The 288,358-nt window shown below is 37.1% G+C and overlaps 1 protein-coding gene and 1 long non-coding RNA gene across 10 annotated transcripts; both read right to left on the bottom strand.

The window, feature by feature from the left end:
* Positions 1-51,894: 51,894 nt before the first annotated feature.
* ADGRL2 (adhesion G protein-coupled receptor L2) lies at positions 51,895-215,184 on the bottom strand. Of its 9 annotated transcripts, none has more exons than XM_031050854.2 (22): positions 214,397-215,179; positions 182,301-182,473; positions 126,399-126,612; positions 105,181-105,290; positions 100,491-100,505; positions 98,754-99,554; positions 90,514-90,810; positions 89,868-89,971; positions 88,859-89,044; positions 84,778-84,961; positions 82,730-82,852; positions 82,255-82,460; positions 81,039-81,212; positions 79,361-79,570; positions 78,155-78,375; positions 76,819-76,885; positions 68,799-68,890; positions 66,751-66,919; positions 62,998-63,126; positions 62,482-62,578; positions 59,548-59,676; positions 51,895-56,227 (listed from the first exon to the last, which is right to left on the bottom strand). In XM_031050854.2, the coding sequence occupies exons 2-22, from the start codon at positions 182,371-182,373 to the stop codon at positions 55,473-55,475; spliced, it is 4,356 nt and encodes a 1,451-aa protein (XP_030906714.1). In that variant the 5' UTR covers positions 182,374-182,473; positions 214,397-215,179; the 3' UTR covers positions 51,895-55,472. The 9 variants fall into 9 exon arrangements, with proteins under 9 accessions (XP_030906714.1, XP_030906717.1, XP_030906715.1 ...); XM_031050857.2 differs by having other exon boundaries at positions 62,515-62,578; XM_031050855.2 differs by lacking the exon at positions 214,397-215,179 and adding an exon at positions 204,457-204,548.
* Positions 215,185-230,030: 14,846 nt separating this feature from the next.
* Positions 230,031-238,844, bottom strand: LOC115946851 (uncharacterized). Its single transcript, XR_004080867.2, has 4 exons — positions 238,781-238,844; positions 235,272-235,313; positions 231,169-231,221; positions 230,031-230,502 (listed from the first exon to the last, which is right to left on the bottom strand). It is a non-coding gene; the product is annotated as an uncharacterized lncRNA (long non-coding RNA).
* Between the last annotated feature and the right edge of the window lie 49,514 nt (positions 238,845-288,358).

Below are 288,358 nucleotides of genomic sequence, written 5' to 3'. Positions count from 1 at the left end.
AACAGTCTTAAATTTTCTACTGTTTCAGGAGCTGTGTGAATTAGAACTTGCCACAGTGTTCTAATTTGCCCAACTCACATCTGAGATATTTTCCCAATTTAAAATTAATCTGAGATTACTTTTTGTACTTTTTGTAAATTTTATCCTGTAGTCATTTTTGCTTAAATCACTGAGTGTATTTTTGTTCTTTAAAAATATTAATCTTTTGGAACTAACCTTGGAAGTTTTCCAAGAATGTTTTTAACAGCTATAATTGGTTCAAGATCAAATCACTTCTTATTTTACACCTTGAAGGTTGTTATGAATTTCTGCATTTCCATTAAATGATCCTATATTTTCTTCAGTAAATGCTATTTAACTATTCCAGTAATTAATAAAACCAAAGAGTGGTTCCTACTGTGACTCTTGCCTACATGCTTTTAAGTCTGTGTATCATAGGTGAGGATATGCTTGTAAAGTCTGACATTTAATTAAGTTGTTTTGATCTTTTGTTCTCCTTTTTGCACATATTAATTATTATACATATGAAGTCTAATTCAGTTGTTTGATATGTGTTGATGTTTTCATAATATAACAAGGCTTTGTTTCTTGTGTACTAGAGTTATTGTTTAACTGTGATCACAAGATACCCAAAGCTTTGTAACATACAAAAAAAATATTCTCATGACCCAAATTTACAATACTGATTCTTTTCCTTGTAGGGTAAATGTCAGTAATTTGAACAAGTGGATTGATTTCCTTTTTAATGGGTACGTTTGATATAATGGGACTAAGTTCAAAGCTTAAAGAAGGAAACACTTTTAAAAGCAAGAAAGGGGTGAGCCCTATTTCTTACTGTATATGATTTTTAATTATGAGTTTGCCCAGTTTGTTTCAGTAGGATTTATTGGAGCTCATGCAGTAATGCCGTCAGTTGAAAGAAATGTCCATTTTCTTCTATAAGTAAATTTGTGTCTCGAACATCTTTCCAATAAAGTTCATGCACTAAGTGCAATTATAATTTGACTCTCTTGGTAGGTTGGTTTTGGTTTTTTCTTCCACCCTACTTCCCTAGGCTAGACCTGATCCCTCCTGGCAACTGCTAGTGAACCTGTTTGGAATGAATGACAGCAAACAGTATAAAGATGTTACTCTGACTGATGTGTCTGAAAGGGACTACAGAAAGGGAGTATCTTATGTAATCGGAAATTTTAATCCAAATTGTTTAAAGAAAAATGTTGTTGCATTAACCAGTGATTACACTGATTTTAAAAATTAATTAAAAAATTATGTCTCATTTAATTGAACTAGCCACTGTTCAAAACCATTTTGCTGAATACTTTGTAAGATGGAACATTCTTTTGATTTACTTTTGTTGGCATTTAACAGTCTACACTATGAAGTAACTTGGAAAGTGAAGCAACAGGTTAGAATTCATGCTGTGGGGATAAATGAATACAAACAGAGATTTTTCATATACTTTGATCCACATTAACTCTTTAATACCTTGCAGGTTCACAATTATGTTTAGAATATATTTTGTCAGCTGTATGTCCACAGTTTTGACCATATTCCCTCAATCTGAAGGGAAGAACACAGAAAGGTACAGAACTGATTTGTAATACCTATAAGCCTCAAGTCCAAAGTTTGAAGCTCTGTCTAGCATTCATGGAGTTTGGTCTGATTCTTTCACAATGTCTTGCCTATAAAACCAAAGGATTCACTTTTGTCTTCATCCACTATAACAGTTAGTTACTCATGTCACTCAGTATGAAACTATATCCTTTTACCTTAGCTTTATGTGTGCTACTTAATGCACTGGGAACGATAGTCATCATACAATTATTAGTTTAGATAAAAATAAATAGCAGATCAAATACTTGGTTAAATTCTTCTTGATCCAAATGTATGTGAGGTGTATTTCAAAGTCACCTAGATAATATATTGGGTTTTTTTCAGATTTAGTAGAGCTTGGATGGTAGGAGCTTTTCCACTGTTTAGGACATTTATTTGCATAACTGGAGAATGAATTATTTTTATGAGCTAAAATACTGGTTCTTCATTTCATTTGATTTAATGTTTAAAAGTTTTATTTTTTTTTAGTACAGATGAAGCAGTCAGTTACATTGCTAGAATTCTCTGATTATTCTAGCAAATTCCATGATTCCTTTAGTAAACTACTCTAAGCTTTTGCAGTTTTACAAGGAATATGTTTTCTAGAAAATACTTTTCGAAGTGGTCATTGTGAACTCTTTGCAGACTTCAAGATGTTAAGGATTGTATTATTACAGTTGTTTTGCTTGAAGATAAAGAAACAGTTCACAATACCAGAAAGATCTCCAGAGCTTCATATGTATCTTGAAAGATTTACAAGAAAATAACTCTGAGTGGAAATCTCCAAGGTCTTTGACAATATGTAATGCTGCTGGTGATCCTCTTGAGTTTGGTGGTGTCCTTCATGTTTCACATAAGTGCTATGGAATAGATGAGGGGTATTTTTCCATTATTTAGGTAAAAATCAGTGCTCACAAGGATTATTGTCTTGTAACTTTAGATGATATTTTGCTAATGAGTAGACTTGTCCTTTTTTGTTGATCTTATTATGTAGACATGCCTTAAATCAAAACTCTTCTGAGAGGTATTGTACATGTCGGTGCCTTTCTGCATTATATCTTGCTCCCTTGTGGCCTGTATACATAGGCTGCAAAAACACTGTAAAAGCTCAATGGAAAATCTTTCTGGCAGGTGATAATTGGGAATACAGTTCTAGAGGAAGATGTCCGTTCCTAAAACTTTCAGATACTGTGCCTCAAATACACAACAGTTAAGGACAGAAAGTCTTTGGTTAGAAATATATTTGCCTTTGTTTTTTTTCTATTAATGAGGTTTTGTATTGCTTGCCTGGAAAATAGCTATGACCCTATGTGTACTGAGAAAGTAAGTAATCACCTAGACGAGTGATAATTGTTATTCTTATCTGAAAAAAAAAAAGAAAGAATAGCAAAAGACTTGTCACCAAAAATACAGTCACTAGGTAATTTTTCAATATTGAAAATATGATCTAATCCAAGTCACAAAAGCTGAATTCCCCTGCAGTGAGGGATGGTTAGATAGGCAGTTCTTCATAATGGAGGAGCAAACTGTTAAAAATAAAGGAATGACCTGCAATATGATCCTGTATGCATGAATCAATCATGTAAATGTTAAAAAACTCAGAACCTTGATTATAAGGTAATAAAGATTAATTATTCAGCTACATAAAACTAAACTGGAATTCATCTTTGGATATGCAAAGCTACACAGTGATGCTTTATTAATATTTAAAATCACTATGGACAATGTTCAGACCTTGATATCATCTCTTAAAATCTTGTCTCACCTATCTAGAGAGTCGTTGTTAACACAGTCCAGTGGATTTTCATGCCACTTAAGACTGCTTAATTTTTAGTTCTTACTCTGATATACTTGCTGCACAGTGATACTACATACCCATTTTCATAAAATAGCTATGAGAGAATATTTTAATTGAAAACAATTACTTCAAGTTTAAAGATGATATGTGAATTTGATAATTAATAAGTTTGATAGTAATGAATTTAATAAATTATGTAAGCTTTTAAGACAACAAAAAATAACCTCCTATTTTGTATAAAACCACAGGTTTTCTGGATGGTGTCCAGAAGCTCTCCACCTCTCACCTACCAGCACGAGGGAATGTGGCACACTGCAGCATCATATGAACTGATTGTGATTGCCTGCATAGCTTTTTCCCCATCCATTTCAATCAGAAATCTGCTCCAGAGTATGAGCCAACCATCGTGTTTCTATGAGATTTGCAGCAGCTATATCTGACACCCATCGCTGTGCTTCTGTCGCTGAGCTCTGTGGTGCTTCTGACAAATCTGTTTCCCTCAGATTGGCTTCAGCCGCTCTGTTCGGTGTGCCTGCAGACTCTTTTCATTATAAGCAGTAGGGTTGTGGGGAGGAAGAGAATAAAGAAGAAACAAGTAGATTGATAAGAGTGATTTGAGGAGAGAGAAAAAATCTGCACAGCAGAGCATTTTTAAGTTTATGTTATTGCAATTTGTGTTTCCTCTTTGGCAAGAGGGAAGCATTGAGTTTTAATAACAACATATGACAGGCTTAAGGGAAGGGATGATAGGATTTTCTTGCCTTCTATTCAGCAGCTGTAAGCAGCTGTTTGTCCATACTGGCCAGTCAGTACCTAAGAAAAGGTTGGGTAGGAAGCAGAAGAATGTACCTGGGGCAGGTAATAAATGAAGCAGACCATGGAAGTAACTGAAGGTTTGAACATAACTCAGCTTATTTAAATAAGTTATACGTGTCAAGACCATAATCAAAACCTCCTAATGATAAGAAAAACCTGAGTATGGTAATGTCTTAGAAAAAAATCAACAGTTGAGTATATTCTTTTTGGACAGAGACATGGAGAAGGTAATTGTGAATTAAATCCAGCTGCACAGAGAAGGTAAATGAGAATCAACTCCAGCTGTGCCTGATTTCCATAAGTATCTGAGATTGCAGTTCAGGCTACAGGCCTAGATATAGCACAATTTACTGGATGTTTCTTACTGCCCTTGAGAAAAAAACCCAAACCAAATCAAAACAAAAGCTTCATTTATGCTGATATCCTTTCAACAATATGTTACTGGCATGCTTACACAGTGTGACAGAGCTAAGCTAATCACATGCAAAATATTAAGATAGATGCTGAACAAATGTGTTTGCTTCCCAAAATGTAATGACTGCATGATGTTCTAAGTGGGACTGATTGTGTTGCTTTACATTTTCCACTGGAGTGCTGTGTTCTGTTGTCATATCCATGCCAAATTATAACCCTTTCATTGATTAACACAAACACAGTCATAGGATGCATAGTCCAACCACGTAATATTATATAATTTCCATCATAAGGGTGTGTATATATACATAGTTCAGCACAGTAATAATCATTCCATCAATGTCTTTATGTATCTGCAATTTTAACTTATAATTGTCTTCTTAGTATATTGTAATTTCCACATCCCCTCCTACTCATTAATGGTATTTATGTATTCAATTAATGCATTTCTTTCAAGTAAAAGGTTATTTTATGACTAAAGCTTCAAGGAGAAAGAAAGAAAGAAAAAAAAAAATAACAATCTATGAGTGGAATAAAATTAGACCTTTTGTGGGTAAAGGGCCTTGGAATGCCAGAGGATCCCAAATGCCTATTGTCTGGGGAAGAAAGTGATTTATAATATATGCTAGATGAATTCAGTGTTTGAAAATTAGCAAGGCGATGAGGTTGATTGTTCCAGGACTGCTTTTATTAAGAAATCTGGCATTGTGCTATACATAAGGTCCATGTTTAAATGGTCCCTATTTGTCATATAACTGGCAGAGTCCCACAGTGCCAGAGTGTTTTGATGAAATAGTGGCAGCTGAGGACTGACAGATAGTTGTCATCTAGATTGACTGTTCCTCCACAGAGTTTTATTTAATTAACCACACATGGAAGAGATATTTTTTGCTGTTGGAATTAGGTGAATAAAATAGTATAAAACCCAGTAACTTTTTACATGACTTTTGTTTCTTAACAAAACAACCAAACAACAACAACAAGAAATCCAAACCACCTATTTCTATCATTTCTTTCTAGTAAGAAAAAAAGTTACAGTCACATCAGCTGCTGAGCTGAAACTTTTTGTTGCATGAGGAGGACTAAATCCATGTTCTGATAGGTAAGTTAAGTATAAACCATGACCATCCAAAAGTGGTTTTGCTCAGGAATTAAGGTTTAGGTGTCTAATCTCTGGACACACAATCTCTTCTACATTTCCTGACTAGAACATGGAGTGGAATTGTGACCTAAGAAAAGTTATCTAAACACCTGTGTGGTAAGTAGAGGCATATGAGGCTATGTGGCAAGATGTTTCAGGAAATCTGCTTTCCTCCTCTGTTTAAGGCTAAGTTGCCCTCGACTTACAGTGAAGCTCTGCCTGCTTGGGATATGCAGTCCCAAAGCTCCCCAAGTTATACACCTAGAACTGTTCTTTGAAATAAAGAACATTAGCGGTTTTCTTTTCAAATGTACCCTGTGGAGAAGAAACCTCATAGCTAAGTGTGAGGTTTTATGCTGTGAGATATACACGTAAACCCTCTCAGGATGAAGAAGGAATTTAACACATTTCCTATTTGTAGTGAGTCCTCACCCTGCTAGGCTATTACACCATTCTTTTCTTGAAGTCTTTATGAAAGGATAACTAGCCGTACTTTCATTGAGAGTAAATTCTGCTTGTACATTATGTATATTTTCCACCACCACCCCACCCCCACCCTGGATTGCACCCTTCAGGATTTAAGGAATCCTCTGCATAATTTTTGGATTCCTATCAACCTTAAGACAAACTAAATGAACTGCTAAAACTGGAATAGTTTTGAACATGCTCTGAAACAGACTCTTAGATCCTAGAGGAATTAGGCTAAGTCAAACAAAGAAATACCTCTGTGGTTAGATAGTACTAAGGCTGGAGCTTTTTCAATCACAGCTATAGACTTTTCCACAACTGAAGTTGAATTCGGGGGAGAAGGGTTGTTAAGAAAAAGAAAATCTCTAACCGTTAGCGTTTTTCACAGCAACACCCAAAAACTTGAGAGACAGAATGTGCAACTTGGTAGAGAGACAGAATTCTTGACTGTGAAGATGCTGGTGTTAGAAAAGATGGATCAAGAACCTGAAACACACCATATTTATCCAGGAAGGAAATAAAAAAACAGCTTGTGTTTTTTCTCTTGGAGGATATCTCTTCCTCCTCTCTACTCCTGTAAAATAACCAATTTTAGCTGTTTCTGTTCTCCTATTTATCTCAAATGTATTAAAGGAGGAAAACAGAATACATCTTTTGTCAAGGAAATTACAGATAGCAGTTTCAGTCTCAGAGTAATCTTAAAATTGTCCATGGCCAAATTCAACAATACAACCCAGTGCAGCCAAGTACTTCAGTATGCACATAATTTTATTCACTTACTTAAATCCCTCTGACTTCAAGAGGATTTGAGCAGTGCTTAAGTGCTTTGCTGCAAGAGTGCCTTAAATTGGTAGATGGCAAATTTCAGACAGAAAGAGGAAGGCCACAGTTTTTGCAGTCCCTGCTGGTAGGTGCCTAAAAATTGGTTTGATTTTTTCAGATGATCCTGTAATTCCTACTGCCTCCAATTTTTCTTTTATTCTTTTGGTGCTTTTTTTCATATCTATTTTGTTCCCTTTTTTTCAGGATCCTCAGTTATACACCGCTCCCCGCCTCATTCCAAAAATAAAAGAAGAGATGTTCTGGTCTGGTTTCAACAAGCGACGTTTCAGCAATTGCACACAGTGGAGATTTTTTTTCAAGGCACATCAGGCATATCCTGTATCAAAATGGATGGACCATGCGAGAACACACTTCCAACACTTAACAAGGTAAATAGGAACAATTTCTAATGGGTTCTTTTCAAAAGCAGTTAGGTGCTAACCCTAGTGAAAGTAAGTTATGATTTTGAAAATGTCATCTTTTACATTTTGTTTAGTTTACATAGATACTGTCTTCTTAATGTGATAACTGATCTTGAATATAATCAAATTGTCATTCCACTTTACTAGCAAAAAGATCACAAAGTGTTAAGATGATTAATGTAACTGTCAGGTGATATATTCATAATTTTAGCTGACCTAATTCATATACAAAGAGATAATATATATCAGAGTTTATGTGGCTCACTCACATTGCAAAACACAGCTTGTGACTTGAGTAAATGCATGCTGAATTACAAATGTGAAGAGAAGGGAAAAGAGAAAAAAGGCTTGCTGTGTTTTTATGCTTTTATTTCAAACAAATCTTTAGACACACATCTTTTTACCATATAAAACATAATCCTCACTCTGATTTGAAATGATGGACTGCACAAAAGTCATTAATTAAAAAGTTAATAATTAAAAAGAGTTTCTACAAAAGAGGAGAGGTGATATTGCAGTGTCCTGTGAGGAAACCTAAGCTTTGTGCTGTTGCTCTTTTCCCCACTGAACAGAACAAAATTTTAGCACAAAACCTGGATCTGTTGCTCAGATAAGAAACGGAATGTATGTGGCAGGCATTTGATGAAGGTTCACTGCTGGCCAAACTCTGCCTTTTAGAACCTGTCCTCAGTGCTCTGGGAGAACAACATTCTCTTCAAAAGAAGCACTCTCATGTGCATTAAGCAAGTGGAGAACTCACTGGCTGTAGCAAGGAAAAAAAAACCTGCATTTCATGTGGGCGGTTTTTTTTTCCAGAATACTTTTTCAACTAAGTTAGGAGAATAAACAGAAAAAACTCTTAAGGTACAGTCTCCCACAGCATACCTGCACTCAGTCTTAATTTAAACACTTGTTTATGAGGGCCTGTGCTACATCCCAAGCTACATATTCTCAATCCTTTTTTGGAAGATCTAACATGTAAATATGATAGATAAGATGATAATTGTTCTGAATGGCACCATTTTTGTTTCTCCTCTTTTCTTTCAAATACTGCTGACTTACTTACCCAGTCATCTCAGCTAATGAGTAGCTGAATTTAATAACTCTGAGTGCATATTTCATACAATTTTAATTGTTTTAAGTAGCCTGCTATGTGGATGTGTAAAGTCTTTAAAGAATCTATCCAGAAAACACTTTGGAAATACTTTTTTCTTTTTTTTCTCTTTTTTTTTTTTTGGCTCTTCCTCGCATGCTATTAATAGTGTGGAACAGTCCTAAACACTTGCTTGAGTCCTGTGCTAGAGCTTTTTGTTTTCACTAGAAACTGGTGGAGATCAGCACTTTTTTGACACTCCTTGTACCAAGTGCTTATAAAGTGTTTATATCTATAATTGTGTCAAATTATGTTGATTAAGCGCTGAAAGACATGAGTAAGTTGAAGTGCTCAAAAAGTGCATTACTCTGAGTGTCACACAGGGACTCTTCACATCAGACACTTGGGGGACAATTTTTTTCCTTCCAAGCACCTTTAGAGCACTATAATTTAAAGTGTCTTTCTAGCATTAATTAAATTAAAAAAGCAAGTGCCAGTTAAGTGCACATGATTTACTCTGATCTTCTGAAATGCAAATATATTTTAAGCTAAAATAGCCTTCCCTCTTTACAGTTCACTGGTTTCCTTCTCAGTTGTACCCCACACCTTTTCTTATGGAGTATTCAACCGCTAAAAAAAAATATGGGAAAGGCTTGGAGTTAATTCCGTTATGAATCATCAGACAGAAAATAGAACTGTTCAAAGAATCAAATATACATATTAAGGTATTTAACAGCCTTATGAAGAAAAATCGTATTAGCTTAAAGGAAATGATGTGTAGACCTGGACCATTCTGAGTTTGTTCTACTTAGGCCTGCCCCTCCCCTCTGGGTTACTTACTGAAATTTATGCTGTAAGTTTATAAAGTAGCTGCAGCAGACAAGAGTTCCAGTTTCCTTCCAGTGAACTTTAATCATATGCTGGTCATTAGTCATATGCTAGAGTCATGTACATGACAAAGACAAAATGGCTTGGCCATGATGGTCTAGTAAAATGGAAACTTATGCCCCACATTAGGTTATTGATCTCTTCTGCTGTTGCAAGAAGGAAGAGCTTCGTATGGCATTGTAGGTATTTATGTGGGGACAGAAGAAGAAAAATACAGTTTCTAAAGGAGAACAGTTGGAAGATAGAGACAGCAGCACAAGGACACCAAAACTTGGTACATTTCCCTGAAGAGTAAAATAAAAAAAAATAAAATTCTGAAATCTGATAAGAAGCAACCAGTCACTTTTAAGAATGTTATTATTGAATATCCTACTTCAAGGGCTATTCTGTTTCATGATAGTATATTCTTCTTTTAGGTGTGAGGATAACAAGCCTTACATTACCTAATTCTGACTAGACTCTATTAAAATTATTTTTTCACTTTTCTGAGAAACTGTATTTAATCCCTATGTCAATGTGCTGAGAAAGATAGTAAAGATATATCTGAACTTTAAACATCTTTAATCTTTCTCTTTAGCTTTCATTCTTGTTGCACAGCCTCAGCAATCAGATTTCAACACTCCATTCCTTAGAAAAACTCACAGATTTAGAAACCATAGTGAGATAAGATTCTCCTTTGACCCACAGACACATTCTGCTACATCTTTGAAAGGTCTTTTAAACAGCAATGTCTACTGAACTTTTCTAAATAGATAGAATTTTATTTGGTAATGACTAGAAAGTAGCAGACAGGTGGCAGAAGTCCACAGGAGTGTAGAGCTGAGTTGTATACTGCACCTACGGAGACATCCCAGTCAGTCCTCACTGTAAGCATTGTCTGAAAAGTCCTTTTTAGCCTAGAGTTTGTAAACTGAATTGTTCTTAACTTTGTTCCCTGGAGAAAGATATCCATTTCACAAGTGTCACTCCCAATGAAGCAGCAGTGAAGAAGCCAAGAGCTGGGTAAACATTGAGTATGTTTTACCAGTTCAAGGTAAAATACATTGTCAGGGCATCTGAAGCCTTTCTCAACAATTGCTTACACTGTGTATGTATTGGAGCGGCTTTCACTGCTGTATAAAGCAGAGGCTTTATGCTCTGCAGAACCTGTTCCAGCTCTTACCTGCAGGTTGATCCAGTTATTGGTGAAGTCAATTACCAAGGGACTGATTTAGAGTCAGCTGAATGAAGTCTCCAGAGTGTCAATTAAATGTAGAAAAGAGAATTTGAATCGTGATTAGTTTGAACTGTTATTGTCTTCTGTTTGGAAGGAAAGGAATCAGTGCTCTGATTGTCTTCTGTAAGGTTACCTATTATACATCGTATCCCTCTTTTCTGTCCTTCTAGCTACTTGATTGCCTATTTATTTGCAATAGTCTTCAGAGGTAATGAACAGATTAAATTTAGATAGAGGGCTCGGATTCACTGTTGGCACAGCTCTGCTGAAATAAGTGGAATTAGCCAGGAGAGTCAAAATACTTTGTGTTCAGCAACCATAAGCTATCTGGCCTGTTGATGACTTCTAAAATCCCGCCAGCAGATGATAGTGTGTGGTTGTACAGCCTAATTTTAAAAGTCTGAAAACCATTGAAATATAGAATGCATTACATTACCTAGATGAAGTAATTGTCAGAATGAGTAAAACTAAGCATTTGGAGGAGGGACCAGTGAGAAAATAATTTTTGCATTTGGGTAATGTTTCATTTGGTTAGGTACCTTTTTTTTTTTTTTTTTTTTAATCCTGGGAAAGAAATCTGGATTAGTTTGGATCCAGGTCTTTTTAATATAAGGTACATGCCATCCACCAAATGTTGTGAGTAGTTAAGATAAATGGTATTGGTTACTGTTATAAAAATGAAGTTGTAATCACAGCATCAGCCAACAGATAGCTTCCAGCATTATTACTGTTGCACATGCTGCCAGTGTTCAATAATTCTGAGGTACAGCAGGTCTTGAAAAATCTCAAATTATCTGACAGACCTTAGGACATCTGCTGCTTGTCTAACTAGAAAGACTGATGAGCGTACAAAATCAGAGGATCATTAAGGTCCAGATTTAAAGCCATAGCCATGTAAAAAGTAGGACAGAATGGGGCACAAACACAAGGAAGTTAAAAAGAGAAGCTTATAAAACACAGAAAAAAAAAAAGTCCTTGGAGCAAGAAGGTGAACATTTAACTGCAAATACATGCTTTGATAACCTGGCAGGGAATACCACTTTGTACTCCTGGCCATGAGGGTTTCTAGGATATGGCTGTACAGAGCTGTGGTGTACCAGAAGTGCCATGAAGCTTTTAGATCTTCAACTCATGAAAGCAGAAATGGTGAGTCTCTACTTTTTACTTTCCAGTATCCTATTTGCATGAGGGAATGAAAATGTACCCTTCAATAAAAATGTCTTATTTGATGAGTATCTTATGCTACAGATTTTTTTTAATAAAACATTCATATATGACATACTTGGCTATTATTTTCCATTGCTCTAAACTTGTATACATCTTTCTTATGCAGTCACTTAGTACATAACTCCAATGATGTGTTTTTCCCTTTACACTTACAGTGTTAGTTTTCATAAGGATGAGAAAGTGTCTCCTGAGACAACACATTGCTGAGAAGAATTAGAACACCAAAGGTAATAGATCTCTTAATTTAAGATAGAACCACTTGCCATTTCTGTTCCTTTAAAAAGCAGTCAATTCTAATTATAGAGATTTATCTTGGATTAAGGAAGAAAAATACGAAAGTAAGCGCTGCTGCTTCTACTATAACTCTAGGGTTAAGGCTTTTCTAAATGGGAATTATGCTTAGTGAGGACAGTAAAGTGCCATCAAATTCTGGATTAATTGTTCATATGATGGAAAATTTGCTGTTCTGAAACTATTTCCCTTTTCACTGGCAATTACTGCTGTTGGGGAAGGAAGAAAAAAAGTGAGGGGGAGATGGTTTTTGAAAGGATGAAAGCACTTCTAATAGTTCTTGTAAAGTTGTATTCAGTTTAATCCACAGAGTATCAAAATTCGAATGGAAGAAAACACTTGTGATCCATCTTAACTTGAATATTTTTAGAGTCCAATGCAGACAGCAAATGTTTCAATAAAAACTACAGGCACTCTGGTTGAAAAATATTAACATGGAAAGAATCACTTTCAGTGCAGTTTCAAAGACAACTGTTGCATTTCCTCATCTTCTCCTTTTACTTATGTCCCTGGAATGTTTTTTATTTTATCCTATCTTCCTTTTTTCTGATAGTGTTTGTTCTCCAAATGGAAATTCTTTAGTACTCATCAAGATATCTGGTATCCTTCCCTGAGATATCATTTATCATGGACTGTTTATCACTTTCCTTATCTGGGCCACAGATGTGCTGGCCTGTATTTGGAGACCTCATTCTTTTCTGAGCTATCAAAAAATCTGTGGGGAGGAACGGGACAACAAAAATCAAGCCACCTCCAAGAAACAAGGATTCACAGTCTTTGAAACTTTAAAAATGTTCAGCTCTTCTTTTGTCCTTGTCACCCTCTTGTTGTAGGAAATGTGATCTGACTTTATTTAGTAAAGTAAAAGATCAGCTTTATGCCAAACTTTCTGGTATTTCATGCTACCCATATGAGGAAAGTTGTAGAAATTAGGTTCTACCTCTCTCAAAAATCTTGGTATTGATATTGCACAGCTTGCAATATTTAGCCCTCAGTCTGGTTCTGAGGCAGAACTAAGGAATCAGAGTATGTATTTAGTGCATTTTATTACGGGTATCTGTGATCTAACCCTGAAAACTACAAGCATCTCTTAAAGCATATATTCATAAAATATGAAGCCAGAGAAGACTTTTAATATAATCTGTTAAAAGTAAAAAAAAAAAAAACATATATACTCCTAACATGTTTTGAGTATTTTCTGTAAGCAGCTTAGGTAGAAGACTGACAAATGGACAATATAATAATTTGGAATTAAAATAAATATCAAGAACTGAACAATATCTATTTTATTTTTTCATGTTTTATTAAATCAGTGTTCTCAAACTAATACATTACTGAATTATTAGAAGTTGTATTCTTTCAACTTCATTATACTTTTTTACTGATCACATTATTATTGAGTTTCTTAATACAAATATGCCTGGAGTTACATTTTCTTAAGAAAATAACCACAAAATGAGAAGTCACCAAGAAGGAACTCCTGAATGGTATCTACATGTACAAAATGAAATGATAAATACATATGAAAGATCGGTGTAAATTTGTAAGAAGTATATCCAAAATGATTACAATGCAACCTAAATCAGCTTCAAAGAAAAATGTGGGTAAGTTTAACAGCAATGGTTATTTGAGGTAGTTGGCTGAGTATGGATGACAGCTGAAAATCTGTTCATATATTGATCAACTGCAAGAAGAGAAAGAACAAACAAAACAAAGAGCAAGCTCTGTGGCAATGCAGACACCCATTTGAATTTTGCCTATTGGGCATTTAGTGTGTTACTTTTCTGAGTAATGAATGGAAACATATGCTCAACACCAACTTGCTCAGGCGTGGCCCAGAGAATGCACAAAGGACGTAACCAAGAGTTCAGAGTCTTTGCCTAATTACAGAAATGTATCTTCAGGAGATTGGACTCTACTATTCCATTAAGCCTCTTCCAAAGAACAGAGACAGGGATGAAAACAGAGACTTTGCAGCATGGTGGGAGGTAGTGAAAAGTTTGCAGACGACTTCAGAATCTAAATGAGCTGTCCTGAGATCCCTGTTTCTCCAGCACCAACAGATTGGGTGAGCACCTGGACTTATTTTGCAACTGCAGCAGGGACTGCACCTCTGTGGACACCCCAGGAGACACCTACATAGCACCACAAAAATCCCGCATCATACCTATAGAAGTGCTGATGCTATGCTGGTCCCACACAGAGATGATGCTTCTAAAGGCATCACCCAGCAGGAGAGAGCTGAGCAAGCAGCACAGGTGACAAGGAGGTGCAGTAGTGCTTTCTCCTGCAGGCTAGAGAGGAGCCTGTCCCAATGTGTATGGGGCACTACCCACAATCAGGTGTTCTAGGTCCTGTTTGGGGGTGTATTTTACTTTTTAACTGATTTCACACTCTGCTGCTGTGTTTTCCCAGACTAGTGTTGTATTGCAGTTTCATGCTGTATTCCAGTTCTATTTAATGAAACTATTTGTTTTGTACCAAAACTTTTGGTTGCAATTGGCAATGTATTGTCCAGTGAGTGATCCTGAGAAAAATGTTTCTCCTGTTTTTGGAGGACAGGGAGTATTGAGCTGGTTTTAATTCAAGTTTTTAAGAACTCTTGAGTTCTGAACTTGGCCCTTGCTACTCTTGAAAACTCCTGACAGCACTCAAAACACTGTGTACGCTAGGGAAACAATATCTCCAGTATATAAAGTGGTAGTAACTCAATATTATAGTCATTAGTAATTTAATTAGAAATCATTAGAAATCTAAAAGAGTAATTTTTTCAGCAAACCTGAAGAAGGCTTCCAGAGTTAATGAATGATTCAATCCATAACTGGCCTGAAAGGAGAATATTGAATACATTTGTTTAAGATGAGTACCAAGCTTTGGCCAGGAGGAAAATCTCATAGATATTCTGCATTTAAGTGTCACTGAAACAAGTCTGCCTGGAGTATGAAGCTTCTGGTAGCACTGTGACCCCTCTTGTCATTTACAATTGAATGCTACTTTTACTTGGAGCTAAACATTACTGAATTTCTTTTTTTCCCCCCCCAGAATGTTTCCCTCACAGCATAATCAACTGTTTCAAGTTTCAGATTTGAAATTAAAACACTTGATCAGACACAGGTTTATTTACTGCTTCTTAGAAAGTATAAATGAGAAACTTTCACAGTTCCAGTGCAAAACTGAAAACAAAACCTGGCCATATCTGCAGACTTACCCAGATATTAAAATGAAACTTCAGTAGTGGTATATTTTCTGCGGGAACTCTTACAGACTTCTTTAAAAGAGCTCAAATTTTCTCTGCAGTGGAGCAACCCAAGGATCTGTAGCAAGCGTCCAATATTCTGTTATTCATCTGTAACAATGCCAAGAGTAAAAGGGGAGGAACTGTTATTTAAAAGTCTGTAGAGACAGTACTTGGTTATTTTCTTTAACTCAGTGATGAATCTGCTTTTAATATATGTGAAGAACAAAGCAGTTCAGACCATTACACTTTCTAAACAGAATGTATGAAGAGAGACGATTCCTCATGCACTTGAATGAGGTGCTTGTAGGCAATACTTGTCTAGCACACCACCTCTTCAATTTTCAGTCCCTGCATTGTAAACGGCTCCAAATATCTACCACACTGAAGAGCCATTTCCTCATCAGTGAGGAGATGACAGGTTATTAACTTTATTTTTTCTCTTTTTTGTTAATAAAATCCTTCATGGATTAAGCAAGCAGCAAGTTAATCACAATGGAAAATATGTAAGATTAAAGACAAGGCACAAATGCTCCTCAGGGTGCTTAGCTGTTTCATCTGCCTATTTAAAATCCTCCTCTGGCTGTGCTTGAGTGGTGTGATGTGCTAGGGTGAGCATGGATGGTGCGCGATTCCTCCTGCTCTGCATTCACCTGTCTGGGCAGTCACATTTTGAGAAATGCTCATCAGAAAGTAAGGGGAGATAGTCCTTATACAGCAAATTCATCTGCAGTGTTTGATAGCTTGTCTTCAACCCTAGCATGTCACAGTGGTGCTAATCTACAGGACTCATGGGTAAATTATCTCTATGCTGGATTTGATAGTTCAGGTTTGACTTTAATGTTTATTGTATGCATTGGCCTACAATGTTAGGCTTTTTGGGGGGTTTCGCCTTGTTTTCCCAGAAGGGTTGAAGACATCAGGCAATCCCAGTCTGCCCTCCAGGCTGGGTCTCACCCATCTAACAAGTGCCTGATTTTATCTGATTGCACAGTGGTGCTTAGAGCCCATGAGGAAAGTGGGAGTCCTGGCTTCAGTTTCTGACTGTGCTTGACGATTGAATCCACATGGCTACAAGGTATTTAGGATGGAGATAATCCAAACATTAATTGGATGCAGAAACTGGGAGCCAGGATTCCCTTCTCCCAGGTGATTGATGAATCAAGTTAGGTTCTGGAGTAATATTTGTTCTTACAACTATGGCTTCACAGTCAGCATGTAACAGCAAATGATTCTCCATTTATACGAGGCAAGTGATTTCTCCATTTATTTGAGGAAAAAAAAGAATTTCACTCCAGTGGAAACATCTTACGTTGATTTTCACTGAATTGACCGATGCTGAGTATTTGTTCATCTTTTTTCTATCTAGAAACATTTTACCAACTTTTGTCACAAGCCAAGAGGATTTCAGTGTTTCTCATCTTTATGGTTTGACAGTGCACATTAAAAGTGAAGAGATTCTACCTTGTGATTTTTTTTTCTTGTTCTGCAGAACAGAGTCTGCAAACTATAGCTATCATGTTAGGAATATATTCAAAAGAGATTACATCAGTACCTAAGGTGACGAGTTTTAAAATTTAACCAAAGCTGCTTAAGGAGAATGTTTCTTTTTGTTTGGGTTTTGGTTTGGGTGGGGTTCTTGGTTTGTTTTGTGTTTTTCTGTAACAAGCAATTTCCTAGTTTTGGTCTATATTTCATAAATTATAACTAAACACAAGCATGTCTCTACTTTTTTTTGAATGTTCCAGTACTGCTCTTTGCTTGAGATTCTTTTTTTGCCAGTTTACTGTTCAGTAATAGACAAGCAATAGTGATAATTATATACACATATGTATTTGCTGTTCAGAGCTGGCAAATACACATATGGTGAATAAATTCTTTCACGAATATAGTGATGCTTATATTTGCACAAGTAAGGGATACAAATAAGGAAAAAGGGTACATTATGCAATTGAGATGACAAGAAAGTTTTAGGCAGTTATACTGCAGTTATTCAAGTTATAATCTGATGTTGTAATCTGTCCTATGTTTTATGTTTATTTTCAACTTCCTAACATGAATTTTGCCTTGACTAACTTCAGTACACATTACAAATAAAATCTCTGCTGCTACTATCAAAGTAAATAAGCATAATCCACAGACACAGTATCTCAGGAGTACTATATTATCTTTGTTAAATAGAGTTAACATTCACCCTGTATGCTCCCTCACATGTAAAAAAGGACCCTTTCTCAGCATTTACATGGCTTCATTGGTAGCATTTTAATGGCAAAATTCTGTATATAATTTCTGATGCTAGAATAAAATGGACACACTTTTAATTGCAAATCAGTTTCCAAGCACCCCAGCCTTATCAGTGTGTTGCTTTGTCCCACTCAGAAAAGCTCCCTTCAGTACATGATCAGCAGTGAAATTGCAGGGACTTGCAGATAGATTTGAATAAACCCATTTCTATGAAGACATAAGGAAGAAATTATCAGAAGTTCAAAGGTCAGAGCTCCCTGTTTAATTTTTTGATGATTTCCAATTTTTGACAAGGTTCCCAGTATCAACATTCTGCTCAGTTATTTGCCCAGCACTCATCCTATTCATATTTGATATAGGATAATTAGCAACTGGCCTTGAGAAATACAGCCCTTTCTACCATCTGCACAATCAATGTTAGAAAGTGTTCTGCTTCCTAGGGATAGCCATGTATTTTCTGTATAGCTCTTGATTTATTAAAAGGGATGTAATGATCATGAAAAGTGTTAAACTTACAGCCTTCTATTGACAGTGGTTCTGTTTAGCTTCATTAGATGTGATGCTAACATCTGTCTGGTGAAATGGAGACCACCTGCTCATTTTATGTAAGTTCAAATACTCATCAATTGCTAAAGACCTATATATTCAGCACATTAAGCAGTGCCAATGATAAGAATGAAAGTATTTGTGGTTTCTTTTCAGCCTTGCAATTTTGTTTTTTATTGAACTATTGTATTATACTTTCTGTAATTCTTTCTAAGCAGGCAAGAGTAACAGGTCTTTATCCTTTCAAGCTGGCAATTTAAATCCCACTAAGATACCAGCCTGAGGTGGCAATGCTAATTTCACTGACTGGCATGAGGACTAGAGAATGCACAAGCTTTGAATGATGAAATGTGTAAATGGTTTGCAAACACTAGAAAAATAAGGACATTCTCCAGCATGGCTTGCCAATAGTAATAGGTGACATTAACATGAATTTACAGTAAATACGTATAAAAAAGAACCCATATTTTTTCTGGTCCGTGACATATAAAATGATGCCTCATCTCTCCTTTCCCTTAAAAATAACCAATGGAGTCTAAACTCTTCTACACAGCAACCTGTATCATACTTTGTTATAATCATAGAATCATAGAATAGTTAGGGTTGGTAAGGACCTTAAGATCATCTAGTTCCAACCCCACTGCCATGGGCAGGGACACCTCCCAGTAAACCATGCCACCCAAGGCTCTGTCCAACCTGGCCTTGGACACTGCCAGGGACAGAGCATTCACAACTTCCTGGGCAACCCATTCCAGTGCCTCACCACCCTTACAGTAAAGAACTTCTTCCTTATATCCAATCTAAACTTCCCCTGTTCAAGTTTTAACCTGTTACCCTTTGTTCTATCACTATAGTCCCCAATGAAGAGTCATAATAGTATGTATATATAATAGTCATACATAATAGTATGTATTGTACTTAGATAGATAGATATAGTAGACAAAATAGATCTTTAGGCATAACAACTATTACTTTCTTTCACATCTGGCAAGACCCTTTTTCTTTATCCTAAGGTAATTTATACTATAATGAATAAAAAGAAAGAGATAAATGGTATTAAAGCAATATCAACCACAGCTAAACAAATATCTTTCATTATCAAAAAGATAGACCATTTCTGACATCTTAAAGAGATATTTTTTTTACAGGCTGCTCTAACAGAGTCCTAGAAACCTCTCCTGCTATTAAATTAGTATGTCTGTTCAGCATGCTTGCATACCAAATGGGGATTTATGCTGTGTCAGCCAATAATGCACTTGCAGAATTTTTACCTTAATAGAAACAATGATCTTAATAAGCATATTAAATTGGAACACAGTATCTTATGATGTACATTTTATTTTGCTACCAACAGGCTGAATTACATGCTAAAGGTTTGCTGTCAAATAGAAACCTAGCCAGTCCATAAAAGTGATTTAATAACAGATTCCTGTAGTGCTCCTTTTAACTACTGCGGTTTTAAAATCCATCTTTTCTCATCTCATTTACAAAAATGTTTCCCTTTTGAGCATTATGGAAAGTGAAAAGGGGTACAAGCATGTAGGTGAGCTAGTGAAGCCTGCCACATATGATGACATAAAAGCTGTCTGTATTAAAGGCAATAGGAAAACACTAGTGAGGAGGAATTGTCACAAAAAGTACAGTCACATACACAATAAAGACAGTGAAAATAGGCAATAAAATTTTCACTACTATGTATCTCCCAAACTGAATAAATTAAGCCTTTTCAGAGAAAAGTAAATGTTTTTGAACTAGACGGTTAAACTTTGACTATTTAAAACCAAGTATTTTCTTACCAGTTAAAGTTTGTTGAAGCAAGTGGGAGCATTTACAACTGAGAAGCATCTGAAAAAAATGTTGCTTTTTAATTTTTTGTCCTAGGAGGATATTCTATAGCTGCATTGCATGGCTTTTCCTTGTATTTAATCACTGTATTGTGTGATTCCTTCTCTACCTTTTCCCCACTCTATGCAAAATATAATCTTGGAACCCAGCTCCATAATTTTGATATGCGTATAATTTTACGTAGTTGATGAATCCAGCATGTAATGGTAAACAGCAGGGAGGGGCACAATGGAAACTCATTTGTTAGTTTTCCCACTTGGAGGCAGTTATTTTTATAAATTACTGATATTGGACACTGTAGGAGTGCCCTTTTTCATGTACACTGAAGTACTTCACTGGCCCCAGGAGTCACTAAGACTAGTGGATTTTAATAGTTATAGATCTTAAATGAAGGGTTAGAAATTGTTTCTTTTCATTACAATTACAACAAGGAATTAACCCCAAGGGTATCCACTTAATTTCATAATATATAGACTGGAACGCTAATAATGTGTCTCTTCTAAAATGTAATAAAGAAGCAACTGCCCCTTGGTTCCCTGGGGTAGATTTTTGTAAAATGTATTGCAAAAAAATGTAACACAAAGAAGATTTTACGTTAACAAGCTTTGTAATGTCACTAGCTCCAGTGTTCAGAGTGCTCTGAAGCTCATAGACACCAAGCATTGGCACTGTTTTTACAGCAGGAATTTAGTACCAGCATTTTCGTATCGCTTCACTGATACAAGTTAAAACTAAAACAGTGATAGGAGTGGAGGGTAATTTACAATTAAGCACATAAAGAAGTGAAAGAGCAGAGGCAGGAAGAGGGAGTACAGTAGTACAAAGTAATTACTTCCTTCAAGCTCCACTTGGACCTATCCACCAGCCAAGTTTCCTGTGTTATTTTAAACTTTCATGCCCTATTGCAAAGCAAACCTTGGCCTTACAATTGGCAGCAAGTGAACTCCAGTACATTTGCAGTTCCATTTGCACTTGTGAGTAGCAGAGTAACCTCTGACCTCTCAGTCATTATGGATGGTGACTGTGGAACAAATTCATGGCCAAGATCTTACTGGATCAAGCAGTGGTTTTAAATCTACGTTAAAGACATTTCTATTTGCTGATTATTTTAGTGGGTCTGACTAGATACGGTATCCTGGGAAAGCTTTGCAGTGAAGACAGCAGAAAAGAAGTACATAGATGTGCCTATTCTGTACTGAAAGGAAACATGCAGTTAAAAGAAAAGTCCATTTTGTTTTGGTTTGATTTCTAATCATAATGCTTCTAGGCATTTCTAATAGAGGCTCTAAGATTGTTGCTTCTTAAAGAAACTGTTGGCCAGTGTTTTTTCACTGTGCATGGTATGCCCAGATTTCTGTGCATCTACTTACATTGCAAATACTCTGGTTGTAGCAGCAAATTTAAATAAATTGCCTGAATAATTACAGGCATGTGCAAATGCTCAGCTGATGTGTTTTTACCCATCCCCTAAAATTGGGTACCCCCAGAGTTACTTGAGTAAGAATTTTACCTATAGTTTGTGGCTTGTACGCATTTATTGGACTCCTACTCTCAAATGCTGGAAATCGAAAGTTATGATCTCTGAACTAACTTTTCCAGTTAAACTGATAGTTCCCATTCAATTTATGTAAAATTTTCTATAAAGATGCAAAAGCACCTGTCTTTAACACAAGTTATTGTTGCGAACTGTCAGAGATATGCCAAGGCAAGAGAGAATAGATGTCTAGAAGGCTGCCAAGAAAAAGAATGGAAATTGAAAGAGTGAGATAGCACTGTTCACTAGCACAGTACATGGCAATACATCCAGCAGTACATTACTAGCAGAGATGGGAATGTTAAGCATCACATATGCCTACAATTGACATTGTATTGGTCTGACAGGAAGAGGCATAGCAGTGTCTTATTTTAAAGGTTAGGAGATCAGATCAGAAAGATTACAGAATCGCAGAATGGCTGAGATTGGAAGGTACCTCTGGAGGTCATCTTGTCCAGTCCTCCTCCTCAAGAAGTGCTACCTAGGGCCAGGTTCCAAGGACCATGTGCAGATAGCTTTTAAGTATCTCCAAGAAAGGAGACTCCACACACTTTCTGGCAACCTGTGCCAATGTTCAGTCACCCTTACAGTAAAAAGTGTTTCCTGATGTTCAGATGGCACTTCCTGTGTTTTAGTTTGTGTCCATTGCTTCATATCCCATCACAGGGCACTAGTGAAAAGAGCCTGACACTGTCTTCTGTGCACCCTCCCTTCAGGTATTTATACATATTGATGAGATCACCCCAGAGCCCCCTCTAGGCTGAACAGTTCCAGTTCTCTCAGCCTTTCCTTGTAGGAGAGATGCTCTAGGTCTTTAATCATATTGGTGACCCTTCTCTCTAGTATGTCCATGTCTCGCTTATATTGCAATGCTCAGAATTAGACATAGTGCTCCAGGTGTGGCCTGGAGTGCTGAGTAGAGGGGAAGGATAGCCCCCTTTGACTTGCTGTCAATGCTTTGCTGAATGCAGCCCAGAATACCCTTAACCTTCTTTGTTTGTTTAAAAAACAAATAAACAAACAAGAAGAGTGCCTCTGCAGCTGGCACTTTCAACTAGAAGTGAAGCACAGTGTGTTGCTCTCTACTGAGATGCCTTTGTGCCATTTCAAGCCTTCCCTCACTTTTTTTCCTTTTTTTTTTGCTTTTCTTTTTCTATTTCTGATTTCCATAGTAAGTCACCTCAAAATTTTTACTAATAAGCTCCATCTAAAAAAAACCCAAAACAAAGCAAAACAAAAACCCCCAGAAAATACTCTGGGAGAAAAATCTAAATTCATAAGTCTTGTCAGACAGTTTCAATTAATTTTATTTTACTGTTATTAAATTTGGCATTTCTGGGCCTTTTTTTTTTTTTCCTTTATTGGCATTAAATTAAAATGGGGGAAAGATTTACATAAGACAATTTACATTTTAACTTTCATCACTTTCTCCAGTTTGCAGTGTTAATGTTCTTAAATGTATCCTGAAGCCAGTATACTCAGTAAGAACAACAAGAGTAAAAATGCCAAGGAAGAGCAGGAGAGGCAGAATAGAAGTTCAGCATGCAACTGAGTTAGAAGCTGAAGGCTGAGAGAGTCTGAGGAGAAAAGCTTCAGTATTAAAGGAAATGCTTGCACCATTTTTTTCCACTCATAATTACTCACATGCAACTGAGTAATAATTGCAACTGAAATCATATGAGTGATTTCAGCACTCAGAGTTATGATCACAGATCTTAATCTGGATTTTAATGAAGGAAAAATTAAGAAATAAAATGCTATGGATCTCAAGAACTGTTTTTCTCAAATGGTAAGTCAGAGTTGTTTCACTACATAAAGTCAAGTTGAAATTCTGTGTATGTTAGGAATTAAACTGGAGATCTTAGTGGAAAGGCATCCATTTCATTTCTTCATATGAAAGCACCATGATAAGTTTCTTTCATTTCTTCCATCTATTCACAATTGATACAGAAATGAGTCATTTCAAGGGAAATCTGTGTTATAGCAAGATAAAAAAATGTGATGTACTTCACAAATGGTGTTATCTCCTTCAGCCAGATGCAAACATAGATACTATAGGTTAGGTGCCAATTTGTTTCACACAAATGACATGCTGTAAATCATTCCTGCTGTATTGTCATGTATCTAGTCATATTGTACCCAGCCTCTGTGACCCTAGGATAGATTCACTTGTAAGAAATGCATGGTTAAACATATACTATTAAAAATGAAAGTACCATACTTGAGATCTGGAAGCGGACATCTGAAGCACCGACTATTGCATTTTATGGGTATTGTAATTCTTGCCCTTTTTTAACAGTGCTAGGTAAGTATGTGGGATTTTTTTCCAGTTAGGGTTATTATTTCTGTGATAGGCACCAGATGTTCTGTGGCCTTTATTCTAAAATCCCCATTCTTTTTAAATGCCTTTATTCAGCATGAAAATATGTTACTTGTCCATTTGATAGGTTTTTGAAAAGGCATAAAAAATGAAGTCATCATTAAGTACTAAGGTCATGTTTTCATAAACAATTGGTTTTGAGAAACTGGCTGTAAAGAATAATATCTACTGTGCATAGCCCAAATTGTGCTGGGATCTGTGTTGTGGAGAGTATGAGGCAGCTATAGACTCCTACCTGCAGAATCATTAAAAAAATCCTGATTTGGACTCTTAAGAAAGGCAAGGAAGGGAAGAATGTTTAGAATACTAGATCCATGTGATGCTTTCCAACAGGTTAAGTCTTGAAAATGCTTCATCATAAACTTCCATAGGGACCCCATGTAAAAGGAATAAAAAAAATGCCATGGTGTTTACAGTCAACATGGGGGTAATGCTGAATGCATAGCTGGAGGTGTGAAAAACAGGTTGAAGGGATGGGAGTGTAAAAGCATGCTTGGAATGCTGAAATTACCTTTCCCTTTGGGGAGCAGAGGATAGGCAAACTGCTTGTGATTAGTAATTTAGCATTGCTTTATTTATTCAAATTCTAGATCTTGGAAGACCCTATTGCTCCAGATTTATTTATTTTATTTTTCCAATATAAGGACAACTTCAAGTGAATAATTTGTTATCCTTGATATAGAAGGTTTTATGCAGCATATCATTGACTAAGGACTTAAATCAGACTCTGTTCAGGTTGTTTGTATATCAGATGGGGTAACTGGTACTCAGCAGGTCTGATAAAAAAGGCTGTGGAAATACTTGAAGTAATCTTTTTGTAAAGATTTTGAAAAGTTTATTTGATTCCTGCATATGAAAAGATCTTCTGTGTCTCCTGGTTATAAATGACAAGGCACCAAAAGAATACAATGCACCTTGTAACTAATCTTTTAGTTGCGCCAAGATATTATCAATGTGGAGGGGCACGTTCTGAGAATGGAAGCATCTTTTGAGAAGTGAGGAAAGTATTTCTATTTTTAAAATGGAGCATGCTGTCTTATTCATCTCTGATCGTTTCAAATACGTTATATTCTTTTATTAACTCATGCTTCTTTTGTTAAGAAAATCCAGGTGGGTGCTTCTTGCTTTCGTAATACCTGTAGAATACACTAAAGTTCACTTGAGGAGAAAGAAATCGTTCCAGTTTCATCCCAAAGTGCATCTTACAGAGAGTTGTAAATAGACTACATTCTCACATTCAAACTTGAAAAGCAAGGTTTGTGCCACTTTTCTCAGTAAAAGGCAATGTGCATTTGTATTAATATCTTTGGAGAGATATAACTGTCCAGAAGGTACACTGAGGTCTAGGATGTAAGTAGGTACAAAATTCATTCCAATTTAAGCAACTACATTATGACTTGATTTTTGTGAGGCCAGTGAAGTTTGTGCAGAGCATTCATTTTTATTATTAGGAGAGAAATGGTCTGATCACAGCCAAGACATTTTTCATGATCTTTCTTACTTGCCTTGAGCAAAGACTGATGAATAACATCAGAGACAGCTGTGCTTGTAGCCAGAGATTGTGGCTCTCAGCTTCACTTTGTGGTTTCACAAAAGCGCAGCTTACTGCTTGAAATTTCCAGCCAAACTGCTTCTCTACACTATATCTGTTATAATACATACTTTTCTGCACCAAATAGACCCTTTTACTTTAAGAAATTCACCACAGGAAGTGGTAATGCCATGTCTATTTAAACTTGCATATAATCCATTTCCATATGAGCACTGAGATGCTAGCTAAAGGACTTACAAAACACCTGGTGTCCATATTGTTTCCTTTGTTGTCTTTCAAGATCCTAGAGAAACCATAAGTAGGTGTAGTTAAACTAATGACAGTAATAATCCTAAATTTCTTTAGTTACTTGGGAGCAGATGACAAATCAGGACACTTAAAACATGCAGAGCTGGTGTGAGTAATACATGTGAAAGACAAAAAAGTAGCAAAAAATCTTGCTTATTGGATGGTTTTCAAAGAACATCCAAATTCAGATGGTATAGGAAATTAATGTGCCATGCAGTCGTTGGTGCTGCCTGAAATTGCATGTGTTGTCATGTCTTTAAAATGTTGTGATCCTAAACCTCTTCTCAGAACAGTGGAATAGGGGCTGACACTGTGGTACCCTGTTACATAGTTTTTGTGTAGCTGGAGCAATCAGCCAGCATGTGGCAAACTGGGTATGGTTCTCTCCTCATCTTCTGTGGATTTCAGCTTTCTCTTACCTCTCAAAACAGTGTGATGTTTTTAACTGGCAAAGTTCAGATGTGCTACTGCTATTGTTCATGTAGTTGCATGAGCAATATTTTATTCTTAAATATTTATCAAAACAAAACACTTTAAAAAGATTTTAAACAAAAAAACCTCTTTTCCTTCACCTCATGACTTCACAAGTATGGATACTGGGCATGTGAACTTAAGTCTTTCCAAGGCAGAGCATCGTATCCAGGTTTTATATGTGATGAATGAGCACTCCTGTTCTGTGAGAGATCTAACCTATTTGATTATATTTACTAGACAGGTCTAGAAGACATGAAGATTGAAAAATTGACTAAGTTATGGATCCAGACTGGACTGTGGTGGGGTCTTGATATGTGTTTCATTTACAGGATGAATGTGGATGTGTGATGCATGAACAAATTAATGTGTACAAAGAAGTGAAATTAATGTGTCAGCTACAGTCTCTTATGTAGTGTACATGCAAATCCTTCTTACCCATCTTGCACTATTGGAGGAGGTATCATAAAAGCATGTTCAAAATCATAAAGTCATACATGAAGTTTCCTGTTTGTGTGTTCTGGACTTAGAAACAGTAGAGAAATCAATTTTCTGGTGGAAAAATTAAATATATATGGCATCTAACTGCTTGCAAGGCTGAAGAGCTGTTGAGTTGGGTAGGTGGATTGCAGTCTTACACAAAGTGTTCTGTGGGAGCTGAGCAATCGTGACTGTGCTGTCAGCAACTGATAGTCAGACAGCAGTACTAATAAACCTTTTCTGCTTCTAATAACTAAACTACCTAATATCCTCTGATGCAACACACAATGTAGATGCACTTGAATACTTTTATATCTAGTTCTGCCTATCTTCGTTTTATTAACTTCCCACTAGAAACCTCTCTATAGATATTTAGATACCTTAAATTACCCAGATACTTATAAATCAAAAATAGATATAACGAATTAAATTACATGGGAGACATGTTTATGGCAAATAAGCTAATATTTTCATTGTGTGTGAAGAGGGGACCAACATCATAACATGTTGACTGTGACACTAAATGTGCTACTCCACCTCTGTGTCTGTGTTCAGTAGTCTGCAAAATTATGATGATGATACCTATTATATACAACTGTTGAAAAAATTAATTCATTAATGTTTGCAAAGAACCTTGAGATCCTTTAGCAGAAGGTATTACACAATTGCTAAGCATTAATTTATTATTCTTATTCAATAGAACATGTAATATAAATCTTTAAAAAAAGCAAACAAAAGCCTAATCAGGAGTCTCTTTTTCACACTGTCAAAGCTGATAATGACCAAATAGTCTTGTTTGTGGAAGAACAAAAAAAATAACCCATGCTACTTGGTATGTTGAAGCAGCAATTAGCACTCATTGTAGGGAGAAGAAGTGGAGCTAGACCAGAAATGAGCCTTGATGAGCTTAATTGCCTTTAATTATTCCTAAACATTTTCTTGTTGTCTGTCTTATGAAGGCAAAAGAAACCCTGTAGCTCTAAAAGGAAATAAGGCTTGGTTTTGTTTTTGTCTTTTAAAGAGGGACATAATAGCCACCATAGAAACATGTTCTTAATCAACGACATTAAACTCCTGGCTGCTCTGCTTCTCTTGAAATTGCCTAGCTTCATTATTATCAGGGGGAAGGAGGAGGAGAAGGGGTTTAATCACTATTTAGCTTTTCTTAGCAAATTAAAATATTAATTACAATACACATTATTTTATCTTTGTTTAAGCTGTTTGTAAGTATTGGTGAATGAGAGCTCACTTCAAGTTGGAGTAATTTATTCTCAAACTATTCAGACTTTTTGAATTCCTCTTAAAAAATCATTGGGGCATGAAATGGTGTCTTCTGAGAGGCAAGAAAAGCCATCTTTTCTCTTTTCTTGGTCTTGAAGATAACTGTATAATTAAAGGTAAGTTTTCTACAAACTAAAATGTGATTACTTCAGCACAGTCAAATGCTATGGGAAGCTGAGCAATGGAAGGCCAAACACCTCCAGATGAATGGATGGATGTTTCTCTTTTTTTACTGTTTAGATGATGCAAAGCAGTAATTAACCTGTTTTTTTTTTCAGTTCACAGAATAATGAAAGAGAGGAGGAGGCTTTTGGTTAAAGGACCTGTCATAGGAAATGCATGGCCTCTGCAAGTCTACCCCTCCCAAAGCTTAAGTAATGTTAGTGATGTTATTTTGGTTGATGGAATACAGAAATATAGCGGGATCAGAAAAATTATTTATAAAATGAGCAAGGTCAGCACTATTATGCATCTTTTGTAAGCATCGTACACCTTTTCTTGGTGTGTCCATGCCATTTTTAATTTTTTGTTGTGAGCATTCTGCTGTTAATCTCATAGGGAAGAAAATTTGCAGAAAAGAAACAAATTAAACAATGTCTCTAGATTAAATTGTGGCTCTGTAAACTTTTTCTTTTAATTAAAATATGTGCTGGCATAAATCAGTATAGTTCTATTAACTAATGAAGCTATGTTGATTTATAACAACTGCAGATACAATTAATTAATCTATTGAAGTAGTTTGAGTAGAATTACATGGAGGGCTGTAGGAAATACACAGCACTATGTCAAACAGATGTAGTCCTACATGCATTGCTGGCATTGCTGCAAGTCAATGGACAATAGACAGAGGAAGCCAAAAGCATATTACTGGTTTTCACTAAACTGTGAACTGAGACTTCTGCTTTCTTTATGGTTGTCTTGCAAAGTTTGTGGATATTACAGGGAAAAGCTGGGCATGACTAAGTAGCTGTGGGAGCATTTAGCTTCTATCAAGAAAGCCCTACTAGTCAGTGCATCTACATCTGCATTCTGAACACTGAAAGGTGTTTAAGAGATATGTTGGCTGATTTAATTAATTCAAATTACTAAAATTAAATCTTTTGCTAAACAGTGGGGGAAAGAATCTGGCCTTGAAAGTAAATATTTTTTTCCTTTTTTTTTTTTTTAAACAGTCAAGTTGCCAATTAAGAAAAAAAACTGAAGTGAAATTCGCCAGCAGCAACTTCCATTTCAGTTCAGTTCTAGACTCGACCTCTTTTACCATTGTCATCTTTTCCTTTCACCTTAAAGAATAAATACGTTAAAAGCTCAGGGTATACGTGTGGAGAGGGTCAACCAACCCAAACAATATTTTTAATTGTAGCCATGGGATATTAATCTCAGAAGACAGGCCATGGGGTCAAAGGATTTTTCTTTTCTTAATTGCAGAAACCTTACACAGGCTTACCCCTAGACATTCTTGCTGACCTACGTTATTGATGTGGTCTAACTTGCTGGCCTTTTTTATTTTATGTGGCACTTCATTGTCCTGCCCCATTGCTATGTTTTCTGACTCTTTTCTGGTTGTTCTTTTTATTGCTGCTATTGTTCTTATGCTGCAAGTAAAGCTGAGAAAAATGCATTATGAAGCCTGGCTACATCACCTCCTGTGGCAGTGGAAGCCACAACCATGAAGACAGCATTTGATTAATCCTGCAGGCCTTTATAGATACTACTTCTCACCAAATACGATTTTTTTCTGTTGGTATGTGGGTGCCCTTGGGCTACACATGACAAGAAGAATTTCTTCCCAGGACCCAGACTAATGCAATGGGCAACTAATGCTGTCCTTTGCTTGCAACTTTCTAATAACTTTGCAATGGAGGAGATGAGTCTGGTCAATATTTGGAGTGGCAGAATGCTGAATATTGCTCATCTTGGAAGCATTGAGGGTTTGGCCCATCCTGAAGGATCATAAAGTCACTTTCTGAGTTATTTTCCCATATTCAGATGAATTTTATTTATTACATACAAGTAAGAAATTTTCAAAGTATTTTTCACCTTGTCAAACTGTTCAGTTCAATTTTCATTCTCCATAATGCATATCTACTAACACCAGTATCATGTGGTCTAAGCAATGTTCTTCCCTGTGCTTGGGTTGTTACTTTAAAGAATTCATTGTTTTGCAGCTACTCATAGGCCAGATGCTCTTTGTCATAGTTGCTTTCCCCTAGCACTCAGCATGTATAGATTTGTATGAAGATTTACGGCAGTGGTTTAAGCACATGCAACTTCTGCTATTGCCTTTACAATTCCCTCTCTCCAAGTTTTCCTGGGTTAACTCATGTAAATTCCTAGCTGAACTAAGAAATCCTTACTATAAAACATCTATGTTATCTACTTGAAGATGATGAATTGGTGGTTTTGTGCAGATTACATACATCTTATGCACAGATGTTTGACCTTTCCTTTAGACATGTGTTACTTTTGCATTTAGTAAGGAATGGGGTTGGTGTTCCAGCAAGTGGTTGGATTGGGCCCTTTGAAGGCTTTGTTTGTGCTTCTCTGTGCAAAATCAATGCATGAGAGCAAATGATTGTACCTATTTGCTCCTTTACCTGTATCAGCACAATTCCCTACCAGCCGAGAGGAATCCAGCAATTAGGTTTTTTTTTCAGGGTAGAGGGGAGGGAAGTTAATAGGAACCATATTAGTACAGCTGCTAGATGTGTAACACTTTATTTGCTCTGTGATCTTTGCTTGCTGTATATGAGACAGCAGTTGAAACTTTAGTCCAGAAATCAGACTTAGCAGCTGGGCTGCCAGAGAGTTCAGTTTGGATTGGAAGCCAGAAGCAGCTGTTTTTACAAAGGTGAAATCCTGCATCAATCTGTCACTGATCCTGTTGATTTCACAGCCTCTGTAGAGCTCTTACCTCCTCTTATTCTCAAAGGTACAACTTTATCTTCCTGAGGATCTTCACTTTGAAGAGTGGGAAGGTTGTTGTAATTCCCAGGTCAGGGGAGACTTGTTTTCCCAGCTCCTAGTAAGCTTAAAGAGAGCCTGAGCTAGGATCCGGTAGCTTGTTTGAGAAATGCAGAAATCTGAAGAAAGCAGCAGTGTCTGCTGAATTCCTGATGATCCTCTTGGTTTATATATCATTGTTTTTTAATTATTATTATAATACATTACACATTTTATATATTTTATTATTTTTTATGACAATGAGGGCTATATTCAATGTCTTTGTGTTTGATACCTGAGTACCTAAAATTATGTGCAACTTACTTTGAGCCTAGAAAACCTCAGAAAAGATGACGAGATCTTCCAGACCCAAGCAGGCTTCTTATGCTGCCATCAGTACTTTACTGCATTCTTCTGTGACAGTTATTTTACTAGACTGCATCTCTGTGCCTAAAAAATTTTCCCTTTCCACTGCTACTGTGAGGGAAAGCAAGCTGAAGATAAAGTAGCCTCATTGACTGTGAAAGGTCAACCACAGTGGATCTGGTGCTAACCTCTGAATTTCATCAGAGACAATGTGGTAACACAGTCTTAAGTCTAAACCTCACAAAGTTTGGAGCATCTAAAGAAATGCTGTGTTACAATAGTTTAAGGGGTACTTCTGGTAGTCATTTAATTTCATTTTGCACTAACAACAAATCTTTCCATGCATAGTAAAGATGAGAAACACTGAAGATACTTTTTTTTGAGTGGATGTGTTTATTAATATTCCTAATTTATCAATTACTTGCAGTGAATGTACAAGAAAAGCCCCAAACAGATGAGATCTATCCCTGTCTGCTCTGTGTTAACACATCTCTCTATCTGTTAGCAAGCTCAGAATTATTCTCATACAAAATCATATTTTGATTCTCCTGGGAGTATTTTCATAGTGACATGGTAGTTCTGACAAACAGTTTTAAAAATCAGTTTATACTTGATAGCAATAAATTTTAGATAGACATTGGGAAGTTTTCAAAGCAATTCTACCCTTTGCGATTCCATAATCACACAGACATAATCGTGTTGCAGGATGATGTTGTACAAAGATAACTAAGATAGTGTTGATATACAAAACAGAGCCATATTTGTAGAGTGGTCCTTTGCCAGAATAAATATGTTGTTTTCCTCATCAGAGTTGCTAAGTCCATCTAAGTATCCAGCAGTATGACTATACAGCTCCCAGCAATTAGCTATTTCATTCAGAGGTAGCACTTACTCATGGGAATTCAGTGTGTAAGATATACTTATCCTGGGAACATCCTCCTCGTGGTACAGTTATGTTAATCATCTCAATTCATTCAGAGCCTTCAGCAATGGAGAACATATGATGGTGGCCCCTAAGAATAAATATGGAGAATGGAAAATCTTCTAAGGTGTAAATGGTTAAGTTGGGAGTGTTCAAGGAAGCCTGACTCAAAGCAAAGCTGTGGTATGTGAAAGCGAATGTTTTCCACTAATGTAACTTTTCAAAGTTTTAATTTTCATTTTCAGTGCAACCAACCATGGAAGCTTCTGTTTCAGGCAACATCAAATTGGAAACTCTGATGCTCAGCCAAATAGCAACTCAGTAGTGAAAGCCTTGACTCTAGACACTACTGAGCTGGTATCTTAAAGTGTAAAATCATATTTTGAAACTGCTAATAAACCATCACACATAGTCTCAAAAGGCATTTTTTTCTTCTATATAATGCTATACTTTTGCTTGTATTAATTAGAACTGTCCTCATTTCTGATCTTAGTTGTAGCTTCTTCCTTCACCTATTTCATTACTCAGCAGCAAGCTTTTACGTTATGTGCCGAAGAAAAGTTAGTCCTGTGTGAACAGCCTACATGTGGTCTGCTTACCACTGAACTTCACTTAATTGTATTGAAGGTGAGTGGAAAGTTGCCTACAGTTATACCAGCTACAGTATGAGATTAACATCACCTCTCAAACAATGTGGTACGGTATGTTGTGGCTAAGAATTACAGTGTACCCTGTTATGAAATGGATTCTCAGATCATAGCATTTGCTTCTGTAGCAGCTGCTGACGAACTGTGATCACCTAAGTCATTTGGAAACGCATGGACTTTGGAAATGGAAGTTATCTTCTGCTATATTTTTCTGTGTATATGTATATATGTGCATTCACACACACAGTGGCATAGGTACATCTGATAATTCAGCAGAAGTCAGTAAAAGATAAACCAGACATATTTCTTAAAGTGTCACATAAAACACAAACAAGAAGTGGAGTAGACCTCTTGAAAAATCTTCCTGAAACCCACCCTCCTGCCTTCTCATTGGCAACGTTTTTTTTTTTTTAGTTCATACCACCCATAAAATTGAAAGATCAGCTTTTATCTGCACAGGTACCTAGAAAAAGGAATCTTAAATTACAGCTGAAAGTAGGTTAATTTCTAGCATTTTACAAGGTTCAAGAAGTCCACTGGCAATTCAATGTCAAATATAGTCCAACCCATTATCTTATAGTTGTATTTGACATTGCAGGATTTTATTTTATTTTTAATAACCTTAGTAACAATGCTTTCAAGATAGGATTTCATCTTCATCGTCTATTTGACACTGTCAGCAGTGAATGCCAAGTAATCAATAGTCCTGACCTAGGATTTATTTTGCAGCCCAAGATTGGCTTTAAAATTTGTCAGTTCATGTTTTTCCCATTTTTTTTCCCCCACAATGTAATGAGTAAAATTCTAGGGTAGAAGAGGAAGATAGAGATGAAAACTGAGATTTTCAAGTCCATCTTCTTCCATTTCATTCCCAAATATAGTGAAAGGTGGTAATAGCACACCTAGCTAATCTTTCCCACAGTACAGCCCCCCTCACGATGAAGAAGACCAACCCAATACTTCCAGCTTGTTCTCTTAGCAACAGGAGAAGCAGTTGCCATGCCATAGTTCACAGACAGTACTAGAGAGCAGGCATGTAGGTCTTGCTATCATCTTCCAAATCCCCTATTTTTAGAGTGGGTGATTGGAATAGAAAACTGCACCCTCAAATGCCTGCCTTTGATTGAGGACTCAGCTGACATCTGCAAGTAACCTGAGACTGTATGGAAAAGCAGGCAAACGTAGGAAGACACATCTTGCAAGAAGAGGAATAGTGTCTTTTTTCCTCCTGAGCTGCTCCTGAACTGCAGAAGTACCAGCAAACACATTCACTGAGGATTATTTTTTGTCCCTAAACTCTGTAGATGAAAAAGTTTATTACCAGACTGGAGTGATCTAGGTCTTTTTTTTTTTTTAAGTAGGTGTTTGTTGTTTTTTTTTTAAAGCAGGTAAATGATGAGATTTTGAGTAACTTTAAAGCACTCATTTTCCATTTCTACTAAGACTTCAGAAAAAAATCCTTTTGTACCATTTTCTTCACCTTCTTCATCACCCTTTTAGTTCCCACTTCTGTGAGTAACAGACCTTTTGCAGATGACAGTACTGAAGGATTGGGAGATTAAAAGAGATGCTGATGTTTTGAGAATAAAGGCTGGGACTCTAAAAGAGATATGATATGTATATTCATATGTTGTATTTATGTTTGACACTAAACTGTAATATGTTTTAAACAATTGCACAGCATTTGTTTAGTATGGTATGGCATTCGTATCATAACTATTTTATGCCTGTAAGAATAAATGTGTGGTTAATACAAAGATGAAGACTCCTAATTCACAATATTTCCAATTTAAACTGCAGAATGAAATGCAAATGTAAAGGGCTTTTTATTATTATAATCTCGTTGCTTTGTAGAATGTTAATACATTTGAATACAAAATAGCAAAGGTTGTAATATCACTTTTTTTCTGCTAAACCTCCTCATAAGATTGTGTATCTCTAACAGGAAAATGTCTGAGAGGCAAGTAGTTCCAAGATGAGGTTAAATGAACGAAAGTCGTGTGGATTTCCTGAAAATTGTGAGCTTCACAAACATTGTTACATATTTTACTAATGACTTCAATCAGCAGAAGTGCAAGTCCTTATCTTTGTGTATACATTTGCTGTGATTAATATTAAATATTGTACGATGTTTAAAGGATCATGGCCTCAACTAATAAATAAGGAAACATTGTAAACTTCTGGTTTCCATTTAAAAGAATTAGACATGTAACAGCAATTGCTCTGTCTCTTAGAATGGTCCCCTAAAGTCCCATCTGAGTTGCTCTCCAGGCAGATGTCTTCACTCAGTGTCTAAAATGACACTAGATACTGTTGTTTAAACACAGTATTATTCTCACTGTTCATTGCTTGGCTGCTCCTTGTGTCTTACAGGGACAGAGAAATCTCAGATGTAATTAGGCAGCCCTGGGGATTTGCCCAAGAGTGAAAATCTAAGTTGCGGCTTTTCCCCAGCTGTTCCTGAAGCTGAAGCTTGCAAAAGGCCTGGTGGGAACCAACAGTTTAGAAATCTTGTTTGAAAAGGAACCTGCACCAGAGGATGCCTCCACAGTTTGCTATCAATCAGTGCTTATGCTGGTCCATCCTCTTTGGGCAAAAGGATTTTGTGCCACAGCCTTTGATCTAGAACATATTGCAAGAGACTTGCTTGTCCCCATCTTTTCTGCAGATAAATTGCTCCAGGGGAGTAACACGCACTGTTAAACAAAGCAAAAAAAACCAACCGAATAAAAAAACCAAAACCCGAACCAAACAAAAAACCAACAAAAACCAAAACCAAAACCCAAACAAACAAACTAAAAGTATCTCTCTCATAATTGTGGAAAAGTATTTTAAAAAGAAATCTAGAGGGAGATTTTCTGGTGTATGAGCACTGTGCTCTCCCAAATGTCTTAAATTCTGAGTTAACCACCAAGTGCACATTCATTTTTTTTCTGTATTCCATGAATTAATACAGCAGAATAACTGTGATTTTGACCCTCCACATAAGCTTGAGGACTTATATGAGAAGAGAGTCTGGCTCATATCACAATAAAGATAAATAAAACAAGAATTCAAAATTGGGTGCAGAAGTGAAAAATGTAACTGCAGCTCACCTGTATTCATTCTGTTTTGAGCAGGGATTCCAGAGCTTAGACATACTTAAACATGAATACTGGAGCTTAGACATAAATACTGGTATAGCAAAAAAAGTATAATACATTAAAATAACTTATTTTAGCATTTATTTTCTATTGAAATAATCATTAAAAAGCTGTACAAAGCTGATGTTAGATAGCTACCAATTTTGCTAAATCTGAGCCAAGTTATAATTTCTAATTAATAATGCCACAATATTGTACCAGGGTTTTAATAATGCCTCATGCACAAATTTGGTCAATAGCTTTTCAGTACTGTAAATATTTCAAAGGTATTTAGCTACCTAAAGGCACCTTTAAAATAATCCTCTTTCATTTTGGCATTCTACCAAAAACTCAGTCAGAGATATGCCTTTTGCAGCCTGTCAGGGTCATCACCAAATTCTGTTTATTTTACAATAAAGAGCAGTTAGACAAGATTTGTATTACTCTTTAGGTATAGAATGACAGTTTAGGGGAGACTTTCTTTAGAAGTTTTTCAGGGAAGGACATGGTTTGTAGCTAACATTGTCAGGAGTATTGTTCTAACACACTTTAAATATTGATATATTAATTGCAACTTCATTTTACAAGTATTAACTTCAGAAGATTATCCCCAGGTGCATGAGGAGGAGAACTGGAGGAAGATAAAACCCATGGATTGAGATGAGAACAGATTAATAATTGAAATGAAGTAAAAGATAATAATAATAGAAATAAAATAATCATAATAATAGGAAAAAAAGAGAAGGATGAATAAAACCCAGCAAACACAAGTGATGCACATGCAAATTGCTCACCACTTGCTGACTGATGCCCAGTCCATCTCTTGGCAATGATCAGCCCCTCCTGGATAACTGCCCCCCCACATTCTGTACCAAGCATGGTATGGAATATCCCTTTGGCTAGTTTGGATCAGGTGTCCTGTCCCTGCTTCTTCCCAGCTCCTTGTGCCCTCCCAGCTCCATTTGCTGGCAGAGCATGAGAGTCTGAAAAGTCCGTGATCATGGTGTTACTGAGCAACAACTGAAAACATCAGTGTGTTATCAACATTGTTCTCAGACAAAACCCAAAACACAGCCCTGCTCCTCTAGAAAGAAAAGAATAATTATCCTAGCCAAAACCAGGACAGTAGAGTATATGAATATTAATTTAATGTCACTGTTGTGAAACCTTGCCTCAACAACATCAATATACAAATGTTTCTAGGTAGCTCCTTTTCAAATTTCAACTAGAATTTGGATGCACAAAATATACCTCTTTCATTCTGGCATTCTACCAAAAACTTTTGTGATATTGACACTAGTGGACTACTTTTATTAGCTATTCAGCAGGATTGATTGGTTTAGTTTAAAATACACCAAATTTCCTACAATATAGATTTGCACCAGCTCTTTGTTCTTTGCACCTCAAAAGGAGGATCTGTTTTGGATCTTTATGCCTAAATCTCTCACTGGACAAGTACTTGTGCTTATTTTAGGATATCATTAAAATTCTCAGCCTCCACAGTCAACATACTCCAACGCTTTATTTTTCTTCTCTCCAAATTTTTGTTTCTCTTTCTTCTTCTGCAATTTTTATTTCTCTGCTGTCATCCTGCTTCTTTTTATTCAATTTTTGTTTTCCAGAGGCTGATGTTACTTACATTCAGTATATTCACTTGCTTTTCCTCATGTAATGTTGCTGCCACAGTGAATAACCTTAAAGGACAGACCTCTGAGATTCCTGTCCTCTTCTCAGCTTAATTTTAAGCTATCCTGGGAAAAGAATGGTGTCTGTTGGTTTTACTTTTTTGTTTTCTCCTGAATGCAGATGACCCATTGTAAGAGAAAGCAATGAGCCATGCTATGTTACTGACTGCTGTGGAAGTCAATGTAGAAAAATGAACAAACTGATTCTCTGTCCTTCACTATGATTTGTACTATCCCACTCTTTATTGAATTAAATGTGCTAATAAAGGACTTATGTAGCAGCTAAGAAGGAGTTGGCTGTCATTTATCAATTAATTACCCATAAAAACTGATGTTACATGGTAGTAGTAATCGTACCCATGGTGTTAGGCATATGCTACATAAAAATTCAGTCACCTTGAAATAATATGAGCAAATCAGATTGTAACCTACAGAATACTATTAATAATGTGGTCCTGAGTACTGCAGGACTGAGATTTGTCTCTGAATGGTCTATGGATAGATCATGGAATATTTTATTTTTTAGGTCAAATTTTGTGTAATTGTTGCATTCAGAGTATAGAAATTTATACATCTGAGAGAAGCAGAGATGAGACTGTAGTTTAATTACCTGTTGATGCTATCACAGGTGGTGTGGGGGGCAGTAACTTTCTTATTTTGGTGTATATATTATATGTAAATGAGCGATAAGGATTGCTTTAGGTCAGGTTGCTCAAGGGCTGTGGGTCTTGCAGAAAGGCAGAACAAAACTGTGCAACATTGGCATCACCGGTTCTTCCACCCAGCTGAGGCAGCATTAAGGGTCACCCAGGCTGCACCTGGTAGCCTAATCACCCTTATCACTAACCCATGAGGATGTTATACTTCACTAATTAATTCATTCACTACATATCTCATGGTCTCAGGCCTCATTCATACAGTGATCAAATTGGTTGAACTACTTTAATTCTGAAGTTAGGGATTTCTCTCTTACCAGATCTTACATGCATGAAGTAAGTTTAACATTTCTTTGGAGAGGGCAGGGGGCATGAGGGTTTGTGGCAGACAGGCTGTGGGAAAAATTCACAGGAAAAAAGAGGCTTATAAGAGGTGGAAGCAAGGACAGGTGGCCTGGGAGGAGTACAGGGATGTTGTCAGGGTAGTTAGGGACCAAGTTAGGAAAGCTAAGGCCCAGCTGGAGCTAAACTTGGCAAGGGATGTTAAAGATAACAGGAAGGGATTTTATACGTATGTAGCGGCTAAAAAACAGACTAGGGACACTGTAGGCCTTCCGGAATCTTTTGGGATAACTGGCTACACAGGATTTGGAGAAGGCTGAGGTTCTGAATGGCTTCTTTGCCTCGGTCTTCACTGGCAAAGGCTCTGACCGCATCACCCAAGTCTTGGAGGGCAGACGCAGGGACTATGAAAATCTAGACCTTGGGCCCACTGTACGTGAGGATCTGGTTCGAGAACCTCTTAAGAACCTGAATGTGCACAAGTCCATGGGACCTGATGAAATCCATCTGTGGGTCCTGAAGGAGCTGGCGAATGAAGTTGCAAAGCCACTGGCCATCATATTTGAAAAATCATGGCAGTCAGGTGAAGTTCCTGATGACCGGAAAAAGGGAAATATAACCCCCATTTTCAAGAAGGGGAAAATGGATGACCCAGGGAATTACAGACCAGTCAGTCTCACCTCTGTGCCTGGCAAAATCTGGGAGCAGATTCTCCTGGAAGGCATGCTAGGGCACATGAAAAACAAGGTTCTTGGTGACAGCCAGCATGGCTTTACTAGGGGGAAATCCTGCCTGACCAGTTGTGGGCCTTCCATAATGGGGCTACGGAACTGATAGACAGGGGTAGAGCAGTTGATGTCATCTACCTGGACTTGTGCAAAGCATTCGACACTGTTCCACACGACATCATTAACTCTAAATTGGAGAGACATTAATTTGATAGGTGGACCACTTGGTGGATAAAGACGTGGCTGGATGGCCACATGCAAAGAGTTGTGGTCAACGGTTCAATGTCCAGCTGGAGACCAGTAACAGGTGGTGTCCCTCAGGGATTGATGTTGGGACTGGTCTTGTTTAACATCTTTGTCGCTGACATGGACAATGGGATTGAGTGCACCCTCAGCAAGTTTGCCGATGACACCAAGCTGTGTGGTTCTGTTGATACGCTGGAGGGAAGGAATGTCATCCAGAGGGACCTTGACACACTTGTGAGGTGGGCTGATGCCAACCTCATGAAGTTTAACCATGCCAAGTACAAGGTCCTACACCTGGGTTGGAGCAATCCCAGGCAGAGCTAAAGGTTGGGCAAAAAGGAAATTCAGAGCAGTCCTGCAGAGAAGGACTTGGGGGTGTTGGTCAATGAGAAAATGAACATGAGCCAGCAGTGTGCGCTTGCAGCCCAGAAAGCCAACCGTATCCTGGGCTGCATTAAAAGGAGCATGAGCAGCAGGTTGAAGGAGGTGATCCTGCCCCTCTACTCTGCTCTCGCGAAACCTCACTTAGAGTATTGTGTGCAGTTTTGGTGTCCTCAACATAAAAAGGACATGGAACTGTTGGGACAAGTCCAGAGGAGGGCCATGAGGATGATCAGGGGACTGAAGCTCTTCCCGTATGAAGTCAGGCTGAGAAAGTTTGAGCTGTTCAGGCTGGAGAAGAGAAGGCTGCGTGGAGACCTCATAGCAGCCTTCCAGTATCTGAAGGGTGGCCCTACAGGGTTGCTGGTGAGGGACTCTTCATTAGGGATTGTAGTGACAGGACAAGGGGTAACAGGTTGAAACTTAAACAGCAGGGGTTTAGACTGGATATAAGGAGGAAGTTCTTAACTGTGAGGGTGGTGAGGCACTGGAATGGGTTGCCCAGGGAGGTAGTGAATGCTCCATCCCTGGCAGTGTTCAAGACCAGGTTGGATGAAGCCTTGGGTGATATGGCTTAGTGTGAGGTGTCCCTGCCCATGGCAGGGGGGTTGGAACTAGATGATCCTGAGGTCCTTTCCAACCCTAACTATTCTATGATTCCATGATTCTAAGTTAAACACACATTGGTAGAACTTGTATTGACTTCAACTGCTAACGTCTGCAGCAGGAGAGTAAAGGCCCTGATATGATACTGTTCTTGCTATTCACTTTTTAAATCAGACTGATACAAAGAGAGAAAAAGTTCTATGCAGTATGTTACAAATTATATTATGGGCTTCAAGTCATTTGTGTTGCATTAGAGACTGCTGCTGAAGGACCGTAGAGAGAAGATGGTACAAACCACAGGTATGTTTTGGGCTAGTAACATTTACCTGGGTTTGCTCCTGACTCTGGAATGAATGATAAAACTTGGAAAAAAAGTAGCTATGGTATATAAGTACAGCAATATAGCCTTAGAGGTTGTATAAAATATGTTGATATGTCTGCTCTTGTCTTTTACAGTCCTGATTGCTGAAAGTATTTTTGAACCCCTACTATGCTAATGTCATGTGGCCTTCTTGCAGTGCCGTTAGACACCAGACTGTTGCCTCTTTTTAGCAAAGTCATTGACTCAGTGAACTTCTTTTTATGAGTCTGTTCAGACTTTGTTGTTGGAGTGTCCAACAGTGAATGCAAATAATAGCGCATCATTATTTGTGTTTAGGTTGCCAACATCTAATGTCTTTTCATACAGGGAAAGATTAGGCACTTCCCAGAAAGCTTGCAGTCAGCACTTCTAGGTGAAGTATACGAGTGAATAGCAAACGTGAACACAAAGAGGTTGAAGTAGTAACAGCAGTATGATAACCTAAAGCCTGTTTAAATCAAAAGCAATATACTTGTTAACTGAAACTGTCTTTCGACTCTAGAAAGATGATGCAGGAAAAAAAAATATGACACTTCAGTTTTTATATCTCAAGTTAGCTAATTTTTCAATAGGCTTTGAGCAGAAAGTACAGTGAGTATCTTGGGAAGACAGCTGACTTTCAGTTTAGGTTTTTATGCGTGGTGTATGACATGCATATGTAAAATGTTTTCATTATCCCCCACCTCACATGCCCCCAGTAAAAAAAAAAAAAAAACAATTACTATAATAGGAAAGCAGTAGTATAAGCCACAATATATTTGTAGTTTAAATTTTTTCTCTCTCCAACTTTAACCTATGGCTTAATAAATGAGAAATAATATGCACAAAATGGCAAAAATTATGCCCAGGCATTAATTTCAGAATCAGAGCTATTTGGATGCAGCTATAAATGTATGCGTTGTGCCAATAACTAAACAATACGTTTATTCTAGCTTTGTTGTTGGAGTGTTTTACACTTCAAGTATATTATATGCTTCTGATCATACACTATGCACCGTGTACTCTTTGTAATTATGGCAGTCATCTGACTCGTTGCTAAGGCTGAAAAAGGTAACTGCCACTAGGAATCTGAAAAAGTGAATTAATTATTACATTTCATTATGTAAGAGAGCACTGTCAAAGTTCCCATTTTATGTTGAGTTCAGAAATATGCTAAAATGCTGTCCTTTGGAAAGAAAAAAGTATTCTTATTATTTCAGCTGTACTGACAAAGATTCAGTTTAGATTTTATTCCAAAGTTGTATATGTGTCTCATGTTGAAATCTGGGCTGTAAATGGTGCTACCTTTGTGCAGCAGAACAGTTTAGCAGCCTCTGGAAGCAAATAAGCATAAGGTCAGAGTATAGGTAAAGACAATGTTGTATAGAATGTGAAATAAAGCACTGTCACCCTTGAATAAGCTGTAGCAGATGTATTCTCAGATAGGATATATGTTAAGCAAAACTTCAAATTTGGGCCACTAACTAAAGGAAACATTGCTGTATTGAGACTTACTCCCAGATCAAGCATTCTGGTGGTCATTTCATGTCAGAGCCCAGGACTGGGGGCACTGGCAGTGTTTCCTGGGCATCCAATGTATGTGTAATTAGCTTATTCCTTGAGCTGAGGGTTCCATTGCTAAATCCTTTCTAGCTGATTCAAAGCAGGGACTTCAACCCCAAGGTGCTAAAAGGGTGACTGCCTTAATTTTCCTGTTGTATCTCCATCTCTGTAAGAAGCTTTCAATTGGACTACAGGAAGTAAACAACTGTTTTTTTCTCCGGATACTGCTTTAAGAACACAGGTTTTAAGTCTCTACTGACAGTGAACATGGTTTATCTGTTTTTCAGACAGCCAGACAGAAGCACTAGTTTCTCTAAAGACAAATGGTATGTCAGCAGCCAATTGCAGAAAAGATAAAGGACTCCAAAAGCTGTGAATATTGCAGTCAACTATCTGGGGCTTATTTAATATCCTTTATTCTAACTTCTTTCATCACTTTAGTCTTTGCTACTCAGAATATAAGTAGTTCAGTTGAGTGCATTCACAGAAGTATGATACAATAACTTCTGCCCTATTCCAATATAGAATGGATTACCTGTATGTCTTACTTGCCCTTCTACTCTTCTTCTGTTTCAATAAAACAAGCCTTCTATCAGTCTTTCCCATTTCCTATTTTGATCATCATCATCTTGTCTCCTTTAAGCTTCTGTGAACAGGAACTGAAGTTAAAATGTGTGTTTATAGATAGCATTTTAAAACAGCTGCAATTTCAGTGCTGGACCAACCCTCTGATTAGACAGGTAGAAAAGTTGTGACATATACTCTATATAATAAATGTCAGTGCAAAGAAGAGCAAAGAAGAAAAAATATCCTATTAGAGACAAGCAATAGCCAGGAAGTAAAAGAAGAACCTGTGTCAAAAAGAACAGAAGTTCAAGGGTGACAAAGAAAAGGATCACAACCCTTTTGGTGAGTAAACACTTTTAGACAGGTATTGATCTAGTGGGGGAAAAAATAGTATACATTCTCCATTGTGAAATAGTGCTTATTGGTGGTGATGCATGGGGGAACGAAGTTAACAGTAGTGAAGAGAAACAAAGTCTTTTTCCATGGTTGGAAAGCATTTTGAAACATTGAGGTCCTTTTTGTCTTTATTTTCTAATGTCCAGTACTCAAGTCTAAGAATCAACAAATGGATCCTCTTAATGTTTCAGAAAAGAAATTGTAATCACACTGAAGTCAGCAAAAAACTTTTGCCGTTGATGTAACTGGGGCCAGGGCCTCACTACAGGCTTTACTGTTATGAACTGTAATCTGGTGCTGATGACAGAAAAACCCATAGCAACAAGAAATACGTCTCAAAAGCTCCTGTCTTCTGTTGTCTTCACTTTTCCTTCTGTTGAAGATGGTACTGTGGCCCAGTGCTGGGTTTAGAGTACGTGGTGTCTGTTATTTTCTACCAACTGCACTAGTTGATCTGGATTCCTTTAATCATAGCATAGGATAATTTGCTAATGGAAGAAGTTGAATATACATAGCTATAAATGGGTGAGTTTTCTTGTTTTCTAAGAGGAAATTATGCACTAAATCTTGTCATTCCCCACTGTCATGGTTTGAGCATGTTTTGAGGGTGTTTTTTGTTCAAGGTTTTTTCCAGCCAGGTGGAGGACAGGAGTCCGGGAGGAAGGAGAGACAGGACACCTGACCCAGGCTAGCCAATGAGGTATTCCATACCATAGCACGTGATGCCCAGGAGGCATACTGGGAAAGAGAAGGCTGGAGGGGTGTAGCTGGAGAGGAAAATTGAGGAGGGAGCACGCGGTGCTCGGCCGGGCAGGGTGGAGTGAGTCATGGGTCGGTGGCTGGTGGGGTGTTGTATTCTTTTCACTTGCTGTTTGCTGTATCATTATTATTTGTAGTAGTAAATGGCAGTAGGGGTTTTGTGTTATGCCTTAGCTATTAAACCGTTCTTATCTCAATCCGTGGGGCTACATTCTTTGGATTCTCCTTCCTAACTCTCCGGGAGTTGGGGGACTTGGTTTAAACCACGACACCCACCCCCAACTGTTCAATTATTCCTTACCTGTTGAGAGAAAAGTGATCAAGTAATGAGTATTAAATTTACCAGTGATGCTACAAGAAGGAGAGCATGGATGTGGAACAGCACTGGCTTTGCGATAAGGTAATAAAACAAGGGGATGAGTAACAGAGAGAAATGGCAGGAAATATATGATACCAGACAGTAAACCTCACTCTGTTCCCGTTAACAAAAGCAGGTCTGGAATAATCTCACACATCTCAATTAAAATATGCTAACTTTGTATTGGCATGATTTGAGTCAAAGTTTATTTAGTCAGGTCCTGCATGCTCTGCCACTCCCTCTTGTAAAAGAATTCTTGTTTGTGTACTGCCTTGAAACTACAATGAAACAATTGTGATAATCTTTCAGTAGTTCAGGAAGAATATCCACAGAGAGCTGTAAGAGGAGGCCACAGTATTTTCCCTAATTCCCCAAAGCCAACCAGGTATCTTCATGATCTCTCAAATGGAGGAGTTAAGAATTAAATTTTATTCCTTACACTGTCTCTTTTCAGCTGGGTGCTTTCAATATGTCTTGCTGCCTTTAGCACCCAAAACTCACACATTGCAATATACTGAACAGATTCACAGCTGTTGAGACAGTGTTTTTCTGGAGCTACCGCTGTTTTCTTACTGAGAGTATAACCTGTTGTACTTCATCCTGGGGCACGTAGCACACAGCAGCGTGTTGATCCACCTAAACATGGTGACACTTTAGATCATTCCTTTTTCCTGTTTTGGACAATAACCAAATACTAAATGTTTGACATGAAGGAACTCCCCCTTGCCTGCTTAGGCATCATCACCATTCATAGAGGAGAAATGCAGCTTTTCTGTAAGCAAGTGGTGCTGGGATGATGCCTGGGGTTTGAAGATAGGTAGATTTACTAGGCTAAATGCAACTTTGTACCAACCATGGAGTACATCAGTCCATGAGGAAAATGTCCTTTTCATTTTGGTGCTTGCTAATGGATACATTCTTAACTCTGCTGGTGTTGCTGACTCTTAGCAAAGCATACTGGCTAGTATGCAGATGGTTTCAAGAGCAGCCTGTCTGTATCTTTGTAGTGAGCAAAGACCTTGAAAAGCTGTTCTATTCTTGATACATTTAATCAAAAAAATGTGGACCATGCAATTTTCTATATCGCACAATGAAAAAGGACTTAGTTTTTATTGGAAGGAAAAGCATATTCAAATAATAAGTTGGCAAGCTTTTAGAACTTCACTAATTGCAACTAGTTGGTGAAAGACTCCTTTCAAATTACTGAAAGTTGTAAATCAGTGTGTAAAGAAGCAAACCAAACAAGGCTAGTGTTATTTGAGCAATTTCCCAGATCCTAATTCTTTTGTTCCAAAGAAATACATTTCATGTTTCCTTTTCCTGACAATGCAAATCAAATATTAACTGATTACATTTCAATGTAATCATCATATTCTAGGGAAGGGTTGAGGAGCAGACAGAAAGAAGAGTTGTTTGTTTTTACCGGGGTAACCAAGAGCTTTTTTCTGTGTGTATGTTTAATGAATGAATAGGCCTACTTTAGCACACAATTGCTTATATTGATAATTATTCAAGAAATAATACTGCCTTGGGAAAATCTATAGTAATAAAAAATAACTCTGGATGGGCTGAATAACCTTTTCAGGAAGATATTTATCTCCAAATTAAGCTATTTTTGTAAAGTTTCTATTATTTAGAAAAAGCACTATTGGATGGTTAAAAAAATAATCAGATTGTTAGTGTTTAGAGTCTGGAGTTTAGGGTGGTAGTAAAATAAAGCAGTACTGGATGGTATCCTCAGCTGTATAGCTGGGAAGACCATTAGGTTTTACGTATAATGTCAAAGTGGCAATGTGAGCTGAATCTATGCATCTGTACTCAAGTGACAACTGTTACTATTACCAGTATGAACAGATAGCAGGTTCTAATTAAAGTTGCAAGCCAGAGGGAATAGGCATTAAGAAAGAAAAGAATAATTCCATGAATAAATTGCACTTGATTTACTAGTTCACAAAAAAGGCTAAAAATTAGTATCCAAAATTACTTTAAATACAGCATCTATCAAACCACTGAACAATAATCAAGTTGACCTAATTGGAACACTTGAAGCTATAAGCAGCCTGTACCATTTTCTTATCTTGACGTGGGGAGACCAACTAGTCCCCTAAGTGCCAGTTAATCTACAACAAACTTTTGCTAAGACCTAGAAGAAACTCCATGCACTAGCTACCTGCCTACTTTAGATGTCAGACTATCTAGAATCTAGCTTCTTGTACTCTCTGCATGAAAAGTAACTTCTGTGTGCTTGACATGTGTTGGATGACGACAGATTCTCAGCAAATTACACAGCCTTTTGTAGGAGCAGTTTTGCCCATAAAGATAAGTTAGCCTTCTTTATGTGTAGGTGTCACTTTTACTTACACTTTTGCTTAGTATTCATTCAGGCCAATAATTCTTTAAGTATGAGACTAACACTGATACATAGCTTTTGAAGAGTGGACAGAAGCCAGATTCCTTAAGAGATGCTGAGGAATATGATACTGTATGTATAACCAGCACCTCCGGATAGGTAACATTGCGGTTTTGGTATTGATCAGAGAAGGGTGAATTTAGCTTTAGAAATAGCTTTAGAAAACTGGGCTAAATAATTGATGGGAAGCCACTGCTAAGGGAAATCCCTAACTAACTTTCTTTTGCTAGGTGTATTGACAGTTTCCTTCATTTTTCAGTGGTTTTGTAAGTAGTATAATTGTGGTTCCTGAAATAAGTTGTTTTGGTTAAATTCAGATTTGAAAGTGTGCTTTGAAGATTTCAGGACGTGCATGTAATGATAAATTTGTAGAATGCTTTCTTGAAGCATATTGTAATCTGATAATGCTAGGCCATAAACATGAATTAACAAGGCTGAAAAGTTAGAAATACTTCACTAAACTGAAATATTTTGTCTAATTATCCAGATGGATGGACACCAGTGAGACTTTTCTGTCTTGTCTTGAAGGGGCAGCAGCTAGTGGTGCTGCAAAGGAGAGAAATAAGAAAGGGCAAAATCAATTCTATACCTCATTTGATTCATATTATCCTTTTATTTTCTTCTCCATCTGTCTGTATTCCCCTTCTCCCCCCCGCTTTAGAAAGAAAGTCCATGCTCATACTCTTCCAGCAGCCTCTAATGTGCTTGTTCCCTGTTTCATATAAGCTTGAATGTGTTTGTGCTTTGTCACAGAGACAACCCTGTCACTAGCTGCTTCAGCTATGGTTGATGCTCTGTTCAGGAACGTTTTTAGCAGTGCCTTCACACTGAGCTACTCCTGCCTGACAGAAATAGTGCTGAGTGTCCCAGTCATTATTTGCAACAGTAGCATGGCTGTAGCTCAGCACAGACACTGAAGAAGTAGGCTGGTGTGAGAGGGTCTTCAGTGACACACTGAGGGTCTACCTAACTACTCTGGCCAGCCCAGTTTTGATTCTCTTGAGTTTCTTAGCTAGAAGCTGTGTGTGAAATGGAGAGTGAGTGCACCTTGGTGTTGTGGTGTTCACCTTTGGCTACAGAGCATCTACAGGCCACTCTGCAGCCCATGTGGCATGCCTGTACTCTGAACATGGCACTACATGTCTTCCTGGGGTTACTTACCCTGGGATGGCCTTTCAATACTTAAAAAGTGCCTATAAGAAAGATGGGGAGAGACTGCTTAGCAGGGTCTGTTCCAACAGGATGAGGGGTAATGGTTTTAAACTAAAAGAGGGGAGATTCAGGCTGAGGAAAAATATTTTTTTAAATGAGGGTGGTAAAATTTTGTCAGAGTATTGTTTGTCCTCATAATTTTTCATTACCTTGCCCAGAGAGGTGGTGGATGCGCCATCCCTGGAGACATTGAAGGCCAGGCTGGATGTGGTCTTGGGCAACCTGATCTAGTGGAGACTGTGGCAGGGTAGACTTGATGACCTTCGAGAGTCCCTTCCAACCCAAACCATTCTATGATTCTGTGATTCACAGAGCCCCTTACATCATGTATGTTGTGTCAAAGCCTATGGAGTTTTTGGATCTGCACAGGCAGGATCTGTGACCCTTTCACAACACAACAGTAAACCTGGCATGGCCAGAGCCTTCAGCTGCCATGTGATGAAAACAAAGACCTGGAAGAAATTTTACAGCCTGTTTCCCATAGCAAAGGGATGCATGTGGGCTCACAGAGACTTGGAAAGATTCTCAAATGCTGCTCTTGCTGCAAGGAGACAGCTGAAATACAGGCAGATCAGTGAGTGCTACAGAGCTTCAGTGGTGATACTACACCACAAAATTACACAGACACAGGGCTTATCTCTTCAGACAAATTGCAGTTATTGTCAGTGCAGTAGCTTCAGCAGGGGAGGGAAGGATCCCCTCTGTAACCTAATTTCTGTATTATGGCATTCAGAGGCTGCACTGGTACACACGACGAGGCAGTGATGCTGCTTCTGGTGCCTGGCTTGCCTTGGCTCACCTCCACTGTGACAATGTGGCTGTACACGCACACTAACCAGACTTGGGATGACAAAATGTGTCTACAAGGTAGGAATTAATTCTGACCCTGAAGTAAAGCCCATTTTACCTGTGGATGATGTCCCCTCGGGATTTCAGTGCCTAAATTATACCTAAGTTTCACTTTGAACAGTTAAGTGCTTTTTGCGTCTGACATCTAGCAGCTCCATGTTTAAGCACATAGTGCAGAGGAAACATTGCAAAAAGAGCTGTAACTGCTTAGGGCAAGAAAATTGTGCCTCCCTAGCACGCTAAAATTAAGTCAATCGTGCAGTGGCTGAGAGTAGAGGGAATGGTTGATGTAATTTATTTGGACTTAATAAAGAAAAAAAAAATCCTTGTAAAAATATCCCTACCAAGAAGCCATTTTAAACAAATCAGGACTGAGGAAGTGAGAGGTAAAGTAGTTTTGCATTAGAAACTAAGACGTAGAGCAGGATTAAATGGTCAATTTTTTTTTATCATGGCAAAAGGCTAATGGTAGTGCCCCAACACTGTATTCAGACTAGTGCTATCTGAAAAAGAAGATGAGCAGGCTATCTGAAAGGTGGCACTGTTTGCTGTTAACAGAGAATTATTTCCGTTAATCAGAACTGGGGAAGATTGTGAATGACCTGGGTTAACAAACTGAATAAATGGGAAGTGTTATGTGTGATGCAGATGCAACGCTGACAAACACAAGGTTGGGGACACATTCAGGGGAATAATTGGAAGTATTTCTAGGCTTTGCATGGTTCTAATTTAGCCATAACTATTTAGGTCATTACTTGCTATGATCAGGTTAGTGGAAAAAAGTGTGAAGTTGAAAACAAAAGATGTCATTGTTAAAAACAAAAGATGATGTGAGACTGTGGGGAAAAAAAGGGGTGAAAGGGAAGCACAATAGACAATAGAATTCCATCCATAAACCAACAATAATGATTCACCCATAATTTTGTTCTTGCCCTGTCTCTTAAAACATATTGACAAAAAGTAATTCTGTGGACTGGCAGTTAAATGATTAGAGAAACAGAGGAGGCTGAAAACAAGGATTTGTTTAGAAAGGAGTCAAGTAATAGGCGATAAAGTATTTAAAACATTGAGTGGTATAAATACAAGTTACAAAGTTTCTATTTATCCTGCTAATGCAAAAATGAAGAAAAGTGGTATATTTAAAGAGAATGAAAATGAATTATTTTCATGAAAACCTCATTAACCTTTGGGACTTACTCTCTTAAGCAATCATGGAGGCCAAAAGTTCAGCAACATTATGCTATTTTAAAGCAATTCTCGTGCTATAAAAGGACTGGAACAGTTAGATGTTTCAGATAGCTATTCAGTGCTGCTTATTCAGAGATCCTGCTTCTCCATTAGAAAAGCCTGTACAGATACTAACCTGATGCTTCCTATCTGTGGATCAGACTTTTAACGAGCATAGAAATTTTGTGCTCAGCTTTGCTGTCTTGAAACTTTTAACTGGTTGGCAGTGCAAAGTCTGCGTAGTGCCAGGGCTCCTATGCCAATACAAGGGAGGTGTACACCCAAGCAAGAAACAGTTAAGAACTACATAACTTTGCTGTAGAATTTTCCTGATAGAACCGCCTATTCCTAATGTTATTTCTGTAACTGTGACATCCCCCTTCTGGGATCCTGGACTGACGACTTCAGCAGCTGGTGCGTTATATGGAATGGTTCTTTAAAATCTCCTTGTTGCTGAGTCTTGTTTGATTTTCCAGTAGCATATATAACCACTCAGGCTGCACCATAGTGTGATCCATTTCACATGCCAGGAACTTTGATGGGGAGTGGCTGAGATTAATGGTGACATAATACAGTAAGAGGAGGTATTAATGCTCTTAAGCATGAATTAATGAAATACCATTGAGAATTTATCCTGCATGAATAAAAGGATTTGGAAGTTGTCATTCTAAAGACCACATGGAGGATTTTACCTAAAGACTACATGGAGGATTTTACTAAAAAAAAACCCCAAACACTGTACTGAAAGACAGGTCCCTAATGAACCTTTACTCCAGATTTTTGTTGGAGCCAGGTGATTGAGCTGGATCCATTAACTGAATTCCTAATTAACTGTTTATACAAATAAGAGGCACAGATCTCTTTGCTCCCAGGGCCATGGTGGAATTAATTTTTCTCCCCATCTCAGTGCAAAGCTGGATTCCAACCTGTAATGTAGCTGTGAAGCAGACGGCAAGCACACCAGTGCGTCCATAAACCTGGGATTCTTCTCTCACAGCGGAGCCATACAGCACATGTTTACTGAAATGGCAGCAATTATCTTCATAAATGTGGAGAGTGACTGTCACTGTCTACTTTAAAAAATCTAAGGTGTACTTTACTGTGACCTCCTTGGCATAAGCGTCTTCGCTATAGGTACAGCTGAGATGGAACTGAAGAATTACTGCTGTGTCCCAGTATTTTTCGTTCTCCATTGTCCCTTAGAATTAGGTGAGTTAAAACCCCAGTGAAGATGTTGCATATATATAATTGTCTACCTGTAGCTTCTTTTTAAAGACATTTTTATTCAGGGAAATAACTTTACACTGGCATATATTGTCATATAATCAAGTCTAGAAGACAAGTTTAGTTAGTTTTGAGGCAAAGTGGGATAATAACAGTACACAGGGACTGCTTAGGTTTTTTTGTTGTTCTCTTAATGTCCGAGCGGTTCAGAAAAAAATTTCCTTAAAAATTAGGACATAAAATATGAGACATATTTTATCCATAACTTAAGTCAATTTGAAACACTTTTTATTGCCTACATAAGTGAATATATGTAAACTTTATTAGTAATTTCATTTCAAATTTAAAAGAAGCGAAAGTGTATTGTAGAATTCACAGATAAAGGTTAATTTTAACTATAAAGGTATTACCAGTGTTGCATTTCTTCATGTTATGGTTCACTTATGTAGAATTGAGATGTATTTTATATTAAACAATGCATAGCACCATTATACAACAGTTCACTAATGCACATCCCATTTAATCTTTTGTAGGAATTAATATAACTGGACTGAAGTTACAAGGAAGAATTGAACTGAGCCAGTAGGGTTAACACTGATACTAACAGATTACTAGCCATAAAAAAATTACAGCTCTTCTGAAAGACAGTGCCTAAAATAGCAGCATATCCTTGGCACCATCGTAGGAACTGGTTAACTGATGACCCTGAAGAAACACTTGTTTCCATTAATTCTGCTGTCATTATTTTGCTATTCTCGAACTCTTCCTCTGAATTCTTCTGTCCTTCTGATCCCAAGACAAGATGGCAGGAACGCGAGAAGAGAACATAAAGAAATTACAATAAGCTGTCGGCTATATAATTATACTGTAACCTACTACACTGAGAAGTTACACCAACAGAAATTTGGCAAGGAACTAACTGGCTGCTAGCTGAACACGGGACACTCACTAGCATAACATTAAAGAAATCAGGCTCACTAAAAAGCAACATCTACGTTACAAAGAAGCTAACAAAAGAATTCCCTTATGATACTTAGGTTCAGCTGGTTCATCTTAGGTTCATCAGCTACATTTTCTTGTTTTATGAATACTTGTTATATTTGCCATTGACTATATATTTAAGATCACAATGCTACAAACCTTCTTCCAGTATGTAGTTTTGCCACCTTTAGTTAGACACAAAGGAGTACTTGCTTGAACAAGGGTTGAAGATTCTGTTGGAAGTTGGTGACATTATTAGGTCATGTGTACTGTAATTACTTGAGCACCACAATTTTTAAATCCCTAAGACACAATTTCCTAGGTAGAAGGCAGCAAGTTGCTTTTAAGTTGCCAGACAGACCAAGCGAATAATTGTTGCTCCAAAGAGTCTGCTGTATACCCTGCATCAGAACAAATTCTTATTTCATAGAGACTTCAGATTTTTAAAGCATCTCTACTCAACAGAGCTAAACAGTTTCTGATTTAATTTTAAATATTCCAGTGACTGGAACTGCAAGCATAGTAGCTTTTAACTGTTAAGGAACAGCAAGAGTTACCAGTAGGGTGAATGGTGATGCCTTTTTCTTCAAGAACATATGCTACAGTGTCACAGTCCTGATAATTACCTGAACCCCAGGGTTCCATCTCAACCTGGATTTTATTATTTTTACATTTTGAATTGTCTCAACAGCACGAAGTCTTGCCCAAAATGCTCTTCCTAAATCTAAACTTTTTCAAAATGCATTGATTTATTTTCCAAATGGACTTTATATATTCCAATGCATTCGAAGGTAACAACTGATATGGCTTTCAAGTGAATTTTTGCTGTTATCATACATGTAGTCACAAGCTGCCACATGTGAAATGGTGGCCCCTGTGATGACAGGGCATTAACTTTAGCGTTATTTGGAAGAATGCTGTTTTGGGAATGGTGTCAAATGAAGTCTTTGACATTGTATTTTGAGAGGCCCTGATTGAGAGGGACAAACAAGGCTTGGGAAACAACAAAACAAAGACCTCGGACTTCCAATTTTGCCACTGATTTGGTCAGTAACATCTTGGACATCAGCTGCCTTCTGCAGTTCTCCGGTCTGATAAAAATAGGGACAGTCACGCTTATTTATCTAACTCAAAACAGTGCCATGACGGATTATTTAGATAGCGCTCAGAGTGCTATCCAAATGCTTATTCATGTTTTCCCCACTGCAACAACATATCTTCATCACTAATAATTAACTGCTAATTACTGTTGCTGATAATATGATACTGGTGTTTACCACCTTATTTTTAATTTCAGCACAGATGTCTACTTAAAAGTTATGTAAATTATGAAATTACAGTACATTTTCCTAATGACCCTGCTATGTCTGAGTTTGATCTTATCCAATTTTGACTAGAGTAATGAATAGGTAAGATGACCTCTCTTCTGCAGAGCTATACAGACAGTTTCTATTGTATTCTCAATATTAAATCATGAAATGTAAAGCCAGCCTAAGCAGGATACAGCTGGGTCGAAGGACTGCTGATGCCAATTATGCTTCGTACATAATAATGCACATTTTACCTATTTGGAAAAAAATTCACATTTATTTACTGTCAAACAGGTGTTAAAACTTTACACTGGATATTAGTGATGGGCTCATTATTAACAGGTTTACACAAAGGGATGAAAAAAAAGCAGAATTTTGTTGAAACAATTTACATTTCATTAGATTTTTATCATAAAATAAATTAATTACTAAATATAGGCAGAAGTAATATGGAAGAGTAATAGTTATGTTTTATTTATTTTTTTTAAAGGACAGGCACCTTTTATTCACGAGAAAGCTTGTGAGAAGTGTCCGGTGTCCCCTTTACCCCTTACCACCCAACCCTGATTGATTAAAGAATGAACAGGGAATTGAGTTACAATCTTTGTTAGCTATATCAGATTTGTGCAAGGCTTGGCATAATTGGTTTCTAAAACAATTTTCTCCCCAAATTATGGTTTTTGGCAATAAAAATTCAAAACGTAAGAATAAAAACTAACTTGTCAAAGCAGAACACTGTTTACAGTGAAAAATAAGTGAAAACGGGTAGAACTTGCATTTAAACATACTACCGTACTATGAACAGAGTGTAAGAAAAACAGCTTATAACATGTGCAACCAAGAGCTTTTCACAATATTTTCTTCAAACTCTTTAAAATTATTTTTTTAATGACAATTATATTTCAGTTGGACACAAATGTATTTATTTTACCCTAGCAATAGAACAAAATATAATTTCTTTAGCCATTTTTTTTTTTCATGAGAACGGTTCATTGTACAGTTGAGGAAATATATGAAATAAGGCCTGTGGCTTGATTGCTAGTGGTTAGACATGTATTCAATCTTTGCCCTAATGGAAAAGATTTGCAGTGAACTGCAAACTGATGCAGAATAACTCTCCTGCTTTTGCAAGTCTTGTCAGGAATAGTAAGGTACAGTAAATTTGTCCCACAGGATTTTAGAGCCTACGCCTTGTATATAATACAATGTAGGCCTAGAAAAAAAAATGGTGCAGCCATATTTACAAATTTAGTTCACAAACTGCTGCAGTAAAATGGCTGGGAAGTGTTTTATTTCTCTGTTTTTTTTTCTTCACAATTTTGTTAAATTCAGCAGCAGAAGATATCTTAAAATACCTTGTTTGGTATTTTCTTTGTAACAAATAATTCATTTTAGTATACTCTGTGTATATACAAAGTTTTTGTTTTATAAAAATTCACAGAACTGCGAGGTCCAGTCATCCCCATTACTGGAGAACCACAGGGTCAACACAATTGTCTCTTCAAGCAGATATGAGGGAGCCTGCATGGGGCCAATTAAGTCTTTTTAATACTTGTACGTGGCCTTTAATATTTCTTTGCTACACTATTAAAGGCTTGTCACTAGTTGCATTTGTCCTTCTCTAACGTCCCCTTCTGGAATACATCCTTCCTTGTTAATGGGAATTATATAGCCGTCGCTATTACCCCTGCTGATTTGATAGTACATCTGAAGCTGATGGCCAGCTCCTAGATTTGGCATGCTCTTGTAGTAAATGTCCTCATTTTCACTCCTCCTGGAGGGAGAGAGATCTTCTTCAACATCGGGGCTGCTCTCTGGATATGGAGAGTCTCTGAGATTGGGCATGCTTGTGTAAAGAGAGTCTCTGTTGGGGGACTGGAGGTGGTCATCAGCCTCGGCTGTCAGCTGTGAGACATAGCTGTCTGTTCCCTCGGTCTTCACTTTCTTCTGGGGCTGGTACAGAAGGGAGTGAGTCCGCTGAGGAATGAGAGGGGCCTCAAGCTCTTTGTGGTGGAGCTCCAGCCCGGGGGTGTCACTGTGCATCAAAGATGAGGCATCTGCCACGATGGCATCATCTTCGCTACTGCTCCCGCCGATCACAGCTTTGGCTGGTAGCGTGCGCTCCAGGTTGTGGTTCTTGCTGCTGCCCCGCAGGTTGTTGTGCACTAATTCTGAAATGATCATTTTCTCAAAAGCAGTATCATTCAGGCTTAGTCCACAGTCTACAACTTGCACACTGTCGTTATAGTCTCCATTGCGCAATGAGTAGCTGTTGTTGAAATTACCATTTAGCGGTAGAGTATCCATGGCACTTGTATCCCTGGCATTGTTCAGTGAATGTCCTGAAATGGAAAAGGACAGCTCTTGGTTATTGCCTGATGTGCTATTTATCACTTAATTATTTTTTTAAAACAAAATTCTTTAATGTAGTTCAGGACAAAGTTGTACTTGGAAGTAAGACTTGAGAAAAGTTAGGTTATTGAACATTCCCAAATGTAAACAGTTGCACACCTTATAGGAAAGATGCATCTTAAAAACTGTAACGTGTATTTCCTGTGGGGAATAGTGGCATTTTGATTTCTTAATTTAGTGTCAACTCTGTGACTCTTCCACAAGGAACTGTTCACTCCATGCCCTTGCATATATAATGCAAAGCAATTCATTTGGAAAAATCTATGTTTTGAAGTACACCACCATGATTTAGAAAGAGCAGATGAACAGAATTTGTCCTAAACGACACTAAATTAAAAAGGAATTAAATTACAGACATAACTGAAGGTAAATGTATAACATAAACCCACGTAACTGGCAAGCAACTACTTCAACAACATTTCTAACATTTTTTTCCTTTTTTTTTTTTTGAGATGAAGTAAAGAAAAGAATGAAAAAAATGGATAAATACAAAGAATTTATGTTGAACAAGGACAGCCATCTTTCACACTACAGGGACCAGGGCCCACAAGCACCATCCAACAACACAATAGACAGCAGGTGGAATGACTCACTTTGGACAACTCACATCATGTCTGTCTGCTCAGGCTATCTGGCCTAAGAGTAGCTGATATATAAAAGAAAGTAAAATGATTTATTGTAACATGATGAAGAATTACTGAGCTTTTCAGCAACTTAGTCAGAGCAAGGGTTCAGCAAATTAGATTACTAAGCAATAACAGCTTTTTTTTTTCCCACTTAATGTAATTTTTTTGCACTAATATTCTGTCTGCCAACAACAGCCCCAGGCTTCTAAAGGTCAAAGTTTGCCTGCAGTCTGCATCAGTCACAGTGACAGCACTGAATGAACCAGAATAGTTAATTAAGAGTTAGGCCCACAGTTACCATGGGCATGGAAGTCAAATGCAGAAATGTTAGGAATTTCTGTAAGTATGGGTCACAGAAACTAAACCAAAGAATAAATATTAGTTGTGGAATGGGAAAAGGAAATCAGCCATGGCTGATATCTCATAGCTGCTGGAGGAATGACAGATTGGGTAAGTCTGCTGGAAACATGAAAAGAAGTTTAAGGGGGAGGAGGAATGAAGTCTTATGATGATTAAAGTCTTTATGCTTTTGGTTTTGGCTTTTTTTTTTCTGGTAACAAGATAAAGAAAAGGTTTTCCTACAGACACAAAGACATGTAAACTATGACAGCACAGTGCTTCCCAAGCAAAGGAAAAAAAAAGAAAGAAAAACAAAAACCCCAAACTTTGAAAGAAATTAAACAGTCTGAACCATGGAAAGTCAGATGGTTACAGCATTCCTAGAAAATCACTTTATCTACAGATATGTCTGGAAGTAAAGAAAGAATGAAGTGACGATTACTGAAATGAGACTGACCACTGTGAGGCTGCTGCATTATATGCAAGGCTTGGAGGAGTACGAGAAAAAAAGTTGTTTTTTGAAAAGATTATACATTTTTCCATTTTGTTTTGGTTTTGTTTTGTTTTATTTTCCATATGTAAAGCTGCAGGTTATCCTAGAAGATTCAGTCTTCTCTGGAAATATTGTTTTCAATTAAAAAGTAATTGCACTTTCTCAGGAAAAGATTTTGTCTTTAAAAAATAGAGTAATAATTTCCAAATAAATTCTGAGTAGTTTGCAAATCGTTTCATATCTGTGTTATTGTTGACTCCTCTCCATGTGTACTGATTTAAACAGTGATGAGGGTTTTTTGAAAGGTCTCTTTAAGCTTTGATTAAACAACTTTGTAGTTCTGCGATTTCATATATGTTCCAAGATTTTTCTTGCAATGGATTTAGCTGTGCAGAACATATGGCATTTATAAAAGTAGACAACACACGGACCACATGCTTGCATTCATTTCCCTCATGAAAATGATTTAATTCTATAATTTTAATTCTCTTTTCTTCTGCTAAACAGATACCAAAATATATCTGATAATCCAAAATGAATTTTCTATGATATACTGCAGAGTTAAGCATGCTAGAATATACTCAAATTGGTTTGATGAGGCAAATTTCGTTGCCCACGATCAGGTAGTTCATTTGAAATCTTTCCATAGCCTGTAGCAAGATTACTGTGGGAATGTAAAAATATGAGTAAATTGTTAAGCATTTTTGCTTGACACTGTATTGATTTTAAGCAGCAAATTATTTCAGCATTGCATAACTTCTGTTACCAATAGTGTTTGCTACAGACCTCATATTGTTTCCCAAAAAGCAGTATTCAAGTACTTTTGAATGTGGAAACATTTCATTTGCAAATTGTGAACCACTTGCCCGCTGAGTCTACTTCATGACCGCTAGTTATGTTTTAATTGTGCCCATTAAAAATCATGCTGAAAAAATTTACATTTGATAGGCAAAGTTAAGTTTTACTCCCATACTTGTCTCTCTGTAGGTTGCTAGAGGAAAGCATAAGGAAAGTAAGAAAACAAGAGAATGAAAATAGAAACTACAGTTCAGTTAAAGAGGAAACTTGAAATAAAAACTGGAAACAAGGTTTTATGAGCTCTTTATCAAGAATTTATCATTCCAGTTACACTAAAGTGATCTTACGACTCATCGAACAGCAACTGCTAGATATTTACTGATGAATTGCTCCATAGTTTAAAAAAGCAATTAGATAATGCAGCAACAAAATGTTAGGTAAGTGATAACACCCTTTATTCCTACAGAACTAAACTCTTCTAACTTAATCTCAGGATTTTCCTACAGAAAAATGATCTACCATAAAGCTGCACTATACTATAGTTTATATCCGTTTGACACTGGATACAATTTTCTACACTGGGGTATCCAAAGGTGTCAAGAGATGCCTTGTGCATCTAATCAGTTCCATAAGCAGGTTTTTGTCAGCAAGCTTTAGAGTCAACCTTATATCGCATAGACATGATACCTCTAAGTGATATTTATCTTGAAGATGGGCTCTCGGACCATGTGGTGTCAGTCCTGTAATAGTATATTAAGATTTATGCCACCTGTGTTAAAAACATGGATAATTATTGGTAAATACTGTTATGGCAAAGGCATTACTATAATATAGTGCAGTTTTACAAGCTGACATTGGCAACACTGTATTTCTTGAACTGACAGAAATTCAGACTGTATGGCTAGGGTATTGCAACTTGAGTTTCTGTCTAGGGAAAAGGAGGGATTTGGAGCAAGCCAAGAAAAGCGGTTTCATTCAGTAAGTATAAGCACACCTGGTGAGTTAAACACAGGAGCTGAAGGGGCATTACATACAACTGTTTCAGCGAGCAATGTGTTATAGGGGTTGTTAGTGCCGTGTGGTCGAAGAAGAGGGTTTGTTAGTAGGTAATTGCCAGTCATTCCTAAAGCAAAAGAAACAGAAAAAAATGTCAGTTCTTTAATTTTAGGCTGACAGTTTCAATAAAGAAAGTTTTTATTCATCATGACTCATGTAGGGCTTGTCAAATGTAATTCAGCTGAAAATTTCTGAATGTATTTGAGCTATGTATTTGAAATGGGAGCAGGAAAACACAGTTAGGTAACAGTAATTCACAGGTGCTGTCCAAATCCCCAAAGTAAACATCTGGTGAGAGTGACATTTACTATAGTATACAAAATCACTGTTACACAATAGCAATTAAATGTGTGGAGATCAAGGTACTACATAAAATTATTATAACTTTAAAAATTATCACATGGAACACTTCTGTCCAGACTTGAGATAAATTAATTTCTTGAACTGAAAGGTATTGAAAAATCCCTTATGATAGGATCAGAGCTATTTTTCACTTTATGAAAAACACATGGATAGTGGAAGGGAATTGCTGTTTTCAAACAGACAGTGGATGACAAACTGCAAGAAGCATATCTTAGTATATGCAAAAGTATGCATGCTGAGGGGAAAGCAAAATATTTGCTCTAAGAAAGCAGAGCATTCACATTTTCTCCCGGGACACTCATGCTGCAAATTTATCTGCCAGGTTTTAAAAAAGAATTCCTCAAACGACAAATTTTTTTTTAAACAATCAGTTTACAAACAATGTAAGATGAAGCAAAACACTACATGAATAGATTCTTTTAAACCCATTTTACATGTTAATACAACACCCATTTTAACATCTCTTGTAATAATTATAAAAAAAAAATCAGCATATTTTGAGAAATTATTAAAAAGTCAATCTCTGCTTTCTAGCTACTAGAAGAAAAATGGGTTGGAATAATGACAAAAGAAAACCCCACACAAAATGCTGTGATTTAGAACTTACTTTAAACATTTCATTAAGGTAAAATTCCACTTTGTTTCCTATTGCATTGCACAGCAGTATATCAGGATCAGTGTATTACAGACCCAATGACAACTGAAGAGCCAGCTAGATTTTTATAGTATGGGCATTTTTATTTGTCAAGGAAAAGACAATGTACATTCCAAATATTAATGCTTTTGTACTACTACAGTTACTTAGCAGCAGAAATTAGTGAAAAATTCTAAGATTCAGAGAATTATTGCCTGATTATGCTATCTTATTTGGAAGTTCATCTCATTGAACAACTAAAAAGATTCTATCATAGTTTTTTTCCAGTTGCAATTTACTTATTACAGAAATTCTAGCTGAAACCTATTTTTCTTGAGTTCATATTTGTGTGTGTGTGCACTATGTTTAATCTTAGTTAGAATCATTACCTGTAATTTACGGTTAAAAGATTTTTTTTCTATCGAAAAATTTTTGCCACTTTTAAACCTTGATTTTTATTTTGAGGGAAAAATGACACCTGCAATTAATTACTAAACTATGCTTGCATGTATATATCACAGAGACAGTGACAGTATTATAACTGAATGAAGATGGTATCAATTTTTCTGATCATGGCAGAACAACTCCAGTGACATGGGACTGGAGCTTCAAATGAGGAAGAAGCTTCCAAGACCTCTGTTCAACTCTGAGTTAACAGAGGGTGCAGCATGGTTAGAGCAAACCTGAGGAGATGGAGAAATCCAATTAGGGTGAAGTCCCAGACTTCTACCTCTAGTGTATTTACAGGGTTTGAATAAGACACTGGAAAGGAATGTAGCTCTTTCTTAGGCAGGAAAAATATACATATTCTACTTAGGAGAAGTTATTTAGTTTTGATTTGCTAGAGGAACATAGAGGATACAGAAGGGGGTTAGCAGTGAGCCACAAACATCTTACCCACATTCTATACACCAAATAGCAAAAATAGAATCATGCTGAAATGCTTTCTTTCACAAAATACATTTTTTACTTTCAAAATGAATGTGACTTAAGTACATGTCCTTGCTACCAAATCTTGAAAAAAATAAAAACAAGGAAGAGCAATTTGGTAGTTGTTTATAAGGGCTTTACAAGCAGCCCTCGCAGTGGTGAATTTTCTGTTTGAAAGTTTCTCAGTTAAGCAGAAACTGGTTGCAATAAAATCAGAGCTATGTGTTCTTTCCTAGGGACTTGGGTGGAAGAACAGTCTTTGAACTTGGCTTGCACAGAGCAGTCTTCTCTCCATTGCTAGCTCTAACTGCCTTAGAAAAAAACACAGGGAGAATGGGAGGAAGGAAAGGATATTCTGTCTCAGTTAATACCCTTGTCTCCTAACTGGACATGAGAATGAGGTTACGGATTTCAAAGTCTGTTTGAGCTGAGAAATTTGGAGGTTTTGCTTCTCTGTGCCTGAAAACCTGTCTTCTATCCCACGTGACAGATATGATGCTCTTTGAAATAGAAAAGATAAATGCTTTACAGACATCTCTTGCATAGAAATGATATCAATTAGATTTCACTGGGAAAATTTCTGCACCTAAAAATCATAGTCAAATATGCATTAAAATGTTACTGCACTCATATTTCTGTTTCAGATTTAACCTATAAAGGTTAGGAAAGATTTAACATTACGATCTTGCTTTTAAGTTAAATTATAGATGAAACTTATTTAAATACATTCTCACAAATGGAGGAATTCAACTCCTATAGCAGGTGGCCAGTTGAGAGAACACAGTTTTAAAATATGCTGATGGGTGACTTTAAAACTCTGTTTTTAGAGAACATTTGTTCCAGAATATTTTTTTTTCCAAAACATTCTTTTCAATTCTGTGTTAAATAATATAAAATCTTATAAAATTTAAGGCTTCTAAAACGGAAATGTTCCCAGTGACTGACCTTGATTAAGTGTTGAAGTGCTGTTGATGTCACCTGAGATAAAAGATGATTCAGATTGTTTTCTCACAGTGTCATTCCACATCCTCCTTATACGACTCTGTTAACATAAAGCAGTGAGACAAAAGCATAGTAAGTTACAAAAATATTTTATCCTACTTATGTGCTATTATGTAGAATATTTGTGTTTATTTTGGCCTGAAGCAAGCCATGCTTCTAGCACATAGTAAAACTCCTGTTATTATTAAAGCTCTGATTCATTAAATTTCATTTAGATGAAACATGATGGTATAAACCTTCCTATAAAGCAGCACTTAATATACAAGAAAAATAAGGTGTTTGAATTAGACCAAAGTAAAAGGAAATTTTAAAAAGAAAGCAATTCTACTATGCAGAAGTATGTATTTGCCCTCTAAATGATAATAATGAGAAGCAAATTAGTGTTTCTGATTGGAACACATCTCAGTTGGCTTTTTATAAATAAGGTTAATTAAGAGATGCTGTCAAAGTCTTTGTTACCTGAGTGCCAGAGGAATAGCGGGCACTAGTTCTTGTTGTTGATGCCTTCACCGAACTGTGGGGACTCTCAGTTGGTAGCCCACCACAGCAGTAAGAATGTCGGAAGCATTTGCCATATTCCTTACGTACCTACAGAGGGAAAAGCAATACTTAGCACAAAAAAATAGTCTTAAATATCTCCACTGCCAAAAACACACAAACCTTGCATAGAAACTATTTACTTTTCAAACAAAAAGATATTTCTTGTCTGTTGAATTACTGGCCATTAGCAAAATAAAGTATTCTTCCCTACTTAGTGGCAGCATTGTCAACTATCCAGGATTTCTGAACAAATTATTTCCAAGGTATACATGCATTTCATTTAGATGTGCCTGAATAATCATTACTGAGTTGGGGGTTGGAACTAGATGATCTTTAAGGTCCCTTAAGGTCAAACTATCCTGTGACTGAGTTATTTATGGAATTATTTTTATTTTGTCATACTATAGATTAATTTAGTTCAGTTTACCAGAACCAAATGCTGCCTGAAATAGCTCTTTTTTATATGAGCTTTTGGTGCAGAAACCATAAAGCCTATTTTTCCATCCTAGCACGCAAAAAGGGCTAAGGTACCTAGCCTGTGTACTGCTTGGTAGTGCCCGTTATGTTATCTGTTCTGAGAAAGTGCAGAAAACCTGCAATGACTATACAGTCATTTTCATAATTAGTTACTATGTGTAACTGAAATAGCTGCTAGTTCATATGGTCACACTAGCTTTGGGATTGTACAAAGCTCACAAATGCCACAGCCACACTTTAGGGAGAACGCCTGCTATGCTCGTAGACGCACCATCAGACGTCCAGAGTCATATTTTAAACTGTGAAGCTTGGGAAATCTTTCAATATTAGGGCCAAAAAAAAAAAAATCCTCCTCACTGTCTTTGCCGAACCTTGAAATGTGAATACACCTACGTATATGAGATTTTTGTCTGACAAAGCAACAAGACTAATTAATGATTCTAGTATTCTGCCTGTATTTATTCACCTTCTGTTTCCAGGGGCCTACAGGAAACTTTAGTTTTGTCATTTTTGCGGCTGCTATGCTAGCTACTATTTTCAGGTAACAAGAAAGTGTATACACATTTTGGCAGCATGACAGCAACAGTGAAAGGATAGAGTAGATAAAATTTGGAAAGGTGCTCAAGTCTAAATTCATAAATCTTCCATCAGATACTTGGCAATCTAAGTGTCTCCTCTGCATCAGTGAGACTCGTAAGTTTCTGGGAAAAGTGGGTTTTCAGTTAATGTGGAAAGTCTGCTTGATCTATGAAAATACAGGACAGAAAGTTACATGTATATGGAAAAGGGAGAAGGGCAAATGCAAGAAATTAACAGTGTCGATTTACATGTGCCATGTGCTGTTACCAATATTACAAGAATTTCGCTCATGGAATACATACTGTGATGTTTTTATAAACTGCAAGGTTTAAGAAAATTTGAATAGTTAGTGCCTTAATTGAGTTCAAGCTAGGGATAATAACTCATCTTTTTATAAAAGTATACGGTACATATTTCAAGTGAACCCTGATCTATAACAATACGAAAAGACTCATGGAAAATTAAAACAAAAGTGCACGGACACAGAATTATAATTTTAACCCTGTAGTCTGTAAAACTTGTGTCTGTATGTATCATCACTAGATGGTATAACACCTAAGAAAATCCATTCTGGAACACAAATGGATATTAAATGCTCCAAACTACTAAAAAGTAGAAACAATAGCAATCAAAACTGTATTTTTACCCAAATACCACCCTCCAGGGCTGGTTTTGCCTAATGCCTATATTGCAGTGACTGTACATTATCTGTCAGTACTGCACATTCCACTGTCATTATTTCTAAATTATAGCTTGTTGGAAACCGATGGAAGCAACAGCACTATCATCTTGTCAGAACTGGAAACATAATAGTTTTCACTTTCACAATTCTATTTCACTGTTCAATTTAGTGACCAACTAGTAATAACAGAATAAAAAGACTACATTAGCTATGCAGACAGAGGATAGGATGATACCCAGTCAAAGGCATCGAAACTTAAAAATCTTAAATGGCAGCTTTAACATTCTTTCAGGTATAAATCTTACTGCTCTAGGTTATGCTTTTTCACACTTGACTGGTATCTTAATATTGCTTTTTGCTGATTCCACTTAATATAAAAACAATGCACAGCTGGAAAAAGAAATAAAAAATTAATCCAGTTTTGATTTTCAAGTCCAATACAAGTGGTAGAAAGGGCAACATTATATGAAACCCTAATCTAGAAATTATTTGCATTTTGAGAATGTTTGCGTTTTCTTTTGTCTCTTTTTCTCTTAGGCTCAATCTCCTCCCTAAGCATGCTTTTATTCTCCAAAATGAGAGGAATACCGTGTTCATCCCGATAAAACTCTACCAGATCTTTTCCTAAAACATGGCTGAATGCCATTATCTACACCAAATTTAGTGGTGCTGATACTGTTAGAGCTGGTACCGTTGAGTCATGCAAGAATGTGATTTTTGTACTTGCACAGCAATGCTTTATCCAGTGGTCTCAAAACATTTTATAAATATCAGTTAATTATGTCTCTGGTGAGCTAATTATAATGGGCGTTAATAATTGCTATGTCTCCAGCCTAAAACTGGTAAAAATATTTAGAATCTAAGTATCACAAATTGGGTATTTCCAAATGTAGTTTGTATTGTATTTTATGTGAAGTTTTTTTTGGGTGGGATTAACATTTACCCTTCCTCTCAACTCTCATTACTTTTATTTGCTACATCTTCTAACAGAGGCTATGAGCTTTTTTCTTTTGTCCTTCAGAAAAGAACCTCTTAAGGCAAGTCTGGGGAAGCGTTGCAGGGAACCCAAAGAGAATCCCATGCAGCTGCACCCTTCACTTCCTTCTCTCCTGTTTGTTCCTCTCCTCTCTCCCCTGCAAACCTTCTCTCTCCCCACCAGACCTGCTCCTTCTGGACTCCTCTGTTCCCATCGGGCAAAGGGGAGCAGAACTAATTTAGCACATCCCACTTATGAGGGAAAGCTCTTGCCAGGGAATTCCAGTTTTTCCAGTTGAGAGCACAAAGCTGTTGATTGCTGGGGGAGGCAAACACTTGAATAAAAGTAGTCATGCTGGCATCTTTGGGAACCTCTCCCCATTAGCAGTTGTCTTGCGTTAATGACTAAATTTTTTTCTATAGTGTGCTGAAGTTCATTAAAAAAATAATTTTTACATCTCACTTACTTTTGTAATGAACAAGCACTGATAGTACAATCCCTGCCTATCACCCATAGCTTTATGTGGCAGCTTAATGGGCTCTCAGAAGAGGTCCTCTGCCTTATCTGAGAGAGTTTCCAAGCTGAGATACCATAAATGATTTGTTTTGTGCACACATAAAGACTTCTGACTGTTAAGTCCAGACTAATACATACCACATTACCAGTGTTAAGGAGTAGTACACTTTCTATAGTAATTTTCTTCCCAAAGCCTCAAAAGTTTTCAAGCCCAGATTGGAAATGCTGCATCTATTTTAAACCCACTCAGGCCACAGAGCCATTACAGGAATCCCACAAGAAAACAGAGTAAGAATTGCTTTTGAATCTTAGTCCCCTCTTCAAACTACTTCAGAATACTCCAGTTCTTAACATTGTTATTTTTTTCTCTCAGTTGTTAAGGAAAAATATGTGGTATTTTTAAGGAGTTAGAGAACATGCATGTATGTTTTCATTAACTTACTTTCTTTTGAAGGGCACAATGAAAGATGAAAATAAACATTCCTTGGAAAGCATTAAATACTGTGAAGAGATACGTCATCACAACAGTGCCCTCATTGATAAACAGCAGGCCAAACGACCATGTTAGGCCAAGGAGACACAGGAGAGCAAATGCACCCAGGACCCAGGATCTGTAAAAGAAAATTAATTTTAGTAACATTACTTATGAGAATGCATATCACCAAAACCAATATTAACACTTCAGTTCCTGCAGTTGACTTTTACTAGGTTCATATTCAAATGTAAAAATTCCTTGGGTTTAACCTTTTATCTATTAAAGAAAGAACAATTCCATTTAGTACTCTTAGTCTCCAGTGAAAACAGCAAGAGTAGATGTGACCTTTTTCTTTCTCAAGAACTGCACAGGATGTTAAAACTATTTTGAAATTCAGAAGTATAGCGCAAGCCCCAGCTACTCCATTGCTTTATCTGCTTTTAGAAAAGAGATTGATAAATCTGGCTTAGTCACTAATCACACCATAGATTTTAAACTGCCATATGACACCAAATAATGTAACACAAATGCACAAAGGTTAAACAGCAGATTAAAAGCCTAGAGCACAAATCTTTAATGCGCCGATAAACTCAGCTAAACTGAAGCTAGATGATCTAACTTCCGCATGAAGAAACCCTGCTGAAATGTGACAAAAATATGGATATTGCTCTACAAAATAGTCTAAAAAAAGATTCCATCATGAACAGGTTAAGGAAAAGGAATTGTAGAGAACGGCACAGAATGAAAGGGAAAGGGAATTTAGTCAGTGAATTCCACATCTAACTAATGATCTTACTTGATAAATGGCTTATTATCTTCATAGCTAGAAAGCATTATAAGCAGAAAAGAGAAACAAAATTATTAGACAGAATTGAAACAGAAATTAATAAGAGCATTTTTAATTGTCTATAAAAATTAGTCAAAATCAGAAAATTCAAAATGCAGAGGCAAGCAATTTAAAATTATAAAGGCATATAATAGTTTAAAGTTCTTTAGCAAATCAGGTATCTCAAAAGTAGTTAATTAAAATTAAGGGAAATCCACAATATTGACCGAGTTTGTAAAGTTAAAAATCATGCTAGAAATTTGTTAATGTAGGGTTCTATCTTACCCAGGTAAGTCCGTATTATAGTAGCCATCACAAACACGGTAATTACTGGTGTGGATGAGAAGACAGAAAGAGGAAAAGGAAGAAAAGAGAGAGATGCTAAAGATTAGCTCTCTCTCTCATCATGCAACATGCAATGAAGCTGATACTGACCTAGCTAGAACATCTAGTTCACAATGTTATAGCCTTACTGAAAAATCTCCCTTTGCCATTTTCAACATTCAAAGCAAATCTGTAAGACCCTTCCACATCCAACCCTTAGTGTTAGAAAGTTGCATCATCCCTTCAGTGTTGATAACAAACACCTTCAGTACAATGTAAAGTATACAGAATACAGTAAAAGACTATCTAAAGAAGCAAGAGCTGTCAAAGCCTTGTTAATTGTGTAACACTTAACATTACTCTGCAAAAGGGATACTGAAGTACAGCACCACCATAAAGTAAACATTTGTTAAATTAGCATGAAAACAGCAGATAATCTTCAAGTTAACAATAATAATAGAGTCAATTCTCTTGGGAGAACAGGATTAGGAGTAGAAACTGCTCAGAATCCCTAAATCAAAAAGTCATTTAACAAAACAAACTTAATATAATCATATCAGCCATGCAAACAGGAACATCATTTTAGATCTGCGTTTTAAATGCAAATGGAATTACTACAGTGCTGTGGCATTTCCGTGAAATAGTTTCTTGGCACTAGTTCCAGGCCGAAATTATCTAATTTTGACCGGTGTTTGTGACATTACAGCAACAATGTGACGAAAGAAGGATTGGCTCTGTTTGCTTCTAATTGACATCTGCAGTAGCTGGGAGACAATGGCATGTGCTCCTAATGGAGAGTAGCTTTCAATCAGTTCAGCAATCAGAAAATAATCATAGTTCTCATACTTGAACACAAAGCACTTACTTAATGTTTTCCAACCTGCTAGAGTCTGGTTTCAAAGTGTTTGAGTGCTTCACCATTTTGCACAATGTGATCACCAGGAAGATAAGATTCAGCTGTCAAAACAGATAAGAATGAAATTAAACTACTTCAAGTAATAGGCTGAATAATGATGATGTTACAGACTAAACAAAACCCCCGTAGTTTATTTTCAAGTAAGTAGTGAAACTGGGTAACTATATCAGACAGTCTGTAAAAAGTGACTGCAAATATGGATGAGGGGAAAAAAAAGTTATAGGTCACTTAATCTTTTAAATTCACCACATCATCATGAATTACTGTATCTATCTCATGTCCAATGTCTTTGTCAGTCCAGGTCTGTCTTCCAGCTTGCTGTGCTTCGCCCCTGTTCACCTTTGCTTGTCACCTCTGGCCCTGTTCCCCATTTCACTGACCTCCCTGAGGACTATGCTTACCCCTTTATTGTACTATACTAGTTGTCCTTTTTTTACCCCACCCTGCTTCTGGAACATTTTTCACCTTTGCTGGTTTCTCCCTTTCCTTTTTTTTATTCCCTTTTGTTCTCAAAAATCCCACTCGGTTCTTGAAAACAGCTTAAATGTAACTAAAGAGAAAGAAAGAAAAAAAAGAAACACAAAGATGCAGCAAATACATCAAACTTAACAGTGCCATAGACATATGCTGGTGGTGCACCCTCCTATTGCCCTCTTTCCCTTTGTAGTCTGGATTCTGTCAAAGCAAGACTGCATGAGACTTGAAGGAAAGGACTATGCTGTCTTATTCTTGTTGTGTCATTCATATAGATAACACCAGGGAAGATACTGAAGGTAATTTTTTATAGTTTTCCTATTGTGAAATAGAATCACAGGTATCAAAGATACTAGGTGCCTTTCTCCTATTGATTTCAAAGCATGTGAAGAGCATAAGTAAGCCAAACACAAGGATGCAGTAAGCCAAAACAAGGATGCCTGCAGAATATGGGCTGAAAAGTGGTATACAGTTATTTTGAGTAATTAGTATGTGCTATCCTATATCATGCAGACAATTCGAATAAAATTGTATGTTTGAAAACAGTAAGAGCTATGTCTTTCTAAGGAGAAGAAACACATCTTTATGTACTAGTACAATGGTCTTCAAGAAGTGACTGAACTGATAGCCAAGAGAAAATAGGAGAGTATGCTTGGATATCCTTATAGCACATATATTAGGTAGATTATAACCCCATTCTTACAATACCCCATATCTGCAACTGGTTACTGATGCAGAATGATCAAGCCCAGTCTCTCATTTTGGGGAGCCTTTGGTTTGAGACAGCACCAAAATTCTTTTTGTAACATTGGGGATACCAGTTCATACTAGATGTGTTCCTATAGCTGTGCCACAGTGGTCAGAAATGTCACTTAACTCCTAACAAAGAACAGGTCTTAACAACCTCAAAAAGATGAGTATTTTAAAGGCTCTGATCAGAGTCTGTTATTAAACATATGTATTATAGAAATAATTCCTATTGTTAAGGGCATTTAAGTTATCACTGCTGTTGCTGTCTCCAAATCAGGATGGACAGCATTATCTATAATGCAATTTTCAACACTAGAACAGTGTTTGGAGACCTTTGATATCAACAGTCCTTATTCAAAGTAAAACATTTTTACAACTGTACCTTGAGATTAATACAAAAAGTGTATGTGATACAAAAAACAAACCCAAGCTTTTATACTTTATTTCTGTGTTCCAAGAACTGACAAAAAATACTTAACCTTTAAGTGGGGGTATGTACACGGTATAGGTTAAGCATGATTTCCATTGCTGCAAAATGCGATCAAAGTGTTAATATCTGACAACCCTGCTGATTACTTTTTATGATTCTTATAGGCAACGACTAACCAATTAAGAAACACTTCATTATATCATTGTGATCATTTTGTTCCTCTTAACTATGTTTCCACTGTACTGCTTAAATTCCTTGGGTAAGGAACCAAGTTGCTTCTCTCCCTGGCCTCTGCACCAGACAGAGGACAGGGACTCTGTGCATGACCTGGCCCTCAGTTCCATGCCTTTGCAGGCAAACTTTATTCTTCTCTATTTGAAAAAGTTTCTTGCACAGTTTGGTAGCTGACATAACAAGAACTTCTCCAGCTTGCTTAAAATAATATAACATCAATTTACTTTCTGTGAAAACAAACAGATTAAGAGCTAAGATACATGTCCCATGCCAATCCTAACATGTAAATCAACTTTGGCTGCAACCTATGCAACTGGGAGTGCACAATCTAGTTCAGAATAGTATTTACAGCACAGCTGGAACTTAATCCTTGCTTAAGTAGCTACCCTGGAGTATCCTGCATTGTACTAGCTACATCATTCTCGGATCAAAACCTCATAGATATGGCTTAGCCCATAAATGACTGCCTTATGAAACAAGAGGTTTTTATCCTCTGCTTCTTTGTACGATTGAAGTGACATATTTGACATATGAAAAGCAAAAGCTTGTATTTACATACTAAAGTTCCTTTGGTGACTTGCAAGCAGACACAGCCCTACCCCAGAACCTGAGCCAAGCTCCAGCATATTAAGCAGGTTTTACGTATATACTCATCTCTGTTTGTATATATGTCCTTGCTGGCCTAGAGAATAACTTTACACAACAGTTTCTTAACAGACGCTTTAATATGAATATAGGTACAGATCCCCAAAAGCAGCCACAGAAATAATAATGCTGCATTACAACAGCTGAAAAAGTCCTTCCAAGAAGAAAAGAAAAAAAGCAAAATATTGTACTTTGCAGACAAAGTAACTATGACAACAGAGCATATGATACCTGTTTTTCCATCACAGTGAATTATTGCTTAGTTTTCAGTTTCAGCAGTCAAAAGACCATGTTTTGCCACTTGTTCAAACATGCTGGCATCTCTGTTACACATTATATCATTATCAAAAGCCTTTTTTGCCCACTTACAAATAATGTAACCAAACCTTACTATAGATTTGCTTTTGGCTCCCTTACTGCTTTTCATCTAGAAATCAATTGTTTTGGAAGAACTCATGAGTTGAAGATTTTTGGGCATCCTGCCATTTTATTACACAAGGCACTAAGCAGTGAGGGAAGGAAACTTGTTGGAGAGTAACTGCTTTTAGAAGGAATGGTTGAATTACTTTTCTTGGTGAGAAATATGTGGGGGGAGAAGGAAACACACTTTGTGCTTTTGCGTTCATTTGTACCAACTCTATATAAGGAAAACTTTCAGCCCTGAGCATCTTGGTTTGAGTTCAGAGTTGAGCCTGTTTTGACCACAGATCTCCTGACATCAATTCCATCCTAAATTGTTTCGTGACTATGTGAGGACTGAACTGCTATTGATCTAAGTAAATGAATCTATAAATGTTTTCCAAGCTTGACATACAGTCTGAATAGGACACCTTCCTTTAAGAGGAATGGTCATCACAAACATGCAGTACTCTAGGGTCACATAAAGGCCCACATGAATGGCAAGATGGGCTTCTGAAAGCAAACTTGTAAGAGGCATACATGGGCCTCTGACAATGGTGACTTTCTCATCACTTCATATAATGTAACAGCTTAGTGATTGGCTGGACCTCATCCTGACAACTGGGCTGCATCCCAGGTGAATCAAAATCTGGACCTGAACAGTACCTCTCTCTTTCAATGGTAATAGAAAATGTAAATACATTGTGTGAACACACACACAGCCACAGTGTTCCACACATCTTAAACAGTCGGGAAATTATACCCTTGATAAAGTCAGAAAAATCTCTTTCATGCTGCACTTCTGAAAACCAGACCAATGCTCTTTCAACGGCTAAAAGTAGGAACTTGTAAGTTTTGGATCTGAAGATTCTGCTGTGATACTGAGAGTGATAGAACATGCAGTTACAGTAGGTGGAGCTATAATGTGACATCTCTGAAAACATTAGCTGATAATGATAAGCAAAACTTGGATTGATGGGATTTCATAAATGTATCAGGTTTTTGCTGTAATTTCTAAAATATATTATCCACTATAACAAACAGGATACTGGATTACATAGAGAACTAATTTATTCTATACTCTGATTTTACAAATACATGTAAAAGTAAAGAAGGTTATTAGAGCACGTGTTAAAACGCCAGTTGCTGCTTGTCTTTTAATGACAAGTGTGATTTGGATAGAACAGAGGAAAGGCAGCTGTATATATATTATTAAATAAAATGTAAATACTTAAAACATCTAAAATTTGAAGATTTTTTTATGGTAATGATCAAATGCAGGAAGATCATGCTTCTTTCATAGCCAACACACAGAGGGCTGTATCTGGTTTGGAAATCAGAAGGTACAGGACATGAAAAATAATGTAAGTAGGAATTTGGTGTTTCTGGCACCTGAAACCTATGTTATTTTGAGTGGGACTGACTTCAAGTCAAATTAACTTTTTAAAACAGTGGATGTAATAACCTGCGCAGAAGACTAATGCATTCAAATTAGTTGCAGGTACAATGAATTAGTAGCCAAATAAAGCTAGATTTTGCAATAATTATGATAAATTTCCCCTATGAAGAATAGATAAATACCATTTATCAAGTGTCTACTACAGAAAGATGTGGGTGCATTATTTACATACATAAGCTTACAGATACAGTCCATTTTCATACACAGAGCTGGACTATGAGTGCATCTGTATATCCACATGCACTGACTGCTAAAGTAATGCCCCAACCTGAATGAAAAATGTTAATTCCTATGTTAATGACACAGGACATCCTAGGAATTTTTGCTTAAATAACCTAATCTATTGGCTCCATCTGCGAGAAGGAAACTCCAGTGGTTTTGGCTGAATTTAAGTCAAACCAACATCACCCATTCCTTGAAGACGAATGAAAATGGATCTACATAGAAGTCAAAATACTCAGGCTTTTCTGACCATGGATTACAGGAGTGCACTGTTTGTTTTATAGCCATGAACCTGCTCAATTGAATCACGTCCGCCTGAGCTTAGCAGCTTAAAATTCATTCCACACAGCCTGCAGTGCTGACATGGATATGATAAGACAGAAGAACAGAAACACCACTCTGAAGTAACCTAGCTGAACTGCACATGTTCTGACCCTTTTTGAACTCCCCAGAGCTTTTGTTACCTGGCAAATGCAGCTCTAAAACTGTTCTTGTATCTCCAGATCTTTGCTCTTAGCCATGCAGAAGCCTATTTCTCTCTGGGACTGGCAGGGAGAGAGGTGCTCTCTGAAGGCTTCTAAATGAGTGTGCACACTGAACTCTTACTGAACTGAATTAATTATTAAAGATGCAGATGGAGCTGTCCAAATGATAAGAACAGCTCCTGACGTATCATGATCCAAGCTTTCATTAAATCATTTCAGGCATACTAATGGTTTCCCACCGCTCATTACTTACATGCTCTTTTCTCATAGATATAATAACCCTGGTGCCCAGAGGCATGACAGGCTATGGAAATAGTGAAGTAGAAAGTTCCTTAAGAGATGTACAGAGGAACTTCATACTTTCCCCTTGTATTTCCCATCCTCATTTTGAGGAAACCTGTATACAGATACAAGAGCAAATGCTTATAAATGCAGAGAAAATGTAAATTAAACTAGTAAGCAATACTGTCAAAATGGAGTTTATGTGCATTGACAGTACTATTAAACTGAGAATTGTAGAAGTGATTTGATGAACATGTTTAAAAGCTTACCAAGGTAAAAGTAAGCTACACTACAAATATGGCTCTTCAGTTACACTGCACATGACATACTATTTTTCAGCCATTATACTTCTCACACTTCTTTCTCCAGTCTCTCTTGCTTTCTCAGTTGGGACGATTAGAGGGCAAAGCAATTGCTAGAGAAGAATTACTCCCAGGAACTGTGCTGTGATTGCTACCTGCTGTTTCATATTTTTGAAGTTGGGAATACTGCTCCCAAAGGCCTTTTGCGTCTCAGCCTAAATGATTTGCTGGAGGATAATAATGTCATGGCCAGTAAATAATAGTGAACTATGTCTGTACATGGTCAATATGATTAAATGTCCTTCACCTCTATTCTCACTCTGACCTGGTTATGAGGAAGTGAAAAAGCCTTCAGCAAAGCCCAACGCTTCCCATGTGAAATGTTATTTTAAAGCAAGGGAGAGAAATAGAGGTGACTTATCAAAATACTTCCAGTAACAATAAAATAAAAAGCTAGACACAAAAAGCAAAATTATCACCACACAATCAGACTCGAAGTAACTGAGCTATTGTGGCATGAAACTTAGAACAATTTTCTAGTAATGAACATAACAACTGCAAGAAACAACTCTGTTTTGAAAAATACTGTCTACCATATTGAAAATACTAAGAACATCTTTCAATTGTAATTGTAGGTTTAATTGAAACTTGATTTAATTTAAATGTATTTAGAATAAACTCAGTACAATTATTATGGTCTGTAGTTTAAATCCTACAAACATTGTAATTTTTCTAATTCAATTCCTACACACATTGAGTTTTGGCATCTATGGCTCTTTCTTAGAAAATATGCCAATGAACTCAAACAACAATGAACATGGCACAGCTATCTTTTCTTAAGTGACTGTTCAAGGACTGAAACAGTTTTTGACATAAACAGAGAGTAAACCCAAGCTAAATATACATAATCTTACTTCAGTATTGAAGATATAAGGAAGGTATAAAGTATCTACAAAAGACTGGCTGGGTACATTTTCTATAGAAAGTTCCATCATCAAAGTATCAATTTATTTTTATACGGAGAAGTAACGTAAACTATGAACTACAAGAAGCGTTAAAATAGTTCACCTATACATTAGATCATAGATCTATAGAAGTCAGAAATTCCAAAATTATGTCTGATGCATGTGCTTCAGGCTGAAAAAAATAATAATGGCAAAATCCAGTTCCTGAATTTGGGAATTCAAGGGAACCAAATTTCTGTTAACAGTTCACAATTCTAGTACGGCATAAACACAGAGGAACAGGTAACTATTTGGACCTTCAAAAGCATGAAAAATGAATTAATATTTCCAAACTATCAGCAGTTATGAGAAAAGCTCTCTGTGTAAACAGGCTATGTCCCCAGCACAGCCTTCTAGAGTATTTCCAAAGTACAACCAGGCTTTAAAGATACTGAACTAGCAGAGGAAAGCAAGGTGAGTCAAAATGCATGTCTTGCATTCACTTTCCTTCCAAAACCCTATGTTCTGCAGTGTTGGTATTATTAGTCTGAAGTAACAGGGAGACATTTTCCCTGGGTTGACAGATGACTATGTGCTTTTTTTACCTGAAAGCACTCAGAGAACGGATAATTGAGGTATGAACACAACATATCATTTTAAATGGATGACAGGGCACACAGCTATGGATGTACATATGGGTGTGCATGCATATGACTTCACTTAAATGATTGCAATACTTTCTACTGATTGAATAATATTTTGTTATTTACACTAAAATAGATGAATTTATGTCTGACATACATTACATGTAACATAAATACACACAGAAGTAGTCATGGAAAATGTGCACATTCATATGCATATGCAAATACACATGCAAATACTATGTATGTATAATGAAATATAAGATTTATTTAATTATTCAATGTGTTAGAACACCCTTTTGAGATAATTATGTTGGATAATTAGCAGTTAAATTCTGGAACACGTACAATAGTGACTCAATTGAAAGCAATAATAATAGTTCCTTTAAAAAAACCCTGTGTTTAGTACTTCATTGATTTTTCATATGACTACACATGTCAATATGACCTTCAGTGTTTCAAGCCATTAGATAAAAATGGCTACACTCAAGCGTCACCACAGCTCTGACAATTAATCATTTGGTCAGCACTCTTTAAAGATTTCTAAACATTTATATGACCACTGGTCACATTACAAATTGTTTATAAGCATTTTCGTGAAATGTCTTGTGAATAAGGATGGTATTGACTGATGTTATTCAATCTTTTTAACTTTGCTGCGAAGCAACCTAACAGGAAAGTTAAAAACAAAGTTCTTACCAGAATAATAAAGGTAACAGGTCCAATAAAACTCCAAATAAAATAGTTATCTACATGAAGCCAGCAACTATTGTGGAAAAAAACAGAATCAAAAGTGAAAAACTGCATTAGTACCTCAGTTCAAGAAAAGGAAAGTGCAAAAATACTTCTTAAGCTAACATTTTGCCAGTAAACAATGATAAACATTTCACAGCACCACTTAGCCTATGGACAATTTTTCCTAACATGATACTCCTCTGATGAGTCCTGTTTAATAACATTATTGAACTTAAACTACATCATCAGGAATAGCTAACATGTAAGAAGAAGCAAAACCAAAAGAAACTCGCTCTCCTTTCAGTCAAAAGTTTTGGTTACAGGTGCTATCATGGACAATGAATTTAACATCAGTAAGTATTTCTCATTTTCCATGTAATCTTCAAAATCTGCTTTTAAGTTTGTACCATATACAAAGTGCTTACTCCTGAGGAATGAGACAGAAAGTGCCGTATTTTACTGAAAAACAATATGGTATAAATAATATGCCACAAATGGGAGTTGAACAATATCGAAAGCATACATATGATACCAGAGTAGATGACATGTAAACCTATCAGGGCTGACTTAGCGATTCATTTTTCATACAGCTCAGTTCCCTGCTGAACTGCTCTTATTTGTTTTTCATCAGTAGCAAAATCAAGCAGTTTTCTTGTAGTCAACAGTATCTTCCCATTCTGTAACTAATTTCATCAAAGGACAAAATAAACACTATTGGAAGGCAAATTCATGCCTCCAGCAACTCAAATCCTCAGAAATGTTTTCTGTCTACCTTCTGTCACTTTCTATATATATCCATATTTTTGTAAATAAAAAGCAGTGGCTAATTTTAATCCTGCTCTACTTGCCTGATAAAATATTATCAAAGTGAAACATACGGGTTGAAATATTGTACTGTCATAATTCAGGACAAGAGCTAGCTAGAGGGGCAGGTGAACAAAGAGATCTAATGAAGCATCAGCTTAAAACTGGGTGGTTAGGCCTGTCAGAGACTTTAAGTTGAAAAATTTTACTTAATATACATTAGAGGCCAAAAAGTTATTTACTTTTTCAATTTGTTTCAGGTCAATCTTTTGTGTTAAAAGAAAGACCATAATTTAGAATCAGTCTCTCTAGAGTACAAATGCTTTGAACCTAGAGAATTACAAAAGACTTGATTGTAATTTGTGCACAGCATTGCCATTCTCTTACCAATAAAGCTTTCAGATGGTATTTTAGTCTGTCAGAGACCCTCTGACAGCTAATAGGCTTTAAAAAATTATTCACTTGAAAAACACTCAGGTCACTTGCAATTACTTACGCTTTCTCTGTTCCGTAGCTCTTATAGTCAATAGCTGCTGAAACACCAACGACTGTAGCAGGGAAGAGGTAGCCAGCAACATAATAGTACTTCTTCCTAGAATATTCACTTTCAAATACTTCTACTAACATTAGATAAAGCTGCACTCCTTCTAGACACATCCAGGCAAAGGCTGCCAGGAAGAAAAAGTGTAACAGACCTGCGAATATTGGACATGCAATCTGCAAAGAAAAAGAAAAACAGAAGTATAAACCACAAAATCTTCACATTGTTTCATCTCCAATTAAACAGTGAGTTATAGAACAGCATATACTTCTGTCAGAGGTCTTTTACAAATTCAGGAGCATTTTCCCTACCTAAAAACATACATTTAATATTTGAAAAAACGAATGTGTGCTCAGTAGTTACAGAAAGTAAATTAGCTAAAGTGTGTCAACAAAGATAAGGAAATTGCTCCCTCACCCTCCACTCTTCAGTTGCCCAGTGGACTCTTTAATTTTATACACATCAATTTTGAAACTGATATGGATTTAGGACTTACAGTTTAGATAATGTGAGACATGAACAGTTGGTTCTAGATGCACAGTGAAATACTGCTTATTTAAAATAATGAAGCAGCCATCAAGCCATTTTTACCTGCTCTAATTTGGCAGTTTCTACTGTCATAACAGAAATCAATCTGAATCCTCCCCCCTTTGGCTGAGTTCTTGATGATACTTTACTGATTATTAGATTTCAACCCAATGAATCTCCAGATATAATTTCACCAATACTGCCAAAAATCCTGCACGCACATGCAGTGTAAAAAAAGTATAAATATATAGACAAGGCTTTGTACTAATATATATCTATATACAAAAAAGTAGTGAATAGCTGTTCAGAATACAAATGTTAAAAAAAATGTTCCTAGTACATCAACATTAATCTCCTCTTTCAAAAGTTTAACACCTGCTTCATTGATAGCTGATGTTTCAAAACTGAAAATAAAAAATATTGCAGTAAGTGGGAAATTAAAGCCACAGTGATATTTTTGATGGATGTAAATACTATTTATGAACATGGCTGTCGTACTTTCACACTGAGCTTTTATTTCAGCCTTGCTGTGTCAGAATGCTGAAAGCTTGGCGGTGTTGTCATGTTTTAATTCAAATCCATTTCAAACAGTCATTTCAGAGAACAAGATCAGTACACACAGAGAAAACTTACCTTGTACTCTGTCTTATCGATGCCTATTAGGAAAATGAACTCAGCAATGAATAGGTTGATACAAAGGTTCTTGTGAATAGTGTTACGATCACTTTGCAGGCCACGGAAAAAACAGAATGTGAAGATGCAGATGGCCAGGCAAACAAGAGAGATGACAATTCCCACCCAGGTGATGACAGTGAGGAGCAATTCGTGCACTCCATCTTTGTACTAGAAATAACCAAGAATGGAGAAAATTAATATGACTCTTTATGAGTATAAACAAAAACCTATTTTCACTAATAGCATCCAGGAAAGTTACTTGTTCATTACATGAGATGGACAAAATGTACTCAGTAGTAGTTTCTCAGTCTCAGATCACCTTTCCAGAAGAGCAAGATTAAGGTAAGGATAAGATGAGCAGGTCTGAGAGGAAAATGTAATTATTTTAGCCAGATCAGATAGCATTTTTACTTTTTCTACAGCTCGCTATAAACTCATCAGACACAAACAAGTAGAGAAACGTAACACTTTGAAAGTGCCACTAGGCTCTGATGCAAAGACAGAGGAGAGCTTTCCCTGGGACATGCTATAAGAGTACACGTTCCTTTCTACAGAGCTCCACAGCAGAGAAGAAAGCAATGATTTACACAACAATTAAGATAAAATGCAGAATATGTTACACGTGTTAATTCCAGCTATAATCCCACATTTAGCTAAAGTTCCCTGTTTCAATTGTGACAGAATCACTTTCGTCATTGTCATGGGTTCAGCAGTAACTCATGCTCTGCCAGGGAGGAGGGAGAGATAGGGCGCCTGGTCTGGGCTAGTCGGGGAGGTATTCCATACCACAGCACGTCCTGCTCGGGGAGGGGACTGGAAGCTGGCCGGGAGGGAAGGAGTTAACACGCCGGGCTGGGCTCGGGGAGGCAACTGGAAGCTGGTTAGGAGGGGAGGGGGGAAGCTCTCTCTCCCTTCTGGGGCTGGCCTCGTGGCGGCGGGTGGTATCGTATTCTCTCCCCCTGTTTGTCTCCTCTAACATTGACTTGTTATTGGTACCGGTAGTTATTTCTGTTATACCCTGATTGCTGGACTGATTTTACCTCGATCCGTGGGAGTTGTATTCCTCCGGCTCTCCTTCCCATCCCTCTGGGAGTGGGAAGGTGAGGGGGGGGAGGGGAAACAAAGGGGGAACTGTGCAGATTTAGTTTAAACCATGACAGTCATCTTGGTTATCTTTTCAGGGACCTTTCTGAATACAATGGTTTTATGAAAGGCCCCATATCCTTGCAAATACTGCATGTTCCGGGCCCCCTTGTCATCCAGTAAAGGGCTGACCTTCCTGCTCTAAGGAGAGCTGCCACTTGAGATTCCAGGGAACAGCCTGCACAGCTGCGCCTACAGATACTCTCCAGCTGTACTGAGGGGAAGTCTGTAAAACAGTTGTAAGGTGGTCGGTCAGTAACTGAAATATGACTTGAGGGAAACTCTTGTCCTTCCTTGTTTTTCTTTCCTATTATTTTGCTCGTAACTTTATGGGTGAGGAAAAAAGTGCTACAGAAAGCAAATTGCTTTGGAAAGAGTGGGTAGAAGCTAGAAATACTTAAGAAACTTCCGCAACTTTGAATCTTGCTAAAAATTTAAAGCTCAGTCTTTAAAAGTCTGTTCCCAGCCGATGGCTAGTAACATCATTACCTACCACAATTTCCCGATGAGCCATCAGAATTGCAAAGTTGGTTAGGTGACTGCAAGCACACGTTGTATGAGTTCTATTTGTGTCAACAAGTTTGCAGCCTTGAGTTGACCAGTATCCCATCATAGTCCTCTCTGAGTAGTTCCAGAAGGAACAATTTGCATTGAAATAATTGTCAGGCTGGGAGATAAAAGGATAACATAAAATGAGGATTTTACACACTAAGATGGCAATAACAATTGTTTAATATGTGTAAAGGGTAATTTAGATTAAACTTTGTATGTTTCGGACAATAAGTTTTTCATCAGCAAAATTGTGGACTATGTTATACAAGGCAGACATCTAGTTTAAAAGCAACTTTATAGTCCGAAACACTCTAAAGTGTAGTCTCAATTATTGTAGACCCAATTTTAAACAATTACAATTTCCATCTTACAATTTTATGCACTGATGGTACATTATAGCTATCTTTGCTTTCTGCTAAAGTAATACTGCACATTTATTCTGAAGATATTTTTCCTGCAAATGAGAATTTGGTAATATGATCTTTTTCCTTTGACTCTCACCTTTGGTCAAGCCAAAGTCATGTGAACAAACATCAGGAAAAAGTTCATTCCTCAATGAAAAGAAGTCAAAACAGATTTATAAAAAGAGGCAAAATGAGAGGAAAATCCAACCGTATTTTCTTTATCATTTACAGTCCCCATGCGAGACATGAGAACAGGGAAGACCAAACTAATGATCAAATAAACACATCAAATAAGTTACTGTGAAGAAAACATAAATAACAAACCAAAATACAATACTATATTCTTCACCAAATAAAAGTATTTAAACAATTTACACAGGTTTCCAGGACTTCATCCAATATTGACACAAAAAGTTAAAAGTGTCATTAAAACTTGTCACATCAGACCATCATGAATCTTAACAGCTATTTTCTACCCTGCTACTAAGGTAAGAGTTAATTTTCAGTTAGAAACAAATTAGTCATTTACATTTCCATGTTGATTACTGAATTAGCTTTCATTAAGAATACACTTAAGTTCTAATAATCACTGAACCAGGCTCATTTAATTTTATGTTCATAGACTTAACTAAGCTTGTGTCTCTGACCTAGTCCAACATTTAAAATTCAGATGGAAAAAAAGTTATTTTTCTGCACTGCTTTTCTCTCTTGCTGATTTTATGACCTTCCCATTAATTCATTAGCATAACTCACATCAATGTGTTCCAGCGTAAAATGCACAGGATCAGTCAGGTATACCCGGCTAGACTCCTTGTTGATAGAGGCTGCAATGACGTGGGAGTTCACTGCGATCGTGCTATTCCGCCCAGCAAAGTCGCTGCCTAACTTTATGGTTGCATTTTCTGTGCTGAGAAAACGCCCTAAACTTTTGTAAATGATGAAAACCAGTTTTGCTAATCCTACAAAAGAAAAAAATCCCATCATCATGCCACAGAAGTCCACAGAAAGACAGCAACCTGTACTCTAATGAACTGACAATAAAGCAGCAGCAAACAGAGAGATATTTTCAGGCTACAGATTTAAAGAAAAGCAACTAGGTACCCATGATGTTTGAGAAAAAGCCACAAAGCAGTTTTGTTGTGTTTTGTTTTGATATTTTAACTAGGGGAGGTAATGTAGGTTTTATAAAAGTTAATGGAGTTTCAGTATTCCATTGCCCAAGACTCACCGTTCCTGCTGTTCTGTTTGACAGTGCTTGCAGAGAGCTGAATAGAATTCCCTCCTTTGCTGCCCTGAGGAAATTTCAAGTCCTGCACCTGGCCCTCCGTAATGAGCACTGCAACATCCAAAACTAGGCAGACCAGAGGAAAGGGAAAAAAGAAAAAAAAATGGTGAAAAAGGAGACTGCACAGAAAGTCTCTTGGCCGGATTGCAATATGCCAGATGACAATATTTCCCCCACTCTTTATTCAGTTTTCTCACACTGCTGTCCTAATTTGCCACTGTAAAGACAAATCTGTACCACATGCTGCAAGCACAGTTAGTTTCTTTAAAAAAATCCAGTGCACGCTACTAAAATAAAAGCATTTTAATAGTGATAACATGACATCAAACTTTGTTTTTATGTGTGCCCCCAAAACATTTGCTCAAGAATATCACACACGTTGCAGAGAAATGTTAATTTTGAAGCTCCTAATGTCTATGCAGGATTCTCTGCTAAAAAAATTAAAACTTTAAATATTGGTTTAGATATAAAGTTTTAAATCAGTCAGCAAACAAACACCTATGTATATTTATGCCATGTGTTTAGCTAAATAAGTATTTGTATCTAAAAAAAATTCTACCTTTTTTCCTAAGTCTGAAAAAGTTTATAGGTTATGGAAGCTATAAAGGTTTACAGAAAACCATTGTTTGGTTCTTCTAAAAAAATATTTAAATTGAAAAATTAGATGCCACTCAGCCTTACTTCAAATATTAACTTTCTAATACATTGCATATTCGGAAGCTTTCATGGGATTACCACCAAAAGCTGGATTCCCTTGGATATGTAAAATCATATAGGTCAGAGTGGTTAATTTGTTGAAAAATATCTGCATTAAACTGGTTTAACTATAGGTCTATACTACAGATGACAAAATGTATGATATTAGGGAATTATTTCTTTCTCTAAGCCACACATACGTATGTGCTCTGGGAATTCAGTCTTGCATGGCATCAGTAATGTGTTACTATGACTTCAAGACAGCTTATCACAAGAAGTGATATTCAGACAAGTCTACTGAGCTCCATGGAACTGCTCGTGAACATCCCGAGAGAGATTTCTGTGACTCTACCCACATTCTTTCAGAAACAACTGGTGCAGTTACTTTGATAACGGACTGTAACACCTTTCCCCATCCTTTTCCAGTACCTGTCTACTCAAATTATAAACTAGGCAGAATCATCTTCGACAGTTACAAATATGCAGACATTGAAACGTGAAAAGTCTCATTTCTGCAGTCTATTCCAAGTCTCCATCTCAGTACCCCTCAAATTAGCAGACGTTCAGCTTCCCTGTGCCTCACTGAGACTACATTAATCTCTGTAATAGGAGGAAGGAATTTTAATTTTATGCATAGCAATGATTTTTGCTTTAACACATCCTGCGCACCAGTATCTGCACATCTCTAATACCAAACTCCTTCATTTCTCTGTCACCACTTAAATTCCAAATTATGCTCCAACTATCTTCAGCTATTTTGCAGTCTCTGGAGCATAGCTATTCTGCATTATGGGAGATGTAGTTCACTGAACGCATTTTTACCTGAAGGCAGTCATGTTTAATATAAACATTTGGCCTATGTTCTGAGTGCCTAAAATATCTAACTGGCAGAGTACGTTGCAAAAAAGTAATTTAAATTCATTAGGAACAGTTTATATATAACAGGAAAGCATTTCTGAAGCTCTACAGAAAGCAGTTAACTCAAAAAATCCATACTCTGCCATTTAAGCACTCTTCATATCCATATGTTCTGCTAACAATTTTTCAGTAGTAAATCAACTTTGCAACATTAACCATTTTCTGGTTTATACTGTATTAATGACACTAAAGAAGAATGCTAATTTTGAAGAGCTAAACAAGAAAAGTGTGTCTCTCCCACTTAGGATCAGTTACCTTTCCACCAAACATTATGCAACTCCACTTTCAAAGAGTAGGTTGCTCTCTGGAGTATTTTCCCTGACTTTGCATAAAGCAATGTGTAAGACTAGCTTATGCTTGAAAAGAAATTTACTTACCGATATTTTCTGTGGGCATTGAGACTCTAGTTGGTTCTAAGAGATTATCAGCCAAGACAAAAGCCCCTTCTTCTAACGTATCAAGTAGCATTGTGGCTGCATGGGCTTGTTCTGAAGAATTCATGTCCTTCCAGGACTCCAGAGCTTCAGGCCTGAGCAGGTTGTCCACTGTATCCACAATTGCCTGCATTCATTAGAAAACTATCATTAGGTCTGATTGCCCTAGGCAGCTGGGGAAAATTTCCAATGTTATCTGGTGACAATTATAATACTTAACTGTCAGAATGATTTACTGTGATTTAATGGCACTAGAAGACTATTTTCAAAGTAAAAATATTTTCCATCCTCTCGCTGGATAAGTGCAGTTAGCCACTGGCATTGTGTGGTCTCTAAGTGGTAAACATGCAGATTTGACTTGCTTCATATCAGATAAAAAGACAGTCTTATTAATGTGCTGAAAAATGTAAAAATAAATGCCAGAAGTTTTGCCTGAAGCTTTCATCTTGAAGTTAATGTCAAAATGCATAAATTCTATTTAAAAATACTAATGCCCAAATTGTCATTCTGCAGTTTAGCCTGCAATGACAATAATACGCTTCTGGAAACTTAGCCCAACTTATCAGCCACAGCACTATAAACTACTTGTCTATGACAAACTGCCTTCTTTATTAGGGAAGGCATGAAATGAAGCTGACTCAGTGGATATAAATTAGCTTGGGCCATTCCCACTCCCCCTCCTGATCCTGTACCTGTTCATAGATACTTAAAAAGATTAGTAACTCACATTCCTGCACAAAGGTCAGTTAAAAAAGGAAATCAATAGAGCAAACAAGATGTCCACTGGCTGTCCCTGTTATCAGTGAAAGCAAAACTGTAAAACTGAATAAACCTGCCATTTTAAAAAGTCTTTCTTGTAGCAAGTCTATGATCATGTTTTAAGGCTCATTAAGCTGCATATAAAGTAACAGTAAATAAGGAAGAAGAAGAATTCCACGACATGATTACATTATTTTTACAAAATAATCCAGAGTAATCAGTTAATCAATTGAAGGCAGGCTCTTACATTAATGCATGATGTATCTGTGCATTGAGTATGCTGTGCATCGAGTACACCATGCATTGCTGAAACACCCTGTTTACTCTGTCCCATTTACCTAGTCATAATGTGTCATTAAGCACATATATAATTTGTTTGATCAATTTAAAAGCAATGGGAATGGAAACAGAACACACTGTACAAACAGAAAGATGTCAGTCTCTAATACTATATTGTGCAAATGAACAGGAAAAGTTGGTCAAGGCTATTGTCAGAGCAACATTAATTAACCCAATCCATTTTAATATCCCCTTTCTGTCTGTATTGTGAGCCACCACGACCTTCCTGGCAGGTGGAAGATACTTCGAAGTGGCATTAAAGCCTTTTTTCTTTCTCTAATGGAAGACAGAATAGTCAAAATGCTCACACTGATACTGCTGCAGCCATTAACTAGAGTGGAACAGAAATTGGTCTGCAGAGGCCAGATTCATTAGTCACCAAGAAATACAGATTGGAGCCTCTAATCTGAGGTACAAATGAATCCTCTGTCACAAAGTGGGAACTTGCTTCATTTGCATAGTGTAAGTCAGCTTTTGATTTGTAATTTCAAGAGGTTTATTAGTCTTATCTAAGCAGAGAAGCCCATCTGAGACCTACAGAAAATGACACTGGCTGGAAATTAAGGTTGCACTATGGTTTCTTGTGTATCTACATATAGCACTGCCAGCATGCATTTGTTAATATGAAATGCTTTTTATTTATTATGGGATAATCGAGCTCTGCATTTTTCCTGTTGAAAATGATCTCCTGCCCAATATTTCTGAGGTGCTCTTTCAGACGGAGGTGAGCGTGCAGTGGGAAGATCACGCAGCTGTTGGAGTAACACCATTACTGCTCGTGTTCATGTTTTCTCTTAAAAATGAAGTATGAAAACTCAAGCCTACTCAAATCATATCTGCTAGACTTCCCTTTACTATTAAAAGTATTTTCTAATAAAAAGGTATGACTATTATTATTATTTGAGGAGTGAATTTCTTTCTACATCTTTGTCTCTTTTTGGCAAATTTTTGCATAACCGGAGGTGTCTCATCCACTTTGAGGGATGCAGGATAAAAGCCAAAGTGCCCTGTATAGAGAAATGTCTCTGAACTAAGAGTCTGAAGTACTTAAAGTACTTAAGTACTGAAGTACTTAAGAGTACTTAAAGATTCTTTTCAAAAATCATTTACAATCTCAGAGGGTACAAGTAAAAATCAGTAGTTTTAAAAGAAACTTTGAAAAGATGTGCAATAAAATTTTTTAGACAGACATGATTTGTTCTAGACCTTTTTCTCTTCTTAGAGGTGAGAGGTGGAGTTACTGGCATTGTATTGTAGAGCAAAAGCTGGCCAATGCAGACTACCACCATTCTACAGCAGATGAAAGAAACTGAAAATCAGTCAGCAATGCATTACATGCCTTCCATATAACCTGGTTAATGGGACAAGTGTCACACATTTTACTAGTAAAGTCAGAGAAATGCTTGTCTTTGCATTTTATCCTGAAGTCACTGAGTCTGGCTTTTGTAACAACTCTTAAAACTGTAAGAAAGAGTGATGTCACAACATATAAAAATACACAAAGAACAAAGCAGACTGTATAATGTACATTTTTTCATGCAAGCAAATTAACTCTTAACAGTCTTTGATATAAAATACTATCCAAACTGAAGTAATTTCTGTCACGTTGCTAGCTTTTTCCCCTACCCAAAGTTGTATTATAAGAGAGACGGTACTTCCAATTCAGATAACCATTTCTGCTCTTTAAGTTTTGAACAAGTTGAGGTAAAAGAGGTATAAACTTTGATCTTTAATTTTTTTTTGAGTGTTATACCTGTGCAAAGCCAACATTTGTACAGTTGATATGGGGCACAATACACATTTATCAAAGACTGAAATACATAGGATCATGCAGCAAGATGATAAAGCGTGGCAGGTTGCTGAAGCAGGGAGAAAGCAGGGTGACAGCACAGGAGAGATACCTTAAGGTAAGCCCTGCATGTCTTCTCGCGTTTTTGGAGCTTTTTAGTAAAAAAGAGAAAATGAGAAGTTAGACAAGTTCTGTAAAGCTCAAAAATATCAAGAAATTAAGTCTAGTGCTTCAAAACCTGAATTTGAACTACAGCCAGGGCATTGATCTTGCTTCTGTCCAGCAATGACTATAAAAAACTATAGCATAGGCAGCATTTTTCCCCAGCCTTTACACAGGTGCCCAGGTATCTTTGCCCAAGAGGTGCCATTTGTGTGAAAAGGCTAAAGGAGAGTATTCTTGTGTGGACATTTGATCTGTCTCTAAAAAAACTCTTCTAATGGCAGCAAATGAAATTATTGCCAAAATAACAGAGGAGTATATGGAGATCTCTAAAGAAGGGTGAAAAAATGTTTTGTTTGTAGCTTGCTGAATAAACTGATGCAAGGAGGAGGCCGAGGAATGGTAATAACACTTGTGATTTGTATTTAAACCACAAAGACATGAGTTTTCTCTGAAATGTTTCTCTGAGCATCATTCCTGAGAAAACTTACTTGTGTTTTAGATACACACTTTAAGGTATTTTTATAAGATTGTAACTGATGTTGGTGTCTTTAAAAGGCTAAGAAAGTGCTATCATTCTGCAGGAAGTTGGATTAAAATAAAACCCTGCACCTATGCAGAATCCCACTGATTTTATTACATGTTCAGGGTTAAAAGGATCACTGGGTAAACATGCTGATTTGTTACAGAATTTCTGAGAGCTAATGCCCATTTCCTCACACTAGTCATAATGCATTCCAGATTTTAATAGGAGACACAGGCATTTTAGGAGCAGGCAGCTATTGTAAATTATATCGTATTCCCTAAAGAAGGTAATTGCAACTTTCCACTGCGTATTTACTTTTTTCTTACGTGTTTATTCCAGTACTATAAGCATGTGAAACAAAGTATAGATTAGTTATTCTGCAAGGAAAAAAATAAAGGAACCAAGGGCAATGGTTATCCCAGCAGGGGGAGGTGACAGGAGGTGTGTACCTTGTTATAACTCCTTCCAGCAGAGTCTTTTTCACTGGGCCGCAGTTCCTGCAGCTGAGCATCCAAAATGTCCACAAGCTGCTCCATCAGCCTCACTGATGAACTAACATCGCCAGCAAAGACAGGTCCTTTGGTGTGTTTAGCCAGTTCATTGGCCAGACTAGCAGCATTTTCTCCACTTCTGATCTGAAATGACAAGTTTATATTATCTCAGCAGGGTCCCTTGTTCTGCTTGCGGCTCCTAATTCCAATTCCCCATGTACCTTTGTTGTGGTGAAATAACCATTTGCACATACATTGAAATCTGTAACTAATTGAGACCAATAACGTTCTCTTTATCTCAGAAGATTAAAGGTTCTTAGATCCGTGACATACAAAAGCAGTTCTTAACAGCCATCAAAACCAGAAATCAGACTGGGACTTTCGGGCTAGATATTCTATTCATTCTCACTTTTATTTTACTGCCTTTATCAGACAGTAAGAAATCTATTTGTTCGTACTAGTGCTTGAGGCATTTGAAAGTCAAGTAGCCTAGTACTGACAACAAATTATCCAGTTTTCATAAACTTAGTACATCTCAGTAGGGAAGAAAAACACAGAAAATGGCTCTGTGCTCTAATCATACTGTTATTAATTCACTCAGAAAAAAAATCTATTTATTACAGTATAATTTTTACTAAACCAAAAGACTTTCTGTATACCACAGGTTTTTTGCTGCATGATTTATAATATTTGATTTATTAAGCAAATACAGCTTTTGTTTTTTGAACACCAGCAAAGCTACTTTGCTTTAAATAGCGATGAAAACACGTAATCATCACAATTTCAATACAAGAACTTAAGAGAGAGACTGTACCAAAACACACATATGCACACAAAGTACACATAACTCTTTCTACTTTAAATGAGCACAGAATAACAAAGACGGCTTCAACAAACTGAATTATTAATGCTCAGAGTTAAAATCCTTAATCACCAGTGTACAGCAGATTAAAAGGTTTCAACCAACCTTCTGAGCCAGCTGATTTACCCAGTGTGAGGTGCAGTTGCTAAGATCAGGGCCTTTGGGGTTCCACATTCCAGTTAAGACCACGCAGAGATACGAGGCAGTTCCTACAACAAATACAGAAAACGATAGTGAAATGGAAACCATTTTTCGGCACACATTCAGGAAATCAGCTACACTGGGCTACAATGGTAAATTCTGAATGCCACTAATGGCAGTAGCTGACAACAATTGACAAAAACGTAAGGAAATAATGCAGATTACAAACAGCAATAAAAAAGTCAGTGAAAAGTACCAGACGTTTTCTGCAAACAAACAAAAAGCCCTTGATTTTTCCTGGAGCTCATCCAGAGGAGAGCTCATAATGAGAAAGGCAGCTGTAAGCATATTTCACAACAGTCCTCAAGCAAAGCCCTAAAATTTGACCTGGATTTTCAAAAGCACATGCACAAGGTAATTCTGCAGTTACGCTCAAATGCTGTTTGCAGATTAAAACTTGACCATTGCCTGTAGATACTGAATTCTCCAAGTAACAAAAAAATCGTGTGACAAGCAGCTTGAGATTAAAAAAAACAATTCACCATAAGAGAGCAGCACATTGCTTTTGAAATGTCTGCCTGAGATCAAGATATATTTTTAAAGTCAATACCTCGTGTTCCTTTGGGGCAAGGGCGTTCAACCATCATTCCTCTTTGTGTCTGAGGCCAGCTAATCCCCCTGGCCTCAGTTGGTTCACAGAATCTCTCTGGCAAAGGGAAAAAACTTGTCACGGGAGGAATTTTGGTAGTGGAAATGGGTGGCGGTGGCTTGGGTCCTCTGCTTCCTTCCTTTGTTCCTCCAGCTAATGTTGTGCTTATGGGACCTTTCTGTGATGTAGTGCTAGTGGTTGACACTGTGGTTTTGTATAGCTCTGCTGAAGAGGTTATTGTCACTGCTGTAGTAGGCACTGCACAAAGAAAATTAGAGTAATAATAAAGTAAATTACTTCAAAATTATATATTAAAAAGTTCTTTAAATGTTATTTATGCAGTTTCACAAGATTCTCTCGTGACTCCTTTCCTTTATCTTAATATTACTCTTATTGCTAGTCTGGGTGTCTAAGATATAACTTTGACTGATATTTTTTTTACTCCCAGCTCATACCAGTATGATGTTTCAGCACATTCTCAAAATAATCTCTTCTGCAATAAAAATTGATAGTTACATTTCTAAAGGCTGAAAGGCCTAGTGAGTTATCAGTACCTAACAAACACGCTCAAAGCAATTAAAGATTTATTAATCACTTTTGCAGAAGGCGTAACTCAATAGACAGAATCATTTGAATCAGCATGCCGTAAACAGTGCAGTCCAGCTTCAGCAACAAAGGTAGTGGGCTGTAACTAATGAGACCATTTAAAAAAAGATAGACCCCAAAACTTCAAGTCACCCTGTACACACCTTCCAGGAAAATAATTACGATAACATCTTCCTACCCACCAGTCATTCTGCTTGAGAGAGCTGCAGCATGCCCGATTAGCTCCAAACAGAAGCATCACCTAGCATGTACGAGGTGTTCTCATGTTTGAACACTTCAGGCTTTAACATCCCTTTTTGATAAAGCAGGTATGAAGACGCAACTCATTCAAGCCAGTGGCAAGTACTTAGTTTAATCTTTTATGAAACACTAGGATCAGCTTAGGTCAAATCACTTCTGCCTGGGACTCACAGCTGCTCACTCCACTGACCCACGTCGGGAATGCGTCGCTGGAGCTGCTGAGGTACAGCCCAAGCTCTGGCAAGGTTTTGAGGCTTTGGAGAGATAATAACTGTTAATGCCAGTGGAGAACACAGCCTGGAATTCATGTTCATCACCTTCAACTGTGTATTGAACAATGGCTGAAATAATGCAAGCGAGCAAAGTAACTGGAACAGTTATCATTAATTATTTCCAAATCTTAATTAGTGTTCACAGTGCTTTACAAGAACATATAAGCACAGATCCTTCTGCTGAGAATAAATAAGCTAATACCATGTATTTTTAAATCCTAACTGATACAAGAATAAATAAAACTAATTTATGATTAACATCAGTGGATAAACTGGCTTTTTTTTTTTTCTTCTGCTAGGCCCTTGAACGCTGACTTACTGGACAACACATCTTCTGTAAGTTAAATCATAACCAAAAAAAAACAAAGAAGCACTGCCTCACTTTCTTTTGGCAGGTATTTTTTAAGTTAGTGTTTTGAGTAAGATTGACTTTCAGTAGTTTGGCAGATCACAATTATTTCAGAATCCTTTTTCAATTATATTCCAGTTATATTAGGATTCTCAAATATGAATTTATCTTATTTTCACATGAATTCAGAATGGAGTTTTTGAACATCACAATGCAAAGATGTGCTTTTCATCCCTCTCTTGCTCACAAATGAGGAACTTCTTCAGTGCTGTCTTCAGTCTCATTCTTGGCTGCTTGAATACCGTCTGTGTAATTGTGCTGAATTCATGGTGTAGCCAGCTACTATGAAACCTATTGAAATCCTCAGATCTGTTCTGCAAGTACTTGCCTGACATCTTGTGAAACTACTGTAATTTTCTTTTGATTACAATGCATCCAGCTTTCTAGTGCTTTCCCAATTAACATTTGTCAAAAGCATTTGCAATCACTTGCAGAAGTGTCAGGCAACGCCTGCTGAATCAGGTCCTGGGGAACCAAGAACTGGTGGGCACAGAGAATGATGCAGGGGACAACCAATTATTACTATCTATCCCCTAACACATTGTGCTAATTAGTACATATTTAATCACTGAAATGTGTATTAGCATTATTGCAATTACTACTCAAATCCTATAATGTTTAGGATAGCTTTGTCTCAGGAGCAAAATATCACCGCCAGAATTCATAACAACTCTTTTAAGTTCAGTAGTGAGGTAACAATTTTCAGAACATGTTTTGTGCTGCACCCGAGCTAAAATATTCTGCTGTCACTACTTTAGGTAGAATAATCTGAATGCAATCCATTAAAATCAGTTTCAAAGCATACCACCTATGATTCAAAAATGACCTATATATTAGGACATACTTTAGAAATATATTTGTAATATAACATTTTAAGAAAAAGACTTCAAAACCACCTCTCACAAAACTGAAAAAAATACAAGCAATCTCTAAGAGACTTTATCTTAAATTAGATTTTTAAGAAAAAGTCAGTGTATTTAAGAATATAACAGAAAATTCCAGACAGTGCTGGAAATCTGGGAATATCTAAGAAAATAAGAGACAACCAAACACATCACTGTAAGGAATACATCCACCTTTTAGAAGGCAGATCATTTTGTCTTTAATGACCTGTTGGAGAACATGATCTGCAAGGCCATTCTCCTGAGCTGCAAGAAGACACATGATAGCTGCCACCACCTGATGTGTCTTGTTCTGAAAGCTGAGGGTGATGGCATCTGCAGGCTCACATGCAAGGTCTTGCAGAATGGTTTGCCAATAGAAGATAATGAAAGGGTTGATTAATATGCCACAACTAAGAAGAAGAACAAACTCTATGTCGAGGTTATTACCGTATTGTTCCAAGCAGCAGGACTGAGGCTCTCTACAAGGCTGAAGATACGTAATTTTTGTCCAACACCAAAAAAAACCACTTTTACAATGTGCGATTCTATTTTTGACTTTTTGGCTAAGCTTGACATGCTGAGGAGAACCCCCAAACCTCTTTTTTAAGAATAGGTGTGTCTCTTCTAGGCTGAAGATTGTCTTTGTGAAATAAAATATATATAAAGAAAAAAAAGTGCTATAGGAAGTAAATCCACAGACTCAAGTTGGGGATAATTAATTTACATTTGTTTCATGCAGTTACCAACAGCTGATGCAAACAGTTACGTGTACTATCGGTTTCTAAAAATGAAGACACCACTGGAGTAAAACTTAACACCTGTTTAACAGTGTGATGTCTATAAAAAACATAACACAATTGCCTACTACAGCAGGGGAATAGTAACTTTGTTCCCCCAACTGACAGTGAAGAGCAGATTTAGAGAAGGCACACAAGCTATCTAGTGTTCTTTGCCAACAGGTTTCTATTCTAAGCAGGCATAAAATACATTTTTTGAAAACCAAGCCAAATCAAAACAAAAAAATCCCCACCCAAAATACAACTCTAACCTTACATTTAAAATTGTCTTGAAATGCTTAGATGATGCTCTGCTTCTGAAAATACTAATACTTCTATTTCCATCTCCAGCATATAGGTAATTGTAGAAGTCAGCTGCATGTATTTTTCAGTTAAATGTATACTCTTATAGGACAGATATTTCTGTGCATTTGAACATGTAAATATCTATATGCCCACCTTTGCTTTCAAAAGGTGTCATACACTGAGCTGCCATGTAAAGCAATGCAGATCTGAAACCAGTGTAAATCCAGATTTCCTTGCCTAATGCATATTACCACTGTGTGCCTGTTTTCACGCTTTAGTGAACAGCAGGGAAGTCACTAAGACTCCTGTAATTATCTATAGGTTCCAGCTATTATGCTAGCCAGTACTCTATTGACCCTGCCAAATCCCATTTAGCTGACAGTGAAGTGTTTACATAGCCATTCACACATATATACCCTGAAAATGATAACAAGTACGCCACAAAATTAGCAAAATGCCTATGATCAAGAAAAGTGCTATCTGGTCCCTATCATGCTGTCCTTACTTGTACAGCCGCTCTTTAATCAACCTGTAGTGTATCAGATTCAATATAACAGTAACGATCTAATTTACTTAACAATTTGCTGCATGACTTCATTGTAGATTCTTGGTGTTATAAAGATTTAGCTGTACTAGTCTCCTATTATTTCAAGCCCTTAGTGATAGTACTCTCCGAGTTTCTGTTCTGTCCACACTCACAACATCCGTATTTTCCTGCAGTGATCCAATAAAACTTAATGATGGGTATCATGGTACAAAAGGGGAGACAACTTTAGTTTGAACAGTTTGCACAGTTAGCACAAATTGGGATGAGTATAGATGAAATCTCTCCCTAACGCACTAACACAGAACAAAAGGATTTATCTTCTTCTTGTTACCAAGGAAACCCTACAATGTAATGCTCATATTCACTTTCTAGGGGGAAAATTCCCTTCATTCTTCCTGATCTTTCAACTTAAAAATCTTTTAAAACTTCCTGTTTCAGTGAGGATTCATTTGGTCCCTGGGATACTTCCTTTAGAATGAATGTACCAGGACATACTAAATTTACCGAGGATATAAACAGTCTGGTTTGTTTCAATTTTTTTCATAGTGGCTTTTTGCGGGGCCTCATATATTTTATTTTGTTTCTAAATTACGGTTTTCATTTTTAAATTTAATTTTTAAACTTAACCTCAGAAAATGTGCTTGTCTACAGTATCTGAGTGGTACTCGTCAGCCATAGCTCTGAAAACCATTTCTGCATCTATGTATACTCAAATGTAGACTGACGTGTAGAAGAGGCTGAATGTTTAACATGTTGCGCTGTCTTGGCAGACATGCTGCAAATGCCAAGAGACACAAGCACTGCAGAAACAGGAGGACCCCTCTGAGAAAACTGCAGCATTTCCTTAGCATCAGATGTGTAGACATGGTGCACAGGGACATGGTTTAGTGGTGGACTTGGCAGTTTTGGGTTTACAGTTGGACTTGATGATCTTAAGGGCCTTTTCCAACCTAAATGTTCTATGCTACATCTATGCATTATAATTCCCATGGGATGAGAAGAAAAAATGACACATGATGAAGGAGGTGAAGAGAGGTTCTAAGAGCAGCAGACTGCATTGTCAAGGTAAAACAGTAGCCTGGCTGCTGTATCTGCTAGAAGCCTGAACAGTTCTCTTGAAGATTTAAGAAAATAAGGGTACAGGGAGCACATAATGTGGACAGTTTTAAGAGGAGAAAATGGTGTAGCTTTGCAGCAAGGGCAAGGCCAACATCAGGTTAATTACAGTGGTATTTCAGAGGTTTCAGTAAGCAGATTTAAAAATGAAAGAAACAAGAGAAAGAAAAGGCAAGTTTGGGGTCACAGATGAGTCCGAGATTTTGGCCCTGGGAGCAAATGCAAACTCTTGAGCTCAAAAGTGTGACTCTAATGTGACAAATCCATCTTTCATGTAGGAAGAAAGACTGTTGTTTTTGAAGCATTCAGTAGTTGAACATTATGGTGTAGACAAGAACTGATAGCCAAGACAGACAGATGAGAGAAAAAAAAAGAATCAGTGTGTGTCTATATATCATTATTGCTCCCACGGCAACAGAGGGAACACAGATTGCCGAGTTTCCCACAATGGCCCCAAGTTAACCATTCAAACAGAAAAGGCCACGACTTCCAATTTTGAGGCACTGACCTTGTGACACCATTAAATACTTGATATTAAAGTACCACTGCAAAAGATACTAAAAGAAGGTTCTTGTGTAGGTGACTTAGAGAATATTATCCTATGTCTTTTGAGTAGATTATTCAGTAATTTGAGTCAACAACAAAAAAACTCAACCCAAACCGTAACAAAAGAAACACAAAACCACCCTTCATGAAATGTGCTGAAAATCTGGTCTATTTCCATATGAAATAAAAAAACCCAAATGCGTATTATATATATAGACCCTTTACCTGTGTAATGATTTTTTTATACAGACTTTATCCTGAAACGAAGAGTAACTGAGAATATAATACAAATAAAAAAAGCTAGAATCTTTTCTTGTTTCTACAGCAGTACATTTCAAGGACAATCATATTAGATAACTTTTCTTTTAATTTAGTAGTCTTTAACTACAGGCAATTGGCTTAGGCAAAAGAGGAAATGAACTGAAACGTATTCTTAGATCTGCTATGTACAGATCCATCCAAAATTAAAATAATGGGTGTTGGCTTTACATAAGGAAAAATACTGTTTGTGCATATATGCACTACACATTCAAATAAGCCTACTGCCTTCATATGGTTTCTATATTTTGAAAAGGTCATAATCAAACTATATTTACTTATGTCATAATGCATTTAAAACTCAAACTCACAAATCACTCAAAATACACTCCTTCTCTGCATTCATGCGTGAATGAGCAAAGAGCTCAGACGAGAGGCAAGCACCCTGTGGTGTGCCCTTGGAACCCTTCTTCCCTAGGTCTGGTTAGAACAACCCATTTCTTCTCCTTCCTTGCATGCCAGCAAGGAAACCAGGAACTTTAAGGGGTGCTGGTGAACACTCAAATCTCTTTTTGGTATTAGATGGGATGTGGCCAGCACATGCACTGAAACTCAGGATGTTGGAGACTCTCATAATAAAACATTACGAAATGTCTTACTTGAGACCTTTGATGATTTACTAAAGCAAAGGAAGAATTCCATAAAGCCTCTTCTTCCATCCCTGCCCTTCCTTAACACTTTTTCTTCAATGCAGTGATTTAAAGATTAGCTTTTGCGACATTCATGGCAGCTGCCTGAACTGAGAAAGCTCCTTAGAGCCTACACCTCCATTTTCCCTCTTACTATTAAAGCTTTGGAGAATTTGAAATGCATCTTCATCTCAGTTAAACCGAATTAAAAGTGACATCATGCATGAAAATGTATGAAAATGAAAGCCTTAAATTTTTTCTAATTACATAGGTGGGTATGTCTCTGCTGAGAGCAGCCCCAAAGCCTCCCTGAGGAATGGACTAGTTTGATATACAAGATGGCTTGCCAGGATGGCTGCCCTTGCAGCCAGAGCTCAGTCCCCAGATACCTGAAAACCACATGAGCCTGGCCACGTACTGCCAGAGACTGGACAGATCATCACTTGGCTCTGGAGATCACTCATGTATCAGTTCTAAACTGCCTTGTTCTGCTGCATATTGAATACTTCTTTACCTGGAAAAGCTATATGTATGTTGATATAATTGTGTGCACACTAGTTAGTTTGCACTGCTGTGCCTGAATCAGCTTCACTGAAGCAGGATAGCAGCCTTTCATGTGGAGAAGCCATTATTACTACATTTTTGAAGTAGAAAACGCAGCTGCTAAACATGCATACCAGTTAGATGAGAGAAGTGAAGTATCACCTTCATTGCTAAAGGAGCTTATCAACATTCTGTTCCTTGCTGTATGCATCTTCTGCCACGGAGCACTTATCTTGGTATATACTCTCCTCTGCAGATGTTAATACGTGGCTGTGCCTGTTCATGTCATTTTTAGGGATTTCTGAGCCCTCAGAAGCTCTGTTTACTCCCCCTCTTTTGCCAGTTAAGTGTCTTTCCTTTCAGCGAAGTTGTTCTAACTTCAAGTGAGCTGAACTGCAATTGCAATGGACTTACACAGAAACCTGCTAAGATGTTAGATAATCTTGTCTAACCCGGCATTAGAAACTGAAAATAGGGCTGCAGAAAAATACTTATGCTTGGTACTGCACATTAACCCCCGACATCTCCTCCGGGACCTTCTAGCATACATTGCTCTCAGCTGCTGGCGCCAACAAGTTAAAAGGTCTGCATGTATGTTGTAATCAATTCAGAAGTCAGGTAACACTGAACGAATGGGATCAGGCTTCTGGCTCAGCATGAATGAACTCAAACTTAGTTTAGCTATAGAAGTCAGACTGATTGATGGTACACAGTAAATAAACAATTCCTCGACTCGTTCTTACGCACAGAAAAGCTGAACACTTGTATTTAAAAAAAAAAAAGAAAGAAAGAAAAGAAAAGCACGAGCCCATAAACCAAATAAAGAAATTCTATCTCTCTTCACAGGTTCTGCAAATTTTCCTTGCACCACTGTAATTCTGTACAGTGCAGATAAACAACTCTTCCCTGTCTTTCTGACAAGAGCTAAGTCTAAAACAAAAAATATCATAACACAATTATCTGAATGGAAGTACAGAGAGATTAAAAATTAGAAAACCCAAATTCTTACCTTGGGCAGGATCAGGTGGGCCAAACTCCAAAGAATATCGCAGAATGAAGTTGTTATTCCACACATACAGCTGGTTGTCTCTGGGGTTGTAATCCACTGCGGCGATGTACTGGTACTGGTTGGGGAAAGGAATGTCCACATGCTCGCCTCTGCTTAACCGGGTATTGTAGATGTAATCAATGGAATTCTTGCCGGTCTCACTCTCATTGTCCTGATACACTGACCGCACTACGTACAGGACACCACATATCATGAAAGCATTGGATGCTCCCCTCTTGTCATACGTCGTTTCCCAGGTGGCTTCAAAACGCAGGGTGTAGGGATTCAGCTGGCTAATTACTATCATCCCATTGTTTTGCTCCGTAGCATAAATTACCCATAAGCCATTTTCATCAACTGCCAAGTCAATGTCAGTCTTTCCCCCCCATCGGTATGGAGAGGTGTCATGGTAATTAGCATAATTGATTATGGCCTCTCCACTCTTAATTCTAGTCCTCAAATCAAATTTTACTATGTTCCTAGTTCTTTCCTTGTTAAAAAAGACAGCGCCATCATACACTACAAATCCAGTGCCATCCACTCTATTTGGCAGTTTATACGTCGTCTGCTGGCGTCCATTTTGGAAGTCCTCTAAAGAAGCATATTCTATCAAAGTATCGGTGCGATACGGAGTCCATGGCATGAAGTATATTTTATCTGCAGCCTGGAGAGGATCTTTGCACCAAGCACCTGCTTTTTGTTCAGCTTCATATAAGTACGGTGAGTCCACAATTGCTTTCAACGTCCCCGGGCAAACAAAAACTAACAGTCACAGAAAGAAGTAAGACAAGAATTACGTCAAATTAAGACTTTCTCATAGTAAATGGAAAAAAAATAAGGAAAAAAAAAAGGTAGGTAAATCATAATGACTGTGTCAGGAAGAAAAAAATTTATTTAATTGGCACTAGATTATACCTTATGTTATAATTAATGCAAGTATCACCCTTTATCATCCACTTTTCTTAAAGTTACCATGTTCTTGCTGTACCAGTATGGAAAGTGGATGGGAACTGTTTTCACTAGTACAGACCAAGGCTCAATGGCATACACAGACAGCTGAAAATGTAGAACTACTCCTGCATTTTCATCTTAGACTTTTAGTGAATACGCATTAACGTTCCAGAGCTTTTAACTGGTGTGCAGCAGTGTGCTAGGTCATTTCAGTCCAAAAAAAAAATCACATCAACTTGTTTAGAACTTTAAGAAGTGGTGAGGCTGAAAAAGGAGGTGCCTCGATTAAAAATAAAGGAACAAACCAAATCATCAGGTATATAGAGAAAGCAATTAGGAGCAGAGAAAACAAAACACAACCAAAGCAATGAATGAAACAGACCAGGAAACCCTGTAACCATGGCATGCTATGGAGAGGGTTCTGGAAGCCAGGCAAGATGACACTTGATTAACAAGAATTTACTCAAGGGTGAGAGAAAGAGAGGGAAAAAGAGACAAAGAGAAAGGGAGAGAAAAAAAGCAAGGGAGTCTTCCCTCCAGCCCAAGTATTTCAGACACTATACCCCGCCACCTACTTCAAGCAGCCAAGTCACTTTATTGCAAACAGTCGACTTCTTTATGAGGTGTACTTATGAGATCCTGCTGATTATCATAATATAAGAGTGTTGTGGGAAGGGGAAGGGAAGAGGTTAACATCCATAAGGCACATAACAAGGAGCTGGGGTTTGGACTGTATACGTTATTTACCTTTTTGCTCCACTTCTATTTTAAGCATCGGAAGAAAAATAAAAAAGTGCAAGGAAAAAAGAAAGAAGATTAACATAAATTGACTATTAATCTAAAGATTAAATTAGTAACAGACGCTAAATATAGGGAGAATAAGAACTGCACTATATTGGATAAAGAGAAACAGACAACAGGAAAACCTAGCAGGAGAGAGATTCTACGGTTACACAAGTGAACATGGATCAATCATTCTAGTAGATTAAGGAGGCAATACAGATATGTTGGCATGTAGTTTCACTTAGTGAACCTGAATAAATAATAAATGACTTTACTAATGCATGCTATATATATTCTTCTTCTTTTCGAAGTATAATGCTATCAAGTTGGTTTTTAAGTGCCACACTGATATATTATTATCATATATGTGCGAGTGCACATATACGTATTATATTGATTAATTATAAGTGCAAAATGCAGCATATCATTTATATAGATTTGTATGTGTGCTTATTAAACCTTCTCCCATCTTTGCCCCAGACACCCCTCTGTTTCTCTTTCTTGTAAAGAAATCTGCTTGCATCCTTTGGCTCTCCTTAGGTTTTATTTGTTTTCCTGAATGTTAATCTTGAGAACTTTTGCCACTTCTTAGTCTATAACTGTAAAATCACACAAGAAGGAATAAGCAAAAACATCTAGAAAAAAGAAGCAAAAGCACAGTAAGCAAGAGGAAAAGAGAAGAGAAAATTAACATTTAGCTCATTCAGATACTCTCCAGCATCACCGATTAAGCTTGAAACAGCAAGCTAGTATGCAAGGACAGTCATACTAAATGTGTAAACAAATATGCATCCCACCACACGATATACAGAAAATACAAAACGAACCCGATAAACATAGTTATATTACTATAGCAATTTTTCCCAAAGGAAGTTTTAAGGAACATGTTACAGGAAATCATATAGCTGAAGTCCAGCTAGCAAACAGCTTTCCAATAATTATTTGCAATAAAATCTATTTCATATACTCAGTAGACTTTGAAGTAGGCTCCCTTAGTTTCATAAAATGACCTGGAAAATGACAGATGTACCAATCTGTATAACAGTAGTTGCTGATACCAAGGAAGTGTATCAAAACTATCTGCACAGCTATTACATTTTCAGTATTATCCTGAAGAATGCATTTGTATGTTTCATACAAAGTTTTGGATTTTCAGTTTCATTTAACAAAATTACATGTGATTATTTTGAGAGAATGGTATTGGCTGAGCTGATTTAGTGTTTCTTCAGGGAACAATTCCAAAACTTTATGAGGCAGTAGGAGGGGGTTAATATTCTCAAAATGAGCAGTAGTTTTCCTAGCCTTTGTTCATTTATATGTCTTTAGGTAAAATACTTTTTCTTCTGCAATTTATAATTCTTGAGTTATCCAAGTAAACAGAAGATGTATTCTGAGGTGAATTCCTGGGTTTCACAACCAGCGTTAATGACTTTGAGATGATTCTGTTTGTGAACTTTTATGCATGAGTTTATTCCTCGCCAAAGCACAATATTGATATTGTACATGCTTAGAATTAGTAATAGGAGAGGGGGAAGAAGATAGGGATACAAAAATCATTACTGGCATGTCTGCTCTGCGTGCATTGGTGTACAGCTGTACATTTTTCAGGGACAGATGGGCTTATTGAAATAAACAAATGCTGCAAAGTCCAATCAATACAGACAGAGAGAGAATAAAACACTTTAAAACGTTTTCTATTGAATTCCTGAGACAAAAAAAGGCTTAAAATAAAAATGCACAGATGTACAAAATGGTACTTTTGATGTCCTTCTTTCTAAAAGGGTTGACTTCTGTTATTCAGTCAAAGTGTCAACATACATTGTACAGCATAATTGACATAAATGTCAAGTATGGTAGTCTCAATTTCTTAGTAATTTAATCAATAACATCCTTATTTTAGGACAAAGCAATGCCTATCAAATTTGTTAAGAATTTTTGTTTTGTTGGAGATCCAGTGGAGTATCATTGAGATAGCTAGGGTTTTTTGGTCTACACTATGAGATGCAAGAAAGGAAGTTTTTAATTAAGTACTTTCTTATGAGGGTGACAAATGCAGAACCCAGAGAAAGCTCAATCAGTATGTACTATCAGCAAAGCAACTATGTATTTCTGGAGCCCAGCAACAAACAAAGGAGCTCATAAACTGCATTTTGTACAAGGGTGACACCAACTCCAGTATGTAAGAACTCCCAACTTTCACCACAAAACCTGGTATGATTGCTATTTGTAATCTCTCATGGACTGAAATGTACCACAATGAGACACAGTAAAATTTGCAGTCTTGCAGTAACTGAAGGTGAAGTTTGGAAAAAGTAAGAACCATCACTGAACTTTTGTTAGAAATGGTATGATCACAAAAATCCTCCCTTCCTAGGCCCACAAAAGCCTATCCCATCTTCCTAACAAGTCTCTTATGCTGGGACAGCTACTATTTGCAAGCCTAATAATTTTAGTCTTTCTGTATGCTTAGATATGGAGCCCTGGAACAAGTAAGGGAGAAAAAATGTCAGAGTTGGTAACTGGAATTTATCAGGCATCAGAAAAAAATTACTTGGAAAAATACCGGAATAGGCTTTGTGAGACAGGGAAGAAAGATGGTCAACAATCAAAATGGCTACTGAAGCACAATGTCATTTGAAATCAAACTTCCAAACTGATTATAGCAACTGGTAACCTTTTTGATGACTTCTGGTAATGATGTGTGATGCCTCTTACAATTCTGGAATTTGGCATAATGTCATCACTGTACATGCTGCAGTTGACAAACTCAAAAACTTAACAGACTTTGAAGGACAAGAAGCATCCAGAATCCTGAATTATGATAGACACAGAATTTCATAATTCAAAGGCTAAGCCAATGCAATTGACAGTAAACAAAAATAAACATTCAAAAAGTAGAATATCTACATGTTAGAACACAGGGTAGGCCGCGTTGTGGCACTATACTTCAGAAAACTGAAAAAGAAAAGGTTCCTGTAGATAGCAATACCCAATCGGTAGAACATATCCACACTTCTCTTCCTAAAACAGCATAAAAAATTATGTTTGAACATTATTTGCATTACATTTTTTCTCTACAAGCTAGCCTACTGGAACTGGAAACATAACCTCTTGTCATGTGACTGACCTCATCATGGTTAGGAATCAGATGCACTGCCCTCTTTCTGAGAATTTGGGAATGAAAATAATGCTAAAGTGAAAGTGATCTTTGCGGAACAAAACTTTGGTTAGATAGGGGTAAGACATCACTCCTCAAAAGTGGCACGAGAAGAACAGTTAAAACAAGCCACCGATACTACACACAGGAGGAATGGTACTAGGGATCACTGTATGCAGTAGGCTTCCAATCCTACAAATGGTACAGGAAAAAAAAAATCAGCAAACAACCATTTCACAATGACACAGCAGAAATGAAGAAAAAAGAGATGATCTGTGTTTGGCCTTTAACAACAGTGAAGGTTCAGTGTGGTGAAGCAGTATAAAGTAGCGTTTTGGTTTAAGAAGTCTAAATTTTGAAGTCATGCAGGAAACAGTATGCATAGTTTTGACATAGATTTGCTTATGTCAGAACTCATTTCCATCCTTTTTTGGATATATACTGTCACCACAGTGTTTTTGCATCTCAGACTTGGCCTGTTTCCTGTACCAACAGAAAATGTGACTTTGGTTAAGGATTACTGCAGATCAAGAAATTCACACTTAACAGTAACTTCAGGGAATGATCAGTGCACTGCTCAAATTCCACTGCAAACACAGCTATTTCTCTGTTGAATTACAGGACGAGGGAGAAGTCACTGCAAAGAATGACCTTACAAGAAAGCAAATCCAGTTAAAAGTGTTGAATCTGCAGAACTCTTATAAACATGCATGCATGTCAATGAAAAAAACCATTAATTATTGCAAGGAAATAAGTATGTCTAAAGCTACTGAATTTTGGCAATACAGCGTTGTACAAAACTTCAAATTTCTCTATCTCAATATGATTTCAGTATTTGCTTTCAATTAAAAATTCTATTTTGGCAGCTGATGTAAGGCACAACTTATATTTTTTCCTTTATATTAAAAGTAAACATTTCTTTCTCACTCTTTTTCCCATTGCTTTTAAGAACCAAGTTTAAGTAACTTATTAATTATCCACTCTGAATTTGTGTTCACTTATATGTGCTCCTGAAGCACAAAGTCATTTTAACATGTTCCCAACCAGGTTATTTGCTTCCGAGTGTCAGTGTTGGGTTTTGCTGTGCACCCAAATTCACCACAACAGCAGGTAGCCTTTCAAGTAGATCATGATTAAAATTGAAGTCAATTCCTGCTTTAGAAGTCTGTGAGCCAAGCCAATTTGTCAGCAACTGGTAGCGGGCAAAAGTACAAATTTCTATCTGGCCTATTGAATAGCTAATTTGAGTTTGTTTTCTGGAAAAACAGTAGCCTTAAAAGCCAAACACTTAAGAACACAGACAGACACTTGGCCAGCATCACACCATGGCTTCCTTCCACACTTCGTGAAGCTAATTGAAGGCCCTAGTCTGCAAGTGCTCTGCATGCATAATGGGTCTGCAGGCCATAAACATATGCTTCTTTTCCATGTAACAGCACTCCAGCTTTAATTGTGAGGGCCAGAGGAAGTGAGCAAGAATAAAAAGATTATACTTACTGTAAGGAACACATTCATACTGAACTTCTAGATATTTGTATGTTCCAGGACAAGGATCAGGAAATACATCTGATCCAGTAACTACTATACACTGTGTTCGGTTGTTGCACCTGTAACGGGAAAAGCAAGCAAGCTAATTAATTTAAAATTACATTTAATTTGCAATTTCATACTAAGGTACTATATACAGTGCTAACTCTCTTCACACTTGGGCAGTCTAATCTGTAAGTCAACAAAGTCAATTAATACTAGATCAGTCAAAATCCATAAATAAGGCTTAAAGACAATATTTAATTTTAGGCTTTATACTTTTAAATTTGGAGATGAATGTTATCTTAAATTCCACTTGTTGAAATTGATAAAGATAACTGTCCCAAATATAAACTGATCTGATACTACTAGTCAATAAAATCAAAGCAAAATGCAAAGATACTATGAAATGAAAAAATGTGTAATTTTGAACAACATACAATAACACAAATGGGCAATTCTTCCCATCTTTAGAGATACACATTCTCCTGAATGGTTTAACATGACAATGAAATTATTTTGGCTGGAATAATTATTGTAGTCAAAGAGTATTAGCATTTCCACTTTAATTCTTTTAGGAGGAGCAGTTGGTGGACTCTAAGCTTCCTCTGTTAGGTTACATGGAGAAGTAAAGAATAACTGAGGAAACAGAAAAAAACAGTTAAAAAGAACAACTGCAAGAAAATTAATGAAAATGTATTTTAGAGGAGACTGGATAAGAAACACATATATGAGTCGCCTAAAAGTGGAAGTCAGTATTTATTGATAAAAAGAAAAGCTTTATTATAATGCCTCTAACCACAAGGGCCAAAGGGAATTTTATGGGTTTTTTTAAGTTTGGTTGTTTGGGGTTTTTTAATAATAATAAGAAATTTTAGAGTAGCATTCCTTTTTACAGGGGAAAAAAAAAAGCTTGGAAGTTGAAAGTGGAAAAACGACCACCTAACCCTGGAGAGATGGTCAAAATGTAATACAGAAAAAACTGTCAGTAGGAAGTAGTCAAAGGAAAAAAGAGAAGGTCATGGAGTTTGGTGACTAAAAGAGAGAGAGCTTGGCTGATCTTCTCAGGGGTTAGTTTTGTTTGTCAGCAAACTGAATAACAGAAGTCTGAATTTAAGTAATAGTCTAGCCTTTGACTCCAGCTGTACATCAACTTCTCTATTGCCCTGCTACTTCCCACACTCCCTGAATACCACATCCCAAGCTAAAATAATCTATCTTGTATCAACGGCTTTCAACAGCTGTACATTGCCAATAGGAGTAAGAATAATTCACACTACCTCATAAAAGATAGAGCAAGCACATTTGAAGAACTCTGATATAAATCACTTTCCTTTTTATATACGAATTGAACTAGCACAGAGCTGGTCAGGACACGTGCTTCTTGCTGAGCAAACTTGGGAACAACAACTCTTCTGACTTAATCAGTTAATTCTTGTTTGTTTTTTTTTTTTTTTTGCTACTTATTTCCAGCCTCATAGGGCTCATTAACTGCAGAACTACTTGGAAATAGCCAGGAATTTCTGAATATGCACACAACCATGGATACGGATAGATGGTGAGGAATTCAACCTGTCACCTCTGTGCTGCTTGCAGCAGTGACTTTCTGGAAAGCACAGGAGGCAGATCCCCTGTACAGCTATTGCACAACTAATGCTGCACTACTCCCAGTAGCACAATGACTCAGTGTAACAGCCTGCCCAGTATATTAGAGAGCCTGAAATGAGCATGACACATCCAATACCTTTCAGACCCATGCTGGAGTGATGAAATGTGCACCCAACTTGCAGAGAAAATCACTGCACTGAATCTGTAATACTGAAAATGTACAATACAGCCACTTTTTGTATTCACACAAAGGTCAAAGTGCTGCTCTCGTGTGTTGTGTAGGAGGAGGCTGTAAAAGCAGGAGAATGCAATATGGTCCAAGCCTCATAGGCCACTCTGTTCTAACTGTTTGGGGATTTTTTATGCCCGAAATCTCAGGCCAGACTAACCAGTATGAGAAAACTTCTAATGTAAGATTTTATAATTAATTTATTAATTTTTTTTCTGTTTCCTTAGTGCAAACCTTAAGCTGAAATCAAAATAATTCCTGTAAAAAGACTGCACAGTGCATCATTCGGCATAGTAGTTTCCACAGCTTGGAGCTGTATGAAAATTTCATTTTTCACTTGACTGAGCGGCAATTAAGAGAGAAATATTGATATGTTACAAAATAAAATGGATACGTATTGGGAGAAATTGCTTGAGAATGAAACTGATGAAGGTCATATTTAGCTGTGGGAAAAAAGTTCTATTAGAAGTATTTGTAAATTTTATTAAAAAGATGGACTCTTGTTTTCCTACAAAAATCTGTTTTCCTCTTTTTCATTTTCCTCTAGTGAAAGACGTGTAATGTTGCCATCAGTAAGGAAACTGAGAAAAACTTTAAGCTAGTTTGCATCAAAAGGATGCCTAATAATAATTCAGAACAAAATGCAGTATATCTTTCTTTGTACAGTGCTAGTGTCAAACTTCAGACATTAAGTGGTGTTTACAGGAAGCAGCTGACCTTCTAAAAAATTCTGACTATTTCTTCATGCAAGATTTCACCTGCTGTGTATATGGTCACCTTTTGCGTACCTCTGGCCAAAATGAAGGACACCCCGATTCCAAAACAATAAGCTGTGCCCACTTCTGCAGTACACAGCAGTGCCACAAAGCACACCACCACCTTACAGAAGTTCAATTACTTCGAAAACTCGATGAATAGAAGGATTTGTGCTTTAAATTATAAGGGCTTTACATTCAAATCACTGTTTTTGCTGCATTGCTGGTTGTGTTTTATACAACCTGAGTAATTATAAGGTTCTGATTTTCATGTACTTCTAAGATTTTAAATTAAGGACACTTGATTCAGATATTCACATTTTTAGAAGTCAGCATTAAGGTAACTATTTGTTATATAGTTAGCCTGGCCATATTGCAAGTCCAGTGAAACCTTCAAATAAAACCAACAGCAACTACAGCAGCTGTCAACCCCAATTCATGGGTGACAGAGATGTAGAGTAAAAGAACTTTGCAGAGGTAACTCTGAGACAAGCAATTCAGGGAATTTACACTCCTGCAATTTATTCTCTGGATAAATGAAAGTCTTCTGTCTGCTGCATTCTTTTTTTTCCACTGTAAAACAAAGGATACTAACTTCTATATCAGTTATTGGCCTACAGTTCTGCTGCTGCCTGCAAAAACCATTCTATGAACTGATAAATATTTCAGTTGAGCTTCTTTAAGACAAGAAGCTCTGAATTCTGTGGTATATTGGACAAAAGATACTCCACTCTCCATAACATAGCACTAAACAGCATATTATTCCACATGGCTACAGATCATCAAAGCTTCCACACTGTTGTAGCACAGTTTCATAACTTTGAGAAACCTTTAGACTTAGAAACACTATACCCAAAGAAGAGGATATACACTGCTACAGTCTTCAACTCAATCCTGTGACTTGTTTTCATTCCTTTTTGTAATGGGCAAACTCTTTCTGAATGCAGCTACCTCATGAGATTCTCCAAAACAAGACTGTAGTGGACATAAAGTTCCTGGTGACTTGCAAAATCGGCCTAGACACACCAGGGGAAAAACATAAATTACAAACTCAAAAACCTTAACTGTAAACAACCTGAAGTCCCTCACTCATTTTAATTAATATTATTTTTTTCTACACAATGTACTGTTTGGTCAAACTATTTAAAAACTCCTTTAGAATTGTTCCAAGGAAAGCATGATACGAAACAGCTCTGATTTTTGCAAATTTAAGAAGTCAAATCACAAATACTCTAGTGTTTTAGTGTCTGTAATCTAGTGTTTAAGTTTTCTGTAGGTTTTAAGCACCATTTAAGTGTTCTATAATCTACTCAACTGCATACTTCTGTAGCATATGTTAAAATATGTAGGGTTTTATGTACAGTCTTAAAATTCATACTATTACACTAAGAGACATCTTCATGCTTAGGACACAATATTCACAAAGATTTATGATACAAAGACTTTGTCATTTACAAGACAAGGAAATAAAGCAGATCTGCAAAAAACTCGATACAAACTCAATAACTATTGATTTATGAAAGGTAATATATAAATTAAATTGGAAACTCTAGTTAGGAAAAGACTAACTGTAGCACTGAAGGGATGATAATTCAGGTTGTGCCTAGCAACAGTAAGTTTTGCAAGGGAAAATGTAAGAAGTATCCCTATCTCATAAATGCAAGGAGCAATTGTATAACTAACACTTGTTTCTTCAGTAATTTAGTATGAATGTATGAATGAAGAAAGGTTACATTTTCACAATGCAGATGCATCACTCAGAGTAATCTAGAAATCAAATGGAGTGTTTAATTAACAGTTACAGTACAATGTCTGAACTCTTTTCACCTCAAGAAGAAGACTGTGCAAATGAGGAATGGCCCTTTCACATTACAGATGAATACAGAAAAAAAGGAAACTAAAGCAGTTCCGGCAGGGCTGTTAGCAAGTATGTTCTGCTCATGATGCAGCCATGTCCCTGCTGCATCTCATCCCTTCTGTACTCAGTTTTAAGGATAGCTGTACTTTCCACGATAATTTGTTTGCATTTAAACTCTAATCTTGACTTGTACAATTCCCAACAAATTGCTTTTGGTCTTTTTTTATTATCTTATGCTCATTATTGCACTTTTCCATGTGCAGTGTATGGAGATGAGATTCCATGTGCAACCTATTGTGTGAGGTGTTTTAATCAATAATCTTGTTCTGCTGATTAAGCAGGGGCTTCTGTTTTGGCAAGATAACATTAGTTTCTCCTGTCATGCTCCAAAAGCTATTGGGAATCTTCAGCAGATCATTAGATATGCTACAATAAAGCTTTGGTACATTCTCTTTTCTTTCTTAAATTACTTCTTCACTGTCCTATCATTCCCCGTCACCGCTGGCATTGCATTATTATTACAGCTCCCCTGAAACTTGCACTAGAGCTATGTCTCCAGGCCATAGGATGCCATTTTCAATTGAAGCTTCTGCTTGAAAATATAAATTAAGAAAATTTCATTATCTTCTGCCAAGGGCCATTATTCACCACTGTTCTAAGGAAGATTAAAAATGCAAAAATCTATGGACTTGAACAAATACTCCAGAACTAAAGTGAAAAACACAGTGTATCTTGACTGGACCAGAAAGCGAAGTACTGGATGGAATCTGAGAAGCAGATTCTGGGAAGATGTTAGCATTATATGGATCAGACTGACTGACTGAGGGAAGAGGTGATCTTTCCAGGTAGAGGTCACATCAGTCACATAAAAGTCGCATACAGTTTCTTTCCAAGTAGTTCTTTCAGTTTGCAGAATTAAGGTACGTAGGAAATAAAAGTCCACATGTCAATTCATCCTTCAAATGTCTTTCTTTTGTATATATAACTTTGACAAAGATAATAACATAAACCAAACATTGTTCCTTTTGAAAAAGGATATTGGTTACCATCTAGCCAGAAATGGGCTATCAAAAAAATTCTGGGTATTCCTAATGCTGCACTTCTGTGAATGCAGTGTTTCACTAAGTAATGTAAAACTGGCAAGCACAGAAAACAGTCATGTGTGCTTCACTTTAAAAAGAAAAAAAAAAAAAACACCTAAAACCAAACAGATACAGTATAAAGCCATATTTAATATAATTAATTTTAAATACAACTGTCAATACGATGAAAAAAATCTATCTTGGTATGTTTTGAAATTTTTAAGCCAGATCTGACAATACTTCTCTTGCAGCATATTGATTAAATACTTAAAAGCTAGGATGATGACATGTTCCCGCATATTGCCTGCAGCAACCTGCTTAAACACCACGTGAAGCACGTAAACTCTGAGTTGTAGCATCACATACTCCATATGGTCCTTCTTGTTCCTTATTCACCCTGGGTGAGCTGCAGTGTAAGTAAAAAGAGATGGGAATGTGGGATGACTACACTTCGTGTATCGACTTTTAACAACAGCTTATTTTAAATGGAAAAATTCCTGCACCTCTTTAACCCAGAGTAAATGGCTGTCTTTACATATGTATTCCTAATGGTCTACAACTGCTTTGTGAGATGTGCTCCTCTTTTTTTATCCATATTCAGTAGACCTCCACTACTGTTATTAAACTCAAAGTTACATATGTATGAAGATGTCAGATATTACTTAAATGCTATTATTAATCTGGACTCAGAAAATATGTACAAAAATTATATATCAAATAGCCAGAAAAAAGAGATTTTGTTTTAGGGGTGTATACATACATACATATGCACACACATACCACAATTAAAATTAGTTGAAAGAATGTATTTAAATTCTGAGTTTCAAATTCACCTCACAAGAAATACATTATTACATACTGAATCCTAATGATTTCACAAATTGGGCCTAACCAAACCCTGAAAAAAAGACCTGTTAAAAAAAAAAACCCAGCCTTCCTATAAATCCCTGATTTTAAACAGCATTGGCCAGCCTTCGCTGCAATATCCATAGCACTCCAGGAACTGCAGCAGCAGCACAACCCTACCCATGCAGGAGTGAGAACATGTATCCCTACAGAGACCTGCTTCCTTGAAGATAGACATATAAGCCTACCAACTGGCTTTTCAAAAAGCCAGATCCCACATGGGCAATTTTACTTACTCATGAGTAAGAATTTCTAAAAAATTTATTTAAAAAAAAATTATTTATTTTTAAAAAATAATTTCTAAAAATTATTTTTGAGTTAGAACCCCTAACTCTGCTATGGGGAAACGAGCATGCAAAAGGAAGACAGCATCAATTTTACCTAGCTCAAAAGATTCAGCATGCTGTGATGGGTTTTGTAATCTAAGAAAAAAAAAAGGGAGATACATGAGCACGTATAAAGGGCAGAATTTGACTGGAAGAGTTGTGTCTAGGTATTGGAGAACTTCCTGTGACTGCTCAAGCAGTAAGGCACGCTAAAACTTGGTTTGAAAATTCACAACCCAATCTTGGGATTTTCGATGCACTTGGCTATGTGACCACTACAGCAGTAAACCTGGTGGCTTCAGATGAAAAATATTTAGGGGAAAAAAAAGCTGAGAAAATAGTTTCTATTTTCTTTTAAATGTAATACTGATGATTTGCTGAATCTTCCTAATTACTGAGTAAACATGACATAAGCAAGCTAAATAGTGTATAATTAATACTGTAGAAGGTGCACCATAGCATTGTTTCTGTTTGCCCAATAAATATGCAATAACATTTGTGTTTTCTTTATACAATGTAATCTTGTGGGAGTCTAAGGGTACACATTAAGGATGAAAACTCCAAATAGACAATAAAACACAACAGAAAATATGCTACTCCCACGGGCCATTTTTTAGGATTACCTAGTCTGATTCACTATCAATGAAAGTATATCACACTTATATAGCAAAGTAATTTAACAGAGTACTTCTTGCTTTCAAACCTCTTCTTACAATTTTAATACATGTAGTTATGACCCATTTGCCTTTTAGCATCCATGTTCTCTAAGTTCATGGCAGTCATGAATTGTCTCACTCGCATCTAAGCTAGTACAGTTATTTTTTTCTTGTTATGATTCATCCTTGTCCCAGTACTTTGCTTTTTGGTGTCTATGCTATTATTATGGGGCTATTATTAACCTGCAACTGAAGCATTAGATAAAATAGGGAAGGGAAAAAATGGGAAGAAAAAGTGTAGGTTCCAGTGGAATATGTATCTTCTGCCTTCTCTCAGTAATTTTGTAAGTGCTTTTATAATCCCATGTCTCTATCCCCACTACTTTCTGCCACATATATAAAAGTCCTACTAGAACTACCAGAGCCTGTTAGATGATGGCTGTAAAGCAAGGACAGGAAAACTAGGTATCAAAAGATGCAGTGAGGTGTGCAAAGCAAATGGAACAATCTCCTGGTGAGGTTTTCGTAGGTGCAAATCCAAACCTTTTAACAGTATGAAGCAAGAGAGACCTACTTTTTAGAGAAAATGTTTCCAATGCAACCCTGCCTCAGGAAGAAGAAATGGTAATAAAGTAATATTCATACTCTTGTCATATTATTTATGTGCCTGCGTATTTGCAAGCAAAATGCAGCATGGTATTACCAGCAGTGTATGTCTTAGTGCACCAAGTAAGCCAAGCAGATCCGCACTGCTGAAAAGTAATCAGTTCAAAAGATCCAATTAAATGTTTTACCATTTAGACAAAATAAGTAGCCCGCAGCTATGCTTATTTACTAATGAAAACTTAGCAGTGTAGCATTGTAATATCTGAGCAATTTACACAGATTATTCACACTCAAAGAATAAGCATGAGTGCAGCATCTCGCCTTGTGGGTTGAGGAGGTTTCAGGGGAGAAACATAGGGTTGGGTAATAATATCAAAGCTTTATGAAGGAGCATTTATTTCTGAGGCACAGTACTAGAGTAAAGCATATAGAAAATCCAAGTGAAAATCCTGAAGCACAGTGTCTGATCCTTAGGCATAACACTGCAACAGACTTGCAGAAGAAGAGACTCCCAAATAGAGAATACAGGATAGAAGTAAAAATCCTTTAACACTCTTTGTTGCAGCACTGTTGATCTTTTTATCCATACCTTGGCATGCAGCATATTCATAGTGTACTTAAAAGGTATGTAACTTAAAACAGCTTCTGAGTCATTATTAAATAAGTTAAAGAATTACAATATTGAAAACATACAGCTTTGTCCTTTACGTTAATTTGCACAGCTCTTAAATACATTCTAAAAAATCACCCACTTAAATTATTAAAATAAGGTATTTCAAATGGCAGGTGTGTTTTTTACTGCAAATTCTGAAATGTAGAATCCTTGGTATGCTTTTTAATATTCACGCTTCAGCACAGCTCAACGAAAATTCAGCTTGGCTCACTATGGGTCTCTCGAGTTTAACACAGCTCTTCTGTTTGCAGAAATGCCTATTCAACATAAATGTGTCTCAGCTCTAATAGGAAATTAAGACTTACTAATTTACAGAATTGGCTGTTGAGGCAACGTGATTTCATAGGGCCCTTTGGTTTCTCTCCACAATGGACAGGATGAGGAAAATTTCAAATGGGGGTGTGGTGGGAGTAACCCTAACTGAACTTTAACACATGCATTCTCCTTGAATAATTAAAAACATTATAGCCTGTATCAATTAGGAGAAATTATTTATAAAAATGTTCACCTATTGCAGTTTGCATATACAGAAACGATCACATTTTTAACAAGGGAAATGGGAAATCGCTATGGGATGCCCTACTTAGATTAAATTAGCAAGAAACTTGTTATCAAACCATATAAAAGATACACCATAATAAGACATGACCTTGCAGAACCTTGGAGCCAATCTGTGATTTTTTTCCCCCTGTAACCCTCCCTAATTATCTGCAAAGTTACAGACCCTTTTGTGGCAGGTTATTTTTCTGTGAATAGTGAGGGGTTTTGGGCTTTTAAATATTTAATTAGTCTTCTGATATGAGAATTGTTGCACATGCCAACTGCTTCGATTTTCAAACTGCGTTCATCCTAATTATGTTCAGATTTAGATTGGTCATCCCAAACCTCTCACTCTTGTAATTATTTACTCCTTAAAGATCATTCAGTGGAGAAATATTTTTCACCCTTATGGCTCTTTCTTTCCACAAATGGCTTTTCTGGTCCGTTAATTACCCACTCAGAGGATTAGAGTTTGTAATAATGCAAGAGATCCTGCATGTAAGATGAGTTTTACAGGGTGAAAAAGAATAAATTGTTTTTTGTAAACTTGCCTCAGGGAATATCCCCTTTTTGGGTTATAATTTTCTTGAACAGAGGCCATGTGCCCACTGCTGCGTATCTACCAATTCCACAGGGCTACAGAGTGACTCATTTCTATGGCTCAACAGAACTCAAAGCAAAATGCTGAGCAAGAAGACAAAAAGACAACTTGGTTATTTTACAAGATTTATAAAAGCGCAATCTGCTAGCAAGGTGGTTTCTCATAATTTTTAATGCACATTTCATGGCTTTAAAGTTATATATATTTAACCAATAACTAGAATAATATTATAACTTTTCTTATTTTATCTGCTGATTTTTTCCAGAAGTGCTGTCCCTTGGTAGGTCTTTAATCAACTCTGTAACAGTGGTGTCATTTCCTATTAAAATGTGTCTGAGAGCCCTCACTACAAGTACTTTCTTTTCTTCTGAGAGGAATGCTTGTCACGAAAGCACTGTTATTCATTACCCACAGTGATGTCTGGATCTAATTATCATCCGGAAAGCTCACAGGGCTTCCAGGTATAGGACCTCCCCTGCAAAAGTATCCTTGTGCTCTAACTTGGAAAGCACAATCCCACTTTCTTCTTTGCATTTTGAATTCAAAGGATTGAATTACTGGTTAGAGAGCTGTGCACTCTGATTCCTGGAACTCCCAGGTTTAAGCCCAGCAACATTTAGGGGGCTGCTTTCATTAGCTTGTTTTTATATCTGCAAAAATCCTGTGTATCCTGTGGTTGGTTTTGATGCAAGTCAAGCAGAATCCCCCCTATAAAAAACACATCAGAAAATACACTGGCTCGATTCTGTCAACACACAGATAATCTTCAATTGTGTCGAAAATATTCTTGATCTAATCCTTTTATCAAACTGTCTACCACTGAAGGAGTCTCATGTGCCTGCACAATTAAAAACCCCATGTTAGCCACACATAATACTGTAATACATTTGATGCAAATCCTTTTCTATTGAAATAAGCACTGGACTGACAGCAGGAAGTGGCTGATAAGAAAGCAACAAGGCATTGCTGATGGCATTCATGATAACTGAACACTAACTCATGTGTTCTGTCTACAGCACATTACCCAAAGTTCTCCTGTTTTAAATATGACTCCAGGAGGTATTCTTTTGCTGTATTTCTGTCACAAAGGTGGCAAAATTTTCTAAGAAAGCTAAATATACAAAGTAAATGTTTTTCATACCCACCAGTGATGCTGGCACTAGAATAATATACTGAAGAGAATATTAGTGCTACTGCATCCTAGATGAGAAAACACCTACAGCTTCAGGAATGTAGTAGAACAGTTGAGTTCAATGCTGTGAAGAAATTCAGTAAACAGGGAAAGATTATAAGCTCAGAACTGTAAGGTTATTGCTACACTTAAAACTCAGCCAAAATGAATGTATTAATTAGAAGAAAATGAGCACAACGTCCTGAGTTATGGTGAAACAGTGTTACATTGCTGGAAAAATGTGTGTATACATACATTTCCAATTTGCTCCATCATACACATCAAGAAACAAGGTATCTTGAGAACCAATGAACAGTGAGAAGCAATGAACAGTAAGGTTAAAGATCACAGATTACTACTCAGAAAGGAATATAAATGCCTTTGTACATACAATGACAAAACATGTATCTTGCCAGATGAAACATTATACAGCTCAGTGTCATTAAGAAGTAATTAAGAAGTTCCTCCAGGGTGCTGGAACTGTATGACTTTGGTCATTTCATTTCCTCAATGAAATGATTTTGTTGCCTAATTTCTTTTCTTCTGTTTTGTGTGTGTATGTGTGTGTGTGTCAGAAAAAACTGAAATTCAAAGGTTCTGATAGCTACCATGTTATAGTGAAAACCTGGTGATGAAAGAAAAAAAAAGGGCTTTCAATAGTAAATTTGTAGTAAAGATTCTGCACTGCAAGTGTATTATAAAGCTGGTTTGACATGCAAGAACACTTCCTCCCCATTGATGTGTCTACAGCAGGCTAAAAATATACTGAATACTGAGTATTCGGTCTATGTAACACTCTTAAGACTGCATTAACTTCATTGCAGTAACTTGTTTTATAGGCTCAGTTCATCATGACCTATAAAATGTTAGGCTGAAGTGCTTTAAATATCTGCTAACACCATGTGCAAGCCTGGGAGTACAAGGCACTGTGCTGTGAAGCGGCAAAGACAGTACTCTTCTGAGAAAGTAGCACGCACTCTTATGTCACTGATATAAACAGGGTAAGCATGCTAAATAATGTATGAAACAGGCAGCCAATCTTTATATAAAACAGGAATTCTACTTTAGTTCTTTGTTTGATTTCATTTTACCAGTATGAAATTAATTCAAATTGCTTCTTAAAACACATACAAGTTGACTGTCATATTAAATTGAAAAACATACATGCAAATTTCTTTCATTCACACTTCTTATATAAAGGAAAAAATAAATAAATAAAGACCTCTTTCATTTGTGGCCACAGCATTTTTGCTACTTATTCTTCTCCACTATGTAGAAAAAAATGTGAAGAGGGAAAAAGCAAAGAGGGAAATTGTCTTTCAGTAATCATGGCCCATTTATTAAGCAATTAGATTGCAATTTTATTATTAGAGAGAAAAAAAGAAATGTTGTAAAATACTGTTATTGCTTGTATCTTTGATCCTTAAACTTCTCCATTTCAGCAACCTCATTAATGTCAAAATGCCATGAATATGGCCACCCCTTTTAGAATGTATAACCTGGACACAGGCAGAATCTATGCAATTCCATAAAGAAGTTTTTTCTTGTTGAATTCAACTAAAAAGCTTAATTGAGCCACAAAGGTCAGATGGTTCTTTTTTATTATAAGTAGAAGATTATTCTGTGGCAGAAGGAAATTTCCAGAATATGAGATCTGCTCATTTTTATACTACTCTGTAGCTACTTTTTAATTTTTAAACCCATGTTACTTTTCAATTCTTTTCCTCTGAGCTTCACTATAATAATCTTTAAATTCTATTTCCTTTATGTTACTAATGAAAACTTTTCACTTTCATCATTACTGCTGACTTTATAACACTAAAAAGTACTCATCATTTACTTACATATATTTAATTCATATTAATCTGTTCTAATTTACAATCTATACCCTGCTCTGCCCATCTTCATGTACCTTTTCTATGTCAGTTCTGTTTACTAAGAGATATTCAATGGATCTCCTATAGTGCAATGAACCTTAACAGGCAGCTTTTAATTGCCTCGCATAGGAAACCACATCACTATTAATTCCACAGCAACAGTATAAAATAAAACTATTGCTTCTCAGACTCTAGAGCAATTAGACCTCTCGGCTATTTGGCTAACTCTGCTTCATGATACCCAGTGCAGTTAATTATATTTTTTGATGTTAATAGTCTCTGTCAGTTTCAAGCATAACTCCTCTTTGATGAATATTTAAATTATATTTGAATAAAAAAATAATCTTGGTTACATTTCATATTCAGCAGTCATCACAGCTTAATAAAGGTTTCCTCAGCAAGGGCTGAGATAAATGGCTATATGAACACATGTATAAAGTCCTAAATCAACTTATCAGATACTGTAGCTATTTTGGATAAGTATTACAGAGGATATACTGGGGTGGGAGGAATTAATAGGCTTCAATTATTAAGGTATTATTCTATATGAAGTAAATTTGGCACAGAAATGTATAAGTAAATCAGAGGTTTTTAATAATAAAGTTCTGACATTAACTGAACCAGGAACTTATCTTGGCTAGACTAGAAATTTGAAAACTATGTAAAATTCATACAAATTCATCCAAGAGAACAGAAAATTCAACTGAAAAATGTTGAAGGTTAAGCAATGTTGTCTGGGTCAAGTTCTCAAAAACATTAGTGCATTAACAAGAGAGGTAATTATACACCCAAAACATATTGTACATGATTAACTGCAGGTTAAACAGTCTGCACACCCTAGGAAAGTCCTTTTCACAAATCTGGAAAAAAAGCCTCAAACCCCAAAACAAAACCAAAACAAACTCCAACAAAACAAAATTAAATAAAGAAAAAAAAAAAAAACAACCCAACAAAACCCCCAAATCCTCTCCCCCACCCCCAAAAAAGGCAAACAAGAAAAACACAGGCTGAAGCATGTATTTTGCATGATGCTCAAATACAGAGGAAACAGCAAATAATACTTAAAATTTTATGTATACATATGTATAGTTATTTCTTTTCACCCACAAACAGCAAGAAAAGACTGATGAATATGTATATACTATCCTGCCAGATATACACTGACTTAAAAAGAATTTGATGGTGGTTTTGCCAATAATAAAGGGAATAAAACAAATATAAGACATGAAAACACTAAATAAAAGATCAAGCTACACCCTGCTAAAATAATGAATCCAGTACTTTCTGAAGTAAACTAAATCTAAATTTTAAATGTCATTAGCTGGTGTCAAAGATCCTTTTATTGTTTCCTTTGTAGCTTGCCCAATGCCATGACTACAGCAATGTGCATGTTACGTGCTTGCACATCTTCTGCAGAAAATTACATCAGAACACACTGCAAAATGATAATCAAGTACCACTGACAGCTATTTCACCTTACCTTACTGGTCAGAACCTTGTAATGTGAAGATTTGTATTTAATTTATGAAATAATGCTATAACAGAACAACCCCATTAATAAAACCCCTATTTTTAATTAGTAAACTAGACCTACTACTTTCATATTAAGAATTAATGGTACTGAAAATGCACAATGCTAGAATGCTTCTCAGTCATGGGTATTACTGGGGTTTTTTTCTGCAATAAAGCCACAGACTATGGTATGCTTCATGAATATTCTAGGCTCTGTGATTATGCTTACTTCATTAAAATAGGCTACGTGTGTTTCTGCTTTTTCCTTTACATTTGAGTTATAACTAGGTCTTGCAACTAACACAGAGAAAACAAAACAAAATAAAAAAATCCATTAGGCCATGGCCTAGCATAGTGAAAAGCTTAGTTTAAAAATAAAGAGCATTTTAAGCTTCTGCTACATCAAAATACTCACAGGGATGACTGCTGTACAAAGACCCACGTCTGTTTCAGACGGGTAGAAGCCTTCACTTTTAAAGGATGCATAAAAAATATATCTAATGGTGATAATCTTTTATGGTAAACGTTTGTGAAACAACTGTCAGCAAGCTGAACCATAAACCACTGGAATGTCAAAGCAAAAGGACCTCATACATGAGATCAGCATCAGTACCACAGCAACTCTGATGTGCATAAATTCCAAGAATGTACCTTATCTACATCAGGCTCTGGTATCCTGTCATCAGCATCTGCATTTCTCTGACAGATATGCAAGTTCTTAATGACCACAAAGTAGAAAAAGGCAGGGTGTTTTCTCTTACTCTGAGACACTTTACACTATGTAATATCTTTAGCAAAGGCAGGCAATCTTCAGCTGCAGAAGGAAAAGCAAAGGAAAAAGCAAGCATAGCAGCAGGGGTCAGCAGAGCCCTTGCCTGAGCCTGGCAGACCCCCGAAGTAAAGCGCCATTATCTCAATCACAGTCATTTGTGAATGGCACAGGGTAAAATCCTGCCCGTGAAAACTGTTTTAAGTCACGTTAAGAAATGCAAATCCAAAGAGTGTTACAGTTTAAACACAGACTCAACGGTAGGCCCTGAGGAAGCTATTTTTGAGGCACCAGAATGCTTCTTTGTGGAAGTCTTGCAAAGGCTCGAATTCAGCTCTGCAGTGACCCCACAGCAGGCTTTGCCTTCTACAAGCAAATACAACCCTCTACGAAGCTTGCTTTTTTGGTGAGACCTTTTCACGCCGATGAGTGAGATTAATCGCTTACACGAGATTTATCCACCATCCACCCAAGCCTGGAGTCCAGTAGATTTTCTTTATTCACTTGCATTACGGAACAGACCAAATTTGTTTTCACTTGAAAGGACACTAATATGGTATGACAATGTTTCCTCTGCAGAACTGACAGGCAGGAACAAGATGGGGGGCTTGAAAGATGTGTCTTTGTCAGAAGAGAACTCACTTTTTTGCCTTTCAAAAATATCTCATTCTGATTTACATAGAGGATTTTTCAAAATGACATATTTGTTGGACATGCGAATAGATGGAAAAGAATAACATCCATTCTCCCACTCTTGTGCTGGGAAGGATTAAGAAAAAAATAAAGTCTAAGGAGAAGGAATAGGTACACTGCTCCTTTTGGCTTTCCCTTGATCACTCTGTGGGGCAGGAGGCACTTCACTTACATTTTGAAGACCCTCTGTTTAAGCGCAGCTGTCTTGCAGAAAGATGATGGACGTAACAGGTTAAGAGTATTGCCATGTGAGAAAAGTTCATGGTAACAAAAACCCAGGCATGAACTCTTCACTAGTGTCACAACGGACACGGTAATTGAAGGTACATGTGTTGTGTGTGCTATAGATAGGACAGGTTGCGTGCAACAGAAAAAACACTCTCTGCTAAAGAGGATTCATTCCTCTTTTAATCACTTTTCTGCAGCAATGCTGTAAAAGGAAGGGTATTTAAAAAAATTGCAGTTCCCCAAGTTCATCTATTATACCTAACATTTTTATATTTATGCTTACATTTATACTGAGGTTTGCTTTGTTTGTGCATATATAAAAAGCAAAACGATACTCATTAAATATGTTTAGTAAAGATCACATAAAAATACAATTATAGTATGAATTGTAGACGAAAATAGAATTTCAAGGCCATTCTGCTGCAGGATTCACGTAACCTTTCTGTTGCAGATCAAAAATAAACTGAAACTCTGAGATCGCAGTTTCTTATGAGGATGCTTGCATGTGCTGCAAGATCTGTAGTTTAAAATACTTTGAATTTTTCCTCTTTTAAAAATTACAGCAATTATGCTCTCAGTATCAGAACACAGATCAGAAGGTTCCTATTTAAAAATTCAAGGTATATTAGCCTTTATTAGGAGGGAAATAATGCTTTCCTTCTGAAGTTAACATGAATTTGTCTGTCAACAGTAAATGCCTGAATTTTGCATCTAAATAAATTATTTCACAGATTCAGAGTTAATAAGCTGTTATTTTCTTTAAATATAGAATGTTCATTTTTAGTAGACACCCCCCCCCCCCCATCTGTAACCGTAAATCACCCAAAAAATAAAGTATACAGAATGGGATGGACCTGACATGTTTTTAATACTGGATTTCTCAAGATTTAGAATTATATTATGGAAAAATTATTATCTGCCACATTACAAAAGTATTTATTTAAATAAACAGGCAAAATTATAATCTAATTGCACTGTACTGGATTCACAAAGATAGTTATATTGTCTAACCTTTAAAATAATTGGAAACGTTCCTTAAACAAAAAGTTTAGGACTAGGTAATATGATTCCTGTTAAAAAAAAAGCCTGGTTTTAATTCAGAAGTGAAATGTCCCAGCATGCAAAAAATGCATTTTTGAAGCTTATTGTTCTTCAATATATTACATATATAACACGCCTTTGCCTTTGAAATGTACTGAAATGTATTTTAAGTATTTACAGGTACTTTTAAATATATGTTATTATTTTAAGCTAATAAAAAGAGAAATCCAAACACTATGTGGTATTTCTTTAATACTTAGTGCCTGTCCTGAGAAAACCGCATGGTCCATCCACCTGCAAGCGGTGGCTTTGAAGTTGACACTGGCAGCAGAAAGCCCTCATAAACACACAGGCGGTTTGCATATAACTCACACAATCCACCTGCAATCCACTTACAATGGAAGTGGACTTAAGACTAGGTCATAAGTAAATTTTATCACGTTAATTTTCAGACCTCTGCTGTGCCTATAAGGAGTGGTACTATTTAGCCTTATCAACTTCAAAGGCTTGTGACAGTTTTCTGGCTACAGCCACACTATCGCACTTTATGAGCAAGCGACTACAGTAATTTCCTCAGGCTGCTTTGCATCTTCTGCTTCCCTGTTTAATTTCTTTCTAAACAAAGAGGAAATGGAAGAGATTTCTCCCTGCTAAAGGACAGCAGAGCACCAAGGAGCCTGACTGTTTTAAGATCTAAATTGCCTGAAACGCAGGTCCTCTGCCACTCTCACACTACTCCCTCACCAAATATTCTACTAATAAGCTTATTTCTAAACTCAACTTTAGCGTGTGGTAGGATCTCTCCAACTTGACTGTATGCAAACGCCAGGGTTAATTATCAGAGAAGTGTGAAAGGGGAGACGGATTTTCTAAAGGTCTAGTCTCTTCAAAGATCTAATTTTACCCATGCCAGTCTGAAGTTTACATGGAGTCTAAATACATCTGAAAGAGTTTATTCTGGAATAATTGGGATCTAATTTCAATCAGGGACTAAAAATTTAATAACTACTTTACAAAGGTAAAAGCAAAGCAATGAAGTCATTAGTGTTCTACTCAGGCTTCCTAGGAAAGCATTAAGTTAAAAATCTTTTGAGAACTGCAGAGAAGAAAGAAAAGGGAGGGAGAAAAGATAAAGTAGCAGTTTCTTCTGAGAAAGAGGAGCTGATGCACCGGTGGACACCCTCAAAGTTTGTGTGCTAGTATCTCAGCTCTCTGGAAGGGGAGCAGGGTGTGTGATTACATGGCTTCGTGTTCAACTGGAAACCTCATCTTATTTTTCAATCTTCAGATTTCACAGTATAGATCTCATTAAGCTAGTGTTTTCACGCTGTAACTCCAGTAAATGTAGTTGCTGTGCAAAAGCTGTGGAGTAATGTTACAAATGAACAATGAGTATTTAATAATTGCCGTGGAACATTTAACTGCAGGTCTAAACTGAATTGAGTGGTCAAACACAGTGGTAGAAAACACTGCTGCCTGAAGTGATAAAAACGTGTCATTAGTCCTTAAAAGTAAACACTGTAGGATTTTAATTAGCAATCTAGAAACAATTGCTGATTATTTTAAAGGTATGGAAGAAAAGTTTTGCTTGTGATCAAATGTTCTAACAGATTTTTTTTTCCTAGTCAGTTAAAAAAAATCCCCAATGAATCTGATAGTCCTTCAGGTGAGATTTTTCTATGCAATTGCTGCCATCAAAATACAGCTGATGCAGTACTTTCAGATATCAGATTAAGGACATGGGCTGAGTACCAAATAACAGTTTGCCTTAGACAACAAAAAATTATGATCACCAATGCAGTTATAAATAGATGAGATGCAAGAACTTTAAATCTTTCATATGAACTCTGCAATGTTCTTCTATGCTTGCAATATAGCACAAATTGAGCAATTCTGAGAAAAAATTAAGGCGAGTGACAGCTTTTCTACTTAATGACAGGACTGAGAGAGAAAACTACGAAAGCAAACTTCTAAATTACTATAAATGCCAGAAAAAAAAAATGGAAAGCAAAGTGTCAAATGAGCTTTGCCATTCATTCAGGCCACAAAGAAAAAAAGGAACAAAAACCAGAAACTCTCTGAGCACAGGTATTCTGAACCAATGTCAGAGACCTGATCACAACTTCACCTTAATCTGTTGAAGAAAAGGTAAGAGTGGAAGACTGAGGAACTTCAAAAATATTTTCTGCTATCATAAACTTATAGTTGATTAATTACAAAGGGAGGATTGAAATTTCAGCTTTCCAGTAACAGTTTGATGTCACTTTAAGCAAGATTGTGCCTCTATATTTGTCTCTGACTACCTTAATCTGTATATTTGCTGTGAACATAAGGAGGACTTTGATCAAAACACAACATGCATTTTACACAACAAGGAAGTCTACAGAGAGGCACTACATTTACAAAAGCAATTGAAGGTGGTTTCAAAGGGAGTTGACAGATTAGAGGATGATGACACTGCTGCTGCAGTCTCAACGGAAATCTGGCTTGATCTAATTAACAGCAACGAACTAGAACCACAAAAAGATAATTCAAAAATGATTTAAAGAAGTTATATTACCTTTTTACTAGCATAGTGATGGAGCCTTTCCTTTACTGATCATAGAACAAGTCACAGGTTGAACACAGAACAAGAATAAAAGGCCTGATATCCTTAATTTACCTCCAGCATTTGAAACTGAAGCCTGAGAGCTAGCCAAAATGTTTTACTACAGAAGTAGAGAGAATCTATGTATTCCCATGAAAATTATGAAAAAATTATAAGTCACACTCACGATAACTTTAGCCAATTGGGAAATCAAAATGGAAGACTATTTTTAAGACGTGACTGTATCTTACTGAGTTCTACTATGTTCAAACAGAAGACAGAACATGGAGCACAGCATGAAGGACAACTTGCATGTTTCATTTCAGACACCTGTGCACATGCACCAGAAAGCTCCCATGTTACTCATATCCCTTTTCGGTACAGATTCCTCATCCTATGAAAAATGCACTGGGAGGAAGACTTCCCACCAATCCTGAACTTAGGCTTGTAGTTTAAGCCAGTAACAATGCCAGTGACCAATTTGTGCTGACACATCCACAACTCTCAGTACCAGGTGACTGCTGCCTATATGCAGCCTTATAGCACAGGAATTTCTGTGAATCTTAGTTATGATGCACTTTTTGTACATAAAACACTTATTGGAGCTTTGTGACTTGGGTTAATGGCACATTTGACAGTACTAAGTTTATGGTTGGATTAAATCTCAAAGGTCTTTTCCAGCCTACGTGACCCTAAAATTCTTTGGCTCTTCTGACTGATTATGATGTCCTCTGAGTGACAAACAGGCATAATTCACTGTGAGGATGGTGAGGCACTGGAACAGGTTGCCCAAAGAAGGGGTTAAATGCTCCAGCCCCAGCAGTGTTCAAGGCCAGGCTGGACAGAGCTTTAGGTGACATAATCGAACGTGAGGCATCTCTGCTCATGGCAGGGGGGTTGGAACTGGATGATCCTAAGGTCCTTTACAACGCTAACTATTCTGTGATTCTAAACTTGAGCTTATATGCACATATTCTGTACACACTTATATAATGGTATGTTACCATCTTGGTATTTAATCATTCTGACATTTTCCATTGCATGCATTTTACAGGTGTGAACTATGGCAATAATTTACTGCATTCATACGAAATGCGTAACTTTGCCAGGGAATGTAGAAGTTAATGAAAAATGCAGCAGCTTGGACACAATTTGAATACTGTTTGACCACCTAAAAGACAAGAAGAAGACAGAGAATCTCCAAGTAAAATGTTTCTTATTGTAAGTAAATAAATTCTCCTTGCAGTTATCTTCCCACATTTTAACTTTTACTCGTGGAATTAAAGAATTCCCAACTCTCTAATTGCAACTGATACTTTTTAATACCTTAATATTATCTGATAGAAATAATACTCCTCAATAGTAAACTGGCAGCTATGACTCAGTACTTCCTACAGTATATACCTCTTACTGTATTAATTCAGGCATTTTTCCTCTTTAGTACTCAGATTTATATATATATATATTTACCTTTGTGTCATAATTTTGTAGGCATCTGGAAGGAAGCATTCTGTGTTCTCCATCTGGAAAGGGTCAGCATCACAAATCTTGTCATCTGTCCTTCCATAGTTAGCACTTTCTATCATAATAACATCACTTCCAGGACACCGGAGGTCAATGGAGTAGCCTTCACAGGAGAGCTCCCTCCTAACCAAACCAAATGGTAGTGCTGCTCGGCTGAAACCTGAAAAAAAAAAAGAAGAAAAAAAGGGATTAGACTTGAGCCTAAAGAATATATTCATTGCACTATTCTTCTTTGTCACATAAGGGCCAGTTCTCATCAGCGTGCTAAAGGAAGTGCACCTTTAAACAGTTTGCCCTGGTACCATGTTACGTAAAGCATTTTTCATGAAACTGTCATACCCCTGCACCACTGCTGCTGTGTCCTTAACCTGAGAAAGGAGAAATCACTCTTCATTTATTCTGACCCTTGCTAGTGCTGCCTGTCTGGATGGCTACATTGCATGTTCCTGTTCCCACCTCTTTTCTCTCTGCTTCCTTCTTCCCTATTTGGGCACAATCAAGCTGTGTCTGAAAGTGGGGACCAGCAGAACAGGCAGGATTTGCAAATGCAGAAGTAATTTACAGAAAAAAAATAATAAATCTAACCAAACAAAAAAAACTACAAAAACACCCCCCACAAAACCATAACTCCAACTTCATTAGTCTTTCTTAACCTATATAAGAAAAACTTTTATGAGAAACTTAACATGAGCCAGCAGTGTGCACTTGCAGCCCAGAAAGCCAACCGTATCCTGGGCTGCATCAAAAGGAGCATGAGCAGCAGGTTGAAGGAGGTGATCCTGCCCCTCTACTCTGCTCTCGTGAGACCTCACTTAGAGTATTGTGTGCAGTTCTGGTGTCTTCAACATAAAAAGGACATAGAAGTGTTGGAACAAGTCCAGAGGAGGGCCATGAGGTTGACCAGGGGACTGGAACACCTCCCATATGAAGACAGACTGAGAAAGTTGGGGCTGTTCAGCCTGGAGAAGAGAAAGCTGATTAGAGACTTCATAGCAGCCTTCCAGTATCTGAAGGGGGGATATAGGGATGCTGGGGATGGACTCTTCATTAGGCACTGTAGTGATAGGACAAGAGATAACGGGTTAAAACTTAAACAGGGGAAGTTTAGATTGGATATAAAGAAGAAGTTCTTTACTGTTAGGATGCTGAGGCACTGGAATGGGTTGCCCAGGGAAGTTGTGAATGCTCCATCCCTGGCAGTGTTCAAGGCCAGGTTGGATGAAGCCTTGGGTGGCATAGTTTAGCGTGAGGTGTCCCTGCCCATGGCAGTGGGTTTGGAACTAGATGATCTTAAGGTCCTTTCCCACCCTAACTATTCTATGATTCTCTATCTTCCTTTCTCCAAGAAGAGCTGTTTTCTTTTGCTTAGTTATTTTATGGACATGTTTGTGCCACCAGATCTTATGTACATTCTGATCTTTTACCTATTTGAACTTCAGCGTTTAAGTGCCTTTTACAGAAAAAAAACACAGCTGAGATTCTGAACAAATGCATAAATGATCAGTACCACAGACTGCAGATCTGTATTCCACACTTTCTTGTACACAGCTACTGGTGGATTAGTATTAAACAGAATATTTCTGTTTCTTACAAAATGTGTGCATTACTGACTTCTGGAAGACAAGTTGGGTAACATGGTACTGTTAAAGACCTATTTCTTTAAAATAGTAAATCCTTTGTACATTTTCACCAGACTTACAGATAAGCCTATTTTTTAAAAGTCATCCTAATACAGCAGCACAAGACCATTAATATTTCAGTGCAGGCTGCTGGAGACAAGTTGTGACAGCAAAGAGAAATAAACAGTAAGTATGGAAAGAGGGAGCTCTACAGTGTTTTGAAGGCAAAGAAAATAAACTTTTCTTTAAAAGTATGATGGGTTAGAAGAGGCAAGGAAGCAGGATCTAAGAAGATCAAGAACAACTTGAGATAACCCCTTGATAGTAAATTTTCACACGAACCAGAGGTTGCCAGTTTTTCTACTGAATTAAAGATCTGTGGATTAAAAATACTGTATGAAGATAACAGTCTGTTAGAATTGCAAAAAAGAGCTGTTGATAATGATCACACCAGTGTCTGGATGTAGCTTCCTGGCAACCAGAGCCCATCTACCCATCCTCTATCTGCAAACCCCGCCTTCCCTTTGCACCAGCACCCGCTTTTGTCCAACTTGCATAGTAAACTAATTCAAGAGGCTGGTCTGATTCTGACCTCCCTCTACTGCAGAAGAGCAGATGAGGTATCAAGAGGACCAGCTCATTGGCTGTGTGGGAATTTATGCCAGCACAAGGAATGCATCAACCAGGTCTGCCTCTATATTTTGTGGAATCGCATCCAACAGTACCATTACTCTGGTGGTATGTTTCAGTATCTGTTAATACAGGAAGAAGCCATATTGCCATGGAAAGCACCACAATTCCATCTCAAATTCATTCCTGTCGGTTCAGCTGCACATACCATGTGCAATAGCAAACATTATTATTAGAGGCGTGCTAAAGTATCATGAGCTGAAAGATGGAAAGAGCTAAAACACGAATTCGTCACATTAACACCCTACATGTTCCTCCCATGCAGCAAATTAATAAAACGAATACAGAAACTGCTCACAGCTCAGTGCGGGCGTGAAATGGGCATAGAGAGGGGTGTGTGCAAAGCCCCTACCACACATGCATACAGCAGCTCCTTTGATTAATTATCATCACGACAGCCGTGGTGGGACCAAATATAATGCTGCTAGTGACTGCCATTCTTACATCCTACTACTGCTGTCAAATTTAATGCCATCCATATAAAACTCATTCTGCCAGCTGCCGGCAATGATGCCTGTATCTCCGGCACACAGCAGGGCTTCCTCCAGAGCACGGCACCACCATGGCCTGCCTGGAGAGTCTGGCCGCCCCCCCACCCTCCCCAAACTTTTGGGGTTTGAGGAGAGAAACAGCAGCTTCAGCTGTCCAAAGAGTATTCTGTAGAAAGGCACATGGGGAGGGGAAGGGGTAGCATAGGGTACAGCTGCTGAGGTGTCAGTGGCTACACATGCAGCAGCAGGGCAGGAACGCTATGGGGCCAGGGCTGACACTGAGCTGCCTGTGACAAGCACTGAACCCTTACTGTAGATCCTGCAGCACAGTCTCCACGTCTACTAGGAAATACCTTGAATTCAAAGATGAGAGCTCTGCAGTTTGTTACAGAAATCAGCTGCCTGCAAATCTTATTTCATCATCTATGGCAACTGCTCTAAGTACTGTGAGTGCGTTTTATCCTGCAACTTTTCCCCCTGCAGGCATTCACGAGAAGTTCTGTATTAGGACAAACATTAAAAATACTAGAGCAAGGTTAGATCACTTCACAGGCAACAGAGGACACACCTGAGATTATAATGTAGGTGTTACATTGCAAAAGCAGCAAGCAATAAAGCAAAACAGTGCAGCAAGTATTAGGTGTGGAGACTGCTCTAAGGAATTTCTCTGGTGCAGGAAGAATTTTAACTAGGTAAGTTTAAAGTCCACTAACAAAGCTGCTGTGATCTTTATGCTGAAGCTTTATTTGTAATTTTTTCCTATCAACAAAGGAAAAATAAGTGTATCAACAAGCAAAGTGTAATTCAATCCATCTCGCTACCCTGACAATCGACGAAAGAACTTGTGGGAGGCCCTGTGAGCGAAAAATCAATATTGCAGCTTTGTGCCGTGCAAATGTGAATACTGCCAAATAGCAGTGCTTAGGGTAAAATGAACTGTTTTGCTCCATTTTCTCCTCTCTGAACAAATGATTTTGAAATGACAGCTCTGTTTGGAGCTATAAAACGTCAAGCAATAACTCCCTGCGCTTTAGGCAAGTGATTGGAATAAATACCTTTTGGCAACAGGTGCAATGACTTAGGACTGAAATTCATTTACATTCAGAAGATAATTCCCAATAAACAGATGCAATGCCACAGGATGGAAGTTTGAATGACCAATATCTGAATGGTACTGCCTGCTTCTGCATCATTCCAGAGCTTTTTAGATGTAAGTATGTGGCTCTGTCAATAATTACTGTTGTCACCAGTAACTTTTTATCTCCAGTGCAATTCCTCATTAATATTTGCAATGCTGTGTTTTCCAGCCAACCGGTGTTCAGCCTGCTGCTTGCCTTACTGTATCTTGCATAAACCTATTTTGTTTGGCTGTCCTCCTGCAGTTGAAATCAACATTCCTTGTCTTCCTACTAATTGTTTCAAGGCAAGACTGTTCCATGGGTGGCACTGCTGTCTGCCACCCAAGAATGCAAAGTGCTTCCCGATTGCGAAGATCTTTCTGTTGCCCAGATAGGACTTCTAACACAGCCTTAACATTAACTCAAGTAAGCATCTATTACCAGATGAAACATATGCTGTCTCTGATTCATTTGCCTTTGCATATATAAATCAGCGTTGTATGTGGTGGTTTGCCGTTTGGCTCTTTTTTTTTTCCAAAATGGAAGAAGATTAATACCTAATGAGAAAAAGAGTGTGCTTTCTGTCCTGCTGACTGTTTTGATTATAGAAAAGCTTCCTGGCAAACATATGTTCCCTCTACGTTTTATCTGCTCACAAATTAGTTGAGTGCAGGCTCTTTAATTTAAGAAGAAAATAAACTGCTTTTGAGAAATTGCATTCCCAAGGAAAAAAAGGTAGAGGGGATTTTTTAGTGGTAATATACATTCTGTAATGCTTTATTGATCAATCCACGTAGAAAAACACACTGAGAAAAAAAAAATCCATATGAAACACCACAAACAAAAATCTTTCCTCTTATACTTTATGAAATTAAAATGAGAGTTCTAGCAAAGAAATGTAACTCAGAACCCTGTTTCAGAAATATGTTAAATTCACATTTGGCTGAAAATCATTCTATGTAAGTTTGCAATGCCTTATTTACCATTCTATAGTCTTGGTTCCTTTATAGAAACTATTTGTCTTTAGACAGATAACCTAAATTTGTCAAAGTGCAAAGAAAAGTTAATAATTCACAGCATCCTGCCCACTAGCGCACCATCTTTTTCAGCTGTCAATAATAAGAGAGTGTGCTAAGTTTGGTAGATTAAAGTAAATAGCACCACCACGTTTGAAAGTTCACCCCATACCGAGGAAAAACAGTGGAATGTAAACAGGCTAACATCAGTACTCCTTGATATCAGAAGCAAGGAACCTTTGATTAAAACTTAAAGCACAGAGAAAGTCAACATGGAAATATAAAATTATTTCAAAGAATGCAGATACTGGAGGAACTGAGTATCCAAAACAAATCTTTACAGAAACAAATATATATGTGTCTGAGAGCAACGAAATATTGCTTCTTGTGTTTTTGGCTCTAACAGAAAGGTCTTTTGAAAAGAGCACATCTTTTCAAACAGAATGTTTACAGTCGTCTCTTTCACAATCTCTTTTATTTTACCAAATCATGCAACATGATGATTTAAATTCTACACAAGATGAAGTGATGCATCTTGGGCATCATTTCAATAATATACATTGAACAAATGAAAAGCCTGACAAATACTCTGCTGAGAAGCCTCTTCCAGCGAAATGTGTATGTGCGCACACGGAGGTTGCAGAGAGACAGCTGAACATACTTTGCCATCTGAAAATCATGCAAATTCTCAACATGGGCTTCGCAAAGCTTTTATAATTCCGCAGTAAAGCCTCAGCATCCTGCAGTTTCTAAAGAATCCCACGAACTCTGTCAAGGGAGACTTCTCCACGTCTCTCAGCACTGCATGTATTTCACACAGACAAGCATGCTATTTTGTTAAACAGCTTTGAAATTATCCAATCCTGGTCAACAGATCACTACCAACTACTACAAAGACAGAGGCAATTTAAATGACAACTGTGCTTTCTAATTCTATCTTTGAAGGAAAAAGTCATTCTGGCAAGCATGTCTATTAAAAGATTACACTGGCACAGTAAGAGCTTCTGATACTGCACCGAGATCTGGAGTTCACAGCACTCAGCTCTTCTTTCAGGAAAACCCTGCAGCCAGTGCACAGCCAGCCTGTGCTGCAGCCCGGCAGACAAAACCCCACTGTTCAGTCGGGGTCAAGTTAGGCAGGAAGAGATCATTTAAAATATATTCTCCAGCAGCTGTATTCTTTGCCATTTTAAGTATATATTCATTTTCATTTGAGATGCTGGAAGAAGGGGACATCTAGAGACAAGGGATTATTCATTGAAAGAAACCTATTTTCTAGCAATGGACATCTTCCTTGTTTTGTTTTGTTTTGTTTTAACTCATTCATAAAAATGGGATTAACTCAAAACAAGGTATGTGAAAGTATGCTCATTATTTGAACTTTAACAAAGAGGTCTGAAATCCTAAGGAACAGACTTGACTAAATTACACTGATGCATGACAACTATTTCATTGATTAAATTAGCTGTGAGGAGTGTTTTTTAACACTGGTTTCTAGAATTCTGTTTCTTGGACATACTGTTTCATATTTTAATTAGTTAGCTAAAATCTGGAAGTATGTCTCTTACGAAATAGGAATGCCAATTGCTATCAATAAAGATTTTAGAAATATTAACTAACCTACCTTTGGGTTTTTAAAATTATTTTTTACATTTTATTAGATCAATATTGAGTCTTAAAAAAATAACATTTAGAAAACCTTTAGTGTTCTTCGGTATTCAGTATGAGCAGCAGAATTAGAACTGTAGGTAATTTCTTGTAATTATATACTTAATATTCAGTGTACATAAACACAGAGCACGGTGTGTCTCTGATTAATGAAAGTGAGGGCAGAAGCCTGAGTTACGCCCTCTGACTCACACAGGATGGGTCCTGCCTTCCAGGTTCACTGAAACTTACTATGATTTTCCTTCTACATTTTCCAGTCTCCATGCAATTCTCAAAAATATCCCTGTGAGGCTCTCTTCAGCAAAAAAAGGAGTTAGGGATTACCTGCTTTCTGCACCTTGCTGAATGATTCAGCAAAACCTAACATGAGCAGGAGCATCTCAGCTTTTTAATGTAACAGTGTTGATCCTCCCTATGTACAGCTGGCAAGGTTCTCATTTAAGTTCCCCTAAACAGCTCTCACCCCTCATTCAGAAGGACAAGAACATGTGTCTCCAAGGTATCAGAATTAAGGGGGCGGTTGGATTGTGTTTTTGTTGGTGTTTGTGTGGTTTTCTCTTTCTTTAATAGCAGGAGAGGAAAGAGTGCTATCTTGACAGGCCTGTAAAGTGAAGTCCTTCAATCATCTGGAACAAGCACAGCCCAGACAGCAGCTGTGCACGAATCCCCACGTTACCCCATGATGTCTCAACCCTATTTTGAAGGAATTGTCAGTATGGGAAAAGAGACAGTTTGGTCTTCATGCCCATTTAAGCCTTCACCTGCCTGGCGAGGCTGCCACAAGAGTACTAATTAATGCTAAATTGTGAAAATGGGCTTCTGCACTTCCAATCCAGCCACACTGAAACTGGATAGAAACCGCTAATTCCTTTAATGAAAGTCACAAAACCAGAGCCTGGCTCCTGGCAGCATTTTAGCAATGACTACATGTGGCAGATGGAAACCATGTGACTTAAACATGAAAGTCTAAATATCTACTGTAAAAATGTGTTGTTCAGTACTCACTTAGAACCAAATTTTATTCTCATATGCATGCACCTTTCCCATCCCTTTGCAGTGGGAGCTGTATGCATGAGAGCAAAACTTTGCCCTCTTGATCTAAAATTATCGCAGTTTGAAACAGTATTCATCTGTCAATGATATTTCTTTTCTTTTGCCAGCCAGATGTCTGTTCTCAGGCTGCAAGAATCTCCTTCCTTTTTTCCTTCACATCATACACACTTGATCCTCTGCCAGCTCGCAAAAAGCACTCTACCCTTTTCTTTCTTGCCGTTAAATACACTGCATCTTCAAAATTTCTCAAGGCAAGTTAAGTCCCATGGTCTCTGTAAATCCCCCTCCTGGAAGTTATCTTCAGTTTACCAACTGTGAACTCTCTGAGCACACCACCTGTCAGGAAGGAGAAGCTTCTGAATCAGGAACAACCTCTGAAACAGGGAGGTAAGACACACAAAGGCTGATGGGTCAGAAATGTTGTGTCAACAGGATTTCCTGTTGAATTATTTCCTCTGCACAGGATAATGGTAGCAGAATAAAAATAAATACTCTTTTATTTTCCATAAAAATGTATCTTGACAACAATTCATATTTTCAGTTATCTCAATCATTTTTTACTGGAAACCATACATTGAGGAGGGGCAGAGGAAGAGGAAAAACAGGGAATCTCCATCAGCAGTATTCCGAGGCAACAGCTGACAAAAAATATGCTTTTATTCCCATCTTTAAGACTCAAAAAGACTTATCACCTCAGAGGTTCATCAAAACCATGCACAGATGTACCATTTCCTTGAGAATATGTGCACTGCTGAAAATTAAATCACTCCAGCAGGTGACATGTTGGGTTCTAATAAAAACTCTTGACATTCTGCGTACACTGCCTTATTAAAAAGGTTATACTCTAACCTGTGTAAAAAAGCATAACATTTCACCTCACTAAAATGAGGAAGAAACTGGACACTGATAATTCTGGGTTATTTTAAAGAAAATGCTATTCTACAAGTGGCAGAGTTTAAAATACTGAATACTGGCCTAGTGTTAAAAATTTATCACATATTTAATTTAAAATATTGTACAATAGCTACAACATGGCAATATCTGATATTACAGTTGTAAAATTATAAAGTGGGTGTCCTCTTGTTTACAAAAAGAATTATATATGGAGTGGAATCATGCAATAATGTAAAGTTCATATACTCTATCCAATAAAATGATGGGGTGGAGTCAATTGTCACAATATAAATTACAGTGGAAAAATTATGTGGTTAACTTTAATGATGGCAAGACACTTAAAGAGTGCTTATGAGTATGCAAACAGCACAGCAATCCCCCTTTTCATTCAGTATAGCTTCTGAAACATTTCTGAGGACTCAGAAGTAGAAAGAAGAACCCTTGGAAACATAAAAGCTCAAGATCCTGCAGATGAAACTGCTAAACCAAAATACACATTCATACCCTTTGAAAACAAGGAGAAGAGCAATGTGATGAATGTACTTCAAGGTAAATGTGCCATCACTTCAAATATTCCCACAAATAGATATGAGACAAGAGTGGCAAGCAATCTCAGAAAATGCCTGTCAGAGAGAAAGGTCTTCTTCCTGGCCTTACCTTCTGTGAAATATTGGTGGATTCCTAAAAGACTATTATAGAGAGAAGAGAAATACACCATACAGAGTTTTTACAACATACTTAAGGTTGTGGCACATTCAGGGAATCACGGTATAATCCTACACAGATACTTGAAAGCATCCTCTGAGTAATAAATTGTATGAAAAAAGGAAAACTATTTAATTGTTTATCAATAAATTGGCAATTTTTTAAGTCCTCAAGATTATACACAGTTCTAACATGCTCCCTAGGCAGGCAGGAAGTAAGACAGAATGGGAACAGAGGTACTATTTCCAGAATAAATAAAGGAAATATGCACCTCTGCTATCCTCTCAAACTGCTGTTGATCACCTATAAAGGAACTACATATCCATATGCCCCATTGCAAACATGAAAGACCATGAAGATAATGTGACAGGACTGTTGAATTCCACCTGGATTCAAATTAAGGGCTTCTGAATTTGGATTCTCGTTTTTAATCTTGGAATTTGTGCCCCCTCCACCCCAAATGTCACAATGTGGATGGAAGAACGCTCTCAGCTTTTAGAGAACCAGCTAATGAGTGCTCAAATTGAATAAATGAAAAATCAGTATCCCTGAAATCTCTCTCTGAGTAGTAAGACAGAAAGTAAACAATTTTCCATAATTATGTTATAAAAGTTCCATAATGAATGCTATTTACATTAGAAAGTAACAAAAGGGATGAATACACACTGTAACACAAAACAGAGAGGAAAACTTCATATTTGCTAATTACTTCTATTTAGAAGCACACATTTAATAGCTTCCGAAGTTGTTCATTGATCTTAATACAAGCAATAATAAATGACAGGACTAGGAGAGCTCTGCACCAGATTGGGGGAAAAAAAAAATCATTGTTAGGTGCTAAAGTATAAACTCAATAACCAGTAAGATAGAAGCACTGCACTGTTACTACAGATGTGGAAGGCAATTTTCTCCGTAATTAATGTATTTTGCATAGTACTTCACTGTACCAGGTCAGTTTCCTTTTAAAAAAATCTGTCCCTATGTGTCTAAAGCAAGTATTTCAGGAGGAGGCAGCTGTGAAGTATAAAAGATCTGATTGCTCCGCTTTTTTCCACACCACCTAAAACGACACTTTCCTACCAAAAGCACCATGTTCTCTTGATACATTATTTAGGTGTACAAACAGGCAGAGGGTTTCTGCAAGTCAGAGGGGATGGTGCCTCATCTAACCCCCACATTGGGAGGAAGCACAGGAACTGTGGGTCCCACAGGGCTCAGCCTCCTCACCGTCCTACACCAGCAAAGACAGTCTTGCCCGGCTGACTGCCAACCCCAGCTTGCACCCATGGGGTCCCTCCACTCGTCCATCCATTTACATTGTTGTTTCTTTTACAGCAGTGAGTTTGATTAATCAAGATAATTTCCAGAGCAAGCTCAGAGCATGATCAAAGCAGCCGTTATGGCAGCGTAATTGAGGAGGGAGTTGTTCATCTGCTGGGGATTTCAAGGAGGGAAGGAGAAGGTTAGGGGTGTCCAAAGGAGGCAGGAATGAGCAGGTGTTAGGGTAACTATTTAAATCAGGCATCCTGACATAATCATTTATAAGGGAAGCTTCAGACTCCCTGGAAGGCACTAAAGCTGGATGTCCTATCTACTCAGTAAGCACGCTGCCTTTCTTTTGGTACAAACTGTGATCCTAGTATGTCTGCACTACCACAGAGCAAGTTGCCCTTAATGAAACTCTTCTCTGAAATTCATACAATCCCAAGGTACTCCTGCAGCATCCTTTCCATCTCTGCCACTGCTGAATTTGAAGTTCAGATTCCTACTGGGTTTCAGCAATGTATGGCCCACATTATCTTCAAATACACAAATAAAGACAATGTTTGAACTCCAGAACCAAAACAAATCCTATTTTTCATGATGGTTTTCAGGTACACAGGCCTCTAGAAAATTACAAGGGTACTTTATGAATGAAATACAAAATACAGAAATAATATCTCCCACTGAAATGCTGTCATGTTTGATGGATGTGTTGAGATCCAACATTATACAACTCTTCATAGTAGTAATTTTGTAATATTTTATCTACTTGAAAATAATAGGGAATTTTAGGTAAGCAGAATCTTAATTACCCCAATTAAGCTCTCATCCTGCATCACTAATATCGCTGGGAGCTTTGTCATTAACCTCAATGAGTGCAGGATAGATTCCTTAGAATTTAACCTGGACACTCAATATTCTTGTTCCAATGAAAAATGCGTTAATGAGCTTCATTAGACTGTTCCATTTTAAGGAAGCATCTTCAGCAGTCAGTCTTCCTCAACAGCCTAATGGGGCACTGGTGCATTAGTGAGCTAGGACTTGACACAGTCGTGTTCAGGTCACTGTAAGTCGTCTTATTGAGTCAATGAGCTTCATGTTCAGCCTACTAAGGGAAGAGCAACACCTACTGACTCCAGGAACTACCTGAAGTAAAGCTGACAAAACGTGTATACGCTTTTGAAATTAAAACTGGAGTGGTACAGCTGAAAGATTATACATAGTGAAATAAACACAATTAAAACTAGAATTCACCCTTAGATTTTAAAAAAAGACACAGATTTTCTATATAGTCTGCATAGATGATCCTCAACCCATTTCAATTACTACCTTTTTTCCAGTAATCTACTGGGATACGTTATGGGAAAACTAGTGATCTTCTGTGACCTTCATTTTATTTTATTAAATGCAGCAGACACCTCATGCTGAATATGAGATAAAAAATACGCAACCCAAGAAAGTACTTTAAGAAAAAATGCCCTTTGGAAGACCCAATTTCAGTCTTGATATATAATGACACCGATTTGCCCCTGACATTTGAATAAAAATCTCTATTATATATATTATTGTGTTCAAAATTCTATTCTGAATTACTAAATTTAGAACAGACCCTGCAGATCATGATTCAGTCAATGCTTTATGAATGTGGGAAATACATATTTGAAATACATGTGAAGTTGGAGCCGAATGACTGCACCTCCCATTTTTAGCCACTTTTTAGAAGATTCCTGTTTCAAAATAGCTATCCAATTGGTAGTAGTAGAAAACCTCCCAAGTATCAAAATATCACTCTTTGTTTACACAACAGTGGCTGATGTATTGCTAATAAAGCCTTCAAGGAGCAAATAATGTGAATTGCCCAAGCAAGGGAAACTGGCAGATGCAGATACTATTTTACCTTTCCTATAGCTCTAAGGATAATAGAGAAGTATCACTTTTTGCTGTCCCTTGCCTTTGAAAAAATTGGCGGGGGAGGGGGGGAAGTTGGCAAGGGTGGAAAGGGAGGTGATGAGTGCAGACATCTATTATCCCTGCTAGTAAGTGCAGATTAACAAGTCATCACCCAACATAATATCCATTGAATTTCAGTTAACTGCTGTCTGAGCAACCTGTCTAAAATTCCAAACGCTAAATGCCAAACCTAATTTCTTGCTGGTTTAGAGTCACATCAATTTGGGATAGGTGTAGCTGGTCATAATAATAATGAGGGGGTATTCAAATTTGGAAAGGGGGGGGGACATGACTTACGGAAATCCCTCTCCCTAATTAAATCAGAGAATGAGAGTTTGAAGTGGTAAATAATAAATCACAAAGAATCCTCAATCTTGTTGTCAAGGAAACCAGTATGCCTCTGCCATAATTGCTGTGAGCCCAATCTTGCCCTTTTTGACATCAAGCCTTATCATGCATTCTGGTCAGAGACTGAGAAAGTAGCTTTTCTATTCCTCTCATGCAACCCTGTAACTCACAGTGAGCTCGCCTGAGCGGGGCCATACCACAGAGGCACTGAGCACCAGCCGCCTCCTCTCTGCAGACGGTCACTGACTTGCGAGCTCCAGCACACTGCCATCAACTCTTCAGATTAGAAATGGGGCTGACCGGCTTGATCCTGGCATTGGAAGGTCTCAGCAGCTGTGTTTACTAGAAAGGCATTCCTAATTTACTGTGACTAACATCTTGAGCCTGGTTACCTCAGCCTGTCATGAGTCCCAGGAATTTCTAGTTGCCTTGAACTCGTTCTCCCCTGAGTACATCCTCCTGGAAGGAGGAATCAGCAGTTCATTTTACTCATATACATGCAAGATGCTGATGAAAGAGATGGACAGGGAAAGGGAAGTACAGACAAAATAAATGCTTTCAAAAGCACAACAAAAGAGATTAAAAACTGACTCCATGCCAAGTCATTCAGATAACTTACTGCATCATTGTCTTCTTCCTCTGCAATGATAATTACCTTTTATAAACATATCCAAGCTTGTTTTTTCCTCTCTTTTGGTGTAATCACACATAACCACTGGTGACACACCAAACCAAGCATAAGCAATTCCCAGTACTTCAACAGCAGGAAGGCCAAAAAGGGGAAAAAGCTATATTGGAGTCTCTATCTCATCCTTCAAGAAATCCTGAAGCAAGTTTTAGAGGAAGTATCTTCAAAGTAAGGAAATAGGAGGAACAACGGGCAAGTACATTATGTTCCCAGCTGACTTTAAGCAAAAGAAAACCCAGAGAGACAGGGAAGGTTGTGGGAAGGAAAAAAAACTTCTAAATCTCACTTAAGGAACTACAGAGAGGAAAAGACTACCAGATAGGTTCCTAAAGTGAGAATTGCCACTGATTCTGTTTGAAAAGCTGCAACTAGTTGATTATCTCCTTGCTATTTTACCAATAAATGGACAAATCTTATTTTGATGCCAAGCCACCACCACCATATTTCTTCAATATATTTTTATAAATTCCATGTTAGCAAAATATGTTAAAAGTAACAAGACTGATAAAGTGTGGTGATTTTAATCTATTGCATATTGAGGAATTCAAAGGACTCATGTCAAGATCTGGGTTTCAACAGGGCACTCTGGAAACCCACTACATAATTTCTGAACTTACTCAAATGTGATGTCATGATAAAATGTCATTTACAATCTTTATCTATTACTCAAAAGGGTATAACATGATAACAGTACTTTCTTCTGTCTGTTCAACTATTACTCAAAGAAAGCTATTTATTTAGCTTGATAAATAAATATTATTATTTAGATTTATAAATAAACATTATTAGCAACTGTTGTAGACTTACTTTTTCATTTTGCTTTGGTTCATAGATAAATCAAAGCATCTCAAGAAAACATCATGTCACGACACAAATTTCTGCTGTAACATCCAACTATTCCAACATAAAGTAAGGACTTTGGTAAAAACCTTTGTTCAACAGATCTGTAGACACACAGTGCATAAAAAGCAATAAATGCTTCTTTCAGAGCAGGCCCAGTTCAAAACAAAATGAACCCTCCTCCAAACTCAACCCAAATCCTATCCATATTCTTCTCCCTAGGAAGCACAGTGTAGGTGCTTGGTAACTAACAGAGCTTGGGCAAATTCATCTTTAACCAAAACTGGATCAGAGCATTATAAGGTAATTCAGGCTGAAAATGGACTCCTGCCTCTTTGTATTTGCTCAAAATATACTTTAATCCAAATACGTCTTTCAGCTGTGAAACCTAAATCACATAGAAAAATTATTCCTCCATATTTTAAAAACTGAAGCCCCTGTAGTTGTCATCCCAGTTAAAAAGGTACAATTACAGATTAATCACAGTCAATTACAATAATGCATATTAATATCTGTATCACTGTATATGCCTCTAAAACTCAGTCACCCTAAGAAAAAAAATGAAAAAGACAAAGGTTTCCATTAAAAGAGAGAGCACAAAAGCAAATGAATGTGCCATTTGAGTGTAAGCAAGTTCATCTGCAAAATATGTATGTAGCATCCATCAGAGGAAAAAATGCCTTTAGCTGATTTACAGATAATTTACTATGGCACACTCTTACCACTATTTTATTCTTATTTGAAAAATTAGTCTGGATTCCTGAGTGCAATGACAGCAACCAGTTTATGTCTTTTGGTAAATTTCAGTGATCTTGAACCTTTAGGGCTAAACATCTCTGTGACAATCTATTCCTGTCATGCAACAGTTTCATATTCTTCGCTATTCAAAGAACAGTATCACACACTTCCCCAGTGACACAACATGTCATGCTGGAGAAGTAGTTCAATATTACCCAGACCTTGCTCCATGATAATCCACTGTAAAAAAAATACCTCTGTATCTTCCGTTGGTAGGAAGCCATAACAACCCGATTTTTCTCCTCTGGACAATTTTTCATGTGGCCAATTTGATTTGTCAGTTCTTCAGAATTTTTACGTCCTCTGTTTGAGTAGTTTCTATCCATCATCTTTTGTCTTCAACTTTTTGCTTAGACTTCTGCAATTTTGAACAAAAGCTTTCAAACCTCTCATTCTCTACAATGCTTATCCCTGGACTTCAATAAACTTTCCTATTATGTGGGCAGTTTTTGCAAGGCGTTATTGGTTCTTTATCTGAAACCAAATTGTTACTCGTGTGGTAGGAACTGAAACAGAGGCAGTTTGTCCTGTAGCAGTGCAAACCAAAAGCTTCCCATTTATTCAGGTCTGTGCTAGTCCACAGTGCACTGCAGTGGTCGTGGTGCCTCCCTTCTGATGCAAACCTCAAATCACTGTACTTTAAACTGGCCAAAAGCTGTGCTGCAGGGTAGCTCCAAGCTGACCAGCAACTGCTGCCAGATCTTGGGTTTATGAGATTGGGCGTGGAATCACTAAACTGTAGATAAGCAGTTTCCAAACAGTTCTGAGCTCAGACGCAATTTCAGTATGTCCCTGAACAGCATCATGCAGAAATACCCACAACTCTCTCCTGCAGTAGTTATGAGAAATGGTTATTAATTTTAATTGGCCTAAGCTAGCTTTTAGGGAAATCATATCTTCAGGCTTCATCACCTATCTGAATAGCCTCTTTTTTGCAGTTACCACTGCTATTCATCTTCCAAGAAATACAGGCAATATGTTGGTGATCTGTGAGGAAATATAGAACAATATTAAGCAAAGATGACTGGAAGCAAACCAGAAATAAAAAATTAAAGGCACTTTGAAACAAATTGGCTGTGATGCTTGTTTATAGGCAACTTATCCATAGGTCTCCTTCTGGGAGAACAGGAGGAGACTGAAAACAAACTCTGAAATGGCAAACCACAACATTCCCCTCTGTGAAAATTACACAAACTTTATGTTGAGAAACAAGCTCTGAGTGAAGGACAATATTCCAGTAGCTCTTATCTTTCTCAACATTCCTTCCAGGTGCCTGACAGAATTAGAGGTAGTTCACAATCCTCCATTCAAAACAAAAATTGAAATTATCAGATTCAACGTAAAAACATCCTACCTGTACAGGACTGATAATTTTAAAGGTTAGCATTGCTAATGACTTCGAAAGACAAAACATTTCCCATTGCCATGACAACTTTACAGACCTATAAATAAGAAACACTTCGTTTTTGCAGTTCAATTTTAAGCATCTCCTCTGAGTCTTTGGTCACTCTGTAACAGCCTCAGGTGACCATGTATCAGAAGAAGAAACAAGGGTTATCTCACCTAGGTAGCTAGTGAGAAGCTTTATGAGGGTTTTCCTGTCACCTTTCTTCACCTGCATAGCAATAAACCAGCCAGTGGGACAGACACAGGAGCTAAATTTGTTCAAGTCTTGCTCAGCAGGGTTGCTGGAATTAGGACGTAACAGCACATCACAGTGGAGGCAGTTTTACCAAGAAAAATAAATTCAGCACCAATATGAAGTACCTGACAGTTTGGAGGATAAAAATTAATTAGTTTTGAAGGTCTGTGCTCTATGAAAAGCAACCACTAAGATACCAGCAGAATAATTTAATGAACTGAAATCTGTGGGGTTGGTTTTTTTTTGTTTGGTTTTGGGTTTTTTTTTTCCTTCTGAAAATATCACATTTTCTCTTTGGCTTGCAAAGAGTTTGAACAAGTGGCCTTTGCAAGGAGTAATTTAGCAAACAAAAAAAATACTAGCTTGTGAATTAAAACTAGTTTAAATAGAATCTGTTGTGACTACAATTCATACTAACATGGCAAGCTCTTATAGAATGCCTTTTCAAGGAAAGAAATATATTTCTTGTGTGTTCAAGTATAGAGCCATAAACCATATGAGACCCTATTTATTTCAAATTTCCCATGATGCCATTTACTCCAGCTTTTAACCTTTTATGTGACATTGAGCTATTTTACAATCATAAAATAGTAGAAAAAACGACCTGTTAATTTGAAAGGGACACATTACAACATCTCTCCCCGGCACTATAATATTTTAATTTCTTTTTTCAAGTCAAACCAGTTGGAAAGTGACCATCTGCTAGTCTTTTAGCACTATTCAAGCAAAGTAATGCACAAAATGTCCTCCTTTCCCAGCAAGAGTAGGATTATTAACTGAAAGGAATTTAGTATATTGTCGTGTGAGCTTAACAGACTGATTCACAACAAAATAAAATCTCAATTTCTTTAACTACTGTTGAATATACTGTCTATAGGGTCAGTACTTCACATTGTGTGGCACCTACAGCAGTACAAGAAATCTGAACCTAACCTCTCCAAGCAACAAATCAGTATTATCAGATTTCCTATGCAAACTGTGTTCTTCTATTTTGAGTGTTAAGCTAAATGCAAGCATACTTTTACAAGTACAGTTCTATTTCTCACTTCAAAATACACAATGTGCTTTGGACACTGGGTAAGTTTTCAGTATCACTTAAGGTTTTGAATATTTCAAAACAGTTGATAATGGCAGTGAAAGGAAACTCGACAAGCTCTCCATGCTGATAAATATAGAACTTTTTGGATGAGTAGAGCTCAGTGGAGCTGTAATCTTGGCTGGCACCTGTACATGATACTATAACACATACAGCTAGAACTGCAAGTTTGTGAGAATAAATTAAATTAAATTCACATTCATGTTAACGCTTTAAAAGATGTTGTCAGTACAACTTTGTATGCATGCAAGCCACTGCACTTTTGAAAGTTTTCCCCTAAATGTTTAGAATTCAAGCACACTGTCTTGAAGGTTAGGAGATACACTGGCCATATCTTAATCGGCCTTTATCCACATTATTCATATCTGTACCTTCTTGACATACCTAGCTAAACCGCAAATTAGGCCGAAAATGAAGTAACTGCACTTCGAATTGTTAAATTCTAACAGAGTTTATCGTATCTCAAATTGCGAAAGATAGCAGATGTCAAATGCTATTACCAAAATGTATTCTGCAGTTGCTTTAAATCTGCAGTATATTTTACTGTAAAAACATTTTTCTTTTGTTCTTCTTCCTAGTCTCCCTATCAAAAAATAATCAGGCAATTCAGGCATTTACGCAAATAGTAAAACACTTTGTAAATATAAAAGACTTTCTCAGCTGTTTTTTCAAACAAATAGATCTTTTTGATCAGTTATTAATGATGCAGCAGTCATATCCACTTGCCCAATAAATGTGTAAATCTTACTGCTTTCCTTGGTTTTATTTATAAATTCCATAATGGCTGTAAGGCACTTTAAACTGTGTATTTCTCAGGGAATACTGCACTTCAGGGACTGTTAAAGTCACTCTTCAGCTTTTACCACCCTACGTGAGGTGCAATATACACAGAGAAATGTGCTGTCTATTGTGTGCCTTGTTTTAAAGTTCATGTCCAGCAATTCTCCTGTCCTTTCTGTTTAAATTTCATTCCCTCCCAAGCCCTTTCTCAGACATATTCTCAGCAAGTCTAACCACTTCATAATGATTTTGGACAAAAGAATGGTGTTGAGTGGTACCAGGCTCAAGTTATTCAACAGCCTCATTCACACAGCTAAAAACTCACCTAGTGAGTACTCCATTAAGTCATGATTAGGGACTACTGCTCACTCATACGCTGGATTCTGGCTCTTTTACCTAAAACCTTCCACTACTCCATAAGATATTTCCTGTGCTATTTCCTGGTCAGCACATTACCAGGCTTCAACAAAGTCGAGTACACCTTGCTCATGATGTTTCTCACGATTCAGGGTATACTTTTAACAGAAATTGAAGGAAGGTTGTATGTCATTTATGTTATTTCTTTACTAAAGAGTCAGATAATTCAGTGCAATTTTGCAGGGTGCAAAAAAAGTTATAGTTAAGCAGTAAGCTAAAAATGCTATGCAGAAGACAGAGTGATTCTCCAAATGTGCCTGGATGCCATGAAGGAATTCAAAAGCAACATTACCTACAATTGCCTTAGTTTTTTACTGGCTGAATCAGACAAGATGGGAAGGCCAGATGACACTTTTAACTTATCTGGCTGTGGAGATGTAACTGTTAATTCTCTGCATGGCTCTAATTCTCCTACAAAAAGCCAGGCACACACATAAATATGTATTTATTTGCCATTATGCTGATTTTCTTAAAAAACATAAATAGTTTATCAGCTGAAATCTGTGCAATTCTGAGAGGCTTTTGAAAACATATATGTCTGACTTGACCTTATGACCATTTTCTCCTTCAGGCAAACTAATATTATAACCAGAACAACACGAGAGGATGAACATTGTTGGGGAGTTGCTCACTGTGCCTGTCATACCCCGTTAATGCAACTTTGATTTGCCTTTGTTCTGACAGTAGCAAACAGCTGCTTGTAAATGAGCCACAGTCCCTGGGCTGCCTCCTATTATTCCACACTTTTGTTTGACAAGGTCACTTGCTGTGGGGATTTTGGGGAGAAAGAGTGTGCAGCCTATAGAATTAGAGTTAAACCACAGGCAACCCAGCTTGAATACTCTTATTATATCTTTTTTTTTCATAGCACCAGCAAAGCAAGAATAACAAAGAGAAAATCTTTTGCTCTGTGAGCAAGTCAAACTTTTCTTTTTCCCAGTGTTGATTTCATAATCCTAAAACTATCTTATAAAAAGCAAGTCATGTTTCCCTAAATCCCCTTTCATTCAAATCTTAACAGGATTTATATGAAAGATGTATTTAATTACAAAACAGGATTAACAAAACCAGATTAATATTGTTTTGTTCATCTGCTGCTACAATTCATCAGGACACAATACCCAGCTACAGCTAACAGCAACTCCGACAAACGCTGCAAAAACACCAAGAAACAATCTGAAAGATTTATGCCAGTTTCTACAGGAAATTGATTTATTTTTGATAGGAAATGAGACAGACTAGTCTTCCAGAAAGAAAGGCATCTCATAAGCAAATTACTGCAATAATAGCTGCCCGTTTAAGGACAAGCAGACATTTCTTTGACTTGGAAGTTTTATAGTGTTGAATTAAACTGTAAAATCAGTTTACAACGACATTATGATAGTATCTGGTGTGATTAAATCATCCCAGAACCTTTATTTTTCATTTTGACCTATGATCTTAAAGACAGTGAAAACCATCATTCAGGACAACCTATTTCTTTGTGACAACTGTTGCTTTTGAAACCCTGCTTTAACAAGGAATAGGTTGAAAATATTCAAAGGGATGGTTGATACTATGAGAGGAAACAGCCAGTGGCAATCTGCAACCACAGATGAATCACAGCTAACTGCTTTCAAAATTTACAAGTGAAGAAAGAAGAGGTGCTAACTTTTAAAATGTCTTCCAGGCTCTTCAAGGAGTGTCACTGAAAACAATGAATGGAAATCAGTCCAAAAACCTCCACAAGCAGCCAAATGTGCTATTCCGAAGGGACAATCCTGATTGTTCAGATTTTTATCTCATCAGCCCAAAAACCGACTGAGCTCTTCCTGCTCTGAATCATTTGCTTCCTAGTTTTTTGTTAGGCCACTGGAAGAAATAACCATCAAATAATTCATCACAAAGGCCTCTGCATCCATGTTAAAAAGAAAAACTTACAGACTTTTCTATAATCTTTATTTTCTGAATCTCCTGGTGTTCTCAACAGAAAAACATGAGAGACCATGAGATAAGTTTACACATCTTTCCCAGACAGACTGAAAACTTTGACCAAGCTTGGAAGACTATATTTATGACCACAGGATAGGGACACTCAGCCTTCTATTCTCTCACCTCTTTCAGCTAATTCAACTTAAATCTTGCTCTCCACCACAAATCATTCAACAGCCACTTATATGCAGGTAAGGGAAGTCTTCCCAAGCATCAGCTCGAAGTCTTCCTTGTCAAATGCCAGTTACAAAATACAGTTAGTGACATATCTGAATTCTAACTGAATTACACTTGAATTATCCACTGCTAACAAGTAGTCATCCACAACAACAAAGTCTAATGATAACTCATGATGACAACACTCACTTTCCAATAAAGTACATTGAAAACATTCTGGTAGCTGACTGCCAGAGTGCAGGACAGGAGGTTGTTAACCTCATTTGTATTCAAAGGCAGGCAAATCACTAAAACTCATTTACATCCTTCTATCTTTCTTAGTGCATGTCAACAGCAGGTGGTCTATCGACACTACGTTTGAAATAAGTAGGTGGTTTAAATTGACTTCAAATTTCAGTAAAAACCCTGAATTATAGAACAGTCCTTGAGTATTAACTTTCCTGTTTTCTTTCTGTAGGCTGTAACAGAACATGAAGAAGTACAGCACTTCATTCCTATTTTAATCTACATTAAAAAATAACTTTTACACATAAATCTAGGCATCTTAATCTTGCATGTTAGCAAAGACAGTCACAGACACAATCATCTCAGCAAAGTGAGTTGAAGTAGTTTATTTGCAAAGGTTTGAGTAAAATCAACAACAGATTAAAAAAGACCTCTATAGATTTTTTAATTTTTTTTAAAGTACACTTTTTTAGGACAAGCAGATGAAGACTGACTCTTGAATCCTTTGATGTATGTGTTTCAGTTTCCCTGCTGCTAGCCCACTGAGAACTACTACTCTGAATAGATTACATTCACCTACACACTTGTAGGGACATATGTCTCCTATTTTTCTTTGTGGCATTGTGACTATTCCTAACAACCAGTTTAAAAACACAAATGTCTGTTGTCAATCAGTACCAAATTCTGATGAAGTGAGAAGAAACACTGCCTAAGATGGGAATCAAGGACATCTTCATGCCCAGAAGAGTAGTGAGCCAGCAGTAAGCAACATCACAAATGTGTTTATACAAACCCAGAATAGATTAAAGTAACTAAAACTAGCATTTGGTTGGTTTTCCTCTGTGATGTTAACTTTCACGTTTTGACAACTCCCTCAATTTCTGTGAAATTCAGTGTCCGCCAAAATTAATACTTTGATGTCTGGCTTCAAACTTCTATAAAGCACAGTGTCTTTTGAAAGGCAACACAGAGGTCAGTAATAACTCCCCAGACTCTGTAGATTATGCTAAATTAGCTCCCATACTTTGGACAGTGGGAGGAGAAAACATAATACACTGTGCCAGTATTACTGAAAGACGAATCTGGGGTCAGTCCCCACAAATCAATTACAATCTGAGAGGGTTTGTTTACTACCCTGTCTGGCCTGAGTTGAGCATTTGTAAAAACTGGAATGCACAATTCACATTTAAAGATTTGATTAAAGGTTGGTTGCTAATAAATACACATATTTGTTTATACGAAGGGGATTTCTTATGTGAAAAGGCGTCAGGATGCTGAAGGTGCCCCCTGTGCTACTAAGCATAAGGGAGCTTGTACTTCACAATGAGTTAAACATTGTTTAAAGACCAGGACAGTCATTAAGTTGTATTTACTGTCTAGACAGGAATAGCTCCACCTAAGCATTCCCAAAGGTTGTTAGCATTTCTAAAAATTAAGCAGCAGCAAGAAAAGGTTAAGATCAACTTACTAATTAAGTTACACTCACAGAAATCTGGAGAGGGGAGGGGAATGTAAATTTGAATGGCATCCCCCAGCCCGAGTACCAATCCTCAAATTTAAGTCTTGCTCCACACAGGAAATACCTTAGGACAGAGGGTCTACATGCAAGGTTGATGCCCAGTCACAGGGCTGCACAAAAACACTATCAGCTAGAGACAGACAAAAGAAACCCATTGAAGTTTATCTAAACTACTGCTATGCAAAAGCAGTGTCTCATTTTATTTCCATACTGTAAATCTGTGGTCTGCTGGTAGGTACATTCTCTGGTCTTTCTTAGTTTTTGGTGTTAAAAGGTGAATTCAAGATAACTGCCAAACAATGAAGCATGTTCCACCCCTAAATTATGATGTTAATTGTATGATAAAAGCGGAGATTTAGGTCACTTCCACGGTGCTTAGCAAATTCCCTAGGGCACTTGACAGGAAAGCAGAACTCCTCCAGCGAGGAGATTAAAGACATCCCATCTGGTGACAAGCATTACTCAGAAATTCCTTAGCAAGCCCTGAGACAAGACTGACTGAGAGATCCCTCAAGACTCCAGAACATGGACAGAAGCTTTTCTGCTCCACAGGTTCATGTATGTGGAAACCTTGAGTAACGCTCAGGGATGCGTTTGGTTTCCGTTGCTACAAAGTGCTCCTATTGTATCATTTGTGCTGTGTTACACATCGAGACGAGAAGAGTCTGTTGACGCAATAATTAAATGCTAAGCCAAGGAATAACTAACTCCATGTGGAATGTATGTGTGGCATACAGAGGCACTGATACCCACACCTCTGGAAAAAGAATGGATGAGTGCAATTCAAACTGCTTAGAATCACTTAAACTGCTGTTTAAATCTAAGTTCAATTACTTAAATTGTCTGAAAGAAACCTGTATTCACAAAAACAATTTATCCTTACTTACATCTGCATTATTATTAAAAGATACCTCAGTGATTGATAATCACATATATTTTAAACTGAATTTGCAAGTCCTTTTCCCAATTTCTAGATCTATCTACCTCAATGATACTTCAAATGAGATTTTTACATTCTTACTCTGTTGTTATACTTGGAAAATTGGTTTTCTTTGTTTTCTCTTTTTTTAATTAAATGACCACCAAATCCTACTCTCACTTGTGCCGGACCTTTCTGGGGAAAAAAAAAAAAACACAAACTGTAATTCAACAAAACATGCACCTCTTCAGATCTTGTGGATTATTGCCACTGAAGTTTTCCAACTTGTTTACATTCCAAGAGGACCTAATAAAAAAGCAAAGCATTTTCTGGAATGAAAAACTGAACTGTTTGGGTTTGGTAACCAGGTCGTGCAAAAATTTAAAACCAGTTTAATCTCATCCTCTTACATTAAAAAAAATTATTTAGAGATCAGATAAAAAAATATTTTTACACTTTCAGTGTTCCTGGATAGCTAACTTTTAACAAACCTGTCACAGAAATGGAATAATAGAATAAATGGAGCTTAAAAATAAATCCCAAATTAATGCCAGCTCCCACAGAGGACAGCACTCATGCCTAAAGCTAGCTTAGCACCTTCCCAGACTTTTGTTCCAGATCAAATTGATGCTCTCACCATTCCTCTTGCAGGCCGGTAGTGCTTGATTATTGCTTATTAAATGCAAACCAAGAAGCGCGTGCGAGGAAACCGCAGTACCAGCAAGCGGCACAGCAGTGTGCCTGCCTGCCCATCCCTCCCTGGCCTCCCCCTGTGCTTCGCCTGCCTGCCTTCCTCCCTTCCCAGGCACTGGGGAATTAATAAACCCAGCTCTGACTCCTGACATCACTACTACTAAGCAGACACTAACGACTTTTTTCTTTCTCTTACTTCCCTATGGGCATAAGTTGATAATAAACTCTGTATATGGCACTGGCACTCTTACTGGGGAGAAATAATAAACTGCAATTCCACCTCTTCTCTGCCCATCTCTCTGGGAGGGTAGATTAATGGCAAGGCCTACATTTTCTCTCCCCCACCCTCAGACAAAAGGTTAATAAACCACTCAACATTTGCTTTTTGTGGAAATGATACATGTGGACTAATTAGCATTTCCTAGGTAGCACACTAATAGCATTGTGAGTTCTCAATACCAGGTTATTCCAGAGGCCTATTATAAAATTTAACCCAAAGGCAGCTGAGGATTCCTTCATTTTAAGAACAAAGAAATAATTCTGGCTATGACTACATCTGTACCTTGGCCTAAAACAGAGCCCAGACTATTGCATCGGATCAGGAGCATGACCAGGAGCTAAGTGACCTAGTTAGAATCTCTGGCAGCAGGCCTTCATGTTTTAAGACAATTTGCATTTGGTCGAGGTTGGAGGATACATACCTAACATCAACATCCAGCTAGAACAGCATCTTGCAGGGCTTTTTGTATCTTCCCCAAGCAGATAACTGACAGAGGGGGCAGAGTGGACCTCTTCAGCCTGGAGCTTAGGCCTGCCTCAGAAGAGATCTCCTGCTGAGCACAGACGACACTACAGATTTCCAGCTCCATGCGTGAGTGCACATTCACGGGAGTTATTTTTGTGTGAAAGGGAAGTACCAGTAGCAAAACCAGAACTACTCCTAGCAGGTTCACCTTGGAATAACGATAAATGCAGGAACAAGTATTGACTTCCAGATCTCAGGTGGTAGAAGATAACTGCAAGTAGCCCTGAGTATTAACTCAGAACTAAGTCACAGAAAAAATACATTTCCTACTGGCTAGTCATGGGAAACTCCAGGTCAGACCACCAGAGACTTCAGATCCTACTTGGGGGTACCACCAAATATACAAGGAGTACAGTGATTTTAAGAGTGTGGAACCACATACCTAACATTAAGCAAGACCAAGACTGAATGTCTAATACCCAAACATCCCATGCCAGTATCACAAATATCTAGGGATCATTGCTTCCAAAATCAGCAATTACTTACCAATAAAAACTGATACTGAAAATAAAAAAAGCTAAGATCAGCTATATAAATATATATGACCAAAAAAAAAACCCCAAACAACCAAACCCCCAAAGATAATAGGCTGAACTACAAATGCACTGTATCTCAAATGATCTATACAATCGTTTTCATGTGAGTCAATTACATTTCCAGGAAGGCATCACATGGCTTCAGAGCAAGGCATCTGCCATATTAATGAGAGCCCAAGTGTCACAACAAAAGCACAAATAAGTACTAAATCAAAAATCCACATACTGTAAGTGTACCCTACCATCTAAAACTGCAGGTGCTTAGGAAAAAATGGTTTCTTAACTGTAACATAAACATTGACAAAAGACGACTTTTTCTTCATCTGGTGTTCATCAGAAACTTTTGCTCAAGTCTCAAAGCAGCACAATTTTTGCATCTTCCAGCAGAAAAAAGCCAAAGGGGACATCACTGGGGATGAGAAAACAAAAACCTTGAAGAGCTGGCTCAGAGTAACTAAATACTTCAGTTCTAAATTTTAGTCACTTCAACATGTTTGGAAGCAACGCAGGTTGGCTGAGAGCCATCTTCAACCCAACAAGTGTACCTCACCAGCTGGCATGACACAGACAAGAGCCCCCAACACCTCAGGAGGGAAGAGTAGGGAACAGATCAGATGAATTAACGCAGTACTTCAGGTTGCGTGCCTGGGCAAAACTGTTTGTTGGCTCTGGTTTCAAAACCAGTCAGTATTTAAACTGCCTGCTCTTCATCTCAGATTTCAGAATTGGTGTTTATGCTTTATTGTTTTACAGTTCAGCAAGATCAAGCACAATTAGCTTATAAAATACTATACTGCCTTTCTTCAAGGTTGAGGGAGGGGGTGAGGAAGCACAATATAACACTAAGCAGTTACACACTTGGGCAGCTCTAGGCACACTCAAGTTTTATGCCATAGTACACTCCAGCAGCTGTTGAAGTTACCATGTAAACCAAGACAAATAAAACTGTGCGGTCAACATCAAAGAAAACCTTGTCTACATTTGCAAAACTGGGCCAAGCCTGCTGAAACACGACATTTCTGCTGCACTGGGGAGAGTAAGACTAGGGCAGAGCAGGACCGCAGCCATGCAGCAGGCGCTGGCGCCACTTACTGTAAATTTGACTGATTTTTTTCTTTTTGGCAACAAAAATTTTTCAAGACGCTTTCTTGGATGCACATTGACGTTTTTGATCAGAGGAGCCAGGATTTTGAACGAGGGAGAACAGAATGTGAGAGCTTCCCTCTGCTCGGAACACGGTGGGTTCCGAGGCCACCTTGTGTTGTTTGCGAGCTCGCAGGTAGCTGTGGCGGAGTGGCTCAGCATACCAAGCCTGCAGCTCCTCTGAGGCAAAATGTCTATTACGACGTTACAGAAACGACTCAATTTCTATGAATTTCCATTACATGGGGTAGAAAATCAATCCAACAGAGGGTGAAGAGGTGACTTATGTCTAAGTACCTACGGGGGGGGGGGGGGGGGGGAAGCTCACCAGTAAGTATCCTTGTAAACACAGCAAGAGTAGGCAGGGGCAAGCAGAACACAAGATTAGAAGCTGTGCACGTTTAAAAGTGGCACGCTTTAAAGTAATAAGGAACACTCGTTTTCTTTTGAACACAAAAAGCAGCTCCTTCTGACCAATCCATGCAGGCTACCTGTTGTGACATATGCATGTATTATATGAATCCCTGAACTTCTGTACAGGACAAACCACCCAAATAGTCAGCTTTATCCAGGATTTGAGGTTATTTCCTGGGGAGTAAGCATTAAAACAGTCTCAGCATTTTTTTGATAAATAAAAGGATATTTCAGTGGAATTGCAGAGCCCACCATTCCTAATGATGATGTTAAAAAAAAAAAAACAAAACAAAACAAGAAACAAAACCCCCAAATCAACAAACATCAGAATTAACCATTCCTAGTTATTTAACAAAAGAAATATTTTGGTATGGTTTGTAGCTACAGCTATGAAATTTAAACACTTTCAGTATTTTAAGAGGTGCCACTTAACGATTCATAAATACTTTTTAAATCACTCTAGTGTTACCTGTTTTAAAAAATGCATGCATGGGCATTCCAGTTATTCAAAAATAGGGAAAATGTGAATGAAAAAAGTTTTACTCTACAGTATTTTCCACAACACATGTGAATTCAGACAGAAGCTGTTGATCTTAAGTGAGACCGCTACTTTTTAGAAAGCTCAGTCACATGATTTATTTTAAACTTCATTCTATTTTCTCAGTGGAAACATATTTCTACAACCTGGATTGCCTCAACTCCTGGCTTCAGACCTACAGTGAAAATCCATAAATGCACGCATGCAGCTGTTTTGTAAGATCCCACTTTATTTTCTAGTAATTACTACTCAGTACTTACAATGCCACATTACCAGATAACCCATTCCAATTGCTTATTACAGCATGAACAGGGTATCTCAAGTCTATCATAGACATAATCCTGAGGGTGCTTCTTCTGGTCTCTGGACAACACCCACACACATCCCAGAACATCAGTGCTACATTACCCTTTCAGTTGCATGAGGTACCTTCTAGCTAATAGCTCAATTAATCATGAGGATGTACTTGAAAAAGAAGCTGAAATCTTGTTTGGATAATAAAACAGAGATTATAGGATGCCTAAAGAAATTGTGCCATACAAGCACAAATTGAACATGTTCATTATAGTGGTGCGATACACTTATTAAAACTTCAAGAATTTGACAAAATCTTAATTATCATTTTACAAATTAACACCTTCAGGTAAAAATGGATGTAGATAGATGAAGGGGTCTGAGGATTCTAATAGGGTCAAATAGTATGCTGTTGAGAATTCACACAAATTAGTTTTTTATTTATAGTTATCCGTTCCACAAAAATGCTCAAAAAATGGCATATTCTCTTACAGATAGATTGTATTAAAAAGGCTGAAAATTAAGATGAAAATGTATTTCTAACTGAAGACAGAGCACTTTTTAATATTACTGACCTAGAATTGTTGAGCCTAAAAATCCATTTTATAGTCTGTCTCTAGAGTTTCACTGCACATTAAAGAATGTTTGAGTTCACCCATGTGAGGCTCTGGACACTGGTGAAACTGGGAAGGGGACATGTCCACCAGCTCACCCTCATGTTGTTCTACCACAAGACATGTTACACCTGTATCACTTCTTCCATAAAGAAGCTCACAAATATAGAGTAACAAATACGTTTATATCATTTTGCAATCTTCATTAACATTCAGCAAAGCAGTAATTTGTTGCTTATTCTTACTGCTATCTTTTAAAAGTATTTTAATAACTATTCTTTGTGTTCAAAATAGTAATAGTTTCTCTGAATTTACTTCCAAGTATGACAGTATCCGTATTCCAGTTACTTTATTTATTGTAGTTTTAACTGCACGTATTCCAATATTCTAGTTATTCCATGAAACTGGTAACATAATCATTTAAATATGAAAACATGGAGGACCAGAATTTGTTCCTCACTTAGGCAGTGAGCAGCCCTAATCATACAGAAGTCTTGTTTTATTACAATTTTAAACATCCACCCCTCATTCCTACCACACAAGTATTTGGATTTATACAACTGAATCAAACTTTCAAAACTGCTAGGAGACTGATGAACATTAGATACCTCTTTCATATGACCAGATCCAAGCTTACTGTAATTCTGGCTAGACACTGTGCTACTGAGTAATAAGACAATAGCTCGACCTTTTCCATACTGTTATCCAATTCACAAATAAAGAGCCTTAAAGCAGATTACGTGAAAGCCTTAAAGTACCCAGCATTATATCTATTTATGTTTTTGTTAGCTCTGAATATATAAGCAGAGGTAGGAATTAGTGGAGGCACTGCATGCTTGTCAGTTCTAGGGTCTGCATGTGTATTTTCATAGTCTCAGGAAAACAAGAGGTATTTACACAAAGTTTTAAAAACAAATCTTAAGAGAAAGCTAGCACTGAATGCATGGCTAGTGAAGTCATGGCAATTAAACTTGTTCACGTTTAATGAGGATCTGGCCTGTAATCTCTCACCTGCAGGAATAAAACAACTACCACGATATTTTATTATTTTAATTTCAGGGTTTTTTTTCTTTAAGGAAACAAAACCTTACAAAATGAGATCTGTTAAATGACCTAGCGAAAAGAGTATTGGACTACTTAAATGGGCACTAAATTCTGCGCTCACATTTAGTCTTGCAAAGGCTGGTAGGCTCTACTTTCATGGATAAGCACATCCTAAAGAGATTACAACATCTTAGGCAAAAGGCTATTGAGTTACAGTGAGGATTAAATTACAGAATTTGGTAAGTGTGTAGAATCATATATCAGCACATCCACCAGTTTAGTTCAGGAGATAAATTACTAAAACTATGCAAGAAACTGAATAGCCTCTTATGACAGTTTGATGCATTATTGATTCCCCCTCCCCATTTTTATTTCCAAAACAAATTTCATTTAATTTTCATTATTTAATTCCCATCAATTCAAGCAATTCACAGTCTTTTTTGGCTGTTGAATGTCTTTGTGCAAAATACATTTAAGTAACTGAGTGAAAAATTCTGTCATAACCATGCTTTTTCCTCCTAACTATTGGCAGTTAATTCTCCCAATCCACTGACAATGTTACAACCAACTTAATTTTTACATATGAAGACTGGAGAAAAAAAAAATTATGGGAACACAGACAGTTATCAGTACTCCAGTATTCCAGGTTATTACTCATCCAAAGGAGCAATTATTCCTTGATTCAGCTTACCAGGAAGTCACCTATTTAATTTTTGTCCTTCTGTTTTAAACACAGGTTTCATAATACAGTTTTTGCCTTTTCAATTCAGTTGCTTACACAGAATACTTTAATGCTAAAATAAAATGATCTCTATTAGATCTGCCAAAAAATTCATTATTCATACTTTAGGCAAGCAAAGCAAAGAAGGTAACTCTTTTAAGGACTCAGTCCTGTTAAATCTTAATAACAAAAATAATATTTCTAGGATATTTGGTCACTACAGGGTAATATGAAGCAAGTCAAACTATAATAATGAAGAATAACCAATTTAAGTATTTATAAAAATATGTCTGTTTATGGGAACTGTTCAAACATAACCCAAGAAACAACTATATTCAGCCTCTGGGAACTTTTGCTAGACACATTGTTTTACATTTATATTAGATCATAAAACATAATTGATATTTTCAGAAGAACTGTTTGAATAACATGAGGAAAAGCTGCTTCAGCAGTAACTTCATGCTGGTCAACTAGAATGTAAAACCAACACCTACATATATGTTTCATATTTGGAAAAAGCAGAGTATTTCACAGAACCAAAACATGGAAACTAGCACAGTTAAAGTTACTCCTTACATGCAAGAATGTAAAGTTATAGGTATATTTTAAAACAGACAAAGAAAATCTGGCAAAACCACAATAGTATTTTTGCATGATAAGAGAACATAATGCAAAATATATTTTACCAGTCTGTGTGGCCTGAGGGACTACAGATTATACAATGATGAAGCCTAAATTGTATAATAGCACAGAAGTACCTGTCATCCCAAGATTTCCTTTTACCTGTAATAAACTATTGTTCAGTTCATTCAATAATGGAATATTCTACTTGGGTCAATGATGGCAGCTCAGGCAAACAAAAGAAGCCTTTATGCTCCATCTAGATGCTGCAAGGTGCTTATTCAATTTCTTCTGCATCAGGGGCACTGTTCCTTACCTAATATGTATACATTTGCTGAGTGTTATTCAGCCTTTGTTGCTTCTGACCCTCACTTGGCATTTAATTCCCAGTCCACCAGGGTATTCATGCTTGATGGCACTGATGCACACACTGAATGCTTTATTTATTTAATAGTACAGGGAACAAAGCTATAAACTCTATTAGACAATATCCTGTTTAAAGATGCCAATGGTTGGTGTCAAAGCATTACTGACCCAAGTCTAGAGCAATGAATACATCATTGAAATTTAGAGAACAGTATATAATGATTACAGATCAATGCTGCAATAAGGCTTCCATTCAGAATCCTATTTAATATTTTTCAGGAATAATATTATAGTACTGAAAATGTTATGCTTGTTTTTACGTTCTCTATTTTTCAAAGATGCACATTAATCTTCACTGTTAGTAGCAAAGAAATTTTCCTCCAAATACTGCAGTTCCCAGTGAAAACTGCCGATACTACAATGAAATTCAAGATATATCCCTGTGTAGCTATGCAGAATAGTTTTAAAGCATGGCGCTCTGTGGACAAAGCACTAGAGCTGATTGTAAACAATTCCTGTACAATTCAGTAAGTATTGAAGAAAAATACTGACCTTTAGTCAGCTAAAAACTTTATCATTTATAACAATAGCAGCAACTTCACCTACAGTGGTACAGTAGTCTTTCTCCTATTTAAGGCAACATTTTCAAACATCAAGTCATGAATGCTATTTTCTCAAAAAGTCTATTATCTAAAGCCAAATAAACAATCTTTGACCAAAATATTATGGAAGTGACTAATACAGTTGGGACCTACAAAAATCTCCCTGTTTGAATACACTGACTAAAGAGAAATACCCCACAAATGCTAACAGGCAACAACAGCAAAAAGTATTTTAGAGGAACTTAAAATTATTCTGGAAGCCTGGGACCTAAGATCAATAACAGCCTGTATCATCCGTTGTTTTTAATTATGTCTTTTAAAAAAGGTCCCCTGCTGTGTTTCTGAAATACTAAATGGCCTCTGCAGCTACTTCGCATAACTCATTCTAATTCATGATTACAATATAGTACTTTCAAACTATTCCCTCTTTCCCAGCAACTACTTAAATGGGAAAAAAAAATCATTTTGTCTTAATTCCTATTTAAGCCATCCATTTGAGGCATAAGATTTGAAATGCAATAGATGCCAAGTCACAGTACATAAAATTCATGTTATGCTTCCGCAGAATTCCAGGGTAAAAGGAATTTTAAAAAGTTAAGCATGCTGATTTATTATTTGCTAGGCAAAAAAGAAGGATTGTTAAAGTTTTTCTTTTAGGTAGGACAGTGTGAACTGAGTAAGATTTGATTTCCATATTTATTCTGCTGTGCACGACAAAGAATTTTAAGATTACAGCCACACACATGCAAAGTAAAATGTTCTGCTCAATGCAGTAGACATTGCATTTCCTAACTGCACTTTCACCTTCAAATGCTGAAAGTTGATATGTGTATTTATCCTATAAGCTGCAACTTTAACTATTAATTCTAAGAAGGTTATGCCCATGAGGTTCAAAAAAACACTCTGTAAGACTCACTTAGATTCACCCACTTCAGATGACCTGTCCTCCACAAGATTTACTCCCATAAACACTGATAGCCTTTTCCTTCTTTACTCTCTTCTTATTCCTAAAATACTACTAACTCTTTTTTAAAGAATACTGCCATTAAGAATTGTATCATTTGCATAGGAGAATTACCATTGTTATCTCCCTGAGAAAAGAAGAGCAAGGTAATGGGGAGGAAAGGGAATAACTGAATGCTTGGGGTCATAAGGACTAAGACTTAAACAAAGGCAGAATACAGAGTATTCATGAATTTGCAACTAGCCAAGATGTACAAAGGACCGTGTTTCCTCTCTGTAAGCTCTTTTGTGCTGTGCATAAGAAAAAGTCAAGCTAACCCTGAAAGAAGCAGTATCTGATTTTCTAGACAGTTCCTATGATAGGATATAGCTTGGGCTCTGTTTATCTGGAATAATGTTTGACAGCTGCATCCCACAAGCACATGCTCTGATACAATGTCCCAAGATGGGTGAAGCATGTATAACAAAATGAAATTTAAAGCAAGACAGCCAAGTCGGACTAAATCCCTGTTTCATTGAGTCATTTCTTGACTGAAAGACAAGGGGACTGTCTCTTGGTAACTTACAGAGAAACCACCAGGTCTAGGAGTGGGATATAGTGTAATTCTTTGCCTTTTTTTTTTTAACATTGATTTTGAACAGCACGTTAAAAAGAAGGATGACAGAATCAATAGAATTTAAGAAGCTCTTGTAATCTGGGTTTAACTTCACAGTAACACCTCTAATCAAAGGCAGGGAACCCTCTATGGCATTTTGACATCTACATCTATCATGTGGATACGGCTTTTATTGAGCTGAATTAACAACTTTAATCAAATAATTAAAATCTAGCTGCCCAAAATGTCAGAGTAAAAGTAGTTTAACACTTCATCATTCTTGTAAAAGTGCAATTTTAATCTGCGCTTTATGCCAGCTGTTTTGTGGGTTTACAATAAAAGTAATCAAGCAGAAGAACAGAAAAAGAAATTGTAAAACAGCAAAAGAAATAACACTACAGTAGCCTGCCACATGTTGAAATTAGTACCGATTTTACTCCATGGAAATTAAATCCACCTATAAAAACTGATAATACCTCAAAAATATAAGCAAGGGAATACTTAAAACATCAAATCCCACCTGGGTTCTATTTTTCTCCTTAAATAAAAGGAGTCATAAAAATCTCTCATTTCCTCCCCAAAAGTGGAAGTAAAAAAATATCATGGGTTCTATCCTTCAATTTGTCTTTTCATATCCTGTTGCACTGAGAAAATCTGATTCTCCAACAACAAACCGAGTTTAGACAGACCAAGGCTGAAGGCTTTCCTTGCAAAATGTATGAATGAGGAACACCACAAAAAAAAATTAAAATAAATAAAATAAAATCAGTTTGGCTTTCATTTTTGTTACTCCTCCCTTCTTTTGGCTAGGTGCTTTGTGGTTTGTTTTGGTTTAAGTAGATCACCCATGCTGCCTAACTGATCAGGGTTCAGACCACACTTCTGTAGGGGGGGGCAAACAAAAGTTGGAAACAGGTCCCAGGGGTGGGGGAGAAAACTAGGATGCTTTTTTAAGTGGTCATGTTGGCTTATTTTAATTGCAAATGAGTATAATCTCAGTTTTCCATTACTCTCAGCAGCTGAAGGATTTATTAATTTAATTCACAGTAATTGAAATACAGACAAAGCAACAAGTAATTCTCCAAAACAGTGGTTCCTTTGCCTTTCCCTTCTATCATTATTGGTACTGGTGTACAAGACCATTTCCACTTTCAAAACAAAGGAGTAAGTGTGAGACAGGGGAGGGAAAGGAGATGAAAGATGATGCCAGTGCTGCAGTCATTTTATGCTAAAAGCTCTGCTTATATGCGTAATAATTTGAGAGCTAAGTTTCCAACAGCCTGTATAAATGGTGTGTTTTGTTTCAGGAAATGTCGTCTTCACTGAAATGCTGGTAACGTGTATATAATTATGTCAAAATAAAAATCGCATTTTTTTAAAAAACTTTGATGCCTTAACTTTAAAACCAAACTCAGTGACTATTTTATTTTACTACCTTGATGCCAAATTATTTTGAGTTTTACAGATACATATCTTTCTTTCAGCCAGGCTCTTTCCTTGCTAACTGCATTAACAATGTTAATGAGAAAACCACACTTTCCATACAGATGAAAAAAACCCTTCATAGTCATGGCTTCTTTTTTTTTTTCCACTTCTCGTGGTTTAAAATGCAGAGTAAGTATTGTAAATTATGAGACTTTTACCACTGCAGTAGAGTCCCTATAGCAAAACACTTCCAGAGGGCCAAGCACTGTCCCCAGATGCAAAGCACGGCTTCTTATTTATTTCAGTGGGAGTCTTAAACAGGCAAAGATGACAAAAAATAATAAGTACCTGGGGAAAAGATTAAGTTTAAGTAATAAGAAAAAAATATACCTAATCTTCTACTCATTGTGGAAAGGTGCTGACACACTTCTCACCTCTGCAAAGTGAAGAGTAATGAGACAAGTTAATTCTTCCATATTTCAATAATGCTATAGTTATGCCTAGAGACTGCAGCTAAAACTTCTGGCAAGAAATTTTCATTCCTGCAACTCGGAACCAAGTCCCAACAAGAACCTAGCCTGATACATCTGAGATAACTCACAGACCAAGTTTCTAGGTTAAATTAACACATCCTTCTACTGCTCACTTTAGGCTGAGTAAGGTGAACTGAATTTCATTAAGAAAATCTGGAAAGTGTTGTTTGAATTGGCAAGGAAACAGGGAAGGGTGGTGGGAGGCAGAGACTAGCAGCTGAACACATCTGCAGCCTCAACTCCAAACCTTTCCGGAAATTCACAATCCTATTGGATGAAGGGTAAAAAAACAAAAAGATGCAAGAACATGCACTGAAGAAAGCTCTCTGAAAAATGCTCTTTTAGCCAGACTGGCCACTAAACCAACATTAACTTGAATGCCTTGATGCTTCTGTGAGATTTAGAATTGCCCCAGAGGAAAACACCACAAAAGAAATGGATTAACAAGAAGTGAGTTCTAAAAACTTTATTTTTTTTTTAACTGTAGACAAGAAGAACAGCTGAAGGGGAAATTAGGAAGAACATGAAACTCCTGTGGATGATAAGGAATTGAGAGGGTTCAGATCTCTCATGAGATTATTACAGCTAACAACCCAATTCAGAGAGATGCAAGGTACATGTTACCACTTCTAACCCCTCACAGCACCAACAAATCTGACTAGCTACAATGTAGAAAATAAACATTACAGGCAAATATTTTAATTGTAGTGTGAATTTAGTTGGTTTTACTCTTTGTTTAAATGTTCTGTTTGCTTGGGTTTGTTTTTTTTTTTTTGCATCAACCCCAGTCAAGCACATCACTGCGGAGAAACATTGAGTGGGTGACTACAGGCTTCTCTCCCTCAGACACCTTCCAAATACTCTCAACCTCATAAAAATAAACTACAAATTCTACACAATATCCGTTTTTCATTATTTTAGTGTTCCATGTGAGAAACTGCATATTACTCATTACAAATGTCTCTGGTGCACAATTATTTGGACTCAGAGATTGCAGCTTTTCCTGCTTAAGAAGTGTTTTCTTTCCCTAAAGAACCATCTTGTCTCACTGCGATCTGCCTCTGGCCCAGCAGGACACCTCACTGCCTGCAGGGCATCAGCCAGGGGAGCATCTTCCTCCTGCCTGACATTCACAAGGCCCCTTGGCAGGAAATGCATCTCATGGCTGCTGGTCCCGTGCCCTGCACACAGGCTGAACATGTCAGGTAGATAAACATTTTTAAAAACTGAGAAATGTGACTACAAAATTGGGAAGGGATAACAAAGAAATGTAAAATATGAAGGCAGAATTGTAGAGCTTGTTTCCCAAGGAAAACCTTCCTAGCTCTGTCACTGTCTTGGTTCACTTAGAGGGTTTTCAAGCTCCTCCTCTACCCATAGCTAACCTGCTTCAGAGAGTTACTCGCAGCTACATTTCCTCTGTTCCTTTGTTAAAGATGGAGTCCCCCCAGGGCTGCTCACAGCACTTGCTCAGGGCTACCTTCCTCCCCTTTCCATCAAAGTGGAATATCTTAAGTCTCCTATCAGGTATCTCTGCCTTTCACAATTTCCAGCCCTACTCATTCATATCATACGTGGTTGAAATTTGTACTTTCCCCTCCTGCTTTCCAGAGTAAAAACTTAATTTTGTTTAAATGGGATGAAGTAGGACACCATGATCCCTGCACTAGGGAATCAGGTTTCATTCCAATAAGGTTCAAGACCTACTATAATGTACAACTCCAGATTAGAAATATTATATACTCAGAACTATTCAACATATATGTAGCTCATTTATTACCTAATGCCTCTTTTTAGTGTTTCACAGAGGTCACATGCAACAGATGAATAAAATGGCTAACATCTAGATAGACTGGCTTTTCCAGATTACTGTCCATTACTGACTGTCCACTACTGATTTGTGTCAGTTTGGGGCTCTTGTCACCACAAAATGGGAGTTCCCTTCAGCTGAATCTTGAGCAAAACCACCAAATACAAATCTGTATTTCTGGTACTGTTCTAACAACCAATTTCTTTGTTCAGATTTAGATATGTTAAGCTCCAATGACAGAAAATATATTGTGTGAAGTGTGTACCTCACTGTAAGAGGTGAAAGGATAAAGTTTTAAAATAACAGCAAGATTTCCCTTTTGAATTGCTTTAAATACTTCCTACACATCCTGAAGGCATCTACTGCCTTATGCATGAATCTAGCCTCTTCTGCATGGTACAGGGGCAACCTGTACATAAAAAGCACCATACCCTGCCAAACAGCTTGCCATATGAATTATTGAATCATAAGAAGATACTCAAAAATAGTGACAACTACACTTAGAAATAGCACTGAATTGCATAAGAATGTGTTTAAATACTTCTTGGTTGCTGAGAAAACAATGGAGATTACATACTGACCATAGGAAATGTCAGTATCTTAAAAACAATGGAAAAGTTTATTTCTACAGCTCAGCCCCTACCTCAATATACATATATATATATACACACACATACACACCTTTATACTTTTATTTTTCTTAAAAATACTGTGTGAATGTATATTAATGTAATGGTATAAAGCTGACCCAGAAAAAACACACACCACAGTTAAAAATATTGGAAAAACGAAACTACCCTTCAAGAAATCATTATATTGTACTTATTAATACGTAACACAGTACAGCACTAAAGAATTAGCAAGTTTTAATTACAGGATACAGAAATTAAATTTTCTTTTGATACTCTGACATTCTATCTGAACATCATTAAAGAATTACTTTTACTGTGTCATAAACATTACTTTCAAAATCACTTAATTTTTTCAAAGATAAAATATTTCCTGTTTCATTAAGAGGTCCTTTTTCCTGTTGTAAGTTTTGAAAAAGAATGGAAAAAAATCATGATTTTGAAAAAGTGTCGAGTATCCTCTGCATTCAGTTTGTTTCTACATGATCAATCCCAGCTGAGCTCTTAGATCTCACAGTAAAACTTATGAAACAGCTACAATAAATATCAGAAAGACAAGAAAAAGCTGATCTGACTCTCTGCTCAGCCTATTGCAGAATGAACAGATCAGTTTCCCAGATGTTTATTCATACCTTGACTGGGGAAGCCATTAAAATGAAAATCCAAGTTAAAAGGTCTGGGGCCTTACCTGGCCTGGAGGTATTCTCTGAAAATCCTGTTTTTCCTGGTCTAGGAGTCACCTAAAGAAGTGACCCCTTGAACAAGGTAAATGAGTTCTTCAGAGGCTAGAAATAAATTCCTAGGTGCAAGATGATATTTGGTCTTTGTTATTTACCCATTTCCCTCAGGTTAATGCACTTCAGCAGAAATGAGAGCTGGAAAATGCCACTGTCATAGTCTCCCATGACTACATTTTAGGCACCTAAAATGCAGATACAATGCCTAATGGCATCTATAAACATACATTTTCCTAACACTAAAGGACATACAGTGTGCACTCACAATGAAGTGGTTGCCTCTACCTCTAAGCACATCAACACTTTTAAAAATAGCTGGCTCATTGGACAGAACATAAAAGCTCTGTTGAAACTAGGACATTGACGGGAGATAGAGGAAATAGTTACAGCATTAATCTGATCCATCATAAAATTGTGCTGCCACAGAAAGGGTTAGCCCTGTGTCCTCCAACATATCCCCAGTAATGCCCAGCCCCTCTTGCCACCCTAGGGCTGGGAACCAATTCAGGCCAGTACCATGCATGAGTGGCCCTGCCACTGGGGAGAAACCAGCCCTCCAGGATAAGCAGAGGAGAAACACCTCCCCTCCATTTGGCAGCAGGGTGGGCCACTGTGGGACTGAATTCATTGAAGTCATGATACCCATTTGAAGTCCGAAAGCCCATAAAGAAAAACTGACCAGCACTGCTGTTATTTCAAGTAAACTCCAGCTTCACAGATTAGCCAGATGATTTTACCTCCAGAATCTGAAGATGATTTAAATTAGGGCTAATTGATTTAAAAAAATTACTTGAGAACTTCATTGTTCTCTGACCTTCCTGAATTGCTGCCTACAAACCCAGAGACAGAAAATAATACAGATTAAGCACGTGGCAAAAGTCTGAATTAATTTTAGGGAGCTGGATCAAATTTTCATCAATATTTATTTTATTTTAGATTGGCAGTAACAGAAACATGCGCTGCCAGTAGTTAGATATGCAAAGAGAAGAGAAAGATCTAATCCATGACATCAAAACCCACACACTGATTTTTCAAGGCAGTCTGATTTGCATAGTCACTGCACGCTCAGGTATTATTCCAGAATCATTCCTCTTAGGACTACAAATTCAGGATAGTTTCCCACCTGTAAAATGCAAAAAGATACATCCATATATATAGATTTATAACTATTCTTTTGGTACCTGCTGAGTTTCTAGTCAAAACTGGTCATCTGTGAATGTGTATTTTATGCAACAGGTGCCAGAGGAAATGACTTGACTGTAAGTGAATTAATGTATTTTTAAAATACTATTTCCTTTAGCATCCCTAGTTTAAGAGAAAATGACCTCTGCATGCACATCAGGGTTCCAGTATTTACTCCCTCTGTATTTTTGGGAAAAAAACTTCCCTTTTCATTCCATGATTTATTCTTTTATAAAGAAATTTTAACAGAACAGCACTAGAACAGAACTGTTCATGAAACGTTCTGACAACACCGTGCAGTGAAAAGATCTGCTACACTGTGCTACTCCTTCCCCAGCTTTCAAGCTCCTTTTTGCTTCCTAAATTATCTGTCAATAACTCAATGGATACACACAGCTATTCTTTTCTGCTATCAAAATTCTGTTTCCTTTTCCAGACACACAGAAGAGACAGAAGCAGGGAAAAGGAATGTGCTAGCTAATGGGATTTGTGGTGGTTCAAGGTGAGAACATGGGAAGGCTTCTGAGCCCTAGGTGTCCATGCTGCCCAGTGAACCTGCTCAATTCAATTATGGAGTCAGGTCCCTAGAACAGCTATGCTGACCCCATAAGCAAGGTGCCTGTGCTGAGCCCCAGATATTCCTGGGATTGCACCAGAGTAGCAGGGCATGAATACAGTCAAAGCAAGAGTGAAAGAAAACTATGATTAATTCAGCATAATCTGTGCATGACATAAAAGTGACCCAAGTTTGATTAGTCTTCCTAATGTGAACAGAGAGCAGCTCATCCATTTATGAGGAAGCATTTCTTGGTTAAGCGAGAATCCTTACCAAATGCTTATTTTTTGAGGTTTTTAAACGCACCTAATTCTCCCTGATTGGAATGGAAGTTAGGCACCTAACATTCATAAATACAACCATAATTATCGGCCTTGCTTCATGTATTAACTAGAGTTATTACCTTGATCAGTTTTACTCCTACTCAATGTGATAATGAAAAGGCAATTTTTTCTAGCTCTTGAAACACAACCTCCTTGTTTTCTTGCAGTAATGTTGAGAACCAAATAGATAACAGGAAAAAATGAAAGAGGAAGACAGAAAGACACACACAGATTTGTTTTCACAGAAATTATGAGAATTGACCCTGGAAACAATCTGAAATCCTTTAAAATAGGCTCCAAGATCGATACTGATGTTTTCTGAATACACTTAAGACCACTATTTTCAAACATAAATTACCATATAGTAGCATAAGCTCAACATGAATACATCAAGAAAGGGGTAGGAATAATTTTCAAGGTAGTTTAAAAAAACTCTGTTCATTTGCTAGATTCTGTAACTACGTATGCATTAAAATGTTTATTAACTCTTCATAACTGGTTTTTAAGAGTGCATCATTAGTAACTAAGTTTTTTTCATCAAAACTCTGGTCTGAGTTTTTCTCTTCAAAAAAAAGGTATTGTCATCCACTCATGGGTTTATTTCTGGTTTGGTTTTGTTGTATGTTTTTTCTGTTTGTTTGGGGTTTTTTATTCTTTTTACTTTGTTGGGTTTTTGTTGTTTTGTTTTGGCGGGTTTTAGTGGAATTTTTCTTGGGTTTTTTGGGGGTGTTTTGTTGGGAGGGGGAGTGTTGTGGGGGTTTTTTTTCTTTTTTTATTAACAAGTTGCTCTGTAATAACTCCTGAGCACTAGCAAATATTAAATTGCAAACAAGAGGGAAAAAATAAAACATGTGTGAAGCTGTAGCTACTAACAAATTTGTCTTGGGCATACACAGCTGAGATACTCACGTGAACATCATGAATTCTGGACTCTACACAATGCCTGAGAATGAAAATTGTAACTCTTAGGAGAAATGTGGACAAGTGCAAGAAGAAATCGTAAAAAAAGATGCTGCACTCACACACAGTAAGGCATGTATCTATTCTAGAATCAGCATTACCGAAACCTAAAAGAGCAATTGGATGACATCAACACTTTTGAAGTTTCTCTGGATTCATTTTAACAAATATCAGGTAAATAGAAGCATAATTTGGCTGTCTGAATTACTGGATTATGAATTAAAAGGCTCCTTTTACCATTCTGTACTCAAACCACAGTCGTATTAAGCATAAGACTGTAATATGAATTCTTAAAGAATGAGAAAATATTATCAGTGCTGCAAGTGATTAAGTCTAGCCCAAAGAGAACATGTAAGGCAAATGCTACGGAAAGCCTGCCTTTTTTGTATAAATGACAGATCAAAGTGGTATTAGTAAAATTATATAATCCTGTTAAACTGGATCCTTGAAAAGGAGTACTGAAAGGCAATTTAGACTCTACCACTTCCTTAAACCACCACATTCTATTTATTTTAACTTGCAGGTCTTTGCAAAACTCTTACTGGCATGTGCATACTTTCCTTTCTGCTGAAATCACAAGACAGGATAATCAGGTTTGTTATCAAAAAGACTCCAACATAACAAATATGCACACATTTTTCTTCAGCTGAGGAATAGCAGTCTTCTGCTTTTCACACTGACAAATTTTCCAGACAGAAAAAGTCTCTCAAATTTGTCTTCTGCTCTTCACTGAAGACTAGGAAAAAAAAAAAAAAAAAAAAAAAAAAGAAAAAAAAAGCCATACACAGATGGATAGAGATTTCTCACATGTTCTGCAGAGTGTACTGTCACCACAGGACCACCTGCAATCCTGCACTGCCCAGATAGGTGTTCTCAAAAACACTTGGGTAAGCTGTTTGCCCAAGGACTGTGTACTGGAGATAAGAGGTAATTAGCAAACGAAACTCTCCTAGCACCCCTCCTTTAACATTAAGTGCAGAGCTGCAGCAGCAAGCTGGCACCTGGTAGAGGGAAATGCTAGATGTGATCATTTCAATTTACACATTCAGCACTACATCCCATATGCTTGTCAATGTGAAAGTGTCAGTGATAACACAGATACCCTAAGAAAATGCTCTGTTGAAATGCTGACATGAAGTTTTTGTGTATGTAGCAGACCCTCTCCTCTGGACCATCTGTAACTTCCTCCTTTTCTCATGGGGCATGTGTTGGCCATAAAATCTTTTCATTAAAATTAAAAATTAAGTTTGACTTTAAAGAGAAAATTATAAGCCCTTAAACATCCATAAACCAAGTTTATATACCCACGTATCATTCATATAAGCACACTACTTACTCAGCAAGAAGAAAAATCTGCTGAACAGGAGAAGTTTGCTGCAATTAGATATAGCAAAATGTGTAACTGTGATGTAAAATTAAAAAGTATCTGGCACTCTGACTTGTATCACTATATAAAGTTAACCAAACCAGCAAAATATGACTGGTTTTGGCTCCTAATGCTGTGGTATAATTTTCCATGTCTATGTTCTGTACACTTCTTAAACTCACAGATGTTTTTTCTGAAAGGTTTTCCAATGATTTCATAACCAGAAACTCCTTAAGCACAACAAAAGTAGGAAGTCTACTTTTGTGTGAGCAGTAGCAAGTTTGCTGAATTAGGTGACTAACTAAAGCTAAGGAAGACAATGCAGAGAAGCTGAATAATTTCCTCTGCACAGCTGAGGTTTACAAAGTGGCACAGATCATCAGAAAAAGATGATGGGAGGATGGAGGGGGAGAACCAGGATCACAGTTTACAGGGCAACAGGGTCACTCAGCATACTCCTTCAATGATCTGGAAATAAGGAGAGAAGAGAGAGATACAGAAATCTGCTCCATGACACTGTCTTTTAAAAGTGAAGTCTACTGAAGACAGGAAGATTAATGACCACAGTAATGCACTCCAAAACCTAAAGATATAACTTACATTATTTAAAAAGTGCTTAATTAAGCAGTGAATTGGGATGTATCTCCTGGGACTCACTGACAGTGGACAGCTAAGAAACCTCCACTGTAAGCAGGACACTTTGTGCATTTTAGTATTTGGCACCTTCCTCCAAAGCTTCTGACTACCAATGAAAGAAAAAAAATCTGAACTGGAAGGACCAAGCCACAATGAGGCAATTTCAGTTCCCAGCAATCTTAAAATCCCTAAAGCACCTTTGAAAAGATGAGCTTATCTGGGAAATCAGCCCTTTGGAGAAATCTTGTTTCCCTCTTCAGGACAAAAAAAAAAAATCAGATGCCATTCTGACATCTACCTAATCACACCCTTACAAAGCCACAAAGACAGTCTTCATATTTGCACTTTTAAACACTTGCAGACAATTTGGGATACCCTTCACCATCAAGGAGATTCAGGATCCAGATATTCTGACTTTAGATGTCAGAGTCATACAGAGTAGCATTAATTGTGTTACAAGTCAAACTGATCCTACATTATAACAAAGAATGACACATTTTAAACCTGTTTTCCCTCCTGAGAATAAAACTCTCATTCATCTGGCACAGTGATTTCCCAAGCTCCAGTGGATGCACCTATCTCACTATTTTTTTCCATCTACTTAAAGGTAGAGCACTCTCAGAGCTCTACACCTCTCCCAGTTTCCCAGTGCCCAGGTGACACGGTTCAGAGAGGTGACTGTGGAAAACATCTTCCTAAAAGAAAGTCTCCTGCCAGTCCTGATCCACTTATCGATCTACAGCAGCACCACCACATGGGTGCCAGAGCCACCACAGAGGAGATGATGGGACAACAGAGCAGGATTCAATGCTCACCACCACTATCAGATGAAAATACTCTGGCACAGCCGTATGCGGCTCACCTCACTGATGTGCCTATACCCTGAAGCACAACCATGCCGAACCCCCTTGACACTGTCTCATGGGGCAGGTGTGGACGCCCCCCTTGTCCTTGACAGTCTTCCAAAGGCACACTCCCTACTGCAAACATCTTCTGATAATTGAATCTTAATACTTTCACTTTGGAAAGCAAACATCTGACACAGAGAAGCTGTGCACATCTCCACATGCTCCAGAGATTTTCCTGAATAACTTGTTAGCAGTACTAATTGAAAGTGTGTAGTGTTAATATGTTAACAGCACACATATGATCAAAAATACAGATTTTCCACAGAAAAGTGAAATTTTTCGGGGGGGGGGGGGGGGAGAGGGGAATGGATTGGGGGGGAACAGAAGAGATGCACATGGATTTATTATTTGGCATCTAGATTAGAAATTACTGTTACACATTCTAACCATATGCTTCATAGGTGTTTTCTTTCCCTCCCTTTAAACAGCATCATTAGACGACATTACAGGTAACTTTGAGTTCTGATTTCCTAAACACAACACACACAGAAAACAACTGCAATGCTGCTCTTAAAGACTGACTATAAGGTCTAGGGGTATATTTAAGTGACACAGGCAACTCTGACAGCTCTAGAAACAGACTTATCAGTATAGGTTACAGACATGCTATTGTGTTGCCTGTTCTCCTGAGTCAGCAGAATAAGCATTCTTGTAACCTTCAATATTGGAGGAAACAAAAAAAAGGTGAGTGTGAAAACCCCAGAGAAAAACAAAAGTAAGCATTCTAAGTCTAGGGATGTTGGTCTGTCATCATCAGAAGGAGACACCTACCTATGAGGCAGATCTAATGCGGGAGGGCATGACTTTACAAATGCTCATAGAATAGAAATTAAATTCTAGCTGAGCATACCTGTAGACACTGTTAAATAAACATACATATAAATGTCTGTCTTTAAGGTCAAACTATACAGATAATCTGTTAAAAAATTAATTCCCAGTAAAGAACATATATTTGTGTGGGTAATACAAATGGAAACTGATTCCAGAGTCTTTTACTCCAATACCTCCTTCACCTCTAATTTCCCCAGGGTTATCTTAACAATGTAGCATAACTGAGAATTATTTTCATGGAATGGCAACTTTTGATAAATGGGATATTAGGGATAAGAGTTGTAAATCAAAAAATGCTTTTGTGTCTAAAACATGAAATATCATGCAGTAAACATAATGTGCTTTGCCTATTTAAATGATTAGCTGGCATAAATAATGAGTAATGAGATATTAAAAATTCTTTTTAAGAACTGAATTTTTAGTTAGCAAGCTTCTAGTAAAAATCACCTCATGAAGACCAAACTAAGGTACCACAAAAATGTGAACTGCCTTTTTATTGATAGATCTATTGCTAATGCTCATGAAAATCATTTATTTGTGAGCAGTTAGCTTATGCCATGTTATCAAGACATAAACATGTTGCATAAAAAATTCTCAAGATCTTCAATAATGAGCTTTCCTTGTGTTATTTCTTCATAGTGTCATTGGAAACAATTCACTGGGCCTTATCAGACAAGAGTTCCCATTTTCTATCATTCCATTTTAACCTGCCTAATCAGTTGAACAAAAGTACTTTGTGTAAAATGATTCCTTTAGTTGCCTTAGCTACAAATCCCTGCAGTATTGTATAATTGAAATCTACTCACGTAAGTTAGGAATAATTAGGACCCCGAATTAAGCCAAACACAAAGTTAATTCAAATAGTCAGCTGCTGTCATTTAAGTGGTTACAGAGTTTTATTGTTGCTTAACATCTCTGAATGCTTTTAAATGCACTTTTTTTTCCTTTCTTCACAGTTACGATTTGATCCCTTACTCCAAATTGAAATGGGATCAAGAGAATCAATTTTAATCAGGTCATAATCATTCACAACTTGATCAAAAATTTTATTTAGTAAAGTTTTTCCCTGTTATTATCACTAGACTTTTTAAAAAAATCTACCATATTAAAAAAGGAATTAAAAAAATAGTAACAGAAGAGGCTTTGAGGTAACTGAACTTAGAATCGTTGAGTCTGTTACAAATGACATTAACACCACGACAAACTTTTAGTAGCAAGAGAAGGCAACATAGAAATGGTGTTAAAATGGATCCAAAAGAAATCCAAGAGCTAGAAAATAATGCATCAAAGAGGTAAGGTTACATACTGTTACTAGACTTGTTGCCAGGACTGAGTTAGAACTCACACAGTGAAATTCAAAATAATTCATATTACAAATTAATTGTGATACTGTTATATAGAATACATATAACAGACTAAAAAAAAATGGTAAAGGAAACACTGGTGTCTAGATGCATTTTTTTAGTTTCTCTGTTGGCAGTTAGTTTACACTGCAGAACAAAACACTTTATATTGTAAATCCTTCAAGACAGTTTACATATGGATGAATTTTAGACTTCTGTATTCTGAGTTTTTAAACATGTCTTTGCACAGATGCTTCTTATATATATGAAGACATATATATGCATTTACAAAGATATAAAAGATCTGAAGTTTCTTATTACTGAGCAGGATTTTAACTGAAAGCCAAAACCAGTTTATGCATTATATGCTATACTGATATATTTAATTATTTTTCTAACTAGTGCATTAGTAGATGAAGTGATGCTTTGTGAACTCTATCTTTACGGGTAATAATCCACATCACAAACCACCCATCTGCCCTCTAGGACTTCCCATGCTTCACTCTTCATGCATGCCAGCTTTGTCTGTTGCAAATTAAATGATGCAAAAGCATAAGCAGCAAATTGTTCGGTTTTGTTTACTAAAAGTGCATTTATCTTAAGCCACTAAAAAGCATGATCAGTTCTAAGCCACAAACCCACATTTTTTCCAATAGACTTTCAATGGGAAATGTTAACAATGGCACAGAATAAATCACAACTTTATTCTTAAAGTAACATAATATAAAAAAAAGGACAAAATATTAAAGGCAATTCAAAGTTAGAGAAAAGAACTGGGGAGGCTCAGCAGGAAGAAATTAATGTGAAATACTGTGGAAGGCAGATCAAGTCACATGCATAGTCAAACAGGATCAGTGGTGAACAGGCAAATCCGACTGAAGCTCACCAGGAAGATGGTTAAAACAGAAGTTATATGAAATAGCGTCAAAGTCTTTAAAAAGCAAACACTTCTCATTGCTTTTCCAGCTAAAAATGCAGCAGATACAAGAATCTGGTTTTGGCGTCAACTTCCTCTCAGGTTTCCTAAACGAACTACTGAATTCAAATTTAACATGAAAATTGCTCAAACAGGACCTTGCATTAATTGTACTTTCTGCTGTAACAGAACAAAACTACCTAACTCCTGAGAGAGACATCAAAATCCCTGACAAGGGAGAACACAAAAGCCAGCTCTCCTTCCATTGTCAAGATGCTTCATAGAACTCACCAAGTGCTGTATCCAACAACTGAAAGTTATGTGGTCCCCCTGGGTTTCTCACATGTATGTGTTGTTCAGACAACAGATGAAAAGAAAAAGAACATAATCATTTTGCTTTCTAACTAGTCTCCCACACACACACACTCTATACACCAAGGAAACACCAGTGATTGTTATACTGGTATGAATCCAATAAAAAAGAAGAATGAAACATTCCCAACAACCTAGACTGGTCCAAGCTCAGAAGGAACAACCAGGGAATCTCCCTTATCACTAACAATGCACTCATGTTCGTTTACAGGGCCCCCTAATGTCACCAGGACATGGATGAATTGTCCCCCTGACTGAATGAAGGACCCACGAACTGAGCTAACGTTGATACAACTCCATTCCTTTATACTTCAAAAGAAAGCCAGGAGATAGACATTACAGAAACACAAAGAGCTTTAGCACAACTGGGTTTTCAAAGCCAGTGGAAGAGTTCAACACACTTCCTGGAAGAACAGGAATTTGGGACACCTTCAAGTAAAAGGAATTTTTTCAGCTCCTAGCCATCAGAAAGAACTGCATATTCAATTTATCATAAAATGTCTTTGTATTTGAGGCAGGGCTCATTTACAGCATCACACATATAAAATTTATCCTGTGTTAAAAATGTAAAATTTTAGTATTCCTGAAAAAAGTGAATGATGAGTGGACATCCAGCATTCATGTATCTCATTCAAAATGTAAATCCAAACAAACCACCAATGGATAAACTAGTACTATCTATAGAAATGAGTAGAACTGGAGCTGATTCAGTATTGAATGGCATTTTATCAAATTAGAAGTGATTAGGAAAAATAAAAAAACAACCTGCAGTGTGATTCTACCAACACAGGAACTATGTAATACCAGGTACCAGGCAGTAAGTACCACATAAAACTGAAAGTACAACAAAATTATTCATGACCTTTACTGTGTATGTATGGTTTATTTCCTTACCTTCCTTTCTTCTGAATTTATACTTGGACAGGTTATAACACAATCAAGTGCTGCTTTAGAACCATATTATCCAACTATGAGGTCATATAATAAAAAAAATAAAAATAATCAGAAGGAGCAACGATATATATTCTTCAACCAACCAGTGTTGATGTGCAACTATGACACTAGTGTAAAAAGCCAGGCAATTTTTAAGTGTATTTTTCATGAAGGTTATTGTATAAATATATACAACTGCATAACAATATGTTGGGAGCTCCTGTAGTATTAAGTGCACTTATGATGAGAGTATGGATAAGACAACCAGCCAAGAACCTCTCCCTGTGAATGGCTTTATCTCCTCTTCCTCCTGTAACACAACCTGGAACGCTATACAAACATGCAAGCAGGCACATACACGAAACATGTATTAAACTGTTTGCATAGATACTTTTTCTGTCATGCTTTTGTCCTACGTACACTTGCCACTGTTAACACATCTACACAGCACAAAACATTTTGCTTTTCTGTTCTGTTTATGCGCTGGAGTAGACCATGGACCTACTTGCAAATATAAAACCCATTATGTGCTTGTAGAACCTGGCAACAAATATCAAACCTAAACTCATTGTGCTTTACTATAATTTTTATAATCTGATCATAAGGACACTAAATGTAATAAGAAAGCCAGTGCTGAGGTATTCACTGATATCAGATGCTTCAGGCAGTTACACTTCTATTTTAGACTATGACCTAAAAGTACAGTATAAAGACAATGTTGTTAAAAATAAAACCCCTTGTTATTAAGACAAACAGTATTCTTTCACTTGGTAGAAAACAAATGAAAAGAATTAAACACTCTTAAAATACAACTGTTAAGTAAAATAAATTATTTTTTCCGTATTTAGTAACACGATACTAATAAGCCCCTTTTTAATTAAAGAATTCTGCTACTGTGTTCTTGGAAAGGCACCTTACCATAATAAACTAACTAAAATATAACCAGATTTATATTTAATAAAAGGCTCTTAGACAATTGTGTCAGTACAGGTTAGCTGAAGGTTAAAGCAATCCCCTCTCATTGCGGTGGTCAGATGCATGGCTCACCTCACCCACTGAGACACACCCAGGTTGCAGCAACAAAAGATGGTAAACTGAAGTAATAGCTTAGAGGGCTCTCTCTGAAAAATATAACATTTGCCCTTAGCACAAGACACTATTTCTATCATTCTACATGTTATAGGGTTCTTTTCTTCCTCTGAATACAGAGCTCAAGAAGACGTAACATCACCCCTCATGAAGAAGAATGTTTTTTAAATAACTGAGAAAGAAAACAGTGTATCAAAATAGTAATACTATTATCCACCTCATTGTAATTACACATTTATACTTTTGCTTGCTTGAATTATAAGAGCATTATATTAACACTTCCTAGAGAATTCTCATGTAAGAGTTAGTAAAGTATTTAAAAAGGTTCTTCATGCATTCTTTTACATGGTTCTTCTACATTTTAAAATAATGGTGGTTTTGTTCTGGTTTCAAAAATTTAACGTTACAGTGCAGCATCCTGCAGACCTCACTGCTCAGGGAATACATGAAAGGATATTCATTGCTGGCATGCTAAAGAATCTGGCTTTTCCAGGCAGTCTGTCAGTCTCTGCTATCTCAAAATGTACTTGACAAGTTTAACAGACATCCTTCTTTAAGAAGAATTTTGGTCTCACTGTTTAGATCAATTTGCTTTTTAGAAGATATGTTGGTCCTATACCTCCCTCAGAAAAGGAAAGAGATGTCCCAGATAAGTATGCACCAGAATATCCCAGTGAAAAATGGCATACTCTTCCAGGGAAGAAAACAGGAATTGCTACAGCAGTTGCTTTCTGCAGAAATACAACTGCTCTCTTTACACAGATATTTCCTTCTGAATAATGTGCATTAGCCAACTAAGAAAAAAATATTTACCGAAAAATCATAAAACACATTAGGTACACATGATAAAAATGAAGATAGCATTGGAAGGCTTACAGGAGTGACTCTTCAAGGGCTGGGCAATTGGTAGTCCTCAGCAAGCCAGTTATGCTTACGGATGCTTTGCAACCACTGTTAAACCAAGTAGTTGCCTACTAACTTCGCTTCACAGAGCTCTCACTCTAAAAAATTCCCTGGCTAGAAATTAAATCAGTGCTCCTATTTGCTCTTGCGTGACTCTGTAATGGGATTCACCCCTTGTAGAGCTTAAATCCACTAATTAACAGAAGTTGATTTCTTCTCAAGTCCAGAGTACAAGATTTTTTCAATTTTTATCCTGGGCAAAATCCTACTAATACCTCTTAGTAAATGTGTAGGAAACCTGATATGCTTCTACAGTTTGTTGAGTACCTCTGCCATATACTTTAGACACTCCTAATGGCTCAAGAGGAGGCTGAAGGTCTGAAGCAATGTACTAAAAGAGCAAATACCTTTGTAGTGGCCCAATGTACATTATCTGTATGTAGTATGCTTTACTTTTAGTAAATACACTAACACTGGATACACGCTTAAAACTGCTACCAATTTAACACTCGGCTCCTTGCCTGGCATAAGTGGAATTTATATTTCTCAGCATAATGTTAATTAAAATGTACATTCAGAGGCAATGACAGGCTGGATTTTTTTTTAATTAATGCTGTTTAGATAAATGGAATTAAACAGATAATGAAAACATGATGCTTCTTCCTTTGGACAAAGCATAGATAATAATACGTAAGAAAATGAATTGGAATTAAACCTTGATTGTAATAAAATGTAAGGGAAGAAAATTATTACATTGCTTCCCAAGCACTTACGGTTCTCAAGCAGCAGAAGACAATAAAAACAGAAGACATCTAAAGCTAGTCAAAAAGGTGGCCTTTGTAAGCAAAATAAAGCTTGAAATATCGAAACTTGTAGAGTCCAGAAGTCGATCTTAATCAGAATGTTTAGCTCTGACATCTTTTTTTCATATGCATATTAGTGTATGTCTTAACTTGTTTGAAGAAAAACCAATAATATGTATAATAAGCTTTTTACTCTGCTTTGCTATGGAAACAAGGCATGTGTGATCTCACCCTCTGACTTTCTGTATTTTCTCAGATAATTTTTAACTTGTTGGATGATTTCTCCTAATTAGGAGGGGGGGTAGGGGAAGAGGTGCTGCCAAAAGTAATTAATTTCCTGCAGTTTGTAGAAACCAGGTAAAGAACTGTGTGGGATTCGGCTACACAGGATGGACAGGAGCGCAAATACCCTCCTGTTCAAGACCAGAGAGCCAGGACGGCATGGGACGTGCAATGGGGACAGACTCCAGTACAGCCACAGTGGAAGCTCCCATATTCCCCAGGCAATCAGCCATGGTACAAGACCAGACTTCACACAACCACCTGTGTAACTCCTAACTACTTTCCAAGGTAGCTCATTCAGTCTGTCTTTTATAACAACACTGTAGTTTTAAAGACACCTTTAGTAGAATATGCTAGAAAAATACCTTCAGAAATTATAGTAATATTCAAGCTCATGACTTCAACTTTTTTTTCCTGCCTCTTATCTTTGCCTTATTTAGGGCTGCAATGCTTGCTGTTGATGGTAATAACAATGTTTTTCAAGCCTCTACACAACAATATTGACCTGTTGTTCATCAATGCATCACCACTATATAACAACTCGGTGCAGTTTTCCCCTCCAGCTTCCAGCATTCATCCATTTCAGGTTCATTTTACCTGAAGGGATGGACTGCTTCAAAAGCAACCCCACCTGGACTATGCTAGCCAACGAAACCAAAGCAAAACCAAGACGTTCTTAACCACAGATAGGATTCCTGTTTGGATAGGTAACACTAGAATAAAACTGTAGCCTTCAGATAAGTGTGCCTGCTTGCTAATTCCCTGGTGAGTTAAAGCTAAAGCACTCTGAAGGTAATGAGACTTAGCTTGATTGGAAAATGTTTCATTATATGAACAAATGAATCACTTGTCCACACCCAGGATCTCTATCCCTCTTCCCCCTGTTTAACTGTACAGAAACATTAAAATGTAACAGCAGGGAATTCAGCCAGGTTTCATCTCCCCCACTAACTGCAACAACCTCCATACACACATAAAATTTCTATAAAAATCCCTAAGTTCCAAGTAAGAGAACTAAAGACTTCCCTATTTCTAGCAAAAGTTAGATGCTCTTATTTTAACCTTTGTTCACGTTCGTACTTCCAGGCATGAAGTGCTACTAAAGCACGTTACACTTGGCATCTCTTATTACTGAAGCAGAAGGCAATGTAATCTTGTGAGAAAGTGTAATAATGTGGTATTCATTTTGCTTCTGTGGCTGGAAGCCAACTCTATATTAATATTCATTTTCAGTATACAGAGCCACCGTATTTCATTTATTTTAAGAATTTACAATTAATTTGGTATGATTCTGTTATCTGCTCCCAATTTCCTTTCCTGTTTCTTTTAGCTGAAAAAGCAGCTCTTGTATAGACTTTAAAAAAGTAAATTCACAACTGAAGCATCAAAAGATTGCTACTGGCTACTAAAAGCAAGAAAAACAGGGACAGAACAAAATGAACTTGAAATATTACAGATGACAATGAAAATTAGCTTCCTGCAAATAGCAAGAATTCAATCTGCAGAAGTTCTCAGCTGACTTTTTCCTTTCCGAATTCAGCACACAGAATGCTCTTTGCACCATGCTGTTTGCTACTGTAATCAAACCAGAGAAATTAAGTTGTTTGTCTGCTTTTCCTTTTTGCTTTCAAATGTTTTCAACCACGACACAGCATTAAACTGTAAGCACATGAATCTTTGTCAAATGTATCACATGAGAGATTTGAAATTATTATATACAATAACAATTAAAATCCTTAGTATTTTAAAACTTTAGAAAAAGCATAAATAGATGCCTCTACTTCCTACACCTTTGGTTTCAACTAGTGTAATCACTTTAGCAATGTGAGAGCATTTATAATTAACACAAGTTATTACCTAACTAGCCAGTCATAAGAGCTGTAATTCCATTCTCCTAATGTGCATTTACCTTCCTTACCTGTGAAAGAGGCTGAAACACATTTTACCTCCCATCTGATGACACTTTCCTGTAAAAGTGAGATCATACCCAAGTCCATAGACTCAACAGACACCAAGAGAGCAGTCAGTACAGCAGCTATCAAATCATCAAAGATGAAACCATCCCAAAATCTGCAGTGTGCTGTGGGAAATGCCAGTTTTATAATTTATCCTGACGATATTCAAGACGAAAGGGGGAAGGGAAGGTGAACTGGCTCTTAAAGCTATTTAAGAGGAATGAGACTTCCTCATGTTCAGAAACCTACATGAAGACTCCTGAGACACACTCCCTGATATATGTGTATGCTCACACGTACATATGAACAGCCTACTGCAGCAAAGCTTGTCTGTCAGTACAACACAACACCCGAGTTGTGTTTGCCTAGAATAAATGCTTAGGATATCACACAGTGAACACGGAAGATCGTATACAATATTTAATCTTTGCCATTTTTGAGGACTAGATCTTTTTTGTTCATTTAGGCTTGGGAGAGAAAAGGGAGAGAGAGGCAGAGCAGTTCTCCTGAAGTTATACCTCAAAATTTAGGCTTAAAATTCAAAATCTTGACAGGGTAAGGTACGTCTCTGCTTTAAAAGATAGTGAGATCACACCACAGATGTGCCAAAGAATATACCAATTACTGACTAATGTAAGAAGGTATGGAAGTGCTAGTTTATTGCTAAACCAGTCTTTTCACCTGCAGTCTAGTAAATCAAAATGATTACATTCAGAATTAGCCTCAAGTTCTACAGAAATACTTAAAAACTCACAAACCACGTTTTCCCGATCATTCATTTTCATTTCTCTGTCTGTTGAAAGGGCCAAAAGAACAGACGAGGAGACAGACTAACTGGATAAAATAGAGTTTATGAATAAAACCAGATAAAGAGTAGATGATGCAATTTTTTAAAAAAGCCTTTTCCTTCCTCATCTTTTTCATATACAAGCTATTTTAAACACCACACTTCATAGCAGTGAAGTATTTTCCCCATTTTTTAAGCAAAAATTTTTAAGTAGATGCTATTTCTGTATGCAGTTTTGAGGTTTATTTCCTGAAATTTATTTTGCATAGTTCTAATCTTAATGAAGTGTTTGTCATTTTATTTTCAGCCAGCCAAATTAGAAAGATAAAGCAGGTATCTGCTCTGTTTAGTTACTTTATTCCACATTTAGCATATCTAAACACTGTTTCCAAATAACTGTGCAATGAGAATAAAAAAGAAAATAAATAAATAAACAGGATGAGCCCAAAAATAAGGTAGCTATCAATTAAGGATATTAATACTGTCACTTCAGTTGCCTGAACACTGTGTTTCAGCTTCAACATACCACACTGTATGTATCAAAACCAAGAAATGTATTTCCTTTTTTCACTGGAAAATGAGAATTTGATACCTAAAAAATTAAACCTAGAACATGCTAAAGGTACTTTTTATTTGACATCCTAAAACCTCAAGTCATTTAACAGAAATCAACTGTACAGACGATTCGTCTTATCTGCAAAATCAAGTGAAAAAAAAAAACATATAGCTTACCTTCGGTACACTGCAGGACACTGATAATGAGCAGAAACCAAAAACTTTGCATTCTGCAGCCAGAAGACACCATTATTGATCCCTGTAAGAATTTTCTTTGTATTCCTTAACGAATCCAGTTATAAAAGCCCAGCATCATCGAAACCAGTGGTCTGCATTATTCATCTTCATACCTGGAGAAGCAGAGAATATGGAAGAGCAGAGAAGAAAATTAAAAAAAAATTCCATCAATATCTGAACACCAATAATTTGGAATACCAAATTTTACTTGACATAAAGACGGAAATTTTTAATAAAAACTGACAGTACACCTGTACTGAATTTGGCAGGTTTGTGGGATGTAATCTCTCAAGGTCAGTGATCATTAAATGGAATGCCAAAAAGTGATACATGTTAAAGTTGAAAGTACAAATGTTATCAATGTACTTGTATCAAGAGGAGGGGAGAAGGCAGGAATAGAAAGAACATTTTCTCTGAATATCTCAAATTGGTTTTGCAAATGACTGGGTTAAGCTTTTCCCACTCCCAAAATCCAACACAACCTGTATTTCTCTACCTTAAAGAACAACAATAAAATTGAATCTAGGGTGCTGCCATTTTTCATAGGGATTCAAAACATGCAATGGCTGAGAACAAGGGACCAATAGGTCTCGTCGCTGCCACAGCTCCAGCATTCCCTTCGTAATACACATAGGTTGCTCTCCTCAGATGAGAAGCAGTAACAGCAGTTTAATCAACAAAACACTCTGGTGAAGAAGCCTCTTCATATGACCCTACAGTCTGTTGTATTCTGACCTAATAAATCCCTTCAGAGAAAAGAGTATAAACAAAATGGGTGAAAACCTCCTCTCCTTAGCCTCTGATGAGATTTGTCTGCAACTGAGAAATACGAACCAAACTGCTCCTGTAAATTATGTAGCAAAGGAAGAATTCTTAAAACTATCATTTGCATTTGAAAAAACATAATTACAGTGATAGAGTGCAGTAACTGTGATAGAAGATTTGACAGCAGAGTGCTCCCTTTTGCTAACAATTTCATTCTCTCACTCAGCCAACTGAGTAACTATGTACAACCTCTCCTATATCTTACTGTATGAAGCTAGATCATGCTTCAGCCCTGACTACTAGAGTTTGGGAAATTAGAGAAAAATTAACATTCATGTAAAACCAAATTACTTTTAACTACAAAGCTGGCTCTATATATTACAGATGTATGAAACGATTCTGGAACATCGTGGCAATTATAGATCCGAAGAGCTGAGACTGGTGCCACACTGGCTTGGTCTCTCCAAGCCCAATGGACAGGACTGCATGGATGTATTTCTGATACCTGAAACTCATGTTACTTTGAAAACACACAACAACTATGTAAAAATTTAAGTGGCAGGATGCAAGGGTCACTTAGGAGTCTTAGAAGTACTAAAGCATGTTGAGGCTTTAAAAATACCCTTTTGGCAAGGAGAACTGGAAAGTATGAAGATCACAAAATGCCAGATAAAGAAATTCGATGAACTGTAAATCATTTTCGGAAGTAGAAAGTGTAACTCCTTTTATATTAGTCAATGTTAATATTAATCAATGATAAGTTTGCTTTCTGAGCACATAGATAGCAACAAGACTGACACTCACTTTCTTCCCAAAGGAGAGAAAGAAGGGAATTAAAAGAAAATATTGTGGAACAATTTCTCTGGCTCTCCATGAAAGCAATATGACTGTGGCAGAATACAAGACTATTAAATAGCCAAGTAGGCTTCTCTTTAAGAGAAGCAATGCCACTTCAGTGTTTCAGTGTGGGCATCCTTCTCCCACCATACAAGCGTGCTTGTGATTTCTCACACAGGGAAAAGGAGGTGAACTAACATCTGAGGCCAAGTGATTTTATGTTTATTTATACAGAAAAACATGCCCTTTTTCCCACATCCAGCTACAGACAGGTGTTCTTCAGTCTCAAGCACTTTTATTGCACCTATTTCAACAAACAGCATGAAATAGCTAACAGTGCTTTAGTGCAGGACAGCCAGAGCGTAGCCTACCCTGGCAGAGGACCCTGTGCCTGAAGGCAAAAGATGTGCCCTCAAATTAAATGGTGATATACCAACTGCTACAGGACAACCCAGAAGCAATTATGAAGAGAGTCATATCATATCCTGAGACCTTTCACACTGAGCTGAGACTGGTCCTGCAAATTCACAAAGGATGCACTACATTCAGCAGAGATTACAATTGCAAAGGAGCTCGTGTTGAGTAGAGAAGAAAAAATTGCCACCAAGATATATCCCAAAAAAAAAGAACCACAAACCAAAACCCCAAACAAAACAAAACAAACAAAACAAAAAAAAAAAAAAAAAAAAAAAAAAAAAAACACCCAAATCCCTGGAAAGAGTTCAGCTAAAAGCTTGGGAAGATCTGGGATTATTTTTTTACGTGTAGGACCCAAAGGAAAAAATATCACAAAACTATTTCACAGACACTACAGTCTATTCAATATAATTTCAGTAAGCAATCCTAATAATCCAAGAGAACAAATGAGGAATAATAATGGCTAAAAGTGAAATTAAGCCAGCCTTCTGATTGTTCCCCGCCTGTCCAGAAGATTTTGACTGCCTGAAACTCAAGTTTTATCATTGTTTGCATAATATATCACTGCACACACAGATTTTGAAACATTTTCCTTTACCTTCAAATCGACAGTGGCATATCTGTGCTTTATCTTTCTTAAATTCATCACTTCCTAGGCTTTTTTTAAGCTGGAGGGTGGAGAAGGGTGTAAGGGGTAAGGGCTGTGTTAAAACCAAAAACAATAATCAAAGCACCACTTGCAGTACTAAACATCTCTCTAGGAAACAGCTTTAAAATATAAGACTTTTTGTTGTTGTTGTTTTGAATTAAGTAAGAATTCCTGATCTTGTGAACTTCTTTTATCTATTTCAATAAGAAACTACAGTTTCAGAAAGGATATTGATGTTTTTATGATATTAAAACCAGCTGAAACTAGTCAACGAAGAATAAATGCAAAATATTTTAAGGATAAATTTAAGTGTTTTGTGCAATACATTGTTCCCTCTAGATTGCTGTAGCCTACATAGAATTTAACTCAGTGTGCTGCTGCAGTAAGTATTCAGAATAAACTAACCAGCCCCTACAAGATCATCAGTAACTCACATTTTTCTAAAAAGGCATTAAAAAAATAAGCAGTGTTTGAAAACCAATGCAATAGAGTTTGAATTTACTTCTTTGTGAGTTTTCAAATAAAGACTAACAGCTTCACAGCAAACAAGTTTTAATGCAACCCATATATTTGAGAAACTCTATGTGGCTCCAAGTAAAAAATAGCCCAGTTCTGAACCAACTATTCATCAGCATAACAAAAGCTAATCCTGAAAAAGGTACCCAGACATGAGCTGGAGCCAGAGAGCATTCTGGCTACAGACACTGCCGTCATCCTTGTCCTTTTGACCATCCATCTATCAGCAATACAGAGAGATGTCAGTGGCATTTCACAACAACAACAAATCCCAAACCAAATAAGTAAGACCAGGAAAAGACGTTTTAAGTTACTTCTTTGTGAGCAGAAAAAGCAGACCATCGTGAGCGATTGCCTCGTGCAAATAACTTACTTCCCCTCAGACCTTAATAAACTTTTTCTCTGGATCACTGACTGCTTTGGTTGTGGGTGGGGCAGAGAGAAACTCCCTAGAGCAAAAGGTTGCTTGAATTTCAGAGTGTAATAAAAGCTGCTCAGAAAATTTCAGCTGTAACTTAAATCTCTACCTCTGGGTCAAACTGCAGTCTCCCATAGAAAAAAAACAACCCAGCCTTCCATTGGAAACAACGCAGTTCACCTTGTTAGGTTTCTTCACATATATGCTGTTAAAGAAGACTAGATCAGTAATGGAAATGTTAATGTTCAAACCCGTACACTGCAAAGGTATTGGGCACCTCTTCATACTGCATTCATGAGCTGTGCTTCAAGTCCTGAATATCTTAGAGCCCCTGTCTGGCTTCCTTGTTCTTCTGTACTTCTGAAACTTCTTACAGACAGAACACGACTGCCACTGAACATGTGCCACTGTTGGCCATTCCTCTCTCCTCAACATTGCTCAAGAGCACCCCAGAGATAAGAGAAACCTGCTCCAAGCATGCTCCTTGAAATGCTTTTATCTTTGACTAGAAAGACCTCTAAAGGACTGCTGCGTCCCAACTCTACTCTGTTTAACCTTCCCAAGGTTTTATTTTCAAAAGCCAAAAAAGAGTCTTTTAAGAGCTTCTGGACAACGGACACAGCATGCTCAAGAGCTGCTTTTTCCCTCCTGTTCCATACAGCTTTTCAGGCAATTAAGAGAAAGGGGAACACAGAGATCTTTCCAGCTAAGCAAGGATGTTTTTCTTTGGCTGAAAGTCTTTCAGACTAACGCTGGTGTATTTTACCATATAGTGCTTACTTTTCCAAATCATCTTAGAAACACCATGAAGCACTCACAACCTCAGCCAAGCTTTAACATCCCTATTATAGAAATTAAATTTACACTAGCATTAACAGACAATGAGACACAGAGAGGTAAAGAACATCAGTGGTAGCTGCACAGCTCATACACACCGAAGAGCTAGCTGGACCCAAGCAGTCCTTCCTATATATCCTGCATGACCTAGCTTGCCACACATGCAGCACCCCCACTGCCTTTCATAACCCAGTTTATGAAACTAAGTAATTCTGTAACATATCTGAGACACTCTGCACAGGAAAGAGGGAAGAGGAGGAGGCAAGGGTGAGTAGATATATATTCATACAATATAATAGACGACTTAGTCTCCTGAGAAATCATGTATCCACGTGCTTTCCCATCATGATGCTTTCCCAATTTAAAAAAAAAAAAAAAAAAAGTTAAACTTCCTATAATCTGTAACGTAAGAATTTAATTAGTTCAGTGTGATTAGTAAAACTGTCTAAGCCACATTAGTAGAATACTAGCATGAGATCAATGCTGCTTATGATCCAAGAACAAGTTTTACACATATCTGCAATGAGACCTAGCTCTAGTTTTCAACACTGAATGTATCTCAGATGCACTGGAGTTATTCCTGAGTCTTCAATATGTTTTTTCAAAAACTGACTTACATTAACAACTTCGCCTTAGTGCTACATTACCAGGTTGCAGAAAATCTTCAAAGTTATGAGATCTTACAAAAAAAAACCCAAAGACAAGCAAGACCCTGTGCTGACTCAGTTAACATCCTTCTAATACGGATAGTAAACAATCAATGTCTGATTCTGTTCCAATTAAACAAGTTGCAAATTGCAAGAATGGAGAGGCTGACTCTGCTCTGTGTAAAACTGGTTAACAAAGACTTATTTTCCATTTAAAGCAATTAAATCTTCAAAATGTACCATAGTCTTCTCTCCAAATCTGGATTAACCAGTCCCTATTAATTGTCAACTTGAACACTGGATTTCTAAATCCAAAACATCTCTTCCCAAGTTGTATGTAAAGAATATAGTATTGCAGAAGGGTATAACACAGTAAGAACAAGACTTGACCAAGGTCATCCAATCTTGCAACAGCAACAAAAAAATTACTTCAATGCATTCAGCTGCATGGTGCTCTGAAGCAACACAGAATGTCTGAAATAGGGCACAGTAAACACCCTAATGAATACCCTAAATTGAGGATGCCCACAAAAATGCCCACCTCACATCAGCCTGGTTTCCCAGCTCATCAGTGCAGCAGATCATTCAAAATACCAAATCTACCTATTCAAGACATGACACTGAACAGTAGTACACTGACACTATTTTGACAGTGCAGCATCATGATTTAGTCCATCAGTCCACAGCAGCTCAGTGGTCTACCGCAATCATTCACAGAGAAAATAAATAGGATTTTAGAGGAAAAGATGAATATTTTCCTTTGTCATCAGCACTCCAGTTCGGCTTGGACTCACTCCTGTGTTTTACAGACACATTACATGGCAGTCCATTCCTGACAAGCCAGCTTTACCCCTTCTTGTTAACACAGGATAAAGCCTGGACACTCTAGGGAGTTTTCATTCAATAAGCCAGAAAAGTAAACCTTTGCTAGCGCTAATAAGAATGGCTTTTTTTGGCTCCAGGCACTCTCCTTTTGCCAAGCCTGAATTTCTCTTTTTGCCTTTACTAAATACTCAGAACCAAGGGGAGGGGGTCGGGGGTGTCACTCAATCCTCACTGCAAATTCCCTGTGTTTCACCTGATCGACACCGTGCAGCTACATCAGAGCACCTCCACTCAAAGTGCAGGTAAAACCTTTCTAACACTTCTGCCCTCTGCATTACTACATCTTCCTGGGGTCTCAAAGATAAATCCCCAGCATCCAAAGAAGGAGGGAGGGAAAGGGATGCTGTAAGTCAATTACAACTGTTATCAGCTGTAATATCTTAGTGTCATGCTGAGCATGTTAAATATGCTGATCACTCTGGACACCAGAGGCACAGTCTGAGGCTGTTTGCCATTCTCTTCATTAAACTGCAAAACAAATAGCTCTCATTTTCAAACCTATGTAGGACAGATTTTATGAACATCAAAAATAAACAAGAAAATAATGAACAGCTATAAAAAACACGGAGAACCATATGACAAACCAAAAGAAGCAATCGTAACAGCTGAAGAAAATTCAAAGGCTTTTCAAACTTCTCACAGAAGAGAAATCCTTAAAATAATCTATTTATAATGGAAGTTATCATTTCTTTCCCTTGGAAAAAGAAAATGAAAAAAAAATCACTAGACTAACATCAACCAAAGACACTGCAGTCTTGTAAGACAGTAAACTGTTTGTTGACAGCCTTGACAAGGCTTTGCAAAGGCCCATATTTCTCTAAGCTGTTATGCCACTTAGCTGATCTCTTTTTTTCTTCCCATCCAGTGTTTTTCACAGCCAAGAACTCGTTTGAAGTGGAAGTAGATTGAAAAACAAAACAAACAGAACTAAGTCCTGGGACTGTGGTCAGACATGTCTGTACCTGTGCTGTGACATGGTGTTTCTCTAGCTGACTGCAAGGATTTCAACATACTTGATCTGCTTTATGACTGCTTGTCACTGGGCTGAAGCAAAGAACTGAGTTCAGATATTGAGTACTATGCTCAGTTCTGGTGCCCTCAACATAATAAGGACGTAGACCTGTTGGAGCAAGTCAAGAGGAGGGGCACAAAGATGACACAAGGTCTGGAGCACCTCTCCTATGGAGACAGGCAGAGACCTGGGCTTGTTCAGCCTGGAGAAGGCTCCAGGGAGACCTTAAAGCAGCTTCCAATGCCTAAAGGGGACTACAAGAAATCTGGAGAGGGACATTCTACAAGGGCATGTAGTGAGACAGGTCAAGGGGGAATGGCTTGATACTGACAGAGAGATTTAGATTACATATTAGGAAGAAATTTTTCACTGAGAGGGTGGTGAGACACGGGCACAGATTGTCCAGAACATTTTCGACTGTCCCATTCCTGGCAGTGTTCAAGGCGAGGTTGGAAGGGGCTTTGAGCAACCTTCTTTAGTGGAAGGTGTCCCTGCCCATCGCAGGGGCCTGGAACTGGATGATCTATAAGGTCCCTTCTAACACAAACCATTCTATGATGACATGCCTCTCACAGCTGACACAATGAAGTAAGACAATCTCATTAAACCAGCATAAAGCCACCAGTGAAACACCCACAAGCTATTAACTTCCAAAATAAAATCAAATCACAGGCAAGAGCAGACATGAACACATTTTTACCCATGCATTTACAGCACTTTTACCCATGCTTTAAGTGGGCCAGCAGAGACTGTATAACTGCAATACACTGGACCTGCAACCAAACCATGATCAGGGATGACTGTGCTGCAGCACCAGCATCTCATATTCATACACAAACCTTCAATTTGGTAGCATCAATCCCCTGGAAACTACCAGCCAGAAGATTTCTTTCCTAGGCACGTGCCAAAAAATATCAAAAAGATTCACAAAGGTGCCATTTTAGCATCCATTTTAAAGCATCCCATTTTCTATCAGTTGTATTTAAGATCAGTGCATGTGGTCTGTATTCCACACCATAAATGTTATGGTCCAAGTTTCAAGAACATGGTTGTGTGGGCAGCAAAGTCACTTTTGATTATTTTTTTAAATTCTATCCAAAACCTTTGTTGTTACCAAAGGAATACCAACTCTTTAAAAAATAACTGAAAAATATTTATAATTTTTAAAAATAAGTCAGAAGCAAGAGTCACATACATACGCACCATGCAACGAGTATAATTCCTGGAGTATCTTTTGCTTAAGAGAGGAGTATGGTTCTAACATTAACATCTGTGAGACCCTGGCCTAATCACTGTGCAGTGAAATATGAAACAAAATCAATGGTGGCACATAAGACGTAATTTCTACTGTGTTTGGCTCACTGCACTGAATCCTTGACTCATAAATCATTGTTACTAGCCATTCAGTGAATCAATATTCAGATTCCCTCTTGGTCTATACATATGACCACGAAATTAAATAATAATGACCAAAATCTGTCATGTATTAGGTTATCAATATTACCAAAAGGGATTTCTTGGGAGCAATGAGGTAATCTAAGATAAAATACATCTGATGAGAATATGAAGAAATGTGAAAAATTAAATTAAATTTTTTTTCTTGTAATTAAATATAGAGACAGTGACAGAAAGGTATTTTAAAATACCTCTTATCAATCATGCCCTCAAGTATTAAAATTTACTATAGTATCACAATAATGCTTTTTATGTAAGACCATTTCAATAATGTATGCTTTTAATTATGTTTTAAAACATGCTGTACTTAAGCACTTTTGTTTTTCTCCTTTCAAATAACCCCTTAAGTTATTGCTAGCTTTCTTTTCTCTGAAGCACAATTAATATTACAGTGATCAGATCATAGTATTTCCTTAAGCAGAAGCCTGATAGTCAGGAGCTTCGGAAGACCACTTTTTAGTTCCACTAAAAAAGCCCCCAAACTGCTAAAAGTAATTCCATAGATCTATATTTTCCCAATCATTCACAACCCATTTGTTATTAAAAGGTAGTAGACCATGTCTAGCACAGGACCCTGAGAAGTGTTGTGTGCTACCAGTCCACACTCCGCTGTAAGTCATATCAAAATTTGTGATTTTGACAACAGAAGAAGGGAAGACCTCAAATATGTCACCTTTGAAAGAATAAGCAGCTATGAATGGTCTTTAAGTGGTTTCTGAGCACACAAGAGGTTCTCCAGGCAAGTATGACTTACAGGTAGAAGCTTCACTGAAGAACTTCTGCATGTATATTAGGTACAGAAAAACCCACACACTGACAGAAGACACATCTTTCAGGTCCACCAGTTTTACATACCAGTAGCACTTAGAAGGCTGCAAACCCAAAAATCATGAAACAAACAAACAAAAAAAACCAGCAATTCTGCTCTTTCTTCATACACACATTCATGGCAAAAACAAGAACTCAAGGGCGAGAAGCCATATATGACAGTACTGCACAGACAGCACTAACACCCTTGCACCTACACACAAACATACAACTGAATTACATAGCTATTTCTTGCACATCAAGAATATGTGAAAAATATGCAATAAATATGGCAAATATATCTTCAGTACCTATTCAGAAAGGGCCTGATTCTGAAACAAACAAAGAAATCACTTCTGTTACTGGATGACGGGCTCTGCAAAGAGGCACAAGGTACCCAGGCATCTAATGGTGCAACTATAGTTAAGAGTATTTTCTTGTACAATTTAATAAGCAATGAACCTTCAGGTGACTATTCTTAACTGTACAAGGCAGCTGAATGACTACCAGTCATCCATCAGAGCTCCACCACTGCTTTAATTGGGGTGAACTGTGGGCTTTCTTATTTATTCAAACTGTAACAGAAAATAGAACACTTCTTTTTTTATCCCTTTTGTAGAAAGGCTAAGTCAGATAACTATAATGATTACATCTGGAGAACTTATAAGCAAAGAGAGTTCTAAATTATAATTCAACAGAAAGGCTCCTTCTACTTGCAGGTACTACTGCTTAAAACTCTTCTCCCTAGCATCCTACACAGTATTTTCTCTGGGGGCGGGGGTTAAAAGAAGGAAAAAAGGGAATTAAAAAAAGATGCATTGTGGAAGCAGTGAAGGCCTTTTCCATGCACTATAAAAAGTGTGAAGTGATATCTTCTATTAAACAAAATGGAATATGGCTTATCTCCAGTACTGCCATGCTAGCCACAGCAAGCACTTGAGGACAAAGTATCCCTAAATTGCTTTCATTTGAAGAATTTTTAAAAAGACTGAATACTTTTTCAAGTATTCAAAAGACTGAACTCTTTTCACTGGACTGACTGAAAAACCTTACATCTCCCGTACAATCCACTTTTCTTTAAATCATCCATACAACACAGATGAAATTTAAGATACATTTTTAACATATTTTTAGCAGCAACATGACCTCTGATATTCTGTGGTTTCGTCAAGCAGACCAAGAACTTTGTGTCACACATTTACAGTTTCTTTTAAATAACACAGGTCTTGGTAGCTCAATGTGACAATGACACTGCTACTTTGGAAAAAATGCCATTATTTTTAATGAGGCTACATTATGATTTCAAATGATAATTTATTTAGTCTTTCATAATTAAAAATACTTAATGGCTTTTTTTATTCTTTTACTAGAAATTCAATAACTTTTTTTTATTAAAAAACTTTTTCGTATGTTCTGCTGCAGTTCATGAACTTCATGTGCAACTAAAGAGAAAAAATATACAGACTACATTTGTCTATCAACAATATTTATAAGTGAACAGAGTGGAAAGATTACAAAATTTTAATAAGAACATTATATTATAGTGGTAATAATCTAGGTGTTTTACTGGGAAGTGAAGTGGATTACTGTAAATGAAATTTTAAACGTCCTTTCCATTTTATAGATAAGACAAAATGACTCTTTTCATGTCTCCAGCGATAAGGATACATGTGCCACACATTTAAATAGTGCCTTCACCCTATCCAACCCTGCTCATGAATTAATAATTCAGTGACATTAATACAAGAAGATAAATGATAAAGAGGTTACAGCACAAGGGCCAACAGTACACATATACTTCTTTTAGAACAGCTAATACCTCTCTGCCAATTACAGTTAGAACTTTTTAACAGTTTTCAATGGCATTTTTACAATCTAAATAGCAGCTTATGCACACACAATTTCACACAACTCAAGCTTAATAAATCTCCTGCTGCTACCAAACAATCATTCTGGGGGATTAAAGTGCAACATCTGCTAACATTAATAAGCATTTTACATAGCAGTATGTATAAAAGTAGTTGCTATCAGTCTTCTGAAAAAGCTTCTAGACCGGTTTGGCATAAATTATACCTTTATTGTTCAAATGGTAACTTTAGCTTACGGCAATGATAAGGTAGCTATATTGCTATCTAGCAGGAAAAGACAACAAAATTATATATTGACTGTAATTATCAGCTGCAGTGGAACAATTTAAAAAAAAAAAGGAAAAAGAAGAGAAAAAGAATCAAAACATGCATGCATGCAAAAAAATTCAGGTAGAACCTGTTAAAGTACCACCATTTCAATGCTTACATGAATCTGAAGCTACTAATCTGTTTGCAAGAGACAATTTCTCTCCTAATACCAGTTACAACTTTTTAATCCATCTTGGGCTTTTTTCATTTTTATTTATATTTCTACCAGTACAGCATCTACTGTGAAAAGATGAATGCCTTTCCAAGGCATAAAATAAATATCAAGGGGTTTATTTAATTAGGAATTCCAGCATACATTTTTAGGTAGAATTTGGCAAATGAACATGCTTTGGAATCAAGAGACGTGTAACATCAGCTTGAGCCAAGAACACAGTTGGCTAAGACGGCACAAACTTTTACACACAGCCCTGCCAACGCAACTCAAGCCCTGCAGTTCAACTGTGGACAGCCGAAAGCCAGAGCCTGCCAATCACCCTTTCTCTGCAGTTGAGTAAACGAACAAAGTCATATTCTAGCTGGTGTTACCATTTTATTGTAAAGCAGGTTTTAAAATGCTTTTAAAAATAATGAAAAGGTAAAGTATTTCAGGCTCTCTATTCATAAACTCCATAATCTTAGTATTTTTTCAGAAACTGAAAAGAATCAATAGTCACCTTTTCAGTAATAGATATTATAACACTTAAAATACCTTTTATGTTGCTCCAAGGTAATTTTGTTATGAGGACACATATGGGCCAGTATCTGCAAGCTTATTTCTTTCTTTTATACAAAAAGAAATTTGTATCCAAAATATCCAGATATAAGAGAGCAGAAAACTGGACCAAGTAAGTATGCAGAAAATATTTGATCTACCTTCTTCTTCATTAGCAATTAATTTTCCATTACTTTCCTATTATGAATTGCTTAAACATGATTGTTATAACATTATTTTTAAGTCAAAACATTGCTTTCAATATTACTATTATCACATTCCCCTGACATCCCCTTACATTCTTATTTGACGTCTTATAAAAGAAATGTAGAAAATCAAAGCAAAAGATAATAAGATTCCAGCAATGCCAGTGCTTGACAACTAACAGTCAGGACCTTTTGATGCTATCAGGCTTTAAAGCACACAGAACAGGGGCTGAAGCCAGGCTTAGCGGGAAAAAAAAAAAAAAACCACACAAAAAAACAAAACAAAATCAGTCATTTAAGGTCAGAAGGAAAAAGCTTAAAAAATAAAAATTAAAAATTAAAAAATGTAAGTACATCCAGCATCTACTTTTTCCTCAGACTGATGGTTTCTACAGGCTGAAGTCTGTACCTGCAATTCCCATACATATTTCAAAGATCGGAATCACTGTTGCCGGAGGAAGCACATGGGGATTAACAACCCAGATGCCTCAGTGCACAAACAGTCTTTCTTATATATAGCTTGAATTTTAGATTTTCATTTTAAAGTAATTCTTTTTTTTCTAAGTTACTGGCTGTAAAAACACAGCTTTATATTAAAGCGACAAATTCTTACTTTTTTTTTTTAAGAATAGAAAAACATTATATCGGTACATGACTTTGTTTCCAGGCTATTCCTCCATCTGCACTCTAATTCTCACATCAGACGTATGCCCTGCCATGTGCTAGCCTTACATGTTCTTGAAGATTTACTGCTGCTGTAGTAGTCTCATGGCTATTTCAAATCCAGGTCACAACTTTCCACAGTCACTCAGATTAACATTTGCGATTTAATGTATTTTAACATAGGAATTCAACAGCACTGAGACGAAAACAAGGTGACTCTTTTGCTCAAAGATGACTGAATATTAAATATGAAATTTAACAGGTTTTAATCATAACAGTTTGTAAACAGTGTAATATATATGTCTGCCCTAATTTAGTAAGATGGAATTCACACATAACACTCATCAAACTGAGCACAAAAAAATTGTTCTGGCATTTCACTAAATTAAAATCTTCAGTCCCCACAGCAAGAATGCACAAATTTAGATTTTATTAATACCTTAAATCAAACTCACATTTATGAAAGGCAATTTACAAGTCATCTTCTCTTGCGATAGCGAAGAACAGAACAGGGTCTTAAGCATATTTTTACAGACACTTTGATGACAGCCTAACCTTTTGGTCTGTTTGCTATTTTTAACAAAAATCACATTTTCTTTGAAATCCAGCAATTCCTGTTCTCACGAATATAGTTTTAAGCCTTCAGTGTCAGAGTGGCTGACAGCTCAACAGATATAAGGTAAATTTAAGAGAAGTTGTCCCTGTTAAGAAAATGCATGCCATTTTACCAGCTTCTCATTCAGCAATCTGAAAAACTCCAAATTTAATCCAGATCACCCTATTTCACAGCTTGCCCAAAGATATCACACAGTGCAAAACCTTCACGCTCACAAAACCACGCAAGTTATACACATGCTCCACAAGCCACCTTGATTTAACTGGTGCTCTATGCACTTTAATATTTCAAATTTCTAACACTAAGTAACACTATCAAGCCGCCTGCATTGCAGGCGCTTCTGCAACAGATTACAAATCAGATGCACAATGAAATCATCATCATCAGGTAGACTCCCCTTACCGCCAGTTACTCACCAGAAATCAGTGAGAGTCACACCGTGGGGCCAGAAAAAAAAAATGAGAGGGGAAAAAAAGAAGGGAGGGAGGGGAAAAAAGCCAACGGAGCAGGCAGAGCTGGAAGATGGCATTCCCCCCAGCTAGTCTGAAGTGCAAGGGGAAGTAGGAAAGCCCTTGGGTAGGGTGTAGAAGGAAAGCAAGCAGATGGAAATGGAAAGGCCTAAGGAAAGATGCAGCAGTGCGGGCAGGCTCGCCCTGCATGCCATGGGTGGATGTATCAGGGAGCCTGTGCAAAATAAAGAGGCAATTGAAGGAGCAGAGGAAGACTGACAATGAAGGAATGCAAGCCAACAGGGAACAGAAAACACACAGCACAGTACAGAAAAGGGAAGGGCTTGCTAGTATGAAATATCTGAGTAATTTGATTTCTTTCAAGTGGACTGACAGCATTTAGGATCTGCTGCCACACTCATAACTCCATGAACAAAACTTACTTCTACCCCAGGACACAAACACAAGCTACACTAGCTGCAACTAGCTGCTTTTTAATCCATACAAAAAGCCAACCAACCCACATCAGAGGCCACAAATCTCCATGCAGAATAAGTCAAAGCAATAATAAATGTGGAGACAGAGAAAGATGACATTGGCAATAAATGTCACAAGAAGGGCCAGAACACATGTGCAGAGATGTATGTCTGCATATGTACCTGCATAAAATTATTTAGAAATATTTGCTGTTCTGCAAGTAATTATATTCTATAAATAACTGATGATTTCACAGTGCAATAATAATTAAAAAAAGCTGACCACAATTTCAACACATCTATTACACATTCTGGGCATTTTTTCTGTTTAAAAATCAAATCCAGAAGAGGTTGTGACAGTCATAAACGTACCATTTATGTATGGGTCACTACTGGGCTGAACTAAGATGAAGAGAAAGATAGGAGGATAAGTAACACAGACAAAAACAGAAAAAAAAAAAAAAAAAACCAAAAAATAAACCTAAAGGACCATCTCAGATACGTAACAAGTCACAGACAGAGGCATGACAGAACACTTCACCTGACACTGCCTGGTTATCAACATACTCTCTAGAAGTTGCTCAGTTTTATTTTAATCTCTCTTCAGTCAAAAGGTGATTTGATGGTTTTGACCTAAAAATAGTACCTTTACAGATCTTCTAAAAATAAAAAATCTAACCCAAGATTACTAGGGTGAACAAGAAGAGCTTGCAGCAAGCACAGTGTAAGATTTCAACAGCCACACGTTTTCCAGTCACCAAAACAAGACCAAATTCACCGTTTCAGTATTATTTCATGACAGTGAAGTAAATATCACTCTTTAGCTTTCCCTCAGTGTTGTTATTTACCTCCTAGAATATGTACACCTACAGTCCAGCTGGCTGAGAACAGAATGAAGGAAACCACGCTGGCTCTTCTTGGCTGGCAGCAACTTTTGTCTGTGCCTCTGGACAAGCATCTCTTCTCCTGACCTGCCTCACATTTTATTACATGATAAACTGGACACTTTGTATTTTTTAATAAGTATCATATTAATAAATACAAAAGACATACATGTACTGAAGCATACACACAATTACGAGCAGACATTCATTTACTATTGTTCAATTTCTGTTATTATTCCATTCACTTCTGAAAACATTTATAAAAAACAGCCTCTAAGAGTATCTGTAAGATAGCTACAAATAACAATGTATTCAGCTAAATACTTTCAAATATTCAAATCTACTTTCAAATATTTAAATACACTAATGTTTAATTTCTCTCCAGGAAGTGGTCTTGCAATGACCACTAACAGCTCTAACATCCAAGCAGTGGGTACCCACTCCTTCAACATTCACAAAACATCAATTTCTTAAAACCTGAATATTTCCCACTTTCCAGTTTAAGCCCCACGCAGTAAGTCATAATTATGGTTATTCTATTACAGGTACTGGAATATTACTCATTAAACTGGGGTTGAACAGACTGTGGTATGGGAAAAGTACCACTGCCCTTCTACTAAGTACCAGAACATCAATAATTCAAGCTGAATAGGGAAACACTATTCAACAAGATGATTAATTTTTAAGAATGTGGTGGGGATAGCAGCAAACATCACAGAACAATTTTAAGTTTTACAAGAATCACCAACAAAGCTTACAAACATGAAGTCTTAGAAATAAATAAACCTACACCTCTTCTTGTTTCGGGTTAAAAAACCTGTACTCTAGGAACCACAACTCTGGAAGCCAGCCAGCAAAGCTACGAGCATCACTGTGCTGGGGTACTCTGCTGCTGTGAGTAAGCAGTAGAGTACTTTGTACCATATATACTGTGCTGCACCATTTAACAAGGTTTGTCAACACAACTCTGAGGGTTTTTTGATCTTAAAGCTGTTCTTGTAGGTTCCCCACCCGGAAGCAAACATTCAGTGAAACTGAATGTCAGTGAGCATGCCTAAGAACACACCGGTTTTAAAAAGAAAAAAGAATAACCTACCATGCAAAAACTAAAAATGCAAAATACAACTGTCCTCTGAGGTGTCTCCATTTCCAAAACACCGGTACAACTGCACGGACTCCAGATATACCATTACTCCAGATGCTACCATGAGATTCCGAGGGTCCCCGCTCCACTCACCTGCAGCCCTGAGCAGGGTCGAAGCCTCCCCCAGCCCTGGTGCACGTGTGAGACCTTTCCGGGAAGAAAGATAAGCAAATCCATGGATAGGTTGAACCTTTGTGCTCATAAGTGCTCTTACAGTTTCCATAGTGAATGTCATTTACATGAAGACATTATAAAGGTTCCCACATGAAAATGCATCTCTGGCATAATTACATTCTTTCAAGTTACTTTTCCTCCCACTTGCTATAGTTCTTAGGTGAAAGGAAAATATTGACAAAAACAGGACATGAGGGGGACATAAGGTAACCACAGATTGAAAAACATGAAACCACCAAGTCATTTACAACTATTAAAGAAAACCAAAACAAACAAAAACACCAGCTTTAACTCTTCATTGCTACTGGGCAGCCTCAGATCAACTACACAGGGTAAGATACTCTTTAATTTATAGCCTAAGGGCTTTTCCATGTTTAAGAGGAAGGAGCATGTGAAGAAATACTGTATCTTTCTCAACCTTACTGTTCTTTGAAATGTCTTCATTAAAATGGAGATTTTGACTTTTTGACTGTGACTAACAGAAAAAGTACAAACCTGGTTTCTAAAGATCTTCATCTGCAGACAGCGCACACAACGCTCCCCTCTTTCGTCTCACAACGATCATGCTTTTATATCGCAGGTAATTTTTGAGGGAGAAGGGCAGATGGGACTACCCCCATTTCATGATGATTAACTAAATTAGTTCTAATTACAACTCTGTGTTATTACAAAGCAACTGAAAGAATCTAGCCATGAATTTGGATCTGCAGCACCAAAGGACTCACATTTTCCCAGACTCAAGTGGCAGCCATGACCACAACCACCACTGCATGCAGGATGACCACAGTTGCATATCAGACCATGCATGTCACAAGAGACCTCCAAATTACAGGCTTAGAGAAAAATAGGTGTTCCTTGTGCTTGGAGTGCTCTGGGTTGTTGGTTTTTGGTTTTGTTTTTGTTTTTTTTTTTATTATAGGAACACCTTGTACACATTGGCATTCACGTTTTTTCCACAAACACTGCAGTAAAACCACAACTTGTTCAATGGTCAGATGGACTTGAGCGAATTCTAGAGCACAATACCAGCAGCTAATTCTTTACACTATTTGTGAGCCATAATAAAATTCTGCTGAGTGTATTTGCTCAGTTAGTTTAGCAGAAGCTAATATTTCCTATATGCACAAGCCCTGAACAGTGGATCTTTTAGATAACTTAAATAATAGTTGGAATTAAGTGATTGAGGAGATATTAACCGCATCTCTCAACCGCACAGAATTTGTGAACACAGTTGTGTTAACCATACCACTGAAACAGCAACAAATTTTCTTACTGCCCCACGTATTTTTCATAAAACCTTACCAATTATTTTTAACACTCTGTTAATGCTGCAGCTTTACCTGGTGCACTAGTTATTATATAGCTATTTAAAATATAAACAGAAATAATTTACGGGTTATCTTCCAGCAAACCTGCTATAAAATCTTCATTTAACTTCCCTTCAATTAACAGATAGGACTCCAGCAATCTTTTTTTTCTTTTTTTTAATATGTATAACTATATATTGAACAAAAATAATTGTTATAAAGAATTGTTTCATGTATTGAACGATTTTCTGTGAAAAATAACCAGGAACTAATTTATCATTTACAGAATCTCAGCAGTCTATCACATGCAAAGATCAGTCAAAGCTGGACAAAACAGTAATCTAAATATGATTAAAATAAGCAAAATTTTAAAATTGAGCATTAATTTAATGGGTAAGAAAGATTCCAATTTCACTATCTTATTATCTTAAAATAAATCTAAGAGACTGTATGTCCAGAAGCAGGCTGAAAACGATACCTTCTACTCATGCCACTATCGAAGCACTGCTGTAAATATCACGATAATCAAAAGTAACAACATTAGAAGTGAAGATACAGTAAAGATGTATGAATTCTACACAGGTGACAGAAGTGCAAGGAAGAATTTCATTCACAGCTATACTTGAAAAGTTATACTGGTTTTACGTGCTCTGTTCGGCATATTTTTCAGTTGTGAGCCAAGAACTGCGATTACTGCATTCATCCTATTTGCCAAATACAGAAGCTTTATTAGTCATAGCAGCACTGCTGTTCCAAACAGATATAAATAAAAAAGAGGACAAAAGAAAAAAAAAGAAAAAAAGAAGACAGACTTATCCCTTCTTCAGGGTTAGTTGTCTGTGGGCAGTTAAGTATGACTTAGTGTGGATTAATTTTTAATGCACACTACAAGTAAAATGACTACAGTGTGGATTGTGCTTTGATTTATTGTCTTGCAAACAGAAGAATAATAATTTTAAGAAGCCATTCATTACAGCCTCTGTACAAAAAGAAAAACAGTTAATTTTCATCTTACAGCTTCCATATGCGTATCCCCAAAATATTTCAGGAGAGTACATAAGGCTAACAATTTGATAAGAATATTTCTGCATATATGTTCCTCCTTCAAACCTAGACATTGTCTTCTAAAACATAAAAAAACTTTGTTAATTATAAATGTGTAAAAAAAAATTCCTCTAACCAATTTTTAATACTTTAATTATACATAATTGTGGTATTTAAAGCACTGATAAAAATGCTTTACCTCTTACTGAATTTTTATGCATTATCCATCCTTCTAAGTACTGCTTCTTCTCAGTTAGGGTACACAAGCCAGGAATTGTCCTCAACAACGCAGCCACAGTTCACACTCTTAAATTTGTTGGAGCTCCACATTCATCAGGGGGCAACACTAGACCTTTTGTGTTTTCTTTTTACTTACAGACAAAAGTTACAAATGTTTTCCACAAAAATGAATGTTCAAAATGAATGAGATGTGAAGCCAATCTAAAAACCTTATAGGAGTTTTTCTAAAATAGAAAACATTATTCTTTGGGTCATAATTCTTGTTCTGAACTTAAGACTAGAGACAAAGCTCCAGAATTCTGTTCCAGTTGCATAACCACAAGACGTACGAGTCATACAACATTATTATGACTACAAAAAAAAATTAAAGTTTTAAAATTCATCATTTAATCCAGTTATTTTCCAATAACTCACCAAAAAACATTTAAATCTGTGTGCAACCTTACCTTCAATTAGCACATTTTCAGAAGTGGAGTATTTAATTTCAAAAGAAACAGGTGCATCTTTCCTCTGGCTTTTGGTAATCAACAGCAATTTAAAACAGATGGGTACAAGATCTTTCTACATTAACTCTTATATGTGGAATTAATCCAAAACATCCAGGAAATGTCGAGTCTTACAAATTTAAATAACACTATCCATGCATGTGTACAATACATGGAACATATACCGGGAAGTTTTCCTACAGTAAGAACTGCCATCTAGAAATTTTCTTCATTAGGAATGACCTAACTATGATTTTGTTATAGTGAATCATGAAAAGGAAGGTTGCTTGTCTAAACACTTATTGTTATAGTATTTATTGAATTACATCTCAAGGTGTTACCTTAAAATGTGTGGCTATTTCATCACACTTTGCTATTCTGCTCTTCTACTCAATGCAGGTATTTATAAATTACTATGTAACCTAATGTATTTTGTTCAATCTGTCCCCATAAGTGTTTTTTATTGATAAAACATAATTCATTTTATTAACTGTGACTCATACATTGCTTCTGCCAAATAAGTTAAGCATTAATGTCTCACTTTTTTGTGTTTAAAAAAAAAAAAGATGGAAAATTTTAAGAAGTAAGGAACAGCTTGAATGTCATTTACATGAAAAAACCATACCAGGATGACATTATTGTCACTTTTAGAAATTACTACAAGCAACAAATAAAAGTAAGTTACTTATCACCATAAAAAGCTGGTGCTAATGAAACAGAAAATGTGTGTTACGCTACAGCTAAAACAAAGCAACATGATTTTATACAAGCAGGCTCTTACACTGTAGCAAGTAAATTACCACTGTTCAAAATCCAGAGGTGTTAAAAAAAATTTCTTAGTTCCAGCTGCTATTACCCTCATGACAGAATTAAAGCTACATACATGTCTTGATTTTCATACTGTTCGGCAATCTCCACTGAATGGAATTTCTGAAACATCCTTACCTCACCAAGAAAGAAAAAGACACACTGTGTAAAGAAAGATTATGTCCACTGCTTCCCCATAATTCCTCAAGATTAAGAAACCTCTCTTTCTTCATCATGACTAATACGTAAGTATTTTCCCATGTGAAAAGAATGATGCAACTTTTCAACTCCTCATACTCCAAAATCTCTACAAAAGACATCATTTATATATTTTCTGTAAATCTTACCATTATAATCCTATTGGAGTGTAATTGCTGTGGCTAATATTCTTACCCTGTTATGAAAATGCTCAACATAAACGTGGCACTGAGTTGTTAAGATAATACATGGTCATGCTGTGAGAGGGTAATACCTATACAATAGCCCCTGCCAATACCATAAATCTCTTTATTAGACAACAACCTATTACAGGAGATCTACTTAACTATTTCCCTACTTAGAGGGCCATTTGGTGTTACAATAACAAGCTGACTTTTCACATTAGCAAGGATTAGCCAGTATAAATAATAAATTGACAGAGTTGCTGTTCTTTTAGATATGGTAAATTTTTCCTGGTGTTTAAAACCAGAATACAAGCTAAAACTCTAAGACAACGTTAGGCTGAACATATGTTAAGTTTAAAGTTCTGCTTAAGCTAACCCAAAAAAAAAAAATCAACTCAAACCAATTTATGTGGCAGATTTATTACAGAAGAGCACGTTACGGAGAGCTGTTTTCTGTTTCATGAAATGTGCACGCATACTGCTTAATTTCCTAACACAGCATCATAGCAAATCATCTTTAAATTTACTGAAAAATTTTAAAGTAAAATGATTGCCACCATTTTCCCAGAGACAGATAGTGCAGAATTCATCTAAGTACCATCTATTATGCTTCTTGCTCAGCAAGCAAAACTATATTATAAATGAATTATTTTCTTCTCTGAAGTCTTCACTTTTTGAAAGATCACATGCTTTCATCATCCAGAAGACTATAATACAAATAATAAAACCTGTAGTATACCAGATCATTTATTTCATTGTGCCAAATTAAGGAAAAATCACCACTTAAACTGAGTATTTCTGATTCTTAAACTAGTTTTTAATTTACAATTTATATATAAAATTAGGTTATGATATTCCATGTTCTTTGTTGTCAGTATTTTTCTAAAGCTTAAGACAGCAATCCTTCCCACTGTTTGCCTGCTTCAGTCCAACTGTATGAATTCATTAATTACATTTGGATGAAATACATTCACCTTTTTATATTTTATAATAGAGAAAAAGCAAAATTAAGAGTTAGCCTTGCACATGCAATCACCTTGATTACAATTTATAACACTTGCATCCATAAATAGAAAAGACTTACCTATTGCCTTTTGGCTAGCACACTACACGAGATGTACCGAAGACTGGAAGTACTGTGCTGTCTTTCTCATGCTGACACGACATTCTTGGAATCAGAGAAGACAGTTCATGCAACAAAAACTTGCTTCCCATCATACTGAGTACCAGAACTGTCCTCTTGCACCTCGACATGTAAGAATTGTTTTCCTTGGTTCCTTTTTAAACTTTAAATGAAAAAAGGTACTTCTCTGAAATATGATTTCTGAAATCAGCTTCTGCTTACTGATGTTTTGAGATTTTTGCCCGTTGCTATTTACTGTTGCTGATGGACAGCCTTTTTAAAAGCTATCTTGCAGAGCCCTTCTGCTCTGAATAACAGAGAAGGCACTGTGAAATGAAATTGTACTTACTGGAAACAATTCAGCTCTGAATGCCTTGATTACTCTGATTATCTCATATACAAGCTCCCTCTGCAGGTAATAGGAAGAATGAGCAAAAATATGTGGAAAATGTGGGTAACAGCCAGCACAGGAACCCGAATAACCAATCATTTTAAGGAAACTCCCTCAAAAATCCTTCTCCAGTGTTACCTGACATGAGGAGTTAACATAGAAAACATTCTTTCTTGTATTTACCAGCTATGCCTCTAGTCCCCTCAGAGAAGCTAAACACTGAGCTGTAGTCTTTCCTATATCAAAATACACAGATTTCTTTTTCAAAGTCACCTAAATGATGTCAGGGTTGGGGTGAAAAATTCTCTGCTTATCCAGAACCAAACAGAAATGAAAGACCACCCCAACAAGAAAACAAATTCGTCCTATCTGATAGATCTCCCTAACCCAAAACCAACCAAACAGCATCCCTCGCTCTATTTACTGCTGGGAGATAAAACCCAATGCCACTTTCAGATACAATTACACATGCATTCCACTGCAGCTTAAAACACAAATGAACTGAATGGTAAGTTACCTTGAAAATTAAAAAAGCCTCTATCAATTTTAGTAGTTTTTGTAGTTTTTCATCCAACTGGAGGTAAACTGCTTAATTTCCAAAAGGCATTGTCCTTACCTTAAAATGTCTTAAGTTTCTTAGCTGTAACAGCATGAGCTTTCTAGATAAAAGTCCCTTCAACGCAAATGGGAAAAGGCTCCAATGAATGAAGCTATAAATATTAAGCAGATCAAAATTAAGCCTTCATCCTGTCTAACCTTTAGCACACACTCAAAAATACTGGGAAGCCATCAGGCAACATTAATTTCTCTTCTAACATGTAAAGAATGAAAGTATGCCTGTGGTTTTATTTCTCGTACAGAGCCAAATCCCACTTTCTTTCCCTCTGCAAGTAGTGCCATTAGACTCATGCAGAATGCTCATGAAATAAATGCATATGCACAGGGGAAAGTCATATATGCCCTTGTCTTTAATTTTCACTGGAAAAATAAACTCCAAAATATAACCTTTCACGGTCTGAATGTCAGCATAAAAAAAAAAAAAGTGGAAAAAAGACTCAAAAGCTCATTATATTCTAGTATAGCTACAGCTATACATGGGACAAATGTGGGACAAATGTAGGACAAATATGGGGTGTTCACTTCAATATGGTGAAACTACTACTGCATACACAGCTCTTTACTGCTGGAGTATCTTTTACAAATGGATCACAACCAGTTATTATCAGATATTATACACCTCCTCAAATGAGGGAAAATAATGAGGAAGTAAAGAAAGCGAGGAGGAGGGGAAATAATTTTAACATTTTGGAGAGATGTTCTGTTCAGGCACCAGGTCAGATTATTGCCTGAAGGGCAAAAGGATTTCTTCTCACTTTCAAATTATGTCAGCCTGCAACTCCCCTCCCTTTCCAAAACAACTGCCAGCCTCAGCCCATTTTCCTGGCACAGCAGCTCAGCCAGGGATATATCTTAACTGCTGAGGCACCTTCTCTCCTTGAAGCACTTTACACTGATTTACACAAGAATCAGCCTCACTGATTCAAAGCCTGCATTTAAGAAATACCTATCAGACTGAAGGAAATCAAAGCTGCAGGAGACACTGCCCTTCAATATTTAAATGACAAATTTACCAACAAAATAGCTATGAATTGGTCTTCTGGAGAACACTCACTTCATTCAAACCCAAGATACAATCATTATTCGTTCTGGGAAAGGAAAGTTTTCCAACTCGGTCACTTCAATGTAGAAAAAGTCTAAATTAAGCTCAGAAGAATGAATACAGGGATGCTTGAATCAGATGAAAAGAATTCTGCCTTCCATCAACACGAGCATGGGGAATTTACCAGAGAAATGCAGAGTCAACAGCAGAACTTGTTCTCAGGAATTTTTTTCTTTAAATGTCACTTTATTTCAAAGTAATGCTGCCTATGGCGAGGGAATTGTTTCTGAATGCTGTTCACACCGGTACAGACTGCTATGCCGTAAAAAGTGACAAACAGGATACTGTAAGGGAATATACAGAAAGGCGAACCAAAGAATCCTTCTGGCATACGATCTCCCTACACTAATTTCAGAGTAAGGCACTTCCTCTATTTACACCAGATCCCATCAACAGCAATGCAAGTATGATAGTCAGAAACAAGGTCAGTCATCCCCTCCCCAGCTGCCAGAAACAACTTTTAACAGTAATCAGCATTAGATTATTCTGTCATCTAGATTCAGAGCAACAACCGGTTTGAGGTGTTGACTGATAGGAAAATACCAATAGAGGGCACAAAGGAAAGCAGCAGCCTACCCTAAATGAGAGATTTGGGATTTTATCACGTCCAGAGGCAAATAAATAAACAGAAGCAGCCTAATTTCCAAAGCACAATTCCTCAGTGATAAATTGTTTTGCTGCTACTTTGCTGATATTTTCCATTTTTTCAACAGTCACAGATACAAATCTAACCGCACGTTGAGATACACCTCTCTAGCTGCTGTGCACACGGTGTGCTCAGCTGCTCCCTACACTGTCCCCACCACAGAAAGCAGCAAAGCCCCCCAAAATACAAGATTTCCCTTCCTTACCCATCTTCTTTACCATAAAAGGTGCAAATACTCCCAACATATAATCTGTGCATCAAGACCCCCGATTTAAAAATTAACATATTAAACACACTTTTATTTGTGTACTATCAGAACTCAGGGCCTTAAGTAGCAGTCTTCATTCCTGTAACTTCATTCCTGTTTTTGTAGCTCTTTGTGACCAAGTGACACATCACTAAAATAGAAATACAGTATAAAAAAACCTCATATATATTGATCAGCGTCAAGTCAATCTGCATTACCTTTCAAAAACTGCTCCTCTTTCTCCCCTGTATTGCCGCTTGGGCAAAAGGAAGTATCTTTCTTGGGTGGCAAATACATTGTAACACACTGCTATAGCAAAAGACAGGAATTTCAGAGTTACTTGGTACACCAAGGGACAAAACAAACGGACCTAGACCCTACCATATTTGCAGGAGAAAATGGCACAAGATAAATCTCCTATGACAAAAAACCTGCATTATGTTAAAAGGAAAATATCCTTACTATTGCACCTACATAAGAAATCCAAGTAGCTTCTTATTAGCTCTAACTAGATTTTCCCTGAAGCTAGCTAATTTCACTACTGAAATACAGACATTGATACTTAAATCCTTTTGTATAAATGTTAGTGTTTGTAATGTGCTCCTAAGAGATTAAGATTAGAAAAAAAATAACCACACAACCAAGACGGGCCCCATTTTTCTCAGCCCATGATCACTTGTCAAGCCATGATTAATGCTGTGCTCTGTAGAGGGAGACATTACATCTAGGCTACAACAGACCTAAATTCTACCCTAAGGCAGAAGTCTGATTTAAACATCTCTATTCAAAGTGACATTTGTCCTCTCTTTTCAACCAGTTTCCTCTGAAATTCCAGTAAACTGACTTTGTGACCTACAAATGGTCCATTGATTCTAACTTGTCATGTTGCCTGTCCTTGTAGCAAAGTTAGTTTTGGTGACTGAATGAAGCAAGATGTTATGCATTCAAGAAAAATACAGGAGCGGAGTCCATTAGGTGCTCCATTAAATGCTCGCTTGGGTAACAGCAACGAGAATTTACGGCTATAAGGATTCCAGCTTACGCAGAAGAACTAAAGATGGATACTGAGGTAAATAGTAAAAAAATCAGAAAATATTTTTATATTCAGAAGTAACAATGGCCTTCACACTCTGAGGTGATGAGCAAAGATCATTTTTTTGTATAACAGACAAGAATACTGCATTGTCAGGGCCACCCTGAAAAGTAATTACATTTTATCTCTTGCCTTTCACTCTGAAATGTCTGCTAAGGTATTTACATTTGTCTGTTACAAGAACAACAAGCTAGACAGCAGAAAAAAAAATAGTTGTGATCACTTATCTCAAGTAAATACTATTTCTTCAGTGAATGGTATTATTCCATCTATTTTATAAAGTTATTGTTAGGTCCTCCGATTTAACTGTAACTGCTATTGTAGGAATAAAAATAAGACATGCATATACCTCATACAGAAATAGCCAAACAGCAGACCTGGATATGTAGAATAGTCAATATCCTTCTTACTGAACATGAAAAATGGCAATGTTTGATAATATTAAGCAATTTAGACAGTGCTGGCAAGTTCCTACTAGCCAAGGTAATCTTATTTCTGGTGCTTTTCAGGGTAAATTGATTTTTTTTTTCTTCCTCTTAGCTGCTCTGATAATTGAACAAATTTATACAAGGGTGATGGGATTTTACTTAGCAGACAACACACAAAACATTCCCCAAACATGAAGTACCTTACTCATAAAAATGAATTTTTGTTATAATTAAGGAAACTGCATTTAAGCTTGCTTTGTGCCAGGATAACAATCAATAGCATTTTGTTGGAGACTGCACTCTACCTGCAGGTGTTAAGCACTGTGCTTGTTTCAGTCAGGCTGCAATGTTTTTGACTGTTATGCCTTTCTAAATAATCTGGGTAAACAGCAGGCTACAGTAAGTCAAATCATTACAATACTTTCTGAAAATCAGAAAGTAAGAAATCATTACATATGCAGATTACATATGCTTCTACAACCCATCAAATACTCCATTTAATGTTATGATCCATAACCTGGAGATGTCATGATTCCGAATGTGTAGGGTTTTTTTTTTTCTTCTCCTAAGGAATGAATTTCTAGTTAACTATCAGTTTGTATGTAGAGAATATTGTAAGACCTTAAGCAAGTGTATTTCTATAACTGAATTGTTTACAGCAAGCGACACAATCTTCAGACCCTATGCTGTAGAAACACATCTCATACAGTTTGGAAAAAAAACCCAAAACCATGAACTCCAAAAAAAATATGTGCTGAAAAGGGCTTTAAGCCTGTCATCTTTCACTTTTTAATGAAGAACGTTTAAAAGAATCACATTTGTTAACTGAACACTGGCAGTATTTTCTAGACCAGGTATACATTCACATTAAATCACAAGTTACCGATATTCCAACAGTCACCTACTCCTTTTATTTTAAGAACTGTTGAGATAAAAATGCAGCTATCTTTGAAAAGTATTTAAATATTAAACATGGTTGTATTGAGAATGGCCTTAAAATAGCTTTTGTTTTTTCCAGTTTTCTTGACTTCCAATTACAACCATGATGGTTTAAATCTTTTTACTTGTTTCAAATTGAGGGTTTTGTTAAAAAATAACAGACATCATTTAAGTTTAAAAGCTGCACATAAATACTTAAAAAGGTGAATTTCTTGCAATTCCAAATCGTGTTTGTAAATCAGAAACATCAATCCTGAAAAATGCTTCGAGTCTGTTTAACATAACATCCCCAAGTAACATGTCTGACATGGAATTTCACTAGCCAAGGCTCTAAAGTATACTGCTTTATAACTGACTGCTTTTCCACCTATGCAAGAATATGATTTCAATTAATACAGCAGATGTAGCTTGTTTTCTTGTAGCTGACCAGGTAAAACCATTAATCATTACTTCAGTTCTTATGTTAGCAATCATTCACAGATATTCCCCAGTGGAAATGCAGAGGAGACATCCAGCATTTTTTTTACATAAAACACTTCCAAGTGGTTTTCTTCATTATTTAAGGCATAATGCTATCTTCAGCAAGAGCCACATTCTAAGTTAACAGTATTTTCTTACGTGTATGTCAGCATATTAGCCGGACACAGGATGAGCTAGGGCTTGGAAATACATAAACTTTTTAGACCAAATTACCGTAAAAGCTTACGTTTCTACCCTCCCTAAACATTAAACAATTATTTATATTGAATGGATTTTATTATTTGTATGAATTTATGACATGCTACATAAAATCATATTGCACATATAACTTAGATAAATATTTTACCTAACTAAAGACTTCTCTTTCCACATCCTTAGGTGAAAATATTGGACCATTCTAAAAAGCTGTCACTCAAGACTGCTGTATTTTGAGTCACCAACTACTTCCATTAAAAAAAATACATTAATCAAAATACCATGTCTATATACTGCATTTTCAGCAATAAGATTAATCATATTAACAACCATAAAAACTACAAACTCCTAAGACTATACCAGTCTTAGGTATTTAAATTAGCTTATTTAAATTTTCATAAGGTGCTTCCTTACTAGAGACTAGAACTCCTGAGTAACCCCCTTTCCTGACTTTACACATTAAAAGCAGTAAGAGATAAATAAAGCACTGAGAAAGCTTCTGAAGTGATCAAGTAAGAAGTAACTACGCAAACTTTGGTGGGTTTTTTTTTTTAAAGCTCTCCTCTTGCTCATTTTAAGAAGGGAAACACCCAGAAGCCTAGTGTTAATGTCTCTGCTGATTGTGAAAATTGCAGCAATAAAAACTGCAACTGCTTGTCTTAAATTAAGACTTGCAAGACTACATGTGAGATCTGTATCTTTACATTAGTTTTTATAACATTTGGAAGTTTGGTTGCCTGCTTTGATGTTGGTCTATTAATGAGCGGGGGAGCCAAAAGCCAGAAAAAAAAAAAAAGTTTACTGGAAATTCTCAAGTCAAAGCCTGAAGTAATTGGTTTGTTCTACCCCACATGATTCAATAACCCGATTTCCCCAACTAACCAGCTCCCTGACCTATCTGAACGTCTATGCTTTTTTGCTGTTGCCAACACATAGTAACCCACAGTGATTGAAAATGGCAGCTGAAGTGCTGCTGCAGCACATTAATTTTTCTCTAAGTGGTCCAATTTTCTCATTTGTTGAAATCTTCTTTCCATTCTGTTTTTTCTTTACCTTTACAGATTTGCCGAATTTGGGGTTGCCATCATAGAAGCCTATGTGCAACATTTTCAAGACAATTTTCAGATTATCCGAAATAGCTGGAAGGATAATGCACTTTCTTTATAACATTCTGTATTCAAAGCAGACTAGTTAACAGCAACTTAAGTGTGATAATGGCAATTACATCAATATGTTCCTTTTACAGCATCACTACTGCAGACAGCCAAAGATGCTAGGTAAATAAACTGCTGAAATTTACCTGAAAGTAATGACACACATTTTAGAACCACTAAACACATCTGTTTACAGAATGCCCAAATGGTCGTGTCCATTTAAGAACAATAGAAATCTTTATAAATTATTTAATTAATTGCAAGGGTTTTCCCCCAGACATACCATATATACTCAGTTCCTTCATTAAATGAAAGGAAATTGAAACATGACTGAAGATATCCTACTCTAAGGGCACATCACTTTCACAACTCTCCCAAGCCACCAAATGGAGAACCATAAGGTGGGAAAAAAAAAGACCAAATGCTGCCTACCAAGCACTTAAACCAACTTTATAACAACACAAAATGTATGGTTTAGTATCTGCACCATTCAAGTAAAACGCTTGGAAAGAAGGAATATGCAAGGCAGGCATAGGAAGCTCTTTTTTTTTTTTGCCAGAGATATAAACCAGAATACAGTCCCCAAGAAACATCTGGTCCCTGGAAAAGGTCCCAAAATATTGACAGATAACTGGATTTTGCTTGGCTTTTGGGTTGCTGGGTTATGAATATTGATTTGCAAAGATAATAAATGGGTAGGCCTGGCCACATCCCCTTTTAGACTCAAGGAAATAGTAACAAAAGAATAAACCCCTACAAATATGTTGTCACGTAGAACAATTACAGTGTGATAAATGTTCTACATAGCCACCAAAACAGCACTTCTGCCATACTTGGTTTCAAATTATTTACTATACGGTACTACTAACCGCATAAGTATACTATATATAATATATATATATAATATATAGAATACATATATAATAATACATATATAAGTATATATAACCGATAAGTTATCTTAGTAAACACAGTATCACTGATTAAACCAGATTACAAGAATTACTCATTTTCATTTCTTCAGGGATAAAAAGGAAATGTAAGCATATGGCCGGTGGTGATCAAAACTTCTTTTAAAACTCTCCATAAAAATATCTATTATTCCAGCCTACCCACCCATTAAGGAAGGGCGCGTATTAGTTTCAAAGGTCTGGAACCGAGAGGTCTTTTATTACAAGATTTCATTTGTTTTCTGAAGTAATTAGGTCTTCCCCATTCAGTCCCCTCACGCAGTAACGTGTAGGCCATACCCAGGGCATGAGTGCGGGAGAAAGGGCTTTCTAAATCCCTCTAACAGCGAGCAGACATCAGACACCACGCAACAGTGCCTGTCATAAAAGGTCACTTTCTTCCCCTCGGAACAAACCATTAATCAATAGAGTGTGATTGTCCGAGCGCTCGCAAGGGCTCTGCAGCGAAGGGACCTTGGGTTTCACTCGCATAATTACAAAACAGCGAAAGTTCAGAAACATCACCCAAATCCACCTCCCCATTTTACCCCTTTACAATTCCCACTGCCCTTTGGGCCTCTGCTTGGAAGCAAATGGAAGACAGGCTGAAGTTTTCTCAATTGAGCCGGAGCTGAGAAACCTTTGATATGCTAATGCCCTCCTTCAAACGGTAAGAATTCACACTTGCATTAATTCAAACAATTTCTGCAGAATGATGCGAAATGGCACCTCTTTTCGTGGCAGGCAACAAAAGGAAGGAGCTGGAGCGTCAGAGGAAAGCAAACAGCAGAACATTTGTTCTGCAGGACTCCTTCCGTCGCGCACAGGGGCATTTCTATGCAAAGAAAAACACACCTGAGCACCAGCAGCTCTCTTTACTTTCTGACAAACCACGTTCAAACCCCAGCAGGGCTAGCGCAGACTAACAACAAGATGTTATTTTTAGAGCCAGACACAGCAACGGTGCCTCATGACACACTGTTTTCTGTCTCCAGATGGCCCCAGATTTCTACATGTGGAAATAAATAGAAATATAAAGAAGAAAAAAAAAAGAAAGAAAAAAAAAGAAAAAAGTTGTTCTCACTCCACAAAGGGTAATTTATTCCTCCTCCAGAGGCCACCCCCCACCTGGCACGGGCTGCCGGACGGTCGTTCGTCTGAGTTACAAAAATAAACCCCGCAACAGGTAATTATTTACTGAACGGATGCAACTTCACCCGCTGTGCGGGACGCGCCGGGGAGCGCCGAACCGCCCCGGGGCCTGCTCCTCGGGAGGACCCCGGCCCGTGGTCAAGCGGCAGGGGACCACGGGGCAGCGGGGGGACCATGGGGAGGCGGGGGAACTGGCCACGACTGCCGCAGGCCCCTCCGCAAGGCTCGAAGGAGGGGGGGGGAGCTCCTGGCGGGCTGAGAGCAGCGGTGCTGCGGCGGCGCCGCGCTGCTAGCATCCGAGGGCCGCGGCCTCACTAGGGGCATGCCGCTCCACCGCCGGCGGCCAACGGAGCCCGGGGGAACGGGAGGGGGTGGGGGACACCGGCAGGCGAGGCAAAGCGTGAAGTAAGTGTTTCCCCGCCGGCGGCTCGGGGGGAACCGCCAGAAGTAGGGAGCTGGCGCCGGCCGAAACGAGCTGCGAGGCTGCAGCGCGGGGCTCCGCTTACCTCTGTCTGAGAGCCGAAGGCGGGCTGGGATCTCTCGCCCTGGCGGGACCCGCGGCCCAAGTCACCCCACCGAGCGCAGGGTTGCGGGAGAACGCGGCGGACTTAGTCCCGGGGCTCCGCTGGCGGCTGCGCGGACAACGGGCGGACAAGCGGCGGGCTCGGGCGGACAACGGGAGGCAGCCGGCGCTGCGGCGCGGCGGGCCGGGGCAGCGCAGAGCGGGAGGCGGCTTCTCCTCCACGCAGCCAGCCGGGAGGCTTCGCTGGGGCTAAGTCAACATTTTCCTGCAGTTCCCGACACTCCGCTCCGCATGAAACGTACGATGTAGCCAGGCTCCGGCACGGAGGCACGAAAAGAAATATAAATTCAATTTTAAAACAAACAACGAAATGGAGGGGGGAGCCGGGCGCAGTGCGAGTGCCCAGCCGTTGGAGTCCGTTCTGTGCAGGATCAGGAGAGGATGGCAGCAGCAGGAGTAGCGGGGAACAACTCGAGAATGTTACAATGGACCCCCCCTCCTCCGTGTCTCTCGCTCGCACCGACCGGATTTACATCTCCCAGGATGACATTCTGGCCTCTGGCGGGGTGCGGGTCCGGCCCCTGCGCGGATTTTCTCCTCTTCCTCCCGGTGCTGCTGCCCCGCCAGCGACTGGAGACCGGGAGCCGGGCGCTGAGCTTGTAACGCGCGTAGCAATGGGAAAAACGCAATACATACACACAAAAAAAAAAAAAAAAATCCCAATGAATTGTATCGCAGCCTCCTTTTTGCTCATGCACCTCTCCGTGTGTGACTGGGGATTGCGAAGTCCTGACACAGACTCTCCACCGGCTCTGAACTGGAGTCACCTCCAGCCTCCTCCCCCTCCAATCTCCACCCCTTCTCCCTCCGCTCCCACCCCAGGCTCAGCTAATCATATAAACATATTATCACGTAGAGCAGCACCAGCGAAGGACAAAAATCTCTCCCTTCGTGCCTTTTTTTCCCTTCCTTCCCCCTCACCCCTTCTTCCAGCTGGGGGGTGAAGGCTAATAACGAACGCCTGGTTGCTCGGCACCAAAGGCCGAGCACACCGGCTGCACGCCAAGGCTGCCCACTCCCGCCCCACCGCCAAGGATGCTGAAAGGCGCGCACTGCTGCGGAGCTCACCGCCCGCCGCGGAGCAGCTGGGCGCCCCTGCCCGGCTCCTCGCGCCCAGGTTCTGGCCGATCTCGGGGCCTGGGCCCTGCAGCCGCCCCCTCGCCCTTGGCCGGCGAGTGTCTGCGCGCTGCAGGCCGGCAGGCGTCCCCGCCGCGCTTTCTCCTTGGCGGTATCCTCCTGCGCTACCGCGTACGCGAACTTGGGCGGCGAGAGCTGCGCTGTGCGGCACTGCCCGGGCCCTGCTAACGCACCGCTGCGGATGCCCCCGCCCTCTCTGCGCCCAAAAATAATTCACTAGGCCCGGAGAGCCGAGCCGGGGAGAGAGAGGGGGCTTCTTGTTCCCGCCGCCTTCGCGGCTCTGTCGTCCCCGTCCCTTCGCGTCCTCGCGCCGCAGCTGCGAGGCAGCCGCCTGCCCAGCGCGGCTGCTGAGCCGCTCCGCCCGTGGCACCCGTAGGGACGGCGCTCCGGAGCGCTGCTGTGCGTTAGGGAAAACATGTCAGGACAGGGGAAACAGCACTTGGAAACGATTGAAAGGGTTCGCAGTTGACTCATTCCTGCGCTCGAGCACACAACACTGGCCAGCAGTGCTGCCGCGTTCGTCTCAGGAACCTGCTCTTTGAAACCATGGTGTGGGGTCGCTGGTGGGATGGGGAGTTTTCCTGCTGTACTCAAGCAAAGCACCGAGGGCCCGCTCTGACCTTCCAGGACAAGCGGTGTGCACAGCTCCAGGCCGGCGGTGCGGGGGGGGTAAGGGGCGCGGGAAGCAGCCCCACACCGCCGGGGCTAAGCCTCTGCGAGGTTTCGCAGCAGCCTCAGGGGTAAAACGGAGGGGAGGGCATCAAGCAAGGCTGCGCAGAGGCGGCCTGAGGACACCCACACACATACATGGGCTTACCCATCCCCTCCCTTCCCCAGCTCCAGCGCTGGAATGGAATGCTTCTGAACTGAACCCACCCGCAGAACCGCATGTGCAAGGCAGGACCGCTCCGTGCTTGGCTAACTCTTCTTAGGTCCAAAGCGTGTTGACAATCCAGTTTAAAACACCCACACCACATCAGGGAATCGGGATCATTACCTTCGTTAATGATAATGGTTTATTTTTTAGTTTAATTATCTTGGCTTCTCTCCATACCTGTGCAGAGTTCCTGTTTAGAAAATTACAAAACGCGTTATGAGAAACATTACGTGTTTGAAAGGAACTGTATCCTTGAGACCTTACCACATGTAGTATGAAGGACAGAGCTGGGCCAGCTCTCTTCAAAGCCACATTAAACTTCCAACAGTGTTAGCAATACTCCTTGGGATTACTATCTAAAAATCACTGAAATATGGTCACACCATGGCCACACTGACTTTCCTCGGCCCAGAGTACTTGTGGGAGGGGACTGGGATGGGAAAGAATAGTCACAGGCTTTGAGAAGCAGAGAAGTTCTGCCAGGGTGAGCGGTGCGCCTTCCTGGGGCTGGTTACAACTGGGTTAAATCTGCAAACTGCCTCAAAACCAATCTCAGCATGGGAGAACAGGAGATACGTGTCCGTGTGACAGTTCTGCACCTACTATATATAGTTAGAAGTTAAAAGTATTGGTTTCTCTGAAAGCCAAATGTAGCAAAAGAGCACAGTTCCCTATTTTTTAAAGTTATTTGTATATCGCTAGTATAGCCAACTGCCTTTTTTTGCAGAATATAATCTTAAAGATACCTGCATAAACCCTAAATAACTCGTTATGCATTTCTGATGGAATTAAATCATATAGGCACATAAATGTATTTTGCTAGAAACTGATTTTCACTGAAAGGGTTGCACGCATCTGTTATGGAAATATGCTTTAAAAGAGGGTTATAGAAATATAAAGATATACAAGTTGGTTGTCTATCATCTTACCAGCGTTTTAATACACGTCATTAACAAGTCTTATCTGTTGGAGTTTTTTTCTTTTTTTTTTTTTCCAGATAAATGTAATTGCAGATAAGCAATAATAGCCCCAAGCTAACAGCCTTTTGCTTAGTTGATGAGAGAAGGATTTGGCCAGAACACAGTCAAGAATAAAAGAATTACCTGTGGTTGGCGGTTTCCCTTTGAGAGGACGTCAGAGAGAGGAATTCTTCTATTTGGAGCAAAAAAGCCTGTTGGTTTCTGTAACGTTTTTTTTACCCCCAAAGATTGAAAAGAACTGCAGGGCTAGGCCTTGTGTTAATATTTGTCAAGTCAAAGTGAATTAACCGACATATATTCAACTGCAGGACTGAAGTTTATTTCCCCCCTTTTCTTCAAAAACTTCAGGAATTACATTTCTTTCTACATGCAGAAATGGATTTTTGCAACTCTTTTAAGTTTTTCAACTCTTAAGTTGTAAAACTGAGTTTTAAACAATTGGTAAAAATGCAGAGACCTTTCAGCATTTGTTTCAAAAACACATGCTTTCATTAATTCTCATTAAATCTGGATTAAAATATGAGAATACCTGGCACAGGTGTATATTGTTTTGGCAAGTAAAATATGATTTTTCAAGTGATTAATTTTACTTCATGTGAATCAACATCTGTTTCTTTAAAACAGGAAAATTGTACACAAATACACCTATGACATCAGAATCTGATCTTTTAGCTTTTACTTAGCCACAATTTATTGCCAGATTTGAATATTAATATATAAGAAGGAATTATAACAAATGAAGATTCTTTTCACCATTAAAATTGCCTACTATTTGCTTTGTGCCATATCACTACACAATATGTATCTCATTCCATACAGACTCCACAAAGAAGTACAGGAACCTAGATTTTCCTTAAAATCTTGCTTTGCTGCAACAGTGCTAAAGATCTAGCTTGAAAACTCCACAAGAAGTATTATAATCTTAGCAAAATCCTTTCATTAATGTTAAATTTTTGAATGTTTAATTTTAAGCTGAATATTCCCTATGTGTATATTGCCATCTGATTGCTTTGGTGAACCTACTGGATCATGTCTTGGAAAAGCCAAAAGCAAATTCTCAGTAATTTTTGAGATAATCACAAGAACAGTGTATCTGTTAGCATCTGTGGGAACTATATGTAGGACAGTAACAACTGGAAAAGATTTAACTCTCAGCTGTGTTCCTGAAGGAGGTGCATCTGAGAAAGATGATTTAACTGGTGGCAAAAGTTGGCCAAATTATGATGTCTGTAATATGATCTTGTAAACTCCACTAGGAGGTTTTTCCTTTTGCCATAGAATTGCAGTTTACATCTGCCAATTCTTAAAAAGGTTAATTTAAAATGTTTTAATATCTTTATAAATACTATTTTATATTGCCCTAAGTGTCAGTTCCCCCATGAGAAATGGTTTACAAAGATTTTATGAAATCTGTTTTTTTATTACTGGAGTTTTATGACAGAACTTTAAATACTAGCAACTGACATTTCCTCTTATCTGTATGTACTCCGGTGAATAACGTATCAATGAACTTATAATTAGACGTAATGTTAGCAATGACTGACAGAAGAGGTTTTATGTATGTAGTGCAGTAGCATCAGCTAAAATTGGTGTAGTATAAAAGCACAATTTAATTGGTGTAAGATAGACATGGATTTTTTTCCATGGTACATGGAAAAGCAAGGAACCATTACATGATTTTACCATTTCAACACTGAAAAGCCAAAATTTTGCTTGTTTTATTTAGGAAAATATCTAATTAATTTTGCAGACAAATTAATATAAATAAAGTGTGAATGATGCAACCCATGGGAGGAAATATCCAATGTATTGTCTTAAAAGTTTGGAAATATATCTTGACAATTACCGGTCCTTTAAAGTAAGTAATTGATTGTAGTGTCACTTGGGAAAAAATGAAACCCATCAATAAAATAGGAGAATTCTGCAGCTGTTCCTAACAAATAAATGTAATACGAATTTGCATTTGACATAGTTTACTTCAGTAATCAATTTTAACGACTCATAATCTATATCATTATTTAAGAAATGACAAAATCATTGACTTACTCATAACACTTGCTAATTGTTTTTTAAAATAAATTCTACACACGACTAGGAAACACCCATTTCCATTTGCTTTATGTTAAATCAACATCTAACCACTCATGGTGATTTCATTCAAAGAAAACAGAAGGAACACATTAGCTATGTGGTTAAAGAGATTGATGGGCTTCAAACATTTTAACCATGGATGGTTTTTTTCCAACTGTAGAAACTCATGTTTTTAATTTAAACAGCTTCAAGAAAATGAAGATCATTTTATTCAACAAAGCTGTTGCTTCTTGTTTCTTAGACAGAAATTAATTTCATTCTGTTTAATTAAGTAATATTAGAAACAACCTTGTTCAGAGAAAATGCAGCTTTGAAACAAAAGCATGTATATGTCCTATTAACTAGATACTCTGAAACAGAATTTCTGTGTCACATTAATAAATTACAAGAGATCAATATGATTTTTACCGGTGAATTTAAGTGCATTTTTTTTTTATGTTCATGCTAAAGTATTGCAGATGCCTCTCCAATCTCTGAAAAGTAAATGTGGGGAAGCGATGGAGCTCAGTGTTATTGAAGAGCTACAATTTTTACTTTGGCCTTGGGTATTTATGGTGGAGCAAAGTTTTCAGTTTCATGCTGCAGGCATTTATAAAGGCCAAAGGGTTTTCAAGATTGAGCTGTTAGGAGTCACATAGCAGAACATGTTTAAAAAGAGATGAGTACAATTCCCTGTTTTCGTATGAAAAGCTCAGCACAGAAGCTGTAACAATCATACCAGGGAAGGAACTGCAGTGCTGAGCTTTTGGGGAAAGAGATATGTCACGATATCCCAATTCTCCAAATAGTTTTGCACATTGCTAGGTTCCCTTTTCTCCAACTGCTTGTCTGCATAGGCATTACTTCTACATTTGGGCAGAAAATAATGTCTTTTAGGGAAAGAAGAAAGGCCCAAGAGAATAGTAAGAAATTAAATAGATTTTTCTATTTAAAATAAATGTAATTTTGCCTGGCAGGTAGGGAGCTCCTTCTCTTCCTCTCCCTTACATAACTATATTACACAATTTGCTATAACTTCACTAAATTTCTGTATCTCTTTCACTTAGTAATTTGCAGCCAGAAAAGTATCCCATATCTCGAACTGGCATGTGTGGTGGTTACTGCGTATTTTCACCACCTCTCCTCACCTCTCGCTACCATTCTGCTTGAAATAACAGCATAGGAAGATTTGAAAGGGAATAGGAGAAAGACTGGATGTTTATACTGAACTCTTGTACCTCTTAAAGAACCATAAAATCATACAATGGTTAGGGTTGGGTTTGCTTTATCAAGCTGCAGATCTAGAATTTACATTCATTACAGAGTGTTTTTAACTATTATGTAGGTCACTGGACACTCTTCTGTTGCTTCTGTGTCACAAAATGAAAGGTGATGTAAAAAAGATGAACCAAGAATGCAGAATTCAAAGTCAAACCATTGCATTTGCAAGTATGAATCCATGAAGGATTTTTCTCTCATTACACACGCACCTAATATTATTATCCTAGGCACTATTAAAATCCATATTCTTGATGGCATAGGCCAAGATTTTAAGAGATATTAATCTTTGTCTGCACAGTTCTACAGACCCATAAAAATTTAGATGCCTGTATTGAGAGTAAGGTTAAACTTGCTTCTTGAGAAGTTATGGGATAAAGTACATCAAATTCTTGGACTACTGACCAGAGCTCAGACCTCCCCATTCCAATTGATTGCCCAAATTGTTAAACTACAGACTCGTGTTCCCTTTGCTGCTCGCACTTTCTAGCCCAGTGAATCTAGCCCTGAATCATTTTCTGCCTGGTGCATTACTTCAGTGGGAGAAGTGGAGAGTATCTCCATCTTCAATCAAGCTGTGGGGTAGAGAACAGTTTAGCTGGGGAGAAATACACATTTGAGTTGCTTCAGGCAGAGAAGAGAACTCATCCTTTTTCACACACTTTGGACCAGTTTCTAACTGCTGGTTGTAGAATAAAACTACACTTTTAAAAGAAAGTGGTGATTACTGCTGGGTTTAGTGACAGGCTAACTGTGCTGGTGGATGTCAGGTGTTCTTAAAGTATGAGTGTCATCTTTAACTGCTCAGCTTTCTTTTACAGACAGCCTTAGCAATGATGCAGGCACAGAGGTTCTTAGTCTGGTTTATCTTGACTGAAGCAATATTCAGCATGATAAGCATTAAAACTGTAGGAAAATTTAATACAGAAACACGGAAGTGCCTATTGAAAAGAGACTTCTTTCCCAGGTAGGCAGCATTAAAGCAGAGAGGTTTTTAAACTTAAAAGCTTAAATTCCTTCCACATTTCTCTTTAGGAGTCAAGTTGTTGGAATTCTATACAATGCCTACACGAAAATCTGGTCCATAGTCAAAATAATCAAGTTCAGAGATACAGTAAAAAGTTACGAACAGGAGTGAACAGGGTGCTCACGATCAATCATGAACAGAAAAGAATATCCCACTGGGACTTCCTCACTTCATGATTGCAACTTTCAAATTCCTTTATCGAAAGGCAGGGCATGAGAGCCCTATTTGCTTCCAAACTTGCATATTTCAGTTCACATTTACTGTTTTCCCAGTAGGCCACTAGGTGTTATTCTGTAAGAACAAGTGGGGGTTTTGTCCTTTTTTTAATATAGAATTTTCAATTGGTATCTTTAATCAAGATGATGTGTAAGTCATGCTTTACATACAGTTCAACCTGTTCCGCTTCTCCATTTCCCATGGCACTCTGGAAGTGCTCATAACCTCAGTTGATTGGTTATACTTGCTTTGATTTTGTTTTGCGGTTTAAACCAAGGACTTGGCCCCTTATATTTTTTTTATAAGAATATTTTTTCCTCTTGGTACTGATTGCCATTGAAATGCTGACAGTTATGTGATTGGCTCCCTCTGGAGCAGATACCACAGATGCATCATGGATCACTGGTCAAAGAGCCTAGAAACAGCAGCAAATTCAGTCTCTCCCCCCTCCCCATCAACTCTGTACATCAGCACTGCTTTGCAATCCATCTCAGCTGGCATGGGGTGCCAGAGTACGGCACTGGGCAGAGTATGGAGAAGGAGACCCAGATTTGTTTCCAGGCTTACATCTTCTAGTTCACATTTTGTCATGCATATGTTACATTGCCAGGTGTAACTCTGGCAGCTGTAAGAACAGTCATTTTCGTTCACTGAAACTGCCTATAAAAGCCTCTGTTTCAGTAATGATTTGTTATACATTACAAACACCTGCAGCACATGGGAATTAATATCAGTAAAGTATAGGGATCAAAGATATTACACCTTTTTTTCTTTAATTAAATGATCATTTACTTCTGACAGACCTCAATGTTTTTGACAAATAGTATTTGAATCTGATTGAAGGTATGGTTACGCCTTTCTAAAAACACTGCAGTCAAAGAATGATGTTACTACCATGCTCCTGTTGTGAGGAACACCAATTGACTGCTTAGCTCTATTGCTAATTATAAATATGAAAATATATTCAATAATTAATTATGACACTATTCCCCACCTCACTATGAGCACTGGCTACTGTTTGTTGACTAATCAACACCAAAATACAGTATTTTCATATTATATCCGGTAAATCATAATACCACATTTAATGTATCAGTAAGACAACACACTTAAGCTTTTATTGCATGCTTGGAAAGCAAAGTGCTAACTCTGTATGCTTACACAGGAATGGGAGAATTTCCTGCATATGCAACCACTGAATCTTACTAAAGAATAGACCACAAATTTGCACTGTACCATTAAGGTGCCCAGTTTTGCCTTTCTGTTTCTCTTTCTGTCACCTCTCCGTAAAACTACATTGATTTAATTTGCTTTCTTTAGAATTTCTGTTGATAGTAAAATTAGTGTGCAAATTCCCTATCAGTTGTATATATTAATATAATTCCCTCTCAAATACAGCTCATTGAAATTAGCACTGGTAAAAGGTGAGATACATATTCATATAGTTATTTACATAAATCCCATTCAGCTTTATGCACCCTAAGCTTTAATGCAAAGTATCTACTACTGCAGGTAATTTTAGCACAAGCAAAACAGCATATAAGTGACATCTGACTTCCCAAAGATTGAATGTCTTTTAATAAATAGAATATTTGAAGACAAAAGGAATCTATAGAAATTCCATTTTTGACATTGTAATGGTTCTGAATAATGTTTTAGCATTCTGCTAACTTTTCTACTTATTGCAACCTAGTTTTGAGTTTCCGAGGAAGTTACTGGTCAAAGTTTATCACGTTATACCATGTACCAATCCAATATCATAGTAAACCTTATGAACTAGATCTTTTCTTATAGTGCTAAAATTGGCAGACCATCTCTGTACTGTCTTGCAACTGAATTCAACTACATTTTCATTGGTACATATAGGGTAATCTATTTTTTTCCTATGGGGAAAGGAGTGTCTTCACAATCAAAAATTAAAAGCAGTGGTGCATTTCTCCAATGAATCATATACAATTGATTCTTTGCAAGTTATGTAAGTTGTGCATGACACCTAATTCACGATACAGTATAAGATTGTATATCAATCTGTTAATAAATAAAATTTTTCAATAAGACCTATAGTATGAAGCAATTTATGAGATAGTGTACATGTTACACCACAAAGTAAAATTTATAAAAGTAAGTATATACCGGGAATTGATCTACACAGCACAACATTTTTATTAGTTCTAGTGATAAAAATATCTTTAAAATCAGTTGCAATACGCATATTGATCTGCAGATTATTTACCTGGATTATAGAATGCTGACTGTAAGAAAAGTCATTAGGTCATTATCTATACAGGTTTAGGGAATTAAGGCATCATCTATTCCTTGTCATGAAAGACATTTGCTACTAAAAATATAAATTGAAATCTACTATGTGCAGGTGCAGATTCTACTTAGCAATGCAGCTCTGTTTGTGTAAGTGATGTTTTCCCCAGTAAACAGAGGAGCTGCAAGGTCATGGAACAGGCAGTGGCACATATCCCTCATAAAATTATGCTCTACTGTATAGACTTGCAATTTTTATATTTCCCTTAGCATAATGCAGCAACACATTTTGACTTACAGCAGTCTCTATTTTTCACAATTTTCCAGTTAATGAAAGTAATGTTTAAATACTCTGAAGTTAGATTATTAACTTCTACAAAATAGAAACAGATGTGCGTCTTAGTATGCCATTAAATTTATGATTTACATAGTATTCTTGAATACAGCTGAGCAGAGGCCAATGATTCTAATTTGCTCTAGATTTACAATAACCTGATCTGGTTTTTGTAAGTACTGAAACACTTTAAACAAAATTAGAAAGCCATTGTGCTTTGTGTGATTAAAGATGCAATTCCTTTGGGGTAATGAGAAGAGTCAGAACATGTTTCTTTCTTTATGGATGTTTCTATTATAAACACGAGTACCATATATTATGTATTTTTGTTACTATTTCCTTGGTTTTAATTATAAAATAAACTGATTGAGTTGTACTGGAGTTACACTGAAACAATGCCAAAATCTAGCTAAAGAATGCACAGAGGTTCATAAAAATCCTTAAAATTCTTGCATGGGTCTTAAGGTCTTGTTAGAAAAATACCAGTTCCTTATAGTTTTTAGAGACCAAAAGATCTCTCTGACATAAAACTACACTATTTAAAGATCTATTTAAAAAGCTAACACAATTAAACTATGTTAATGCACAAAAATTTACAGGACAAAGGTTCAGTGGCTTCATAGCAATTTGCATCTGGAGACACAGATTTACTGTATCTAATGGTGGAATTGACAACTGGAATGAGTGTTACAGTTTAAAACACGGTGTATCTATGGGTAGAGATCAAGTTGTGTAGTTGCTTCATTAAATACTTTTTTTTTGTGATTACGTCAGATATAAGCAAGTGATGTGTGAGAGGAATACCGTACATGTGAGTATTTAAGGCCTAATTCAAAGATTCTGAAAATCAGAAGTTAGGCCTATAAAGATGAATGGATTCAGGGTTAGCTAGACATAAGGTATTTTCAAATTCTAACCTATGACTCTAAAGTCTATTTCTTTTGTGGCTAAAATATATGTCATTTAGCATTGTCATTCACTTTTCACATGCAAAGGTGACATAGCAATTAAGTGTAAGCATCTGTTTCCTAGGGACTTTGTATAATAATTTTTAAGGCTACCTCAACTACTCTTTGCATATTGCCCCCCCAAATCAAATAGATTTTATGAACATTTGTCATGGTTTAAGCTGAACTGAGGTCAGTGTTGAAGTACTGAACCAGGCCTTTAATTTACTTAGTACCCAGAATGTAATATTATTCTGTAATGTATTATAGTATTCATGTGCTATTTTACATAATGCATTGAAGATAATATAGGCTCAATATTATATATTCATATTTAACCATACTACAATATATGTATTTATATTTATCTTTACCTCTGATGAAATGTTTAATATTATTAATCCTTTCATTTTAATTATATATAATTAACTATCATTAGAACAGGAGCATTACCTTTTAATAAAAATTTAATCATACATTTACTCAAGCACGGGATCAAAATGCTACACACAGATGGGATGTCTTAAAAGTGATTGAATGCATTCAATTTATTTGGTCATTCACTCTTTCAGTGCACTTAGAGATTGCCATTTGTGCTTCACTCAAGAGATCTCCAAGGGTAGGCTCTCACATTCCTACCACATTCTTTGACTTGGTATTGCACTGCAAGACAGTCATATAGACTGAGCCACAATCACAGCTCTCAGTCTGTATCATGCTCCAAATTCAGCTTTCAGTTTTACCAGTGCACCCCCTGATAGCTATAGCCTATGGTCTGCTACAGGTATTTTTGCATTTGGCAGTGACTTTGTGTAATGCAGTGCTGGTAGAATTTTTGACCCAGGCAGACGTATGTGCACATATTTCATTTTAAGAAAGGATCAGGATCACTATGAATTTTTGATAAGGGATCTGACAATGGCAACTAAAATGAAAAAAATGTTAGGACAAAAATTTTCTGTCACACATTGATGCTGAAGTGCATGTAACTGGACTAGTTTTGTGGTTTCATCTGAACTTTCCGGGAAGTTTTTTCTATTAAACACATAGTTACCCATACAAGAGACATTAGGCTGACAACAAGAGATTAGCAAACATAGCACCCAACTCAAGTTTAAGTTGTGTCTGGGGAAGAATTAATATTAGAGAATTGTTTTTTTCCTTCTTGAAAAAATTAATAGGATATGGATAAATTCTTGGTAGGAATGAAAGGCATCAGGACATTAGAGCCTCATACTTAGTTTTCACCTGTAATTTAACATAATCTGAAGCTCCACTTCTGCAAACACACAGGTTTACATGAGATACTTAGTTTTCACCTGTAATTTAACATAATCTGAAGCTCCACTTCTGCAAACACACAGGTTTACATGAGCAAACTCTTGCTGAACCAAGGTCATATACCCAGTCCTACAAACACTTATACCTGTTAAATCTCATCAACAAAATTATCTTTGAAATCACAGACAGGAAATGTGTCATCTTATGTCTTGTATTAAAATTGATGTTAAGTTTCAGAGAAGAAGTTTTTAATTGTCCCAGTAAATTCATACTAACTCAGAGTCCCAGAGTATGGCATTGTGTTTACAGCAAACTTGTTTGAGGAGCCCTGTGTGGTTAACTTGGAGAGTGGAGGTAAAAACTGTAGATGAGAATTCCATATGTCTGAGGCAAAGCACCTGAAAGGAAAGCTCACATTTTAATGACAGAGCATGGGATGCTCATTATAGAAATATATTGTATTGATAAAAAGGGAAAACACCTGGTCAGCAAAGGTTTTGTAATATTTTTTTCGTACTAGCTATTTTAAAGTCATATTAAGCTGTCGGAAGACTTTGGTTCATTATGAACACTCTGTTTCTTAAAGATGCTTGGTGAGTCTGGATGCACTTAGCATAATTTATTTTCCAATTGACTCTGAGTTGCCCAGACCTACTTCTATTGAAGTCAACTTTTTTTGTTTTTTTTTCTGAAGAGAATTAAATCAAGTTTAATTTTTCTTCAAAAAGAGACTTAGTTAGATTTCTTAATTGCCAATTTTCTTCAAACAATTACTGCATGAGAACTTTTTTTAATAAATGAAAATCCAATAAATGTTGTGATTCCTTACATTAAAGCCCACTCTAAAACTATTTGTCTGATGCAATTACTCAGCAACTCAGAATAAGTGGGAATTTCAAAACTGTATTTATATTGGTTTTGAATTCTTGTAATGTGATTTTAAATTACCTTATCCCAAAATACATTTAAATCTCAAAGGGGACTGTATTTTAAATGTTTCCGTGGCTGGAAGGCTTCATACACTAGAAAAATATTAACTAAAAATACAGGGGACTCTTTTTTGCTGTTTTCTTTGTATTTCCTAGAGCTATTTCATATTAATATTGACATGGGTAAGACAATTCAGCAAACTTCAGAGGGATAAGGTGGCCAATTTGCAATGGCTCTTTTGTTAAGTAATAAAGCTGTGTAGGGAAGGGCAGATTTTGACTATTCAGTTCCTGCCATTCTGATCATTCTCAATTGCATCAGACTCATGTCAGAAAGTTTAAGTGTCTAAAATACACAGACTGCCTGTTTTCACAAGATACCAAAATGGAGATTCTAGTAAAAATCTGTACGGGAACTTTATTTTTTGACCAGACATTTTTTACTTATGCAGAACTGGTCTTTGTTGAAGAGCTTCTGTCTTCATTGTTTAATTTCTTTGTGTAGCTTACAGTCAACATGATCCCGTTGAGTTCTTTATTTAATATGTTTCAGAGCACAGGACACCTGCCGACTTCTTTAATAACGAGTTGTCCTCAGTTGGCTTATATGTGAAAACACTTGTGAAAACTGTGCAGCAGAGGCAAGTAAAGAATAACCTTAGACATTAAGACTGATTCTATTAAAAAAAAATAAAATAAAACTATGTCCAGGCTCCACACCCCAAGTCCCTAAAATAAATTTGCAAGGGCTTTTCACAGCATGGAATCCAGGAGGACTTTCTTTTTAATTGAATTCTGTTCCGTGTAAGTGCAGCTCAGTGGAATTCAATTGCCAAGTGGGCTCCCAGGAAGAAATACATGCTAAGTATTTTTATTGCTAATGTCTTGGATTTAGTTTCTGAAGTATTATTTAGATTTGACTGTGGACAGAGTTGCTAGTGTTTACCTTAACACAGTGCTCTGTGCCTTTTGTTGGAGAGGGGACTCTAAAAAAGGACGAGGTAAAGCAGATAAATTTAACCATGAATAAATTCTGTGGCTTTGTATTGTATTAACAAAGCTCAAACTCTTACTTCTTTCTAGAAACCCTATGAATTTGATGAAAAATCTCCATATTTCCAATCCAATATCTCCCTCCCTCCCCCTTCAATGTATTTTCCCTATTTATTGGAAGCCTCTTGCACACCTTATTAGAAGTATGGGAAATACTGTTATAGATGATTCAGGGAAGACCTAGAATCTCAGTTCTGCAGTTCTTAACTAAGAAGAGAAATCCTACTAAGATCAATGAGTCCTTCTTCTGCTCTAAGTGGATGGTAACTAACACAGAGAAAACAGACTTAGACTAATTACTTTATCATAATTAGCTTTATTCTGCACTCTTTCACATCGTTTCTCTCATAATTCTTTCACTTCTGTTGAAACACATTATTTTACTATCACCCACAAAACTGAAGTCATTAATAAAAAGTATCTCGCAAATGAAAAATATACTCAGCCACTGTTAGCTCACTCAGATTGTTTTTCTTAGTCAAAGGAATCTTTAAAAAATGGTTTTGCATTAAAACTGTAAAGAAAACTGTTGACTGATAAGGCAAACAGTTAAAACAGAGAACTGTTTTATTTTAGTTTTTCAATATTAATCCTTTATTTCAGATGAAGAAATACTCTGAACCAGAGGTTCAGCCTTGTTAATTATCTCACGTTACAATCAATAAATTAAGCAACCTTTATCCAGACTTGGTGTTGTGTGAAGGATTCTCACCTGGTGAAGGAACATGTGCTCTCACCTTGGATTCTGTAACAGAATTTGGACTTAATACAAAATATGTCCAAATCTGGTAGAAAACAGACCCTGCACTGCAGGTACTTAAATCTACTTCCCTTTTCTCTAAGAGAAAATGTCTTTATTTTATTTACTTTATTGTCTACTATATATATAGTCCATACTATATTATCATTATACCCATCTCTCTATATTCCATATTACACATTATCTAATGCCTATTTGTATTATATTGTCAAAGAATCTTTAAGTATTGGGTTAATATCATTATTATTTTTTAATTGTGAACTTTTAATAGATAAGATTTTGTAAGGTTTGTTAATGCTTTTGACAAGTTTGTCCGGAAATTAGGATATGGTAGAGAGATATGTCTTTAAAATCTGTCTTGCTGTATTTTGTGCACACAGCCTCCTTTAAAATTCTACCTATGAGTAATCATTTTATATGTGTTTAAATCATATTTCTGTTTCCTGTAGACACAGTTCTTACAACATAACATGCACTGCTGCTAGTCTTGTAAATACGTTTTCATTGTTGCTTCAAAGAACTGAGACAAATCAACAGCTAATCTACAGGATGATAGTGACCAGGACAGCCTATACATATGATTATTAAAGGTTTCAAATCAGGATTGATACTGGACAACATACAGAGGAAATGGCAAACCCAACCCAAAGAACTTCTGTAGTGCTACATCCTTTTGAAATTGCACAAGGTTTATTTACTTTTCAGTCTTGGTGTTGCTCAAATGTCATGGGAAGAGGAGGGGAAGTGGTGATGATACCAAAGCCAAACCCAATCGAAATCTCCTGAACTGAAGCGTAGCAACCAGTAGAGTTTCAGTGTGTGGTGCAAGAACAGGCCTAAAGGGCAACTGCAGTCCAAGAAAAAGATGCTGGATGGATTTAGGTCTGGGAAATAACAGAGGCAAAAATACTTGTGAATACATACTGGCTAAATATTTGGTTGGGATTCAGGTCTGATTTCACACCAGCTAGGAGTGGAAGTTGTGCAGGCTACTGGAGCTGCCTAGACTGTGGGGCAGGGCAGGATTTGAGCCTTGCCCTTCTCTGCAGCTCATTGCAGCTAGCTTCATCAGGGCAGCCTTCAGGAGGAAGACTGCACTCTTCAAAGATTTTTGTCATAGTTATCTGCCTTTTATTTTATTGTAATTCTGTAGTGTGCGGCTAATATGTTGACAAACAGATAAAATTATATATATTTTTCACTTCATCGCATGTCTGCTCTTCCTGTGCTCCATAAGGTTATTTTGTAGCATACGAGGAAAAATGCTTATGTTGTCTAATTCAGTTTAAATAAAATGTTAAAAGGTGACAATCTCTTTAAACATTACTGATCATTACTTACAAAACTATATTTTAAAATTGTGAAAACAAATGCTTTGACCTTGTGAGCTATGGAAATGTTTAAAAAACAAATCTGCTATGTTTTTTGGCTAATAGTTGTGATTTGCATAGTTGAACCTTGAATACAGTCATAAATAGCTGCAGAATCCAGCTTGGCATGATGCCCAGCAATGTTAGGGTGTCAGACAAAAAATCGGGTCAACCACTTACCAAGTAAGTCATTCTGTCTCAACAAGGTGATGTCTAACAAAGAAGCTACAAGGCTGAAGACAGATAACATATTCAGATGCTGCTCAGAAAGACAAGAACTTTTCATTTATCAGGATAATCTACTATTTGTAATCAGTACACCAAGTGAACGCCCTCTCATAAAAAAGAGAAAAGCCCATCAATAGTTTTTGCTAATTAAGATTAATATTATTCCTGTGAAATGAAACAAAAAGTTCTGTGTAACCAGAATCCCAAAAGAGATTTATAATCTAAAAGAATAATTGCAGAGTTTTAACTGAGAAGAAAGAGAGAGCTATTGGTTTTAGCTGTGATGGTCTTCCACTTATGTCAGTAGATCTTTTATGTTTTCAGTTTATTTAGCATGACTTTCTATATATTAAAATCTGTGGAACTAAAACTTCATGAGAAAATGGTTATATATGTAATAAAACACTACCACTAAATGTTACATATTTAGGAATAATTTGAGGTAACAGATCATTTATTAACATATATAGAAAAAATCAATTTTTAGATTAAAATCTAGTTGTTGCAACTGTTTATAGTAATGCATATTTAATCTTCATTCATTAAGCACAGCTAGAGTTAGAAATGACAAAGAAAGTGCATTTTCTCTAAGTGATATTAATTTTATTCAACAATTTATTTTCTTCCCTGTTCATAGAATCATAGAATAGTTAGGGTTAAAAAGGACCTTAAGATGATCTAGTTCCAACCCCCCTGCCATGGGCAGGGACACCTCACACTAAACCATATCACCCAAGGCTCTGTTCAACCTTGCCTTGAACACTGCCAGGGATGGAGCATTCACAACTTCTTTGGGCAACCCATTCCAGTGCTTCACCACCCTAACAGTAAAGAATTTCTTCCTTATATCCAATCTAAACTTCTGCTGTTTAAGTTTCAATCCGTTACCCCTTGTCCTATCACTACAGTCTCTAATGAATAGTCCATCCCCAGCATCCCTGTAGGCCTCCTTCAGATACTGGAAGGCTGCTATGAGGTCTCCATGCAGCCTTCTCTTCTCCAGGCTGAACAGCCCCAATTTTCTCAGCCTGTCTTTGTATGGGAGGTGCTCCAGTCCCCTGATCATCCTCGTGGCCCTCCTCTGGACTTGTTCTAACAGTACCGTGTCCTTTTTACGTTGAGGACACCAGAACTGCACCCAATACTCCAAGTGAGGTCTCCCAAGAGCAGAGTAGAGGGGCAGGATCACCTCCTTTGACCTGCTGGTCACACTCTTTTTGATGCAGCCCAGGATACGGTTGGCTTTCTGGGCTGCAAGCTCACAGTGAAGCTGGCTCATATTCATTTTCTTATCAATCAACACCCCCAAGTCCTTCTCCACAGGGTTGCTCTGAATCTCTTTTCCGCCCTACCTATAACTGTGCCTGGGATTGCTCCGACCCAGGTGTAGGACCTTACACTTGGCATGGTTAAACTTCATGAGGTTGGCATCAGTCCACCTCACAAGCGTGTCAAGGTCCCTCTGAATGGCATTCCTTCCCTCCAGCGTAACAACCGAACCACACCCCTTAGTGAAGCCATGCTGGCTGTCACCAAGCACCTTGTTTTTCATGTGCCTTAGCATGCCTTCCAGGAGAATCTGCTCCAAGATTTTGCGAGGCACAGAGGTGAGACTGACTGGTCTGTAATTCCCCAGGTCATCCATTTTCCCGTTCTTGAAAATGGGATTTATATTTCCCTTTTTCCAGTCATCAGGAACTTCAAATATGATGGACAGTGGCTTAGCAATTTCATTTGCCAGCTCCTTCAGGACCCATGGATGGATTTCATCAGGTCCTATGGACTTCTGCACATTCAGGTTCTTAAATATTTATTTTTATATTTGTTTTGGTTTTAGGATTCAAAAAAGCCTTGCAGCATTAAAAGGGAAGAATATGAGGAAGCTGTTTCCCATTCCTTAAAGACACCCAACTTAAAAATATATTTATATTTGAATTAATATTTACATAAAGGAAATCCATAATCAGAAGAATAACTCTGTACTTACCTGTATTCAGGGAAAATTCATTAAGGTGTACATTATTATACATATAAAAATTAATTCTCTCCAAAATAATCTATTGCTGTCTTTGTTGTAGTAACCTTTAAGGTCCAAGCCTTTGTCCTATCTTCTTTGCTTATAGGATAAATTACACAGTTTGCCTCAAAATAAAAATAATTCTAATTTCACTTAACATGCAAATTTAGAGTTATGAATTACCTCAAATCAGGATATTGGCTGAATACATTTGTTTTCATGAAAAACGAAATGTTTTTTCTCTCTTCTGCCCTTCCCCCAGGCCTTCTTCACAAGATCAGCCTCAGGATAAAATGGTTTTAAGTAGACTAAAGCTGGTGGTAAACACTTGTCTTTGACAATATTATTGCCTAATGAACATTGCAGAAAAGGGTGTATGCAGTGCAAGTGTCTGTCTGTGGCTGCAACCTATATATGATCCTTGTGCCAAGGACCTACTGCTAGTAGGCAAATATAAACAAAAGAGGCAGGCCCTTTGATGGTTTAATCCCAAACATACTTAACTGTCACATAGTTAATCTTTTTGATTAAAAATGGCTCTTGAGCTCTTCTTGAACATTTTTATGTTTGTGGATGAAGGAGGTTAAATGTAGTTCTCGTGCCTGTCTGGACTGTTCTTTTTTTTTTTAAACTATTCCCCCCCCGCCCCTTAGTTCAACATGACTTTTCCCTCTCTTTAACTGCAGATAGGCCCCTAAAGAATCCTTAGCCCTGATACTTCTGAAATACCCCCCATTAACAGGCAGGTAAAAATATTTTACAGACTTTGCCAAAGCAGACATCATTGATATTATCAGAGGACTAAATCTACAGGTCAAAACCAAGTGTTTCAAAACAGCTTAAGGTGCAAGTTTTACTTTCCTAGGAAGAAGGTTCAAAGAACAATAAACCTTCCATGTTCATCAGAAATCAAGTCATCATTCTTAAATTTCAACATAAAACTTGTGTTTTGCTATTGGTTTCCTTGAACACTGGCAACTTTGATACTGTTTCTGTCAAAGACAGCAGAAAATCGGCCTCACATATTTTAAATCTATGGTTGCTTTAAGCTCTAACGCATTAAAGTTTGTGAATAATCTCCCTTTTTAGAGGGTCTTGAGTTCCTTTTGGGATAAGATGGAGGATCTTTCAAGTGTAACACTAAGAAGCAGTCACATTTCAAGTCAGAATTTGTGCTCTTATGGGATTTTTTGTGAGTAATATTTCTTTCCACTCTAACAGTAGTTTCACTTCATGATGGTTTTATGTTGACTTCCAACTACATTTTTATGTAGTGGGAAAGAATTTTTTTGTAAAGTGAATGTACAAGACCTGTTGGAAAAACATTTGTCCTTAGCAACATACTCATAGAATTCAGTATAGTTTGCTCAGAAGTGTTATTTTAGGATGACCTTTACACATACGATATGATGAATTTTTCTTTTTATTTGATTGTAAAGATGTTATGATCAAGGGGCAAAATAAATATTGCCTTTTTCAGCCATAAAAAACAGAGAGCGACAAATGAAACCATCTTTTTCAAACAACATGATAACATGCAGAAGTGATGTCTGCGTTTGGAAACTACTATATTTTTAAATTCACAGATACAGCAAAGCCCTAGTGAAACATAAATAAAGATCAGTTCTATACAATTCAAGTAGCCACGCATGCTATGGAACTTACCCTTTTTCAGCCTAAAGAAGAGACATATTTTTTATGTTCTTCCCTGATAGAACAGTGTATTTATGTTTATGGGAATTTATACATTGTAATAAATTGTTAAGAAAAATTAAAAGTTGAGCATTCTGGGGTCAGCAGCATTTCTAAGAAGGATGTTAAATCCTAACTTACATTATTTTGAATAATTAGCATAATGTTCTGCAAATCTTTCTAGGTAGCTTACAGGATTTGAATATTCAAATATTTTTATTTGCATAAGCCATATAATTATGAAATTGTACAGTACAGTTATTTCTCAGGCAATTTGGCAATCTTTTCTTACACAAATTTACCTTATGTTCATTGTTATAAGAAACAGAAATAGCTTTCTGCTTACCATTCTGGAAAGGATGGAATTCATCATTCTGCTATAAAGACCCTAGAAAGCAAAGAAAATGTTATTAGTTATTATACTCTTATCTGCAGGGATTCTAGCTGCCTAACAATGCATCAGCATCAAAACAAAAACTGAATATATGTGTACAAATCATAGATCAATAGTTTAATGCAGTTCTGAATATATAGTGCATGTACTTAGCAGGTACTGGATTAGAAAAAAATCACAGGCTATTGTGTATATCTGTATTTAGAACTGTGTACCAGCTGGAGTTTATCTGCATAGTGTTCATAAAATACAGACATAGGATCTTGGCATCCAACTTGTGATTGTGCTTTTGCAAATAAAACCATGGCCTTGCTGTCACTCTGTTATGGACTGGGAGAAAACAGGGTAAAAGCATGCGCATAAAGGGTTAAGATGAGGACAATTATAAGTGAAATGTTAAAGATTTTCTTTTTAACACATAACAAAATTTGTATCATGGTTAAAAAAGTGATCTTTACACATTTATTAAAATAGTTAATCAGCCTTTACGTTTTGCTTTAGAAAAAGGTTGCTCATGGGTTAGAAGTTTGCAATGGTTAGACCATAGTACTGAGAAAGTAGTAAGTGCACCATACACCTCAGCAGCATGGTTTAACTGTGATGTAGAAATAAAAGAATGACTACTAGTTAACTCTCTTTTCTTCCTACTTTTCTATCATCCCCTTCAGTCTATTTTATACCTGACATCATAGCTATTCTGTTTTCTTTAGAAAGAAATGAATTACTGCTACCAGTTCCTTTAACTAAAGGTTGAACAGAGAGAGATCACTTTCACTCACTATCTATCCAGAGAGGATTTTAACTTTTCTATAACATCCTGTGCTATGTATTCCAATTGTGCAGTTCGAGAATAAAAAGTTATCAGGACAATAGGCTGAATTTGGCTATCATTTCTCACACAGAATACAACTTTACTCCTGCTGAAGTGGCCAGGGTTCAGAAGAAGCATAGGTACAGAATCTGCCTATATCTGCCTTGTATGTAGTTTTAAGGGTTTTATACCAAAGAAGGGAGAACACTTAAACCACACTTGTTATTCCTATTTCCATTCTTTGAGAAAATTAAATACTAAACTAAACATGCAAGGGAGATAATTAAGGAATTCCATTAAAAAACATGTTTAGAAAATTTTACTGTAACCAAGAGATACAGTCACAAACCACTTCGAAAAAAAATTTTGATCTCTAGGTAGGGCCTAAAATTTTTCTACCTAGGAAAACCAGAAACTATGATAGATTGATTGCAGGTTCTCACTATAACCACATATACCACTGGATGAAATACAGCTATTTACAGGTAAGGGAGTGTCCAGATCAAGAAGAATTCCACAGTATGGTGCAGGAGTTATTTCCGTTCAAGGAGTTTACCTTGGGCAAAAAGGGAGTTTCCAGGGTGCACAGTGCTGCAGATTCAGACTTAAACTAGGTTGCAGCACAGCACAGGATACAGGGAGCCTGGATAAAACTAATATAAATTAGAACAGTCCCTGAGGGCTGCTCTAATTTACACGAAGATTCATTGGCCTGTATCCAGCCTTGAATCTGAGCATCTACAGAGATGGCTTGAAGCCACTTTTACACCATTCTTTGTGGGCTACATCTCCTGCATGGTGTTTCATGTGAGATGTAGCACAGAATACCTCTTTTGCTTCATGTATGAAATAAGGCTTCCCTCAGCTGAAGAAACTGTATTTCATGTAGGCTTAAAATGAACCCTTGACCAGACATCTCAGTTGAGCCAGGTTCCCACAACGCACTATTCTGCGTCCTTCCCAGAGATATTTTCTCCTCAGCCCTTTCAGTTTGCAAACTGTGCTGTTTGGGTGAGGTAGTCATTAATCCACTGACTGTCTGGGGCTCTTACATAAAAAAATCCATTCAGTTCAGGAAGGCAGCAGTTGCATTTCCTCCTCTCAGCTTTTGAGTCCCCCTGCCATAAAGCCATAATAATTTTTTTCCAAAGCTGTTTGTAAACCAGTAAAATGCCACCATTTCATAAATGATCAAAAGTTCTTTCTGACTTCAAAGGAATTATGTTCACAAATGGGTAAACTTTGTCTTCAGTTCTTAACTGCTTAATAATTAAGGTTCTACAACATGACTTACAATGTTGCAAGATACAAACTGAAAATTGTGAGCCTCTCACCTACCAGCCATGTGTGCAAGCCCCCAGACTGATACACAAGTTGTTCAGTACTTTCACATGAGTATCCTCCTGAAGTCATTGTAGTAAAATTTGTGCTTAGTTAACTGTATGTTTTAATGTTCTGCTAAATCATGGCTTAAATCCTTACATGGATTCAAATCAGCAGAGCAGCTGAAAGTAAAATAGGTTTGGTGTGACAACTAATTTATGAGTTCTTTTTGGACACAAACAATTTTTAATAACAGGTTACTTGCTGGTATATAGAATACAGAATTATTATTTTAGAAGTGAGTCAAGGCTTCTCCTAGCTTTTGCTTTCACTGGTTGAAATAAATAATCTGAGTGGGTGTGTGTATGATGACCCAGTTCTCAAATTTTGAGAAATGCCAAAAAATTTTCTATTTCCTTTTTAAAAATCAGATTTGTCTATTAATGTTGTGACTACTTTCAGTGTTTCTGGCATTAGCATTACAAATGTAAAAAAAAAAAAGTCAAACAAAAAACACCCAAAACCCCCAAACTCCAACTTATTCAGTTCTATAGTTCCTGTTTGCTCAGTTTCTGAATCAATAAACAAAATCACCTATTTTTAATCTCCAGCTCCTGAAGAGGGCAGCACGTTCTAGATATTATTGAACTATAAGCTTTGAGATGACAGACCCAGCTTTACTGTACTGCATACAGAGGAAGAGGGGAATAAAAACTTTGTAGATGTTTTGTGTAGAGAGTTCCCATGATACAGTAAGTCAGCATAAGTTCTAGGCTGTTACAGACCAAGGTCAAAACTGTGTTTGATTAATAAAGAGAACATTCAAATTAGCTACCTGAAGCAATGCATTTAGAAAGAGAGCAACAAAATACCAGCAAGGAGTACTTCCACGAGGAATACATTTTATCTTTAACACTGTGGATAACTTTTCCTATTGGCAGTGCATTGACTATCAAAACTACTAAAGGGGTTAGATTTAATTATCTCACTTCTTTGCACATTTCATCTCAATTGCTATGGCAACATTCAGTTGCCTCAGCAGCAATGTACACTTTAATCAGATATTTCCTCACTCATTTCTCTGTGCACCACAGCAATGTAGTCAAATTTACAGCCAAACCCTGATGCATCTGATAACACCTCTTAGGAATTAATGGCTAGGTTTTCCCTGCCCCTCACCCATAGCCACAAATATTTCTAGAGAATTTTGCACCCTAATGACAAAGGCTTTAGGAGATGGAAAGTGTGCGTACTTTAAATCTTCTCCACTTCACTGATTTTATGCTGTTTTCTGCCACCACTCCCTTTTTACATGGCTCCTACTTACTCAGGAACTCTTCCCATCAAGCTATGGGCAGGTCTTCTCATCCCTGCAGGAACTGTTTCAGGGCTGAGAACAGGAAACACAATAATCAGGCAGACAATATGGCTCCTCCCATATTCCACCCTGCCCTGAAAAGCTTTTTGTTTGATTACTCAGCTATGATTAAATGCTTCGTCAGAGTACATCATAGTTCTTTAAACTTCTTGGCCCAGAAATCAGGAACATAGGCTAAAATAAAAGTAATTAGGAATGATGAGCAGATACTGGGGACTCCATATTGAAATACAGTCAGTAAAAAGTCAGGAAGCTAAAAGTACACAAGGGTTACTAAATTCATATTATAGGAAGTCTTGATATTTCTGACATAGAATATTGTCTGGTTTGAAAACGTCACCACCAAGGTAAAGTGGGAACAAAGATAAATTCCTAATGGCGCCTAGATTCTATGGTGGAAACCACATTAGAAATGCATTAGATAGATTGAAACAGATTGGATTATAGTTAGACATATAGGAGAGAATAATAGATATAAAGCATTAAAATGTAATTCTGCATATTCTGAAGATTGTGCTTGAATAGTCAGTTAGTTGATTTTGCTTTTTTGCATTAAAGAAAATAGTCCACACTGCTTCTTGCCTCTACATTCATTTTTCATCACTGTTTTCATCTGCTCACATGTAATAAACTATCACAGCTGATTTTCAAATAAGATAGAATCATAGATTACTGCTGGTTTTAAAGATTTTTTCAAAACCCTGGGTAACTAGAGAGTTGACTTGGGCCACTCTTGTCCCCAAGAGGTATAATGGAGTCAGAATCATTTTATGTCTTGTCAATGACAACAAGGTTTGATCCTCCTCCCTGACCCTGTAGTATAAAGTCACTCTCTACAGTTTATTTCTATGTGAGCCACAGCAGCTTTTCCAGAGGTTTCATAACTCAAGATGTTAAAAAAAAAAGAAAAAAAAACCAAACATCAACTTATAAAGAAAATACAGGAAAAATGTGCCCAGTGTGCTTTTCACACATGACAAAGGGTTTAATGATATATAGCATGAAAGTCCATGTTACTTATATAACATGAAAGTCATGATCCTCCTCAGGATCCTGGGAGACTTTTCCAGATGACATGCTGAAACCTAACATTTGTGGGCCCATGTCATATGGCAGCTTTGTCTCCTAATCCATCAGTGATGTTGTTGTATTTTTAAGGTTCTGAGGGAGAAGCTACAAGTTACAGAATCTATACTTCTTTTTCACATAAGTACTTCCAAAGATGTACACATATACGTTTTTAATCAATACGTCTAATCTTATAAATGAAAACTGTTTATATTTGCAGGGCTGGTCCCACTAGTTTAAAGGAGGTATCTCCCTGCAGCTTTGTATATATAAGTTTTATATATAACTAGACACTGTAAGTTTTAATACTGTGTGCAAACATTTGTGCCATAGAGGATGCAAAGATCATTTAAAGTTCAAAGTTAGCAATTCTGTACTAAAATTAAAACTTAAAAAGTTCCAAAACTTTATATCTAAAGAACCTAATATCCATGCATAGCTAGAGGTTACAAAATGTTTGTAGTATAACTTGTGGCCACTTAAAGAATTCATTTCAAAGTTGATTCACGTAACATGGGAAGAGCTATGCTGATTTCCACCATCTGAGAATCTGATGCATAGTCTTTATAATAAAAATTTTATAGTGTTGAAGTTATCTATGCCATATACATCTGGAAATCTATGCCAAACAATATAGTCCTTGTTTGAACAGTTCATAAACTGGAGACTTTCATAGAAGATATTGCAAAAAACCCCACAGAACAGTGCCTTATCATCAAAGGATGCTTTTTTGGACTTTCTGGGTTTTTACTGCAGTATAGAAGAGAGGAAATTTGACTTTATTCTTTATGGGCTCAAAGGCCATATGAAGAAAGATGCACAGAACAGAAATAGTCAGAAAATATGGAAATGGACAGTTATTATATGTTCCTCTGTGCACATTCCAGGTGAATTTGTTAATTTTATGAATTTATGAGATATAACTGAGTTAAAGGCTGCTATACTTGGGTTTATTCATGTATATTTCCAGTATACATATTCCAGTTCTGGAACATATTTTTCTACCCTTTTGATTCTTGTCTAGAGTTATATGAAAGACGTACCCAACAAATATCAGGAATAAATTACCTATATAAAAAAACCAGACTTGTTAAAGTATTTTAAATTTTATCAAGCACTTTACTTGTTTGTGTTTGTTTGTAATAGTAAAAAGTTAAACATTTTCAAAACTGTATTTTGGTGAGGGTATGCTTTCCTCAGGGTACAATAGAGTATAATACAATGTAATCTCTAATCCAAGGCAAGCCACACGGTTCCATAGGGGACACACTGTTCTTACTATGTTTCTTATCAGCAGTTTATAAGTTTTTGCCATGGGTTGCCTTTAATTTTCAGTAATAGTTTGTCTCCTCCCCACCTTTGATTTCTTCTTCAAGTTTTTCCTTAGTCTCTGTTTTAACCCCCCGCCCCTTCCCTAATTTTGAGTATAATAAACTACATTTTTCATAACCTACAAGAACTCACTTCAGCAATTCGGCAGGGCCCCCTTTCCCTCCGGCACGAGCAGAGCTCCTGGCATCCTGCCACTCACTGCCCAGCACCACCCTGCAACCTGCAGTCGCCTTCTCCAGGAACTGCTGCACTCCACGTATCCATCGCAGAGCCTGTTCCTGATCCACCAAACCAGACCTTTTCCTGGGAAAACCACCCATTTCCCCTGATATCGGCTCTTTGCAGCCTGAATGTTTTGCCTCAGGAAGAGGACATGGAATCTGGCACCAGTAGCTGCTGCAGCTCCATTTTTCGTATGGTTGCCGAGGAAGGTAGAAATCTGTGTGGCAGAGACAGGGTAGCATGACAAGAAAATTCAAAAGCGAGTAAAAATCACCAGAGTTTCCTTTTTTTGATTCTCACTTCCAGGTGCTCGACATTGTCCTTCTCTCTCTCCCCAGGGTAAAGACTCACTGCTTGGTATATTGCTTAGAGCAATGTCTGCTCAGTTTTCTAGTTCGTTAGTTTCAACACTCCTTGATTTTAAAGAACCTTTCTATAAAGCCTTATCAATATAGAGTCCTTTTCCCTTGTTTATAGAAGTGATCATACTATTTTTTTTACAGCTTAACCAAGCTGGAGAGTGGAACTACTACAGAGAAGGCACTGCTCAGTTTTTATGTATGTTATACACACACACACATACATATATGTATATACAGAATTTATGTATGCTCTTACTGTAGCACTTATACTCCCTAAAGGTATTATTATGTTGTTAGACAAATTAAAATTAAACAAGAGGTAAAAGTGCACTTGAACTGAAAACTGTTAAGAAATGCCTACAGGCATGACAAAAGTGAACAGCAGGAATTTATCCAGCTGTGTGTGTCTAGGAGTTCCTCTGGGCCGACTGACTGTGCTCCCATTTCTGCTGCAGGAAATGCAATTAAAAAGAAAAAATCATAGAGGTGTTGTGATTTCCACAAAATGACATGCACAGCTTTTTCTTCTGCCTTCAAAATAAAAATGGAAGGAATTTTTGTCAAACTCTTTAAGCTACAGGACAGAATGGAGAGGGATGATGGGAATACATAAAAGAAGAGCCCAGAACCAGTAAACCAGAGTTCTACCCAGGTCAGAAACATAGTGGCAGGTAGTTTTGCTGAGAAGCACATGTAATAACATCTGGAATCGGTGAAGTATGTGAGATCAACTTTGAGAACTTTTTTATAAAATAATCTGTCCTGATAATTGCTGTAGTGATAGGACAAAGGGTAATGGGTTAAAACTTGAACAGCGGAGGTTTAGATTGGATCTAAGGAAGAAATTCTTTACTGTTAGGGTGGTGAGACACTGGAATTGGTTACCCAAGGAAGTTGTGAATGCTCCATCCCTGGCAGTGTTCAAGGCCAGGTTGGATGAAGCCTTGGGTGATATGGTTTAGTGTGAGGTGTCCCTGCCCATGGCAGGGGGTTTGGAACTAGGTGATCTGAAGGTCCTTTCCAACCCTAACTATTCTATGATTCTATGATTCCATAATATAGTATTTCCTAAACTAAATGCAAAAGAGGCCCTTTGTTTGTACAGGGCCTCTATACAGGGCATTGAATGAAATCTCATGTAGAATACTTGGGATGTGCAGAAGTGACATTACCAAAGGTCTGCATATGGAGATCAAAAACACAGTCATAAAAAACAGTGGTAGTAGTATGTGTTAAATACATACTAAATTTGATTTGTAAATCACGTTTTATGCAGGTGCAAATGGAGGCACTTATTAAAAGTGAAGGTGAACAAACTGAATAGATCCTTTATCTTTGTGGGTAAAATTGTTAGGTTTACAACTTCCCTTCATTCAAATGCCAGTACAATGTATGTCACAGTGAAAGAATTTGCTGTGTAAATTATTACATGTGTTGCAATGAAAAAGAGTAAGACAGCTCAATATCCCAGTCACATAATGAAATAAGGAACTGTACTCTAATTGGTTAATTCAGTTATTTTCATGACAGTGTTATACAACATTTTTGACCATGACAATGCATCTTTGTTAACTCAGGAGTGCTCAAAATCAAAGAGCATCTGGACCTGGAGACATGAAGACATGGTAGGAAGGAAGATTTAAAATATAATTTTGTGTAATTTCTACAATATTATAATCCCAATGGTACCACTGGAAGTACTCCAATTTGCATCAGGACAAAAGAAAGCCTCTCTTTCTCCGATTCTACATACTTGGAAACTGTATCTTAATAATGGCTATATTTGTAGTCCAGTTTGTGTATCATGAAAGGAAATATGTGAAAATTAAACCAAAAGAATTATTAATGCATGCATCAGAATAATAGAACAAAGAGGAATGTGTCTTTCTCCTGGTGAAAATGGAAATTAATCTTCTTTTCTGCTTTGAGCATTTTGGCAGTAAACTCAAGTCCTGTAATCTAATTGGTGCATCATAGAATCAGGTTGAAAAATACCTCTGAGATCATCAAGTCAGACTGCAAACCTAACACTGACAAGTCCACCACTAAACCATGTCCCTAAATGCCACATCTGCACATTTTCTAAATACCTCCAGGGATGGTGACTCAACCACTTCCCTGGGCAGCCTGTTCCAATGCTTGAAAACCCTTTTGGTGAAGAAATTTTTCCTAATATCTACACTAAACCTTCTCTGGTGCAACTTAAGGCCATTTCCTCTTGTCCTATCACTTGTCATGTGGGAGAAGAGACTGATTCCTACCTCACTACAACCTCCTTTCAGGTAGTTGTAGAGAGTGCTAAGGTCTCTCCTGAATTTCCTTTTCTCCAGACTAAACAACCCCAGTTCCCTCAGCCACTCCTCATAAGATTTAATCTCTAGACCCTTTAAAAGCTTTGTTGCCTTTTGGCAATTGTTGCTCCAGCAACAAAATGTCTGTCTTGTAGTGACAGGCCCAAAACCAAACACAGTATTCAAGATGTGGCTTCACCAGTGCCAAATATAGGAGGATTATCGCTTCCTTAGTCCTGTTGGCTGCACTGTTTCTTATACAGGCCAGGATGCTGTTGGCCTTCTTGTCTGCCTGGGCACACTGCTGGCTCATGTTCAGCCAGCTGAACCAACACCCTCAGGTCCTTTTCCGTTGGGTAGCTTTCCAGCCACTCCTCCTATTGTGTTGTGTGGGGTTGCTGTGACCCAAGTGCAGGACCCAGCACTGAGCCTTGTTGAACCTCATCCAATTGGCCTCGGCCCATCAATCCATCCTGTCCAGATCCCTCTGTAAAGCCTTTGTCCTCTCAAGCAGAACAACACTCCCACCCAGCTTGATGTCATCTCCAAACATACTGAGGGTGCGCTTGATCTCCTCATCCAGAACACTGATAAAGGTATTAAACAGAACTGGCCCCAATACTGAGCCTTGGGGAACACCATGTGTGACCAGCCACCAACTGGATGTAACTCCATCACCACTCTATGGGCTTGGTCATCCAGCTAGTTTTTTACCCAGCAAACAGTACACCCATCCAAGCCATGAGCAGCGAGTCTCTCCAGGAGAATGCAGTGGGAAACAGCATCAAAGGCTTTACTAAAGTCTAGGTAGACAACATCCACAGCCTTTCAGTCACCAACCAAGTGTGTCACCTTGTCACAGAAGGAGATCAGGTTAGTCAAGCAGGACCTGCCTTTCATAAACCCATGCTGACTGGGCCTGATCACCTGCTTGTCCTATATATGCTGTGTGATGGCACTCAAGATGATCTGCTCCATAACCTTCCCCAGCATTCAGACCAGACTGAGAGGCCTGTAGTTCTACAGATCCTCTTTCTGCCCTGCTTGTAGATGGATGTCACATTTGCTAACCTCCAGTCAAGTGGGACCTCCCGTTTAGCCAGGACTGTTGATAAATGACTGAATGTGGCTTGCTGAGCACTTCTGCCACTTCATGAATACTAAATGCAAGTAGCTGAGATTCATATTTTTTTATATATGAAACTAAACAATTTGTATACGTGAGACTATTTTTCCTTCAGAGTAGAGCTCTATGAAACAAATATAAGCTTAAATTAAACAATAGCCTCAAAGACATTTGACTTTATAGGGCACTTCCATGCTTAAAAGTGCCGATGTAAAATGCACTGGTTTTGTACAACAGATCTGCTCTTTGGACCAAATCCAGATTTGAAGTTATTGGGAGAGACTTTTACTCCTGGATCAGGCCCCTTGTGTATATTCACATTCATGTATGATTACTTTAGTGGAAAAAGTGTTTTTATTCCCACTTCTGATGGAGTGAACTGAATTCTCTTTTGGCATTACTTACTGTATCAACAATGAGATTTATGCATTCTCAGTGCATTTAAATTCTGTGCTGTACTAAAACTGAACTACCCCAATAAAAAGTAGCAGAAAAACTGCTAATGTTTAATGGGGAGCATCTTTAGTAATAACAGGATGCATGAGACAGGAGGAGCTCAGCTTGGCCTTTGGCAGCCTATATGAGTTTTCCAAGTTTTGTAGTTAAAAGCTGTAAAAGGTATTTTTATTAGTGAACTGAGAAAATTAGATAAATCCTCTGAGACCTAAAACATGTGGAAACCTGTTCTGCCATTCTAACAAAGTCATTTTTCATGATGCAACTGCACTAAAACAGCTCCTTTCATGAAACAATTCAATTGTTAAATTATTTTTGCATATGAGTAGAACACATTTAATAAAACTCACTTGTACCCTTTTTACATGTTCACATAATAAACACTCTGCTTGCACTATATCCTTGTTGCTTTCTTTGGCAAAATTTGGTGTATACCGTGGGTTGATATTTTGTTTATTACACGCCATATTTTAAAGAACATTTGTGGAAAGGATATAAAAAATATGGTGCATGTGCATATTATAGCTGAGACTGCCAAAGGAACATGGACGACTTGGACGACTTGAACCCCTAGTCCTGATTGAAATTCCATGGAAGGCAGGCTGCTGTGGCAATCCCAGACTACGTATAGAACAGAATTTCTCAGCATTTATTCAAGTATGCACCTTAAAGCAAAACTTCAGTGTGATCAAGTACCGCACACATAGTAATGAGCTTTGCAATTTCCTGAATAGCTTTTATGAGGGGATCTCGTGCCTCTGTCTTTCTCCTCCCTTTGCTCTTTATGTCCTGCTTTCCGTTTTCCACTCCCTTCTTCTTAAAGCCTAAGTCCATCAACCTGATGGACTTAGCAGGAGCTGGGGTCATCATGGTGATCAATGACTTGGGTGGCTGAGCATTCAGCCATTGATCACTCTGAATAGATTCATATATCTTAGGCATGCCATCACAAGCAGCTGCTTCTACTTAGCTTGCCAGCTTTCTGTCACATCGAGGATTCAATGAAGTTCAGAGGCAGTGTGAGAAGGTTATATAATTCTGTCAAGAGATCATGTCTTTGATTTTTTTCATCTCTCAGACCTACATGTCTACCCTTTGGGGGTCTATCACAGACAGAGAACTTCCAAAATATTACATACCTTAATGCAGCAGCATAAAGAGTGCTATATAAAACATATAAACGTTCTTCCTTTGAACAGAATAGCAGGAGGCTTCACTCCTTTCTTTTATGAAAGAATATTACCTAATGCTGAAGAGAAACCACAGCTGTATTCATGTGTGCATGCACAAACTTTGCTTGTAATTTGAAACACATTCCCATAAAACTTTCTGATACTATCATATCCAGTATTCCTTCTCCCTCTTATATTTAAATATTCTGTGCTGAATTTGTAAGAATAAAGAGTAACTTTAATCGCTTGGATAAAATATTCATAGTTCAAGAACTTTACTAGGAAAATAAAATATACTTCACCAAGTCATTAAAAGGACACTGGGAGCTTGAATGCCACTTTCTCATCTAAAAACTTGTCATGCAGTGTAGCTGACCTTCTTTTGCTCTATTCTGTTTACTTAGCACAGGTAGTTTGTGCTCTGGCCCATATACACTGAATTACAAAGCTGCCACAATTTTGAATGTTGCTACTTCCCAGCATTATGCCCTGCCTTCCACTGGAAAATCACAATCCCATTGACAGACCAGAAGATTAGGGCAAATGCTCTTTCACTGGCAGTTTAAATTAATAGGCAATGCGAATGGAAGTGGCTCAAGTAAGGCACATGCTTCTCTCTCTTGTCCCTGTAGGTTGACAGTAATTTCCAGCAGAACTGTAAGATGGACAGCTGTGAGCATGAATATCCAAAATCATGGCAGTTACATCTGGCAGAGCTTGTCTGTCAAAGACCCATGACTGAAAGGTTGGTTGGCAGTGCAGTCTCTGCAGGCAGGGGTCTGCTGGAGAGAGGCACTGGAAAGCTCAGGCCCAAAAAACCTCTCCAAACAACAGGCAGCAGCCAAAGAATGAAAATAGCTGCAGTGCACAGGAAAAAGAAATGTTGTAGTAAAGTCCTATTTCAAAGTTTTAAAATAATGCTAAAATGAGCCACAGGACTCAGGCTGCCTGTATCCACTGGGCTGAGTTCCTGTTACAGAATAGGATGTGAGGGAGTGAATATGAAAGTGTTCATGATTAATAATGATGATAATGATAGTAATATTCTCGGGTCTTCTAAATGATGCTTCCAAACATTCACAGAGAAAATAAATTGTAGGCATTTTTATGGAATTAGAGAAAACCCTCCAACATTCAAAAGATTTTTTTTTTTAAATTGGTCATCTTGAAAAAATTCAAATTGACAGTGTCTCTTTTAATGATACACTTCAAAGCTTTATGAAATCTCCCTGTCAAATGAGGCTGCTACTTTAACACGTATTCAAAAATGTGTATGCAGCTTGAAAATGGATTAAACAGCCAGGAAAAGGGGCCATATTCTGTTATATGAATGCAGTTCCAGGGCTTTAATGAATCTGCAGAATTTAACAATAAACATGGTACATAAATTAAATTGATTTACTATGCAATCTGCTACTTAAAAAACAATGAAATAAAGACTTACAGCTTCCTATTCCACGATCTTGCTGGTTTTATACTTTATCATAATAAAAAATGAAAAGAATGTAATATCAGTCAGTATTGCAGGATTCCAGATTAGCTTTTCACATAAACCAGGTGCAAGCTATTAAGAATATGCTTCCCCCTTTTTTAAAAAAACCTTCTTTCTGCCTTTTGTTTATAGCCATTCAGTCAAAAAGGAAAGAAATGTCCAAACTAATCTATACAGTTTGGTAATTTTGGTGTCTGTCTTGGCTATCTGGATTCATCAGGTCTATTCCTGAGTACTCAGTATCTTGTAAGGCCCATTTGAGGTTCACATTAAAAGATATAAAATTTTAATAGAAAATTATGGGATTAATTTTAAATACAGTAATTTTAATTGAAATTAAAACAAATGCAAACACATCTCTACATAATATGTTTGGTATAAATCATTTCAAAGCCATATCCATCACTTGGACTAAAACTAAGGTGACATTGTCACTTTAAATCACAACTCTGTATTTCAGCAATTGGCATCTTGTGAAGTGGCTGTGCCACTTGCAAAATATTCAAGGACAATATTAAACAGCTACAACCTTCCTGATGTTATTTAAAGAAAAATCAGGTTTCCCATCTCTTTAATTTCTTTGCTTCTTCAAATACTGTTATTAGCATTCTTTTTCACACATCCTCCTTCCTCCTTTTCTTTCAATTTTAATTATTTTTTTCTTTCTAAATTAATCCTTTGTTTGAACTGTTACTTTTGAGAGACAAGAAAAGTTGTACAATGAACAGCTGTATGTTTGCCAGTTTACTTTAGGTCTTTTTATGCTTCTTTTCTGAGGACAGATCCTACAAGGTGCTGAGCATCAGGCAACTTACTTAAAGTTGAGGTTGCTGAGAATATCTAGAAAAAGCTTAGCATATTGCAGGATCATGCCTTGCATAGCAAGTTCTCCGAGTGATGACTATTTATGTTTCACTGAATAGACTTAGCATAAATTTTAACATCCCTGATATGATTGGGTTTTTTTTACGGGCAACAAGGAGGTATTTTTCATGACCGTATCACTCAGCACTTTGAGAATGAAGCGTATAGCAATGCCACCCAAAAAGTCTGGCAAAGAACCAGATGTCACAGTTACAAATACACACAAAAATTGGAATACATTAGAGGCAATTACAAGGTATGTAAGATCTTCAGTGCTGAGAAAGCATCCAGATCACTGTAAGTTCTGTCTTAATCAAATAATAATTCTAAACACACTTATACATAATCACCAAGAAATCACATAACCTAAGCATGAATGACCCTCAAAGTACTGGTCACCTGGCTTGTGGGGTTTCTATGTTACAGGTGCAGCATTAAAGAGTATTGTAGATATTAATGCTAACTAATCTTTTTAATTAAATCCAGCAATGTTAACCTAAATTTCTTACTTACAATTTTTCAGTCTGTTATATAGGGCACATATTTGCTATTTCTCCACTTCTCACTTCTCACACTTCATGATTCCTGTCACAGATGCAGTAAATAGCCACAGAACCTGGAACTGGGCCTCAGCAGTTCCTGTATCATTCAAATCTGACCTGTGCAGGACACTGTGCGGGGGGGGCCCACTGCCACCCTTGCTGCTGGCTGCCTTACACAGCCAAGACTGCAGTGGCTCTGTGGAGACTGCTCTCTCACACAGCGTTGTGACACGATAAGTCACTGCAGGATAGAAACTCATAAGTTCAGAGTTATCTTGAGTTAACTTTAGTAAAGGTGCATTGAGCTCTTTGTGGTTAAAAGCTGCATAAATTTTCTCAGGCTTTTGCTTGATAGATGAAATTTATGCTTATGGCTATGTTCACAGTTCCATCTATCCCAATGACAATATACCCATGGATATATTGTTACTTTTTCACTTCCGATGTAGACAGATTATACCTAATATACCTATGCATGTCAATATAATGCAGTGAGTTTACAAATAGTGCTCTAGCTATACAATAACTTCTTATAATACAGAATATGAAAAAACCCTGAGCATTTAAAGATTAAAACCTCACCCTCTTGTTGAAACCTGAAACCTGAATCAAACAACCCCTCCTGATGACAAAAGTATCTATACAGACAAAGTCATATTCCAGAAGTAGAGCACATGTGAGAAGCTGAAAAGTTTGTATATGAAATGTGGTTTGAGATGTGGATTGTCTAATACATAAAAGACTATGCCAGTTATTTGCCACCTCCATGGGGAAATCTCAAGCAAGCAAAGAACCTTTATAAATATAACTTAAGCAGTTTCCATTTGCTGCATATACCAGGTACACAGCGAGGCTTGCAGATTAGAAACACTGCTTTAAGCCTCACCCCGAATACCTGTAATCAGCTGGGATATTTCCAGGGAGCTCTTGGTAAACATTGTGCTGATGATAGACTCCCAGTAGTCTGCCATGCAGTAATTTGTTTAGGAAATGCTAGCAGTGTGTTTCCATTCAAGAATAAGTATAACTCTTATATAATTACAGAATGACTTTCCTTCAGTTATATCCCTTCATGATTCTATACCAAATAACATTCATTAACCCTATGTATCATAAAAAACTATTAAAATGTAGTGATGTTGACTTTCAAGGCAGAGAAATTACAAGCGTTTATTCTGAGTCTACACAGCTAAAGAGTTAAGAAATACTAGACCAGGAAGAAAAAAACCCCAACCAAAAAAACCAAACTGAAACAGGAAAACAAGACTGTGAAAAGTTATTGCTCCCAAAAAAATCTTGCTCCTTTTGAACTAGTTTACTCAGCTTATATAAGAAAATAGTAAAAAAAACCCTTCAAAATTTATTTGGTTTTAGCAATTAAGAACAGCTTTTCCTAATCATACACATTTTGTTTCTGTTTCATTGTTTTCTATCTGGCTTTCCAAACATAAATATATATGCATATAATTTCTTTGAGTTTCATATCTTCTTTCATCACATCTCTTACTTCCAATTTTGTTTTTGGACATAATTTCTGCCAGTGGTGCTTTGCATACTTCAAGGTTTCAATAGCTTAGATCTGAGTATTATGTTTCCCATTTGTCATTTACACACACACAAAAAGAAGAAAATTATATTTCTAAATAGAAAACTTCTTGATGTCTTACTGTGTCTATAAACTTCTCCTTCCATACTTAGATGGTCTGCCATAATCAGTCTCTCAGACTTTCTTATGATTAACCTCTTTACTGTCCTGTACTCTGCCTTCTTTCTTTCTGCTTCATGTTCATCAACTGCCTCAATAAATTAAAAAAAAAAAAAAAGTGGGCTGCTTTGATTAAAAAAGGTACAAACCAGGTTAAAGAATTTTCTATTTTGGTTTAGCTTCTTAACTTGTTTTAATCAGTTTAAGCAAAATTGAAAACAGACACTTGGAGATGAATGCAAGAACATCAAAAAAGGGATTTGAAAACATTTTTGTACAATATAAACTCATACTTTAATCGAAATATTTAATTTCTGAGTAGACATATCCTTATAATAAATAATATCTGTCTTTCATAGTGTATTCCATATGTAGATCACAATGCGCAATTAACTGAAGAAATCAGTTAACTGAAATTTCACAGAACTTGCACCACTGAAAGGTAAAAAGGTACCCAGCCATAAAGTCAGGTACAAAACCTGAAACCGTACCACCCTGCTGTTCTATCCACTTGCCAACACTGCCTTTTTCCTGGTTTTGTTTTCTTCAGGGAAATTGCTGAGGATACTGTATAAGATAGGAGATAAGTGAAGATTTAAGACTATTCTGAAGTGACTGTCAAAGTGACATATTTAAGGTCCCTTAAGTACATTGTCAAACTTATTGAATATGGAAGCTGAACATGAAACTCAATCGGATGAATATGGAGCTGAATGCAACATATCCCTTAATTATATCTGATTTTTACAACTTAATGCTCATCTAAACTTTTTTTTGGCTATTCTGTAGAACAAAACAATCTAGAGACTTTGCAGATGAAGCTAAATTAAGATGCTTGGCTGGGCTCTTAGAACAGAAGGTTACTCAAAATGCTGTTACAAAACATATATGCTTAAAGTCATGAAATCACTGGCAAGTCTGAGATCATACTGTGTGAACACCAGATCAGGCAAATTCACTGATAATTCCAATGCTTTAATGATTTTCTGAATTTTGGTGGAATCTTTAATAGATTTGCTGTATTTTTCTAGTTGTTTCTTATTGTGTATTTCAGTTGTTATCCATAATATGAACACTGTGGTTTTATGATTCACCCTGCTCCCCTTACATCCCCTTTGCTTACCCAAAATTGACATGACACATGTTCTATCAGCAGGAGAGGCTTCTGGTGAATTTTTTTAATCTTTGCTATCTTTTAATAGTCATCTGGAATCAGCATGTATCTATACACATCACAAAAAATTTCTTTCATTTTGTGAATTTCAGGCATTATTTGGTCACCTCTTCTGGAAAGATACCAGATTAGTTTGTTCTATAAATGGTTCACAGTGGAGTTCTCTTTTTGAATAACTTCCTAATAAGTAAATGAAAGTACTGGTTTCCGCTGATTGAAAGTGCCTCCATCAGTATACAAAGGCAGACTAAGAAGCCTTTTCATATTTTGTCTGATCTCAGGTCATTGAAGTGATTCTTTATGTAATACTGAATAGACTTCAAGATTCTGTAATTAACATTCAGGGTACTGCTAGTACATGATCTTAGCACTCTCTATATTACAGAAGTGATTACTTCTTTCTTTCTTGTGCACTGCTTTTGCTAACTGTTCCAAAGGTTTACCAAAACCTGCATGGTTTTGCTCTCTGTGCTCTAAAATTGCTCTTTCAATGGAATTATTTCCCTTTAGGCATCAGACCATGAAAACACTTTCTTTTAAATAGTGAACTAAAATGCTGTATTGCAAATTGGCTCACAATTAGCTTAGATGTTATTTTAATTTATTGTCTTACTGCTTTTCTAAGGAACTCCAGGATTCTTAAGAATATGCTAGTTTTACATGGGATGTCTTTTTTTAAATAATTGTAGTTATCATTATGTGTCATTAAAATATCTGAAGTGCTTCAAAATAAACTTCATAAGAATTTGAGAGTAAATGACACTAAAGATGAGAGCACCTCAAAGCACATAATTTAACAATACACAAAATAAGGAAAGCACAACACAAAATTCCCGTATCAACTCAAGTTCTAAAAGCCTGAACTGGAGCCAAGGTATCTGGTGTCTTATCTAAACCCCCAAGAAATGTATTTTCAAACACTAAAATGTTAAGGATGGAGGGTCTACCTACAGAATATTCTTTAGAGTCTCAAAACAGAGTTTTAGGGCATTGAATTAGTATTTTTGATAAGGATCTCACATTAAATTGACCTTTACTGCTGAAAAGATGCAATACCTGTAAGGAGCTGCTAACCCTGCTTTGACCTGCTCTACGTCCTAAGGCTATGGAGATGCAATATACTATTTTCTTTCTTGTCTGCAGCAGTTTTCCCAGCCAGTGTAATTCAGATGCATGTTGGCAGCAGTGAGGGAGGTCATGTGATTAAGTGGGGAAGGAAGGATGAAGAGAAAACTATTTTAATCCTGATTGAGCCACTAGGGGAATGTGTGACTTTGAGGAACTGGTTGGCTTCCTTAAAGCATCATCCCATTTACTGGGCTAGGTAAGAAGCCCTGCTTTGAAAACCATGGCTATACCATCCAAGTTAAACATTAGGTGTAAATAAATGAAAACAAGTCTCTTTATTTTTGTAAAATATTTCTAAAGAACATTACTAATGAAGCAACCAGGTGTCAGGAAATGCAGCTAATTGTACTCTGCAGATATAAAAGCAGTGACAGATCCCTTCTTTTCTGAGCATAGGTCTATCATACAGCTAAAGCTCTCAGACTCCTGCAGGAGTCTGATGATTGTTTACCATAGCCAGACAGGAAAGGTTGCCTATCCACCAGTGATTGAGCCCCAGCAGCACTGGCCTTTCAAACAGAAAGAGGTTGAGAAGATATTTATAAACTAAGCAGCCTTCTGTTCCTTGAGGGAAGAGCATCCTTAAGCTGAAACATGGGTAGGATACTGCTAAACACCCTGCCTCATAAGACCCTCTTCTCAGGGGTGAAGTGGTGGAAAGTAAACAAAAAGGTACATAAATCTAACACACTTCTATAAATACAATAAAACATATTTTGATACTGATAAAAGTATGGTCAAAGGTTCAGGTAAACTTACTGCATCAATATATAGTACTTGTGTGCTAAAGAATACATTTAAATACTGGTGTCTTTCAGAAAATACTTTGAAGACAGCAGAGAACTACGTGGTTCTGTTCATTTTTGATCTTCACAAAGCATAGTTATTTTTGGAAAGACAGTTGTTAAAAATATTAGTTATGGATGGAACAGCACAGTTTACAGTAATTGCTACTGGAGTCTGCCTGGTGATTGGCTGTCAATATTTTCACATGAGACTCCCCACAAAAAAATGTGCTCTTTAGCCTGTACTAAACAAAAACAACAAAAAAAATACTGAGAATTAGGGTGAGGAACTTGAAACAAACATTGTTTCCTTTACAGCGAAAACCGCTGCTGTTACAGAGCTAACACGCTGGCTGTGTGTCTCTATATTCTCTGAAAATAGAGTTCACTTTGGACTGAAGTCCTCCAGTAAAATAAAAATGCTCTCTTACTAGCTGTACAAAGCAGGGAAGTGACATCACTCTGAAAATAAATATAGAAATGGGTTTTCTGGAAATATTTATACTTTGTTCATGGATAAAGTGCTGAGTGTACAGCCAAGGAGAGCTCAGCTTGCACCACTTGAAAAGGGAAAAGTTTTTAAACTTGCAAAGATTCTCACTCCAGGGACTTTTGGTTTTGTTTTTTTTTTTTTCTTTTAAAATAACTGACTCTTGACACAACCTTGTCTATTTTAAAGACCAAACATTTTCCTTACTCCCAGATGCTTTGTGAGCCTTAGGGATATATTGTCCCTGGCAAAACTGAGATAGCAGTATCCTGGGAATGGGTGATTTCCATCAGGGACAAGGAAATCGCTCCAAACCACATTTCATTCTGGTTACAGCATTTTAATGAGATTTGCAAGCCTTTCTGAGACAGTTACAAGAAATATTCAGCACCAAACCCTCAAACAGAGTCCTGAAAGTTATTCTAATGTCTCAGCAGACGATGGATCCTAATACTAAAGTTTTGCTGTAATATTTCTTACATTATAATCAATGGTGACTAATTAAGGTGTGACAAAGTATTGACCTCCCAGTTCATTCTGAAAGAAGTTGGATGACTGGAAGTACCTACCAGGTTTTGAAAGGAGTTTCTCCTCAATTGCTTCCTGGAAAACAGCTTTCAAAAACCTTTTTCAATAACTTCCAAACCTCTTCATGATACAGATTTTAACTTAATCAAGAGAGCTACCCTTATTGTAATGAACAGATAACATCCTATGAGAATACAAGCAAGTAGGTAGCAATATAACTCTTAACGTGCAGTAAGAGTGTATATATGTGAATGCAAATGAAAACGCCATCATCTATCTCTCTATGACCATGCCTCAGTCACAATAGTTTGCAGACAGTGTTGCATGGATCCAGGTATTGCATTGCCTCCTCATAAGACTGAAAAAACAGCTTACAGAGAACAGGTTCTGTGACACCACAAGGATAAAATAATAAAGGGTCTAAAATGACTGTTACAATAAATAAATGGTTAAGAAGTAAATCTTTAGGGGAATGTGATTCAGATTGTGCTATGTTTTCAGTTTACACATTTTAAATTAATGTAGCCTAAATTATGTTGCATAAAATAATGATAATACAGGAAATTATTCATCCATCAGACAGTGTCAGGTACATTCAGAAGCACATACATTAAGTCCTGCACTGTAAGTTCAAATTGTTTTGTACATGAATAATGCTGGTTGGAAAATGAAAAAAGAAGAGATAAGGAAACTTTGGGATCTTTCCGCACTGACTTTTCTTTGACCCAAGAAAGAACAATGAATGTTTGCTTTCCCTTGGAAGGGGTGCCGACAAGGCTACACAAACAAAGAAGCAAAAGCTCAGCTGGTGCAAATTAGGACAGTTGCATTGCCTTAATGGAACTGTATCTTTTCCACTAGCTAAAGATGTGGTCAAAAATATTAAAGGTTCCACTGTTATATTTTTTTCAGTACAAGAATCAATCATGAATCCTTCCACAAATCTTCAGATGGAGCTTTTTCCAAGCAATGATTTTGTAAATCTGAGCCTGATGTTTTGCAGAGTGTTTCTGAATGCCCCACAATACTTGATTTCTCAAAACAGTGCTTTTCTGAAATCGGCTTCTGCATGATCTTGTTGATTCTGTAGTTCTGCAGCAATAAAAAAAAAAAAAAGAAAGAATTTGGCAGTCCTTTCAGTTCCTCCTCAGTTCACTACCACTCATCAGTAAGGTTCAAGGGGGCCTTCCCATGCACGGCCATATGCTTCCTTCATTCTTTCCCCAAAAAACTAACTGCAATGTCATAATATAAGCAGACAAATGCCAAGACTGCATTTACTTCAACAAAAAAGGCTGTACTCTATTTATAAGAATTCCTTTCAGATGGAGAAACAAATACTGTCCACATAAAAGCATATTAAAAAAATAAGGTAGGTCATCGAAAGAACAACATCTGCCAAATCATCCAAAGATGTATCTTCTACAGAGGTCTGAAGTGAAGTGATACCATATTTGCCTGGAAATTGAACTTTTTAAAAAACAGTTAAAGAAAGCTTATAGTGGCTTGTCATTCTCATCAGTGCTATTAGTGTCAAGTAAACTCTGCCCTTGTAAATCCATTGATGCCAGAGGTTTCTGCAGATCTCTCTAAACGAGAGTAGAGTTCAGCATAGTGGCTAAATGGGCAGACTCAAAGGATCCTGGTGTACAGTTCTTGGATACTGCTATTGTTTTCTCTATTAGAAACTCCAGGAGTTTTCTAATGCTATTATTTGGAAAATGCATTTTGGAAGAAAGCCAAAGGACTCCTCTCCTACTGGCTCTTGGGAAGACTGGTGCTACAGTAGAAATCAATAGAGCTCAGTGAAAACAAAGAAAACCAAATGAAGATTTCTGTTAGTGACTGTATGACTTCTAAGCTTACACATGTTCTGCCATAGTAGCTTGATTTTACTGTTCCATGACATTAAAATTGAGCATCACTCTTAGAGGGATTATAACAAAAGAAAGCTTACAAAAAGAAATATAAAAGAGAATATAAAAAAACTGATATGAAAACTGCAACAATAAAAAGGTAAGGAATAAGCAGAACTCAGAGAGTAAACTGACCAGGAAAGTGGGGAGAGTCTCATGAACAGACATGGACACTGGGGTGGATCCTTCAGAACAAAAAGGGAGACTGACCTGTTATAAAACCTTACTTTCAGGAGAATAAAAGAAGATAGTTTCCTTAATGTTAATTTGAAAAGCATTTTTCCTGGGGCAGGAGCAGCTGGATGCTTTCTGTTAATAAAGCAAAAAGAGAATTCCCTAGCAGTATGTATACCTTTACCTATATCCCTTTTGCAAGGGTCATAAAAGATCACTATGAAATTATTTCTCGCTCTTCTGATTTTGATGTTTTGCTGAAGTTCAGAAAATGGCTGCCAGCCTAAACTGTGAACTGCTTTAAATCACTTCTAGCCAGGTGATGATAAATGACCTCTAGATTTTATCTGTAAAGTGGAAAAAATAAACAAGAATACATTACTCAACCCCTAAGATTTTTTGGAAGCTGAAATTCATCTAAAGGAACACTTCAGTCCTGTCTACCACCCACTGAAGTGATTAGGAATTTCAGCTAAATAAAGAATGAAGGTGAGACTGAAATGCCCATGTAATCAACCTTCACAAAAAATCTAATACAAAGTTAAAACTCTTTTGAGATAAGTGCAAACATGAAAGCACTGAAATAACACTGAAAGAAATGAAGGAGGCTTTTTAAAATTCTCAACTTGTGCTTTCCTCAAAGTGTAATTCAAAACTGATTAAAAGTATTAAATAGTTTTTATGCAAAGGGTTAATACTAAAATTCAAATAGTGGTGTGGTGTCCCATGGATACTCAATAATGAAAATTCAAATGCCCATTTCTTAGAGCTTTTTGTGTCCCTTTCCTAGTTAATTGGTTTTTTGCCTAATTTTTGAGGCTATTTAATAACACCTCCTGCTAGACATCTCATGTAAACTCAGCAAGAGGAGGCATCCTGAGTAATAGAAAAGACTTCTGCTCATTTTAAAGCTCAAATTCATACTTTTCTTAACAAAGGAGATCCCCACTGTTAAAGTTTGGCAACTGGCAGGACAACTGCATTGGGGAAGATTGGATTAGGGGGGCAGCTGACTGTGCAGTAAAATCTCCACTCTCCAGCCGGATTTTTATGTAAATTCCACTACAGTTCATGCTTTTTGGAGATAATGAAATGGATACAAAACACTCCAAGGTTTCCAAGTCAGCAAAATAATGAACAGGGGCATTCAGAAAGCTGGTTTGATACATTTTTACTTTTGAACCCTTTTATGAATAGGAATGGCATTTGTGCAATGTATCACATAGAATTTGCTTTTAATACCACTGTCTAAAACTCATAGCTTTTCAGGCTATTAGTGATGTGTGAACATCAGCTATCAAGAGTTGTTCTCAGTTTAAGCTCTAATAAGCTGTATAATTTTCCATGTGTTTGCCTGAAGGCAACATTTGCCAAAGAATCAGCCAAATATTTTTGGAAAAAATAATATTTTCAAGTCAACACCTTTGAACAACTGTCTGTGAATATGTCACAGCACTTTTTATCAACAAGCTTCAAATAAGAAGAGCCTGGGGTCAAGAGGGGCCATTACCTTGATCTTCTACGCTGTTCTGCATAACGTATAAAATTTCATTGAATCATGGAATGATTAGAGTTGGTATTTGCTCAGATCATAGTGTATTTGAGCTGGAACCTGGATGTCTTGATATTTCTTCAAATTTGTATGTTTACTGATAACAAAATTAAAGTGTGTATATTTTTGTAAAAGTGAATATAATATGCACAAACACACACAAAGCATCTTTACACCAGAAATACACTACTTAAGAGATATGCAATGCCTTTTAATACTTCTGGGTTTTTCTGTGGGTTAATTTTAGTATTAACCTATTATTAGTGGTAGGTTCACAGTGCCCAACAGGAATATCTATTCAGTAGCAACATTCAAGGCAAAACTGTACTGCTAGTATTGGTAGTACTCTGTGGTTTTATTCATGACTTCCCTATTGATATAAATTAATCTCTAAGGGTAAAGGGGAAAATGCCTACTTTTAGGAGCTGAAAGAAGGAAATTATTAGCAATTATTTAAACTACACATGTAGAAAGATTAGCAAATTCAGAAATTATAAAATACCAGGGCCATTTATGCCTAAAATAGTAAGCTTCCTATGACCTTTTGGTCTAAGTAAGTTTTCTTTCAAACAAGCATCTATTTATTTAAATGAAAAGGAATATTCACAATAAAGTTTCTCAACACATATAATCAAAGTACAAACCAGTATTCTAAAGATCTTTCAAAAAAGGAATCAACCCAGATCTGAACCACAACAGAGTTAGTGTGATAAGAACATCTAGCTATTGAGGTTCATTATGATGATCAATGAGGCTAAAAGGTGAATTTATGAATTAAAGTTTACAAGTTCTGTTGTTTAATGAAAAACGTTGAGAAGCTGCAGAGAGTAAAATCTGAGAAACAGCTATTCTTATTGTTTAGACCAAACGATCACACTGGACATATTGTATCATTTAAGAGTAAACGTAATAGGCTTTTCTGAAACAAACAAAAGAACTAACAAGTTATAAACAAATGTGATTTGTGGGAGTTTTGTGGTTCCAAGTTGTTCACTTGATTATAATCACATACCTTGCTTTTTCTAGGGAAACATTTTGCCCAATACAGTAACTTTGTGAATAAAAAAGAATGTGAGAAGCAACACAGAGAGAAAATGTGTTAAGATCCAGCTTTGTCTCCATCACACTAAGCAGCAAGTACTCTGAAAAGTGCAATTAATCTAACTAACTACTCAGTGGACTAGATTTGACTACCTATACTCATGCACACTAATGTACTAACCATCATTTAGTCCTCCTGAGCCATGCACTGAACATCATTACACTGTGAGTGAGCAGTTATTAATATGAATAGTCCCACTGATTTCAATATAATTTTTGAGAAGAAAGAAGCATTTCAAGACGGGTAAGGCTGGTATCAAAATCAATCCCAACAGGAATGAGGATGGCAGAATCAAGTCTTCTTGGCACAGCCAGTTCACTTACTGCTATAGTCAAACACAGTGAAGAGCATTTATGTCTGATAGACTGAAAACTGGGGTGGAAAAAAGCTTCTAATTAAGAATGATAGAATAGGGATCAAAAGTCTTCTACTTGCTAGAAGAAAGAATGTACCCAAGATAGAGCAGAATCAAAATAAAAATAAAAAATCCACTCTTTTTTTTCTGTGTTTATGAAATGAACAGAGTTGAGATGCTCTTTGTCACAGAGATACAATACTGTCTTAAAGGTGGTCATTGTTTCCATGCCACCTTTGAAACACAAAACTGTCAACATTCTCCCCAAATATTCTGTTGTTTTCTTTCAATGAGTGACTTATACCATTTTACAGCAAGGAATGTGCTACATCCATTAAACATTAATTCTGAGTTATAGTTTTCTAAATCATAGCTATCTGCTTTGTAGTCTTGTGCTTGACTTGTGTTTCATAAAAAGAAAAAATGTACTTTTCTGTACTGTCAATTACTTATTCAGCACTAGGCTCTACTGAAATCTCCTGAAAACAATGAGGAAATGTCTTTTTGTTTGTTTTTAAAAATACCTGCATTTGCTTGAAAGGGACAGTATAAATATGATAGAATCATTTGGTAAGACTTGAACTGAGACCTCATCACAAAATATCTTCTTAGACAGGACAGCTCATGAGGGCTGCTGGAAGAATCCTCTCCAAAGAAAAAACCCTACAAAAGCCTTACATGGAAAGATGTGAGAAATTCTGAGAAACTAGGATTTTTCTTTAAACTTGAGAAGAATAGACCTAGTGGTTTTGACAGAGAGAGAGATGTTTCCACTGGACAGTTGGTCTCCAGCTGGCCCATCACATTCATTGTTACTGCTGCCTCTGATGCCTTCTGTGAATACAATTTATTAAATCACTTCAGCACATATTTAAAATTATGCACAAGTATAATCCCAGTAAGTGAATGGAACTATTTATGTGTTTAAAATTAGATACACATATTTAAATATAAGGCAGGATGAAGAACATAATCCTCTCAACATGATATTTTCAAGTTGTACTTGAAGCTTGGTGAGCAAAAACACATACAGCCACAAAACATTTTACAACACCTTAACCAATCTTGTCTCTGTGACACTCACTGCAAGCTATTAGACCCTAGGTCCATGGGAGAGATGACTTTGCAGCATGCTGGAGGTGTAAACCTCCTTGAGCACTTTTTGCTGTCTATGTAGCAGAATCTGCTCAGAAAGATGTATGTCTTAGGGAAAGGATTTGGAAATAATGCTATCTAGAGCATTCTTAAACTTATGGTATCAAGTAATCAAAATTTTTTTATAGAAAGTCAGTATTTTTCCTCATCGTAATTTAAGTAAAACGTTCCAGCTGCCATCTAGTTATGTTGGACTCCCCTCTAAACCATCCAGCACCTTAAGCATGGTAAAAACCCCTTGTGCCCAAACAGAGCACTCTGGAATCCATTTAGGGACCCTGGGAAGCCCCAAACCATAACTGTGTCTAGCATATACAGTTTATAGTCAATTTTTTAATCTATGGTAGTTATTACGTTTCAAATATAAAGAAGAAGTCTGCACTAAATAATGTGAAATAGAAGACAAAGCAACCCCATCTCAACATACGCAGTAGACAGTAAAAGCATCCCTGTACATGCACATGAGGAAATTAACAGCATTCCCCACATTCATTCAAAGCAGTGAACATGCTGTGCTGGATGCACATATGCATTAGAGAAACAAAATTGCTTTAAATAATCAAAATACACAAAGGAACATTTTTCTGTGTGGCTGGAAATAACCCTGACAAATGTTAATGTTTTGCAAATGAAAAACATTCTTTAAGAAACAACAGAAACAAACAGCAAATATTCAGATGCATACAAAGTAAGCTCCTATATTAACCTCTGCTGTACAACCTAGATGTCTACAAAAATCATTGTGCGATGAGCAAGTACATTCAAACTTTTTTCCTGAATTATGAATGTATTTGACAAGACCCAGAGAAGGTCAACAGAATGATTAAAGATATGAAGAAGCTTCCATATGGTGAGATACTAAAGAGTGGACTATCTAAGTTTAGAAAGGAAGAAGGTAGCAGCAGATGTTACTGATGTATAAATTAATGAATGACAAGAAAAGACCTCTGAATTTTTCCCTGTGTATATCAACATACAAAAGAATTTTATCAAAATTAACAAACAATGTTTTTAGTGTTCTGCTATTTTGTTATTGAGCATATAATTAATCAGTGAAACACATTGCTGCAAAAAAGTACTGCTATAAATTGTCCAAAAACAGGATTAGTCACACATGGCTAAGACCAATGTACTGACTAAAAACTGGGCAGGACTATATACAACTTCCATTTCTTGGGCTACCAGGTTTGATGCCACAGAACATAATACTAGAGGCTGTAAAGCCAGAAAAAAACCTTGCACTGGCAGTTCTGGGGTAGGGGAGAAAAAGATACATATGGTCTTTCGTCATTGCCTCTGAAAAGTACAAAGCATCACACGAGGGCTAATTTTGCTATGACAATTTCTACATTTTATTTGCCTGCAAGCCATTTTTTCTAATTGAGAATAGTGACAATATATAATAAGTAAATAAAAAATGAACTTGAAAAGCAAGATTGAGTTGTAGCTAGTGTCTACAATAAATGAAGCTCAAATCCTGCTGTTATGTTTCTGACAACTTTAATAATCATAGATCATCTTGTTTTAGTTACACACTGAGAGTGGGCTACAAGGTATGTCACCCTCAAGAACGACTAAGGTGTTATGTTTATCACTTAAGAGGCAGAACTATCTGAATTCTGCTTGCTAACCACAGGTAGTGCAAATTACCCTGACAGGATTGTGTGTTCTTTCTATACCTTGCTTACAGGCCAGGATTGCTTAGTCCCAATGTATTAATAAGTAAGTGCAAGTATTTCAACAATCAGCTTTTTAGAATTTGCATGCAAACTCTCATGCTGTGTAATTATACACAGTGCTGGCACTCAAATTAATTAAAGCTGATTTCTCTGTGACTGCAAACTGGTCATATCCCCAGACTTGCTCTAGTATGAAGTCATCACCCTATATTCAACATGACACTTTATGTCCCTAGCATTCTTAGCAATGCTAATATGCAACAACTGTAAATTAGGCAGTATTTTAGAGAGCAGCTGACAACCGCTGGTTAGTTGTTGAGTTCCCTCCCCTCGACACTTTCCACATAAAAGTAAGAAACCAGTTATTTCCATTGTGCTTGCTTTGTAATTATCTCGACTAACAATGTAAACAAATTACATACATTGTTTCAACAGATACTCACCCATGTTTGATTAAGGGTTACACAAAACTTATAAAACACTAAACCCAAAACTAACATCAACAGTGCTTGTTTGATGCTAACATACAATTAGTCTCTTACAATTTCAGTGTTAATTTAGAAACTCCTTCTCTTTCTCTTTTTCCCTGGAATGGCTTTTTATTTTTAAAAGGCAGGCTCTTGCCGATCGAGAATAGAGAATGGGGGAGGCAAAGCAGAAGAGCTGACAGATTTCAGGAATCCTCATCAAATAGAGTGGAACTGTAGCAGAGACAGTTCTTTGCAGCACACATCCATAAATGCTGACTTCTGGGGCAGTGCTGAGTTTCAGCCTTTTTCATTATAAAGTCATCTGCTCTGATTTTATAATTCAGCTGAAAGAAGTGATTTTTTAATACTTTTTTTTTTTTAGCAGAGGTCTCCTCTGAGAAATTAAAATGTTATAGAGACCTTTTTTCTCACAAACATATCTGCAACAGGACGGTTCCCCTATATTCATCACAAACAGAAACAATATAATCAAGCCCACTGGTATTTTGCAGTGGTTAACCCATAGCAAGGGACACCAGTGATTTTTAAAAATGATCTAACTCTCCCACTACACTAGAAAGCACATTCTCAAGTAGGTTCATATCTTATCTCCACCTGACCCTATGAAAATGCAGAGTCAATTCCTTCAAAATATGACAAAAGAGAAGTGCACAGTGGATATCCTGATAAAGTAGCTGATGTCCAAATAAGGGCCATGAAAAAGAATTTTCCCCTCATTAGTGATACTGTGATCACTTAGTTCTTTGCAGCATTGCATTTAGTGATCGCCTGTGTCCTTGTGAAGAATTTAAAGGAAGGGTATTGGCCTTTATAATTACTCTTAGTGTGAGGTGCTGGGGAAGAGTCTATGACACAACACAATTATTTCTATAAAGCACAAGGTTTAACTTCCACAGGCAGTTCTTGTTTGCCAAAACCAGAGTTACCCTGATATACACTGGAAAACATTGGTTCAGGAGGAGGATTTCAATATGCTAACAGCATCGAGGAGAGCAAACCTCACTTTCTTAGCTTGAATTGAATGCCATTTTGGCTCTTATGCTCATGTTTTCAGTGTTGAGCATGTTATTCCGCTTGATTTGGGGTCCATTTCCATCACTTATAAAAAAATACAAATCAGAACAAGACGTATCTGCTCAAATTGCTTGGGCATACTAAAAGCATGGAAATGCTAGAAAGACCTATTTTGGGTTAACAGAAATCAAAGACATCAGAAAAACAGGGGGATAGACTTGTAAATATTTGCAGAATCATCTGAGTTTGAGCAATCAGAATATTTAGAATGCATTTGATAATGTTTTAAAACTTAGAAATGACCATATATTTTGTAAGTCTCTATTAAATTCAAAAAACACTGAAACTGGGCAAAGGAAAACCTATCTTGAGGTCATATCTTTCTAAATGTTGGCTTTTTTACAAATGCTACTGTATATTCACATACTTCTGTTTTCTACTTGGATGTGCCAGGCCCAAAGACTTGTTTCTATTGACAATCTGAATAACATCCTTACCAGCATTACTGCAGTTCAGACAGTACTATAAACAAACCTTATTTTGTGGAGTTTCTTGTCTATTACAGCATGGCAATAGCATTTTTTTGAGCCATGTCTACAGTCTAATCTATACAGGCTTAAGTACCAACATTGCTGGTACTCCAATTCAGAGAGTAAACATTTTTACACACGCAGCTGGAATTTGCTCCCAAGGAAGGCATAAGTCAATACAAAAAAAGTGATAGAGGAAAGTGAATTATTGTGCAACCTTCCTTCTTCAACATTGGCAATATCATTCTTAGTGCTTTTGGATGTTCAGTTTTATGGTAATGGCAATAAATGCTTTAATCGCCCTTAAATATTTCAGAAGATGAGCTTCAGTGGTAGAATAAGAACAGGATTTTGACCACAAAACCCTTCCTGGGGTATTATTGCTTCCTCAAAAATGCCAGTGAACGTACATCCTTATTTTACTAATCCTCGCCAGGTCTTCCTTCACAAATCTCCATCTACGATCACTTCAGAGTGGATCCTCAGATTACCACACAACTCATTCTTAGCCAGGTGCAACTGTATGAGTTAGAATAAACAGGAATGAGACTAGAGGTCAGACACTGGTGCCCAGACCTCTTCCTAACTATTGCACAGGCTGTGTACATACAGAAGGAGATGACAGATGCAACTCAACAAAACATGCCTTCAGTATAAGGAGCTCTTCTATTCTGATGTCTGGAAGACCTCTTGTAAATACTAAGATAAGATGAGATATAAGATAAGATAGAATAAGCTGTGTTCAATAACTCTGAGCTTCACAGGCATGTCACTACCAATCAATTTCATACTAGAATCACTTGGAGAAAAGTCAACAGCTTGTGCTGTATTTCTGAGGAGGCTGTGCCTTTTTACAAAAAATCCAAACAAAACCCAAACAATAAGCATTAAGGGGCCTCTGGATAAAATGTATTATGTTATTATCACTGTTACGAAGAATTGATTAAGTGAACTATTGCCTTTCTCAAGAATTATTTAGCTATGCCATGTGTGTCTGAACCCCAAAACCACAAAAGACCTTTTTATGTAGACCTTTAACTTGCCCATTTAATTGTTAGCTCAGGAGCAGCTTATGATTCTTGAGAAAGTAACAAAAATTCTGGAGACAAAATTTCATCTCTTCTTCATTAGAAGAGATGTTTGGAAGGTAAGGTCTATATAGGCAAGAGTAGTAAGTGTATGAACTCCTCAAAAGGATGCTTGGAAATAAGAACACATTAAACAATAGTTCTTTGTTGGACCCAGTTCCTGTCCATTCACTTAACTAAAAAAACCCTCAAACTATTAGAAATCAAGGGTCAGAGAGCCACAGATTTTCTAATCCAGTAGCCGTGATTTCCTTACAGATAATACATGACCTAGAACAAAACTGTTTATTCAGTGATAAACCTGAAAAACTTTACATTGGTCTAAGTTTACAGTGAATAAATTTAAACAAGTGAGATGCATAAAGTTAACTTGAGGTATAAACATAGCTAATGCCATCTGAAAAGAGCAACCAAGAGCAACCAGATACACCATGTATGTGACCAACAACTCCACTGTATACACATAAAAAAATCAGGAATATAGGCTTGGAAAGACCTTGAGCTTTTCAAGGCTATAAATCAAAACCTTCAATATAACTTGAAGGTTATCCGCAATGTGGAAGCCTAGAAAAGAAGTATGCATAGCAAAATAGCCTCTCTAGCCAAATAATACACTGTTTACCCCATGGAAACTATAGGCATACTCTACCATGCTAGGTACAAACTGAGAAGTTTCATAACAACTGATGAAAAAGTCACCTGTTATTGATCATTCAGTTAGTAAAGATTTTTGTTGAGCTTAAAGTATAAACTGATCAAAAAATGAATGAGATTTATTATTCTTAGTTACATAACCAGTTCGACTAAAAGCAGCAAGTTGCTGCTTAGTTTTTATCTCCTCATTCGTTTCCATGTTTTGCAGCTCAAGAATCTCCAATCTCTACAAAAGTTAAGTTCAGTCTTAATAAGAGGCTGATGAAGCTGACAGAGAAATTGTTGAGAGTGATTCTGCAGCCACTCTTTGTGACTGAGCAGATGTATGTCTAAATTTTCCTTCTCATCATTTACCAGCTCCTTCTCCACTATATTTAGGATCAAATGCTCATTTTCTAAACATTTTCCATTCTGTTGGGTTTGTTCCACATTTAAGAATCAGTAGGTCAAATGTGCTGCAGACTTTTTGTTAGACTTGTTAAAATCAAATAGAAACTGTATGATTAACGATATGACTCATCTGTGTTGGGGTTTTTTTTAAACAGGAAAGTAAACAAGTACTTGTCTAAAACTCCACCTGCTATGCTGCTGTTATGGTGCTGCGCATATCAGAGAAAACAATTCCCCCTTCTCAAGGCTGAACTAAAATTAGGCTCCACCTGCAAGATGTTAGTGAAATCTTACACAGCTGCATTCCAGAGACAAGTTCCACAGATTGCTTTTGGAAAGCACTGTGCATTTCTGGCAAAATCAAAATCAAACTTGTTAGCTTTTTTTGCCTAACTTTTAAAAAATGTATTATTAATGATAAATGTAATTATTATCACACTAATCATGCTGATAAGTAATCTCAAAAATAGATCCATTTAAAATGTAATTTTACACCCACATCCCACTGTATTTAACCACTTCTTTGCAAATGCAGGCAGTAATCATAATAATACTTAGCACTTAGACAGCACTTTATTCATTTATAGACACTTCTGTGGCACTCATCACCAGAGTAACTTTATTTTCTTTATTATGTCTTCAAAGTGCTGCACTGACATTAACAAATTAATCCTTACGGCACTTCAGTGAGAAAGGAATAAGTCTGATCCTTCACTATTTACTAAGCAAAACTCTACTCTTACAGAGCCTCAATAGCCTTTTACTCACTAACCAAGTAAGTAGGAACATTAGAACACAGATCACAAGAACTACAAAGATATTAAAACATATTAAAACTCCAACTTTGAAGTGACAGAGAATATTGCTATTGACTTCAATAGGAGAAGGGCCTAAATATATATTCCTACCTTTTTCACAATACTTCTTTCTGTCAAGTGAATGCTAAATATTCCAGCGTATAGAATTGTTGGAAGTGTCCTCTCAGCTGTAAACACAATAAACCTAAAACAAATCAGTAGTTCCTTTAGCAAATAGAGGTGAATTATATAGACTTAATTTTTCTGAAGATGGTGGGTTTTTAAGACCTTAATTTAAAAATAAAACTTATGCATATTGACGACTGAAGTGAAATTTGTGCTGGTTTTCATTCACTGCGTTTCCAAAAAGACAAATGCTTATATGAGACTTCTAGTAACAATTTCAATGTAAAGTGGATTAACTAGATGTAAGTAGTTAATATACTAAACAATAGGTGAAAATGGAGGCAGTCTTGTTATGTATCTGACAGCTCCACTGCAGATAAAATTTAATAAAGGAGAAAATATGCTGTCAAAAAAAGGCTCTGGGATGTACAGTGACATTAACCAGTTGCAACGCAGTCATTAACCAGTTGCAACACAGAATAATTGATATCTGTAACTCAGGATGGACCCCGAATGGTTAATTAATGTCACAATTTATTTTGTATGCTAAGGTATTGTAACATAAAATTAACTGAATCAAATCAGGCTATCAACTGCAGCATGTGAGTAAACATTTTGTTCACTGTGCTTCCCAATTGTTATTGTCAGAAAAGAAATATAAAAGGAGGTGCAACTTTTAGCTCCCAGATAGTGAACTCCTCTCTCCTTCCACACTACTGGCCATTAAAGACTTGACGGCCCCCTGAGACCAAGTAATTCTAGTGCACAATATAACAAAAGAGTCAGTACACTGGTGGTGTGGGAGTGGACTGGGGCACTTATCTAAGTTTCATTCATTGCAGTAGCCCAAGGGAACAGTGCATCAAGCCAGCTGCACTGGCTCAGTTCATCCTGTAACTTTACACTATTTTCCCTCTAAGTCACTACTAATCCCTCGGGTTTACATGGTTTTTTGGGCGGCATCAGAGAAAAGCAGTGTGAAATTGCCTGAAAGCCTCTTTATAAATAAGACTTATGATATAGACCAGTTCTGTTGTTGAAAGACTGAAAGAAATGCCCCTGAGGATCGGAAGAACCATTTTACAAGTCTCCCACTGTGATTTTTTTTTTTTGTTTCTGTCTAATGACTGATAACTTTAAAGAAAACCAACAAACAAACAATCATTCCCAGCTTCCTCTTTTAACTTAAGTGTGTCTGGTTTGCTTTTGTTCAGCTAACAACAATATATACAATACAAAATATCCTTGCTTTGATATCTTGGCTATCATGTTACTAACAAATTGCCTCTTTTTAAAGATTTGTCTTACTTTCTGGAAAATTTTAATGCCCTGCGACAAATTCCCACCTGGCTATGTGAATGTGGCTGCACTGAAGGCAAGAGGAGGTGAATTCACTAATACTGGGTCTGGATTTAGCCCAGGCACTTCTGATGCATGGGTGTGAAAAATGCATGCTACTAGTCTAGTGTCACTGCCTCATATTCTGTGCTTCAAACTGAGATGCAGAGAGTGTCACTAATCCAAGGACAAGTTTGAGACTGACCCTGCATGTTGTTAAACTTAACCTCAGTTGTCCCTCTGAATTGGAAAAGCCATTTCATATAAGGGAATATCCAGGTCTAGCAGAATGTGGTAGTTCAGGGATGAATATTAACTTAATCATGAAAGCAACTGCTGCTACAAGATGCTGGCAGAGGTGGATTCTGCCAAATTCAGAATTTAGAAGACTAGCAAACTGTGTCTAATGTATAAGAAACAAATATAATATATGGTAAGATTTTTAATATTTTTTTAATGTTAAATGTTGATTTGCATCAAGATTCAAGTGTTTCAAATCACACCAAAACGCATCATCTCCAGAGCTCATGCCTGACTATCTAAAATCAGCCTCTAAAATTAACAGTCTCAGAGATGTCATTTTACATAGTATCATCTAGTTCACTCTTCTAGCAGCCGTGGTGCCTTCTTGTTGATAATGATAGTTCTCAAATGGGTCCCATATGAGACCCATCCATAATACCTCGCAAACATGATGGATACTAGTTGCTTTACCTTTGCGGGATTGTGTTTGGAAATTATGTTTTCACAAGCTTCAGTTTTTGGGAAAATTTGGATAGTGTAGCAGCTCACGATACCACAGCCTTCAGTATTCTAACAGTAACATTTGGAATCAGTCAGTAGATGATGTTGTGTTCTCTGCTTACAAAATAATTATTAATGCAATCCCTATTTCTGAAATAAAAATTTCTATTTCTTTAGCATTTATTTTATTCTGAGGAGTGGAAAAAAGATGCTGCAGAAATAATTATAACTTATGCCAACCTAGTACAAACACAAAGCTTTTTTTTTTTCTTGTTAACGTTGGTTATAACATTTGAACCACACTGAAAAAATTCTAAATTGACTTACTGGCTTTCCAGTCAGTGAAGTTTAAAACACTCACCTTTGAATGACAAATTTTTTCTTTAGTTTTAGTTAAAGATCTCAACAAACATATTCACCTCTTAACTACAGTAAATGAATTAATAGTTTCAAGACATTTTTATTTGTTTAGTGGGAAACAATATGTATCCATACTTATATCTATATCTGTCTATTTGGTACCAGAAACCTCAGTGGAAATTAAGTGATGCTTAGGCCCAATTTATCCTTTAGGCACAAATATGGATGAAACAGGCACAAAACTATGTCTACGTTGATGGTTCATTGATCAATTTGCTGCTGATACTGTGATTAACAGCACAAACTCACTTACATTGAAACCAACAAAGCTCCTTAGTAGACAAGTTGAAAATCCATTGCTTTTTGATGATAACTTTCTTGTTAAAGCTAATGACAAAGATCCTATCTAATGGGGTCAGTGCAAGGCCCTGAAAAGCAGAAAGAGAAGCAGAACTGATAAGTGAAAAATGAAGACTTTCATCCCAAATAAATTACCTAAGAGTACTTGCTTTGGAATTACTCTGCACTCTCTCATAAATTTCAATCTATATGACACAGTATGAAATGGAGAAGAACTAATTAGTGTGAGTGGATACAACTGGAAGGCAGAATAACAAAAGTCGATATGTTTCTAAATTTTCTGAGGAATGAATCCTCTCATTGTAACAACGGGGATGTATATTTATTTAACAGATGAGCATATCTTCAAAAGCTATGTTGTTTTCTGTATGTCAGGAAGTGCTCAAAAAATGCTCATCATGTGCAGTAAATGTTTGGACAATTCAGGCAACAGAACATTTTTCCAGGGTTGTCTGTTTACCAGCATTTTTCATTCTTACTACACTAAAAATACCTGTTAATTTATGAAAGCTGTTCTTTAGTGAAGGTGATCTGTTTGAACCCAGATACTTTTAAGTTTTCCTGAAGAATTCTGTGAAACTGTAAGATAATTTGAGAAATCATGTATAGTTTTATGGGACTTAGCAATTAAAAAATATGATGGTACATTAGTGAGCTTTGCTCCTATTTATAGAATCAGTCATCACAAAGTAGCCATTACTGTTTACTTTCATTATTCTGTTTGCGCATGGGATTTTCTGAAAGACTATCTTATGCCATATACCTGTCCTGAAAACAGTGGGGGAGGAGGACAATGGCCTGGCCTCCAGTGCTTTGTTTATCACAGCATTTTTCCAAGCAGCAGTATGTTTCTATATGGCAGAAGCTGCTTTTGACATGCAGATCAAGCAAGATAGTCAATACAGAGTCTTCCCTTTCAGGGCATTCCAGTCATTCCACAGTGGGACGCTTCTCCTTTCAGTGTAGATAGCCTTTGATTTCCTTTTGTAACTTGGTGTCTTCCCATTACCCCTTTGGCACAAACTTCTTAGCTGAGACATTTTCTGAATTTGATCTCTCAAGCAGGGTTTCTTCCTTTCCTTTCCAAAAGACTCCGTGGCCAAGTCTTTACTCTGAGTTGTCTTAGTGAGGAGTAGTTCTCAGATGCTCTACTAATCTGCAATTTGGTGCAGCTTTTTTTAGCTGAGGGTGAATGAGAATAGTAAATCTGGATTGTACTTCCTCGACAATATGCCATGGCCTTTTCTCAGGGGAGAAGAATAGGGAGGGAAGCTGGGTCTATTCATTAGTCTGACTGATATTTTTTTCTTAGTTGACAGCTAGCACTGAGAGTACTTCAAAGGTATTAGATAAAGAAGGAACAGAGGGCCAGCACATCCATTAAATCCATTTATTTAATAAACCATAAAAAGCTTCGGAGCATGAGTGAGATGTCTACAAGTGCACAGAGCCAGCTTTCTCTCCAACCTTTTTCTACCAGTTAGGGATCAGCAAGAACTGGAAAACATAAGCTGTTTGAGAATGGCCACACTTTGACTTGAATAAACAACAGTGCTTATTTATAGCAATCTGAATAGCAAGGCAGGGAGGGAAAGGTTTAATACAAAACAGCTAAATTTTCTGAGCCAGCAGTGAACAGACTTCCAGTGAGTCCAGCACAAGTTTGACATCAGTATCTAACATGTACGTAACATCCTCCATATCAACAGTCATAAGCAGGTTTGGCACAGAGCTCTCACAATGTAGCTGTGCTAGATCAAAACTAGATTAACTTGGCTTTAGTCTCTTGCTTCTTGAGATAGTCACCTCTGGCACATCAGCATTCACATTCCCTTCAGTCCCTTGGTAATTGCAAATTCCTTGAGGCTAAATGGATATTGGAAACATATGTAAACGCATTTGAAGATCTAGGTCAATAAGCCTTTGATGAATTGATGGGAACCAAATTGGTGCCAAATCCAAACTTTCTAGAGAACTTTCAGGTGCTGAATATGTGGCCAGAAAATATTTACTTTAGATAAGTTATCATAATCTATATATGAGTTTTCTTGGCATCTTGTCGAGTGTGCTACTGTGGCAAATGATATTACAGGTCACTTTAGGGTCAAGAAGAATAGCTCTAGTTTTCTTCTGAAGATGGAACGTTTACTAGTGAATACGTAGCAAATCCAAGACTTGGTCATACATACTTCATGTAATCAGAAAGCCTAACTGTCATTTACCAGCTGTTACCAACTGTTCTGCCACAGGTGTAGGTCAATAGGGTCATTCACTGCACAGCAGTATAGCCATGGCTTCAATACTTAACTGATGTTACCAGCAGCCGGCAAGAGAGAATTGTTCAGTGCTGTGGTATTAGTCATCAATTATTTTGTCATCTTTTATATATTTTCTTCTGAGACTAACTAGGTGCTCTTATCTTGGCTGTGATGTGCCAGTTGGTTATGTTGGTTATGTTTCATACTCCAACTTTATTCATTTGTTTTATTGTGACTGCTTTAAAATTTTTAGCTTCTATTGGCAATATTCTCCAGGTGTGTGCTGACACTTTTCTGAGAGGTCTTTTGGTGTAATTTATCAGCTGGCTTTGAACTTGTCACTCTTAGACAAAGAGGTAAAGAGATTCCTGAAATTATGATACACAGTCTACACCTCACACATGACTCAGGAGTTCTGTTTGGCTTTTTAGAGGAGAACAAATCTGCGGCTTTAATTTTGCAAGGTTCTGTGCACTCTCCAGAGTGCTGGTAGCAGCTGTTAACTGCCAAATGCTATTTCCAGAGTTGTACCTCTATTAATCATTGTGCAGGTGCACAAACGAAAAATGGTTTTCTGGCATGATAAGGTGCTCGCTTCAAGAAGCTGAAGTTAGACAAAACAACTATACCAATGTTAAGTCTATTCAAGATGAAGGGACAAAAAAAAATCAGTGCTTTCCTTATGAAAAGGACAAAATCATTTGTGACAGAATTATTTCAAGTTTTAGTATTTTCATAAACAGTTCCAGTTTTTATACAGGAGACCACAGAAAGAAAAGTACTGTACTTTTAGAATAAAACATTCTCAGGTGTTCATAGTACTTACTATGGTTTTAGTCCTAGATTTATATTTCGCAGGTGCTATTTTCCCAGCCAGGTCTAAAGACTGGATATTACTTTTCTCAGCGTAACTATGAAAAACTGAATAGTTGTCAACACTGGAAAAAAAAGCCCAGCCAAAATCCAATTGTATGTATCACATAACATGGATGGTTTATATAATGTAACAGCAATCTTCCATAAAGGTTTGTATAGAGAACTTAATTCAGGCTACTCTGAAATAAACATCCCATTAACTGTTCACACAGTTGTGTGTCTGTAAAATAGCATGTAACTTTGGGGTGCTAGCAACTGCATGTCTGTAGGTAGGACAAATCTCGATCAGACTGATTTTGACATGCTAGCAAGTCTTTTTGCCTTTCATGCATGAATCATAAAAGTACACCATAGGCTAACAGTTACCATAAATCTTCCAGTAAAGTCTTTATTGGTACTTGATATGATAGAGAGTAATAAATGTCAATGTCCTGTATTTTGAGTGTGTAACACTCAAAATTGCACTGGATGTGTCACAAAAAAATGGAAAAGTGCTAGAAAAAGCTGAGATGACTTCAGACAAAACTTCTCCGGAGTATGTAATAAGCACAAAGAGACTTCTTATGCCTGTTCCTTGTTTTCACATTAAGCAGTGGAGCTGGCCTGACTGCTCATGTAATGTCTTGTAAAAAGGATTCCTGACCAAACCCTTCTCTGGAGGAACTGTGCATGTGTTTGGCATATGCTGCCAACAAATTTCCTGTTACTGTCAGGCACTTTGAATATGACACTTAGAGTGTATATGAAGAACAAGACTGTAAGCCTAAATGAATATTCTTGAACTTATGTCTAATGTTTTCACTCAATACTGTTTTCTGAGATTTCAGTTGGATTCTCTTCAATTTTCAAAGGCTAATTTGCTTGCTGTAGAAAATAATGCTCATTAAGCAGTTTTGTTAAGTGTCAGTTCCCTGCAGCAGTTCATGCCTAACATTAGTAGTTACATATGTGGCCCCAGCCTTGATCAGCCTGTGTAAAGCATATTCAGATCTGAAAATTATTTGGAAAGGGAAATTTCAAAGGTGACAGCTGTTCATATCTCATCAGAAACCCAACTGCTCTTCTGTTCCATGAAATTTTTACTCCTAGCTTGACTCTAATATATACTCTGGAAATCTGCTATGTCTCGAAGTATCACTGAAGCACCTCATGAGAGTCCTCACAGCAAGATTCTGCTACATCATGGATGCTATATTAATATGTAGAAGAGAAAGACAAAAAAGACAGTTGTCAGATACTGTAAGCTCTAAGTGAGCTGAATCATTTCTTCTGAGTTATGATAAGCATAAAATCCATGGTTTTTTTCCTTCACTCCAGTTTCTTTTAAAACATCAATTATTAAGTGGATTTCTCTTTTTGGTCTTACTACCATGATGTTAAGAAACTTCACAAACAAGGAAATCTTGAGTCTACAAATTGTTCATGAGCATGGAAACCCCTTTCAACTCTACCTGCAAGTGCCACATGTGAAGTGGAATGCCTCATTCTTAATCCAGCCTACAATATTCTTTGCACTGGGTTAGTTAGACTAATGTAGACTAACGGAAACAATTTCTCTCTCTTTTTTTTTTTTTTTTCTACCTTACTGCCGCTGACAGCATACAAGATGGACTCTGTTTTCTGCAGGGTCACATTCCAACTCTGCTGGTTTATAAAAGTAGCTTTCACCAATGGTGGACCTAGGGTCTCCTATCTTTGAGTCTGAGTTTGATTTCAGAATGAAAATGAAAGTAATGTATTACCATATATAGCTGTATGTGTCACATTGTTGTTTGTTAGAAAATTATGATTTAAAAAGAAAATTGAGGAGAACCTATGGAACTCATCTAGTCCAACCCTCTGCCCCAGGTGCGATCCTCTATGCTTTCTGTAACTGTCGACAGATGTTTGTCCAATCCGTTTTTAAATAGTTCCTGTAATTGAGGTTCCAGAGGCAATATAATGCAGCACTTCCATAGCTCTTGCTTATAGACAATTTATCCCAAGACCTAACCTGACCCTTCCTTTGTAAAATGGATTATACACACTGAAAGAGGTAAGGAGGTAAAGTGTTTGATACTCTCTGTTATGTCTCCCCCTCAGTTTTTTTTTATCAAAGCATGGTTATCTTATAATTTTCAAAGTCTGAAAAGTTACTTCTCAAATAAAACAGAACAAAACTAACACACCTTTGAATGCACTTAACCTATCATACCATTTCTTCTTGCAGGTAAAGTGTATAGCAGATATAGTACTTAATTATAATAATTCATATTGACACCTGTAATTGACATCTTGGGACAATGTTCTGGGCAACAAATATACAAGCACATAATGTTGAGACTACAGGGGGAGTACCACTGTGATAACCTTCAACAGTTCTAGTCTGCTTTTAGAATTAAATAACTCAAAAAACTATGTGGGAATAACCTGAAAGAAATAGTTTTTCAGGCAGAACTATGAGCAGACAAGCACAGCACTGAGGGAGTTATTGCCCTTCTTTTGATGCATGAGTCAAAGTGAAGATTTTGGCTGAAATTGAGAAGCAGGGGGACTTAAGTTACAAAGGTGACAAACTGTGATTTTCCTGCGTTGAAGGAGACGAGACAGACTTTCATAAAAAAATTAAAAAAGCCTAAAGAAGTCCCTGATCGCTTGGCAAACAAGATTCGAAAATTTATTTTCTGTTTTCTTCAGTACTCCAAAGCACAATTTAAGTAGTCTATATTTTCTGAACAAATAAATACACCTGATAGAAGAAAACAAAGAGAGAGTAAGAGCTATGAAAAACCTAGACAGGTAAAACCCAGTAGCTTTCAAATACTTAACAAGGGTTGATTCTCTATTGATTTAAATTCTTATAGCTCTTTTAATGTCAATATATATTACCTGTGAATTGTCCCGAGTATCAAATCCTGATACTGTTGAAATCAATGGCAGACTCAAATCTGAGGGGAAATATTCTTTACTTATTCATAATTGAAGCAATTTCCCACTGATTTCAAAACTCCTGATGAAGATAACAAGCCATATGTTCGTGTAAAATATTAACAATGACCACAGCACTGGACTCTAAAAGATATTAGAGAGTACATAATAAATATGGAATTAAGGTTTTAACCATTCATGATTCAAATGAAGATGGAATAAAAAAAACCCCATGTAGGTGAATCAAATCACATGCCATTTTCATTTATGTTTTCCTTAAAAATAATTACCTCTGCAAGCTTTGGAGTTAGAGCTTTTCAATATTAATGTATGTTCCTAAAATCAAAATCTAGAATAAAAGTTTTTACATCTAAAACACTAATTGGAGAGTTTTAACATCAGAAATATCTCATATAATAAATTAGACTCATCAGGAAGGTGATCAAAACCAAATTTAGTTAGGCATTAATTTTATTTATTTTAAACTAGACATTTCCTTGACATTCACTTACTGTGGTGCACTGATTATTCAAATAACAGTTTTACTTGCACAGCTTGACGTCTTGAATTTACTAAAATAACCCCCAACCTCCTCATCTATTCAACCCATTTATTTTTACTCATGTTTTGTATGGACATTACTACCATGAAGGAGTCAGTGGCATGTGATAAGAACTAACAAGAAATAAGGAAGTTAGAGGGTAAAAAGTGCTTTGCACAGTGTGCTGCTTGCTCCTGAAAACAGAACTGTTGATGGACAAGAGGCAGTCCCTGAAAAGTTGTTTGGCCAATAGCAGCTGTTAGGCAGTAGTATAAAACAGCCTTTATATAAAATGCACATTTTATAGTTCCTAGTGCAGAAGATCAAAAATTAAATTCGTGCAGGAACATAATTAAAGGATTAATGGAGAAAGCTTCTACATAAAGGGAAAGATTTCCAGGAAAAAAAGTGTGTTATAAGCATTTTTTAATGACTAGGCTTTAAAAACAAACTTGAAAATTGAAAAACAACAGTTCTCTTGTGCTGAAAAGGTCACATTAAGCAATCCCACACTGGCTTTATCTGCCTTAAGAAATAGGAACAGGTTTTGCCTCTTTGACTTGCCAAGGTGTGATTCCCAGCCTTGTGGGTAGAACTATGAATCAGAGTTCCTTGGTTTCAACAGGTAGTCAAAGGAAAAAGTTCACTCATTACAGTAATTCACAAATAAAATGCGTCTGAGCAACTCATTTTGTGAGTTCCACTGCCATACTTTCACTTGTACTCTGTAGGTAAGCTCAAGTGGCTATTTTAAAACTATAGTATAAGGAATTTAGGATCTTCCCTAAAGAAAAACAATGGGCTATGTTTCATTCTTTCTTTCTTTTTTTTTTTTTTTTGTTTTTTTTTTTTTTTTTTTTTCCAAGAAGGAGAGAAGAAAAGGATTGAAGAAAATCCTTGGACAGATATGGAGCTGAAATCCCCAGTCTCTTGCATTAGTTCTTTTTTTAATAAGCCATTAGAAAAATAGATGTTGGCAGGGAAAAACAAAACAGTTAACTACACCTTTTGTGAGTAGTCTGAGTGAGTTAAAGTAGACCACCTTTGGGATTCAGAATGGCCTAGTCATCAGGGAGCTTCCAAACATTCTCTTTGGTAACAGATAGTAAGCTCTTCATCTCAAACTGTGTTGTCGTATGTTTTATTCATAGGCCATCATAAGGGCCGCCAAACAGATTATCATGTTTACATCAGGCCTCCTCAGAGAGATAAATTCTGTAATAGTTGAACTGGCAGGGTCAGTCAGTACAGAGATGCCTGCCAGGCAACCAAATAATAAATAAGAAAAAAGGAAAGAAAGAAAGAAGAAATGAAATCAAACATTGAACTGCTTAATGATGTCCTTCAGCAGTTACCAATCAATATATTTTATCTCTTGCTGAAAAGGTTATATTAAGGTTTCATCATTTTAGCAGCATCATACTCTTTCTGTGAAGTGAGTAATTGCAGAGGTGCATGGAAAAAGCAGAGTCTAGAAAAGTATAAATTCATTAGAGCTGACAAACCTTTACAAATACTTATTTGTGACATTACATCTCTTTAGTGATTTGGGTTCTTTCTGTAATCAAAGTGCCACATAGAGTTTTCCTGTTGTTTTTTGCTGGAAGTAAATGTGTTTTAGCAGGCACAATAGCACAAAGCATTGCTATTTGTGCTGGAGACTCTAATTTTAAAGATAAAACAGGTCCAGGGGCCACTACTTATCTACAGCTGCGTACATATTCAGTATCTCTATTGTTTGTATTTTAGCATAAGGAGATAATATATGTAAAACCAGCAAATGTGGTATAATTCTCGCAAGTATTAACCTATGTGGCATTTAAAGGGTGTAAAGATTAGCTTGATATTTGCTGAGAATGCTCTCGCTTTCCATTTTTATAGGAAATGTTGCTGTTAGCACCACTTAGATTTGAAATTGTACTCAACTGTTCCTTTTTTTCACACCTTCCAGGTTCTTGTGAAATTTTGCTTTTTAAAACAAAGTAGATCCAAAATACCAACACACTCCTGCTCATTCCAGCTGAAACATGTCTATAGCCTTTTCTTATTCTGCCTAGGGAAATCTGCTTTGCTCTGTCCACTCTTCCCATCACAGCTATTTCAATCCCTCTCACCACAAACTTCAGGGCAGCTCTTGAAACCAACCTGCTCCCTTGACACCATTGGCTCTGGTATTTTCCAATTGTTTACCTTTTTTTATTTTTTTTTTAATTCCTGTCCTGTGTTATTTCATTTACTTTCCCAATGTTTGTGCCTTCCCTTCCTTTTGTGGGTTTCTCATATTTTAATTTGTTATTTATTTTTCTCCTTATAAGTCAGATATTGTCAACCTCTCTAGACGAAACTACTGCTCTGTTTTCTCCTTCTGATGCTGCAAACATTTTAAGAGGCCTGATCAGGAAAGGGTATAATAGAAACTTAGAATTAAGATAGGATGCAAATGTGTTCCAGGAGCTGTTTAAGTACTATTCAGAAGTATTGGATTTATTTCTATCTTGTGACACAAAGTTTATGTATAATCTTTATTCAGACACTTCAGCTTTTCTTTACCTTTGTCTCCTCTTCTAAAATGTGAAGAGCAGTACTTCTATCATACTCTGTTTTAAGAAAAATCTATTACAAAGTGAAGTAGACAACAACTACAAAAATCTAAGTACCTCAAGACTTGCACCACCAAGACTTGGTGTGTTTAATAAAAAAAATTAAGTATAGCTAATTTGTGCATTGTACCTAATTTGTTCCTTTGTAACAGGATTTACATCTTAATTTTAATAAATCTGTATCAGAAACATTGAAACAATGAACAAATTAAAAATGGAAGTTTATAGAAATAAAAGGAAATCAAAACTATGGACTACCAAAATTACTATCTCAGAAAAGAGATGTTTGCTACAAACCTTTGGTCATGGGAAAGGAAGGAGGGAGACACTAGGTTGAAGATGTGTGAATATAAGCAATGTGAAGCATGGCATGCCAACAGTTACAGCAAATGTTTGTAAATTGAAATACTGTTTTACTTTGGATAGATCTGCTTATTAATTCACAAGCAGCAGACGTAGTTCATTGGGCATACATCTTCTATTTCCCCATTATGCACAGATTCATGGCTCAGTACCTAGCATGCTGGCAGATGAAAAGATTCTGAAAAAAAATATTTTTTACACATTCTGTTGTGTTAAATTCAGTTAGATGGCATCCGATTAGGCTGCTGGAAGCTAGAGTGATGAATTGCGAGAAAACATGATGAGACATACCAAGCTGCAACAAAGTTGGCCAGAGTGTAAGTAATGTGCATGAGGCAGTGAGTTAAAAAGATATAAAGGTATGAATCCAAATAATAAACAACATCTAAGTGGCACACCACCTAGTGTGAGGGGCAACACAAGAAAAAATTCTGTTTCTTTGGTCTTGAGTTCTTCCATGGTGGGCTTATAACTTTGAATAAGTAATAGCTTATGAAGGCAACAAGCAATTGAACGAGCCATTGGCAATTGGTAAGACATACAGAAGCTTTGATACCTATGCTACATGTCGGGAAGACGGATACTTTATGGGGACCACTGTGACACCAAATTGAACAGGGCTTTCTGCCCTGTTTCTTGTAGTTATATCGAAAAGATTGGTGAAATTGTGCTGCTGTGCCAATTACAGAATATATATTTATCCCCCTAAAAGTCAGCAGAATTTGGATTGTGTTTTGCCTCTCAGTTTGTGTTTCAGGCATTACAGTATATTTGGAATATGAACAGTACCCTGGACTTTTTAAGAGTGCAGTATATTTAGCCCCACAGAGTATATAGAGCAAACACCTGCCTATTTGTAGAGAAAGTGGATTTAGGAATGATGGAGTGGGCTCTTGTGGTGTGCTTTATTTATTTTATTTATTTCTATTTGCCAATGAGGCAAAAGCTTTACAAACTTTTTTTGTCTCAAAGGCAGTCATGGAATATTTGATAGACAAGAGAAGGCATAACTGCTATATTTTTCTGTAATTCAAAGAAAATTAATCTTCAGCATTTTGTATATCATTTTAGTCACTAAAAATTTCATATAGCTTTTGGACCTGTTTCTCGGCCAGTAAGTAAATTCTCATTACTATTCAGGGAATTGTAAAAGGAAGTGGAAGACAGAGGAACCTTATTATAGTGTATCATCAGAACTATTTGAAGAAATACAGATGCAGTATTATGAAAACATGACGCAAAATGTGGGAATGGGAAAAGAACCTTGTATGTCTGCTTTTTTCTTTTTGCCACAGACATCTTAAAGTCTTATAAATTCAGGATATCTGCTTTATTGCACTAGAGTTATAAAAAAGTTTTAAAAAAGTAAGATGTAATGATAGGATTTGTGACTTTTCTGATCTTATACTCCACACAGCTATGTTTTTTTTTCTGTAGTTTTAATGAAAGTATAGCACAGCACACTGTCTAATTTAAATTATGCACTCTCAATATTTTCCCACTTTACTACCAAATCATACCTTAAAAATGCAAGCCAAATTGGACGGGCGGTGGAAGAAGTGAGAAACAAGGACAGATTACAGAGAGAGAGAGCTGGAAAGGAGTATTTTCTCCAACTCTGTACACTTACAGAAATAGAATTAAAATATATCTTGGTTTGCAGTTTTCACTCACTGAAAGGCATTGGGCTCCTGTTAGAAAAGTACTTTCTGTCATATACTCTATATGGTAGATTATGGGCAAAACCAAAGTAAGGGATGAGTACTGTGGTAGCAACACAAAAATGCCAACCTTTGGGAGAACAGTATTTTTGTGAGGCACCAACTCCAGAGGGGAAGAGGGAGGAGGGGAAATGAACCAACACAAATTCAAAGGGTTAGCTTGACAACTTCAACAACTACTTCATCTTTCCCTTTTAGTTTCAAGATTTTGGATGTCCTGGATCAATTGACCAGAAAAGCATTGGTAAAAAGTACCAAAACAGAATCTATACCATTTGAAAATGAAAAAAAAAAAGCCACCCCTGGATATATCTGATACTCTCCTGATAATGTTTATGTCTGGGGGCAGCTGCAGTGCAACGTCATTAGGTTCCAAAGCCTTGTACAGTCAGTAACTAACAGGGGAAAGAAAAAGTCTGTTCTCTTTAGATTGTTTGTATTGCTTTCTTCCTTACCTCCATTAATGCACATCTGATTTGCTACTGTAAATTAATTAATACAGTGTAACTTAGGTGGTCCCTTGTGTCTAGAATAAAAGACTGAGTGACCAAGTTTTTGTGCAGTTGTGTGTAGAAACGCTTTAAGAGACATGTTGGGAACAGGTCTTCAGATGTGGTATCATCACCATGGTTTTCAGTGAAGTTGTGGGTATTCTGCAACTCAAGACATAAAGAGAAAAGCAAGATCCTAGCAGGAGTATTCCAACATGTCTATTTTCTGGAAACACCAGCAAATATATAAGAATAGTATTATTTCTTCAGACCAAAAGTAACTGTAGCCCAATGCTCAGTAGCAGATGCTTAGAAAAGACTATGAAAGCAGGACAGGCATCTAGTGATTCCTCTCTACTATAATATTCCACCTCTCAGTCACCTGCAGTCAGATATATTCTGACTCAGTTCTTTGTAGATATCATGAGTTTGTCTAATTGCTTTTTGAATCCATGCAAAATCTATTATCTACAGCCCCCTCAGAAATATTTAGGTATGATTATGTACTATAATGTACTGTTTGATTTTAACTTACTGACAACATAATCTGATGCCCACTTTTCTCGTTACAAGTGACAGTGATTAATTGTTCCCTGATCACCTTCTCTATGCTACTCTGATTTTATGGAGTTATATCATATTCCTCATCAGTCATTTGTCCCAGACTGAAAAGCATCTAGTTATTCCTTGCACAGAAACTGTTACATATCTCTGATCATCATACCTGACTTTCTCTGTAACTTTTCAGTTTCTAACATAACTTAAAAAAAACCAAAACAAACAAAAACCAAGGGAAAGTAGGAAGGTCTCTAAACAGTCTTTGGCTTGGGAGAGTGCCATGGGCTCATATGTGGTGTAATGATTCTTCTCTTCCTCTCTTAGTGGTTTTTGCTCACTACTGATGGCTGAGATATGGGTTACTTTTTATCACTGATGTCGTTTTTTGTTTCACATCTTTTTTTCAGGGAGCTAACTTTTGTAATTCCAAGGCCTTCTCCTTAGCAGGCATTGCTCAGGCATTCTGCAATTCTCCTATGTGCCCTTGAGTTGGGATGCAGGAACAAGACTTTCAATATTCAAGATCTGTATGGATCTTTCATGATTTGTGGGATTTGTGGTTTCCCATTTACTGCTTAGAAAGAATAGAGGAAAGCAAAACAAATAGAAAAAGAAACCTCCGTGAATCTTAAGGAGCTTTTGTGGGTTTCCTATGACTTTAATACTATCTTTAATATCAAAGAAATTAAGTAGCTGTCGGTTCCAAGATGGGAAAATCAATTCTTTTCTGACATTTAATTTGTGCTTCTGAGATGCAACATAACAACAATAGAGTATAAAGGCCTGGAATTTCCTATTGGTTGATTTCAAAGCTTTGATTAAACCTTTACCAAGGTTGCCAAATCTCTGTTTTGAATGAGAGAAGTAAGATGTCATTTACCACCCATACAGCCCAGGTTTTTGAACATTTCCTTGGAATCTGCATTAACATTTCATTAGGAATTTGCAGTGTAATGAATTTGAAGAGACAGCAAAGTCAAGTATTAGACTGGCAGGATTCACCATCTTGTCCAGTATCAAAATCAGACTGCTTGCAAGACAATGAAACTTTTGGACTTCTCTATGAACAGTCTTACGCTTGGGAACAAAGAAACACAGGGAGGCCATGTGTTATGACTGAAAGCAACATTAAACACTTTCCAGTGAAAATGGATCAGATAGCTAAGTGTTTTGTGCTTCACACCTTTGTCAGACTATGCACCTTATACTCTTTTTTTTTCTATTACTATTTATTTCTGTATTTGACTTTAGAAATACCATTATATGCTGTAAATACCCCCACAGCCATGTTAGTGGCTGTAACTCAGCAATGAAGTCATGTTCTCTGGGCTGGAGTTGAAACAAGATCTATTGTTATTCCCTCTGATAGGAGTCACAATAGAATATGTATAGTAAAAATTAGCATCATAATGAAACTAATTTAGTAATGAATAAAGCCAGATACTGCAAATATTTATAACTAAATGGTGTGCTGGCAGCAGTCTGTAAACTGGAATGAGTAGGGCCACTGCCATGAGCAAGTGCTGCAGGAATAAATGACTGTTGGTCCAAGCAAGGCTTCATTACTGTCAAAGGGATCTAGACAACAGGAAACTGATCTGAAGGAAGGCTGAACTTTCTTTACTTGCCTCTAACGTGCCCTATTCTGGGATGCTTAGCCACTCATTTTGCTTCTCTTGACTCCTGACAAGCTAACGCTTTCATACAGTGCAAGGACAGACCATTGCTGCCCTGATCTTGTTTAGGGTCTGTAGGCATGAATGAAAAGCAAATGTTGCTTTGAGAGGTGAGCTACATATTTATTTAGGTAGGTAATTATAGATGACTGTTGGGACTAAATTTTAAATATATGATAGTTAGGATTATGAAAACATATTTGGTAAATTCTTTCAAATAGGCTTTTATTCTTTCCATACAGCACTGAACAAAACAGTGCCCTACTCCTTCTTTTAACTTCTCCAGTGTACAAGTAATAAATAACAATATATTCTCATGGGAGGATTTAGTGGTTAGGACATCTTGTTTATTACCTTACAGTATACATAATTCAAGCTATATTTTTGTTACTTTCTTTTTTTTTTAGTACACTTTTCCATCTTCTTCAATCAGAAGTCAATAAACTACACTTTTGTCCTATGTCTAACTTGTCAAAGTCTCTAAGAGAAAATATGTTTTAAAGGAGTAGGAGTTAATGGTCACTCCTGCACCATAAATTGCATTGGCAGACACACTAGTAGCTTGCAGAAGTAAGGATGGCTTTCTCCTTGAAAGCTCTAATGAGACTGGGGAATAATATACAATCTGTGATTCAGGTACACTGCACTGCAAATTTTGGAACTTTTAAACAAGTTGTAATGCTTAACAATACTGGAAATACATTCCATCTGTTTCTTTCCTGGACTCAGTGAGGTAAATATTTGTTATATTTGTGGAACTTAACTGTATTTTATTTCTATTGCTTTCAAAATACCTAATGATTATTTAATACATGTGAAAGCAAATGCCCTCAAGCATTGTCTTGAACACAATCACAATGGATAGAAAGGAAAGACACCAAATTCTACTGGGAACTTCTTGACAGCTTTTGCATAAGAGAATTTTAAGCCAGTTGCTGCAGATCTTTTATAATTCATGTCATTATTATTAAGCATCATAAGTCTCCCAAGACAATTATAGCCAATAGGGGTATATTGGTTTAATGTTTTCTGATGTGTTTTCAGACTATGTAGGCAACTGCTGCTACAAGGAAACTTTCAAGGAAGGAAAGAATGAAATTTTAATAGTTGATTGAAACACCCTGGGAATGTCTTTTTGAAGGAGTAAGACAACTTAAGACTCTAGTTTTACTAAACAATAAACTGAGTCTCACTTCTAAAGAGTAAAATGCAACAGATGTGTAGTTTAATTCCTGCAACCATGTTCTTTAAAGACTGCACAAAACTGATGGCTTGGCAAAAATCATAGCACTGAAAGTAAATTGATATGTATATTAACCTGACAAGAAAGAAGCTTGATTCAGGCTATAACCCATATTCATCTATAACCTGTAACCTGCTCACAGTCAGTACAACTAATTATTTCTTTTACTCTAGGAGCAAAATTTTGCATACAATGTTTTTGCTCTGAAAATGTGTCAATACACAAATAACTAAGAAAAAGAGCTTTCCTACTCTTCAGATAGGCTCAGGCACCATTTGACTTCATATCAGTTTCAGTAGTTAATGACCATATATGTCTTTAGTCTCAGTCTCGTAACCTTACTCTTTTTCCAAGATGCAACTGTGCATTCTGCTACTCAGAGCTTTTTGTGTATTTAAAGACTATTGTTTATTTCCCCTGTGTAAAGTACTTTCCAGTATTTAATCTGTAAAATTTTCAAACAAAACAAAATTTATTCTCGCAAGAAATCTTACCTTCAAATATTGCTGTTTATTATCCTCTCATTCTGAATGTGGTTACATAAAACCTGCTATCTGTAACTTTCCACTGCTAGAAGACTTTTCTCTAGATTACAGACTCATAACCGAAGAAGCACCTGATTATACTGATGTTCAACTGCTGAGAGCCACATATTCTGTGGAACAAATCCTGACCCTCAGTGACTTTTAACACAGAGGTACCACTGATGAATTTAAAGAGCTGGAAGCAAACTTTGCTTATTATTCTCTGTCCATGTTCTGAAGAACCCAGCTTGTTAGCTGTCCTGAAACCAGGGACCTGAGGAGAGCATTTAGGCCAGTTAACTCTGTCAGCTTTTGCAGAACATTTACACTTGAAAAAGAGGAGGCTGATCACACTTAATTGAAGGAAAACTGTTGCTGATTATCATTCAGAAAAGAAGCAAAAACCAACACTGTAACCTCCATCAAGAACATCTGTTCTTTAGATTCCAGTGTACAGTAAGCAGAATTAAAAACTGTCTGGATTCATAAGTATTCTCTCCAAGACACTGAGTGTAAACATGCCTTTTATCAGCTCTCCCAAGGTAAGAAATACATTGCCATTTACGAAATTCAAGTTTTCCTCCTGCTTCCTCTTCACTTAAGGACTCCACAACAAAACGTATGGCAGATGGAAGAGGGAGCAGAGCTGGAGTATCTGTATTGCCCCACCACTCTTTCACACTTCATCTCTGACTGACTTCATGAAGTTAATTCCAATCTTAAATTACTGAGTAGGCCTTCATGAGCCATCACATCACCAGTGATCTGGTGCAGCACTGTTTTTTATGATGGCGGTGGACATAGACTTTTCGGTAGTCATCATGAGAAGCTCCTACACAACTTATTAAGTTAACAGTCCTTTCTCAGGGTACTATAGAGGATAATTCACAGAGGTCTTAAATTAATACAACTTCTCTAGAAAGTCTCCAGTTGACATAATAAATTCATTTTCTCCTCTCTAGTGAGATAATCTATCAGCAGAGCTCATTAGCATCTTCTAAAGCAAAGCCTTTCCTAAAATCCTGTTGACATCCCTGAAATTTATTGCAAGTCATATCATACTATTTTAGAAAACAGAATTGGAAAGGACCTCCAGAGGTTAATCTGAGCCAGTATAACTCAACAGCTTGCAGACCACTGGTGAGCTGCAGAAGGGCTGCTGCTTGTGCCAGCAAGCAGGCATTGTCAGGAGCTGCCTCCCAATTGT

This window comes from Melopsittacus undulatus, chromosome 6 (genome assembly GCF_012275295.1).
Source record: "Melopsittacus undulatus isolate bMelUnd1 chromosome 6, bMelUnd1.mat.Z, whole genome shotgun sequence".
Classification (NCBI taxonomy): Eukaryota; Metazoa; Chordata; class Aves; order Psittaciformes; family Psittaculidae; genus Melopsittacus; species Melopsittacus undulatus.
Note: the sequence above shows the minus strand (reverse complement) of the source record. Positions and strands in the feature narration are given on the sequence as shown.

Bases quoted from the DNA above. Each gene is read 5' to 3' on its own strand.
- ADGRL2 (XM_031050854.2), bottom strand. From the start codon at position 182,373: ATGGTGTCTTCTGGCTGCAGAATGCAAAGTTTTTGGTTTCTGCTCATT. The intron at 63,127-66,750 runs GTAAGTTAATGA...TTCCCTCTGTAG, and splicing joins ATTGTGCCCTTCAAAAGAAA to GTACGTAAGGAATATGGCAA. The intron at 62,579-62,997 runs GTAACAAAGACT...TTATGTTAACAG, and splicing joins GCTATTCCTCTGGCACTCAG to AGTCGTATAAGGAGGATGTG.